The sequence below is a fragment of the Larus michahellis genome, chromosome 1 (assembly GCF_964199755.1).
Source record: "Larus michahellis chromosome 1, bLarMic1.1, whole genome shotgun sequence".
NCBI lineage: Eukaryota > Metazoa > Chordata > Aves > Charadriiformes > Laridae > Larus > Larus michahellis.
Window position 1 is genome coordinate 14,011,060 of NC_133896.1, and position 288,358 is coordinate 14,299,417.

At 38.9% G+C, this 288,358-nt stretch overlaps 8 protein-coding genes across 20 annotated transcripts in view; 5 read left to right on the forward strand and 3 right to left on the reverse strand.

Moving 5' to 3' along the window:
* The first annotated feature begins 1,089 nt into the window (after window positions 1-1,089).
* Window positions 1,090-48,833, forward strand: GSAP (gamma-secretase activating protein). 6 transcript variants are annotated; one of them, XR_012584281.1, is made up of 31 exons: window positions 1,090-1,321; window positions 4,795-4,868; window positions 9,330-9,386; window positions 10,082-10,151; window positions 10,575-10,631; window positions 10,763-10,851; window positions 11,267-11,336; window positions 12,414-12,460; window positions 13,740-13,844; window positions 14,791-14,850; window positions 15,759-15,802; window positions 17,413-17,498; window positions 22,049-22,126; window positions 24,395-24,463; window positions 24,937-25,029; window positions 26,294-26,511; window positions 26,809-26,878; window positions 27,570-27,652; window positions 28,415-28,468; window positions 32,223-32,348; window positions 32,766-32,821; window positions 33,239-33,270; window positions 34,937-34,998; window positions 36,517-36,612; window positions 41,114-41,184; window positions 41,774-41,868; window positions 43,002-43,121; window positions 44,281-44,342; window positions 45,942-46,046; window positions 46,195-46,490; window positions 47,303-47,412. XR_012584281.1 is itself a non-coding variant. In XM_074562774.1 (31 exons), exons 1-31 carry the CDS (start codon window positions 1,237-1,239, stop codon window positions 47,401-47,403), a joined length of 2,529 nt encoding a protein of 842 aa, XP_074418875.1. In that variant the 5' UTR covers window positions 1,090-1,236; the 3' UTR covers window positions 47,404-48,833. The 6 variants fall into 6 exon arrangements, 5 of the variants coding, with proteins under 5 accessions (XP_074418875.1, XP_074420182.1, XP_074422770.1 ...); XM_074562774.1 differs by having other exon boundaries at window positions 46,195-46,288; window positions 47,303-48,833; XM_074564081.1 differs by lacking the exon at window positions 46,195-46,490 and having other exon boundaries at window positions 47,303-48,833.
* Window positions 48,834-48,986: 153 nt separating this feature from the next.
* Window positions 48,987-134,356, reverse strand: CCDC146 (coiled-coil domain containing 146). The gene is made up of 19 exons (XM_074567870.1): window positions 134,322-134,356; window positions 123,306-123,472; window positions 88,326-88,408; window positions 83,258-83,467; window positions 74,477-74,534; window positions 73,772-73,948; window positions 73,057-73,130; window positions 70,975-71,202; window positions 69,831-70,017; window positions 66,043-66,138; window positions 64,641-64,811; window positions 63,208-63,296; window positions 62,927-63,091; window positions 60,295-60,519; window positions 59,441-59,669; window positions 53,218-53,346; window positions 52,243-52,380; window positions 50,525-50,773; window positions 48,987-49,288 (listed from the first exon to the last, which is right to left on the reverse strand). The coding sequence occupies exons 2-19, from the start codon at window positions 123,459-123,461 to the stop codon at window positions 49,085-49,087; spliced, it is 2,868 nt and encodes a 955-aa protein (XP_074423971.1). The 5' UTR covers window positions 123,462-123,472; window positions 134,322-134,356; the 3' UTR covers window positions 48,987-49,084.
* FGL2 (fibrinogen like 2) lies at window positions 108,917-115,378 on the forward strand. Its single transcript, XM_074561507.1, has 2 exons — window positions 108,917-109,664; window positions 112,386-115,378. The coding sequence occupies exons 1-2, from the start codon at window positions 108,917-108,919 to the stop codon at window positions 113,090-113,092; spliced, it is 1,455 nt and encodes a 484-aa protein (XP_074417608.1). The 3' UTR covers window positions 113,093-115,378.
* A 159-nt stretch (window positions 134,357-134,515) lies between the features above and the next one.
* Window positions 134,516-182,587, forward strand: FAM185A (family with sequence similarity 185 member A). Its single transcript, XM_074571717.1, has 8 exons — window positions 134,516-135,129; window positions 142,565-142,674; window positions 147,762-147,854; window positions 154,735-154,873; window positions 161,278-161,319; window positions 169,901-169,996; window positions 172,262-172,396; window positions 180,829-182,587. Exons 1-8 carry the CDS (start codon window positions 134,736-134,738, stop codon window positions 180,942-180,944), a joined length of 1,125 nt encoding a protein of 374 aa, XP_074427818.1. The 5' UTR covers window positions 134,516-134,735; the 3' UTR covers window positions 180,945-182,587.
* Window positions 182,588-183,840: 1,253 nt separating this feature from the next.
* Window positions 183,841-220,671, reverse strand: FBXL13 (F-box and leucine rich repeat protein 13; the record flags this gene model as incomplete). Its single annotated transcript, XM_074569938.1, is given in 12 exon segments — window positions 183,841-183,900; window positions 183,902-183,960; window positions 183,963-183,988; window positions 190,978-191,002; window positions 191,005-191,140; window positions 194,425-194,559; window positions 200,128-200,211; window positions 207,869-207,995; window positions 210,931-211,093; window positions 211,257-211,374; window positions 211,982-212,080; window positions 220,501-220,671. Coding segments are annotated over 12 exon segments (1,203 nt in total), but the record flags the coding sequence as incomplete, so codon positions are not given.
* LRRC17 (leucine rich repeat containing 17) lies at window positions 219,288-236,038 on the forward strand. 3 transcript variants are annotated; one of them, XM_074570775.1, is made up of 5 exons: window positions 219,288-219,558; window positions 220,474-220,560; window positions 229,128-230,002; window positions 233,759-233,914; window positions 235,113-236,038. In XM_074570775.1, the coding sequence occupies exons 3-5, from the start codon at window positions 229,246-229,248 to the stop codon at window positions 235,514-235,516; spliced, it is 1,317 nt and encodes a 438-aa protein (XP_074426876.1). In that variant the 5' UTR covers window positions 219,288-219,558; window positions 220,474-220,560; window positions 229,128-229,245; the 3' UTR covers window positions 235,517-236,038. The 3 variants fall into 3 exon arrangements, with proteins under 3 accessions (XP_074426876.1, XP_074425100.1, XP_074425995.1); XM_074568999.1 differs by lacking the exon at window positions 219,288-219,558 and having other exon boundaries at window positions 220,234-220,560; XM_074569894.1 differs by lacking the exons at window positions 219,288-219,558; window positions 220,474-220,560 and having other exon boundaries at window positions 226,024-230,002.
* Window positions 236,039-257,814: 21,776 nt separating this feature from the next.
* ARMC10 (armadillo repeat containing 10) lies at window positions 257,815-265,400 on the forward strand. Of its 3 annotated transcripts, none has more exons than XM_074572762.1 (6): window positions 257,815-258,155; window positions 259,362-259,507; window positions 260,692-260,826; window positions 262,163-262,339; window positions 263,374-263,445; window positions 264,716-265,400. In XM_074572762.1, exons 1-6 carry the CDS (start codon window positions 258,017-258,019, stop codon window positions 264,968-264,970), a joined length of 924 nt encoding a protein of 307 aa, XP_074428863.1. In that variant the 5' UTR covers window positions 257,815-258,016; the 3' UTR covers window positions 264,971-265,400. The 3 variants fall into 3 exon arrangements, with proteins under 3 accessions (XP_074428863.1, XP_074428787.1, XP_074428719.1); XM_074572686.1 differs by lacking the exon at window positions 264,716-265,400 and adding an exon at window positions 263,640-263,951 and having other exon boundaries at window positions 257,963-258,155; XM_074572618.1 differs by having other exon boundaries at window positions 257,965-258,155; window positions 263,374-263,450; window positions 264,745-265,400.
* A 2,707-nt stretch (window positions 265,401-268,107) lies between these two features.
* NAPEPLD (N-acyl phosphatidylethanolamine phospholipase D) overlaps window positions 268,108-288,358 on the reverse strand; it is a 22,101-nt gene continuing 1,850 nt past the window's right edge. For 2 of the 4 annotated variants that reach the window (XM_074572329.1, XM_074572425.1), the window contains exons 2-6: window positions 285,667-285,718; window positions 278,258-278,570; window positions 271,921-272,567; window positions 270,749-270,863; window positions 268,108-269,231 (exon numbers count right to left, since the gene is read on the reverse strand). In XM_074572329.1, the coding sequence (XP_074428430.1) occupies window positions 269,106-269,231; window positions 270,749-270,863; window positions 271,921-272,567; window positions 278,258-278,554 (1,185 nt within the window). In that variant the 5' untranslated portion in view covers window positions 278,555-278,570; window positions 285,667-285,718 and the 3' untranslated portion in view covers window positions 268,108-269,105. The remainder of the gene's footprint in view (window positions 269,232-270,748; window positions 270,864-271,920; window positions 272,568-278,257; window positions 278,571-285,666; window positions 285,719-288,358) is intronic. The other 2 variants (XM_074572241.1, XM_074572521.1) reach the window with 1 other exon arrangement.

A 288,358-nucleotide genomic window follows, 5' to 3' on the forward strand; every position in this document is an offset into this window, starting at 1 on the left:
CAAGGACCTTTAAGAATACTGATTATGAAACTCGTGATAAAATTGTAAAAGTTGGCAATACGGAGTTTGAGAGAGAGTTTGTCTGCTTTGCAGTTCGATTATCAACTTGCCTTTCATCCACACTTTGCAGACATACCTGATTCTCATCTGGTCTTTACACAGCTCCAAAGCTTAGCAATGAGGGGAAAAAACTTGGTACTGGGTTAACTCTTAGAACAGGCTCGAGCTGCTCTGTACTTGGCCTATGTCTAGCTTGGTGAGTGCCCTTACAGCCTATCCACTTTTACGCCACTTTTAGCGGGCTGACATCAGCCAGCACATGAGAAAGGAAATTGTAATTACAGGCAGGCTATAGCCATGGAGTAGCATCTTATCAATCTAACAATTATTTTCAACAGCGAAAAAAAACCCAAGCAAACAAAACACAAACTTCCCTAAGATTACACTAAGCTTTACCTCCTTTGCTAGCAGACAGATGAAAAGAAGGATCAAGCGGAGGCCTAATCTGCGGGGACGTCCTGAGCTCTGCCAAAGCAGCTTGCACCGAGAGACTCAATCAAGTCAATTACAGTTTCAGAGAAAAATCTCAGAAAACAGGGATGCTGCTTGAAATTGTGGAAAACACCTAACGCTTCCCGGGGGGATGCGAGGAAGGTAACGGATGACTGGGGCCTTCTGATCAGCAGACGCAGGACGGCCAAAGCTTGACAGCAGACCTCACCCACATGTAACTGTTTCAGTCAGTCAGTGAGTGAAGATTCAGAAAGGATCAAACAGGATCACCCCTTTTTCCCCACATGCCGCGGCAGAAGCCTGGGCACCAGCTCCAACGAGTAAACGACGTCCTTCCAGTCCACCTGAAGCCCCCTGGTCACCTGCACGCAGGCTACCCGCCGTGGCGGGGCTCTGGGGCGCCTCCGGTAGGACGCGGAAGGCCGCCGGGCGACCGGCCTCGCCGTCCCCCCTCAGCGAGCCCGCCCCGCCCCGCCGCGGCTGAGGGGGACGGAGGGAGGCGGGAGCGCGCCCAGCCTCTCCGCGCCGCCGCCGGCTGAGTGACACCCACTTCGTCCAATTAGACGCCGAGGCGGCCCGAGGGGGCGGGCCCATGGCGGCGGCCGGCTCTCAGGAGCCGGTGCGGCGGGGCAGGGAGCTCCGCCAGCCGGAGCGGGGTTGTGCTGTGCTGTGCTGGCGTCAGCTCCCCGTCTCCCGGTGGGCTTGGGGCGAGAGGAGGGCGCTATGCTGCTTCACCTGGTAGCCGAGTTTGACCTGCGGAGGGATGTGGTGCCCTGGCTGGCGGCGCGGGGTTGGGCCGCGGCTCTAGGTAACGCCGCGGCGGGTGGAGCTGCGCCGGCGGGCTCCGCTGCGGCGGGGCTGCCCGCTCCCCGGGGAGGGCTGAGGAGAGCCGCCTCCGTCCCTCCGGCCGCCTCCGTGCGCTGCCCTCTCCTGCGGGCGGAGGAGCCGGGCCTGAGGCGAGACGCCCCAGGGCTTGCGCGTTCCAGTCAGGCCGCGCCGCCGGCGGCCGCGGGAGGGTCGAGGGTAATGGCGGCCGAGTGTCCCCATCCGGAGCAGGGCCCCGGGGAGCGGCCGCCGGCTCCACCTCGGCCGGGCTCCAGAGGAACGAGGGACGCCCGCCCCCGAGCTGAGCGTCGGCGGGGGCGCTCGTCTCTCGGGCGCCGGTGGCCGTGGTGCTTGAGGCCGGGAAGTTCGGTGTTTTCAAGGAACTTCTCGCATGCTGAAAGCACTTGTGCACGTCTGCTGCGCCCCACAGCTGGTTTGCTTCGTCTGCTGTTTCACCCAGTATTCTTTTTTTTCTTCCCAAAAAGACTTAGCATGCCTCCCTACTCCCCTTTCTGAGGCAAAAAAACCCCAAACACTTCTGTCTACGTGGTAAATGGCTGCAAGTTAAAATTAGATGAAGTGTTAGCTGCCACAGCAGTGTGTGATAGCGAGTGCTTGGGGTAGTGGTTGGAAAAAACAGAATGACCCCACTATATTCTTGGCCCTGTGGTTTTTTCTTGTGTTAGTTCTCATTCATCTGCAGGGCAGATGGCTCAGTTCTGCTTTTCAGAAACTGATGGAAGCCTTTGTCTAAAAAGAAACCCGTAATAATTATTACTTCAGTAGAAATAGATGGTTATTGATGCACCGTGTGATGAACTTGAAACCTCAACTCCTTTGGTTACTTTCAATTGAAATACTTAACTGGCTTCCCATGTTGAAGGGCTGTTATCAAATAGTTTCATAAGAACTTGTTTGGAGGTAAACCAGAACGTATCAGTTCTTTTTAGTTTTATAAAAGAAAATTATTTACCAAGCCCTCAGTTGCAAAATCTGTTAAAAATTATTTCACATCTACTAGATAACTTACCAGTGTACTGAAGGGGTTCGAGGTAAGATTCTGAAATTCTCCACGCACAGTCAATTAACCTATGAATTTATCCGTTCATCTGTGATGAATTCAATGAGTCAATTAACCTATGCATTTATGTCGTAACGATTTCAAAATGGCGCTGACTTGTGTTTGGGAAAGGGACAATCATATTCAGATTTCTAAAATGTCATACAGACTCCTCGTTCAGTACATGCCTCTGGTAATTCAGAATCAGAAGAATCTAGGTTGGAAGGTGCATCTAATCAGATACCAACATTGCTGTATCACATTTCAACTTTTGTCTGTGTATATTGACTTTTTCCCCTGATGCAGTGCAGCTGAATTAGGAATGTGAAGGTGGGAGGTAGGAATTTGAAAAGATTCACTTAAACATCAAAGAAATACCTATTCACAGAAAGCAAGTAATTTTTAGGAGTCAAGGTACTTTTATGTCAGTGGCTTCAAATACTATAGTTATTCACATTTATTATTTTCTTTCCTGACGACTTGAAAGCCCTTGATAGCTTGTGAGAACTTCTAATTGCATGAGAGCTTGGGAGCAGCTATGATGATGGGAGGGGAGTGTCAAGTGAAGAAAACCATCCTTGTTCTCTTTATTCTGCTTATTTTTGTATGAGCTGCATATAATGGCCTTCAGGAAATCTAACTCTGCGTTCTCCTGAGTATGCTGATAAGAGGTGTTTGCTGGGCAGACATGTTGGGTGGATTCTTTTGCAGCCCTTCATCTGCTGGTCTCAGCTGTGGGGATGAGGAGAAGTTATAATTCTACGTGCAGAATTTGACTGCAGGACTTTCCAAGGGCGGAGATGATTGCCACTTCTTTGGCAAATATTCCCACTGACAGTGTTCAGTGGTATGAAATTTGCTTCTGACACAGAACTTTTCCAACACCTTTAAGATCTCTGTGTTAGGTGATAGAGAAATTCATTGACATGGAGATTTCTTGTAGACCTTCTTTAGCTAAATTATGTTCTGAGGAAGTATTGTATGAGAGAGAAGTATTGAGACCATAGTACTCATCTTGAAAGTTTGAGGTGGTGGTTAAGTTCCGGGAAGTTTCCATTAAGAGAAGAGCAGAATGTATGGTTGTCTGAGACTTTCTCTGTTGTCGCTGGCTAGCCCTAATGTAGTGGTATTGTAGTGTACTTTGAGCAATCTGAAACCAGTAGAAATTGATGAATTGTTAAATGTACACTAAGGATTTTCATTGTCCTCCCACAACAAAATACACAATTTATTTCCTTCTGATAACACTTGTAAGAAATATTTTTCTTACCACTGCAAGCTGTACAAGCCAGTTTATAATACCAGGCTTGTGAAACTAAGTTTCACATGTCTTCCTTCTGTCAGTGCTTTGTGATAACCGCAAAGTAAATAGTGTTGAACTTGACTAAATGCTTGGTGAGAGTAGTGGAGAATTCTTATTATTGATGCTTACTGAATCACAAGCCAGCTTTATCTTAAAACTAGGACCAATCATGCAGCTGTCAACCTAATTAAGGATACAATTTCCTGTTAGTGAAAGTTTCATCTGAGATAAACACCTTTTTGGTAGTTGCAGTGATTAGAAAACAGAAAAGCAGCGTTAGGAAAGCATGCATTTTTGTCACCTTGAGTATGATGTTTTATCTCTTTTTTCTTCTGTTTTCCTTTCCTTTTTATTTTATGCTGCTTTGTCCAGATGTGCTCATCTCTGTGTCCACCCTAGCTTCCTGCTCATCTGTTTCCCTTGTAGCCCTAATCACACCCCACATCATATCTCTTGTCCTGCATTGCTAAATTCCCTTGTACCTGTAGTTATGTGGCATACATATATGTTGTTTAATCTTGTTGGTTTTGGTTTATTTGGGGGGAGAGGGGGTAGGGAGCGTGTTGTTGTTGTTGTAGAACTAATTTCTGAAGATGTAGTTTATTTCCAGGCATTCATTTGGGATGCTGAAAGGGCAGGTGGGAGTAAGTGACACTTTCCTCTGGCTAGTTCTGTCTCCCTGTAGTGTTCTAAGGATTGCAGTGCAATTTAACTGTTTGAATCCCGTGTTGTGTATAATGGATAAATGCAAGTTTGTTGGTTTTTTTTTGTGAATGGAAGATAGTGGAAAAGCACATTCCATTTTCATCACAAAAGGTAGTGGCCATTAGAATCACAATTATAATGAAAGGTTGGGAGTTACGTAAAGCATTCTTTCCTGTGTGTTTTGAAACCTCTTAACTATTTTTTGTTGAAGTTTATCAGATGTAAATCAAGGTGTAAGAAATATTCTCTCTCTCTTTCCAGAAGAGAGTAATTTTGGCATGTACAAAGAAGTATTTATATGGAAAAATTTATTCAGTATCTGTGCTGAAAGTGTATGGTGAACCAGCTCAAATGAAAATCCTGTGCCTTTTGATACTTATCATTTCAGATACTTCCGAGAATTCATCAGTGCTGTACGTTGTAAATGTTGAAAGAAATGGAAAAATTATTTATACCTGGAAGGTAAGTCTGTGTTGGAACTTAATAAAAATATGTGTATGTGTATCTATGCCTAATTGAGTCCTTGTAGTTTAACTTTTTTTGCAGTGAGGGTCAGAACGTGAAAACTCAACTGATTGGGAGGTTGGGCAATGGGAAGATATCCATCTCCACTTCAGACAAAAGTTAAGAATGATGAAATGGAGAGTAAAGTACTGACCTGATTACATCCATAGGGTTTTTGCTGTTGATTTTTTTGGGGGGCCAGAATGTCACCCTGAATGAAATGCCATTTCTTTAACAGATAAGCACTTTGTAAGCAGCACATTCTTTCACCTTCAGAATTTCTCAGGGAGGTCATGATTATTAAATTCATATGCACTGCTTTAGTTAAATGTGTTTCCTTCTACCAATATGTATGTTAAGATGTCATTTATCTAACACTAACTCTGCTTCTGCCTTTCTTCTTTGTTACTTTAAGATTTGTCTCTAGCACTTTATTGCAAGTAGTCTGAAGTAACCATTGTTTATTTGATATCTTGAAGTATCTAGAGGTAGCCTTTTTAACATAGGATTCTGCTCTCCATGGTGTGTGTATAGCTTTTATATTGAAACACCTGTAGTTCAAGGAGAGTTTTAAATGGTTTGAGAAGGTTTTCCCTTGATGAGACAAGCTATGGTTCTTTTGATTTTTGTGCATCTCGGAGAAATCTGTAAACCCAGCTGGATTCTGGAGGATCTTGGTTCTTGAAGAGCACAGGCTAGAGATAGCAGACTCCAGCAGAATAGGGCTGCCTTTCATTCCCCCCCAGCTCAACAATGTGAAAACTCCCCAGCTTCCCCAGGGTTAAGGGAAGAGGTGAGGCCTTCATCAAGGTATAATACACTTTAACTGTGGGTGGATGTTTCCTTTAGTACAAGCATAGGGAGGGGAGTCTGTACAAGACAACAGTAACCATAAAAACGACACTAAAGAATGTGTCGTTGGTTTTTTGTTTGTTTTTTTTTTTTTCCCTTGCTTAAAACTCTAGAAAGACTTAATGAAAGTAACCCATCTACAGGAGACCTGGTACTGTGTATGTGTGATGTTGCTGCTTTCTAGCATCTATGGAATCTCACACTAAGCTTTTTTTGGGCTTCTGACAGCAGAGTCCCACTGCCTTGTATGATGTTCAGGCTCTTGCAGCTGGTACAAGGGATGAGTTGTAGCTCGAGGTTCACACATCTAAATGCGGGTGTCTGCCTGCATGCTAGATGTCTAAGTTCCCATTGTAGTCAGTAGGGATCTGGTCAAAGCAGTTGGTAGAGTTTAGAGAAGTGGCTGCTTGTAGCTTGTACTTTGGTGTAAGAGGTGTGTGGGGTGGAGGAGGTGGACAAATACCCACTAGACTCCATTGACTGGATAGGCCAATGATTTAAACACCTAGGCTTAGTTCCCCAAACCTAGAGGTAAAGGCTGCAGAGGAAGTCACTGAAAATGTTCACTGTAATTTCTCTTTCCTAATTTTGGGAATAATGTGACCTTTGCAGCCTGTGTGGTAGGAATAGCTGGATGACAAAGCCTGAGAACTGGAACTCTGTGCTGCAGTTTTCACCTCTCAAATGCTGTCCTGAAGGATATGCTGCAGTTTCTTTTCCTGTTCTCTTACTATGATAAAGTAATCTGATCTTTTTCTCCTGAGTGAGTCAGCCTGCTGAAGAACCAGCATCTATTTATTCCTCTATTGGGAGGGATGCTGACATATTTTGATTGCTTCTACTATAAGTGTTTTTTTAGACTTGCTAATGGGCAAACTGGAGTTTTCTTTTTTATTTTTTCCAGTACTTCCTGGCGTTTTCTCACAAAGAACAAATGTATCTTAAGGTGGTATTGCATTAAATATGTGATGCTTCTCCCAGAGAGTTGTTCGTAGTGTGTGGTACACATTTCTTTCTTCGACCAATAAAAATTCTGCTCATCAGCTGAAAGTGCTGGTACCCGCTTAGGTGCTGTTGGTGTCAATGGGAGTCAATACGCCCACACTTGTCTGCCTGCATGATAAAAACATGTGGGTATGTCTGACCCAAAACTCCTGTTAGTCTAGGTGGCTTGTGTATTGGTAGGAACATATGCGGTGGCCCAGGCTGTAGCTGCATAGTACTTACTCAGTGTCCTGAACAGGCTGGGGCCTGAGCTGCTAACGCTGTGCCTTTCCTGATGTCCATGCTTTTCTTTAAACTGGTTATGTCTGTGTCAGCTGCAGTCACACCTTGGGACTGTGATACCTTACAGCAGGACTGAATTTTTTCTTCCTCCCTCTCAAGAGTAGAATGCTAAAAAACAGGAAGTGTTGGGAGTATCGTGTGTCTGTGTCTTTTTACACTTTATTACTGACTTAACAAGGATTCAATCCAAATGTTTCCTTTTTTATGAAACAGTCCATTGACAGCGTATAGGTATAGTTCTGTGGTTTTGGAGTTTACAGCAAACCTTTTAAGAGAAGTCTCCATTGATATTTACATTGTAGAAAAAAGAGGCTTGGTGTATGCATCTTAGCAAATGACAAGTAGTTTTAGGCCCCAGTTTGACACTTCTGAATTTTTACAAAGTTGTTCTAAAATATGAGTGTTCTTTGTGCACTGCTATTCTATTCTGCTAATATACATCGTCACACTGGAAAGCTTACCTGGGAAAACAGACTGCTTTTAGTGTCTGCAGCTAGTCCTGTTTCCTTAAGCTTAGGTTGGAGAAATACAATGTAATTACAGCTTCTAACAAACTACAGATCTTACTGAGTTGTTGGGGCAGTTCAATATCTCTTTCTCGCTCTCTCCCCCCTTCATGGCAAACCATTCATAACTAATGAGCTACCACTTTTGCAAGACACATCTATATGTCTGTGAGCCTTTCCTGTTGGTTTTATAGCAACAAACTGTAGCGGTGACGTTGTCTGTGGGGATAGTGCACAAACAAGGATGTAAACTAAACTGAGCTGCCCTGGCCTGTTTCCTAATAGACACAAATAGAAAACAACCTTTGTCTGCTAAGTGGAAGTGCATTCTGCCTGAAATGGAGAATGAGCTTTATTTTCAAGCTTATTTTAGTCTTGAGTTGTACTGTGGTTTTGGAAGTCTGTCTTTTGTGACATTGATAGTTGGTGTAAAGGAAGATATTTTTAACAGAAGTGAATCCTAGTGTCAGCACTTATATTTTGCAAGGCAATACAAGAGTCTTTAGAGTAAACATGAGAACGAGCATGTTAGCTTATGCACAGATATGGGCACTGATGTAGTCCTCTTACCAGCCTTGTGAAGTATATTTTTCAGTAGCTAAGTATGGAGGATGTTAGCGTTTCAGACACACTTGGGAAAGAATGGTCATTTGTGAAAGCACTTGCTTAACCTTAAATTATTAATTAGTAAGCCTGAAGCCTGTGTCTTAATATAAAGACATTTTGTTTCCCTTGTTTAAATCAGAAGTCAAAGACTTTTGTCATTGCTGTGACAATAATGAGACACTCAGAAATAGACCCCTTAGGAAGAGAATACTCGCCTTTTTGTTTTGACTTCACAAAGCAAGATGCCATAACTTTGTAAATAATCCTAGATTTCTCCCCTGTCACTCCAAGCTGTAGTTAAAAACAATTATGCTCACTGCTTAAGTACAAGCCTGTGTGGCTGGATTTAATTTCAGCAGTTTAGCAATTTAGTGCCTATACCTGGAGTACATTAGTGGACTTCAGCTTGATTTGATATACAATATATGCTGCCAAGCAGAATTTATTTTAATTTTTCTTTATATTTTGAAAATTTAAATCATGGTAAAAATTACCAAGAAGAAAAGTCTTTATTTGTATAGACTTAGAAGTGCCCCAAACAAAATCATTGTATTTTATTATCAATAAGCTAAGATGTGTATTAGGTTTCTTCTCAAAGGCAGCAGGCTAATGGTGTCATCTGGGCTTGTGAAATATATTTAACCTTCGAACAATCATTTCCCAAGGCAGAGCTGAAATCCTTTTTTCAGCCTGCAGCCAGACCACTGGAAGCTTTGTTTGGTGGCGTTTGATGTTTCTGTGCTCCCTTTTGGAGCAATGACCCACCGAGTTGGTGAGGTTTGGAATCTTCCAGGGGTCATAGCATCCCCTTTGATTCTTGTACAGACATCTCGCTTCCTGGCCCTACTGCCTATAATGAAAACCAGTTTAGAACCAAAGTGAGAGAGAGGCACTTGGCTTATGCAATGGCTTGTGGGCTGTGGATTGGCTGCATTTCAGCTTTGTCCTATGCGTTAGTTCTAAAAGGAAAAAAAAAAGTCTTTGTTCTCTTTCTTGCCTCGCTTTCTTGGAATTAGATAATTAACTGCTTGTTTATAGGACAGGGAAGTGTGTGAGGATGTGTGTCAAGGGGCTGGGGGAAGAAGAGAGGGAGGTAGGAAAAAAATGAAAACAATCTTTGACTTTGTATATATTTACATTGCCAGTGCTAATTTTTTTTCATCCATAGGGAAATCAGAGAAATACTCACATTGGATTGTACGATCTTCAAACTAAACAAAACGAGGTGAGAGCAATACCAAACTTCTCCCTGGTGAAGACAGTGCTGTAGTGTTTCAGATTGCAACAAATATGTTTTGTTCTTAAGGAGTATGTGCGTGTTTGAAACAGAAGAGAGACCAAAGAAGGTATTCGAATGATGCTCAGTGGTGTTCAGATGTAGAACATTGCAGACATGACACTTTACTGCTCCAAAGTCATTCAGATGTTCTGTAATCTTTATTTCTAAACAACCAATTCAAGCCCTTTCCATTCTTCATGCTGAACACGTGTGCTAAGAAGTAAATGTTTTTGGTTTTCTGTGTTGTGTGTGCATCCTCAGTTTGTTTGGCACTACCATTTGTAAGAAATTATTCTAAAACTGAATGTCCTGCAGTTCAGTGTCTGGAATCATGATAATGGGCCTTTGCAGGTGTTCCCATAACAGTATGAAATGGGTGAAATTTTACATTTACATAAGGGTCTGCTGTGCTGCTTTAGTGGCAACACAGAGCTCAAAAGAAACAGTAAGAAACAAACAAATGAGAAAAAGGAGAAGTGATACAAATGAGGCTTGAAATATGGTTCTTCTGGCTGTGAAATTATTTGCTTTAGAAATAAAAACAGTGTACTGGTCAGCAGGGTTTTCCTAAGGAAGAGCAATTAGATTTTTTTTTAAATATAGTTAAAAGTATTTATTAGCGTTAATGTGTTTCTCTACAGCACCTCTATATGTTTGAGAGGGATCTACACATAATCAGTTGTTCGGTCAACAATGAAAGGACATTATTGGGTAAATATGTGTTTTATCATTAAATTTTCTTGTGTTATGGTAAAGATGATTTAGTTTAGTAGGATGATATGTCTGGGCCTAGAATTACTTAAATCTATTTTGACCCATATGTTTCGCACAGCATTCTATGTATTTCAGTGGATCCATCACCAAGTAATGTAGGTGACAACATAAAGACACAGCTATAACGATATTGTTGTTTTATTAAAACAAAAATCTGAGACACACTGACCTGTTCACTTCCCCCTCCTGTATTTTTACATGCCTCCTGCATCTAGAAGAGTTTCTGTGGTTCCTTTAACAGATATGCTTTTGGTTAAAAAAAATATTGCGATGATTGCTCTCCAATCCAAGAATGTTTAATAAGATTAATATCAAATATGCATGCTCACTGTGACTGTGTTGGGTTTTTTTTCCCTTTAGCCGTCAGCTTCCGTCAATATACAGAGGAAGAAAGAGTAAGTCGGCTACTGCAGTCAGGTACTACAAGTGGATCGTTTTAATACTGTTAGAAATATTGTACCCTTTGCTTTTTTCCTCACGTAATTTCTGCTTAGAAAAAAAAGTTACATATGAAAAAGAATGTTATTTAAAACATGTTCTTTTTGCAGTATCCAAGTATTTAACCTTACTAATTGAAATTCATCCCATTAATAATGTGAGAGTCCTCAAGGCTGTGGATAGCTGTGTTCGAGTACAGGTAAATTATTCAACTAATGTAAATATAAACCTTTTTAATCCACTGTGCTAGAGAGGAAAAAGTGGTTGAATGCAGAAATATCTCATGTTGGCTTGCAACTGTTACAGAGATAATGTGTCGTTTTTTCTTCATAGAATGTAAAAAAACGAGAAACTTCATAAATGTTTGATGTAGAATATTTCTCTGACATGAAGGCTACTTTTTTTAATTTTTCTTCAATCTCCCAAAGTTTGCAATTGTAGCAATTGGTGACTATAAGTCTGTAATAATAGCTATTTTTATTAATTAAAATATCATTAGTGGGCCTGTCTTAATTAAAAAAAAAATGTAAATATCCAGCTAAAGAAAAACACTTTAGATAAGTGTTCTAAACTACTTTGGTTATTTACTTACTTTTGTGAAACTTTCTGTATAGTTTCTTTATCCAGTTGAAGGCAGAAATACTTCTACAGGAAGTCGCCTCTTGCTAGTTTCAGAAGATAAATGTGAGTTAATACTTTGAAAGTACATTATCGTTCTTTCACTTTAAGATAATCATTATAGATTATATTTTTGGTAGACCTCTATTGGAAAAAAAAAAAAAAAACAACCAGAAAAAAAGAAGGGTGTAAGCTGTTCTAGATATTCCGAATGTCTTTCGAAAACTACAGTTTTAACTTTTTTCAATGTCAGTAGAATGACCAGCTTTGACTGCAATTATTTGCTTAGTTCATGCATTCATCAGTTATCTTTAGTATTAAAAAAAAGAAAAAAGACTTTTGTAGCTACCTATATCAATTCAGAACAGATCAATTGACTATAAGAGATGGATCGTGATTTAACACATGACAAGTGGGATAAGAATAGGACAATAGTTCCTTGGATTCAGCTAACTTTGCCTGTTCAGCCTAATCTAATGGGAGGGAATGGACAGAGGTGGACACTTGGAAATGGCTGTTTATCCTTCTTGCCTTTCAGTCTTGATATAGAGTGAGATGGCTTTTCCCCATCTTTGTGGAGCATCTTCTCTGCTAAGCTAGACACCAACCTTTACGTACCTGGAGTTAGGTGGGCAGAGTTCACCTCCTGATACATTCACATAGTGCTGTGAACTGTATTAGAAACATTTTAACATCAGCTGAATGGATCTTGTACCCTTCACACAAGCAAACTACCAAGAACTTTTAGGAATTTTGTGTGGGAAAGGACTGTGAGGTGGTATTCATGCTAGGAAGTGAATAAGGGCTAGGGTGTAGTCTCAGGCACAGGTATGCAGCTCTGCATTTCTTTGTAAGTGTGCTTCTTGGCTTGGTTTGGCATGTTTCAATTATCCCTCTTCCTGCTGATGCTGCGCTGATGTCAGCAAAGAGCTCTTTCTATGAGGTGGTATGGCTGAGCCAGCCTCAGCTCAGGGAAGGAGCAGGATCTGGGTCTCTGTGTAGGCACCTGTGTTCAGATACCACAAGTTTCTTCTTAGACAGAGTTGAGCTTTCCTGGCCATAATGTGTGTGATATTGTTTAATTAGCTCTATAAAAGCATTTAAAAATATGTTTGTAATGATTTTTTTTAATATATTTTAAAGATATTGAACAATTTGACGTTCATGTTGTTGCAGAAGAACACAAAGTGGTAAGACTTTAAAAATCTTGGGTTTTGAGTTTTTCTTGCTTCAGTTGAAAATTTAACATCCGTAACTTTAGCTAAATGTTCTTGTAGCTTTATCCTTGGGTGACCCAGAATATATTAAAGGAAGCATTGATAGTATGGCAACTTATGCAGCCTACCACACAGCTGACTGAAAAACCATGTAATCTATGAGGAAAGTTACTTATTTTATTGGTTTTTTTTTGTTGTTGCTGAATGTGGCTGTATGTTAGAAATTAGGAGAAAACATAGTGCACGTTTACTTTTAAACCATTCAAAAATATTTGCAGAGTCACCTTCCTAACTTTGCCTTCTGGGAGTAGGTAAAGGATTCATTTAAAAACCAACAAAAGACATGAAACTTAGATACACTCCTAGTACTGTGAATGCTCCAACATCTTTCCCCTCGTCTTTTTTTCCAGTTTTTAACACGGATTTGTCTTTGACAAATTGATTGTGTATGTTTTGCTTAAAAGACTTATTACTAATAAACAAATATCTAATGTAGTAAAGAATTGTGTCACAAAAGCCAGTGTTTTCCTTATGGAGGCTTGGAAGGAAAAAGTTAAGGTCCTGATTTTCAGTCACTTTGAAGTCTTCCACGGTTTTCTCAAAGTTTATCATTGCTTTTAAAGCAGACAGGTTTTACATGCTACACTACAGTATTGGAGTAAAGACTAAGAGCGTAACCAGAAAAAACCAGATCAATCTAATGTCCTAACAGATTTGTTTTGGTTGACATGAAATCTCTTTATGTCTTTCAAGAGTGCATTTATAGAGTCCCAACAGTTTTCCACAGTCCTAGCCTTTTCCCTACTGCCAGTACTCTCCGTCGTGTGGCTGAGACTTTGGATAGAAATCCCTTTTGGAGCTAATGCATCTTCCTTCAATAGTTAATGTAGCTGGTTCTGAAGTGACTCTTATTTCACTGCTCTCCCCTTCTCTATGATGAAAAGTGACATCTGTTTTTCTTTGTTTACCCTGAGCAGCTTAAGTGGTGAATTTCTTGCAAGCAATGAAATCTAAAAGAGAGCATTTAGTAGTAGGTATATCCTGAAAACTGTGCTTTTGAACTCTTTAAACTGAGCACCTTGTACACAGAGAAGGTGGACATAGTGCAGCTAGCAAGTAATATATTCCCTCTAAACACCGAAGTATTTGCACCTCTTCTGTCATCGCTTTTCTCTTTAAAGCACTGACTGTGCATAATCATTATTACGTGACCTTATTTGATGACTTCTAATGTTCTTTCTTTCCCCTTTAGGTGATACAAAACTCAGGTCAGCTTCCAAGAGCCAGAGTTGCAGATGATCTCATTTGGGCACAATGGGATATGATGGAACAAAGGCTCTTCTACATTGTTCCAAAGGTGAGATGAAAGTCATTCTAGTAGTTGTCTCTGCCTGTCTCGTAACAGTAAAGTTTTGAGTGTGTGGGGTAGTAGTAATGTGATTTTGGTTTTCATTATAGTAGTCTGTCTTGTTCCTGCCTCAAATAACCCAAAGCAAAAGCCAGACTTGCCTTAGCTCCTATTTGTGCATAGTAAATTGCAAGAAGACTGGTGATCTCAGTGGTTTCTATAAAAGAGGGTGGATTTGTTAGATTTTTTTTTTTTTTGGCTTTAAAAAGGTCTTTTCTTCAAAAGGATCTAAATCTTCCAAAAACTGCCGTGAGTATAATGTCTCTGTTCTAGAGAATTCACATCTAAAATTATGTTGTATATACTTACTGGGTAACCAGGTGAGGGCAGGTTCTTGGCTAGAAATGCTGAAACTCTTTTTTTTTTTTTTTGTTCGTTTTGACTGATGGACTATTTGCACTTGATATATTCTACATAAATGAAAATTGATTTTTCTTAACTCTTCTTAGCCACCAAAAACATATGCATGTTAGGAAATAACAGGAAGTGAACTGTGATGGAGAAACACGTTCCTGTTTTGTTTCTGAGATACCTTTTTGAACTGACCAAAATAAAATACAGTTCTTTTTGCCATATAGGTAGTTATGGAAAACGTTTTTTTAACTTTCTAGAATGTGTGCGTGTGTGACACATGTAATGCTGTGCTACAAGTAGGGGCCCACGCAATTATAGATGATTGGCAGATAATGATCTGGGACAGGAAGGAAGCATGTCATAGTGCTATTGTGGGGGGTTATATGTGGTTTTTAAAGTCGTCTTTTGTCCCCTAACTTCTGCATGTCTGTTGGCAAAAAGGGTTGAGCGTGTAGAATGCTGTGGAGTATCCAGTGACTTTTCAGTCTGTGTGATATGCTTTCTATTTTATCAGTTACAAAACACATCCTCTTAATTCCAGGAATCAAGGAGTACTTTAAAATGTGTCCAGTTTTATCCTGATGAAAATTTTAACTCAATAGTAAGTCATTAGTATTTTTTTTATACAATTACTGAGTTGGATGTAATTTTTGTGTTCCAGGAACTGATACGGAGATCTGTTTCAGTGTGTTTTATTATTGTAACTTTTGCAGAGGCAAACTGGGTTTTGTTTTTCCTTTTTTTTTTTTTTCCACATTATAGTCTTTTCAAGAATATATTCAGTCAGATTCAGATTGCACCATGGTAAGGTAACTTCAGTGGAATTGCACAGATACTGACCTAGAAGTGACGTTTGTGATATTATACTGATCTTATACTCAAGTATTGAAAAGCAGGGTTATCAAATGCACTAGACAAAGAAACCATGTACTAAATTTGTGTCAGTTTTAAGTGAGACAGGAAAATCTGTTGCAGCCAAAATACAGAGAACAGAACATAAAAATTACAACTGTTGAACATGTAATTGTTACTAGGTTTTTGTCCCGGTAGCTGAAATTTGCTCTAATGTAGGAGGTTAAATAGGTTAAATCTCTCCCTTTTTTTTTTTCTCTCCCTTTTTTTTTTCTCTCCCTTTTTTTTTCCTCTCCCTTTTTTTTTTTCCTCTCCCTTTTTTTTTTTTCCTCTCCCTTTTTTTTTTTTCTCTCCCTTTTTTTTTTTTTCCTCTCCCTTTTTTTTTTTTCCTCTCCCTTTTTTTTCCTCTCCCTTTTTTTTTTTCCTCTCCCTTTTTTTTTTTCCTCTCCCTTTTTTTTTTTTCCTCTCCCTTTTTTTTTTTTCCTCTCCCTTTTTTTTTTTTTCCTCTCCCTTTTTCAGTTTTGGGGATGACTGAAACTTTGTTAAAATGTTGAATCTGATGAAATGTGAGTTTGACACATTTTACTGAGCTGAAATATTAATCATAGTATACCTACCTCACTGTATAACAGGTTTGGTTTTGTTTTTGGTTAACAGCTGGAATCACACCTGGATATTTCTGTAAATGGCACACAATTAAAGTAAGGGGGTTTTTGTTTCGTTTTGCTTTCCTTTTAATATATGGGATAATGTTTTACAAACACAAGTGAAGTTTGTGTCCCAGCCTCAGTATCTTTGTTTGCAGTTGCCTATATGGTACTGGAACATAAGAATATGAACACTGTGTCCAAACCTCCAGTTCCTCTCATTTTCATCAGGGTCAGCTGTAAAATGTGATTTAATCCTTGACTGCTTTTTGGTACCAGTTATAAAAATTATTTGAAGAGGTTAAACCATCCTTCCCCTGAGTATTCTGTACCTATTTAAATTAATTTGTTTTAATCTTGGGCATGTTGTAGTGGTGATGTCAAAATTCCTGTCAAGGGAAGCTCTCCATTTTTAATTGCTGCTACATGTTTTACTGGGCCGTTAACCAGACTAGTAGCTCCTTTTTCTAGCCTATGAGATGCTGCCTGTACCCTTTTCTCCTACGCATGCTATTTCCAGGCAGCCTGCTCTTTCAAAGGCTAAGATTTGTCTGATTCTGTCTGTGTCTACTGTGCACGACTGCATTTGAGTTTGTCTCCTTAAGGCTCCCTTTTAATTGAGGAAAAACTAGTCAGGATGGTCTGACTCTGATTCATAATTCACGTCACCCTCATCTATCTTCAGTCAGTTGAATTTACATTCTGAAAGGGCCTGTTTCTCTTTGTGAATAAAAAGGGAGGCCAAACCTACTCGATCGGATATCAATAATTGAAGGTAGTTGAGTTCCACTGTGCCCAAACTGCGTCTCTCAGGATGTGTCAGTGCTATGCAGGAGGCTCAGCGTGGTCCTACTGCTGTACATGCAGGTCCCCCTAAATGGGCAGTGTATCCTCTTTCAGTTAGTACTGAAAAAACCCAACTCTTGTAAGAGCCTCAATGCTATAATTTTTTTTTTTAAATTATTGCAGAAGACCTAGGGGAAAATTCCTACAGGATCAAAATCCTTTCTGGAAAAAAAAAACCGAACCAAACAAAAAAAACAACCCAACAACAAAAAAGCCAAAGCAGACTGACTACAGTCTTCAGTTGCATGCTCTGCAAGGCAAAAATAGGACTTGTAGATTTTTAACGATATGAAAAACCTTAAAGCACAGGCAGCATGAAACTGAAAAAGAACGTCATGGTATAACAAGTACCGTGTGAATGGGATTTTTGTGCTTTCCTTTTCAAGTATTTCTGCTGAAATTAGTGTGCCTAATTGCAGATTAAAATGTAGCTTTGCAGACATAAGAATGGCAGAGTTAGGCTGCAAAGCCTTTGAGTTTTCAGGTCTGATGAATGTTTGAATTTCCAGTACTTCATCAGAACTTGCTTTTACTTCAAATTATAGGAATGGTTGGACAGTGCTGCAGTAAGCAAATATGAAGTTTGCAGGTGTAATCAAAATTGTTGGTTTCTGGTAAGGGTGTAGTCTTGGGATTCTCGTTTCTAACAACATTGAGCAGATTGGTTAAAGCCTAATTTAACTTGCATTAGAGAACACTTGATTATAACTTAATGAGTACATTTTGATTACATAGTGATTGTTCTCGTGATCTTGGTGTTGTGATGAATCACTGTGGATGAAGAAGTGATTTATTCATTGATCTTTATTTGCTCATAGACTTGTGAATTTTGGATATGATTACTGTGAAGACCAAGATGTTGCATCTAAATCTTTGAATCTTCAGGTTTTTACAAGTAAAGCAGGTAATGAATAAATACAAGTATTGTCAAAATGATCTCCACTAGTAATTATGCAGTGTAATCATAATTGATTACTAAATTTCTTCATAAGACATTATATATATTTGTATTTTTTGTCTTTTTTTGTATGAGTGAGAGATTTTTATTCCTTTAGAGTATACTTGACAGGTAACTGTGAGGAGTGGGAGAAGGCAACTGTGCACTATTTTTCGTATTAAGCTTTTTATCCTCTGAAAGCTGTGTTCCAAGTTGAGCTGAAGAGTACCTAGAGTTTTATATATCAACACCAACAACAAAAGAGTCACCCAGAAATTTTCTGGTAGCCCAAGTTCAAAGAACTGGTGTCATGCACTCGTGGTGAAATATCTCAGTCTAAGCACACTGTAGCATTTTCTGCTAGTTTCAGAACACAGGTGGTACCAAAGCATGGTTGTATATTACATCAGAGCAATTTAATGTTAAAGCTGACCAAAAATGTGTTGGAAAGTAAATTCAAGTAAGGTTTTGGCTAGATCTGTTGTCTGTTTATCTGACATAGCAGATAATTGTGTTACAGAGTGGACATCTGTAAACAGAGCATCTGTGATATAGACTAAGAGCTATTGCTGTTAGTATGTAATACTTAAAAGGTCCAAGTATGTGATACTAAACTTAGTACGTGGTACTTAAGGGTTCAGTGTGTATATATATGATTCTTTAAATTTAAACCTAAATGTTCCTTAAACCTTTAGGGTTTAGGAGTCTCCCTGCATCCTAATGCATGCCATGAGCTTTTTTGTTTAAAAACTGGACTCAAGAGACATCTGTTCATCACAGATGCCTGCATTTTCAGCTTCTAAATTAGACCATACCGACAAGCAGAGATGGTATCTGATTAACCTCTGAATAGTCTACAGAGTTGTATAGGGATATGACATGTTGCAGAAGTGGCTTTACCTCTATCTCACTTAAGGCATGCTGTATGCACCCGGGTGAACTGCTGAGGTATTTGCCAGTTGTGTTGAAATGACCATTAATGCAAATAAAGTGAAACAAATTTTCCTTACATGGATTTTTTTCTTACTAAGGCAGACAGCATGCTTACAAAGACTAGGGGAAAGGAATTAGAAATAAGAGAAAGCCAAGTTTCTGTCTACCAAATGTAGATTAGGCTACTCTTTCTCTGTTATCAAGACGGAGTATTTCTTATACAAACACCCTGTCCAATAATGTTATTGATTTGTATATACATGTTTCCTTTTAAACCTGTACTTCTCTAGGATTTGTTCAGATTGAAGCACGTCCTTTTAGTTTAGGATCAAATTCAGTCTTCCTCCAACAAGGCTGTTGTTTGATTACGCTGAAGGAAAATGTTCTTTTCCATCTGGCAACACAGTATTTAAATTCTGTGTGGAACCTTTCACACGCGCTTTTCATTGTGCTTAATGTAAAACACATAATTTGACAGTTGCACTTACTAAATGAGATTATTGTATGTGGCTTTTCGTTGAATGTTGTTTAAAACAGGATTACTTTGCATAACCCATTTTGAGTAACTGACAGTTTGAAGCAAATGGTTTTGGTGCTGATACCATATCTAGTTGTCAAAGAACACTGTGCGTAGTTGCACTAAAATTCCCTTTTGTACCTCTTGTTTGTGGTGATCTAGAAAACTGAACTGCAAGTGCTTTGGGGCGCAGACTATGCCTTCTGTGGAACTGCTGGCATGGTTGAAATAATTATGCTGATATCCCTATTTGTACCATTTGGACATCTCTGGCAAAGAATAATTGGCATAACTTCAAAATGGAATATTCCATGCAATTTCGCATTTAATAAAATTGTTATTGGCTACTGCCAGTCTGAACAAAATCACTCTAAAAATCACTCTTCCTTTCTCCAACTGCCACAGTGGAAGGAGAGTAGCTGTGTTCCTTATACTCAGCACAGACAAAATGACTCCAGATATGTACTTCTAGATCAGCTGAGATCAAGCAGTTCGAGTCTCAGAATTAACTTTGTATGTCCAGAGTTCAGTGGTTATTTAAACAACACAGAGCTCTTATGTTTTCTTTTAGTGCTTTAGAAGTGCTTTTCAGTTAAATTTGCTTGGTATTAAAAAAATGCAGGCAGTAAGATGACACAAACCCTGGATCGCAGTCACCTAACTTTACCTGCCTTAGAGTTAAGCATCTGGACTATATTTATAGAGAGAAATAGGCATCTCCAGAGGATGATTGCTTTTATCCATTCTTTATTTCCTGTAGAAGAGTTTAAATGAGAGATGTTTGGATAGCTGAAGTTAGGTGAGGCAAGTCACTCCTAAACCAGTACAATTAGACAAAATGCCCTGTGCAATGTCGTATTTGAATTGTGACAGTTGGATGCCATGTTGAGATGTTGGTACAGCCTTATGTATTCCAATTCTGCATGAACAGAAATGAGGAATTTGAAGTTAAAGTTTCTTAGGGAAAACTTTATGTCTTCATAGGAGACTCTTGCAGTTTCAGTGGTCTGATGTTTATTTATCAAGTGGCAGAGTTGTAATTGTTGTTTCCCTTGCCCTGCTGAATGTAGTAACTCGCTGTTACCCTGTATGAGTAGAACTTAATTTTTAAATGCTTCCTTTTTTTTTCTTTGTTGTAATTGAGATCTTTTTTCCCTTTTATTTCTGAAAAGAGTCCATCCAAATATATCTTCATGTGAATCTTTTCACCTTGTGGCATTTAGCTACAGTTCTTACTGTTTGCAAATTATTTTGAAATGGACAGTATAGAAGACTTGGTTCTGCCTTTGCATAAAACACTTACCATATAGGTGCCATAGGACAAGAAGCTTTCCCTGCATCAGCACCCCCCAAACTCTAATTTGCAGAGAGCACTGGTAAGGATAGGGAAGGAATTTGTCTTATATTCTCAGACTCTGGCTGCTCTAATGGGATTGCCAAGACAGTATCAGATGTAACATTGCTTGGACACTTGCTGATCTGAGACTGTCATGTTTCTGTCTCTATTAATGAAGCACCATTTGGTATTTTCTGTTGTTCAGAGTTCAGTTTGTTAACATTTGGACCAGTATGCTAGAGTTGAAGGGTGCATGTCCTATTAATAGTCCTCCATAGCCACTGTTTTGGCGATCAACTTGCATATATACCCACTGACAATTCAATCTGAACAAACTCACTTGCATGTTGTGCAATTTGCAGAACAGTGTATACACTAGCCTCCAGCATACAAGAAAGAAATTTGCAGTGTTGGAAGGGAGCTGTTGATAATAAAACAGCATTGTGGGTTGCTGGAGCTTTTCCAATCTTCCTCTTAAGTCCTGATGCTGCTACTTTAAAAATCATGCATGCTCTGAAAGTTGCCAAGTGCTCTGGCAAAATGCGCTGTCTGTTGTCTAAATGACTCAAATATCTAAGCAAAACTGTATCAAACAATATTCGATGAGCTAAGAATAAGTAGAAAAAAATTGCATCTCAAAAGTGCATTTCACACTTTACCTTCCCCAAAAGTGTGAATTGCCTCAGCCATATCTGTTATCACAGCTATGGTGCAGCCTTGTGGCCTGAAGTATGAGGCACTCAACCAAGTAAAATACCTTGGTAGCAGTGCTTTTTTTGTACTTGTGCTTTTTCTGTACTGTGCCTTTTCTGTATACTTTGTATACGTAAACTTTTATTTTGTGCCTTTTTCTGTATACCTTGTATATATAAACCTTTACTTTTTTACAGAAGATTAGTTTACCTCATTTTTTTTTTTTTCTTTTCAATGATAAGCTTTCAGTAAAGGTAAAAGGTGAATGGTCATAGTTGTGGACCAGGTTTCCTAGCTGTATTGGGATAATGTGGTTTGGAAGCTGTTTCTAAAACGAATGCGAAAGCAGCTTGCCAAAGCATCAGAGTAAGTGGATTAAAGTTTTTATAAGAGATGGAGGGAGGGCTACTGTCCAGTGGAGTCAAAACAGTCTATCAGTCTGATTTAGAATAGGCTGGGAGGGGGGAGCATTCCTGCACAGAGTACCTTGGCTGAAATAAGGTTGTGCCAAGGACTGACTTTTCTCCTAAAAAAGGAATTAATGTCTCTTTGGAATGGAAAGGGGAGAAGTAACCATCGTTTCTAGTGTGAGAAAGCTCTAGTAGCATATCATGCTGCTGCCAATATGAATTTACTTAAAAAACAAGCAAACTGTGTTTTACTATGTTGTTCTGTACATATTTGACAGTCCCCAAACAGAAAACATCTAGAAATTGAGGCAGTCTGTGGAGAGAAAGGCTTGATCAGTTTTCTGGCTGCAAGCATGGTTTTTCCTGGGAAGCGCTAAAAATGTATTTCCAAAGAGAACTGTCTCTGTCAGAACCCAGGCTTCCATTGTGCCATATTGCCTCTCTTATTTTCTGTTCTGCTAGGTAAATGATGGTTAGAGATATGTAGTATGTATTTCTGTAATCTTTACCTTTTTTGAGAGATTAGTTTCTGATTTGAAACAGTCTTGCTTTAGTTTTGTGCAGTGTATAGATGTCTAGGTATTCAGGTGGACAAGTCAATTTTCCTTTTCTTTTTTTGTCTTTTTAGGAGGCTTGTGTGTGTGTTGTAGTCTACCCTCTGATATTCCTGGTGAAATAAGATACTCCATATATTTTTTACATAAAGGTAAGATGAACCTGTTAAGTTATGCTTTATTTTGGAGAATGTCACTTTGCTGAAAGAGTCACGGAATGCCTTGCAAGACAAATAACTATCAAAAGTCTGCAGACAATAAACTACTGTGGCTGGTGTTCAAAGAGAGCAACTGCCTTTAGCTGCAAAGTTGACTTTCCTGCTGTAGACTTCCCGCCTGATGCTGAACGAGTAGCTTCAAACCAGTGGCCTTGTGAGTGGCTATTAATTTGGTCCTGTATTTCTAGCCAGACTTTCTGGCATGCTGAGCACAAACATCAATGAAATCTGTGGGAGCTTGCAGGTGTGTTGTACTTAGGCCATAAGGCATTTGTATGGGAAATAGAGACAACAGCTCTTAGCTTGAATGTCTGTTTAGAGTTCCAGTTCAGCATGTCATTTTCACAGCAAGAGGTGCAACACCCACTGACTGTAAGAATAGTTGCTATGTAAGTGGTGCTCTAGCTCTTAATTTTAAGACGTAATTTTTTTTTTCTTGAAAAGAATAAAGAACATTGTTCTGATCAGAGCAAAACTTTTCATTAGTAAGATCTTTCTCATTTGATACATGGAGGAGAGGAGCAAATCATTTCTCAATTGAGAAGCTGCATATTGTGGAGTAACCGTGTTCAAGCAGACAACATACCTCTGGTTTACTTCAAGTGTTTTCTTTCTTGTGTCAGGAGACTTTTCACCTGTCAGAGCTGCACTAACGTTGCTTTGCTGCTGGAACGTTGTGGGATTGAATGAACTGCACTTTTGTGTTCTTGAAGGCATTAACAAATTGGAAAAGACCGTTCTGGGTGTGGCAGTGCTCTACATTCTATTGTTATGAAGGGCTGATTTCCCCTGATGTACTTGATATGTAGCTGAAGGGTGGTTGCGTTGCTTGGAACCAGCCGTGGCCCTTGTACATCCCTATCTGTACTAGGAAGAAATTGAGGATAAATGCAGTGACATTGACCAGCTGCATGTGAAATGACCTTCCTGGAATTGAGTTGTTTGGTGCAGAGCTGTTTGTGGATTCATGTAAGATTCATCGGTCATACGAAAGAATTTTAAGACTGATCCTAGGTGACCCACAGAAGCAGCGATATATCAAGTCCATAAGCCACATTTTGGAGACACATAAGGAGTTCAGTCTGTGCTGTAGTATCTGTACACTCAGAAGGAAGCTTCCCTCTCCTTGTTAAAGCAGGTCCCCACAGCCACTTGATGTAGCATAAACACAAAAGTGACAATATTGCAGGTGTATTCTGCAGTGCTGGTATTAGCTTGCATGTGTTGGCATTGGCAGTAACAGGGTAGTGATCGGTATACTGACTCACTGCAAGTGAACTTCAGGTAGTATCTTGTGTGAGAAACTGTTTTAGATATCCCTTCATCTATAGCATTGCTGTTGGTCTTGCAGGTGTCACTTCTTTTTGCAGCATAGATAAAGCATATCTCTCTGCTAGTGTCAGGAACTAAAGTCCTGGATGAGTGGCTGAAGCATGGCTCATGATCTGCTTTTTTCCTTGGTGGTCTTGTAAAGTGTGGATCTCTTGTCTTACCTGGAATTTTCATGCAGTATTAAGCAGCGTCTTGATCATGACACCATTCAGCCTTTAGGCTATTGCAGCATGGACATTTGGAGGCCAGTCATTGTTGCCTAGTTATTTTAATCTTCAGCTTTTCTCAGAGATTGAGGAAGTTTGAGGGCTCCATGTCATTCTTAATGGATGCCAGAAGCATGGTGCAAGTCTAGAATAAAATAACAGCTGTGCTGATGTAAAGCCCATGCAAACACAGCGGGTCTGAAATTAGCCTATGTTTAAACAGAGCTGAACTGAATTACAGGAATAGGACATGCAGATAAACAAACCGGAAACTCTTTAAAGCAGTTGAAGGATCACCCAAATGTGAAGCACAGCTACATAAAGGATTTGTGTTTGGGGTTTTTTTGTGGGGGGGAGGTATTTTTACCACAAGCTTGCTCTGGGTGGAATGCTTCTTTAAACACAAACATAGGCCGTGCAGTGCACGGCCAGTTTCCGCATACTGAAGAACTGCATTGTGTGGGTGCAGGTCTACTGAGTATGCAGCAACTCTGTTTAGGATGAAGTAAATCTGTCTGTGCAGACAAGCCTGTAAACCAGTTTAAAATATCCCTGTTAGGGTGTATTGGCACTGCTGAAGTTTCTAGCTATAAAGTCACACTTGGCTTGTAACAGATGGTGTTTATTGTTTGGGTTTTTTAAAAATATTATTATTTTTCCCCAGGTTACAACAAAACTTTTACAGTTTCTCTAGAAAGAACAGAATTGAAGGAAGTGGCTTTTATGAATCTTGGTAAGTTACTTGTGTTATTTCCCTGTGTGACTGCCATTCTCTGTCCCCAGTAGGGAGACAAATGGCTAACCCTTCTCTAGAAGGAAAGGATGTTTTTTTTTCTCAACTTGAAGTAGTTGTGTTATTTTGCTGCTTTTTTTTTTTATTAACTTTTGTATCTGGCATTTGCTACTGCAATACCTCACTATTAGTAAGCAACTTCCTCTGAAATTGCCTCAGAATCTTCTCTGGAGATCAGCTGCTGAGTTCTTGAGTGTCTCAAGCCTCTTGAATCCTCCCGTAGAAACCCAAATGTATTGCTAGTGTTTCCTGTGTTAACAGAACAGCAGCTTTTAATTAAATCCTTTTATATTTCCTCGATATAATCAATTCCATCAGAGTGAAGTGGGCCAAGATGAGAATCATGTGAAACAGCCTCTTAAAGCAAATAAGTGAATAAATGCTAAATTGACCACTGTTATTTCTTTAAATAGACTATTATGTGGCTGCTTATTTGCCTGGCCAGTTCCTGCACCTCCTGAATATTCAGCATCCTGACCTGCTGTGCTATAGTTTGTTTCTGACAGGTATAGTAAGACTGTTGCTTCAAGTAATTTTATTCTTGTAGTGGAAACTTGTTCAAATCTCTTTACGTGAAAGTTGTATTTCTCAACATTTGCTTTATTGCACAGTGTTCTGAAGAAGGACAGAGATTGAAAAAAGAATGGCATTTTTGCCACTTTCCATTTTAAAAAGAGAATCTGAAGTGACATTTCATACTTCATCTGTTACATACTTCTAGCACGTTATGAAATGGAAGAAGACCTTTCACTGAGTTTGAAATTCTTTGCCTTGGTTTCATAGTTTCCCTTCCCCCATCTTTGCACAGGCTTCTCAGTCCTACACTGTTCTCAAATTTCACATGGAGATGTAAATTTGATTTTACATTTCCTTCCTCCAATTGAGTTGCTCTAAATGTGTGTGTTTGGAGGGTGTGGGGAGAGGAAATCTGTGTTTCCTTCACCTGATCAGGCTGATGCAATGTGATTTAGAGTCTCATCTGAGAGGCATGTTATTTCATTTCCAACAAACATGTCTTTATGGGAAGTGGGTTATTTTTGGAAGTGGGGGTCCTTTGTTTGAAAACAGATACCTGTTCTTCTGATTGGGTGAAGGAGAGGTAAATAGTGGGAACTGGTGCAGGGGCAGCATCACAGGAAGCTAATACCTGTTGTATATAGATAAAGAAATACTGTTCTGCTAGAAATGAGTGGAAAGCATCACTGTTGTATGGTGGGCCTGATTTTTCTGATGCAAAGGATCTGGAATCCTGCTGTGGTGGTGAACCTTAGTACTAGTGTAAATAAAGTGGGTTTGATCTGATGCTTCAATCAGTAATCATGGAACAGAACTGTTCTGTTCTGGCCATTGGGATTGATGATAAGAAGTCTACCAATAGAAGTAGTGACAAGTTTGTGTCATGATTCTGCATGTGAGCAGTTTTGAACTGTACCAATATGCTTAGGTGCTAATTCTAGTGTTGTAACTCTATTACTAGCTTTTTGCTCTGTTCCATCCTGTGTACAGGACATGTCCTATGACAGCATTGTGAGCCTCAAATCTGTACAGCTTCTCTGTTTCAGCAGTAGGGAAGGAGAGAACTGAGTACGGACTTCCTTTACCTAGCCAGTACCATCCTCCTCCCTCCTCTTCAACATAATACGAGGGCAGCTAGTACAAGAGGCAGACTGTTTCTTACTGCTGGGGGCCTGGGCGTCTTAAGAGAAAATACTGGTAGCAGACAAATTTTATGCTCTTGGTCCTTTCTATTCTCATACCAATGTTCTTCAGGTGAGGATGCAAGAATTGACACATTGCAAAACTGTTCCATCCGATCCCCACTCACATCAACAGTCTTAGATTGTTGCGTAGGAAGTATGTATGCCGTAAGCATCAGTGACAGCGCCTTACTACAGTTCCTACAGAACAGCAAACAAGACAGCGAGAGATTGGCAGCTCTACATTGTGCTCTGTTGCACTTCCGACACACAGAAGACTTGGAAATGCAGGTGGGAAAAGACCCTTCTCTAAGTTTTTTTCAGTGACTGATGTCTTATATAAAGCAGGGTCAGGGCATGAATGATATCATCCAAAGAAGAAAAGTCCTGATTCATGTGTACTTTTTGGCGATGCCAAGAGGTTCATCAGCTGGACTGCCCAAACTGCTTTATTGGTCAAGGCTATCCTGAAAACATTTATCTCTGAATCACTACCTCATGCTAAGTGGTAACAGAGTTTTGACGGTCTCTTACAACACATGCTTGAACAGAGAGATTTGACAAACTCCCCTGTTCTCATCCTGACAGATTATTTGGTGGATTTCTGAGAACCTGTCAACGTGTCATTCTTTTGACCCCATTCAAGAATTTATCATTGGTAGGTACTTCTTTTCCTGCATGCTCTAGTTGTGACTTCAGGAGAAGGCACAACGTCACGAACTGACTCTCTTCTTTCCAAACTCTTTGGCCATGATTTATGTTAACAGACCTGCATTTTGTGGTGTCAGAGACAATATCAGTAGTTTAGGAGATACAAAGATCTCTCAAAATCAGATTGGCAGCAAAACTTTTCAAATGCATTCTTCTGTCTAAAGGGACAAAGAGATTTATTGTTATTTTAGGTCACTGGAGGGCAAATTCTCCATCTGGCTCCTGTCTTGGATATCTGGGATGTAAATAATTGAGACTGGAGCAGAGGAACAAATCTCCTCTAGCCCAGCCCAAAGCATTTTTTCGTAAGGATTTGGCATATCATGATATTCTCTTCTAATAGCTGATTCCTCAGCCTAGCCGGTGCATGTCCTGTGCCCTCAGCCTTTGTACAAAGGACCCCTGCAGCGCTGAGCTGTAGCCAAGCAGCTGACCCGGCCCTGCAGCCATCTGGACTTCTCTTCCTCCTTTTGTGCACAGAATGGGACCAGTTCCACCATGGAGGAAGCTGTTTCAGAGACAGCAGCAGGATTTGTCCCTAGAAAAGAGTTAGTTAAGGAACTGACTCTGAAGCCTACTCTTGTTAACTGGTAATATATACGATCTTGCCCTTATAAATCTTTTTATGTTGCATTCAGCCTCCCTGTACTGCAGAATGTGTCCAGAAACTCACAACCTGGATAAACTTTTGCCCTACACATCACTGCTTGACTGGATTGGGGTAAGATAACAGCTGGTACTTTAATTAATAGCTAGAGGGAGTCTATTTTTTTTCCTCCTTCAATACAACCTTTAACTTGTATGCCTTGCCTTTTCATAGACGTGCTCTAAATTCATATCTGTGCTTTATGCTCGTTTTATTTGGTCAAGTCTGAACCTTAGTGGCGTTTTCCATGAGTCCTATCTTTTGTCAACAAATAAAAGCATTTATGAAACACTTTTCATAATGAGGTATTAATTTATTGCTTGTCATATGGGGTTTATAATGAATACGAAATCAGATTGGCAGCAAAACTTTTCAAATGCATTCTTATGTCTAAAGGGACAAATAGATTTATTGTTATTGTAGGTCACTCGAGGGCAAATTCTCCATCTGGCTTCTGTCTTGGATATCTGGGATTCTATGATATTTAACCAGCAAAATCATGCAGTTATTTCCAAGACAAACAGTATCAGTAGATTTAAGATTAGTGACTAAGTTTGCAGAAGTAAAATAAGTAACTTTAGGCAAGACCTACAGTTAGAGCAAATAGCTTATTTTAGTTTCTCTGATCTGACACTGTTCTAATATGTTGTCTTTTTTAAATGAGATGAATGAGAGAAACATCTTCCATATTTCTTTTTGGCAAAACTGAATGTACAGTTTTGCCTAGCTAGCTAGTTTCATAGGGGAAACTGGTAATGGAGATTCACTTAGTTACCCAAACAGGCCCATGTTTTATGGTAAATGACTTATATTCTTGTAATTTGTCTGTATTTATAGATTATCCCTGGAGTAACATGTGCAACAGACATTATTTCTCTACCTGTGTTAGAGGTAAGTTCTAGTATAAAACCACTTTCATATTTGCAGGTTAGGAGGTTTGTTGTTTTTTTTTTTTTTGGTGGAGTGGGCGTGTACTAAATACTAATAAAGCAATGTCCCCACAGCCCTATCCAAAAATAGGGGTGAACAAAAAATTGTGCTGTTTGAAATGTCTTATGCATTTACTAAAATACCAGCTATTCTGACGTTTTCTAGCTCAAAGATGTATGTTTTTTCCCTTTTCTGAAGAGACTTCTTCCATTTAACAGTAAAGGTCCTCCAAGAACTAATTCTTGTTAGATTTGGTTGATACCTCTTCATTTCATGACTTCATTAGCTGGAGGCAAACTTGGCATGACAGACATGTAGGATTTTAACATATCTCTATGTATACCCACTTTGAGGGATCTTTCATTGTGCTGACACTGGTACTAGTGGTTCATGACCCTCTCATTTTGTTTTGTCTGGAGCATCCTGTGATTACACTGATGTCAAGGCTTTGGCTGCCTAAATCTAGACAAATTCCTGCACAGCCTGGAAAAGGCAATGAGCTGGATGGGGAGAGCCCATGCTGTTTGGGTAGGAAATTGTGCTTTCCATTGAAAACAACATGAACGATTCTTCCCATCTTCCATTCTGCTCCCTGAGCTCCAGTTTCGAGAAATACTTGAAATTTTCTTAAGTATTCCCCTACAAAATCTGAAAGAGGCTTTTAATAAGCAGCTTGTTATGGAGGGCTAATGTGAAGAGTCAGAGCTCGAACCCAACAGTACCAGCAACAGATGGAAGTAGACTCTGGATGCATTACAATATCGTTTCACATAGCACTTTAAAGAGGTGAGGGTCTGTTTCCTCCCCAGTGCTTATTACCGTTTGCTCACTCCACAACACAGCATCACAGCTGTGCTGCTACAGATTCGCATGACTGATGTCAGGGAATAAGGCTTTGCTTGGGAAGGCTGCCATGAGAGCTGGGACACCTGGGAAAAAATCAGATCTTGAGAAAATTTGTTGCTAGATAATCCTTCTAATTCACTGAGGTCAAAGTTAGCAGGCCTTTAATTTGTCTGAGATTGAACCTCAAGCCTCTAGGGGCAAATGCCTTTAGCAGCTATACTTCCTGATTGTGGAATTCATTTCCTATTTCTGTCTGAAACCTAAACAGATTGAAAAGGTCAGAGTTGAACTAAAGACAAATGTTTCCTGCTACTTTGACTGCAAATTGCTCTGATTCTTGCGTGAGGATAAAGATGATAATACATTGGGTGAAGTTTACTGGCTTTGTACCACTCCAGTGACACAAACCCACCCTAGCTTGAGTTCAGCTGGTCCGTTGTTGGGGTTTCAGTTGGTGTGTGTTGTTGGCATCATAAGTCAGACCCCGGTGACAAATCTGGTCCTATAAGTAGTATTTGTTTTGCAAAGATTTTATGGCACTTCACAGAAACAATGGCGAATTGTTGCTCTGAGAAGCTTTTTGGTGTTCTCAAGCTCATGAATTGTTGAGAGCCTTTGGGAGGGCTGTGTTCATATTCACAAAAAAAATATTAATGAGAGTCTGGTGGTTTTTTTTTTCTCCTTTTTAAACACAGAAACCAAACTTTTGAAGGGGTGTAAATAGCCTTGATCAGAAGGGGAGAAGGAAGGAGCGGGAGGAAGAAGGGAAGAAAATAGGAGGAAGTCCAGGAGAAGGGTGAAGGTGTGTAGTGCAAGCAGTTGTTAGTGAGATCAGCACAGGAAAAGGCAGCCTCTCCCTCATGCTGTGCTGAGCTGCTGGGGTGAAAGTGATGTTTTGAGGAGTAGCTGCCTGTGCAGCTACGTAATTCTCTTTGAATACCTTCACTGCTGGGAGACATAGCACTACAGTTCCCAGGGAGAGCACATGCGCCTCTTAAAGGTCATTGGCACCCTGCACCCTTTCAAAGGGGTATAGCAGAGAGCTCTCTTTGTCTTCAGTTAAAATAACACTATGAAAGGCTTCGTGGGAGCTTTTCATGGATTGCAACCTGGTAAGGCCTTGCTTTGACTTCTGGTAATACAATGTCTTTTAGGTGTTCATGCTTAGGTATTAGTTCCTGACTCTCTAGAAACGTGTGCAAAATAAAACACAACCTGAGACGAAGAAGCCTTCTCGTTCTAATCCTTGCCCTGTTGATCCTCAAGAAATAACAGATTTAATTAAAATAATCCTTGATTTTAAACTTTTGACTTTTTAATGAGATCTAATACAGTGCAGGTTTTCAGCGGTGTCTGCTTTTAATTCTGGTCTACCACTTCCTGTTACAGGCTCAATATATGAAAGAAACTTGCTGTCTTTCTTCCCCCCCTGCCATGCATCAAACAAAACCCAGTGTGGCCTGAATGCAATTTTGCAGCGGTGGTGCTGTCGCAGTTGCATAAATTGGTCACTAGATGATACCCTTACGCTATATTCTTGATATTTCTCTGATTTCATATTGGTAACACTTATGCAACATACTGCAGTAATAGGTTGTAGATCTCGTTAGTTAGCTCCAGCAGGGTGAACATATGGTGCCATATGCACTCCTAGTTTCCAGCTGCCAGATATAACTAACGTGAAGCAAAAAGGGAGATTTATTTTTCTCTGCTGCAGCTACAACAATAAAGCAACAATCAGCACTGGCAGCAAGAGGGAAGTGGCTGGCAGGATTGAGTCTCTGCAATTTATTTTCCTTGGCAAATTGTAGTTTATAGTAGGAAGTGGTTTTAAAGGCTTCTGATGTTTTCTTCTAAAGTTATTGTCATTGTAGAAAAGTAGGGGAGAGGAAGCAAAATCCAACATGTTAATGCAAGATGGAGGAATATTGTGAATTCAAACTTCTCTTCCTTCCAATGTCACTACTATAATGTCTGTATGGGAAGGTAAATATATATAAAGGGGGGCAAGAACAGCCAGTACCATCTCTTTGCTTTTTAAAACTGCCAAAAAGAATTGCCTTAATCTCATCTCTTCCTCAGCAATGATCACATCACTCGCCCTTTATAAACAGCGGCTTCAAATCTTTATACCCAGTCCAAGAACAAGCTCAGGAAACCAGCGTGTGTGTGTTTGGGTTTTTTTTCCTCCTGTCTGTTCACAGCGGAGTTTAAATTAATTTCAGCATTAGAGTCAAAGGATTTAGAATTGCTATGGAAATGCTTGGATTTTGTTTCTTTTCTGGGATGAGGCACTGTTACTTGAGGCTGGCAATGGGGTGTTTGCAATGTAAGTATTGATGCAGCTTGAAAATAGTGGCAGCCTGCAGCTGCTGGGGTCATGGTGGTATTCCTCTATTTGGAACTACTGGAAACTCAGAATGGGATTTATTTGACCAAATGTAAACATTTACATTTAAGTCAGTTGCCTACGGCTCCTTTTACAGTCAGCAGGAGTCTAGACAATATAGCTAGTGTAGTCTGTGGGGCAGTTCTTCCCATCCCAAACATCTGAAATAGGTCAGATGAATTATGACCTAGAAGTACTTACTGCTTCCTAGTAACTTAAAAGGATCTTAAGGTGGCAAGGTATCTGCATTACAGGCACCGAATCTTGACCTCAAGTAAGTGCTACCCCTGCTGTCAAATCAAGGAAATAAAAGTACTGGGGGGAAAAAAAAATAGTGTAACTGCTTTTGTTTAACTTTCTTCACTTAGATTGTTATGAAGCTACATTAATCACGGTTCTTTCAAATCACTTAGCGGGAGGGTGATTAGGTATTTCTTCGAGTGCAGCCTCTATTCATGCTTTCCCTGCAATACTTTGCAGTTCCAAAACTCCAAAGGCTTCTGGGAGAAACTCAACTCAAACTTGGAGAGTGTGAAGTATGCAGAGCCACGCTTGCATTACCACAATAATGTGCTCAGGAGGGAATGGCGTAACCTTTCAGAAGAGGTAAATATGCATGCACTGAAACCTTCTCCAGAGCTGCCTCTGAAGTGGATGTTTTAAAGGCAAACATGGAAGAGTTGCCTTTTTTTATTTATTTTGAGAATAAAGAAATGGGGATCTGATTATAAGTAAAGACTTGCAGTCATTTTACTTATAAGGTGACTGCCTGTAAGTCTTACTCTGTTAAAATAATATGAGAAACTAAACAAAAGCAGAGCTTACGTGTGCCTGTATTGTCATGTAGGTTAGATGTGTGTGTCTATAAGCATGGGTAGTTGGAAGGTGGGTTGAAGCCCCACTGTGCATTATTTCCATTCAAAGGGAAAAGCAGCTTCACTTCTCATCTGTGTTTTATTAGGGAGTATTTTCATTGGCCTTCTACTTTGTTCATTTGGGGATTTTTGTTTGTTTATAAACCAGAGAGAGGAGAGAAAAACGACAGCGTATTTGAGGAATATTTTTGAAAATGCCAAAAAGTAGGTACCGTTTTCTATTATATTTACCTTTTCTTATTTCGTTGAAGTACGTTGAAGGACTTAACATGCCATTTAAATAGTTGATTAGGTATCTAATTAGATATCTTAAAGAAAATTATCCAGCTGAAAATCAATTATTGGAATCCTCGTAATCACTACGGCATGATCGAAATATCCAGGCCTCTAGAGCTAGGGAACTTATGGTAGACATGTAGCGTTATTCTTGTGCAACCTAGACAGGTAGAATATTTTTTAATGCTATTTATTATCTTTACTACATGTAGTTACATGTACAGTTCTTGGATTTTTTTTAGCTGTCTTTGAAAGATTAAAGGGTCATTTAAGCTTTTTAATGTCCTTATGAAATCCTTTAGAGTAACGCCTATGAAAAAAGCTGATTTTTGTTTCAAACCCTAGGGTGCTTTCTCATCTGGACACTTGGGACTCTGGTAAGTAAAACTTGTCTTGATGTAGGCCTTAGCTCTAAGGTTTATTGGAATATTTCCATGTAGCGGTTGTTGGCGAAAAATAAATCGCTGTATGTGTTTTCAGCACTGAAAAGTTTGAGACATTAAGGTGAGCAGTTATTAAATTAGAGGAATACTTTTTCTCTGATAGTAGTGGTAGGATCATATACTGACTAGGAAACCGTTGAAAATAAAGTTCCTACTTTATATGGGATCTAACAACATAAGCAGTAAACCTTTGTCTGCCTAAGGATTTCTTCTTCAGGACTTTTCTCCTGGAGCAGAATACCAATGACACCATGTTACTGTTGAGTCTTGTCCACTTAGAGTTGCCTTTGCAACTCTAGAACTTGTGTAGAGTAGGAGATTATGGCTGGTGGAAAAACATGGTGAAGAGAAAGCAGACATAATTGATTTCCCTAGGCCAGGAACACTTGAGATTTTGTGATGCTCAATTTCTCTGTTATAAATAAGTAAAACTGAATTTAGTAGTAAATTATGTTCCTGCTGTTCACATATCAGTGCCTTCTATGTGCCCTGCCACTGTGTGCTGTGAAATGGTGGTGATCTAAGTACTGCTCACTCGTTTTATTACAAAGAATTTTCAGTGCGTTCATTTCCAGCCCTTAACACAAGTCATCCACACTGCTGCTGGTTATTGCTATGGGCTCTGACTTTGAGGGACCTTGTATCGACTTCACAAGCCTCAGGTTCATGTTTTCCAAAGGTGCTTATTGATAAAGAAGTCAGATGTTTAACTGATACTAGAGAACTTCTGGATAGATGCCAGCCAGTAATAAGCATCAATCTTCCCTGTAGATTTTTCTTCAGGTCCTTTAAAATCAAGCAATGCAGGTCTTTGTGCTGCTAAGTGGTGGAGTAAATGTATTTCAAGGTGAGCAAAGATGTCTGGAAAGAACTTCGTAACAATTTAGCGCTTGAGTCTGTAAAATGTTGACTTGATTTTATGCTACATGATGAAATAGGAGATTGTTTTTCTTCCTTTGCTGTTACTAGACAGGAAGCACTGATTAGGAAATACAGGGTGTTAAATTTCAGCAGATACTATAACCTCCTTCTATTTAGTTAGAAAAGTTGAGTTCTTTTACATAGTGGTCTGCAAAACTGAATAATAGAAGCAGCCAGACCATGGGAGAGAACTGGGAAAGTGGGAGTGATCCTGAGGAGTATTTACTTTCTGTCTAGCCATTTCCTTGCAAAACCCATGCAGCTGTTTCAACTTGTTTGTAAATGACAAGATCTAAATAGAATATGCATTTGCACTGTTACCAGAAGGTTGTCCTTGCCTCTTTGCTCTACTGAATCACCAGGCTGTGATAACTCCTACTTAAATATCACAGAAAAGAGTAATGCAAAGGAAGTGTAAAGTGGTGTGACAGGCTTGGGTTCCTCTATGCTCAATGTTAAGCACTTGAGGGAGAAGATGGCAGATACAGGGTTGTTTCCTATTCCTCAGTTCTCTCACGCAGTCCTTAATTCTTCACTATCTTAATTCTGTAGGTGAGTAGATCAAACCCCAAGTTCTCGTTGTTTGTTTATATTTCTAGGTACTTTTGAAGCTGGTTGAAGTCTCATGGTATTTCTGTAGTGTCATGTCCCTGAATGATTCTTGCTCTGTTTATTTCAGAGGAAAGGCTAGGACCTCTCTTTCAAGAGGAAGATTATCAGCAGCAATTACTAATGGGACTGGTATGTGCTTTTGTCACAGTGTGCACTAGAGGACGCCCAGCCTCAATAAATGTAAAGAGTAAAACTTGTAAGTTCCAGTGCTAAGTGGAAGCTCGCTCAGAGTAGCTACGGAACAAACAAGTTTCTTCCTAAGTTTTAGAGTTCATAGTCACGATATCATCTTAACAGGTCATGATATCATAAGGCATAGCGGAAAAAAAGCAATAGAAAGTTGGTTGGTATGGTATTTGGGAAGACTCTTATTCCATCCTCCTTGGAGTTAATCTGTCAGTTATTTTTGGGCTACTTTACATCCTTAAAACATGTATAGGTGAATTCCCCACCCACCGCTTCCCTCAAAGAGAACATCACAGATCTTCTTGCTCCTCATTTTAACACCTTTTTACTGTCACTTTTTCCTTCTGCCTCCTCTCTGGGACTGCTATGGCTATTCTGAGATCCCTTCCTCTGTTGCACTGTTTTCACTGATTATCTCCCCAAAAGATCTGCCATCCTTATGCTTCTGGGTAATAAGTCCTCTCTCAAATCCTTACCTGTGCTCTCTCTGTCTACATACGCATCTTCACTTATCTCTGGTTCTCTTACTACTAAACCCAAATGAAACTCCACAGCATGCACTGGAAGGTTTCAGCACTGCGTCTGTGAAGAGCATATCAACACTGCCCTGTCTGTCCAAATCTAAGACAAATTTTCATTCTTTGCGGTCCTGCTCCCTTGTTTCCAAGTTCTGCCTCTCATTCTCTGAAGCTCCTCTACATTCCTTTCCTGCAGTTTATTCACAAATCCAAAAAAGGGTCACTACTATCCTTTGTCTATGCTTTCCCAGTATCTATATTGCTGTCCTGACATTGAGATTAATCTACTTGTAAACTGCTTGAGACAAATTTTATTTGCCTCAGTTTTTCTCTGAACTTCGAAAGAAATAATGCTTCATAGTAATTCTCAGGAACTAAGCAGCATGGACTTGAGTTGCAATCAGAAGCTAGGTGAGGTCAGAGAATGTTTCAGAAAGGGAGTGGCATGGACTGTATGATAACAATTAATGTTTAACCTGTAGTTGCTATTAATCACTGAGGTTCTCAGGTTCTTGGCTACTGCCACAAACTGTATGTGGTAGTTTTCTCTATTGTAAAATACCTCAGGTTTATTTGTATGTAATAAATACTTATATTCTGAGGATTCAAAGTTCATATTAAAACCCTCCTTTCACCCTGTTCACTTGGCTTGACCCAGAGAGATGCAAGAATTGTAAGCTTTTTCTCTTTGGTGTCATTGAAAGTTCAACTTAGCACTCATTTCGCTGAATCTGCACCAAGTAACAATTTTGACTGTTCAAATGTGCTATTGAATTTGGCAAGATTGTATGGTTGCTTGGGATCTCAATGTGAACTGGGCTTTTGTAACAGGGGAACATTTTGTTGTGCTAATGCCTATTGGTCAGGCCCTGCACCTGCTGGAGCTTTTGCATCTTTTTGAAGATGTCACGGGGACACTGAATTGTTGGCTTTTTTTTCCTAGATGGTTGCTCAGCTAAAGGATCACCTTATGAGACATCTACAGTATGTAGGAAAAAAGAAGATTGACCAAATAGTTTTGGATTACGTTGCAAACCTGGTTAGTTTGATTTTCATAGTCACTACTGTGAACAAGCATGTATTTTTAGAGGGGGTATGTATTGTGTGTACATAGCATATGTTTGCTGGGAGGAGATTGTTTTTAAGATGATTAACCCTATTTTTCCGTTTAATATTGTTGATAAAGGACATAATAATACTTAAATAATATTAAAACGAGTTATATTGGTCACTCAGAATACAGAAGAAACACTTCCCTTTACAGCTTGTACAAATATGGTCTACTCCCAGAAGTGAAAATGTGTACTCATCCTGAAAGTTGAAAGAATGATCTTTAGATCTATTTTGTTTCCTGTAGAATACATTGCTGCTTGCTTTGAATAATCCAAGTGCCATCAGGGGAAATACAAATAAAGAAAGAGAGTTCTCTCTGATACGGCAGGAGAGTAAATCATCCCTGCTCCTACATCCTGACTTTGGGCTTTTTGTGAGTGTAACAGGAGACGGAGTTTTGCCTGAAGAAATTCGTATAAACTACAGTGAAAACTTGCTTTCCAAATTCTTAATTTTCTGTCTTTCATCCTTTTAAGAGAAACTTTAAAAAAAATAAGCTGTAAAAATTGTGACTGTTGTGCATAGAAATTATTGTACCTGGTTTTGTCCGTCTCAACATCAAATCCTTTAAGTGCGGGATGCAGCGTCCGCAAGAGCTCATATGGCAACTAGTAAATCGTGTTCTTTGCCTTTGTGCTAGCCCTGACACCCGATCCAGCAGAAACTCCCCACAGTGCTGTTTTCTAGGGATGGAAATCTCAGGAAACTTTCTTGAGGCTACTGGTGCCTGCATCTTTTCTGAAGCCCTGCTCAAATCGGTTGTGCTGTCAACATTACAATGTTCTCTGAACTGCTGCAGCTTCCACTGAGGTTACTGACTTTCCTAGTCAGGCCTCCCTCTATAGCTTGACAAGTTGTTTTACTGGCAATTGTCAGTCTGTTCTCTGTATCTTTATAGGAAGGAAGGAAAAACTAATGACTGATTAAAATAGGAACAGCACAGCATGAACCAAAGCTTTGTACCTGAAAACAGCTCTGAAAGAAGCAAAGCGGAATGTTTATTCTCCTTTCATTCGTTTTCCAGTTTTTATTTCTTCATTCTTAATATAAACTAAGACAAAAAAATATGAAAACACCTGTGCAGCCTTGATCTCCAACACTAAATTATTGTAGATTAAATCTTACAATCAAAACAAATCTCAGCCCTCCCCATCAGCAAACTCTTAGCTTTTAAGATTTTTTTTTTTAAACGCTACTAAAAGCGAGAATTCTGTCAACTCAATTTACAGACTTCTCATCCTCGGAAAAACTACTATAAACAAAGATAATATGTCTCTAAAAGCTGCTTCTGCCCTCTGGCTGGTGCATCTTAGGTACTGTTTGGAAATCTTTAGAAATTATTTCATTGTTAGGCTTGGGTTTCCCCTCATTATAGTCAGAAATTCTTAAATCTTAAACCTTGCTATATCCTAAATGTTTGGCAGTTCTGCAGGGGAATGAATTGTTTTGATTCTTCAGCAGTTTTTTGTAGCATCAGCAGCGTGTAGCTGAGCTACTGAAACTAAGGAAATGGGAAGAGGCTTGAAATTGTTTATCTGCTTTCATAAAATATTTTTAAATTATATTCAGGAGCAAAGGAGTGGCTGACAATAGGGCTCCATGGTGTGTAGCCACTGTATAAATCAATTGCAGCTGAAGTCGAAGTAGCCAAGACATGGGAGCATTAACAGTTTCTCATAAAACAGCAGACTGGTGGCTGGTTGCTGTCAGAGAACTGTATTTGTATACAGAGAAGTAACACAGGGAAGTGTGAATGAGTTGCCTCAGTGAGAATTCACTTGTTTGCCGAGGAGGTCTGCAGAGCCTAAGTATGCCTGGTTACCAGTTCACATGCCACCTAGCCTGCAGAAACTGTTTGTATGTCCATTTTCTCTCTCTCCTGCAAGCTCTTTATCTTAACTTTACTCCCTGTCTGTTTCTCTCATTCTTTTCATTTCAGCAGGGCAGAGAAGGGGGGCAATAATTTACAGAAGCAGTGTGACACTTGCTGCCCTGACAGCAAGCGAGGGAGGAGGCAGAGTGAACAGCCAGCCTGTGGAACAAGAAAGAGACAGACCAGAATGTTGAAATTTCTCTGAAAATCACTGCAGTGTCTGCAGCTTTTTGGCTGATGTCTATGGCTAGCTATCACCTGATGTGGGGTCAACTGCAGAGGAATAGAAGACAGACACCATTTGGATTTGAGTTTCCTTAGGAGGAGGACTGCCTCGTATCCCCTGTCTAGGAGGGAGTCTGGGAGACAGCAAGACCCTGTCTTACTCCCTCTTCTCCTTTGCTCCTGATTCTTTTCTTTGTCTGCTTCCATGTCTTTCCTGTAGAAACAGCCATGGAAACTGAGCACTTGTGGTTCCAAATGACTTTAGTGGAACTTCAGAGTACTCGGCACCTTTGCCTGGAAATGTAGATATTTCAAGACAGCAAGGTGCTTTGCAAATGTCAGCCTGGGCCCTACTGCATCCACTGTCTCACTATTGATCATGTTTTCTCTTACTAGTTTAGAGCACTCCGAGGGAAATGGCTTCTGATAATTGCCCAGAAAAACCTCATATTGTACATCTTTGTTACTAAATTAAAAACGGCTTTGCTGTGAAGGTTTGGGTTTAACTCGGTTCCCCCAGAGATGTGCTGCTAGCTCGGAGAGGAAGCTGCCTATACTCCCTCTGTAAAACAGATAATGTTTCTTTTCTCTCATGCACATTGTCCTGTGTGTTATATACTGAAAAAAGTTTGAGACTTGGCTTCTCTTTCTGTATGTATTTTCTACCATTCCCTTTGTGGCTGATTTCCAAAGTGCTGTTGGTGAGGGTGTCATGTCATGAACGTGCATGTATTTAAGATTTAAGCTTGTTGTGATGACTAGGTTGACATTGACTTGAGAAGCTGGTCTCGTTCTATACCTTGCAAAAGCCATACACAGTTTGCTGAATTGTTAAGCAAAGAATATTGATTCTGGAGTATCATACCCATGAACACAATTTTTGTTGCACAAATAATAAGAGGTGATTCTGGAGTTTGTAAGAAGCTTCCTTTCACCTCAACGCTGATCTTCAGATCCAGCTGTAGCTCCCGATGAAGAGGCCTTCACTGCACCTTGTGTGCTGGCCAGAGATGAAAGTCATTCTGGCAGCAGGTGTGGTTCTTGCGACCCTTCTCTGAAAGCTGGAGATCACTCATTTCCTGGAAAGTGAGTGGAGAAAACTTGCCATACTCCAGAGAGATTAAACTGGAGCTTTCCACTGTATCCAAAAAGTGTCAAAATGGAAAATATTAGATAGTTATTCTGCATCAGGTAGCTGTGCAAGGCCGGATGGAGTGGTGAAGGGAAAAGGTGCTACCTTGTAGAGGTACCTTGGCCGAGGTGCAGAGGAGAGCACTCAGGAGCTTTTATGAAGACTGATATTCTTGTTCTGGCCTTTGCATGTGAACTTCTGTGTGACATGTTTCTCTTGCTCAGAGCCTATGACAAGTTAGCGGTTGGAGGGGGCAGAGCTGATGAGCAGAAAAGAGAGTGGGGAAAAGGATTCCTGGATTCTTGCCATCTTGGGGGGAAAGGGGTTTATAACTTCTCGTGACACCTCTCTGCAAAATGGGGGTCAGACTTTCTTCCTGAGAGTTTCCTGGGGTTGATTAGTTAGTACGCTTTGAGGCCCAGAGATAAAAGGCCTAGAGGAAGTGTTTCAATTCTCTTACTGAGATATGGAAGTGGTTATGTGTGGCAACCATGAGGGGCCGGTTAGAGGAAGTTATTTCAACTCTTCATGCGTGGTTTCTCTCTCAGCTGCAGAAGCTTAGAAGGCCCTAGTGAGAAGAGGGCTTGTGGCTTTTGTATGCTGACAGTCCGTACTGCAGGTCAGCATGGGAGCACAAACAAGCAACAGTATGGGCCAAGGGGTTGTTTTACTTCACTGTGGACAAAAATGAAACTCAACAAAGGAGGAGAGGCATTTGCTTGTCTCATCTTTCGTCGCCTGGACTAGATTTGTGATTCCTCCTGCAGACTTTTTTCAGCAAACTGAATATTCTGCTGTCTTCAGCATCATCCAGTTTTGTCTGGGCCCTAGGGACCTTTCCTTGCCAAGTGCTCAGCCACTTGGACATGCAGTTTGTGCCTTCATGGCAAACAGATCTTTGAGGATTTGATGCAAGGGCATGAGATCAGGTGATTCCCAAGAAGCACAATGTGTTAAGATGCTGCATGTTTCGCACGATGCTTTGATGAGCTGGAAGCACTTAATTTAAACTTCTGGAACAGGCAATTCAGTTACAATTCCAATTTTAATTAATCTTACGTTTGAAGCCCCTACAAAAAAAATACTGAAGTCTCATGATAAGTTTTTAACATAAACTGGTGTGTGAAATGAATGAAGGCCAAGGGCCTGCTGTACACAGCCTCCTAGAAACATCCAGTCTTTTCTTTTTTGTTTTAGCTGAATCTGGTACATCGAATAATGAAAGAAGTTTGGAGGAGATACCAGCTTCATTCCTGCACCTTCTGCTTGTGAGTCATTTGTTAAAGATTTCAGCCTGCCTTTTATTTCTATATTATGCCTATTATGGGCATAATAATTTTGGTCTTCAACAATACTACTCGCTTGAACAGTCAGTGTTTACTCTACTGTGAATGTCAACATGAGTGTCATGTACTCTTTTTAATGATCCTGCTGGCCCTCTCTAAACCAATGTGAATGTTAATCATAGAGGCAGTTTTACAGCTGGAGTTCAAAGCTGCTGAGCTCACAGTGCTCTCAAGCTGGGTGGTGGGTGTTGGAACACCTATAAAAGCCAGGTCACTTATACCAGTGCTCAAAATATTTCACTGATTGATCACCTGGTTGATACCAGGTACTGCTAAGAGACTTGTAAATGGGAAGGAGAAAGGGGACACCACAGAGACATTGTGTGTCAACATTTAGATGAACAGCTAGTGCTGATGGGTCACAGATGCCTAAACAAACAAGATAGCATCCCATGGCAATTCACCCAAAACGCATGCACTTAGCGCACGTGTAGTACAACAAGTTGACCGTATCTCTGTGAAAGTGTGGGCATCTCGGGTTCCTAATATGTTGCTATTTTGTTAAATACAGTGATGAGAGAGGAAGCGCAAGAGAGTTTGCAGTGTTCCATATCATGAGTCGGATTCTAGAAGCTGCAAATGGCATGTGCATGCCTTTGCCTCCTGGTAAGTCCTGTGTTTTGCTGTTTTAATTGTAAGTGAGGAGAGCAATGCGATGGATTCCCCCCACAAGAGCACTAGCTGCAGCACACGTGTTAAGTTAGCTTCGGCAGTATTGAAATCTGTTCAAGACAGTTACAGAGGGGAAGACCTTCCATAAACACATGCAAGTGAAATGAAAAAAAACTGAATAGTCACTACAAATAGAGACAACAAATCAGAGGTTTATTTCTCTGTTTTCAGCTTCCAGTGGAATGTTTGGACACAATTTTAGCTCAGAACTAAGATTTAGACTTATTTATGTATTTTTCTTAGACAGCTGGACTTCAGTGTCGTGGACTACAAGGGAAAATCCTATCCTGGAGCAAAAAAAGAGTGTTTTTTCTCATGCTGTTGCCCTGCTAATATTTTTCAGTTTTATCCTGAAAGGATTATCTCCAGCCTTGATGGAAGAGCTGATCTTGATGGTAGACTTTAATTCCCTAGAGTTTCTCGTAATCGCTTAGAGTCTTCTCAAAGCACTTGCTTATTTTTGCTTTGGAAAGACTTCTTAACTTCTTAGTGCTTCTGATTCTGTTTGAATCTTTCTAGTTTGTGTTTCCTGGTCTGTTTTCAGTCTTTGAAACTGTTTTTGGTATGAGGTTGTCCCTCAAACTTACACTGCGTGGGCACAAATGCTGCCACGTAACGGTGTCACGTGATGCAAGACCATCATCTGGTTGGTGTTAAGTGAGAAACTGAAGTCTTAATGCTGCCTGCGGGAATGTGTGGGTGGCAGCTACATACTGAGGGTGGTGGGGCCACAGTTTTTAATTAACTGGCGGGAAAGAGGAAGATAAAAGGCAAATTAATAGCACAATTCAGATATAAGACAACAGCTTGGAGATGTTTAATAACTGCATATGACTGTAGTGACTGTTTTGAGTCGTCTTGGCTTTCCTCTTTCTGATAGAATTGTACTTGAGAGGACTCAAAGAATACCTGAATAAGACTATGTGACTTTTGAGAGAGCGATTTCCTCACCAACTAGAAACAGTCAGAAGTTAAGGAGAGTGTTGGCTTTAGCTAGAGTAATGCCAGTCTCTAATACAGACTTAGAAAAAAAATATTTTTGTACCAAACAAGTTTGCCTTTCATAGGTTTTCACACTCTGCACTTGGGGCTTGGAGTTCGATGTCTCCCTCTGCACACCCTCCTGCACTATATTGACAGTGGAGTCTTGCATTTGACAGAAACGTGTGTCAGGAAATTGCTGGAAGGTACAGTGAGTTTCTTGTGTTTTGAGTTTCATGTGCTTCATTTGTTACCAGCTGGCTGACTGGCAGTGATGCCCTTTTGGCTGTTCAAAGTCAGACACAGGATTTACTGACCAGGAGACTCAGTTCTTCCTGAGTGCTTTTTCAGTGAGAGCTGTAGCTGATGGTGTTGCCCGGCTGAAAAGAGAAAATTAGGACTCAGACTATATGATTGCGCCTTACTGTAGTAGGCAAAGAAATATCTGTTTGGGGAGGATTTGAGTTTATAATATTTCCACTTGGGACTTCCTAGAAAACTGAATACTAACGATCATCATAGAATTTGTTGGGGGATTTCTGTGACTCTATGAAAGTGCACACCTACGTGAAAGGAAGTCAGGCTGCTATCCAGTCCTCAGCTTTGGCTTTAATTATGTTTCAAACAAGACAGTCTTAGTGCTAGGATTGGCAAATGGCTGTAAATTCAGTGCTAGGAAGTGAAAACTCAAAATAAGTAAACAAAAGCCTACGTGACACGGCATCCCAATATTTCTGGCAAATATTGAGGTTGTAAATGTCTTCTAAATATATCGCAAGGTTACCTAAAGGTGGGAGTTAAAATCAGTTCTGTATGAACCCATATAGTCATCAAGAGGGGCTAAAGGCTTCGGAACAAAATGGGGAGTGAGGCAAATTGGCAGTTGCAGGCACAGTTAGCATCACAGCTGTGTTAATTGCCTTTTTGAGATCAGAAGGGAGGAAGAGAGAACTGTAGCATAAGTTTCCTGGGATACAACTCTCAAAAAGTAATTCATTTCATCACAGCTGCAGCCACATCCCCTTGTTATGTGCTATTTCTCTGGTGTTCAAGAAAAGGGACACAATATGCAGTATTAGTCTGTGCCTGGTTTTGGTAAATGAAATATTATATAGGGAGTTCTACTTAGTCAAAACATGTCTGAATTACTGTATAAATTGTTAACCTAAAATGATGAAGATATGTACAAATATACAAAAAAAAATTAATAGAAACATTATAAACATAATTAACACTCCTAACAGCCCTTATTGAAAATTAAAATTTTCATTTCGTTACAGAGATGATATTTATTCAGAATATCTTAAGTGAAAGTTGTAGTTACGCGGTTACCACTAACGATGGTGGGGTGTTTTTTCCTTGTAGACCTGGATGACACTGAGGAGAATGAAAAGCTGAAGTTCAGTATTGTCATGAGGCTTCCCGAGGTAACTAATAACTTTGGATGTCATTTACTGGATTTGGAATTGATAGGAAATTCCTCCCTGTGCATAGGATCAAGCCAATGGAAGACATGCTGTTATTCAAATAGGGCACAGATATAACCTGAATCTCCAGTTTCTCCATCTGCTGCTCGTGACCTGTAGGGTACCCTCATAACTTAACGCTGGAACTAGTTACTGATGTTTCATTAAAAATTCCAACAGAATGGGAGATTGGCTTCTCCTTTTTCCCTTTTGCTCCTAGTGCACACCACAGTACTGCAGAGGAAGCACAACATCTCAGTGAGCAGAGGAAAGCCAGGGATCCCCCCTGGGGGAGTCCCTTGCTTAGAACAGGCTTTTCTCAACATAAGTTGCTTATTGTTTGCTCATTATGGGCTGTTACGTATAGTTCAAATGGCCAGAAGTGCTGCTTTGGTTTTCCTCTAACAAGGGCTTCTTTATGTGGCAGCAATTTTGAGAAGGGGTAGGGAAGGAGAACTCCACAGGACGCTCTTTGTCCTCTGTATCTTGTTTTGGGCACGGGTTGGTGAGCTGGGGTCAGCGCGGGGCCTCTGAGCTGTCAGCCCCAGGCCTGGTGGGTGGGGAACACCATTCCAGCCACACTTTGATGTGAGGGGCTGTGTTGTGAGCGCTTTTGGGAACACGTACTGCTAGTTACGCACAGTAGACTCAGTGCCTTATTGTATCCGTTTACAGCTTTGGGAAAAAATGCAGAGAATGGTTTGTTTGCCAAAAAGGACACTTTGGGGTGACTCAGACTATTTTGAGCAGGTTACATTCACTAGATGACTTCGGTTGCATCAGAAGCAAGTATTTAAGCACCATTGAAAGTGTCCAGCGTTTCCTAAACGAATTCTCAGTAGTCTGTATTGCAATTCAGCTGAAAGTGAGGGGAGTGGGGAAGATCTAGATAGGGAAAATAGCAGAAGGTGGAGCTAACTTTACAGTGTGTCATATTTGTTTGCTTATTGGTTAGGATTGGAAGCTTTGGGACATCTGGGTTTGAATCTCTCTTGCCTTTAGGAATGTGAATCAATGTTACCAATTCCCAGGACAATATCCTCAATAATGGGATGCAAATTGTGTTCCCAGTATCTCTTCTTGTTGGTGTTCTGCTTTTGTAAGATTCCTTAGACTGAGCCTAAGAACAGCCCTGTTCTGAACGGAGCATTGAGGAATGGGGCACCTGTGTTATTCTTTGGGAGAAAAATGGAGTTAACCAGTAAAGGAGAAATGGACGACTTATATTTAAGCCTCAATGTCCGTTTAAGTAAACGTGCAAAGTGGGACAGAGGTAGTGGGATGGACTGGTTGATAGAAACTTACTGAGTAGCAAGGATTTGATTGCTTCCCACACTTCGGGACCGTATTGGAATCTCCTTGTTACTGGCTATGAAAGGAATGCTCCCTGGCTAAAAATGATGAGGTCTTAGCTTCTGTCATCAGTGTCTGAAAGCAAAGCAGTCTATGTTACAGCCTGCATTTTGTTTACTTTTTCCCCCCCTCCTTTTCCCCCTCCTAAGTTTCTACTGGGCTGTGTTTATATTCTCAGGTTTCTGGGTTTTGTTGTTTGCTTTCTAGGCTCTTGGTCAAAAGGTCCGCCAGTTTTGGAATCATCCAATAAATGCTAATTTAATTGCACGGAAATATGTGAAACTTCTGCTTGAGAAGCTGGGGAACAGGCAGGTAAGAGCGTATAGGCTATTTTTTTTAAATCTTTTGCTTTGATAGTCTTGAGATTCCTGACCTTTCTGTAGACTGTAACGCACTAAAGATAACACTGAAACTTGGCACTGAGCGACTCTGAACTAACCTGGAGTGTTCTCCTTTACAGTGTAGCAGGCCAATCCCTGAGAGACTCTTGGTCCCTGTAGAGTTTTTGCCACTTAACTACCTGACTAATATGCTGGCAGAGATAGAGGATCAAGGTAATTCTGTACTTTGGAAGCCCAGTAATTGTTACTCTTTGCTCATGGTCAGCCGTGTCCTGACTATATTGACGTAACTGAGTACTAAAACTTCAGTGATGTCTGAACGTGTAGGTTTGGTCGTCTTTCTGGTGATGGGTGCTGTGAGAGGGCTTCTCCACTGCGTATCCTTTCATCCAAATCCTGTGTGTGTTGAATCCAGGTAGCAAACTTACATTTTTCCAGAATGAAATCTGGTTCACGTACAGTGTGGTGGTAGCTGTTATTCTGTGTTCAAATGTGGAGAAGGGCTTGCTCCTTATTTATACTGTATGGTGGCTAAGAGGCAACCAAAATCAGATCTTCCACCTCTGAAAAGATTACCCAGATCGCTAGTTTAGGAGGTGCTCTGAAGTAAAAGGCAATTTTTTATTTCAATGCTGTTCCTTTTTTTTAAATTAAATTCAAATTGGTTAGGGCACTTACATCATACAGTGAAGCATCTGAAGATTTTGAATTCTACTGAAAAAAGCAAGGTGCATTAAGGGAAGCATTATACTTTTTAGCATTACTGGTTATGCCTATATTAATAAAAAAAAAGTCAAGATAAGGACCTGAAGGCTAAAATAAGATTGTCCATGTGTGGATATCATCCCGTTTGGGGAGGAAAAAGAATTTAAACCATATAGAAACATATGAGAATGTGCCCTGGTCCATTTTATATGCTATATAGCCACTGTGCTTAAATCTTGTTTTGGATCTGCAGTGTAGAATTAGTATGGAAATCCCTAGCGGCATCCAGAGATGCTTGGTTGTTTATTTGTATCCCACTAAGAGGAAAGTTTCTGCCATGGGTGAGCATCCAAATGGGGCTCCACTGAAAGCTGTAGGTATTTTGTGTAAATGAAAGCACAGTTCCATCTATTACCTTATCTTTCGGTGTTGTAGATAAAGATGTTTAATAGACTGCAGGACCCAGTGTATGAGAACACTTATGATTTTGTAAACACTAACTTTCTCACAATGTTTTTCTAGGTGTGCATCCATATGAAAAACAAGACCATATTAATGTAAGATTTGTAGAGGAAACAGCACTCAAACATACTATGATGCTTTTGGGCCTCAAATATTCCTGAAATAACGTGCTGTTGAAGAAAGCTAACTGTGGTACTTTTACATAAAAGTATTCACACAGAAGTGTGGCAACCAGCTTTTTTTTGTGTTTTAAACTTAAATGTCACGTTGTTTTCCAAATAATCTGCAGTTTTGTGTAGCCACCATTACTGACATAAGCTACTCAAAATATTGTTTGGTGCAACGTATTTAGGCTGAAATTGCTGACTTCTAGATAAATCCTAGAGAAATTAATCTGACACAAACCCAGGTTTCCAATGAAAGGTATCTGTGGTTTCATTGTTTCATGTTGAAGTGGTCAAATAAATGGAACTACAGTGGGTATCAAAACACACTGTGAAAATTGGTGTTAATGTCAATTATTTTAACAAGGTAGACAATCCTGAAAGAGGGAATCCAGTTGTATTGTACAGTGACAAGAAACCAGTAACTGTTTACTCATTTAGATCAATAAAAGTATTTCTTGCTGTGTTTATGTAAAACAGGTAAGAGTAACAAATGATGAATTGGTCTCTGTATGTCATCAGTAATGATGTGTTCATTGCTTTTGGGGGTCGTGTGTTATCTTATGGTACTTCGGCCTCTGGAGTTAGATTCTAATACATTCACTTTTGTAATTGGCGCAAAATATAATCTTCTTAAAGTGCACATGACAGGGTTTTGTTTTTTAAGATATGTATAACATACTGTAAGCAATACAAGATAAGAAAAAAGTTCTTTAGAAATTTACACTAATGGTGACTTGGGCAGAATTTTACTTAATTCTTTCCTTGCAACTTTTAGTGTTACAGTTCAAGCCTCAGCTTCAAAAAGAAATGGAGGCTGGTTTTCCTTCATTTTCAACTTTTATTTATATAAAACTGAACCAGTGTTGTGTTTTGGTTTGCTTTGGGTTTTTTTTTTTTAAGCTCTGAACTGTGACATTAAATTAAAATAATAATATGCAGAGAAAAAAATCTTAAGTTCTGACATGTAGGATTTCTGCAGTCTTTATTGGATCTAAAAACAACTCTAGCAAAGTTTCAGACTATTAAACTAGTGAAGCTCATTGACAAATTGATAGATTTTGGAGGTTTTCAGTAGCAGCCTCTGGTATTCTCTCTGAGTGAAATAAAAAGATCCAGTTCTCGGGAGTGATGCGGCTAATTCATGGTCATTCCTTTGTCATTACTGTCAGTGGAGCAAGAGTTTTAGCTTTCTCAGTAACTGCACAGAGGGAAGGAATATTTTTTCTCAACATAATTCAAATTTGTCTGGCAAGTGTAAGCCCCAATCCCAGAATGCAGAAAGGTTTGTTGGTGTATTTGTGTAAGTGGTGGGTACTTAGTTCGTATTATATTAATAACAAGAGAAGATTTTCTAACCTTTTCTTTTTAATGAAATGTGTATAATATAATCAGATGCAATAAAGCTTCACCTGAGAAAAAAATAAGCCTAATATTACAATCACTTATTTTTCTTAACATTTTAAAATACTGCACTGCATTGGGATACCAGGCTCCTCCTAGCCACGAGAAGGGAACTGGTATCACTGACTATTTAGCTGCGCTTCTGACATTAACAACTACTATTATTTTCAATATGGAATCCAGCTAAATGCTGACGGACGTTCCTTCAGTGCGGTGTAAAGGCTATTGACCCTAGAGATCCAGCAACGGATCTCCTGCTTTAGGTGCTGTCAGTTCAGATTTCAATTGGCTTGACAGTAGGTTTTCTGAAATGTCTCATGTGTGAACTAGGTTTGCTTGGTTTGAAAGGAGCGTGAGCGCCGTAGGGCCGCGGCAAGGGGAGACTGTATTCGTCGTCTGGGATGTAGGCGGTCGGGCGCTGTTCAGCTGTCGTGTGGACACGGCCGGGCGCTGCAGCTTGTTCCTCTTCTGCAGCACGCTGTGAGAGAAACACCGCGGGGTCACTCAGTGATTATACGCTTTCAAACTGCAGCGCGCCCCTCAGCCAAGGTACAGAACGCCTAACAAAGGAAACGCCGTTAGTCTAGTCCTTAGCAAGCCAGGAAACCCAGAGGGGTATTAATTGCTCATTGAAAGGAAAGCGTGAGTTATTGACCACACAGATGTGAGTTTGTCTTTTAAATACAGTTTTGAGCCTGTAATGCTTTTGTTATTTGTGAAGAAAACAGATTAGATGAATTTATAAAAGTTATAGTAAGTGTGCACAGAACATCTTGGGAACAAGGTAACAGTTCTGATGCTTCAAAATGTAGCTAGATTTATGCTGACAGCAGCTGTTCCTGAAAACAGTGAGCTGGTATCCACAGCACTGAGAGGGAACTGAGTCACAGCATGAGGAGAAGTGTTAATGACAGCAAAGTATCTTATTCTAAACCAGTTTTACCGCAGCAGTTCTGCGTGACTTCAAGTTCTTAAAGTGTGTATACAGTGTATTCCTCTCCTGGCTTTGTGCACCTTTCAGATTCCCTGGGAGTGATCAACTAAAGGATTCATATGACAAAGCCGATTTCCCATCAGCAAGAGTTCCCCCAGTATGCACATCTCATTTTTATGCTACTTTTTCTTCTCTGGGAGCTCTCTGCTCAGGGATCACCGATGGTCTCAACTAAGGAGGCATAGGATCCAGCAGGGTCGGATTTGAAGCGCTATTTGATGTGCTGCCCTGTCTGCTCTCGGTGTCTGGCTCAGCAGCCTGATTCTTTGCTACTTCTGATGTGATGGTCACTGCAGCTGGTGTGTGGAAGATGCTAAACTTAACTATTCCTGAGCCCCACACCCCACCTTTTGCAGCTTTACCTTGAGATCCAATGGAAAGCAGCACTTTGCCAATGTCTCTCTCACCCATCGTCTTAAAACAAGATCACACAAATTACTTTAATAACTGAAGGTAAGTCTTCTTTTTAGTGTATTTAATCCTTAAGATTCAATGGCCAGTTCTAGGCAGTGTGCACGACTACAGTTATAACTCCACAAACCCACAGTGTACCACTTCTGGAGTTGTCCCTGTCTATACCACCATCTCCGCTGACTCCTGGAGCTCCATGTTGTGGTGGAGCAGCTTCCCAGTGAGCTAGTGCAGCTCTTTCAGAAAGACAAGCCAGAGCAGTGAAAGGACGGGGCTGAAGATCTGATTGCAACGTACGACAAAACTTACTTTAGCTCTGGCTTCAGCTGCTTCTTTTTGCATCTTCTCGTTGCGTAATACCTTCAACCATTCGTTTTCTGTTTCTTTGGGAGGGGGAAGGCCTTGATCTATCCTTAACGAAACAGTCATAAAAAATTGTTCTTTGTCTCTCGCTTCCTGCTGGAGTTTGATGGTGAGGGCTTGCTTCATGGATAGCTCTGCAACAAGGGCCATCATCTTCTGGGTTCTGTCCTTTATCTTCTTCTGCAGCTCGTTTGTCTGGAATAAGTAAGAACTGTGTTTTAGTGAGGGCTTCCCTTTAGATGCTTGCCCGGTAAGTGTTAGGTATGTGAAAACAAGTCCAACTTTGTTTTAAAAAATGGTTCCATACTTGAAAATGACTTAATGAAACAGGCTGTGTGTTTCTGCATGCACCCGTTTGGTTTTCCCTATTCAAAACCACAGAAACTGGCAGCATGAGAAGTCACATTTCCTCCAATCCAAGATACAGAAAAGCATTTATCTCCTGCCCTTTTCAGCTGAATAGCAAAACCCTCATTGCTGTCAGAGGCAGGTTTTACACCCAGATTCTTATTGACCTTTTGCACAATTAACTTTGTAATAAAAGTGCAATAAGCCCAATCCTTACAAGATAATTGAGTGATAAGGCAACCACAGTGGGGCTGCGGGTTGTGAAGTTATCCTTGGCAGGGGGGCGAGCAGAAAAGGGATGGGACAGGAATCCTGGAGATGATTTGAACAAAAAAAAAAAAAAAAACCAAACAAAAAACCAAAACAACAAAAAAACCCAACCCAAACAAACAAAAAAAACCCAACAAAAAACCCAACCCAACCCCCCCTAAATACTCTTTTAAAGTCAGAGCTCTTGTGAATATAACTTTTGGCTTGCTACCATTTTTACAGTAATTTATTAGCCGGTGGCTGTAATTTCACAAACCCAAATAACAGCCGTGTTATTCCTCTGTCCGTGGAAAATTAAAGATCGGCTGCTATAAAGATGTGTTGTGATTTAAGCCCTTCTGAGCGCCAAACCTAACACCTAAGGAAAAAAAAAAAAATCAACCCCAGCCTTGTTTTACAATAACTACATTGCATTTTTGTTCTGTCTTTCACTCGGCTCGGTTCTACTTGGAGCTTTTTCATTAAGGAGGGTGAGGTGAGAATTTTTGCTCTTCCCCAAGCAATATTACTGGCACTTAAAAGGAAATAGCTATAACTGCATAAAACTAACTGTATTGAAAATGGTATTTCTTTCCTGTGTGGTTGTCCCTACCAAAATAACAAAGAAACCTTGAGCCAGATACCAAGTTTAGGTCCCTTCCAAACCCTGTCATTCTGTGATTCTCCTGTGTTGGAGTAGAACTTACCTGGCTCTTCCCTATTTCTTTTTAGCCTTTGACGTGTTTGTTGCGGAAGGGCTGTTAAGTACACGTGTAAAAGGAGGATTCTAACAAGTTTCTAGGCATCTACCTGAGAAATAACTAATCCTGTATTTTGACGAAAGGCACTACATATGGTGCAGCTTGCTTTCAAAAAAAACCAAACAGTACACTCACCTAATGCTTCTGGTCTATCTGTGTTACTGTTACTACTAAACGTCTGTAATTTCTGGAGCCTAATGTGATTTGTCTCTCACTATTTCCAGCCACTTCTGTAATTTGCGAGTGAGTCATCTTCCCCCTTGCCCAGATATTTCATTTCGTACAGGCGTGCAATGCCCTTCTTACCCTTTTCGCTAGGAGCAGTGTGTCCTGCTTCCCGTTCTCTGCCGTGGCCCGGATTCTGTCCGTCAGCCGGGAAACGTGCTCACAGAGAAAATCTGTCTCCAGCAGCTTCTCCTCCTTCTGCACCAGCTCCACCTCCAGCTGCAGCGAGAAGGATGCAGGGCGGAGGTAAATGGCAGGGGAAGGTGCAACACACTAAATACAGTGGGGGGAGTTTTGTGCCCCTATAAATGGGACAGACAAAAATATCTAAGAAAATCCCACGGCTGCTCATTCCATTCCTTTACCTTCCCTACGTATGTGCCCTGAAATTGGCTTTATATCGGACCTCAGGCTTCCCTTTGAAGCCTCCCCCGGCAGTCGGTGGTGGTGCTGCAGTCAGGGCTGCAGCGGCTCACCCGGCCTGGCCCCCTCTTCGATGAAGACCTGCTCGGTGGCTCCCTGTTGGGCACGGACACAAAGCAGCGCCACCAAACCCTGAGAAGGATGTTTGTTGGATCCCGTGTCACACACACAGACTTTGAGGGTAGTGGGACTGCCTCCAGCTCTCAGCCTGAGCATTGTGGTGGAACAGCTAATGGCCAGTTGCAGAAGAATGACAGGGTGGTTCACTAGCTGTTTATTATTTTGCAGTTATTTTCTTCTGCTGCCTTTTCCGTGCCTTCCTGTGGTGAGGTGGGAGGGTCTCCACTGAAGTGCCAGTGGTGCGGATGGACCAGCTAGCAGATGATGCTGCAGAGCCAGGTCCAGTGCACGGAGCTCCCCCTCTCCAGCCTCTGCTGGAAGAAGTCAAAATGTCCTACATCCAGTTGTCGTGGAAAGCAGGTGCTGGGCTGGAGTTCCCATTAGCCAATCATAATTTTTTTAATTCCTTTTACAGGAAGGATTTTTTTTTTTTTAAAAGAAAAGATACAATTTGCTTTTTCTAAAAGAGGTCAATCATAGGGGGAGAGCTTGTGATGTCATAAGTGATGTTACCTGCTCAATCTTCTTTAGCAGCTCAGGTGCAGATGGGTCCTTCCCTCCCAGATCTCGCTTTCTACTCTCATTCGCGGGGTCAGCAAAGATTTCCTCCATCCGTTTAATCCTGTCCTTGCACTGGGAATACTAGTAAACAAAAAGCCACAGGTTATTTTTTCAGACAAGGAGCCAAAAGCCCCATTATTACTCCATGACCAGAGATGGAAGGTCTCCGTGTGTCTGACTTAAACCAGCAGAAGTGCACTAAAGCGGTGGAGCTGCCTGCGCGGCCAGTTGCACTTGGAACCAAGACTCCAGCCTTGCTGGGAGACGTTTGTGATGCTTTACAATGTAGGACTAAGCAAAATGATACTGGTCAAACCCTGGGAAACGTTTCCCTACAAAACCAGAGGTGGACGTACGTCGTTCTCCTGTCCTGCTAATCAATGGGAATTTGAAAACCACTAGATTGTGTCACAGGTCATCCCTATAACGCACAAATACAAACCAGATTCACCTTATTAATGGTTTAAATGTCTCGAATGCTTCTTCCCTCGACTCCTTCACGTGCAACACAACCACCTGAAACTGTAGAAATAATTCAGCCATACAGAAGAGGCTTCTCTGAGCCACCAGGTATCACAAGAGCTCTGGACTGGAAGATGATTTCCACCTTCTGAACATGTTTGGAAAGTCAGAAAAAGGCTGTCCCAGGGACTCACCTTCCTCAGCTTCTGCTGGTGGCCCGGATGAAAAGCCGTAGGTGGCTTATACCAATTGCATCCTTGGGGCCACAGTGGGGTGGGCTCAGGGCCACCCTCCACAGCTGCTGTTAGCAGGTGGGGGGATGGAGCAGAGCTGCTGGGCCTGGGCAGCGAGATGAGCCCGAACACAGCTACAGCTCCACCCTGAGGAGGGAGAGGAGCCCCTACTCCCTTCCCCTCCCCAGGTCCCTGCAGCCCGGCGCAGCTGGTGCCTCCAGTGCTGGAGATGGGGGCAGCAGTGGGCGCCTGGGGCTCCTCGGGACTCGCCTAACTCACCCCCAGAGCCTGATCCTGCAGGCTTTAACAGACCAGGCTTGTACACGGAAGGACGGAGGGTAACACAGAAGACTGCGAGCCATTTTACATTTTTTTTTTTTTAAAAAAAAAAAAGGCAACTACAATGTGACAGTTGCAGGACAGAGGAAAACCCTGCCGTCTGCCAGAAATTGAGTTCCACCTGCTGCTTTGTCCTCAGGCCACTTGAGGTGGGGGGGATCTTCCTTTATTCCCTGCAATATTCTGTTTCACACCAAGAATCCATTTAGGGATGTAGGAAGGACACAAGTGCCATACAGTTTGGTTGCAAGTCTGAAAGTCCCACTTCCCTGCTGATTAGCTCTAAAGGTCTCATCCCCACAGGCATCCAGGTTTTCCATGTTGATGTTCCCAGGCTCATGTCCTGAAGTGACTCGGTGGTGACGCTGAGCGATGTGGTATTCCCGCGACCCAGAGAGGCAGGTGTTCCCTGACCTTTCTGGTGTGAGATGTTCCCATGGAATGCCGCTTCCCAGAACACACTGGATGGACACGCGTGCTTCGCATAAACACTCGCTGAAGGAGTGACTGGGACCATTTATGTTTGGACTTGCAGGACTGACCGCGGTGGGGTTTTGCGCGTTGATATGCACCTGGACATCTGTCAGCGCGTTGTCACTCCAACCTTGATCTATTCGCTCTAGCATAACATGACCCAGGTAAATTGCTATAAATGCTATGCATCAATTTCAGGTGATGATATTATTAAGGAAATAAGTGGTCACTGGCTCTTAAAGTTATGAGCAGTCAGCGAAAAGACAACATAAATGTTTAGTTGTTGCTACAGGATGGGGTTTGTTCACTGGAAGTTAACAAAGTCATGTTTAACTGGAAAAGGGAAAACTGACAGATCTTCTCAGGTGATTATGGAACGTTACGAGAATGCTTGTCTTCAACACTTTTCCTGGTAAAAGAAGTGTTGTGCAGCTCTTTTTTTCACACTTTGAGAGTGGGCAAAGTAAAAACCTTAAATAATCGTAATGAACAATTTCTTTGTCAAATCGTGATTTGGTTTAAAACGAATGCCATTCAGTGCACAACTAGGTACTGAAAGATTTATTTTAATTGTAAATGACTAAAACTCCAGACCACTAATACACAGAGCGGAAGAACGAGCGGGACCGGCACAAACAACAGGATGCAGGTATGCTTCCGTGAGGTTTCATAGCTGGGGCCAAATTTCTCAACCACGAACTCAGCAAAAATGCCTTGTTGGAGGCAGTGGTGCCTTAAGGAGATTAAGGACAGCTCACCAGGTAAATTTTTTCAAGATTGAATAGTTAATTTAGAGAAGAAGGACTATTGCAGCAAAACCACTGGCCAAACCAGAAGAAAATCCATAAAAATTTGCGTGTTCAACTTAAATACTAGGCTTACTTTTAAATGCCATATGAATTGAGAGTGATTGGATGCAGACAAATCCAAAAGTATGGAAAACAAAGCACGTTTAGAAATAAGCATGCTATTCTGTGTCTGCTTAAGTAATGTGACTATAGGCATTTTTCTTTGTTTTCTCCTCATTTGTAGTGTTTTCTTTGGACAAGACTGAGTTCCAAGAGGTTCTAAGTCTTAAAGCCAAAAAAAAATCCCTCCTTTCTTGGAGTGGATTTGATACAGGGGATAGGAAAAGGCTCTACAAAAGAGGCTTTTCTCCCTTTGATTGTAAACACTCAGGAGGAATTGTTGAAGGACGAAGAAATGAGAGGGAACGCATACCTAGATAAAGGGATTGGTCTGAAAAAGTGGAGATCTGGTGCTTATTTTCGAAATTTCAGAGAAGGCAGGTGAGGTACACAGAGCACTAGAAAAGGGCCAGTATCATACTTATTTTTAAAAATGGGTCGAAAAGGAGCTATGGAACTATAAATAACTCTTCTTCAGTTTCTGTAGAATAAATCTGGAACAAATCATAACTACCAAAGAAAAAGGGTATGAATAACAGCCAACACGGGTGTGTTGAGTCATGCCAAAACAGATCAATTTCTTGCCACGATAATTTAACAGGTGTAGGAATGACAAGTGGTAGGCATCACGCATCTTGATATTTACATGGCTTTGATATTTTTTCATATAACATTCTTAGAAACAAGCCAAGGAAATGGGGTCTTGATGAAAATATAAGGCAAGTACTACAGAAGTAGAATGAGGTTAAGCTCAGAGACTGCAAATACTTTTTTTGGAGGAGAAGATTCAAATTCAAAATTACCTTGGTCTGAAGAAAGATCTGAACAAAAGAGAGAATATTAAATACCAAATGCAAGGGGCTACATGTAGGCAGAGAAAATTACCTGTGCAAATACAGAATCAAGGTCAACTGATTAGCTATCATTTCTTTAAAAAAGGGTCTGGTGGTTACGTACGCTTCCATGAACACGAATCAATATGTCATCTTGCAGGAAAGGCTACCATCGTATCTGGACACGTAAACAGAAATATAACCTGCAAGATGCCTGAATGAATCCTTTCACTCTCACCCACTGATGTTTGGCACTGCACCTCAAGAAAAATAAAGACCACGTTTCCCAAAATAAAAGAAAGGCAAAAAAAGAATGATCAGAGAAAGATCTGTAAGGGCTGATGGGGGGAAAAAAACAGGGTTGTGTAGCTTAGCAAAAGGATGGGAGACGAACGGGGTTAACTTTCTTCCAGTAACATGAAATGTTGTTGCAGGGAGAAAGAGAATGACCTATTCGTCACATCCCTGGTGGACAGAATACACATCAACAGGCTTATGTTGCAGCAAGAAATATCCAGGCTAACAGTTAAGAAAAATCTTTCCCTGTTAAGGAAGGATTGGGATGGCTTGCTGGAGAAACTGGAGTTTCCCATTGGCGGTCCGAAAGCATCGCATAGCCTCTCAGGAATGATGGGCAATCCGATGCTGGAGGAGGAGCAGCATTGCCTACATAAAGTCTTTCTCTTAACAGCCCCATTTTTCTATGACTGGATGATGTAGTCTGGAGATTTTCATGGGGTGGTATTAAAACCTGGATAAATGTTGATGCCAAATGCCACAATGAAACTTTGGCCCCTGTTGCGTTGGTTAAACTTAGAGGCATGAAAGTCTCATCTACACCGTCGTGACAGCTCAGCAGGTCTACGTGTTGGACTAATTAATGATTAACGCTAAGTATTTCTCATTGATGCATGAAGGCAGATTTGTTTTCATGGGTCATTTCAATCAGCAGGAAACAGTCCCTTGATGTGCAGTCCCAATTAAAAATTACACAGGGAAAACCACTTCAGAATCTCACCAGGTATTTTTTGTGTCAGATGAAGGAAGTACAGGTGTATGGGAGACACGGGCGAAATTTTTGTTCTTCCTGAATTGTCGCACAGCCCTGACCTGCGCTTTTCCCCTTCCCAGTGGGTATCACAGCCACTGAGGTAGGGGCTCGGTTTCTGCAGCCTATTGAACGCAATGTACCCATTCATCCATCTATTCCAAGAGGTGTGTCTCTAACAGAAATAGATATCCCATCCCAGAACAGCTAATTTAACGATGATCAAAGAATCTGTTGAAAATAGGTGAGACTTAGATTCAAACAGTGCCTCTAAAAAAGTCAAAAGACCTCAGTCAAATGCAATCAACAAATACTGAAACTTTTTCTATTTTGTGAGACCAGATCTTGTTTTCCTTTCAGATTTCTCTCTCTATATTTCAAGTATTACCAGTGGCGGATATCTGTTGTTGGAAAATCATTCAGGATTCAGTACGGGAAAGTTTAATTCACCTGTGGAGGGAGGAAAGGCAAAAAAGTTCTGGGGTAATGGGAAGGTTGGGAAATGCAAGAGAGGAGAAAAACAGGACAGATAGATAAGAATAAGATGACCAAGTCTGGAAAATACGCAAGACTTAAGGAGACAGGGACGGTAGGAAAAAGGGAAGAACTGCGTTAATAGTTGGTAACCACGGTACCTAGTTACATTTTAAAGGCTGATAACCGGGTATTTGACATTGTTCACTGGAACATCTCTGACTTGGGAATATTTATTAAGATTACTCCATGTGTAATATCACACCACTCTGTATTTTCATACTTTTTAATTTTATGCCATTATTACAAAAAGATTTAAAGCACCTGAAGCAGTAGCTTCCCTTTAATGGTGACTTCAGGCTTCACATGGACCATCATCACAAAGGAGAAAGCTTTAGTAATGCAGAACAGAAAAATCTGTCAGTTCACAAGAATCATCTGCATTTGGTTACTGTATTTGACTCAGTGACTTTGTCTCATTCCAAATCTTACCTGAAAACATCTCTTTTTTTTTTTTTTTAGTCTATCATCTTTTTTTCATACTCCTTCTGATCATTGTTTAAATCTGTAATGCCACGGTAAAGTTCTTCGGGGTACAATTTGCGTAAGGTATTGTACAACGTTTTATTTTTTTAGCAGAGCGTACGGGTTCTTTAAAACACCAGAAGTTAGAGAAAAGCGCAAGTGCTATTTAACAGTGAGTCACAGCTCCCATCAATGCAATTAATTTATGATTTTGTGCAGACACTAACAGAATATGTATGGAAAAAATTGCCATCTGGAGATAAGGTCAAAAGTAAATGAGCCATTTCAGAAAGCAAGGAAAGAATGTCCCGAACAATGATGAACACTGCAGTTTGTTAGTTGTTTAATGTCATGTTGTAACTAGAACTAAAACTTACACTGTTTTTGTGTGGAAGAAAATATATGGGGATTATATCATTGTAGGCAGCAGAGTTTCCAGAGTAGGCTCAGGGTCAAGTGTGAATTGAGTTATTATTTTAGAAATTTGAAGAGCTAAGTATATCTCCCACCCCTCCACCTACCCCCATCAATACTGTTTCACCACATTTTATCTACATTCCCTTTTTTTCCCCATGACTCCCATTCTCCAGCTTAGTCATACTGACATTTCAGGCTGCGGGGAGGGTTAGCTGAGATTCCATGCCCAGGAAGCGTTTGGCATGTGCATAACGAAGTGTATCAGCCAGTTACACAAAAGTGTAGAAACTCATGTATCTGAAGTTACAAACGTGCATCAGTGCTTTGCTAGACAGGAGTATTACTGAACTTTCTGTTTTAATAAACCTTGTACATGAAGACTTTTTTTTTTTGTACAAAATTACCTTAAGGTTTAAAATACAGTATAATACAAACGAAAAAAGGGCTTGTTTTCCCACCAACCTGTATCTGAAGTACCACCAAATGTGCATCCAGGGCATTCTTCACTGGGAGCGCTTTGAGCCACAATTTAATCAGTCTCTTTTTCTCAGCTACCTTCAGCTTCAGAAATTGGATCTTTTCGTCCATATCTTGCATCTCAATAGCTCCATTTCTGCACAGCATCTCTTGCAGGTTTATTTTTTCATATAAAATGCATAGTTCTTCTTCTCGATCTCTGAGCAGAAGACCGCTGCAATAAGCCCAAAATGAAACGGCAAAGTTAAAAAAAATTTACTCACATTCATTGTATTACATTCAAGAACATAACTGGCAACCTTGAAAGATAGCAATAATCTGGGAAAATGTACAAAGGTTTCACGAATATTATTTTAAGATCATGCCAACTTTTTAAATAGGGAACAAAATAATTGCAGTGTGAAAATCAGAGAACAAACAATTGCAAAGGTTGATTTGGTCTCTCATATAATTTTAAAAGCTCTTCTGGCCTTCCCCAGCATTCATTTAAAAATGGATTAATGTGAGCAGGGAGCTTTACATCTTCTGCATTTTTATACCTTATCTGCGCACACAGCACAAACGCAGCAGGAGGCTCCAAGCTCTCAAGGCACTCGGCAGCCCATCCAGCACACCTCTTAATAGTAGTTCTGAAGAACGAACATCTTCACCAATGGAGAAAAAACACCCGTGTAATGCCAAGCAGCGCTGACATTGCAGTGAGGGGGGCTGTTTAGTGAAACACTGGAGTGAGGTGGTCTTTTAATAGTCCTAATTGGGAGTGCTTGTAAGTTGAAAAATATTGTTGATTCCTGAATGTCAAAATTAAACACGATATTGCATCAAATGTACATGTATACCTCTCGTTTTGTTGCTGAATAGCCCTTTGATATTGTTTGCGTAGCTGCACAATTTCCTCTTCAATGCGGGTGACCATGTTGGTAAGCCTCTCGAGACCCAAACTCTGTTGCTTTTTCTTTTCGTTCATCTCGTGCGTGACTTGGACGATTTTGCGATAATCGCTTTTGAGACTGTCTGTAATTGCTGCATTATTTGCATTCTTCAGACGTTGTTTCTGCAGTTTTCTTTAACATAACAGAAAAGTAGGAAAGTTTTTTAGCCCTTTCAATTTGAAAGCAATTTCAGCAACTAAAAGCAGAGCTTAAACTAATTCCTCAAATACACAAAGGATCTTCTATGTCACTCTGCTTCACAGAACCGTTACGAGAAGCAGAAAGACTCACTGAGAACAGCTTCTCTTTGCAAGCCCTTTCCAGCTTGAAAAGAACTGGATTATGGACCCAAAAAATGCTATAAATGGAGCACTGCGCTATAGCTCTTTTCTTCTTCACTGGGTAGCCCAAGGGGACGTAAGAAATAAAGTTCAAGAGCAGAAGCATAAACTGTGATGCGAAGTCTTAACGCATAGAAATCCTGCCCTTCTATCTAAAGAGCAATATCAAAATAATTTTGTGGTTGCGACTCAAAGGCGTCCAAGTTTATTGTTTATAAAACCATGTACCACAACATTCACATGAGAAGGACAATTATCAGTTTCCGTGTTCGACAGATGAGAAAAAAATAAAATCACAAATGAAAGGTTGGTGACAAGGTCACATTATAGACCCATAAAAATGAAGAACAGAAGTCATTATTTCCAGCAACTTTGCTGGCCACTAGGTGATGGCCCCTCACTTAAAACACAGATTCTTGTTGCCACACAGGTCATTCATTTGCTTACGGCACGGAACTTCGAGTTACTGCATTTGATTGTGGTAAGTATCACTTCTTGATCAAGTATCACTACTTTCTTTACGCTGGGGAGACAGTCAAGTCAAGATGCAAAAGAGGTAGTGAAAGGAGAAGCACAGTCTCCTGTTAAAATACGGAACTGCAGATGGAATATCCTGCCTCCCCTCGCGGGCTCCCTCCGCGCGTTGCTGAATTACTCTGCACAAAGCAGTGAGCTGCTTTCAGATTCCCCCGTCCGTGTAACACTTCCCAGTTCTACAGAGTATTACCGAATTGAAGTAAACTTCTGTAAAGCAAGTCCCAGCCTGAAAGCATGACAGTATTGCAGAAATGCAGTGTGTTATTAAATATTTTCTGAAAAACCTTCCTCTTATTTGGACTGATACACTGTCATCCAAATTGTGTAGGCTGCAGTTGTCAGTGATCCTGCGTCTATTACTGGGATTAAAAATATTTTCCATAGGCAAGAGAATTCCTGATAATTCAGTACCTCTTGCTAGTTGTACATCTAGGTTTGCAGAGATCAAAAATGCCTGTCGGATCTTTACTGGAGGAGGGTCATCTACAATAATTAGATGTTTTTGTCATCTAGACAATACATAACCATTTTAGCCTTTTTTCCCCCCTCCTTTCACCCGTAATTAATAGGGGAGGCCTCAAAAATTTTAGCACAAAATGTCAGTTTGTGCATCTTGACAAAATCACTTAAATCGTTGAAGTTCCGCTTCTTTTCTAGCTACCTCCAGCATGATGTTGAAATCAAGCTACTCAGAGATTCACAGTACACTTTGAGTGAATGTTTCCTGACTGCATTCTGTGGCCTGATTGTGCAATTTTTTGGCACCAAAAAAAAAAAAACCAAAAAAGTTTTGGGAAAAATCAAATTATTTCTAAACTACTCAGTTTTGGCTATGCTGTTTTGCATACACAGTTAACTACTCACTAGCTTCCTACTTTCCCAGCTACCGATTTCAGAGACATTGTTGTTCTGTTTATATTGCAAAATATCATCACTAGGATGACAAAAAGATGGCCAAAAGACGTCTCCACTAAATAATAGTATAGGAAAAAACAGAGTAAAGCGCACCCACTGTCCACCTCATCCTCCTTGTTGTGACCGTAACCTTTCATTTCGATTAGGATTGCCTGGAAATTGAAACCATGTTTTGTTTGATCTGAAATAAACATTAATCCAATCAACTTCAATTTGAGTTTGAACCAAGAAACTCAGTTTGTTCTAATTTAATAATTAGACAGCTGCATTACTAGCTAATAACTCATTTAATAGTACCACACACCAGTCTATTGTGGAATCACATGTGTATTGGACCTCTTTTTGTCTAAGGATAAGCGAGTGTGAGTACAACGCTGTTGTTCGTATTGAATGAAATGGCAGGAGACTGCAGATAGTAGAGGCGCAAGAACTGTCGTACAAAGGAAATGCGATGGCAATTGATCCCTTCAAAGGACAGGGAGCGTGAGAGAGCAGCCAGACAAACTTCAAAAATGCTTCGTGCCGTGCAGTGATGCTCAAGCTAATTGTGAAGTGTTAGGGTGACAAACAATTGGAACAGATTTTGTAAAGGTGTTGCTAAATGTCTTTGAACCAGGTTTTAACAGTCAGGACAATAACTACCAAGGATGATATAGGCATAGCCGAAGTTGGACTAGATTATCTCTTAAGATTCTTTCTAATCTTACATTGCTATAACTGTGATCTACAGCTTACTTAAAACTCACCTGTCTTTGATTATAATCGTATTCCTTAAATTTTCTATTTCGTTTCCTAGCAATTTTACCCGGGTTTTAATTTCACTTGCTTTCTGCTGAGCGGCATGCACCAAATTTATACATTTATTCCTTTCATTTTGGATAACATCATACATTTTAGCAAATCCTTGGAGTCTGAAGAAATGACAAGTGTGAAAGAAATAATTATAATTTTATGCATACATTACTTGGATAAAAATTTCTTTAAAAGACATTTTTTAGCTAATGTATTGTTATTATTATTTTCTTACTGATTTTGGATTTCTCTTTTCCTCTTTTTGTACTCTTTTATTTCAAGATCCTTTCGTTTTATTTCTTTAATAATATTTTGGAGTTGTATCTGAAATTTAAATAGAATTCAGTGAGCACTTTGGATAGAACAAAGAAATCTCTTCAAAGAAATTACTCAGAACAGCTATTCTTCTTAGAGGAGAAGATGGTGACACAAGAATATTCTAAGAACATATTCTAATTATAATGAAATGCTTTTACTGTAGCAACATTAAAGAACACAGTCTTTCTACGTATATTAAAATTACAACGGCTGTTATTAATGTAGATAATTTGATGCTGCATCTTAAAATGCTTGGTCCCTTGTAGCTGGAGTTCTACTATTTCTACTAATCGGCCTCTTGGCTCCACCACTATATAATTATTTGAGATATGCACCACTGAAATTGTACCTTTTCAAATAAAATTTCTTTTTTACTCTATTCTGGCTTTTAAGCAATCACTGATGCTTGAGCAGAATTTACCTTTTGTTACAGCTCTGGACCTTTTGGTTTCAGTTGTGTTCAGTCCTTAATAGCCTGTGCCATTAACCTTCAATGGGCAGGTGTCTCTCACCTCCCACTGCTACCAGGGGGAGGAGATTGGTATTAAAAAAGCTGGTGTGTGTTGCGTTACAACTCTGGGGGGGGGTGTGTGTGTGTGTTCATTACTTTGTACTGTTAATTTTTTTTACCTGTTTATGGACTGATTTTTATTGAAGGTGCAAAGCCTCACGTGTTTGTTTACTCTATTTTTATAGTCAAAGGTTCCCAAAGTGCTGGAAGGGAACCCTATATAATTTATTTGAATACAGACATACATTGTGGAAGCATAAAAAGTTCGTTCCCATATACAAACCTGGTAGTTAATATAAACTGTGCAACATCACAGCACACATACGATACTACAACGCCAGCAAACTGCAGACAGCAAACCCAATGAGTAGTTCTAGTTTCTGTGACTGTAGGAAAAGTTTTCTTTCCATCTTTCTTCACATTAATATAACAATTTGCACCTGGAAATGTGTCAGCAAGATAAAAATCGCTTGGAATGAGTAGCGATTCTGTTTGTCTTTTAATGTCCATATACTTGTAAAATAAACACAGAGTTGTACGTCCAAGAATCTCAGCTGAGGCTATCTGCTTTTCCGCCTCTTTATTCCAAAAGCTTGAAAGAAAATGTCCTTTGAAATACCTTGTTTCAATTGCAGCATGATACTTTAATATACTATTGCCCTGCACCATAAATTGCCAATCAAACAACACAGCAGTGTGAGCTTCCTGTGCTACGACGGAACTTCAGAGTAAAGTGGGAAATAAGAGTCCATAGGGCTCTCCTCACTAGTAATCTCATGTCTCCATATACCACCTTTGGCTTTAGAAAAGTCTTCCAATTATATGAGATGACTGTTTACCTGGGCTTTCTGAACATCCCTAGATTTCTGTTCCCTCTCTTCAACTTTGAGCCAAGTCAGATGTGCAAGTCTGGATAACTCATCTCTGCATTTTTCCTGCACTTTGAAAAGCCGACCTTCTTCAGCAATACATTTTTCTAACATGTGGGCATCCATATCTGACATCCTTTCCTAAAGAAAATTAAATGCAGTTCCTTATGCATCGATTCATCTGTGTTGGCAAAACCAAAGCTAGAAATGCTTTGGGTTTAACTGCAAAGTATACATATATGCAGACTATATGGATTTAAAAAAAACCTTAAATATTGCTTTAAAATACCAGCTGAAACACCATGCATGATCCCTATAATAACATGTCAAAATATTTTATCATCTAGAAGCATTTCTGTTCCTCCATCTAGCATCTCTTTCAGCTATTGCCCACTGGGCAGAATGGTTCCTTATGGCCATATAATCTTTAAATAAGTTTACTGTCAGGTCTTGACGTGTCCACACCACACAATGGGAGACACTGAGCTTTCACATTAAGAGAATTTAGACATTTTTAGACATTTAAACCAGAGCAAAGTATCTAGATGCCTGGCGTTGTTGGCGATTCAGTCAATACAGTCAGTGAACTCTGAAGAGCGATTTGCTCTACCCAGCGTAGGCTGACCTCTGTAGGAGGAGGTGAAATGATGGTTTCCTAGGCTCCGCTGACTACGTGACTAGATTGTTATTGACTGTTGCGGCACATTAGATGCGTATCCCATGCACAAATAGTGACACATAAACACTGAATGTTTATGTGTTCAAACGCAAGCTGAATCCCACCTGATAAAGCTAACAAAATTCACAGCCAGCACACATAGAAAATGGATATACGGGTAAGAAGACAAGGAGGTATGATCTCAAGAAAAAGGTATGTTTGAAATATATTGCTTCGCATAAAGTCACTTATATAGTGGCAAGTACTAATAGTCTCAGAGATATCTGCATTTCCACACTACATGTGGCTGTGCTGCGCAAAGACAGACATCCACAAATGACAAAACCAGGAAGATGAAAAACTGTAATGTACAAATGCTGAATTGTCCTTGTTTCAAGAAGACACTGTGCCATATCCAAAGGAAATTTATACCCATCATATCTCTACCTGTAATGTAGTTAATGATATTCAGAAAGAGTTAGCCTAGAAAGATTTGCTTTCTGCCTTCCAGTATGTGACCTGAAACACCAGAAAATGTTTTTTAAATGTGAAAAACAATTGGTCTTTAAAATTGAATAAATACTGTGGCATGTTTTCTCATCAGAAAGCTGGAACTAGAAACTCCCATGATTTTTTCTTCAAACAGTCCCTTTACTATCATGATGGAAAATCAACTGCAACAGTGAAAAAGTATGAGAAAGCAGAACTCAGCACCTGTTCAGCTAAACTTCTCTTGATCATTTCAATTTCCTTCTGCAGTTCTCGTCGCCTTTCTAATAATACTCCATTACTTTTAGGGATGGCTTCTGCCTGCAAAAATAAACCAAGAACACTGAGTCATGCAAACAAAAGATGTGAAAAATGTAAACTGCAAATAATCTATTTGAAGTAGGTATGCACATTAAGAAATCATTGCTCTGGCTTGGTACAATACCTAGTCCAAGAGTTCTTCCTCAAGTAGAGTTCTGCAGCAACATATCCAAGTTCCTCACTTTTTTTTTTTAAGAATTTAACTATGAACACTAAAGTTCGCAAAGCCCACTTTAACTACTAAATTTATAAGGGTTATGTTTTTCAGCAACTATGCCATCATTAAATAAATAATCACAAAGAGCAACTATGCAAAAATGTCACCTTCTAAATTCACCGAAGATTTTCTGAGTGAAATTCTGACCGTATTGAAGGAAAAAAATAGATTTACCGCTGATTTTAATGGGGTCAATATTTCACATCTGCATAGATTTTCTATCATAGTTTCTGCTTTTAGTTATTAAAGTAAGATTTTTCCTCCTTAGGCTCTAGAAAGTCAAAACTGACAACACAAACAGTTTTGTGGGTTTTTTTCTCTTGTACATTATGGGGAAATTGTTTATTCAGACAGATCTTAAAATGAAGCGTGTGAAGGAAGACGCATTAGAAACTACTTTCTGATTAAAATATATCTGAACAATCCCACTACAACTACTCGTGTGATACAACTCATAAGGCAAAGGTTGTATTGGCCTCACAGTGCCTAACTTCACGGAAAAATTCTTTACGGTTATAAGTAAGTAAGAAATAAAAACAGCAGACTAACTGTGCAGGCATATGTTGCCTGTCCGGAATTGCAAATCTGTAATTCATACAAGTGGGGAAAAAATGACACTGAATGACACATCTGGAAGCTATTCAATGATAATACATGCAACCCCGTGGTATTTTTCTTAGATCTCAACCAGATGTTAAGAGTTCAAAACACTACACCTCAATACACAGTTCAAAACACTATACCTCAATATAGATAACGAGATGTTTTGCACTTACGGCTTTCAATTCTGTGATATTATCAAATTAGATGTTGTTTACTTGCATTAAGGGAAAGGGACACAAGCGGCACAGTAACCTTTGGAGTTACTTTGGTTTCAGCTGCCAAATCTGAGACAGATTTGGTTTGACTTCGGTTTGCTAAAAACCTAAACCTATTCTAAGCAAGTTGCTTTGACTCTTGTGGGAGGAGGAAACGCAGCCTTTCTGTCGAGCACGTATTAGTTACCGCTTCTGCTGTGTAAAAGGCTGAAGTGGCTGTAAGTAGGCATTTCCACATTTTCAAGAAGGGATTCTAAAGATGCCATCAAGTTCTCGAATCTAAAAGTAGAAAGCTCATATAAACATCTTTAATCCATTAAGGACTTTTGTTCACATAAGACATGACTAAACTTAGGCACTTTTGGCTGTCTCCGCGTTGGCCCAACCAAAGAGCAGGCGTGCATGGAGAGGAGCAGCAGTGCTGCTCTGGGCTGGCAATAGTCGGAGCGGCCAGTTCTCTTTCACACAGAATGTCAGCGTTTAGCAATAGCTGACCTTTCACAACTTATTAAGAAGAAAAACACATTTGAAGGAAGTGTTCCTGTAATTTCCTTATTTTACAAGCCAGCCATTCTGCATTTAGCACGTGATTTAAAGTAAGAGAAATTTAGGAAAGCACACTGATGTACTGCTGCTTCTGCAATCACATTTTTATACCAGCAATTTATTCTTGTGATTTTTTTCACTTGGAATCACACTGAATAAATATCAGTCTGGCTTTTTAAGTAGTTAAATGAACTTTTCCTACTTAAATATTTTAACTTTTCCTAGGTGTGCTCCTAAGTCTTCCAAAGTAAAATAGTCTCAAGACAGCAAAAGCCAAGCAGAATCAAGTTTGCCACTCTAGTCTTTTGCAGTATTGTATTTGAACTGACCATGCTGCAGAGGAGAAGTGGTTTCACATTTGCTTTTCTAAAAGACACAAGAAAGGAAGCCGAGAAAACTAATACCATGTAGAAGATGCGTTAAAACACCTACATTGCCATGGCCTGTTTGTGTTAGGGTAGCATCCTGCAACTTCTGGAGTAAAACACTGCAGAGAATTCCACTTCTATCTCTGCTGGCATTCCCTTCCCCCAGTCGCCCTGATGCTGCTTCTTGCAAAACACATAAAGCCTATAGTACGGCCCGGCATTAGCACGAAGGGAATCCTTTGCAGCGCAACTTAACCTTCGAGGGTCCCATTACAGGTCTCTTGCCCTTTCACACGGTGTAAAGGGGTTGGCTTGGGTTTGTTTTACTTGAGACAGTAAACTCTACCCACAGCTGTCGGTGAGTTATGGCATTTGATTTTAGCCTTTCATGTTTTTGAACAATTGTGATTCCCCCTCCAGGAATATTTCTTCGATAGGAACACAGGAAAAAGTACCATTTCCCAGATTCTCTTAGCTGATACTGAACAAAATCTCAGTATGAGCTTTAAGATCAAAGTCTGGAATATGAGTCCGCCCTTCAATCAATAGTTCAGGAAATTCAATCTAAAACTTTTTTGTGTAGTTATAGAGCTTTCCTCCCTCCTCCCAAGTGGGCTTATATTACTAGGTAGTTAATACACTTGTGAATTCAGGAGGGATTTCAGGGAAGACAGCAAAAAAATTGTATTATTTAATAATATTAAATATTATTGAGTAACGTTTAGAGTTGTTTGAATAGCAAAGCTAAGTATGTGTGGGTTTTGGTATCACACAGTTATTTTTAAAAACTTTATAGTGGAATAAATAAGGCATTTTTCTGCCTTGAATTGCTTAGAAGGACCAACAAAAATTTCAAGGACACTGTGCCAAGGTAGGAAACATCAAGTCACGTGAAAAAAATATTCACCTGAGTAAGCAAGATTAATTTTATAAGACTGACTTTAATTTAGACTAAGTGAGGAGCTAGTATAGGAGAAAAGCTTAAGAAAGAGAGAATGGGAGAACCAGTGATGAGAGGAAGAGAGCGTAAAAAAGTTATAGACAAAGTAAATTTTTAAGAAAGAATTGGAAAGAGCAAAGAAAGGAAATTATTTGAACAGACAAGCAGAATGAGACTGCCCTTTAAAATCAGCGTAGTAGAAGGCACGAATAAAACAGAAAAGAGTAAATCAGTGTGGGAAGAGGAATGGGTGAAATACTAATGCAGGGAGGAATGAAAGGTGAAATTTGAGTGGAAACAGACAACATAGGGAGTTATTTCATATTCTTTAATAGCATACTTTATATAGTGCTAGTTTCCTGCCCCCTGGAATAATGTTAAATACATTATAAATTATTTGCAGTAATGTACAAACAACCTTTGAATTTTAAGAATTTCTTCGATGCCAATGGCCAAGTCACTACATTATTTCACTCATAAACGACCACAATTCCACAACGCTTTAAAGGAAGACATGACACCACAGTGCCGATATCATCTCCCAGTTCTCCTTGACAGGACGCTAGCACCTAAAATCCATTTCTTAAGACGATTCCAAATATATCTTGCTGTGGTATTTTTATTACAGCCAGAGCACCTAGAGGTTTCTTTGTTAGTTGTAGCAACACTCTTGACACTTTCATGCGCATAAGATTTAAAACAGTCTTTGCCCCTTTCCCTTTTTAGGACCAGTCAAAAGATTTCATAGACAGATTTCTTACAAGAAAGTTTAGAATACTTACGATGAATGCATTCATACAGACCTCTAATTTGAGTCTTTTATGCTGTGACTTATCTTGTTCCAAGGACTCATAAATCGTATTCAGTTGTAACTCCATCTTTTTTAAATTTCTCAGCTCTCTATCTTTCTGTGTTTGATTTTGAATGAGAATATCATGTTGCTTTTTTTTCTCCAAGACATGTTTATTTAAATTATCTTCCAAAGCTTCTCTATACAGATAGACACAGAATTTTAGAAACAGGTAAATTGACCAAGACATGTATGAAAACAGGCACGATCATTTTCATGGGTTTTGAGTACTGCATCATTATGGCTGAGCAGCAAGGTAAATTCATAAACTACTGATACAAATTACCTAAAAAGGCAGGATTTTTATAACTTCAATCAATGATAATATTCCTAATGATGTCAATGAGGTCTCACAGTCTGTCCTAAATATGCTAAAAATTCCAGAGAAACTGTTATTTATAAGAAGAAGTAAACACATTTTTTACTATGAGGGAATATTTATATATTTTCTTCACTCAAATATTTCAATTTAAAGTGACACTATCCTTTAACACAAAACTTTAAAGGCAAAAGCATTGTTGCTGGGCATATGGCCACGATTACAACTATACATTTACTTCTGCAAAGGAGTCATTTGAAGCTTACAATCAACCTAACGGTTTATTTTACTTTATCAAGTATATATAAGCTCAGAATTCTAGGGGATATTAAAGAGACGAGGAATCAGTTCCCCACTGAAATTCAGGAGTATGTGGGTGCAGAAATTTATGATCCTCATTTGAAAATGAAAATACTAACATCTTTTTTTCTTGCTCAATTTACTTTCTGTGTGGTACACAGAAAAAAAAAAAAAAAGTATTTTCATCGGAGAGAGAAACCTTCTAAAAGATTTCCCTTTCAAAGCAAAATCCAGTTTCAGTCTTCCAGAATTTTATCAAATGCTTATGCTTATTGATGTTCTTCTTCAAGCCAGATCCTCGATTACAGTAGTTTATATAAACATTCCTGACGTCAAAAACAAGCCTGATAATTTCTACTCTGCACTGGTTGCAGCATAAAACTGGAAAACATAAGCAATACAGCAGAAAAAAGAAATATATCTTTGAGAACAGAAAACTGTTCACTCGTACTACGTGGCTTATGTCTCCTGCTCTCACCTGTCTGATAGGACTGCCGATTCCTTCTCTCTGTTAATTTCTATTAATTTTGTCAAAGTAATGCATTCTTGTTCTTTGCTTTCTAGCAAAATTTTTTTCCCATCCAATTCCTTCATCACATCTTCTCTTTCTTGCAAAATCTCTTCAGTCCTTTTTTCAATGGCTTTCAGGGTACCATTCAACTCTTCTATTTGGTCATCAAGGGTTTCTTTCTTCTTCTCTGCATCACTGTGGGTATATTTTAACAAAAGAGTAGGGCTTAGCATTTCTACATGCATATTTAAATGGCAAAATAGAAGTTGCTAGTTTTCATGGACGCGCAAAACAATTTCAGTCCCACAACTGTCTACACTATATGTTTGAAAGCAGATTACATGCAGTGAAAATCTTTAAATGCCAATACAGTTCAACAGTAAAACTGAAGATGGCCATGGGACTAACAGGGAGCTTAGCACCATGACAGTATTAAAAAGACTTCTAGTAAACACTTTTCCGTGCAAATTACTAGGTACATGGGTGTGACACTTCTAAATATTATTCCCAAGGCTGGAAACTCTAGTTAGTTCATTCTGGGATGCAACACAAGTAGAGAGACTCATTTAAATGCTTCATTAATAACAACCTACACAGTGCACTAGGTTTTTAAAATTGCTTCTCTGTAACAGTATAGGAAAAACGTCTTATAGTTATGATAGCAGAGTTGCAGTAAGCAGAACAGTGAGGAAAATGTAAAAGAAAGACATTATACAAGTTCTAAAACTGAGAAATTTAACGGTCGAACAATTTCTATATTACAATCAGGGACTGCAAGCAGGAGACACAAAACTTCACTATAACCTTGTGCCCAAATAGGGTACAAAAAACATCCTTCATCTGGAAGGCACTTGGATCTGTGAGTGACCCGGCTGAAACTGTGCAGTGCTAATTAGGTTTTACACATACATAAGGCAGGACATGTCATGCTTCAGAGGAAAAAAAAACAGCTACACAAAGAGAAAGAAAAGGCTGGCTACTGCCTTACTTTTTCCATGCTGAAATGTTAGAGATGAGAATTCACATCAGGAGCTCACAACAAAGCACCTCTGACTAAAAAACTGGTACAGAAGTATCAAGGGAGAATGACCATTTAGCCCAGGCCAGACTGTGAAAGCTGCTAATTTCACTGAGGCCAACAGAGAGAAGCTAATTTGCTCTCATGAGACCCCACCTGGAGTCCTCAGCACAGGAAGGACATGGACCTGTTGGAGCGGGTCCAGAGGAGGGCCACGAAGATGACCAGAGAGCTGGGGCACCTCTCATGTGAGGACAGGCTGAGAGAGTTGGGGTTGTTCAGCCTGGGGAAGAGAAGGCTCCATGGAGGCCTTATAGCAGCCTTCCAGTACCTAAAGGGGGCCTACAGGATAGATGGTGAGGGACTCTTTATGAGGGAGTGTAATGATAGACGAGGGGTAATGGGTTTAAACTGAAAAGAGGGGAGATTTAGATTGAATATTAGGGAAGAAATTCTTCACTGTGAGGGTGGTGAGACACTGGGACAGGTTGCCCAGGGAAGTTGTCAATGCCCCATCCCTGGAAGTGTTCAAGGCCAGGCTGGATGGGGCTTTGAGCAACCTGGTCTAGTGGGAGGTGTCCCTGCCCAGGGCAGGGGGTTGGAACCAGATGATCTTTAAGGTCTCCCAACCCAACCCATTCTATGATCCTATGATTCTATGAATATACAGTCACTAAGGACTAGAAACTGTAAAACAGCCTTACCACTACTTTACATGGTAACATTATTTTCCATTAAAAATCTACTAAGTAGATCTGATATATAGTAACGCAGCACAGTAAGATGGTTAAGCAACTTTTAATCAGTCTTTGTTCTCAATTTTTCTTTGTTGTCCTTAAATATAAAATGTTTAACTGCACATACTACATTTTTCAGTATATTGCATGGATTTTAAGTGGATTATAGATGCTTTTAAAAAAGTTGATCCTAACTTTAATCAACAACTATACTCAGCTGTCTCTGTAACAAATGGATGAAAAGCAGTCATACATACATACTTATGTATATATAATTATTAATTAGAAGTATACATTTTTTTCCGATTCATCTTCTCAGTTTCTCTTCCAAGTTGTGCTGGAACACCAAGGATCTTAACTAGCTCATCCTAATGAAAAAACAGAAAGTTTAGATTTATAGCCTCAAAATCTAGTGAGATTTCATAGAAGTAATATTTACCTAGAACTGCTGTGAAAAGGGGCAAGAAATATATTTTCAAAATTTTTGAGCTTGTCCCAGAGAATTGTAGCTGTTAGTTTTGAAACTAAACATTATGATATTTACCATTTAACTATGTCTGCAAGATAAAAATTATGCTTGAATATTATCGATACATCTGATTATGTTATCTACACCATGGAAAGGAAAGTGAAAAAGACCTGGGTATGTTTTTTAATTCTCCGCATAAGTCTGTATTAACTTGGATCTAAGCAAATGTTAGAGCAGCCTGCAATAACACAACACAGCAAACGTGTCATTATAGAAATCACTTTTTAAATCAAAACTATGACTATTATTATTTCCTAAAGGATTAATAATGGATATGGTACAGCAGCATGTTTCATGCTTATTGAAAAATTATGTACTATATGAGGTAATGCCATCTATTGAATTTGGAATGACAAACAACATCCAGAGGATTCACTGTTTCCTTGGACAAATGCATGTACTCATATACACATACACATGCACACACACACACACACAAACACACAGAGATAATCATGCACACAATTAATTTTGTGTTACTTTTAAATTAGCTTGTTTCTCCAGAAGCTTTTCCACTTCCTTCTTGTCTATGAACATCAGTTTTTGCTTGGATGAAACATCTTCCTTTATTGTATTAATTTCTGCTTTCCTTTGGATTACTTCTTTGCAGAGCTCATCACAATTTTCTTTCAACTGTTTAATTTTCTTATCCATTTCCTTTGAAAATGAAGTAAAAGATCAGATAATTTTTATTTCCCCTTTTACATTGTTCAGGCAGACTTGTGATACGACAAAATCATTAACACTGAATGATGATAAGATTTTTTACAACAGGTCGAAAGCATCCTTTTTTACCAGCTGTGTGTTTCTTTTATCAATAACCAGCAGAATTCTATTTCCAACAAAACCACAAATATCCATCGCGATTTATGACTGCAACTTTATTTTCCATACACACATCCTAGAACCAAAAATCTGCAGCTACCTTTACATGAAGTATCCGTTTGCTGAATACAGTAAAAAATATTCTTGAGTAAAGAAAAGCCAGATCTTTTCTGAATCAGTTATTCATTGCTTGCCCTAGAGTTACCAAAGCAGAATGATATAATATAGCACCTGCTATAAAATCTGCCTCTTGATTTTTCTATGTATTCTAGAGCTACACACTGTGAAAATATTTTCACTGATGTTTTTATGTTAGGTGACAGAACATAAACCATGGCTTTTCTCATGTTTCCTACTTACCTTTTGTTTTGGAATTCTTTCATATTCATCCTTCAGAAGCCTTTTTTCTTCTTGCAAACTACAGGAAAATCAAAACAGAGCTAAATATATTAGTAATATGGCAAACAATAAAAAGTATAGAAGCCTATCCTGTGTTAGGCTAAAACATATGGTGAATTATCATCAGGGGCAATGGAAAGCTGTCCAGATTCAAAGGCAGGTTGCTGACTGGTAACTGGAAGTCCTGAAATACTGGTCATACGTATGCAGGTTTTTTCTACAGTGCACGTCTAAGCTTTTGAACCTGATTTGTCTTAGTCTTACCACCTCCTGCAGGGATGCATTTATGCCTCATTCACCCGTATCTAGCACAGAATAACAGGTCAGAAGCCACCCTACGCTCACAGTTCCTCCCAACTGCAGAAAACAAAATTTTAACATGTAACCGAGCCAAAAGCAAAAAGTAGGTGGGTTATAAATATCCACAAAGACATCACACATCAAAGAAAGTGCAGTTGCTAGTGTGAAACTTTCTTCTTCCTTTGAGTGATTGCTCACACACACATTCCCACTGTAAACAACCACCCGTGAAGCTCCTCAAATCTGAACAGGCTCCTATGAAAAAAAATCCTGAAAAGTGACAGGGAATGTAGACTAAGTCAATGAGGTACAGTAGAAAAATAAATTGAACAGCCGTGGTGATCTTAACCTATATCCAAAACCACGTTGCAGTTTAATTTCAGGCAACAATAGAGACAGATGCTGAAGGACAGAAGGAGGAAAGGAAAAAATAGAAAAGCTCTTGGATCTTGGTATAATTTTAGTAATGTTCCCTGAGAAAGATGAAGGAGTGACTACGTAAGTGAAGCTGAACCAACAAGCTTGTTAGATTTACAATAGGGAGCTTCTTGGGGGTGGGTAGGTAAATATTTCCAAATACAAAAAAATAGCCCTAGTGAAGGAATACATCACTAGATCCCCAGTGCATGCATGGAACAGTTCTGCACCTATAGGAGGCAAATGGGCTGCAGCAGTCTGCATGCTGTCACAACCAAACTGAACTTAATTAAGTCCTTGTGCTATTGATAGGGAACAAGGAGGCAGGTTCTTGCAATGTAATTAGTACCTATGATGACTTTTCTGAGTCTCAAGCTATAAAGCTGCAGAATAGGTGAAAGAACCAAATCTTCTGTCCCAGATACAGCAAGGAATCAACTTCAACACTTAAATTTGTGTTTGTAACTCCAGCCGGAGGATGTGCTGGTCAGGCCTCCTTGAGACAAAGGGCAGTCTGTTTGTTAGAATAAATAAATCTTTAGATAAGGGAAGTATTAACAGAAGGGGACAGGCTTTCATGGAATAGCTGTGTCACTTAGAGCTATAAACTACGGCAAGGGAGTCCTGGGGCAGCCCCACCTACCCAAAGTAGCTATTACGGTTGCCTCTGAATGTGGTTAATATAGAAGAGAGGCAGCTGATTATATTTCTTTTTTCCTCTGAAATCTTTCAGCAGCAGCCTAAGACTTTGCAGGGTGGTGGTTCATGTTTTAGAAGGTGGTGGTCATGGGGAGAGGGATCAGTTTCCTAGTTGCCAGCTTCATGGAGGATCTTCCCTGGAATCATGCACTCAATTCTTTATCAGTGTTGATTTGAGGTTGCTTCCCCCCAGTCAATTATTTCTTACATTTTGGCCCTCCAAGAAAAGCAGCAGTGGCCTCTCCTGAGGCTACCTGGAAGCCTCAGGAGATATCTTTCCAGTCAAGGTAAGAAAACAGTCAAAAAAGAGAACTGTCTGGTAGTATTGCAATTCAGAAAAAATACTAAAAATCATGAAGAGCAAGCTCTGGCTCAGATGAAGAGCAAAGAGAAAATGAAGGTGCAGAGCAGGTGTTGTTGATTTATAGCATGTGTGTATATTTGTATGGGCAGACTACAAGTATGCCTCTATAGGGACTGGTAATTTGAATGCCCAAACTAATTTGAATGCCAGAGTGTCTGAACACCCACAGAGTGAATGAGTTTGCAAAACAAATCTTTCAAAGAAAAAAGTTAAATTTAGATCACTCTTCCCCCAAAAGTGATAAAATGAATTATATAAAAAAAGTTCTATTGCAAAATCTATTATACTTAAGAAACTGCACACAAGAGTGAAGACACAGGAGTATTTTGCAGGTGTACAGCGCAAGTACAAGCGAGTAGAAGGAATCACCAAAGGTGATTTCTTCTTTGCTGCAAGGGGGCTCAGGAACTACTCCTTTTATGTGCTACTGTTTAAAGTCAATGCGGGAGAGCACAGGGATCAAACTGCATTGAAAACTGAGCTACTTCGAGTCTGTGACAGCATCTTTAGTCTGCTCCTCTGTACTGTGCCCATAAGCTACAAGTGAGTACATTGTGTTGGAACGCCACGCGGGTCAAACACAATGTTTTCACTGAACAATAGGTTGCCTAAGTGTATAAATAAGGTAATAAGGACAATTCATATTCCCAACACATTTTGGCAGGATTCCTAGTTGGAGTCCTTGGGACTGGCATAATCGCACTAATTACAATGAAACTCCACTCTGAACAAACACCCGTAACTGTTTGACTGCCACAAAAACTGATTAAATAAGTCCTGATTAAAGGGGTACTGCATTGCTTGTCATCAGTCCGTGCTGTGCCCTCTTTAATATCACACCAGACGATCAAAAGAGCAATCCCAAAAGTCAGAAGGGAGAGCAAAGTTGACACTGTTTTTCTTTTGTCACATTCCTCACTCATGAGGACAGATTCCTGTGGAGCCATTCCAGTTTCACAACAAAGACTTTTGAATCCAGCAAAGTAAAACGATTTGAACACCTCATTTTCTGTGACATAAACAAAGGCAGCACTGAACGGCAAGCACTAAGTGAAGTTACCTTAAGAGCTGGCAGACCAACTTCTTCCACACAAAAAACAGCAAAGGTGTGAAAAGAAAAAGGAAGTAAAAGAAAGATGTTAAATCTCTTCTTTCGAGCACCAAGTTTGGTCCAGCTGCCCATATCCAAAAGTTAGACAGGTAACCCTATGCTAAACATCCCCAGGCTTCCTTACTGTCAGGGATAAAACCAGGAACCACCAAAGGGAAGGTCATCTGACATCCCAGGTGCCTCTTTTAGGAAGATAAGAATTGCTGGTTGAAGAGAACATATTTGTCTCTGTTGACTCTAAAGGGAGACCAGGATGACTAACACAGACTATGAAATCACATAAGATTCTTCAAAGATTTTATGTTTAATCTCTGATTTAATAGCTATATGGACACAGAAGCTTAATGTAAGGTAAGCAGGGAAAATCTGGTCTTTCCGTTTAGCATTTGAATCTTGTACTCTGTGATATATGGACAACAGCCTCACAACTGCCTATAAAATACTTCGACATCAATCACAACAACAAACAGAATAGCCACAACTGGCATTAAGCATTTATAATTCCCATTGTTTTATAGCCCTTTGCTGAGTGTATTTTTCAATGATGTCATGTGGGTTTTATTATCATACCTATAACAACATACATAATGAAAAGAAGATGAAACTCCTAAGTTTAAGCATTAATGTTTGCAAATATTTCTCACATTGCTTTACTTATTTTCATGAAGCTCAATAGCAGTACTGTACTTGAAAAGCTATCATGGATGCAGATGTAATGAGTTAAAAAAAAGCAGTCGGAAAATTGGACCATTAATGAAAATGCATTCCAGACTTTTCCCTGAGAGATGTCTACAGCTGCAAACCAACACAGAAATAAAAAAAATTAAGTCAGAAAGATTAAGAAATGTAGGGGTAGTTGTCAACAGAGCTCCATTTCAGTTCCTCAGCCCACAAAACAGACAGAACGTTGTTATCACTAGGAATCCCATCATGCAAGAAAGCGAACTCCTTCAGCTACGTTGACACATAGCTGGGATTACTGAGGAATCCATAGAAGGTGTTCAGCACCTCACAAGTAAAATGTACTGACCACAAGCAGAAGATAACACAGCTGACAAGCTGCCAGCGTGAGATTCCTGTAAGGCTCTTAGCTGTAATTAGTTTGTATGGACCGGAGCATGCAGTCACAGGACTAGTTGGTAACAAGTTGTAATTAGTTTGTATGGACCGGAGAATGCAGTCACAGGACTAGCTGGTAACAACTTCAACCGTAACTCAATTTATTTTACTTATGACTTGTAATTCTTTACTAGAAAAAACTATGGACAAAAGCTTAACTTTACACTTATTTAAGGTTTAATTATTGAGTGACTAATCCTGAAATAATTACAAGCATTGAAATAATTTTCCATATTTGCAATGCTTCTACAAGGACAAACTCAGTTTTGCAATCCTGACTTGCATGCAATAGCATGTAGTACTTCAGCGAACAGCAATTTTGCTACCTGCACAAACGCCTGTGAGGGCTGTAACCTCACAAACTCTCGTTATAGATAATTTCATTACAAATTGTTTGTTTCTAAATATATAGTTTAGACGATAAATTTATTTAGATGATAAAGTTACTATTTCTCAGTAATAAACTATTGTTGATACTATCACCTGATAAAGAAAAGCAGCTCTTTATTTTGTCTCACAAACCAGGACTCTAAGCCTCACACGGACATTAAAATGAAGTTTCCTCAAGCTAGAACAAATCCTTGTTGATCATATCGATCCTTTCCTTGTTCTTGTGCTAACGTGATTTTTTTGGTCTATATTCTTATTTACTGAGGCTTGTTCAGTCCTCCCAGTTTCTGCTGGGGTAAAATTAATTTTCTTCATAGTAGATAGTATGGGGCTACATTTTGGATTTGTGCTGGAAGCAGTGCTGATAATACAGGGATGGTTTGGTTATTGCTGAGCAGAGCTTACACAGAGTCCAGGCTTTTTCTGCTCCTCACACCACCTCACTGGCGAGTGGGCTGGGGGTGCACAAGAAGTTGGGAGGGGACACAGCCGGAACAGCTGACCCCAACTCACCAGAGGGATATTCCATATTATGTGATATCATGCTCTGTGTATAAAGCTGGGGGAAGAAGAAGGAAGGGGGGGACATTTGGAGTGATGGCATTTGTCTTCCCAAGTAACCATTACACATAATGGAGCCCTGTTTTCCTGGAGATGGCTCAACACCTGCCTGCCAATGGGAAGCAGTGAATGAATTGCTTGTTTTGCTTTGCTTGCATGCACAGCTTTTCCCTTACTTATTAAACTGTCTTTAGCTCAACCCACAAGTTTTCCCGCTTTTACTCTGCTTATTCTCTCCCCCACCCCACCGCAGGGCAGTGAGCGAGAGTCTGGGTGGTGGTTTGTTGCCAGCTGGGGTTAAAGCACGGCACAGTTACAGGGAGAAACTTTATGGCTCTGAATGCAATTGCACCAGAACTGAATTTGGATCGCTATTTTTCCTTTTACTTTATTACACTTGCCTAATAGTTTTTGAGCGGAAGAATACTCCTTGAGTCAGCTCTGGCTTTGGGGTAGTGACCCAAATTTTATAACCTCAGTAAAATCCTTCCAACAGTTGCTCCCCTCCTGTGCTGAGCACTCAGGCAGACACACTAGCAAGGAACCCAGTACAACCCTACAACAGAACAGGAACACAAACTGGAAGAGGAGGCACCACACCCATGCAGTCACCCCTTGGGGTGACCTTCCTGACAGCTAAAGTGCACTTCTGAATACCTCATGTACCTACTCAAGCTATGAAAAAAGTCACAACATTTCTGAAAACCTGCTGATACTGCAGTGCTGAAAGTAATTTAAATTTACTCTTGGAATGCTGAATACTCATTGGAACAATAAAGAATTAAAGCAGGAGATGAAATATCTTCAGCTGTTGAAAAAGGCATCTGATCTGGAAAAAAGAGGCAAGGAAATAGGACATGAAGTATGGAAAAGAGAACATAGAATACTAAGGGACCTTGAGACAAAAATACCTTTGCTAATGTTATAGTATATCTATATGACTCTTCAAGAGAAAAGGTTTACTGTTGTCAGATTTGAGTCTGAGTGCCAAGAGGGTGCTAAGTGACCTCAGCCACCAGAGAAAGTGAATTGAGGCAGGAAGTAAAGGTAGCAGAGAGTAGAGGGAGGCTTCAGAGAAAGAAAGGCTCAGAGAAACAGGGAAGCAGAAGATACGCAGAGGCTCTCTCACTTCCAGCTCGGCAGTATTTCTCAGTCGACAAGATGCAAGACTTCTAAGAAAAGGATAAAGCAATAGATAAAAGACAGATATTCCCTTCAAAAACATTTCCCCTCCACGTTCCCTGCCTGCTATACATAAGAAGGTAAATAAGCAATATGTTTGTTTTCTGACTAAACAAGCAGCCATTAGTCATAATTCCCGAAGAGTTTACTTCTGAGTGCCAAGCACAGCTGGGACTGTATTAACACAGTTGGACAACAAAGGAAACTGTGCTCCAGAGGGATCAAGGGACAAGAAAGGTTGGTCCATGTGTTTCTATCCTTCTGAGAAATTAGGGAAACCAAGCAGTCACCTAACAGTAAACTTAGACTATCTTTGATGCAGCTTCCCCTTTCTCTGTGACTTTGCCCATACATACAGATATTTCAGAAGTCATTGCTTTATTATTTGTATAAAACCATCAGGCATCTTCATTTTACATCAGTGTTACTATTAGATCACCCACTACTCACAACTCTATTCTGGACATTCATTTTCACTGCCTTCCACAGGAACCAAACCCATCCCTTCTTTACAAACGGGTATTCACAGCCATTATCTGGTTTTCTTCATAGCTCATTTCCCCACTATTATTCACTGATCTGTTCCCCACATAGATACGTATTCTACCAGTCCTGTTTATTCTACACTACTTCAACATTAAAATCTCTCTCATTTCTGGAAAGCAGTATCTTCTCTCCCAGTAAACAAATTCACACAGAACGGAGGCACATCCTCCTCACTCCACACCCACAACACACAGAAGACCCGATGCTACCACCAGGCATGAAACAGATTCCAAACAAGGAACAATTAAATAATCTGTAGCTCTTCAGTTTAGAAAGCTAACAAACTGGGGAGAGGGGAGTACAATAGAGACCTATCAAGTCACCCTGCAGCAGTGAAGATGAAGAGAGGATCAGATGTTCAGTGTCTCATCCAATACAAGAACTACAGAACATGCAATAAAGCTGGTTGGAATCAAGTTCAAAAAAGATAAGAGGTGGCCGTTCTTGTGTAGTTAATCTGTGGAACTCAGTTGCTCAGGGTGCTGCAATGCCAAGAAGTTTATAGAGTTGAGGAGGAGACGACAAGTTCAAGGAAGAGGGATCAACTAAGGATTCCTAAATACAGAGGAATTTGGCTCATGAAATCCCTGTATCACAAATAGCTGGGGCCACACGTTTGGTCGCCGTTAGATACTGCACCATATGGACCTCTGGTCAGACTGTACAGCTGGTTTTGATCTCATGCAATATGAAGAACAAACAGAGGAAGTTTCTTATTAAAGTGAAAGAGCATTGACCTAAAGAGTGAATTTTAAATCTGCAAAAGAGGATATTCAATTCATATATAAGAATTAATGCAGTAAAATGTGCAAGGGTAATTGAAACAATACCTAAACTGCGTTTTATGTAGGACAGAAATCTCCTTTTGAATAGAGGTAGAAAACAGAGTATGAATAAATATCCCCTAAAGATATAAAACCCCATCATTTTTTTGGAAGAGTGATGCAAAATCAGTGAATAATTTTCATAAGATATGAGAACAAATGGGTAAAAAGCATGATATTCTGAAGATCTCATTTCTGTACTGCTTGGAAATTGCAATAAATTCTGTATTTAATAATTACTTCAGGAAACTTCATGTTGCTTAGTTATCTCATAGCAAATAATTTTTTCCAGATGCTTTCCATGTTTCTTTATTTCTCCCACTCCCAATTTGCTTCTTTCTCAAGTTTCTTTCTCTCTTAGAGCAAACATTTGGCTCTAAAAAAATCAAGAAAGAACTGCCAGAAAAATCTGCTCTATGCAGTTTGTACAGTGCCCTTGCTCTCCTTGCAGAAAAATAGTTTTAACTGCTGAGCTGCTGACATTGTTTATTTGTATTTATATATACCAACTACACTACAGCTGGATTGAAGACAGGTAAAAATAGCAAGCACCCCACAAAAGGAAAATATGAATTCATATTTTAAAACATGCCATAGTACTGTTTGTAATTTTACTAGAACAGCTTCCAGTACAACACATATATGCAGATAATTAAGATATATACAATATCAAGCTCATTCTGGACTTTTTTCCTTTTATAGAAATGTCAAGTATTCACTTCTTTCACAGCAAATTTTTCATTTTTCCAATATGAGAATATACAAGTACTTCTCCTTTTAAATACCTGAATAGAAAAACTTAAATAAACTGTGCTTCTGGTGCTAAAAATAGCATTGGGTCTATTTATGACATTGTTTCCATAGAATCCCAGTCACTGGGTCTCTGAGACACTTTAATGATTCATATTAAAGTGTCCTAGACTAGAAATGTTCCTGTTAATTTTGCTTACCTAAACATTAATCGTGCAATGTAGTAAATTTTGAATAGCATTTCAAAGGACATCATAGCATGTTCTAAAATTAAAATAATGTACAAGTATCACACCAGGGTGATTTTATTCATCATTGAAAAGTTGCTGTACTAGGGAAAGTTTGTGGCAATTTGTTTAAGAACAGCCGTCAAGAAATGTGTCCATGTAAGATGGAGGGGAGATTGAATTCTATTCCATGTTGTTATCGTTTTAGATAAGCTATGATAAAATCAGCAGCGTTTGACCACTACCACCTACCATTCCATCTTGATCTGAATTTCATACTCTCTTTCTTTAATAGCATTGTATTCATTTTGGCAACTAAGAAGTTGTTGCCTTATTCGGGAAACTTCACTGGAGGATTCTTCAGGGAACTGTTCTGCTTTTTCCAGGTCATGTTGCTGTTGTTCCAGTTCTACACTAAGACGTTTGGCTTCCTGCAACAGCTGGATCTCAGATTCCTGTAAACTACATTAAATAGAAAAATTTAGAACTAGGCAATGAGCAGCATAAGCTTTGTATTTATACTTCTTCACCTACCTATAATATTTAATTCAAGATTTTCAAGATGAGACGGGATTAAGTCCTGAATAATCTGGTTTGACCTCCTGTTGGACCCTGCTTTGAACAGGAGGTTGGACCAGAGCCCTCCTAAGACCTGTTCAAACCTGAATTATCCTGTGATGCCATGAGAGCAGTGGAATCTGATGTGAGGGTGTTTTTCTGCATACCTAGAGTTGGAGTGCGATACATCTCATCTAATTTTAACCAGATGAAAGATGATTAGTTTTCTAATTTAATTGCTTAGCACCTTCTAGAACCAGTGAAGAGACAAGGAATCCATTGCATCCTAAGAAGGGCTGAAGGCTAGATCTGAATCAGTGTGGGGACCAATAACATGGAAGGATTCACCAGGACAAGGCCCAGTGTGGGCTATGTGACACCTTTAAGTTCTTAGTAAATACCACGACACCCACCCAGTGTTGAATTGCACATTGCTGTAGTGTTACTAGTATCTGAAGTAACTCATTTAATGATACACAAGCTGCAAATACGTTTGTCGACTTCTGTGGAAGCTTATGATAAGGCTTGTACACATCATCAGTTATCTGATCTGACTTGTATGAGTCTAGCTTCAGAGAAACAACAAACTGTAATATTCTGTCAATATTAGGAGATTGGTATTCATAATATACTTAGGAACCTATGTGGTGATAGCTGAATAACAGATCTTAAAGGCTGTTAGTAAAACACATTGATTATTATGGAAAAATCATACAATGCACAACATATAAACCTGTTCTTTACGCTATAGGGATCATTGTGCATGCCTTCTCTATATTTCTACATTATAACTTTTGTATAATGGTATACTAAAATTAGTTACAAATGATGTGGAAGAATAAAGAACTGTCACTTGCCTTTTATTAATTAAAAATATGATGCAATTTAATGCTTTTTAAGCAAAAGGAATTATAATCTCCCATATCGAGAAACTCTATACATAAATTTTACCTCAAAGATGACATTTATGGCTTAGCAACAAAACCAAAATTACATATCACACTGAAGAACAGAGTTGAGATGGTAACTATAAAGACACAGAATATAAAGCTGACTATACTGCATAAATGTAGTTGAAATAACATAGGAGAAAAAGTTTTGTTTTCTGTCATATTTGTACTTAGATAACCACTTCCTTTTTTAAACCAGAAAATAAGAAAACCACAGACTTCAACAGGAAACAAGAGTGTGCCTTTATCACGAACAAATAACTTCATGTGTGATGTATTTTCATAGAAACTTTTTAAGGGAAAAATAAATTGACTTATCAACACAAGATCCGAAACAATATTTAGATCTTCTTTAAGTCCAACAGAATGTATGCTGGTTTAGGAGAAAATATAATTGGCTGCAGTAATAGACATTCATTTCAAAAATCATTCTTACATAAAACATAAATTTTACATAAAATTACATAAAAACGTAAGTCCTTCCTAAAACCAAAATTCTTAGTATTGATTTTTTCAAGATAATAAAAATAGAAACAAGAACTGAGTGCTGAATCTAGACCAGATCTTGCTTGCTATAGTAGCCAACAGTATTTTTTCATGTGAAGATTTAAATTTAATTGATGACAATGAAGAAATAACTGAACATCTACGCAATATACATATCTAGAATCACATGAGTGCACAAGCAGGCTTGCCAAGTCTGATGTGGCAGATTTTGAATTTGTGAAATGATTAATAATTTAACATCTGCTTAAGAAGATGAGATTCCCAAACTGTCAATGAACTATCATTATTACCTGACTTTCTTACAGCTTGATGTATCAGAATATTCATATTAGGTTCCTCAACTGAGATAATAAAAATAAAAATTTACAATTCGGCCACATGATTGTGTGATCAAATTGGTTTTCAGGGGCCAAATATGAGCTCAGGTCCGTCAGCTTTATGGGCAGCCTGACTGCAAAGTGGATGGGTGAGACCGCACCAGAATGGGATGACAGCCTGTTCCCAGAATTTCAGCTGTGCAGCAAACATAAATTTAAAAGCACATAACACTTTGGAGGGATGTATCAAAGAAGTTATTTGCCAGGTGACATCTCTCAGCTTTCCAGAATGCCAAATTGTGCAAAACTGAAACCAATAAACAAAGGACCACACTATAAACTTAAAACTCTCTGTGTACTCTAGCAACAGCCTTGGAAATTATCTGCATACAGACTAGTTGCATGCATCATATTAGACAAATTTGTATTGTATATCAGAGACATCAGTTGCAATCGTTCGGCATAGCTGTCACAGGGATCTACACTGCTTAAGATGCATAAGATCTTCTCTGTGAGATTTTTGTATGCAACCAAATGAAAGAAGAACACACCCAGCTTGAAGACTTCAACCAGCATCATTTGTTTCCATATGGGATTGTAACAGCACTAGGACACATGGGGATTAATTAGGAAAGAGATTAAATTCAACTGTAATAAGTGAAAAAATAAGTTGTTGATCCACAGAACCATACTGCACATATAAGGGTAAAGAACTAAAAATTAAAAAGTAGCATTAATTCTGTGAATGGTTCATTGCAGGAAAAGAGTATACACATACACCAAACCTATCATCAGGACTCTCTTTATAAGCGACAGAGAAAAACAGACACTTGCAGATGTTCGTATAAGGAGGAAGTGTGTGGTCCCTATTTTTTTCTATAGACCTTTAAGGGACTCTAGATACCTAGTTCAGATGTGCATGTCTACTGATGTTAACACATGAGCAAGTGAATTGCACTTTTAATGTCTGAACAGTCCTTAAATATACTGGAGATCACAATCAGTTTTTGGTAATCGATTTCCCTTGCTTTCTTTTAGCAATAAGAGAAATTTCTCTGTGGAATTTAGTATTTGTTCACGCATTGGCATTTTGCTTTGACACATGACTACACCAAAGTAAAGAATGTGGCGTGATTCTCTCTGATGGACTTTCTTACAGAAGTATGGCAATTTCGTACTTCTGTGAGAACCATGGAAAGAATGAGAGATGTAATCTACCATCTCATATTTTCATGCTTTTGCTGCATGGTGTTTACAGTAGTTTTATGTGTGACAGAAAAGACAGCTGAGTCCTGTTTTTGCTCAGGCCATATTCCACTTATTAAACATACAAAGGAAGTGTCTTTACATAAAAGAATGTTCTATATAAAAGAATGCTATACAGATATATAAAATAATATATGTAGCAATATGCTTGTATTTTTTCCAACCAAAGGCTAGTTTCAAACTAACACTGGCTAAAAGTCAATCAAGTTCAGCAGTTACTGGATTTCTGCTTCAGCTCAGTGAACATCAGTGTGGTAGAAGCCTTCTCAATCAACTAATCCAAAATCCACATCATATGTTGAGTTCTGAGCCTTAAGAAAATGCTTCTTGCATTTTCTAGGGAGTCGAACTGGTTTAGGCGTGCTGTTTTTAATTTTGCTTCCCAAAAATATTTGCTATGCAGTAATCTGAATTAGGTCAGATGACCTTTTACAGAGTCAAGACCATAGTTTAACTCCCTATTTTATTAAGATGAAACTAGAAGACTCAGCTAACCTCACGAAAAACTGTGTTTTCAGGATTTTGGGAACGCCTTTTCAAATTACTTTACATTACTTGGCACTTACCACTATCCAGACTGCCAGGAGGCACACCAAATCCCAGCGTAACCCAAGTAAGCAAGTACGATTTGAATTAGTTTTACAATCCTTAAATTAGGCCTTAGCTTCAGTGACAGAACAGCCATGGTTCTCTTATAAGCAGAACTGTCATAAAGGTTTTGATGTGAACTGTCAGGGAAATTGGGCTAAAATATTGTTAATATGTTGGATGTTGTCATACCTATTACAGAAATATAACAGGAGTATCATGATGCTGATTTTACTGATAATTATGGGTATACTATAAGTAATATCGAAATTATTAGTCACAAATACTAATGTAGTATTGCAGTATTTGCAGTAGGGCTGCTCTGTTCTGTGACACACTGTTCATCTAGTACAACTGTACTATCTCGTCCCACTTCGTCCCACCAGTTTCTGTTCCTTACACTTATACATGCCCTGCTCAAAGCTGGCGTTGGGCTGTGAGCATGATCTCTTCTCTTCTCTCTCTTCCAGCAAGTACCAGAGCAGGGCAGATCCACAACTAATACACCTAATTTCCCAGTTTCATGTACACTTTGAAGCTTACGTTTCTAACCTTCTACATTTATTAACAGCCCTGTCTGATGTGACTCAACATTCTCTGAGGGTAAAATTCCCACCTATTTAGATGTGACAGAAATTCCTAGAAATGAGCCTTTAGCTCCTTCAGTTGCTCTCTGTGATGTTAGCTCAGCAGGTCAGAGTCTTTTCATATGCTACAATTCTGGCTACATGACCTATAAATATATCTTTATTTTAAACTTGTATATTGTCTTTTGCAGTTTGTCCTTCCCTCCGCTGCCATTATCATTATGTTTATATTAAAAACAAAGATGTTCAAGCAAGTATTTAAATATCCCAAATTACCTTGAAACTTCCTATTAAATAATACTGTTTTTCAACCCTGTGTCCTTGCTTCCTCTTTATGAACAATCACTGTCAGAAAGCCTTAAATGATAATTAGGCTCCAGCATCAGCAGAAAATTAAATATGTAATGCTTTGGCTAGTTAAACAAAAGTCTAAAAAAGGAATATTGTACCTTATCACTAAATGATAATTAGGCTCCAGCATCAGCAGAAAATTAAATATATAATGCTTTGGCTAGTTAAACAAAAGTCTAAAAAAGGAATATTGTACCTTATCACAGTCTTATGCAGCAGGGTATACTTTCCCTTCAGCTCAGCTACTCTGGTGCCTGTGATTTTTCCGGCAGCAAATAGCTATGGAAGGGAAACAGACAGTTATGAAACCTCCTAAGCACTAATGTTTTCATTCTGCTGCAACTTTTTATAACTATAATTGTCAGCCTTTTAGTTTATGCAGTCTTTGGTAACATACCAAATCAAGTACATAATAAAATCAAATACACAGATGAAAAAATGCTTATTTACATAATAATTCAAAGCATAAATGTAAGAATATAAAGAACGTACCTGTCAGAACTACAGTGCTACCTGCACCACCATTTCTTCTCTGATTTTCTGTCTGTATTAATATTTCATGATAATTCTGTCTTGACTTTGAACTCAGGTTCTAAGTAACCTGTTTTCCACATTAACTGGTTCAGTTTTGGTATATACCAGCTGGCCTGAGCAGGTGAGACTGAAGCTAAAAGTCCAGTTTGTGCTAAAGTGTTGTGTCCGCAGGCAATATGGTTGCAAAAAAGGGGAGGTGGGCTCAAGCTAGATCATCCCCAGGCCACAAAACACATTGCCTTACGTGCCTGTGCAGGTCTTTGGCAAACACCGAGAGCAAACCACTCCACGTATTTAATACTAAAAAAGCTGTATGTGTGTGATGCAGCATACCCATCTCTTAGGTGATTCCTCAGGTGTCTCGAGGGCAGTAATTTGGGTCAATGAGCCATTTCTTCTTAATAGAAATAGGAAATAGTGCTAGGAGCCAAATTTTGCCACTGGGAAATATCACAGCAGTAATACGATACTATTTCCTGGGATATTTCTTTAGAAAACCATTTTTTCCCCTCTTCTGGCTACAAGTAAGGAGAACCAGGTTAAATCCAGGAAAAAATGTAAGGTGATCTGGATCTATAAAAGTCCATAGCTAGCCTTTTGGGGCAGCAAGTCAAATCTGCAATTTTTATGGGAACCTGCCAAGAAATGTGGTTGTGCAGATCTCCCGAAATAAGGAACAAAATTACTACAGCCCCAGGAAAATCCTAGAAGTCATACTTCAACCCTTATGTTTGACAAGGCCTCCAGGGAAAGGTGTTTTTCTAAGCTGAACTAAGGTCCATTTAAGAGATTCATATGTGGGCTATTCCGTAGAGGCCCCTTTCTTTAATATCCATGAGAAACCGTCCAGAACCAGTGCTGGGAAGAAGAAGAACCCAAATGAATACGCCAAAGGAAGTATACATTTTGTTGATAGCTCTTTGATTTATGTATTTTTTTAAGATCTGCTGCAAAATATTTCATGGTCGCAAAGACAATCTTTGCTGTCTGCAACCCTGAGAAAGGGAAAGCAGATCTATCTTTTATTTGTTTGCATGAGATTAAAGATAAGCAGCTCTCAAATATTTATTTTGGCATTCTCTATGATCCAAAGATACTGTTCACTTAAGTTCACAATACTAACTAGCTCTTCTGTGAGAAAGAAAATATTTTCCATTTACTTCTTAGCCTCATATGTAGGTATAGTTGTCCTCACTATTGCCCTTTCTCCGTGCTCCTCTGATCTATAGCTGTGAGTTACAGTTACTTACTGCTTAGCCTCCCACTGCATACCTAGGCCATGTTTGACCATGTTTCCCCAGAAATAAACTTACTTGTCCTTTTTCTCCAAGGCCCTTGGGAAGGCAGAAGGGAGAGAAAGGAAAGAGGCAACAGCTTGACGGGAAAAAATAGTTAGTTGTGGAAAAAGGGAGGAAAAGCATGAGGCTGCCATAGAAAAATTGTATTATTTGTGGTCCTAAAACCAGATGAAGGATGGGACCCCTGATTTTCAAATCCATAATGCTTTCAAGGCTGCCTTTCCCACATATGTGATAGCTGGTGATGTGTAAATGAAGTGAGCCTGAGAAGCTATGTTAGCTGAATCAATGGATGTTCCCAGAAATTCACTGCATGTCTAGAACGGGGCTAGCAATTGTTTTCCTTACACATTTCTATCATGCTGAGGAATTTCAGATTTCCAGTCCCTGAATACATTGTCTATTGATAACAAAAGTTATGGGCAGGACTGCAATGACAATAGGTACCCACTTGGACTTGGAACTACAGTTGCGCACAGTCAGCAGAGGATCAGTAACAGCTTTTTGCAAAAGATACTGAAAATGGGTAGAGATCACCTTCTTTTGGAGTCACAACTTAGTGGACAGTATAAGGGACAGAGTGCCACATTTCTTGTTTGCCATCAGGTAAACAGTTTTCCAGCTGGGATGACTTTGGTTCCTACTAATATCTAGAATGGAATTAGAGCCCAGAAATTGATTGTCCTTCCATCTTCTGAAATGGCTACTCACAGTCCTGAAGAAAATTGCCTCTTGTGGCCGTAGACATCCTTCAGTTTGATGGTAAATTACAGTACCTATTATAAAAATTTTTCTTGTACAGTTTCTCCTCAGAATATTTTATGCTTTATTCCATTGCATGGAAAAAAGCACGTTTGGCCGCCTTGGCTTGTAATCACAGACCTTGCCTATCCCCTACCTGTGGAAACATGCTTCTGCCTCTGATGTTCCATTCCAGATCATCTCCTCACATATTTTTTATATATTCAGTTTACAAGGACAAACGTCTTATGGTGGAGAACAATATTAGCTACTAAATTTCCCTTTAGACATGTAATTTAAGTGCAACAATCCAGAACAAATCTTTACTTATGAGAATAATTTTTCACTTACATAAACTGACTTAAATAGGGATGCTTGCAAGAGTGAGTATTATTTCCTTAACTAATGGCTGAAACATTGATTCTTACCATACAACCTTCAAATCAAAACATATAGTAATTCACCTTTTGCTTTTTTCATTTACCTTCATTTGGCTTTAGAAGAAGTGGTTGGAATCAGAAAGGAAATCATGTCTCTGATTTTACGGGTCTGTGCTTACAATGGATTTCGTCCTGAATGGTAGATGATATCTAATGGGCATTCTGGATCTACTTACCCTTTTAAAAAAATATCTGGCATAGCTAATACAATTACCAACAGTAAAAAATAAATTAGACTAATTTAGTTGAAATTTAAGGCTCTGAACTATAAGAAATACATTGTAGGCAATGCCTTGAGTCCTAATATGCTCTTACCTGCCTGTTAATTTAGTGTAAATAGTCCTCCTTCCATAGACTTGCAGACTTAATCTGTTCTGAAACCATGGAAATGGGTAATATTTCTAATATGACCTATAAAGCACTATAGTGTATTATAATAATAATCACTAAGCCAGAAGACTTACACTGGTGTAAACAGTAAAATATCAACCAGGAACACTAAACCCATATATTGAATTTCTGGATGCCAGCTGCCTCTCTAAATGACAGGTTTTGCATTTGGCTCTCAGATTAAACAGAGAAGTATATAAAAATTCTTGTAACCAGTCGCCATAAAATAAAACATTCATACAGCTTTATTACTCAAGTTCAGTATTAGATTACTTTTTTTTACATACCACAAGCTAAATTGGAACTGGAATTCATAAATATTTCTTTTTACCTCCGTTTCTGAATGTTCACAATAGATGAGTCACATTTTTTTTTGAGATTCTGTGTAATTTGAACTAGGTTCATCTTTGTCTTTACTATCATAAAAGGCATGTTTTAATACAGAATAAGTAACAAATTAAGTCTTAAATTGCACTAGAGACAAAGGTTAATAATTTTATTCCTCTATAGCTAGATGATGTTGGCTATGGGCATAGTTATTTTTCTTCCCTATCCATGTCATGGTAAAAATTACAGGCTACTAACATATGTTAAGTACACAAATACATATAAAACCTGAGTATATGCGCACTTTATTCATTAACTTGCACCTACAGACAGGCAGATTCTAAAGGTCCTACTCCATTTCATTTGATCAGTAAGAACTGAGACACATAATCTGCAACAGATAAATGTAAATGGAGAATATCTCAGCTGCATAATTAAAATCTGGATCTGACATTGATCAGATTATCTTAATTTTGTAAAAATGTTTGTGTCCATTATATCTACCAGTGATTAATTAAAATTTATACTATGTTCATAACATACAGAGAGCATTGATGTCTTGTATAAAGGTCCGTAGATTTCTAGAAGTCTAGTAGAAGTCTAGTGCCAAGAGTCTTGCAAAGATTACTCAAAAAAACCCCCCAAAAAGTAAAACCGAATCTCAAAACGGCCCACCTTGCATATGTAACAGAAGACTCCACTGATTAATTTGAATTACTCTAATTCCTAATAATTGCAACATGGAAATTCAATGTAAGAAATATATAATATTCCTAACTTGTTTTATGAGTCTGCCATAGACCACCTAACCAGGATGAAGGGACAGATGAAATATTCTATAAGCAGCTGAGAGAAGTCTCACGATCGCTAGCCCGCTAGCCCTTGTTCTCATGGGGAACTTCCACATGTCTGCTGGAAATACGGTACAGCAGAGAGGAAACGGTATAGGAGGTTCCTGGAATGTGCGGAAGAGAACTTCCTAACACAGCTGGTGTGGAAGCCAATTAGGGAAGGTACCCTGCTAGAACTGTTGTTTGTGAACAGAGAAGTGGTGGGTGATGCGATGGTTGGAGGCTGTCTTGGGCACAGTGATCATGAAATGATTGTTTTCAATTCTTGGATAAGTAAGGAGAGAGGTCAGCAGAACCACCACCTTAGACTTCCAGAGGGCAGACTTTGGCCTGTTTAGGAGGCTGGTTGACAGACTCCCTTGGGAGGCTGCCCTGAAGGGCAAAGGAGTCCAGGAAAGCTGGACATTCTTCAAGAAGGAAATCCTAAGGGCACAGGAGCAGGCCATCCATATGTGCTGAAAGACAAGCTGGTGGGGAAGAAGATCAGCCTGGCTAAACAGAGACCTTTGGCTGGAACTCATGGAAGAAAAGACAGTTTATGACCTTTGGAAGAAGAGGTAGGCAACTCGGGAGGACTACATGGATGTTGTGAGGTTATGCAGGGAGAAAATTAGAAGGGCCAAAGCCCAACTAGAACTTAATCTGGCTACTGCCGTAAAAGACAATAAAAAATGTTTCTGTAAATACATTAGCAACAAAAGGAGGGTTAAGGAGAATCTCCATCATTTACTGGATGCAGGGGAAACATAGTGACAAAGGATTAGGAAGAGGCTGAGGTACTTAATGCCTTCTTTGCCTCAGTCTTTAATAGTAAGACCAGTTGTTCTCTGGGTACCCAGCCCCCTGAGCTGGAAGACAGGGACAGGGAGCAGAGTGAAGCCACTGTAATCCAAGGGGAAATGGTTAGTGACCTGATACACCACTTAGACACACTCAAGTCTATGGGGCTGGATGGGATCCACCCAAGGGTACTGAAGGAGTTGCGGAAGTGCTCACCAAGCCACTTTCCATCATTTATCAGCAGTCCTGGCTAACTGGGGAGGTCCTTGTTGACTGGAGGCTAGCAAATGTGACACCCATCTACAAGAAGGGCCGGAAGAAGAATCCAGGGAACTACAGGCCTGTCAGTCTGACTTTAGTGCTGCAGAAGGTTATGGAGCAGATCATCTTCAGTGCTATCACGTGGCACAGAGAGGACAACCAGGTGATCAGGCCCAGTCAGTATAGGTTTATGAAAGGCAGGTCCTGCTTGACTAAATTGATCTCCTTCTATGACAAGGTGACCCACTTGGTGGACATGGGAGATGCTGTGGGTGTTGTTTACCTGGACTTTAGTAAAGCCTTCGACACCTTTTCCCACAGCATTGTCCTGGAGAAACTGCCTGCTCATGGCTTGGATGGGCATACTCTTCACTGGGTAAAATACCAGCTGGAGGACTGGCCCAGAGAATGGCGGTGAAAGGAGTTAAATCCAGTTGGCGGCCAGTCACAAGTGGTGCTCCCCAGGGCTCAGTACTGGGGCCTGTTTTGTTTAATATCTTTATCAATGATCTGAACGAAGGGATCAAGTGCACCCTCAGTAAGCTTGCAGATGACACCAAGCTAGGTGGGATTGTTGATCTGCTTGAGGGTAGGATGGCTCTACAGAGGGACCTGGACAGGCTGGATCGATGGGCTGAAGCAAACTGTATGAGATTTAACAAGGCCAGGTGCCAGGTCCTGCACTTGGGTCACAACAACTTCATGCAGTGCTACAGGCTTAGGGAAGAGCGGATAGACCTGGGGATGTTGGTGGACGGCTGGCTGAATATGAGCTGGCAGTGTGCCCAGGTGGCCAAGAAGGCCAATAGCGTCCTGGCTTGTATTTGAAATAGTGTGGCCAGCAGGACTAGGGAAGTGATCGTCCCCCTGTACTCAGCACTGGTGAGGCCACACCTCAAATACCGTGTTCAGTTTTGGGCCCCTCACTACAAGAAAGATATTGAGGTGCTGGAGTGTGTCCACAGAAGAGCAACAAAGCTGGTGAAGGGTGTAGAGCACAAGTCTTATCAGGAGCAGCTGAAGGAACTGGGGTTGTTTAGTCTGGAGAAAAGGAGGCTGAGGGGAGACCTTCTCACTCTCTACAACTACCTGAAAGGAGGTGGTAGTGAGGTGGGGGTCGGTCTCTTCTCCCAAGTAACAGGCAATAGGATGAGAGGAAACAGCCTCAAATTGTGCCAGGGGAGGTTCAGATTGGATATTAGGAAAAAATTCTTCACCAAAGGGGTTGTCAAGCATTGGAACAGGCTGCCCAGGGAAGTGGGCACCATCCCTGGAGGTATTTAAAAGATGTGTGGATGTGGCACTTAGGCACATGGCTTAGTGGTGGACTTGGCATTGTTAGGTTTACAGTTGGACTCAATGATCTTAAGGGTCTTCTCTATCCCCAAATGATTCTATGAATATTGGTAGAAACACTTGTGTTTAAGCAACATATGTTTGAATAAGCTCTAGGTTAATTCAAAATTTGGTAATCTTTGGCAGCAGTGACTGTAATGAGTATCAGAGCTTCCAGATTTCAACATTAGGGAAATAAGCTTGCAGGTTAGTTCAAAAAAAGTCATCATTCGAGAACATACAAATAAAACAACTTACGATAAAATAGCCAACAGTATTTACATATGTACATACAACACACAGACATAACATTTCTAAATGAATGTTTGTCATAATTTTCTTCTAGACTTTTGGATCTGTATTAGCCACGTTTCTATAAAAAAAAAGCTGTGTAGAAGAGTACTATCCCAAGTTTAAAAAGAAGTTACATTTCATTCCTCCCCCTTCCCTCCAGGATGCACTCACAGTTCATTTTATTGCTTGTAAGCTCTCACGTTGTTGAGGTAAGTAAAATGGTGGTTATCCTTAGTTTAACTAATTATGATGCTACATTGAAAAGGAAAAGAATTAGTAAAAAGACAGAGGAGTGAGGAAAAACAAAAGACCTTGTGAATGGCAGCTGAGGACATCTTTTTTTCAGTCCTGTGTTAACCATAATGCCCTGGAAATAATTGAGGTAATTTTGTTATACTTGCGATCTCAAATCTGGACTTTGGAATATAGTTGGGTAAATAGGAAATATTCTTAAACTGTTGAGTCTTCCAGTCCCGTTCCACATCAGTTGTACTTAACTGTATTTTGCTTTTCTTTCTTGTTATACAACAAACTGGGATCCCACACGTTTTTACATACACCCAAAATTCATAGATCATCTGAATAAACTAAAATAAATTTTCCTTATCTAAATGGAGAATTACTGGAAAGCCAGATGAAGATTTGGCTGCTAACGGATGGTTGCTTGGCAACTTTTTGCTTTCCTTTTCCCTGTACTCCCATAAATGTAATTACATAAGAAGTACGGAAGTATGTATCTTTCCCTTTTAATTTAAATGTTCTGTTATGTTTATTTTATCCTATTAAGTTACCCTTTCTTTTACTTTACACTCATCTTTAACTGATTAACACGAGTGTAATTGTCTAACTTACATTTTTTCATGTTACCTCTCTATCTGAAGCTTGGCTATTCTACCAGAAAAACAAAATACAGCAAAACAAACCCAAAACCAAACTCCAAAACAAATTTTTTTTCCTTCAATCAGTCCCATGATAGTCCCATGAATAGTCCCATGAATAGTCCCATGAAAAGTCCCATGAAAAGTCCCATGAAATAACAGTACTGGGTAATCTTGTCCTATGACAAAGACTGTGGAGGAAGATTTTGCTGAAAAGGGGAAAGGGAAGAGCATATCCTTCATATTTTTCTAGTAAGAAAAGGTGGATGCTCTGGGCAGAAACCCTTTAAATATAGGGATCCATGAGAAAAACAGAATAACACTTATGCTCAGATAGCTGTTCTGTACACCCGTATCCGTACCAGTAATAGGTTCATATTTGCTTGCTACTAACAGGTCACCATCAGAACTCTCTTCAAAATGTCTTGAGGAAAATTCCAAGGAAAAGTGAGCACAATCTGAGGTTACAGACAATCTTTGCAGGATCTGAGGGAGCTCTTGTATATCCTTCCAGCTTGACTTCAGATCCACTAGTCCCTGGATGTGGAACTACAGTAATGTCTCTGAGGCTGGAAGGTGGATGTAGATGAGATGCTGGTAAGAAAGAGAAGATGTCAGAATGTGAATGGGAATTAAAACCATGGAAGGGAGGGGACCCACCTGATAAATAAGGTATGCTTCCATGTGAACAACACTGAGGCCCCATCCCTGGGAGTGTTCAAGGCCAGGCTTTGAGCAGCCTGGTCTAGTGGGAGGTGTCCCTGCCCAGGGCTGGGGGATTGGAACTAGATGAGCTTTAAGGTCCCTTCCAACCTAAACCATTCTGCGATTCTATGAAATCTGTCCCTAACTATATCAACACCTCCTCACCCCCACATTAAGTGCAGTAGGCTTTTACATTCTCCATTTTGACAGATTATATTCAATCCTTCCTGATAGTCAGCTCAAAGCAATAGATCAAGGAACTCATCTGGAATTTCAAAACAAGATTTCTGTAACTCAAATGTGATATAAATAAGAACTCTAAGAACTTTGACGTTCCCTGTTTTGAATTTCAAGGCTTTTTAAGCTTCTTTTGGGACTCTCCATAAATAATAAAACTAAGCCAAATTTTAAACTTAAAAAGATGATGCAATCTGAATGTTGGTCTAACTCCTCACACTCTTTTGACAAAAATCATCAAGAAAAGCATAACGATTAATATAGCCACCACCAAGAAAATACTGATTAACATCAATTACTCATAATCATAATGAAAGTGAAACATATGAAGGCTTCCTAGGAAAGACTTAATTTCAGCAATGCTTAGAATCTCTCCTTTTCGGAGAAATGATGGAGCTAACACATGTTTCTAATTATGTTTGCAGATACTGCAAAATAACTAAAATGTATTCTAAGTTTTAACGGAATAATAACACTTTCCATCTCTCCATCCTAGGCTGTAGATTTCGTAATTATAACAAGACATTGTGATGACACTTACTGTTATTTTAACACAGAATAATCCAACATTTTATGTTAATTTTGTATATTTCAAACATCTGAAAGGTCTTGTCAAACAACTCTTTTGCCTCATAATAGGAGAAAACAAAAAAATATCAAGGGATTCATATATGTTACAGTTTGTATATACTCAGGATTTCAGTATAGTATTAGCCACTTGGCAAATGACTCTTCTGGCTAGTCTGCTATATGAGGTTTGGAATTTCCTCTCCGTGTTGTTTATTTGAAGAGCTTTTTTTACCCCTTTTGGATAATATTTAAATGTTTAAACATTCAGGGAAGAAAAAGGATAAATGCTGACCTTTGAACAGAAAGCTTTGTATTCTGTGTCAAAACCCTCATTGAGTCCACACTGTTTGGACACTTACCACACAGTTCAAAAGTTTCTTAGCCTGGAGAGAAGGCAGCACTATCTCCCATTGGCTTTTCAGGGGTTATGTCTACATTGCAGGGGGGCAACAGCTGCAAGCATGCTGAACCCATGCTATGACTCTTGCACTTCTATTCATATTGCCGGCTATCAGTCTCCACAGAATCCATTCCATCCTTTAGAAGAGGTGAGCTAGGGCTATCTGCTGGTGTTTGGTTTGCCTGTGCCTGATATCTCCAAATTATCTAGACAAAAGCTTGGACCCATGATAATGCACCAAGGGGACTGAAGTTTTCTCCTCAAGTTCAGTCCATTGCTCAGATCGGGTTCATAATGGAGCTTGCACTTGTGCCAGAACAGTGCAGAAGGGAGCTCAGCTTGAACTTGCACCACTGTCTACACAGACATGGAAAACAAGGAGCATCTGCTCCAGGTGCTTAGCATCACTGTTGCCATCAACCGGAACTGAGAGTGATATGCTAACAATAAAATGAACTAAAATGCAGTATACTAACTTGGCTTCTAAATGGCTAAATACAACAGCTTACGTTGTTCTCAATTTCTGAGAATTTCTATGACTTCTCATTACTTCTGAAGATCATGTCCTGGCTATGTCAAGATGGGGCACCCAAAAATGAAGGGACAATTTAAAACCTATAAATGTAGTATTTTTAACCCGTGTAGCAATGGATTTATCTCGGGAGGGGGAAAAAAAAAGAAAACTGATCTAAAAACTATGAGTCCTGAGAATTTAATGGTTGTAACGACTTCTGTGGCAATTTAATCTGATTTCCCAAACAATACAGAGGACAGTTTTTACCTTCTTCACACCTTTTGCTACAGGGTTTGAAGTATGCACTTCAATACCACAAGATGAGACAATATCTTAGAACACAAAACTCATTATTGGAATCAGCCAGTGAGAAAATTCCTATTGACTTTGGAATAGGGATGAGTCCTAGGTCAGTTAGAGCCAGGACCATTTAACTCCGAATGCTGTTGACAAATAAATTAATATAATTGTTTCATGGTTTTCTAGATCAAAAAATAGATTAAAAACCAACTCAAATTGTTCCAGTTAACCTTTCCAAGCTTTTAAAATTCAATTTATGAAAATTGTTAAAGGCTAATGTAAATTAGACCAGGTCTACTTACCAAATGGCCTTACTTTTTACAGCAGTGAAATTTGGTCCAGTTTAGGAAAACACAGTGAAAATTTTCCTGAACATCCATAATGAAATCTGTTCCCTTTCAGCTAAGATAGGATATCTCCCTCAAATATTCTTTTGCAGCACAAGGTCAACATCAAAGTCTTTTCAAATCAGACCACATTAGAAAACACTTTTCCGGGTAGAAGAAATAGTGTAACAGGCCATTTTGCCATATAGGGTAGGTTTTTTTCACATGAACTTCAGGTCATTTGTAAAGTTTAAATGCTGAGGAATGAAAGGAATTACTTCAATCTTTTTATTTTGTTTGTATTTTCTGAACTGTGAAGAGCCCCTACATATTAAAAATAGAGTAATTCTTTGCATTTCCCAGAATGTTTTGTTTACATTATTTTTATTACAACATATAGTAAAGCAAAAAATAAACTTTACGTAATACAAGAGAGGAGTAGAATCAGAAAAATTGGGGCTGGAAGAGACATTTGGATGCCATTTAGTCTAATCTCCTGCTCAAAGCAGGGATAGCTTCAAATTTAGACCAGGTTACCTCAGGGCCCTGTTCTGTAAAGTTTTGAAAATGCAGTGACTAAATATGGATGCAGTAGCTGGATAAATACTGCACCAGATATAAGAGAATCTCTGTGTTCTGCTGATGTACCAACATCTGTCTCTACTTTTTACCCAAAAGAAGATACTGACTTGTCCTGAAGTACATTGAGGCTAAACACTGACTATCTTACTTTGTCTCACTTGCATGTTTTTTCCAAACCGTGCAGTTGAAGACTGGAATGTCTTGCCCTGAGACTCTAGGAAGCATAAGGAAGGCAAAAAGAAATGCCAGAATCACAGAATCATAGAATCATAGAACCATAGGGTTGGAAGGGACCTCTGGAGATCATCCGGTCCAACCCCCCCGCCAGAGCAGGGTCACCTTAGAACAGGTTGCACAGGAACGCGTCCAGGCGGGTTTTGAATGTCTCCTGAGACGGAGACTCCACTACCTCTCTGGGCAGCCTGTTCCAGTGCTCTGCCACCCTCAAAGTAAAGAAGTTCCTCCTCATGTTTAGACGGAACTTCCAATGGTCAAGTTTGTGCCCATTACCTCTTGGCCTGTCCCCAGGCACCACTGAAAAGAGCCTGCCCCATCCTCCTGACATACTCCAGGTGCGGCCTCACCAAGGCAGAGCAGAGGAGGAGGATGACCTCCCTCGACCTGCTGGCCACACTCTTCTTGATGCACCCCAGATGCCATTGGCCTTCTTGGCCACAAGGGCACATTGTTGGTTCATGGTCATCCTGTTCACCAGGACTCCGAGGTCTCTTTCCACCGAGCTTCTCTCCAGCAGATCAGCCCCCAACCTGTACTGGTGCATGGGGTTATTCCTCCCCAGGTGCAGCACCCTACACTTGCCCTTGCTGAATTTCATAAGGTTCCTCTCTGCCCAAATTTCCAACCTGTCTAGGTCTCTCTGTATGGTGGCACCGCCTTCTGCTGTGTCAGCCACCCCCCCCAGCTTTGTGTCATCAGCAAACTTGCTGAGGGTGCACTCTATCCCCTCATCTGGGCCATTGATGAATATATTGAAGAGGACTGGACCCGGTACTGACCCCTGGGGAACACCACTCATCACTGACCTCCAACTAGACTCTGTGCCCCTAATCACTACCCTCTGAGCTCTGTCTTTCAACCAGTTATCTATCCACCTTACCGTCCTTTCATCTAACCCACTCTTCCTAAGCTTCCCTATGAGGATGCTGTGGGAGACCATGTCGAACGCCTTGCTTAAGTCAAGGTACACCACATCTACCGCCCTCCCCTCATCTATCCATCCAGTCATGCTGTCATAGAAGGCTATCAGATTAGTCAGACATGATTTCCCCTTGGTGAATCCATGTTGAGTACTTCTGATAGCTTTCTTTTCCTCCACATGCCTTGAGATGACGCCCAGAACGAGCTGTTCCATCATCTTTCCAGGGATGGATGTGAGGCTGACCGGCCTGTAGTTCCCTGGCTCCTCCTTCTTGCCTTTTTTGAAGACTGGAGTGACATTGGCTTTCCTCCAGTCCTCAGGCACCTTGTCTGTTCTCCAGGACCTTTCAAAGATGATGGAGAGTGGCCCAGCAATGACTTCCGCCAGGATAATAATGGATCATACATAGAGAATAGAGGATAATAATATATTTAAGATTCAGATTCTCCTTAATAATCAAATTTAACTCATTAAATTATTTCAGACTGGTCTCCAGCATTTATAAGAAACAAGAAACATCCTCAGAGAGTCTCCTACTTGACTTTGACAATAGAGGGAGCCAAAGATGACTAACTAGCTCAGACTACGCACTAGATGTTGAGATGAGGAAAACTCTGGTTTTAATGCAGTGTTGCGTCACAATTTTTATATGCCCAGTAAATGTCATCATTACATTTTTAATCAATCATTTATATCATAAATTTTTCAATATGCCTCAAATATTCATACAGGGTTATAGAATACTATCACTTCTAAAATCATCTAGAATTTCTCTATGCTTCAGCACATATTTCAAAGTATTTTAAGACAAAAAGATAAAAATCACTGAAGTAATACTGTAAATATTTAGTTACACCATAAATTGTAGTTATCAGTATTTCAGTGCAATTCTGCATTCCCTTTTGTAGATTGGGAAACATTTAAAGTACAGATAGGAATAGCTACACTGCAGATATTTAGAGAAGGATATGCCTTGTTTAAGTAATCAAACATTATTCCAGAGAAAGGTTATGGTGGTAGAAGGTAAAGAAAAATGTGGTATGATTTTTAAATTAATGCTGTCATTACAGTTAAAAATCAAGGTAGAATCCCCCTCATCTGTAACTACATAAACATTGAACAGGCAGTAGATTTTGTAGGATAAGTATGGGAAGTCCCCAGGAAAAGCCTATTTGCTAGCCTTTCGAGTAGAAAAAGATTTTCTACTTTTCTTAAAAAGATTTTCTATCTTTTCTTAAAAGATTTTAAGTGACAAACCACCACACCTGAACCCATGAGGCTATTGGCTGTACAAATGCACTGAAACACTTCAAACTACCCTTCTGTTCCCTTCTCATGTTTGTGATGAGCAAAATTATTAAAAAGTAACAAGTACATTTGTATAATATCACGTTTATATGTAAATCTGCTTTCCCTTAAAAGCGATATTTTTACCAGAAAAAAAATCACCTAAGCCATTTCTATTTGGAAGCTGAAATAGTTTAAATAATTTAACAAAATGATTTTTTATATTTCACGACGTGATTCACAAATTATTTTGCCATCTTTCCTATTCCAAGAAAACCACAAATGTAATGAATAAGAAGATAGCATGCACTTTTTAAACACAGCATATAATTATTTCACGAAGTGAGGGCATAAGGTTTATCGTTCCTTATCGTTTGTTGTCTAAAGGAGAGTGACTTGGCTGCATTGGTTGCGCATACAACAAGCCAGTAACTCAGAAGACAGAAGTCAAACACTAAAAAAATGAGTCTGAGAAATTATTAATATCTACTCACTTAATTTTGACATGGAGTCAAAATACCGATATGCCTTGAAAGGCTCATAGTCTACTTCAAAGTATTTAACATAAAAAAGCTATATGCAGATGATGCTACATGAACAAGACAAAACTGAGAGTGGGGGTAAAGTAAAGGAATACATGAAAAACATTAATATACCTACTTAAGGTAGATATAGCACTGTATTGCCTTACACAGAATTTCTAAAATTTTATTTTTTTATTTACAGCTGGATCAGCCATGCAGCCTTTAATGAAAAATAAACTGCTGAAAAGCTTTCTAAAACTAACAAATAACAACTAGGAAAAATAATATCATGAATTCTTTCCCAAGGCATAGTTCATAACAGTAGTTTTGTACCCCAGTTCATGGGAAGAAGCAGTCCCTACATGGAAGATATCAAAATCTGCCACAATGAAGGTACAATGGGTGAGAAAATACTGCATCTGGTGGCCAATTGTGTCTCACATGGCTTGGTATAAGCGGGGATAAGTGACTGGGAAGATAGGCATTTCGGGAGATAGATAGCTTTCCTGCGATCACCTGTTTGACAATGAATCTTGAAAGGAGGATACTGAGTATCCAGTTAAGTCTTTCACCAGTTGGTTTTATCGGAGCAGGGTTTGCAGGAATCAAAAAGGAATTTTCCCAAAAAGACATTTCAGGGAGAGGCTTTTGTATATGTTATCACTCTTCCGAGTGCATTCTGGATTATTTTCTCCATGTACTTGGCCAACCACAGGGTCTTCTATGGCTATCGATAAAGGAAATATTCAGGAGAAAACTCTAGATTTTGGGCAGGCAGATATTCAGATGTCGCAGGAGAAACAGAATGAACAGGAACTTAGTTTCATGGATCTCCTTCTTTACAAATATGGTCCTTGCCTAAACAGAAAGAGTGATATCCTTTGACCACGTGAATTTTGTAATATGTATTACATTTACAATTGCTTATATAAATCTGTTTTCTACTACTTATATGCTCTATGTCAGTGTTGCCTTTCAACCTGTTGCCAGAATTATAAATAATGCAAAGACCATTTTAAACAGATAGGGAATCCACGCAGCTACTAGTTCTATGTAATCTGTATTTCTGTAAGAATTTTAACAATTAAAATCAAATGGAAGACAACCATCTTCCTTTTTGGGCTCTGCTACGTTCTCATAGACAGATGAGGAAATTGCACAGGCAGTCCCACAATCCAGTGGACAACATGAAGACTGCTTGCATGAAGAATGACTACTGAATTAAAAAAAAAAAAAAAATTTAAATTAATCAAAAAGAATCCTAAATCAGAATTTGTTTCTAGTATGGACTTTTGGTATATATTCCACAGTGTGGGAAAAACTGAAGATGAATCTAATTACTTTGCATCCTCTTTCTCAGCCAAAATGTCACTGAAATCTACAAAAACACCAAAAATACTGCTGGAGCAGGTGAATCTTAACACAGCCCACCTCTGCCACCAAAATGGTTTATATGAATGAGTGTAGATGTGCTTCAGGTTTGTTCATACCAGTTATCTGAACTGCTTACACAAACCTGGATGTTTTGCAGCAACTCTTCTACAGATGTTAACTCCCAGCACAATGCCAGATATCAAAGAGATGGCAAGCTGTTGTGTTTTAAATTGCCATAGTCACTAGTTAAATTAACATCTGCCTACAGCCTTAACTTTGTTGTTTTCTATTTGACCTACATTCCATTATCTGCCAGGGGAAAAAAAAAAAAAAAGGCAGCAAAAAAACCCACACCAAAAAAACACTTGCTCTAAAAAATCATGGGAAATGGTTCATGCTGCTTTTGATAAACTTTGAATAAACAGTCCTAAGTCTCTTAAACCAAAATATATTACTTCTTTAACCTTGCAACCACTGGGTAGTTCTGGGAACAGAATTAAAATCTTTAGTAGAATTTAAGAATATCATGAGCTCTCAGTCATTTTCTTTATCTTTAGGAAGATATGTCTGTAAGATTAAGATACCTCTTCAGGCCACAGAAGGAAAAATAAATTCCTAAAAAGAAGACTACAAGAGATGAAAAGCTACAAAAAAGTGACCTTTAACCAAAAAAAAGACTTTGGTAGGAAAGTCTTAGTTATGGTCATAAGCTGTTATTCAGTTAGATCCTTTCACAGTTGAAAAAGATTGGCTTTTGGGTTTTGTGATTGCATAACTACTTCAAAGTTTTAAGCATTATACAGACCACTCTAGGGATCTAGAAAAGCCCCATCTGGGAAGAAACTGTGTTTATAAACAAACTGCAGTTCTCAGTTTTGGTCTAGTCCAATATTTCTGCTATTAGTTAAGCTGCATCAGCATTTACAGTATAAATTTGCTCAGTGTCCGTTCTAAGGGCAAAGACTTGTGAAAAACTCAGTTTTGAAAGTTTGCCTCATTTATCCCAAGGAAGAGGCATGAAACACAAAAAAGGCTGTGGCATACTACTTTGAGTTCCTGAAGAAAGAACAGAGACCTGACAAATTGTTGGGAATGGACATTCCCTGACAGAACAGTCCTCAATTACAAGACTTCTCCAGGTAGGAGAAGCATACAGATACCTGATGGAGAAAGGCGTCTTTCAGGCTCCAAACAGACCGCTAGTAGCCTAGTAGCAGAACATCAGACTAATAACAAAATCAGGAGGATAGCAGAGCATCTTAAGATTACAGAAATCTCATCCAAAGGTGGGAGTAAATATCCAAAAATGAAGATATATAAGGGACCAAGGAATGGTCCCTTTGTCTGAGGACAAAGGTGTTTGAAAAGCTCAGATATCTCACGTTACTGTCCGAACTTTCTTTTCTTTGACTAGAAATGTCTGCCCTTCTTGGAGTCACTCAGTTCTAATAATGTTTTAGGCTTTCCATGCAGCACAACAGTCATAACAATATTAGATATGCATTTAAACACTTCAAGGCAATTCATAAGATGTGGTCTACCAAGCACAGTTATTATTAATTTTACAGATACAGAATAATCTGTCCAATCCAAAGTCACATAGCAGATAGCAGAGCTCATTGGAAACTGAATACACAGTGTGGAGGGAATGTGGCTTCCCAAATAACAAGGATTTAGGAACTCCATTGTATTTCTAAAGTCCCTCAAAAGAGGCTGGTATAGTTTTCCTCATTTTGACAGTTGCAGCCACACAGGAGAACAAGGTTCTGTAAATACCTGACTTTAGACTGACAGAAAAAAAAAATAGGATCCTATCAACCAAATAAAATATTTTAAAATTTTACTCACAAATTGAATTCATACATTTCATCTGCTGTTACAAACATTTCAGTTTTGATGCATTTTTAACAAAACCAAAGTGATATCAATGCTTTACACCCAAGTTGCAGTTCATGGAGGGATCTTTCACCTCATTGCTGGGGAACTCTCATGATCTGAAAGGGAGAAATACACAGTTTTACCACATAACTAAAAGCACCATGGCAGGTTCTGGCATGTTCATTTAGAATATGGGAAAGGTAGATTCAAAACCCATTTCCCAAGAAAGTGCCCAGACCATTGTGCTATGCAGGAATCTGAAGGAATTGTAGCAGGTTAGACAAATAGGGATTTTTTACCAAGCCTCCCTCCTGTACTATCAATGTACGTCTGTGGTCTCTATAAAAGCTAGTAACATTCCAGAGATTGTGAACTAGTATGTGTGTGACTAATGTCTGTTTAATGTTTAATCTGTATTATGAGTAATTTCAAACAGGGTTTAGGGAAATAAATTGTTCAGATTGAACTAATTAACCAAGAACTGCTGTAGAAATCTTTTATTCATGCAAGTTATTAGGCTCTTGACTGAGCTATGAATGCACAAAGACATGTCCATGTAGCCTTGCTTTGGGGCACAAGGAAAATGACATAGATCAGCAAAACTTTATAGGCACCACATGAGGATGGCAAAGGTGGCTGTAGAATAAAAATGAGGAAGTACATGGAAACTGTCACCTAGGGCTGGAGTATTCCTTTTGGTGTGACTAGTCATGCAAAGTACATGATTAACTCTTAAAGCTGATACAAGGCACAATAAAAAGAAAAGCAGGAACCGAAAATCAGGAACACAGAAAAGAATATTCGCAACTGATGGGTCCATGGGAGCATCTTCCCTAGCTCCCTGCCTTGCTTTAGATTTAGAACTCAGGACATTATTCAGAACATCAGGATTTGCTTTGGGTTTTCTGGACAATCAATCCAACAGCTAGGATCCTACACATCAACGGGGGGGATGTCTTCAGTTCCCTTCCCTTCACATAGAAAGCTTCAATAAGAAGCACTCAGACTCAGGTAACAGTGAATTTTAACTGTGATACCACATACAAATCATGAATAATCCAGATAACTATTATATGCAGTGCTAGTAAAATAGGAGGAAGAAAGTGCTGCTCATCCTTCTTAGTTTGTGATTTTACCCTGAAAGATGTTTGGAACTAAAATTACATGTGTGTTTCAACATGCTTTGGGATTTAAGTCATTTTAATGATGGAATTTTATGATGGAATGACTAGATGGATAGATGAGGGGAGGGCGGTAGATGTGGTCTACCTGGACTTAAGCAAGGCTTTTGACATGGTCATCCACAGCATCCTCATAGGGAAGCTTAGGAAGAGTGGGTTAGATGAAAGGGCAGTAAGGTGGATAGATAACTGGTTGAAAGACAGAGCTCAGAGGGTAGTGATTAGGGGCACAGAGTCTAGTTGGAGGTCAGTGATGAGTGGTGTTCCCCAGGGGTCAGTACTGGGTCCAGTCCTGTTCATCAATGACCTGGATGAAGGGATAGAGTCCACCCTCAGCAAGTTTGCTGATGACACAAAGCTGGGGGGGGTGGCTGACAGAGCAGAAGGCGGTGCCGCCATACAGAGAGACCTGGACAGGCTGGAGAGTTGGGCAGAGAGGAACCTTATGAAATTCAGCAAGGGCAAGTGTAGGGTGCTGCACCTGGGGAGGAATAACCCCATGCACCAGTACAGGTTGGGGGCTGACCTGCTGGAGAGCAGCTCAGCTGAAAGAGACCTGGGAGTCCTGGTGGACAACAGGATGACCATGAGCCAGCAATGTGCCCTTGTGGCCAAGAAGGCCAATGGCATCCTGGGGTGCATCAAGAAGAGTGTGGCCAGCAGGTCGAGGGAGGTCATCCTCCTCCTCTGCTCTGCCTTGGTGAGGCCGCACCTGGAGTACTGTGTCCAGTTCTGGGCTCCCCGGTTCAAGAAGGACAGGGAACTGCTGGAGAGGGTGCAGCAGAGAGCTACTAAGATGATCGGGGATTGGAACACCTCTCTTATGAAGAAAGACTGAGGGATTTGTGTCTCTTCAGTCTGGAAAAAAGACGGCTGAAGGGGGATCTCATCAATGCTTGTAAATACTTAAAGGGTGGGTGTCAGGAGGATGGGGCCAGGATCTTTTCAGTGGTGTGTGGGAACAGGACAAGAGGTGAAGGGCACAAACTTGACCATAGGAAGTTCCATCTAAACATGAGGAGGAACATCTTTACTTTGAGGGTGGCAGAGCCCTGGAACAGGCTGCCCAGAGAGGTGGTGGAGTCTCCATCTCTGGAGACATTCAAAACCCACCTAGATGCGTTCCTGTGCAACCTGCTCTAGGTGACCCTGCTCTGGCAGCGGGGTTGGACTAGATGATCTCCAGAGGTCCCTTAGAACGCTACCATTCTGTGATTCTGTGATTCTGTAATGAATACATCTACTCAGTTAAAAAAGTATTAGGAAGAAGGGGTCTCAGTATCAGTGAAGCTACTGCTGTGATAAACCTGAAATTGGGAAAGGGACTGTTTTTTACCTTTTCCACCTGCTGTTGTAAAACTATAGGTTAGTTTTGAAAAGCAGTTTTAGAACACTCTAATGTTAAGAAACAGATGTGAGAAGATTATTATAAACAGAGCTAAGTGATTTTTTTCCCCAAATAGAAAATCCACGTACAACAAGGAATGAAATTAAACTGCACAAGTGCACACATGCATTTCATCATTTTGCTTACATACACTAGTTCTGAGTCGGGAATACTTACTGAAATGTGCTATTCTTGCAAGCGCTACCTACTTTGCTCTGCTATTAATCACTCATGATGCAAGCACTCCCACCCATTTCTAAGAACAGCGTAGGCAGTCTGATAACTCACAGGCTTCAAGCTGCCCTTATAAAGTTGTTCCACTTTTGCATACTTCCTCATACTGCTAGTTTCTCTGCAAAGATGAAACTGCTCATTTACTTAGTGTTGCTGAAGACAGCTCTCCTTGCTTTAACTAATGTCTTTGCAGTTGTTTTAGAAAATGAAGAGGAGGCTAAAGAAGGAAAAGCTACTGAAACTTGTCCTATAAAGCTCAAAACTAATCGGAAATGTGATGAAGGAGAGGATTGTCCATATCAGATAAATCTGCCTCCGATGACCATGCAGTTACCCAAAGAATTCAGACTGCTTGAGAAGACTCTCAAAGAAGTACAGACCCTTAAAGAAGCAGTAAACAAGCTGAAGAAATGCTGCCAAGATTGCAAGCTGCAGGCAGATGACAACCAAGAAAGAGAAAGCAGTAATGAATTCCTGCTACCTAATGCAGAAACTCCAGCAGAAAACAGCAGAATCCAAGACAACAGAGTAAAGGAACTGCAAAGCAAAGTTAACAGAATGGCAACCAGCTTAAAAAATGCAAAGAACCAGATTCAGACACTGCAAGGTCGTTTAGAGAAGATGAGCCTCATAAATATGAACAACGTAGAACATTACGTTGACAGCAAAGTTGCTAATTTGACATTTGTTGTGAACAGCCTTGATAACAAATGTTCTTCTAAATGTCCAGCAATGCAACCAAGACCTGGTATGTAACCTGTTAATTCTTACTGCCTGTATAAGCTTTCTGTGCATTTTATAAATATTAGGTAAACTATTTAAAATATATTTTAACTAAATAGCTGTGTTATTAACTTCACAAGTTAAGTAGTTGCTCTTTTAGTCTTTATTTATACTCCTGTACAACATTTCAACTGCCACTAGAGGGTTACTGAGAGCTGCAGGTGTTCAGTTCCTCCTAGAATCAGACCTTATTAAGGCATTTAAAACATTTTCAAAGCACTTTTTTTTTGCAGTTCAGTTAGTAAACATGAAAAATTAACTTCTTATTTTACGCCCTACTACCCTTCATTAAGGAACTACGTATATTTTCTGCTTGGGTGACAAGGGGTAAATTTTCTCTAGGTGTGCTTTAGAAAACTGTATGGATCTTTTTCAATGTGAAACTGCAATTATTCTGAAATGGTCTGAAAATCATTATTAAACATCAAGTGAATCTAGTAAAACTTTTAAACAGATGAATAATAAAAGAATATTTCTACCACCACAGTGAATATCTGAAAGGCTTGGCTAAAATAGCTTATTAACACTACTTCTCAAGAGGGTGATGTATGTACCATCATTTTAATACTAAATTCTTTGCATGAGTTTAATATCCAAGTGATATAAAACAGAAAACAAGTATTATCACTGACAAACACTTTTTTCTATTACTTTTTAATTGTCCTATTTAAAACTAAGAAATAGAACTAATAATTTCTTTCTAATGTTGACAGTTATTAACAGCAGATTTTTATTTTCATGAAGTTTTTGTATCACATATAAGAATCTTTGAAAATAAGAAACGTTCACAGGACTGTCAGTGTATTCTACCACTCAGATACCATACATACGGAGATCGGATATCATACCTATGAAGACAGGGCGTTCTAGAGATAAAGCAAAGAAAAATCAGACTGCTTTACAGTTTTTAAGCCTCTGCTACTTAGCATTCAAGTTTAAAATAAAACTGTTTTTCTGTCCACCCATATTGAATATTGAAGGATCTGTAGATGGTACAGTGTATGTACAGCTGAAATTCTTGAAAGTGTGAAAAGAGCAAAATAATAATCAAGGTAATGCTTTTACTATGTCAACAATCAGCCTAAATCAGATACAAATCAGTATAAGTAAACTACTTTATTTCAGATATAAACATTCACAAAAAGAATGAGTGATACTTGCTATATTGATAATGGGCAACGAATCAAATTCAAGTACAGTACTTCACAACAGACTAAATTAATTTTAGATATTTCTCACTGAAATGTCGGGTACTGTTCATAGCATGTGATCATGTAGATATTCCTTATATTTTACAGTAACTGATGCTAAAAGTGCGTGTAGCAGCAATACACACATTATGAAAACTAGCAAGGATAACAGCTACAGCTGTTTCCTGAACAGGAGCTATTCCTGCTTCCACTGAAAGTAATAGCAAAACTTTATTTAAATAGGAGTTGAATTGGATTATAAAAGCATTTTAGCTGACATGTATATTCTCTGTCATCTGCTCTTAAACTTAGTCCACCAAAGGCCTTACACAAAGTTCAGAGAAATAAATGAGAATCTATTTGTGGATTTAGATTTGGCTTGTAAGCCTTTGATTCCTATACTTCATGCTTTCATAGATGTCCAGTTTTCTCTACTGGCCAGCAAGAAGTCCTGGGTCTTGTCTCCTGCCTGAGAACACTCTTCCCTTGCAAGAAGTTGTTTAATTGTTTAAATTTTTCTAGGAAAATTATGCAACTCAAGCCTGCAAATGATTGTCTCCATAAATTCAGATCTGCAATAGGAATGAACATTATGGTTTTGACTCTTAACTCAGAACAAGAGCTCTCTATCACTTACTTAAGTACCATGCTATTGAACACAATGCCATCCAGTAATGACATGGATCAAAACCAGATTTTTGCTCTGCAGGAAAAACCTTGGGGGTATTTTTCTTCTGCGTAAAATACGTCACTCATTGGTGGGAAAAAGCTGTGTTAATGGTAGATGCTAAAACTTTTCCTTACTGTAGAGCCAGCAATGACACATACACAGGAAAGCACCATCACTTTTCTAGCTTCATCTTTCTAGGAATCACACTATTAATACAATAGCTGAGACAATTTTATTACTTTTTTCCCCTGCTTCCTAAAGTAAAGTCAACATTACCACATGAAACATTCCTAATGATGTTATGTTCTATATGAAATGATGTCAACTGAACAATAGCCAGGTTAAAGTCATTCCCATATGGACAAAGCTTTTTCTCTGACATACTGCCAGATGAAGATTTAAATTATAGACAGGGTGTAACAGTATACATTTAAATACAAAAAACAGAAAGCACGTAAACATGAAGTATTAGAAACATGGTCTGAAGAAACCAGTCTGAATTTACAGGAGGTAATGAAAGGATAAAGAGAAGGGTAGCGAAAAAGAGAAAAGGGAAAGCAGACAATCAAAATGCCCCTATGCCTCTGCCTATGCTAGGCAGTTTTGATACAAAAAGTCATTTAAATGGGGTTTTTTGACAGCTATCTGGTGCAGAGATTTGAGGTGGCACCTTGTTTCTCCCTAGAATTGAAATTGCTGTAACACTATTTCCTGTGTAGAAGTCTCTCCAATCCAAGTTCTGTATGCCACATCAGTCTGGGTAAAAATTTTGTTTACTTTTAAATGGAAATTATGTCTATTCTAACATTATCTGTTCTTCCACCAGTTATACAAATAATGCAGAGAGACTGTGCCGATCATTACACAGCAGGCAGAAGGAGTAACGGAATCTACAGGATTAGCCCTGACCCCAGAAATGACAGCTTTGAAGTTTACTGTGACATGCAAACACATGGAGGTGGCTGGACAGTGCTGCAACGGCGTCAGGATGGCAGCACTAACTTTAACAGAACCTGGAATGACTACAAAAATGGCTTTGGAAACCTCAGCAGAGAGTTCTGGCTGGGGAATGACAAGATTCACCTCCTGACAAAGAGCCAGGAAATGCAACTCAGAATTGAACTTGAAGATTTCAATGGTATCAGAGAGTATGCAAAATACGAACACTTCTATGTGGCCAACGAATACCTAAAGTACCGTCTAAGTGTTCATGGCTACAGTGGCACAGCAGGAGATGCCCTTCACTACAGCAAGCATTACAACCATGATCAAAAGTTCTTTACAACTCCAGACAAGGACAATGATAGGTATCCGTCAGGAAACTGTGGAGCATACTACAGCTCTGGCTGGTGGTTCGATGCGTGTTTGTCTGCCAACCTCAATGGCAAGTACTACCACAAGAAATACAAAGGTGTTCGCAATGGCATTTTCTGGGGTACATGGCATGGTATTTCTGATGATATTCCCAGTGGATATAGGCAAGCCTTTAAATCAGTAAAAATCATGATCAGACCCAAAAGTTTTGTGCAGTAATTCTACACCTTTCTCCCAACTAGTTTGCATTGGATTGCACTCAAAATCATACTTACTCAGTATTATACTCAGAATTCAAGTATTCAGTTATGTTTGGCATAAAATAGTTCTAGACAAAACAGCATACTTCCACATACATTTTTAGAGATGGTTTGACCCATATAATGTATTAAAACCAGCATGAATGTTTCTAAATAGTCATTGCTAAAACTTAGCAAGGGTTGAGTCTTGGTATCGTTATGTAAATATTCTAAACAGTGCTTTTGGTGCTTTTACTGATTGTGATATGCCACATTTTATGATTTAAAACTTTTAAATGGCCCTCCACAAATTGTGTCTGAATGAACACCTACGTTTTAACCTGAAAATAACTCAGAGGTATAACTGATAACATAAATTTGTCAACACTTAGAATGAAAATTAGCCTCTCTGAAACAGCCTGACTTTTTGTATCATGTGTCCTTCACCACTTCAAAGGTATACTATGGCAATATCAATATAAATTAGGAAAAGTACTACATATGATTATTTTTAAAGGACTAGGAAACAGAGGGCCACATGTTTACCCAAAGACACAACAAACCCTTGAATAAAACTTAGAAACTGAAGATGATTCCTCAAACGTTATCCTCTTTATCAAAGATTATTCAAAGAAGTTGGTGAAAGAATTGAATAAAAGGAAGTGGAAATAATGTAGAGAGTATGTAATGAAAGACAACAATTCTTGCTCATTTTGGTTCCTCCGTTCAAGCTGTTTGTCCTATTTGTCGTTTGTGAGAGAAAGGAGCCGTTATGTAGCTTTTGCACATTTATATAGGGAGGTAGACAGGTAGGAAGAAGATACATCCATGCCTTTGCATTAATGCCTCTAAATACATACAAAAAGAGTTTCCGGTGCCATTTTGCTTTCTCCTGAATCTTTTAGGTAAGCCAAGAGTTACAACGTAACTCTTGTAGAGACTCAAGCTCTCACTTAAGTACTTCTCATTCTAGTTACCATTAGACCTTAAAATTATAAGAAAGATTATAAATATTTTGTAAGATACGAAAAGACTGTGTTCTCCCCATTTTCTGACTACCCCTTTTCTAGCCCCAGAAACATGAACAACTTACTGGCAATTATAAACAGAAAAGAGAATATGTGAAAGACTTTTTTCTTCTAAAATATAATAAAGGAAACAATCGAATTTTCAAATACTTCAGGAAATGCAAATTAGAGATGCTATTTTTAAAGCTCATGTTACAGATGGTGAGCACAAGTTTGACTACACATATCTATTGCTTACACAAGAAAACACATGTCTCTAGAATTACAGTGACTAACACTTTGAGTGGAGATGTAATTTATCTTAGCAAGAGGCTATTTTGCTTATGCCAATCATAAGATGCAGATAAACTACACTAAGACTGTATTTCTTTACCAGTTAAAGTGTGGTCTTTGCAGTCATAGGCTTTTTGGTTAAAAGAGGCATACAAAAAAAAAAGTATACACCTGGCCTACTACTTTACAGATATGACCTTTACTGTTTTTTGAAATGACAAGAAGAACTATTCTGGTTACAAGTTATGCAAATGAGCAACAGTGGCAACTGCTAAACTGTAAAATATTAATATATTTTTTTTGAGGAAGTAAATACTTTGAAGGATATTTCAGTGTGAAGTGTAATTTGGTATATTATATTTCAGTTTTAAAGAGTAATGGAAAATTTTAATTGCAAGATGTATAATCTTCGCTTGAGAACATGTTTTGAATCTATAGAATATTTATTTTGGGATAAAAAAGTATTGCCTAAACAAACAAAAAAAAGCAACTTAGGAAGTATTGGTTAGAAGAGCAAATATCTAATTGCATATGATTATATTTAATCATTTTGCATGAAATGCACAATTTGCTCCTGTTAATTATATGGCAACTAGCTAAGTATAACTTACAGTATCTATAAGCTTCTACTTGAAAATGTCTTTTTCCTGCTAAGTTGTTAGAAGAGAAACTGTCCTTTTTTTATCCTGTTTAAAGAAACTTTGTAAAACACAGAAATTTTAATAGAATAAGCAAATGTGACCAACATCATCCACAAAAGCCTTGTCTGATGTCTTAAAACAAAAAAAAAAGAAAAAAAAGGAAAAAAAAAGAAAGTGTAATGTTGTTACACAGATCTGAATATTACCTGCCTGGAACTGTTGTAGCTGAATCTCCATCAATGTGTACTAGTATTAAAGTGTAACTCCATCTACTTGTTGGAAGCATTATTTTTGTTTTTCCTTGGTGTAATAAAAATAAGTCACAGTGTTAAAGACGTACTACTGTCATAGATGTTTACGGGGACTACCAAAAAAATTCTCATATATTGTTGTATTGGTTTTCTGTAAAAATTGAAGCAATAAGAAAACACAGGTAACTTCAGATGACCAACAAAGATGACTATGTTACGTGCCAGGGGAGTAATTGCTAGTAACAATAGTTCTTAAGAGATCCATTTTATGACACTTCAGCTGCCAGATAATACCAAAGGCTGAAACCTCAGACATCTTTTTGAAATTATTTGTATTTTGGAAGAGAAAAAAGTAATTGCCCAATTAAGAGTTTACACAACCTGTATCTTTAACATGAAAGAGGAGAAGCAAACTCATCTGGTTTTTATCTAACATACAACCTGTCAGATCGCATGCAAATGTTATCAAAGCACGTGAATAGAAAAAATACCCCAAATCAAAACATACAATTTTTTTATACAAACAAAGGCACTTGATCTCTGCTTAAGGCTCGATAATTCAAAACGTGCCTTTCATTTATGGAAAACATCTATCTAACACTGATCACCATATGAAAACACTTGTGGTTTTACCTTGCTAATATCGAAATTGTGAATTTTAGTGAAGAAGATTACTAAGAGCGTGTTTGCTAGCAAAATTCCTATACGCTGTTTCCAAAAAATAAAGGCATAAACCCATCTGTTCAATGTGATCAGCCAAGCAGACTGTAATGTCTTGGCTTTCTATGCATTGCTTAAACAAAACAAAAAAATTGGAAAAAAAACAGAGAAGAAATGAAAAGAAGGCCTGAAAGCAGTGATCTTAAATTTTTTTATGCAAATATCTGTTTCCTTAATGGTGTTTTTTGGGAAACACTGCGAACAACAGGTAGTTTGGCAATTTGGTGGAAAACAAACCTGCATTTATGTGATTATTTTCAAAGGAAATTAAGATGGTTCTCAAGCCATACCTAGAACGCTGTTTATAACTTAAACCAAAATCAAACAAAATAAAAAAATTGCCAAATTTACTCAGCTTCTATGACTTATATGTCATAGAAAAATCAAAACAGGAAGGATGTGACTTTAAGTTTTCATAGAGAAAAAAGATAAGAACTGAATACTGGCCTACCAAGAAAGAAATTTGAAATATATTTTTATAAATGTGCTCCGTATTCTTTTTTCAGGAAATAAAAGCAAAATAATATGGTATATATGGGCCTGAAGACACTGACATAAGATTCAAAGAAAAATGGCTGAGCAATACCATCCACAGGCCCTGCTAAATGCAAACATCCCACTTAGTAAACTGATCTCTTTCATTCATAGCTTTAATTAAACTTTTATGGAGTTAAAATGCTTCTGCCAGAAGTGAATTTGGCCATCACCCTCAATGGTAACCAGAAACAGAAAACAATGTTTTAAGATGACGTATCAAATCCAACCCTCACCCAAGTCATGAGAACAGGGCATGAATATTATTTTTTAAGTCCTTGTTCATCAATTTTTCTGATCTCAGTAAAAAAAGAACCCATTTGGAAAATAACAACTGGAAAAAATATCCCCAAATACCTACTTATGTTCATATAATCAAGACAAACTGTAAGTCTAATATTACACTTCTACTGAAATAGTACACCAACATTTGGAATTACACAGTAGAAAATAATAAATATGTTTTACACGCTTATTTTTAAGCAATTACATGGAGTCAATTATTTTTATGGAGAAGTAGGCTCCACTTTGAGAAACAGAAATTCTCATTCCTTTCTTCAGCCAGAATATAAAAGCCCCTCTGCTTACCTCTGCAGCTCAACCTCTATATGCTAAACCCAAAGATAAGGATTCTTTCTCATGTAAAACTTTAAGGCTCTGTTCATTAAGGAGTATTTGGACACAGGTTTTTTGAATAAGGAAACCAAAATCATCTTTTTAACATTTAAAGTAACCTAATCTGTATCATCTGTAACAGATGATTCTCCACCACTGGACATTTTTATTGAATGTAATTTTTTGTTAACGTTGCTCCGGCTTCCTCACCACGTGGTTCTGCTGACATAAACATCATAAGCCAAGGCCAGGTAGACTCGCAATTTTAGTGCAAGATCACCCTGTTTTGAAATATCAGATTTCAAATACATATTTTGGGTGAGAAAAGGGGAAGAGGGAGACAGCTTTAGAACATAAGACAGCAAAATGCTTGTCTTTTTAAGTCTCACGACTCTCAGAAATTGTTGAGAAAAGGCCAAAACCACAAGAAGATGCTGCAGTTAAAGGTTATTCCTTCTCCCAGTTAAAGGTTATTCCTTCTCCCTGCCTCGCAGCTTTAGGGAGCTGTGGTTCCTCTGTATGGCATGAAATCTGCACTTGATAACAGCATAGAGAAACAACACATCATAAATCCTTTCAATTGTGCTTTTCAGAAATGAACAGAAATACCACCTGCTTTATGATAATATAAATACATGCAACAGCTTCCTGGCCTTGTTTCCTCACAATGTCACCCGCAAGTGGTAAAAAGAACCTCTGAAGAGCATATTATGCTGGCTCTGTTCCCACTCCTGCTGTTTAAAGGCGTCTGTAAATTCACCCCACTCCTCTACAGCTTTTTATAGGAGTTACCACCAATTACAACAATCACCTTACCTATCACAACCACTGATCAGTTTAACGTTCACTATGCAAACTATTGCTTGCTTGCTGAAAGCTGTTGCAAAAAAATCCCCAGGCTCTAGCTTAGAGATGCATTATCATTCCTAGCTGGCTCCCCAAGTGACCATATCAACAACGTTTAAAAAGGTTTATTTAATTAGCAGTCAGATTCCTATGGGTGGAGGTGGAGGCAACATGTGTCTTTGCTGTCTGTGCCAACATATTTATACAGCTTTTTTGTTGTGCCAGGAGCCTTTGGAGCATATAATATGGAGTGTGCCAGGATCAGCTTAAGTTTGAAAATGCTGTTTGGTTCAACAGCTGTGTTAAGATTTTTACATCTTTGATAGAGCACATACATATTTGGAAAGTACTGAAACAAATTATCCACTGCCATGGTTACCATGCAAAAGTTTAGTGATGATCATACTTTATAAGAGTAGAAAGCACACTACAGTATGTGTAGGTGAACAGAAATTAAATTGGTGCTTATATAAAAAAAATAAAATTTCTATGTTAGTCTACCAAGCTTGCTTTTCTAGGAAATCTTTCATTTAAAGTTGTAATGACATTTTTTTTAAAAAAGTAAAGTTGTTTACACCTACCATTTAACCTATGTTAGGAGAGGATTAAAAACCAGCTTGTTAGAAATTGGAAAAGGCTCTGTTTTCTAGAGTGGTAGTGTTAGATGTCAGAATGCCAGTGCAGAAATAGATGAAGTACTGATCCTTAGTACTTATATTTGAAAACTGTAGACAGCCTTTAAGTTACTTTCTCTTCTTTCTTGCAGCACAGATGAGAAAAAAGAGAAAAAATAAAAGTACCTTCTCCCCCTTAAACCACATTCAAACACTGAACATACGCATCATTCCATGACTGTAAAGCTCTTCCAGCTAAAGAGACCCACGTGAATCAGTGTCAGATCAGCAGAAGTGAAACTTGCCTGAGCAGTCTCTGTCACTATACCGTTCATTTTTTGTAAACATGGAGGTTTTGTTCTGTGTTTCTAGTTTCAGGATTTTGGTTAACACCTTTATTAGCAGTTCAACCATTTTTTGCTGTCGGGGTAAGAAGTTTATTAATGTCAGAAAGACTCCAAGTTTCAAAACAGTCATGAAAAATATTCATGAAAGGTTCTTTCTGTTTCCTGATGGATGATGGCAACAGGATGCTTGGACGTGAACAAAAAGCAATGTAGCACAATAGTGACAATTTCCATAAATAAAAAAGCAGAGCAATTGAAAGACTTGGTGCTGGGATCAGATAGGGGCACAGTCCATTTTATCTTTATAGGATAGCGAGTGCAACAGTCTGCATTAGAGCAATCAGAGGAATCTCTCAAAGGAGTTCATTCTTCTTCAGGTTGAGATTTAGCACATAAATGGATGATGTTCATTAGCAGAAAGGGATTATTGCAGCACCTTCCAAACAAGGTACCCACTTATTGAACCCGGTAAGTAGTAAAGAACTTTTCACTCACGAGAGCACAATGAACAGCTCCCTCGCAGCCTCTACTACAAAGACATGCAAGATAGATGTTGCAGAACCCTTTTTCTGGTATTGTTTTAAAAATAGATGTTCTAACCCAAGAACATACCAACAAAAGGAAGAGAAAGAAAAAGCAGAGCATAGAAAAGTTTAGAGTCATGAGTCTTAAATAAAGCCTAACAAAAACTCCTAATGTAATACTAACTGAAAAAAAGACCTCAAACTGGGAGAAGCTACCCTCCCACCATTTGATTTCTCCTTTTTTTTTTCCCCACAGAAAAAGAGAAGCTTGTACCTAATTTATAAATAAACAGAATTAACTAAACAGCATTAAAAGATACTAGGCTCCATGGCTGATTTCTCCCTCTAACTGAAAGAACCTGAAGAATACTAGGTTTTTGATAGTCTCTTGAATCAAAAAGATGAACCAGTAGATTTTGTAGATCATCAACTTTATTAAATCTTTGAAATTTTGCAAAGATAAAGTGGATGTAAAACTGTTCCTGAAACACAGCTGTCAATGATTCACTAACAAATTGGAAAGATGTATAGAGTCGGGCTCTTTTTTGTGCCTGGGATTAATTGTGATTTGGGTGACAAAACAAAAATTAAGCAACAGAAAGGGATTTGAATACTGTAATAGATTACAAACTAAACATCAACAGTATCATTACGACAACTGAGTTCTTATTTATTTATGTTTCCATTAAAACGGGAAAGCCGAGATCGGGTGGAGGAAGGAAAAACTTGAGTGTCCAGAGGGGAAAAATGCTACTATACAGTGCAGGGAAGGGAAAAAATTATGAGGACAAAAATTATGAGAGTGGGCAGGAGGCAATTTGTTCATCAGTCTTTTTTACTTTCATACTGCTTAATCTTGTCATTTTGAGTGTTTAATCCAGTTTCATGTCATGCTCTGTTGCTTTTTCTATTCAAATGGCAATTTCAGTATGTTCTGTGCTGCTTTAGCAGTAATAGTAGTGTTGCAACAAGGATGATATAAGGATAAAGGGAGAGGTAAGATGTATTATATTACCATCTGTTGCAGAGCATTTTGCTGAAGTCAGCTCTTGAAATTTAGACAATGTATATGAGAAAATTCAGTACACTTTTTGCTGCCTTGTAAGAATTAAATTACTTATACATGGTCTATAATGCACTAAATTAAAAATGACAACAGCATAATTTATTGCATCTTAATGTAGCTTTTATCTAAGTAATACATGTATTTCATCACACCGGTATGAGACTATGTACTTTTTCATTCCAGCGTACACTAGAAGAAAACAGGATATGAGAGATTCAATTAGAAGCGCTAGAGCAAAGGTCTTTATTTCAAGGACATAACAACAAAGGGTAAAAGAAGTGGAAAGTTCATTTTGTGCATGTATGACAATCCTCTAACCAGCAGCAGTCGAAATAGCTGAGTTAGGCTGATGTCAACTTGGTAATAAATACAAAGACTTGGTGAAAAGAAGCAAGTCATGATGGACTGAGTGGCTTTTGTTCAAACCTCTGCCCAGTTTTTAATCCAACCCACAAGGCTAAACAATGTTGTTATGTGTTATTAAAAATGAAGGAGACAGAGTGTGGATATTTAACTTGTTGCTCTTTATATGTTTGACTATCTGTTATTTACAGGAGAAAAACAAGACTGGCTTGACTGGAAGGTTTACTGCTAGAAGGGATATATCTGTTCTCAAATAAATCTTATAATATCAAAAGGTGTCCCTTCTGATAAGTATATGCTGCTATGCAGGCATAAATGACTAGCGAGTAACCCAGAGATAATATGACACAATTCTGCTTCTGTGGAAAAATTCTGAAAGCTCTTCCAAGAAGCTGAAGCCAGTGTCAATGCAACAACCTCTATGGTTACCGAAGTCATATATTTATTTCTGAATTATGTATAAAGTTCAACAAAGGAAAACAAACATGTCAGTTGAAGAGAAGGAACGTGATGAAAAACCAATCTGACCCATAAAGCACAAGTACGAACTGTTAAAAATTATGGTAAGAATAAATGAGTCACAGTTCCTTTTTAAAAATTGACAAAATGACCAAAAGACTTCGTTATGAAATCATATGCAAATTGCTTACTTCAGTTTTCCACTGCACATTTTTTCCCGAAGCTGGGAACAACTTCTAGTATTAAGGTTGGCCTGTATTTCACATTAATGCTTTACAATGTTATCAGAGGTAAACAAGTTGGCCTTAAATTTGAGATGCTGAATAACCACTTTGGAAAGATTTTTTTGGGAAAAAAAATAAAAATCAGCCAAATGACCTGACCATTTTCTAGAATAAGGCTAGAAAAAGCTGGTTTCCCCATTATTAAAAATAGAGTGGGGGGGAAAAGCATAAATGTAGAACATCTAGAATGTCATACCATTTAGTCTTATTTTATTTAGGGAGAGGTGGGGGGCGAAGACAACTTGTACTGGGCATATGCTTCTTGTTGACATATCAAAAATTCCACCACAACTGAAAATCTACAGAAAAAGTATACAAGTAGCTGGAAAATAAAGTCCTCCCCAAGTGCAGTTTCCATACTTCCAGCAGACAGGAGGATTTCTGTAAAATGAGAGGTCAGCTCCCTGACAGTGGTGCTGTGCTGGACTTTTGCAGCTGCCTTGGACTGAGAAGAAAGGGATTTTGTGCTACAACAATACTGGAAGCTGTCGGCTCACCATATAACTGGCACTGGACTCTCCCTCCTGTATACTTCACTTGAATGCACAAGAGATTAGAGAGAGATGGGCTGTGCAGCTTCATGCTACGTTCAGTATGATCTAATAGCAGGATAGGAAAGAGGCAGTCCTATTTTCCTCTTCACTGCAAATTCTTGACCCTTCCTTTCTAATGGCCTTAGGTCCAAGGCAGAGAGGGAGAGCAAAACCGATGTGAGAGACCCAAGCTGGAAAGGGCCCAAGGTAAAGCAACTTAAGGTAAGAATTTTAAGAAAAACATGAAGTATGAACAAAGTCTGGTTAGGATATGAGAGAGATGTTCATGTGTATCATAAAGAGGGCAGAAATTGATTGTTCTCCATTGTCACTGTGGGAAAGGCAAGAAGAAGGGTGCATTATTCACTCCAAAGGAAATTTCAACTGGGATTTAGGAAAAACTTTTTCCTTTTTAAAACTCTAGCAATGATGAAATGCTGGAAAAGGATACCCAAATAGCTATCTTCAGCAATTAAAGTTTTAAAGAACAAATTAGACAAATACCTGCAGAGAATCTACATCAGTGTAAATTTTGGATTAGATGATCTCTTTATGTCTCTTCGGAGACTACATTTTTAAGGATTCCAATTGATACGTATTTGATATCTTAAATTCTAAAATATTTCTACTATTCTAAAAGTTTTCTTAACACAGAAAATTCTGCAAAAGAAACTGAGTTCCAAAAAGTTTCTTATATCATCGTAAGTTATTAGCGCCTCAGGAGCCACTTACCTTGTATTTTTCCTGCAGCTATTAAGCCTTTCTAAAAATCATAATGCAATTACATCTATAGCTAGAATACTACAAAAACAAGACCTCTCTATTCTCGTTCCCCTTCAGGCCATGATTACTGAAAAAAAATAACATGGTTATCTATTAAGCGCAACATCCCCAGCAAGAATATGCCTCATGTATGTTTCTGCTTCACAAAATGTTCTTACCACTTAGAAAAAAAATCAGAGAAGAAATAGGGAAGCTACAGATAGGCAATGGTAACAACCTTCAATTACTAATAACAAAATAATACATTTCAGATTAACTGATTTGGACACAATATTCACTGTTACAGATAGAGAAAGCTGGGGTACATGGTACCTCATCTAAACACTGAAATGCAGGACTTGCTGTTACATCAGTGGATCCCTCATCTCGGCTATAAACTGTTGGAGCTAGAGCACAGATAGGTTGGTCCTTCTCAGTTTCCAGTTCTGTGTCACTGGAACTGGAACTTTCTTCACCAGCCTGAATCATTGTTTGAAGTTCTAGGAAGTAAAAAAAAAAACAAAATACAGTTAATTAGATCCAGGGATACATGCGACTGTGCAAGTTAAATGTGTGGTGTAAAGAACACAACATCAACATGCGACACCCATGTTCAAACAACAAAAGTCACAACGTGAGCAACCTAGGTGGGTCTACAGTTATAACTTCAAGACAGACTTGTAAGAGGCTGTACTATCTATCATTGGTGGAGTACTTTTAAAATCCTCTACAGCTGGCTATGTTACTGTCACATAAATGTTAGATACCACGCAAAACAATATTTCTTAAAGAACGGCCATTGAATAATAGATTTAGGCTGTAAAAGGCTTCTGGGGTCATCTAGTCCAATCTCCTGCTCAAAGCAAGGCTAACTTCAAAACTCAATCGAGTTGCTTAGGCCTTTGACCAGCTGAGTTTTGAAAATCTGTTAAACTGGGGAGTCCAGACGTTGCCTTCAGGCAGGTCCTATAAAGTAAATCCCCAAGTGGGTGGGACTCCTATAGGCATAACTGCTGTGATCTTTTCTCTGTCATTTCCATAAAACTGGTCTAAGAATGTGCTTCCTCTTCTCTCCATCCAACATAAGTCCACCTTTCATGGTGTCCCTTGACCTTGCAGAGAATAATTACATAGAAAAGGAACCCCTTCACAGGACATAGAGATCCTGAGGACAAGAACTGGTCTAACTAACTTGTGCAAGTAGTATCATTACAGTTATTAATGTCTGTAAGTCATTGCATGACCATACTTTAAAAAAACCAAAACCAACAAACCCAACAAATAAACCCTGAAACCATAGAAAATGACAAAACATCTTACAATATGTGAGAATAAGAGGCAGAAAAATACCGGAAAAAAATCCTTACACAGAGATATTCTCATATCAAAGCACTCAGGTAGTGCTAACATTCAGTTATGTACCAGGTTACATTTTTAGTATCTGTGACCGCTGCCAAAATAATATGACCATGAAAAATATCCAAATGAACAAATTCAAGAGTGTTCTGGTTTCAGCTGAGATAAAGTTAATTTTCTTTCTAGTGGTTTCTGTGTTTTCAGATTTGGTATAAAAGGAATGTCAATAATGCATATTGTTTTAGTTGTTGCTAAGTGATGTTTATACTAGTCAAGGCCTTTTTTCAGCTTCCCATACAATCTGAGAAGCACAGACAGAACAATAGAATGGCCAATGGAATATTCCATACCATAGATGTTGTGCTTGGTATATAAATGGGGGTTGGCCAGGGGGCGAGAACCCATGATCTCTGCTCGGGTCGGGCAGGGCAACCAATTCACCAGGCAGTGAGAGTGGCTTGTGTTTTGTATATTCTTTTACCATTATAATAATTATTATTATTGTTATTTTCCTTTTCCATTATTTTTCTATTAAACTGTCTTTATCTCAACCCATGAGGTTTTTTGCCCTTTCTCCTCCTTTTTTTTTCTCTTCTCCCTGTGCTTCTGGGGGGAAAAAGGGGGATGAGCAAGAAGCTGTGTGGTCCTAGTTGCTGGCTGGGGTTAAACCACGACAAAGAGTAATAATAAAACTCACAGGATTCAAGATATATTTTGATCCCTAGTACAGTGTGGGATCCCTTTTTATTTCCCCAAAAGAAAGAGCTTTAAAAAAGCCTAAAATATAAATTCTATAATCGTAGCTTTGGTATAAGCTTTATCCCAAAGAAAGCTCTTTTTCAAATTAAGTAACACAGTTTTTTAATAAATACACAGAGAGAGAAGTGAAAGTTGGAACAAGTAAGGTTGTTGGAAAAGATAACTTTCCTACAATCATATTTGAGAAAATCCCATTTCCATAGCTCTCATTTAGGAATCAAAATCTCTCAGATTCTGGCATTAGGAACAGCTAGATCAAGGATAATAATAATTATTTCTGAGCAAGATGAAATCTAATGTCATCAAGTTACTATAACTTCACATAACTTCACTTTCTGTTTACTATCTCAGTCCAGCACTTGAGAATTATGTTCCCAGGCATCAATCATCAGAACTGTCTGACGCGTGTGAAAATGCCGAAATGGAATAGGTAAATGGGAGGTAGTATATAAAGGGATACAATGCTCCTGGTACCCTTATGAGACAGCAATATCCATCAGGTCAATACTTGTCATTGTATCAGATGCCAATTAATAGCTGCCAAAAACACCTTCTGGCATAACAGTATCTTAAGAGTTTTGTATATTCAAAGAGTTTTAAAATATTGACCTTTTGCATGAAGGCAGCATTAAACAAGCCACGAACATTTCAGGAGAAAGACATAGGAGATATGGGATGACTAAAGAGAGGCAATAAGCATCTTACAGATGGAAGAGAGGGGAAGAAGGACTTCTGAGGCACGCAGAAATCTTGCCATGACATAGTGAGATAGGGGAGCAGCTTTTTTTGTGCAGCAAAACACAGTGGAAAGTGGAGACAGAGCATACATGGAGGAACTCAAGAATTCCTTCATAAGCTTACTAAAGTTGGCCCTAAATAAAGTGAATGGACAAATCAGTATCATAGTATTTGAGTTCAAAATTCTGGGTGAAAGATTGCCAACTTCTGCAAGTGTTTACCTGACACTAGGAGATCTTGCTAGATTAACTATTATGCAGAATAACTACTCTGCAGAGAACATTGCATTCTGCTGTAGGATAAAATCATTATAAAACCCTATCAGCTGCCAAAGACGCAGAGCCCACCTCAAATTAGTCGGTCTTGACATCATTCAGCCTTTCACATAACATATGGGAGAGAACTTTTTAAAAGAGAACTTTTTATTATAAATCAAGGACAATCAAAATTAAAACTGTAGTAAAATTGAGAAGAACTTTTGAGAATATTTCAATAGTATATACCAGATTTCTCCAAAGAAACAACCAGAGCAATTTCGCATTCCAAAGCCAGACAGCTGACAGTTTAAAAAAATATAATTTCTTTTTATAATTGGGGTGGGAAAAAGGATATTAAAATGTTGTGTTTTGTGTACCCACCTTTTGAAAAGTCACTTGTCTGTAAAGGTAGCGAAATTTAAACTGGCAAGTTTATGACTTTCTTCAGAGCTGTTTGGAATTCCTTCAGGAACATTTTGACTTTTAGAGAGATTTCAGCGGCTGTATTTGCTTATGGAAAAAAAAGCAATTTCATGATCTCTCCTGGAGGAGTCAAAACATTGTGAAACAACTGTAAACATCATAGAGGCCAAGAAATAGACTCTGAAATACTGTGCATAAACATGTGCACACATTTATAACTAGAGCAATTTTTCATCTGTAAAGAACTGCTGAATATTTTAACATATGCATTTCATGTTTATGGTTGCTGCTGCTGCTTTATTTGTTTCTCTAAACAGAGGGAAAAGCACAGTGGAAGAAACACTAAGCAGGACAGTGCCAAAAACAGAGCTTCATGGGTGTAGGCATTTTTGTCTTTTATGTGAAACAGACAGTTGATACCAGTCAAAAAATACACTTCCTTACAGTACGGTAGTACAAAAGAGTCCTCGCCAAGACTCCAATTTGCTGGGCAAAGTGAGAGGAAAAACAATCTTCAGAATTTGAAAAGTTTATAATGTGTTAAAGACACAACTATAGACAGATGAGACAGCCTTAGTTAGGGTGATAAGCACTACTCTCCACTCCTTTTTAAGAGGGAAGGGGACAGACTATAACAAAAGATATGTATGATTATGGGACAGTAAAAATGTTTAGCATTCTTCAATTACCTACTACATAATTAAATTTAAAATTGAGCTTATACAAAATTGGATATACAAAGCTCAAAAAGCAAAGGGGAAAATTTCTATTTTTGCAGTATCTGATAAACAGAGAGTCTAATTCAAATAGAAATGAAAGTTGGCATAATTTCTAAATTTACAGAATAGCTCAACAAATATGGATATTTTCAAACTGTAGAACTGCAAATAATATCACAGCCTTGATCTGACACACAGAATTGCAGAGAAAGGGAATTACAAGTCTGTTTTGGAACATGGGTCAAATCAGGCTGAGAACCGTCTTGTGAAACAGCTTCAGGACAGCACTAATAAAAGCCTGAACTCAGATTCCCAAGACTACCGCCAGCATCTTTACTTCAGTGTCTCTCTAGCAAACAGCAACGTTCATGCACAGATCAGTGCAGAATCCAGAGAGATGGTGCTTAGCTGCATTGACTCTTTCCAGAGCAACAGATGCAAAAAGTAGCAAAATTTCATTCTAAACATGAAGACATGCAGCTCCATGCATGAAAATGCATCAACTAGACTAGTTAAGAAGACACAAAATTTATAAAAATCTCTGTTGAGGGAACTACACTTCAAGTGATCAACCTCATTAACATATACCGATGAATGCCTTTAAACTCTATTCTTTGCATTTATGAAATCAATTAGAAAAATATTCAGGTTCAAAAAACTGTCAGCAAGATTTTGATAGCAGTCATCCAGCCTTATCTTTCAAGTCCAACTTGAACATGCTTTCTTAATTCTAAGCACAACAGGGGAAAAAATAATCATAAAGCACATTGTTTTTCTCTGCCACTTAAAGCTACGAATTCATAATTGAAGCAACATTAAATTATTTACACTACTGTTGCTGGAGGCAAAAAACTGTTGTATGTTGAAGTGTATGTGTTAAAATAATATATTTTAAATTATTTTAATAAAACTTTTGTATGTATGTACATTCAAGGTAATTTATAATTTCAGTCTGATAACATCAGGACAGACTGTGAAGTCATAGAATCATAGAATCATAGAATCTTCATGGTTGGAAGGGACCTTTGAGATCATCGAGTCCAACCATACACACACAAAAAAAACCCCTACAATCTCTGTCCCTAGAGCATGCCCTGAAGTGCCACATCTAGACGTTTCTTAAATACCTCTAGGGATGGTGACTCAACCACCTCCCTGGGCAGGCTGTTCCAGTGCCTGACCACTCTGTCAGTAAAGTAATTCCTCCTAATATCTAATCTAAACCTCCCCTGCCACAACTTCAGACCATTTCCTCTGGTCTTGTCATTATTCACCCGGGAGAAGAGGCCAACACCCACCTCTCTCCAACCTCCTTTCAGGTAGTTGTAGAGGGCAATGAGGTCTCCCCTCAGCCTCCTCTTCTCCAAGCTAAACATGCCCAGCTCCCTCAGCCTCTCCTCATATGACTTGGTCTCCAGACCCCTCACCAGCCTGGTAGCTCTCCTCTGGACACGCTCCAGCACTTCAATGTCCCTCTTGTACAGAGGGGCCAATTAAAACAATGAGCAGTTATTTGTGCAAGTAGTCTGACTAGCTCCAGTGGAAATACTCATGGGAGTAACTAATTACTAGTATTACATGTAGGTTCACAACTGGATTTATAGATGGTACATTATACGTTGACATGTGTGCTACTTTCCTTCCTGATGGAAATTATCAATTTCTTAATATATTCCCTCATTTACTCTTTTCTGCCACACAAATCTCATCCGTTTCAGTTAAGCTGGGTTAGTTAAACTGGTGTAGACTGACACATAAATGCTCCAACTCACATGGAGTTGTTTTGTTTAATAGAACACAAGTCTAAGGTTTAGCCAAGTTTAAACAAATAGGTGTAAGTTCACATTCTTTTGAGCTCAGGCCATAGGCACAGCTCTCCTTCCACAGCCAGCCGCATCTGTGGATGTTACGTATTATTCCCTTCTTTTGAAGGAGGACATACCTTCGTCCTCCTTCAACACTGATCTGCAAGAGGAACAACTTTAGAACTACTTTCTCAGGCAAAATCAGCTAAGGAAGCCTGAATAATTTCAATCAATGTTATGAGCTCAGTTGGCTAATTTTTCTGGAAGTTGCTAAGGAGCACTCCCCAACCTCCCTGCAGAGGACAGCACGAGATGGGGGCAGTACCCAGACCAGGGAGGCAATGAACAGAACCTCAGCTCAACAGTGGGGCACGATACAGGGTATTTATCCACATCTTCATGCTACCTTCTTTTTCACGCAAATCTTAAAAATTAAAAATTACTCTGAAAACAAGACAACTGACTTAGTGTTTCACACTGAATTAGTTAGAAAAATTATGTAATGCAGTTGGAACATCAGAACGGTGATATCTAGTCAGACCAAAAGCTGATCTAGCTCTGCGTACTTCCAGCCAACACCATGTCCCTGGGGAGGGACAGAAGAATCCACCAGTCACAGTGTGGTGATGCTTCCCTGAACCCCCCCCTCCTTAAACTCATGCAAAACTTTCAGTATCTGCAAAATCCAGGGGAATGGAGATTTTCCTCTTACTTCTGCACACCGTGAACAACCAGTGATTTTTGTTTGTTTTGAACCTGGCTCCTTTATGCCACCTCGTTCTTTTACTGGATGAGTAACTGAATAATTACAACCTTTCTATGCCACTAGTTTTTTCTAATGTTGTATCTGCCTTTGATAATCCTTTTTCTTGGCCGAAGAAGCCAATCTACCTGCTGTCACTGGCCTTTCTCTGCCTTCCACTGTCCTTGTCATCCTTATGTAGAACTTTTCCAGTTCTACCATATCCTCTTCAAGGAGAAGGGGAGAGATGAGAGCTACAGATAATACTAATAACATAGGAGTACAATGGATTTATTCAATGGCACAGTGATCTTCTTTTCACCCCCTAAAATTTTATTTCCTAATGCTTCTTTTGCAAAGTTAAAAGCCTACAGTCTTGTAAGCAGCAGACCTTCTGTTTTAACTGGGCACAGCCTATGCTTCAGTGTGAAGGGATGTGTCTTTAAACAACAAAGCTACGCCAACACTAAATGATCATTAAAATTAAAATTACATCATGTACAATAGGGCATTATAAGATGCATGTAATTCAGAATGGATTGTTTAGACTGTACAACCTCATAGACAACTACTTCAGGGAAATGAGAGCGCACCGCATACCAAAACTGCTTAACAATTTGTTAGAACTTCCATTGTTTCCACTTGTTTTCAAGCCTGTGCTATTTGGGATGGAATCACCCTGAGCCTCACACCGACTTTATCAGCCAGAGTTCTCATTAGATATGGCAAAGATCGGGAGAATTCGAATGGTAAGATTTGCCACTTCCCTTTTCATGTGGTTTCCATGAGGAACTTAATTTCCTTAGAAAATTTCTGGTAGCGTGACAAACAAAAAATCCCTGAAATCCAAATCATCGTGTGCTTTGGAGACTGTCTCTCTCTGCCATCCCTGAGAAGAAATGGTTACCATCACTACACACACACACACTAAAATACCGAGGGGAAAACAAACAAAACAAGCTTTACCTACCCCCTGAAACCTAGGCACGCCTTGAGAACTAAGGTGGCTCAAGAAAGCAGTTCAGAAATACATCACTGAAAAAATACAAATTACAAAATACAAAGAAAGAGACTAACATAGTGAACGTAATACAAATATTTCATAATAGAAACACATGAGAATTTGTAATAAACTTGGAAAAAATATTCTGACTACAAAATTCTTAAGCCTTATGATATGGAGGAACACTGATTAGTAGCTAGCCCTGTGTGCCGTGAACCTTGCCCAGATGCTGGATGGTAACTTGAACAGAAGTGTTCTCGCATCTGCAGGCAGGAGCCTCAGCGTGAGCGTAACACCGGTAAGAACACCCCTGCAGGGAGGCCCTGTTTTCCTGAGCAGTGGAGTCACGTTATTTCTTCATTGAAGTCACGTCATTTCTTCATTGAAGTCACGTCATTTCTTCATTACAATTCGAGCAAATTGGCCTGCCCAGGCAGACCAAGTTTATATCCTGTGGGTACCTGACACTGTCTGATCTTACACTGTGATTAGTTACAAATATAAAAGTTAGAAAAATTTGTTCCTTCTACAGCCTGTCCTGTATGTCTTTTTTTATTTAATTTCTCTCCCCTTGAAATCTCTCTCTCTCTTACCTTAGCCTAAAAGTGCCTCTAATAATGCTTTGGCTTTAAAATCTATTTCATAACACTTTATAAGGTCTAGGTTTTGTTATCTTTTGCATGAAATACAGAACACGCTTTAGCTTAGAACAACACTGTAAGTATCTGGAAAAATGGCTAATAAGCACTGTAATTAATTAAGGAATCACAAAGGCATCTTGAAACTCTAATTAAATCTTCATTTATAAATTTGATATCTTTTTCTTTTCCTGAAAAGTGACAAGTCAGAAAATTAAAGATGCAAATAAATCTCATTTTACTGTTGGAGTCTGCCACATGCCATACCAGCTGATATGGGATCAGCTGGAATTCATCCAAGAGCATGAAAATGAAATTGAACCAATATTATAGCCAAAATATAGGTGATATAAGTAAAACGTTAAAACCATGAAGTTTCGTATGTATGGAGAAAGAAGAACTTCTTCTTAGTAATTACTTTTTATCTGTTTTCTTTGATATTTTTAACCATATAAGTATGCTTAGACACTACCTAATGAAAAAAAACCCCACAAGACAAAGCAGTGAAATATATACATAGCTAAGGCTTAAGCATCTTTGCATGGTTTCTTGAACAAAGTTCTCAATTACACAAAACTCAACAGTATTAAAGATTATACATAGCATAGTACAGAGCCCAAACTGATAAACCTCTCCCTGCAACAGGAGCATCAAATATGAAGAAACTGGAGGAAAAGGGGGCTGTGGGAAAGCAGCACTAATGTTTAAGAGGAGGTAGGAGACGAGGGTAAGAAACAGCAGCACTGACTTCAGGAGAAGTGGGAGGCAGCAGGAAGCCCCACCTAACCAAAGACCAGGGATTCCCTCTGAACAGTCGGTTAATAGAGTTATTTGTTGAATTGGCTGTCATCTAGTGGAATTATAGCACATTGCACCACACTTCTTACAGGTCTGTAACTGTTCCCGTGACAAATTATCTAACATTTACATTTGTTATTTGGTCTCAAGAGTGCAAATTTTGTAGCATTTTTTCAAAAAATCAACTATTTCTGAAGACTCGAAAAAAATAACTTCTATTCCCCATCATATCCCATGACACTTCTTGATACACTTTTGTCTCTCTAGAATTCTGGTTTTCTGTACTAAGCTATCATATGGCAGGCTGGCCCTTTTTGTGTTTCATTTAATGATTTTCGAGACTGAATAATGTAAACCAATGAAATAATTTAACTTGAAGGGCTTTACTGATTAATATGAATCTTTATTAAACTTGCCATAGTGAAAATTACAGACGGACCAAAAAGCTAGGGCCATCTTCTTTCCTCTTGGACACTCAGATCTCATTTCAGATTCATAAATAATCAATGCCAGACAGTGATAAAAATTGAAATGAGGCTAATGAGATGAAAAGAGCTTGATGACGAAATATCATATTGCATGGCTTGCAATACTATTTTTGGAAAAGAAGAACAACAACACATGGAGTGCAAAAAGCAGCAAATCAATAAAGTAACAGCCCCAGATTTCATTATTACTTGTGTTGCAATGTAGCAATGTACCTTTCTATGCATCTTTCACTCTCACTATTGGCAGGAAACTACATCTGTGACAAGAATGCAGCCCCTGATTTTACATCATGTATGCCTACGTCCCCACATCATTTTTTAAATTATTATACAATGATAATGTGGGTTATAAAGTCCATAAAAGTCTTTGTAACTGAATTCAGCAGTTCCCCACTTGTTTGTAAACCCTGTAAGGACAATTGTCTCATGATATATTTGTACAGAACTCAGGAAAATATTTATTTGGCTGGCTTTAGAACTGCTAGGCTGTATGTTAATTGCTAAAAAGCCATCACAATAAATAACATATTAACCAAGCTGTCTTGACAGAGGCCAATTTTGGAGCTCCGCAATACCACTTTTGAAAAAACTTTTTCCAGCACATCTGCCAAACTGCTGCTTCATCCTCTGACCAAGGACATTTCAGCACATGCAGTCTCACTGTAGGCTTAAGCATAACAAAGACCAGGCTGCCACCCAAAGCCCTGCCATTTCCCTATTCCCATTCCTATCTTTTTTCTTGCCTCCTCCTTGCAGGTGTCAAATCCTGTGTCTGCAGAGGCTGCTGCATCAGGGAGCTAAGCAGGCTAAAAACCAACCATCACAGCTCTTCCATTGGAAACTAACAGTTGGCTGCACCAGAAGCAGCCCAAGGGGACCACGGAAAGGGCCCTCATGCCCTGAGTAAGGAACCTCGTTTTCTCACCCACAAGTTGGCACCACCCTGGGCCCCACAGAGTTGGGGTAAGACTCCCGGCACCCAGGGACACAAGTGGGGAATCATAGAATGGTTTAGGTTGGAAGGGACCTTAAAGTTCCAAGCCCCTGCCACGGGCAGGGACACCTCCCACTTAGACCAGGTTGCTCAAAGCCCCATCCAGCCTGGCCTTGAACATCTCCAGGGATGGGGCATCCACAGCTACTCTGAGCAACGTCTTCCAGTGTCTCACCACCCTCACTGTGAAAAATTTCTTCCTGATACCTAAAATAAATCTGCCCTCTTCCACTTCGAAGCCATTACCCCTTGTCCTATCACTACACTCCCTCATAAAGAGTCCCTCCCCACCTTTTCCATAGGCCCCCTTCAGATATTGGAAGGCTGCTAAAATGTCTCCCCGGAGCCTTCTCTTCTCCAGGCTAAACAACCCCAGCTCTCTCAGCCTGTCCTCATAGGAGAGCGCTCCAGCCCTCTTATCATCTTCGTGGCTCTCTGCTGGACCCGCTGGTGGGGAAGGTGGGCCTCTTCCCCCCCCGGCCCGGGATCTTCAAACCGGACTGAGGCAGAGCCGAGGCCCGGCGCCGCTGGACTCGCTTCCTGCCCCTACATTGGAGCCGCGTTTTTGTCTTCCCCGACCCCGGCGGCCGCAAGTGTCTCCGGGCCGCGCGTCCCGCCGCAGGGCCTACCTGTGCGGCCGCCGCCGGCGCCCCCTCGCCCAGCGGCGTCCCCGTTGCTATGGCGACGCCGGCTCGTCTCCTCTGGCTTACCTCACCCCGCCCCCGGCCCTCATCCGCGCTTCTGATTGGCTCTAGCATCCCTCCCCGCCGCCCAATAAGAGAGGACCACGGAAATGCCGATAGTCCGGGCCGTTGTAAGTTCCTTCCGCGTGCCGCTGAACTACTACTCCCAGCAGCCTCCCTGGGTCCAGGGCGCGCGCCAGCGGCCACCGCCTGTTTACCAGCCGCCCCGGTGCCGCTCCCCGCTTGCGGCCGCCTCACGTGACCTGGCGCGGGTAACGGCCGTCCGCCGTGAGGAGCCGCTCCCCTCCCGGCCTGTGCAGCCTCAGGAGGCTTCGCCCGCCGGTCCCGGGGCCGGGCGGCATGAGGGCGCTGCCCCCGAGCTGGGGGCCTCTGGCGGCGCGGGCGGCCGGCGGGTGGTGGGGGCCGCCCGCCCCCCGACGCGGCTGCAGCGGGTCCGCCGAGGCCGACGGCCGTAAGCCCCTTCAGGAGTGGGCGCTGGCGGTCAGCCCGCGGGGGCGCCTGCGGGTGCGGCTGCCCTGCCAGGTGAGCGTCCGCCCGCTGGACCCTCAGCGCTACCCGGGGGCCGACCGGGTGCTGGTGGCCGTCAGCGGCGCCGGTGGCAGCCCCCCGCCCCGCGGGCGGCAGCGGGACCGCGTCCGGGTGGAGTACGACGAGGCGCTGGAGCAGATGGCGATCGTGGCGGAGGGCGTGGACAGCAAGGCCGCCGTGGACGTCAGGACGCCCGTGAAGTTCGGTGGGTGTAGCGGGGGCGGGGGTCCGGCGTCCCGGAGCCGGGGGGCTGGCGGGATCGCTCCCTCCGGTGGGGCTCACCGGGGACTCCGCGGCCGCAAGCGCGGTTGGCAGCGGATACTCGGAAATGGCATCGTGCCCCTTCTAATTAAGGAGGCTCAAAACCTCCCTTTTTTTTTTCCTCTGCATTTCCTGACTTTTTAGGCATTTAGATCCATTGCTTGCTGTTGACGTTTTTGTCAGCAATAGTTAATGCTGAAACTTGTGCTATTAAGTGGTTGTGTGAATGCACACTTTTATTTTTGGTCTGACAGCTGGTGTTCCCGAAAAGATGTAACTGCAGCTCATGTGGGAAACAGCAGCCCTCAGTGTGTGCTGTGCACACCTGCAGTTCAAGGGCTGTTCCCAGTAGGGTTGGTTGCCGGACCTACCAGCTCCATTAGTGGTCGTTATGCTGACTGGCCATCCACAGGGATCAAAACAGTCTGGAAGGTAACAATACAGATGAAATGCCAAGAAGGGCTCCGTTCTCTAGTACAAGTCTTGAATTATCTTTTTGTTCACAAGGCAAAAATCTGTGCAGGGGTTCTGGTATGGAACTTACAAACAACTTGGGAGAGCAGCGGTAGTGGCTGAAACCGATAAACATCTGTGCTGGACTGAGATACTGACAGTGGCTCTCAGTTTAGGGAAGGAAAAGGGCAAGCTCGCTAGGATAGTTCCTCTAGTGAGCTGAGATTTAGGGAGCGCTCAACCCGGGGAGATTTGTGTTTAGTCATCAATGTGGCTTTTTTTCCTATGGATTTGTTCAATTGCCTAGACAGTGCAGCGTAAGTTTCGCCACGCTGGAAGAAACTTTTTAGTATACTAAAAACCCAGTCCTTTGATTTGCTTCAAGTGGTTGTTCAAGATGACTGCTGCTTTATTTCATTTGATGCTCTGCTGCAGTTGTGGTATGAAAAACTGTGAATAATCTCATTCTACTTATGCTTCATACATGTCATCTATGACTTTTGTAGAGCATGGTGTTATATTTGCTTGGTTACTACTTCTCCAAACCCTTACAGCAAATACATTCTGCACCTTTTATCTTCTTTTACTTCTTTTTCCCTGTATCTTGAATTCTGCTATGTTGTTGTTTGTTTGGGGTTTTTTTCCTTTCTTGCTTTCATTTAGAAGGCCTGATCTGTGTATTATTCAAAATGGAGAGGTGCTATGGATTTATCATAGCAGCATTCTTTTTCATATGCCAGTCTTACTCATCCCTATGCTCTTATTTTTTTGAACACTGTTCATAACTGAAGGGGTGTTTCTTAGATATGTTTACCAAAACTTACGGTCTCTCTTGTTTCCTAACAACTAATATGAGACAAACATTCTGTAAAAAAAAAATCAGGGGCTTCTCCCCCTCCCTGCCCTCACTGTGCTTTACTTCGTCTATGTTAGAATGGGTGCACTGATTTGTACCATGAGTCCAGCTAGCCCACTGTCCTATCTCCAGCAGTAGTCATAAACAGATGCTCACAGAAAAGTAAGAACAGGACAAACATAAATGATATTTCATCTAAGAGTTCTCTTAGCTGTCAACTGTTTTCAGCCTGGGGGATTTTCTGAGCCTGATACAGCTCAGCTGCTCAGTGGGTCTCGCTTCCAAGTGTCTGCTTACACATGTAAACAGTTTCAGTGTGAGAGCTTCCTAGCAAACTCCATGCCTCCTGGCAAAGAGTCGCACAAGGCATACCATCTATTCAGTTTCCTGCTGTTTTATCTTTTGGGTATGTGATATTCCAAGAACTTTCTGCAATTTCTTAGGGAGTTTTTAACTAGTCTGAATAACTCAGTGTCACTGATGAAACTTTTCAACCTTAGTATTTGTGCTAATTTCTGAATTGATGTAGTGTTGCGGGTGATGCATAGTTTATAACTATAAGACAGTTTAGGACTAAGGATATTGTCAAAGACATCTGAAAATCCAATTTTATTCTCTTAAACAGATCGACTGTTACCTATGTATTCATTGTATTCAATACCTATGTATTCATTGACTCTCTCACTGAACTGTAGCAGGACTGTCTTATCAAGAAACTTTCGTAGGTTTGGCTCTTCCTGAAGAATTGTCAGTTATATTCTTACAGCTTTTTTTTTTCTCATTTCTCTGGTACCAGGTGTGTCTGGTTATTGTAGCTGTTAGTAATTTAATATTAAAGTTTCTCCAGGATCTCTGAGTGACTATTATGTGTTACTCCAGACTTGATTGTGCTCAGGGGATAGAATTCATTGTATTAAGATCTGGAGAATCTCAGCCTTCATAAGGAGTTTCAATGTACGGAGCCTTTCTAAAGGTCTCACTAATGAATCCTGATTGATGGAAAAGAAATCATTTAGCTTTTGTCCTGTCTTTGAGATTCTTATTATATTCAGAAAGTCAACCAGCACTGCAGACAGTCTTACAATCTTCCTTCTTGAATTTGGTTTTATTAGAGTGTAGGGTTTTTAGCTGTTCCACTTGGGTTTGTGGTAAGCTCATGCAATTCAGGTTCCCTGGGCAGTCTGTGGATTCTAATCCCCCTCCACTAGTTGCTGTTTGTCACCCCATAATTAGCATGATAGTATTTTCTGTTCATGCTGTTGTTCGGGCATATCCAGACATATATTTCCTGAAATGTAAATATTTTTTGTACTGAATTTTGTACTGTGGAATTGCTCCTTGCCAGTGAGGTTCTACTTTGTGTCCTTTCAGCTGTGGTTTGTTTATTGGGCTCTCTGAGTAGTAGTGCTTGGGTTGTTGCTTTTCTTTATCTAGGAAAGAATTATCCATTAAACATCATTGGATAAGCAAAACATCTTATCCCATGTAAAAACACATCTCAAACCAGAAAGAAACTGTTGTTGCTCTGCAAGCACTTTGGCTTTTCTTTCGCTTTCTGTGAATGCGTGAGGAGGATGTTAACTCTGTCCTGTTTAGACCATTTTATCTGACCTCTCTTTCTGTCACTTAGCTGTAAGAAGCTGAGAAGCTTATGTTAATGTCTCCGCAGTATTCCAGCTTCTTTCTTGGTTTTGGAAGTTACATCATTTCATAACAGCTTTCGCAATTTAGGTTGGAGTTTCTCCAGGAAGTTAGCTAAAACTCCTTAGACCCTGAAGAGCATGTGCAGAAGATGCTAGATGATAAGCTTCAGTATGTATTTTAAACCAAAGGCAGCTCGTAAGCAGCGCAGTAGGGCAAGTAGTAAAGGATCCTCTATTTCTGTCTTAGTGTCTAGTTTTATGCTGTGTATACAGTCTTTCAATATCATACAGAATCTGATAATCCTCTCTGATACATTCAGCCTTCTTAGATGATCGATGCCAATGAATTTCTCTTTAATCTAGCTTATTTATTTTCCTTCAGGTCACATGTATGTGTTAGGTATTTATTCCAGGGATGGTATAGGCGTATGGCTGTAGGTTCGGAGTCTGCTCAGCACATAAACACAACCCTGTGTCCTGGCATGTGGTAATTAAACCTGAAACCAGCTCTTTGATTTCTGGTTACTGTACATTGACTGAGTACTCAGGAGTAAACCCAGCTGAGGTCTTGGATAACCAGAGTTTGAGAATCATCTGTCCTGTCTTACTGTGTGTTTCTTATGTTTTGCTTTAGTAAGTACATATTATATTAGGTCAAAACCAGCACAGAGGGGACCTCAGGAGGTTTCTAGTTTGATCTCCTGCGCAAAGCAGGGTCAACTCCAAGGTCAGAAGAGGCTGCTCAGGGCTTTATCCTGTCTGGTTTTAAAAATGTCCAAGAATGATGACTACACAACCTCCTTTGTTCAAACTGTTCCAATGCTTTTTCCGTGTTATACCCTGCTGAAGAGAACAGAGGCTTCTATGCCAAAGTGAAGAAGGACAACCATGAGTGGTGAAGTGGTAGCCAAGCTTCACAGAGCAGAATACCAAAGTTCTGTCCCCTCTGGCACAGGATGAAGCAAACATGATCTAGGCTCACTTGTAAGCCAGTATGGGGTTTTAAGTTTTTGTTAGTTTATTTTTTTTGTCAGTTCTCTCCTTGGAAAAACTTAACTCTTCCACAGTAGTCTTATTTAAGTCCATGAGATCACTTAGCTTTTTGGCTAAGTACTGTATATTCTTGTGGAACTAAGTAAACTGAATGAATGTATGGATCTTGAACACTTCTGTGAATTACCAAAATGATAATTTTGTGGCATCACTTAGACAATTTTTCTGCCCACTTCAGTGAGAGGGGAACCTAAGGTTCTGGGATTGCTTGTTTCTTCTTTTTGTTTTTTTGTAAAAGTTAGTGGAAAGCAAATGTGAATGTTTACAACAGTGTATTTTTCTGAAGTTTTAACATATTAATGAGTTGGAGAAAAGATCATCAGTGTTTACTCCTATGTATGGCAGACTTACAGCCTCAGAGTAGCAAATACTGTAATCTGATGCCTTCAACAAATAGTTTTTCCTGGACTGAATTATTTTACATGCATGCTCACTTACTAGTAAGCTGCTTCTGTGAGCAGAGAAGTGGATTATCATGAAACACTTCTAGTAGTCCAGGGCTGCTGAGTCACTTTAAAATAAGTAATTTTCCATTCTATTTCAAATATTCTAGCTTAAGGTGGCATTTCTGGGATACCACTGCCTACATTCTGATACCAAAGTTCTTTTTCTTTTTTTTTTTTTTCCTTGCTATGTACCTTTATTTCCAATACAAATCCTTTGTATCTCGAAGATCTTCATGTATTCTTTGAGGTTTCTGTGGCTGAAGTTGGCTTCAGCCCTCATCTTTGCTAAGGAGGAATCAAACTAGCTATTTTTGGAGCTTTGGCACTGAAACAGATTGTATCCTGTTCCTCCTTGCTTGTTGAAATTCCGTGAGCAATATTATCCAGGTTTTAGCCTGCCTCCTTGTGGAGTCACTTATCCTTGCTTCAGAAGGCCTGTTTGTGAGACAGAGGGGCTCCATTCCTTGTCCACTCATTTCTGCTATATCAAGGCTGGCAAAGTGCTGTGGCTCTGCAGAGGATCAAGGCACAAAATACGTTTCTGGGAATCCCTGATGTTTCTTAACCACACGTTCATGAATCCCCAGACTTCTGTATCCTCTTCTGGCACCCATATTTGATACAGCTAGATTTACAGAACTAATCTACCTTTCAAATGATGGCTATAATATGCCCTGTAGGATCCGAAGTTTTATTAACCTTATCCTTATAAAAGTCCTACTAAGTTGGTATCGTGGCTAGACTGACTGCTTTTAAGCCTCTTCCCCTTTTGTCACCCCTTTTGACAGAAGCAATAAGGGCAAGAGGGTATCAAGCTGATTGAAGTCTAAGATTTGCACAAGCAAATTAGCTTTTTGACATCTCTCTTTTCAGAAAGCAAAATAGCAGAAGTCCTGGATGTAGATCCTCCCAAGGACCGTGCAGTTTTCCAGTGGGTGAACTGAGTAGTTTTCAGCAAGACAGTTTGTATTTCAAAAATAATATTGCTTTCTTTTTGAACTCTCCAGGCTTGTGCTGTATGGGGACATACTGTTTCAAGCATAGATGTTTGGAGAATGCCTCTATTTGTGTCTCTGCCAGAACCGTGTTTAAGCAATTCATCTGCTCCCTGAGAAGTAAAACCGTACGGAAAAGTTTTTTGTCTCAACTTCAGAACTTGCAGATCAGCAATGATCAAATTGAAATAGCTTTGATACCACTCAGATATTTCTAATCTGGTGAAACTGTCTAGGCTTTACGAACACAAAACCTTATGGTGCTGGCCCTCAGGTCTCTGATGATAGTCACCAGTCCATTTTGCCAGGTTTTGTGCTTTTACATGCCTCAAAGCCTATCTTAGAGTTGATTTAAATTTAAGAAACATATAGTTTGATTAAAATCTTGGTTACAGTATTTCTTTTTTGGAAGTCTTCCATGAAGAGGCTAAAAAAATCATATCTGCAGATGAAACAGCTTTATGGAAATCCTGCTTATCCAGTCCACCTCTTCTAGCTCCATTTCTTAGGGAATTGTTACCTGTGAACATAGTCTGCATCATTCGCTAAATTTAACCTCTTACCTTACAGTGGCAATAGGGTAGCATTCTTGCAGCAAAGATATAACGTGTTTTAGCTCTGCCTTTTGGATTCTCCTGGTTTCTCAGGTGGCAAAGCTTCCTTTCATTGTTTGTTGGAGCTCTCAGTCTCTCATCTTTGTGTTCTGCAAGCTACTGTTGTCATGGTTCCAGCATCTGTCCAGAGCAGCAGTGTGATGGTATTGATCTTCAGCTTCTGCTGTGTCGCGGGTCTGACTTGGGGAATCTCATTGGGGCAGAGCTTGTTATACATACTGTGATTCTTCACATATTTCTGGGCACCTTAGCAGAACAGTGGAGGTGAAAGATTTTTCACAGGTGCTTAAATGAAGGTTTTCTTCCCAGATTGTCTCTTCTTTAGAGGCTCCTTACCTCTCTCTTAGTCCTTCAGTTATGTGTCTTGCAGCAAACACTGCTGACTCTGTTCAGTTTTTCTTCTTTCTGCCTTTTACCCTTAGAACAACAAAAACGCTTTTTTTCTCTCCTGCATTTACCTTTTGCCAGTCGTTACAGTGGTCATTAATATAGTCTGAATCCCCAGACTGTACATTCTCAAACTTCTTTCCAGTTCCTTAAACTCAGGGGTGAGTGCAAGTGGCAGAAAAATACTTCTGCTGCTCCTGCGTGAGGCACTGTGAGTCCATAAATTACTCCCTTGATAACAGAGTTAGCTACAAGACCTAGTGACTTTTCTTTGTGGAAGCCCATGAACAGTAATAAGGTGAGGTGATTCAGACTAGAGGCAAACATGCTTCTTCATGCCGGGGCGAAGGCAGGCCTTCCAGAAGGCTAGGGAAGAATGACGCATGCAAACTCTTCTGTACCTGTTTTTGTGTTATGCTGCTCACTAGTTGAAGCAGTGTAGCTCTAAGCAAGACCTACGCATTTGTGCTGTTGAATCTTATTAGTCTACATGTGGGCTCAAACAACCTGCCAACCTTCCCACCCCTAATGTCTCAGTAGAATTGCTAATAGAACTGGTGACTAGGGTAGCTATGAGTTGGAGGTGGAGTTGGGAGTGGGTTAACAAAAGAACAAACAAAAAAACCCCTTCACTAAAGGACCACACCCTGCTGATTCCTTGCTAGAGGTTACAGTCACGCTGCTGCATTTTAATGTTTTCTTGAAGTTGGATGGCTATACCCAGGCTTACAAAATTTTCGGTGTCTGTTGTTGATAGTGACTAGCCTTGCAATTGAAAGTACGTGGCCAAATGTTGCAAGAAGATTCTTTAGTAACAAAGAAGCTGCTTTTTTTCCCTACTATATGTAGTTACTATATAAAGTGATCAAGTACTATGTTAAATAGATCTGACTCTTCTCATTCTGTTGCTAATAAAACTCTTTTAATTCTAGATTTGGATATCAAAACGTCAGGGACTGGCTGCGTGAAGATTCAGAAAATAGAATGTGATAACTGCAAAATAGAAACGGAGAAGGGGACTAGTGTCTTGCAATCAATAAAGGTACAAAGAACCCTCCCCTGCTCCATCAGTGTTTTAAAAGGGATTGTGTGGTGGCATAGAGTATAAAAACTTAAATACTGGTTCTGGAGATAAGAACTACTCTGATATTTCTAAGAGTTACAATGTGTGTAGCACCTCACCTTTATTTATTGCATACAATTACGACACAAAGTCCAAGTACCTTTGGTGATAGCCAAAGCCAACGGAAACAGTGGCAGCAGAAACCCTGATATCTGCCTTCCCTGCCCCTGAAAAAACAAAAAGAAAAGACAGACTGGGGTTTCCTGTCTAGTAGGTTAATAGCTGTCCTTGCTCAGTTGGGACTTTTTAGTGTGCGGCTTGCTTTTTTTTTTTCCCCTGTTTGTTTTCTTTAATAAGTGTGATGTATCAGTGCTATTGACAAACTCTTTAGGTTAATTTTCAATTAGAAGTTACACATTACATGTCCAAAATACCTGTCTGAAATATATCTGATAAATACTGTATCAGGGTCATGACCTTGTTTTTTCAATCTTAAGACTTCAGTTTTGCTGACATAGGCTTTTGTAGACATAATCAGAGTATATCTGAATTAGGTGCTGTTTGGGATCAAATTCAAGTGAATAATTGTGATTGTACCTACAGGAATTGATATAAATGCAAAAGACAGGCTTTTCAAATAGGGTAATTCCAATGTTTAAGTATTTTTGAGATATCAAAATCTTTCAATGTTTTTCTCTACCATGGTAAGAGATGATTTTATAGCACACATAGGAAACTGAACTTAAGGGGAAATTTAATATACAATAGATCTAGATTTACTCCATATTCAGTGAATTACAGACAGCTGGTATTTTCCAGATTTTGTGTGATTGACCATATTACTCTTAAAAAGGTAACTAAAATCTTAAAAAAGTTAACAGTACTATATGTGTTGCTGCTGTCTAAAGTTTTGGTTAAAAATGACTCTGTTATACAATAATATGATTAATACATAATATGAGAAAGTAAGATAGTTTGGGCCAGTAATAGTGACAGTAATCACAGCATGCTATCACAATTGCCAAGAATTTTTTGTGATGTCATGGAAAAAGAGGATTTTGAGGAATGACAACTAACTAATTTTGTTGGCATCTTTTCTCATATACAATCTAAGATGTGAAGGTTGTGGAATTTTAAAAACGAAAAAGTCAGTTCTAGTTTCCTTGAAACCTCAAGTAGCAATGACACAATGCTCTCTAATGAACTGAAAAGAAGGCTGCGAAGTCCCCAGTTTGGGTCTTCTGAGACCAACTCCTTCACTACCTCATTATAGTTTAGAGGAGCTTGGTGTTGCTTTTTTCCTCGGTCAACTTCAAGCCTTGCTTAATTCACAAAAATGTCATAAAAACTACAAGTGTAAAAGACGATCCTTCCCCCCGTGCACCTGAATGTGTCTGCTGCGTTGGTGGCCACAGGAAGCTTCTTTGCTTCCTTAAGCCTCAGGTGAGAGGAATGGCCTTGTCACAGAAGGCATTTAAAATTAAAAGTGTTTAAAGTATCAAGGAAAAACTGCAGATTTCAACTGAAACTCTTGTTAAAATAAAGCTTTTGTAGATTATAAGGCTTTGGCTTTTTTAACCAAAATAGTTACCCCCAGTATTCTTTTGTGTTGGGAGTGGTGATTGGTTGTCTTTGTTCTGGTACTGTGACGGTTTCAACATTTAGTACTAGAGAAGATATGTTACCACTCCTGGCTTTGACTATGAACTAGTGAGATGGAGGCTTTGAATTAAAATTAGCGTCCATGCAGGTGTTTGCAAGAGCAAACAATTGTTCAATTACAGTATTTCTTAGGTGTACAACCAGTTTTTATTCTAATGTTGTTTTTAAGAAGTACTGTAATTCTAATAACTACAACTGTAACTCAGTTTTTCTAATACAGGTTCAGGAATTATACTCTCAGGAATTAGAAGAGAAGCAGAATTATTAACCTTTGGGTTATTTTCAAAGCTACTGAAAGTCTTATAGACTAGATTCTGTAGTGCAGCACAAGAGCTGATTCCACTTAAGCTAGTGTGCTTTGCTGAGCAAACTGAAGTGATACTGCCCTCCCCTGGACGGATTAAATAGCTGTCACGCTCTCCTCAAACCTCATTGAATAGCAAAGCAGGAGACCCTTTCTTTACAGTAGAGAGCAAAAGATCGTTGTTCAATGACTTTAAATACATCCCAAAAAAATCTAGTCATGTGGAGATTATTCAAGAGCGCCAGCAAACAACTTCAACTGCTGATTCTGTTAACTTGCCACAGACTGCAAAAAGTTGCCTATATAACTCGTAATTCAGAAGAAACTTGCTGATTTTTAGTATACTGTATGGTATCTTTACAGAATATCTAGAAATTTGGCATCTCCTTCCCTTGATCATGCATGCTAGTAATTGAACAGAAGAGTATTCTGTGTGAGTGTGTTTTAATGGATTTTGACTGGTACCCTTGGTGTGGTAGGCACTCGGCCAGTGAGGCTTGTTGATGGTTGTTTTATTGAGATTGATTTTTGTTGTTTTGTAATTGGCTAAAGCCCTGTTCATTCTGTCCCTTCCAAGTGTCTAGGTCAACTGATAGTAGCAGTAATTCCAAAATACAGTTGTGACTTTTAGGTCTTCTTCAGAGTGTAAGCTATTCCCAATGTCTTTATTGAGAAGGCACTGCTTCTTTTTAATTTTTTTCTCCTACTTCTTATTACAGTCCACCAGCTTAGCAGTGACAACGGGACCAAGGAGACCCTTTAATTTTGTTTCTGTGTTCAGCAATTACTTCTGACTCTTTGGCTGTGCCAGTGATAACAAGAATTTCCAGGTGTCTTGTGCACAGTCAGTGGAAGACCTGCCATGCTTTCTTGCCGCACGCCATGTCTGAGCCTAATTTGTTGTCCTGCCCTGCACCACTGTCTTTCCTTTCTTTGAACTGAACACATTTTTCTGTTTTTCTTTTAACATCTGCCATGGCTTTGACAGCCTTTTACCTCTTCCTTACTCAAACCTTTCTCCCTTGCTAGGAGAAGTCCTATGACAAGCTAGTGCTTCTTACTTTCAGCTAGTGGAATACTCCCTCTTCGTGAAAAAGCTACTTGACTGTTGTAACTTGCTTCCTCTCTCAGCAAATCCTGCTGTCTGTTAGGTGTCTCTATTGACACCTAGCTTTGAAAACCTGTTGGTGTTGTGTTTTTTTTAAGAGTAAAAAGTTTGAGGAACCTGTCTTATTAAAGTTTTTTCTATCCCCAAAATGATAGTTAAAAAATTGAGGAAATAAGTGTGTATGTTGTGGTTTTGTTTTACTTAGTTATCAGTGGCCATACTGGTAAGTCACTGGTATACGTTAATTCTTCTAATCTTACGAGTTCCCATGTTTTCTTCAAGTTATATGCTTGGAGGATTTGCTCTTTAACCATTATTCTGATAACGTGCCTAACGTAACTGCCTCAAAGGAACTGTGATATCTGGCTAATTTAAGATCTAATTTAACTTTATCCTGCTTACTATATATGGAGAGAATCATCTCTTGTATTTTAACTGAACAACCGAGTTAATTACAACCTTTAAAAGGTCTGAAGCAGTATGGTAGTCTCAAGGTGGGGGTGTTGTGGTTTACTGTGGGGAAGCCTCTTAAATGAAAAGGAGAAAGCGAGACTTGGGAACACAAAGTTTAAGAAACGCTGCTCTAGAGTTCTTCCTGTCTTATGAAACCCCATGAAACTTCTGGTTATTGGTGTTTCGTCAAAAATGTGTCAGAGCAGTATAAGTCCATGTCTTCCATATTGGAAACTTGATTTCATATATTTTTTTTATAAAAGAAGTCCTTAATCTTGTTGCTATCTGATTAGACCTAGTTAATGCAATTTATCATGGCTTATCCACACAGGTGTTTAATAATCAAAATATCTTTAATATTTCTGATATACTTGATTGTCCAATTTAATGGATGTGTCCTAAATTAAATACTATCGACAGGAATAATACTCTTTTCAACAGAAACGAATATATCTGAAAATGGAGGTGGTGCTATGGGAGAATGAAGGCAGGGGGAGTGTGGGAAAGCTTATCCAGCCTGAATTATAAAAAATGCTGAATATTTTTTTAATTCTATGTTATTCCAACGTTCACGCTAGTGAACTTAAGCAAAAGAGATTCGCTGTTGACATCTGTAGACTTCTCAAAGTCAGATTTGTTGAAGTTGCAGCTTATGAATACAGTTAGATTCTTTAAATCTGATTTTTAATTTTTTTCTTTTTTTATTCTCCCTTTTTACAAATGGTTGGATTTTGCTCTCAAGACCTGTGTGGTTTTTTTGTCTTTGAGATTAGTTTGTGTGTATTTCCATACATTTTTTTTTCCTGTTGTCAGTTGTGTGTACAGCAACTGAGATGTATAAGGGCTATAGCATTTTTGAAACCTGTGTTCTTTGTGAAGAACTAGTGATTGTATGCAAAATACCTGATTTGAATTAAAATCTGGTTGGAGTGAAGCACTGTAGGATCTGGTTCTACTTGCAGGCCTAAGATTTGCACTGGTGTGCATCCATAGAAGTTTATGGCTATACATACTACTCCCAGCATAAGTAGGTCTGTGGCATGTTTGTGTATATACATATGATTATCCTACAGACTACTGTGACACTGTAGGTTCCAGGTCCCTGAAAGCCTCCACTTTGCGAGTTCGTGTCTCACTGCCAGCTCATGTTTTGCGTCTGCTGCAGCGCTAGGTATATGCATACCTTGGTTTCCGGATGGCGCATAAATGAAATGCAAAGATCTCTCTTTCTTACCCTGCTGCTTATTTTAATATATACTGAGTGAGTGTTTTTTCTAGATCAAAAAAAACCCAAACAAACAAAAGACCCCACATCTACTGTGAATAAAGTGTTCCTCAGCATTGTTTTTTTCCCTTGTTTGGAGTTTGACTCCACTGGGAACAAACAGCACATTTGGCAATCACTTGAGAAGAAGTTTTCACAGTAAAATGGAAGTTTGTGATCCAAGGTGGTTATTGTGGTACAGCTTGAAAAACAAGATAACTTGTTTTCTAATTGTGATTATCCTAACCATATGTTTTTTAAACTCTTTTTTTCAGAGTCATAAAATCGATATACGGACAAACGGTGGCAAAGTAATTGGTCTTGGAACACTCTATGGAAATACAGATATTCGTGCAACAGAGAAGGGTGTAAGTAAGAAGTAAAACTTTCTCTTCGATGGCTTATTCAGCTTATCCATTGCAAAACAACTAAATTTTGAAGAACGTACTGAAGAATATTTAATGACCACTATTGGTTGATTGTCACTTCACTGTTACGTTTGTCTTTTTATTATACTGTCTCATCTTATGCTTGATTTGAATTAGTAAACAGGCTCCACAGAAAGAGCAGTAATAAGCACATGATCGTTCCATTAGCACAGAGGTTGTGCTAGCTGATACAACTCATCAGCTTTAGTTATGTGTAGACTCTCACAACACTCTTAAACTTTTTACTTGGCTGATACCTAGACACCTGGATACTGCAGTAGACCCATGAGTTTATTTTAGTGTCTCATGAATAGTGACTTGATATTTGTACATGCTGTACCCTTCCAGCATTATATGGTTTTAAGAATGGAAGAGTAAAGGCTTTGTATATTTCTTTGCAGTTGAGGAAGTATTATCATGTGTAAACTTGTTATGACATGCAGTGAGAAAGAATCATGAACAGGAAAAGCTTCATAGAGAAGTAGCTTGCTTTTTTCAGCAGATGGCAGTATGAGACAAACCTCATGCTACTCTAATCTGGTTTTGTTTCTTGCTGTTAGTCAATTCTCCATGGTTTAAAATAGTGTAGAGCTAGGCTCCCTTACATAATGCTACAGTTCTCACACCAGGCCTGGCTTTTAGGCTCAACTTGAATGTTAAGGCATCATAATGTCCATGAAGCTGGTTGCATTAGGATTCATTGGATCTGAAGCACTGCTGTATGAACATGTGAATCCAAGCCAAGTGTGGAAGTAGCTTGGATGCATGCAGTACTCTGTCAGAACCAACGGGTACCTTAAAATCAGCAGCACTGGGAAGAATCAGAAAGAGTGCAGGTAGCTCTCCCTAGCCAAGGATAGAATAGAGACGAAGCTATTAAGTTCTAGGAGTTGAAAATCATATGTTGTATACCTTGTAAACTGGGTTCTGAGATCATATGTTCACTTACATAAAGCCAGCTGAGATCTGTTCTTAACGTCCTGCTGTAAACTAAGCAACTCGCCATTGGATTTCCCAAAACCTGTCAACATTAAATTGCCTGCACATTCTGTAGTGGGTGCTAGCCTGCCTTTTATATACAAAAGAGCCCAGAGGCTGCTGTAGCTGTACTGTTGTTGGGGGTTGTTTAACCTGGATAAAAGGAGGCTGAGGGGAGACCTTATTGCTCTCTACAACTACCTGGAAGGACGTTGTAGCAAGGTGGGGGTCGGTCTCTTCTCCCAAGTAACAGGCGATAGGACAAGAGGAAATGGCCTCAGGTTGCGCTGGGGGGCTTCAGGTTGGATATGAGGAAGAATTTCTTCACCAAAAGGGTTATCAAGCACTGGAACAGGCTGTCCAGGGAGGTGGTTGTGTCACCATCCCTGTAGGTATTTGAAAGATGTTTAGATGTGGCACTTAGGAACATGGTTTAGTGATGGACTTGGCAATGCTAGGTTAATGGTTTGGCTCAATGATCTTAAAGGTCTTTTCCAGTCTAAATAATTCTGTGATCTATGATTGATATTTCTTCAGGAACATTGTTTCATCCCAGCAAGACCTCCCAGCATAAAGCAGAGTGGGTAAGGTCTGACTGTGACATGCTCTGTTGGTACCACAGTTGGACTAATTGATCGGCAGTTCCTTTGGGACTACTGCTAGTTAATGGAGTTAGGATCCATCCTAAGCCACTAGCAGCCACAGGGAGTGGAAGAGGGCAGAGACAGTTTACAGCTTTACTGATATGTCATCCATCTTCCTGCAGAGGGCTTCTGTTGCAAGGATTACAGTTTTCAGATCCTTCTTTTCTACCAGTGAATAAGATGGAGTGCAATCTAGGAAGTGCTTTGACTGCTGTGGATACGTGGTGTTCACAACATACTAGTGTGGTGGTGGTCTTTAATTTAGAGTTGTGCTGCTTAGTCATTTGTCTCAAACTAGTTTGTTATATCCGTGCAGTCCATGGAGTTCTCTTCAAATAGCATCTTGCTGGTGTTGATAAAAACAAGTGGATGGTAGAAAAATAGTTAGGTCTATATCTATGTGAAAATATATTTCATAAAAATGAGAAATAATTGCTTTACTTTGAGTCTTTAGATGCTGTTTACAAAATCTAACTTTTCTCAGAGGCGCTGTCCTTCTGAAACACTAAAACGAAACTTCATGGAGATTAAGTTGAAGTGCTTCTTTGTGGTCGTAAATATTTATATAGTCTGTAATATTGCTGGAATTCAGTCTTACAGTTGTAAAGCTGTAGTAACTTGCATGAAGTGAGTCATTTTAACAGGAATTTACAGCTATGGAACAATATTTTGGCTCATGTTACTGAACTTCTGTCATGAATCCTGATTTATGATCCTGCTGACTATGCTAATTTGTCATGAAAGTGTGGAATGCACCTCACTTAAAAGAGAGAAGCAGCAATAGGTTTTATTCAGGTATTTTACTTTTTAGGCAAAAGTAATAATTTGACAGAGTTCAATAAATTTGATGAAATTTAACAAAGTTTAACAGTGGTTTACATACAAAGGAAAATTGAGTTAGAATGGTTCATACAGAGATGCAAAAGGGTAAGGCACACCCTTCCATTGAGTCACGAGGTTCAGAGTGGACCCCTGTGCTTTCTAAACTCCTGATGGAGCTTAGGTATGGCCAGGTCTAATCTTAGTCTCAGACTTGGGCAATGGTTTATGTCTAATAGAATTATCTATACAAAGTTTTATAATGATTACTATTTAATAGCTACGTGCATTACTAATGTTCTATTAGTATTAATTCAGCATGCTATCAGTCACTGACCAAAGATCTGCCATTGGTAAAAGGTCTCTCTGGCTTGAGGAGCAACCTTGAGAGGTATCCCAGCTCAAGGAGAGATCACCACCATGCAGCCACACTGACTAGCAGAGAGAGCTCAAAGAAGGCTCACTTAGATTGTCATACTTATTGAATAAGATGGTTGACTCATAGTCAAATTACATGCAATGGGAAAGGTATGTGTGAGACTCCTTGTACCCACATCTTTCTCTTCCTTGATAAATGAGTCTTGGAAAAGCCACACACCATTCATGTGTTAATTGCATGATCAGAGTTCCAAACTCATATGCATCAATGCTGGCTGTGTCTTTTGGAAGTACTGGAAACCCACTGCTTTGTGGGTTTCCAGTACTACACTTTGGTGAGACCCCACCTGGAGTACTGCGTCCAGCTTTGGAGTCCTCAGCACAAGAAGGACATGGACCTGTTGGAGCGGGTCCAGAGGAAGATCACAAAAATGATCAGAGGGCTGGAGCACTCTCTTATGAAGACAGGCTGAGAGAGTTGGGATTGTTCAGCCAGGAGAAGAGAGAAGGCTCTGGGGAGACCTTATAGTAGCCTTCCAGTATCTGAAGGGGGCTTGTAAGAAAGCTGGAGAGTGACTTTTTAAAAGGGCATCTAGTGATAGGATGAGGGGTAATGGCTTCAAACTGGAAGAGCGTAGATTTAGATTGGATATCAGGAAGACATTTTTCACTCTGAGGGTGATGAGGCACTGGCACATGTTGCCCAGGGAAGCTGTGGATGCCCCATTCCTGGAGATGTTCAAGGCCAGGTTGGATGGGGCTTTGAGTAACTTGGTGTAGTGGGAGGTGTCCCTGCTGATTGGAACTGGATGATCTTTAAGGTCCCTTCCAACCCAGACATTCTATGAGTTCTTGTCCCGGCTGCAGCTCAGGCCTTCACCTCCTCTGGAGCCTGTACCAAACTACCGCTAGTGTGGTTAAGGGGTCGAGTGCATCCATCACAGCTTCTCATTAACAAACTTCGCTGCGTAGTTAGGAAAGGCAGTGTGAGATTTCTCTTCTCAGTTGGCTACTTCTGTTAATAATCAGCCAGCCTTATGTCTCCTGTGTGTGTTTGTATGAGATGTTTCTTCCATCAGTTGCAGTCACCATTATGTAATTATGGCTCTGTCAGTATTTCCAGCCCCCTCCTGGAGGTGGGGAGGGAAAGGATGTGGTAAAGGACACTAAGCACTTGAGAAACAGAGGATATTTTTAAGGGTGGAAATGGAGAAGACACTAGTAAAATATTTGAGCAAGGATAGCACAAAAAGGAAGACCAAGAAGAAGAATACGTGAGGAAGGAGTTCTTTGTCATATTTAAACACAGCAAGGCGTTAGTTTTCATCTTGAAAATGTGTTCAGGTGCAAAAACATTCTCAGTCCGATTTATGAAGGTAGACTGACACTTTTTCTTTAAAGGGTGAGAAACTGATGGAACTTGAGCATGTGGTCAGTCTCAGTAACTGCAACTCCCAAAGCTCAACTATCAAGGGAAGGGAATTTTTTCCAGAAAACCTGGTGGTTCAATGGATAGAAATAATCAAATTCATTTGACTGAGGAGTCATTAGCTAATCTGTGCCACAGGGACTTTTCTATAACGCTTATTTAGCAGAGCCAAACATCTATGTTCTGCCAAAAATTCCTAAAAGTTAAAGAATTTGGGATTGAAAACCTATTTAGTCTTAGTAAAAAGCTTAGTAAAAAGCAAACTTTGTTTATGCTTTCCCTAGCTAGAATACTTTTTTAGTCTTATACTTGAGCAGTCTGACTTCTTCCCTCCCATTTGGGTTATTTTGAGACAAATATTCCTTGTATTGGTAGGTTTTGTTTTAGTTTTTATAGTAACTAGCTGATGTGGTGATACTTTTTATCATGTGCTAAGACAACTCTGTTTATTGCTGTGCATTTTTAAGAAAGGTAGTTGAGGCTGGTAAATAAGATGAGTTGGTGTGTGAACTTGTTTATAATAAAGCACTTAGTATTTAAATAAGAAAAATATCTAAATAGTGTCAAAACTTGCATACTGTAGAAAAAGATACAGCTTTTTGGGCTTTCCTTTTCCCGTACAGGAATGCCACAAGGCAACCAGTTTGCACCCAAACTATGCAGTTATTTTTAACTTATTCCCCACACGCCTTAATGTGTGCCACACTCTGTTTTCATTGTGCTGCAAGCAATGATGGCCCTGTTAAAATTGGAAAGGTTCTTTGCAAGTCATTTCGTAGAATCATAGGGTTGGAAGGGACTTTAACTCTCTTCAGAACAGATTTAGATCATAGAGCCTAAAATAAGAGTGGCTTTGGCTTTTCTTTTCCTTGTTACTTTGGGTGTGTGCCACAGCAGGTTTACACTTTGCCATTCTTGCTGAGGGAGTAGTGGATTATTCTGTCGGAAACATTCCTAGGACAAATGCAGTGTAAATTATGTTTGTTACAGTCTCTACTTGTTAGAATTTTGTCAGAAGCATTGACAGATTTAAAAGCTGAATTGCTGTCACTTTCAGTAGTGACAAATTATACCTTAATATCACTGTTTTTGTTTACTGTTGATGCTTAGATATCATATTTCTAAGCAGCATCACCGTCAGAGATTGTAGATATTGACTGTTACATATCTCTAATTCTAGTGCAGCACTTTGGTGCTTTTTTTCTTACGTGTAGCTTGTTACATCCTTGCATATCAACTTTGTAGCATCATGTGAAGAAGTATTAAGACAATAGTCCATTCTGTAATCTTATAACTTAGGTTGTAAAAACGGCATAAAGCTCAGCATGAACGTATTGGTAAAGTCACAGTATGATTTGGCTGTCATATAGTCCATACTAAACCAGCCTCTTTAGCTCACTTCTTGGGACACAATGCAGCATGGAGTTTGTGCAACACTAGTTGCTGTTTGTCAGAATACCTCTTACTTCATCCATAGCTTAGTCTTCATGTAATATAACACTGGAAGGGTCATCAGACTTCTTTTTTTGTCTTAACTTTTTTCCTCAAGATGACAATGCTAAAATGACAAAGTGGATTTAAAGATAATTTGACATAAGGCACAGTTGGATCTAGAAGGTCACATATCATTTCATGTAATGAATAAGGATTTTGTATAATTCACTTAATCTGCATAAGCAAAATAAAACCAAATTGAGTGAGGGTTAAGTATGAACTATTGCATGATTCCATCGTAAATCAAGTTTAACTGGGGAAGAATAGGATTAAATTCATATGGTAGTTTCACAAGCACGTGATCTGTTATGTTCAGATAGATGTAGGTTATGTCACATGACTGGTTACTTGCACATAGATAATCTCATCTATCACTTTTTATTCCCTAAATATATCAGTCGTGCAACTCTTCAAATCTTATCCTTTCTCTCCATTTCTATTGAGAAGTAGAAGAAACAGTGATCTTATCCCTCATTTTTTCAAGGCTTTGTATAGCTTGAGGCTTAAGTCCAAGAATAGAGGCCTGAGTTACCAAGGTAATATGAACAATTACACTGAGAAAAAGAGCAGCTGTGGCTTTTTTGCAAACCTTCACCAAAGTTATGTCTACAAAGTAGCCAGTTAAGTCTGCATAAAGGGCTGAATGTAACAAAGACGGTGGATGTCTGTGTGTTGTGGCAGAAAACTGATTACCAATGCTTTAAGTGTCATAAAGCTGTATGAACATTAAGCCTTCATTATTAAAGCTAATCCTTTTCTACTTTTCAAAATGAAGTGTTTTGTTTTTTAAAAATAAAATAAGTTTTTCTTTAATCTGTTTGTGGCTATTTGGATTCTTCACCTGCATGATGGATGTAATAATTCATAGCAATCTTGTAAAGAATCATTAACTTGTTGGTCAGAGCTCTTGAGTTAAAAGGGGTTTTGTTTTGTCTTGTGTAGCTTTTAACTAAGAACTTTATTCCATTTGTTCTGCACCAACAACTGCTTTCCGTTTGTTTCGCCTCTTAATAGTGTTACTTCCCTCTGCCTTTTCCAACTGTGATGACAAGTTTTCTATTATGTTTATTTCTCTTAGAGTGTGAATATAGAGAAGCTGCAGGGGACATCCATCAACATATCTACTGAAGATGGGCTGCTGAAAACTAAGTATCTCTATGCAGAATCATCATCTCTGTCTTCAGTAGCTGGTGATATTCTGCTGGGAAGTATTCATGGTAAGGAGGAAATACTGTCACATGGTTAGGGCAATACTATCACAAATTTAGCTCCTTTGAGGGTGTTCGTAATGTTCACAGTAACGAACGGACTAATGCTATAGACTACCACTGAATCCACTGTGCACAGTATATGAACAAGAGTTCTGTATTTGTTAGAGACTAAATTGATGAGAATTAATTTACCATATAGCATACTGTATTTATTTTTACAAACAATTGTATAAGCACACTCATGAAATAGCAAAAAGTGTGTATTATAGGAAATAAATATATCGCACATACTAAGGATGTCAAAATATTTTAAAATTTGGCAATGAAAATTAATACTAAAAGTAGTATACTTGTATTTTCCACCCTTTTTTTTTCTTCATAGGAGAAGTAACTTTTACAGCATCTACTAAGAACTATGGTAGAACTCAGTTGTATTGCTAAGTTTTTAGCAGAAATGGTCTGTGTGTGCTAGCACCTTATACTAATAGTGGTGACAGTTTATGTTCTTTGACTGGGGTGAAAAAAGTCTGTAATAATCCACCTTTTACTGTCCTTTGTCTAGAACTAAAAGTAATTAACTTGAGTGTCTTTTATATAAACAACAGTCAGAGTTGGAATCTGGTGTGGTTTTCTAATTTAACAAAATTCCCACTGAATTTTGACTGTGCTGTAATATGTTTGTGGTGAGTCAACATTAAGTAAAACAAACTGGAGGATGCACAAAGAGTGAAAATTACTCAGGTCAGTCAGAGTTCCAGATTTCCAGATATATACCTTATAAACAAATTGCTGCAATTTCTTAGCAATTTTGTGTCGTCATCTTTCTTCAGAAATGGCTCTTGGTTCTTACTTAAAGGAGCAACTCCTTTGTGCATTTAGAGTAGACTTTAGGCTGGTTTCTAAACCTGTTAGGTAAAGTTCACTTCAGCATGCGTAGCCAGAAATAAGATTTTAAATTATTTTTTTTCTTCTTGTTGTTATTGTATTTTTCTAACACGTAGACTATATAGTTACTGGTATTTCTGTCTGATAAGTTGTTTTGTTTGGGGATTTTTTTCTAACTTCAAACCCATATAATGATACTGTGGAATGATCACTTGTGAGCACGTTGATGCCTCTGTGCCCATCCGAAAGTTTATTTTTGTTTTCTTGATACAAAAATGAAATAACTGCTGTAGTCAGTGACTTAATTCCTTAGTAATGCCTCATTGTCATTTGACTGAACAATGATGTGAAAACAAATAGAGTTGCATCCAAATTATACAGATATTTCTTAAGTTACTTCAGTGTTATTTTCATGAGCTGTCTACTAAATGGATCTGGAACACCTAACATCACTTTAGCTGTTTCTTTGCTTGGTACTTCTGTTTTTTCAGAAAAATATTTTTGGCAAAACATCATGCTCCTCAATCATGCTTTAATAGTAAGAGCAAATATTTTTAAAGTGTTTAAAATTATTATATTGCATATGTATACACGTATTAGCAGAAAAGATAAACTCCTATTCTAATTTTATGTTAGGAAAAAAATTGATCACTTCTAGTCTTTGCTCATGGGGTAGCTCAAATTTAGTAGTAGTTTTGTTTGTAAACACTTTAACAGATTGCTTCTTGGGCAATTAAGCCCACTATTTTCCCTATAGCTGACAATATCCTGATATTATACTTGGCATTAAATCATCACATCTGTGCACAAAACTGAGCTAGGCTTCATTGCTTTTGAATGGAGAACTTTGAGGTCAGGGCAACACAAACTTTACAAACGTGCCTGAGACCCATTTTGTAGTTGAAACTCGAGCTGTACAATTCCAACGCTGTCAGCTTGAGTGCAAACCTGGCTTGGGAATGGCCTGAATGGAATTAAAATTAGGACCTGAAAGACTAAAACTGACTCTGTGTAGAAACACTATAGTGATTCTGTATTGGAGTCCTTAAGCAATTCTGTCACAGTGACGCTGTCTTCAATATTCTTGCTGTCCACTGCCTCAGATTATGGAGGCATGAGCATATAATCAGAAGTTAAATTTTCTTTGTCATAAAAAACAAGCAGACAAAAAAACCCCACCAGCATGCTACTAACAAACTACAGACAAAAGATTGTCTGAGCCTTTATATTTTTAAAGAAAGCGAGTGTATATTGTGTGCACCATGTATTTAACATTATTGAAACTGGTATTTCTGCTATAGAACAAAAATTACTGCTGTGGTTTTTTTATGGAATGATGGTATCACTGTTAGCAGGATGAATACAAATGGTAGTTTGAACATTTGACTTTTAAGTTTAGCTCACTTCTTAATGTCTGCTAGATTTCTCTTGCAGTGCATAATTGTGTTTGTACTGTACTAGCAATTTAAAAACTTAATAGAATTTAAGATTATACTTAAAGGTATCTTTCTTACGCATTTTCATATTAAAATTACTATCTCTGAAAAGGTGTGTGTTACGCACTACAAGGAATTGGAGTATTGCAGTCTCGAAATAACAAAATAGCTTGCATTTTGCCGGTACGGTTTCATGTAAAATCTAAGTAATTCATATATCCAATAAGAAAACTAGATTGAAGTGTCCAGAAATGGACTGCTCCCAGCATATGTCTCAGTTCTGGAGTCACTAAAATATTTAAGATGCCCTTATAATGGGGGATTAAGATATCTGTGGAAATATCAGTGAGTACACATGGCTTTTTCTATAGACTGACCCACAGGTGAAGGGAAGGGGGTAAATGGTGCCTACTGAATCTAATCAGTCTTGCCAAGAAAAAAAGAAAAGGTAATGGTAAGAGGATATGAATATAGGTATTTTTAATTGCTCTTTTGCATGCTTCATACTTCTACAGCAAATGAGTAATGCACTATTTTGAAGAAGTTGGTTTTGAGTCATTTTAATCAGTTTCTGTAAGAGGCATTACACGTGTCAGATTCTATTAAGCTTTCTAGTTGACACTTAAAAACCAAAAGGACAACAGCTCTGAAACTGAGAAATATCCTACTTGATCCAAGGGGCAATAATGTTGTAGTGAAACTTCTCCACAGAGGCGCACATAGGAGAAAAAAGAAACCCCTCTTTGTAGCTGTGCCAAAGTCTTGGATTGAATTGCATTAATTATTAATTTATTTTATTCACAAAGTAGTTTAGGTTGAAGAGTTTGACATCTAGTCCAAACCAGTGCTTAAAGTGGGCTCAATTAGAGCAAACTGGCTCATGGCCTTGTCTGGCTGAGTTTTGAATATTCTCAGTGACAGAGATTGCATGACCTTTCTCAGTGACTTGTTCCAGTCCTGATTTATCCTTCTGGTGGGGAAAAAACTTGTATTTTTTTTAATCATAATTTCCATTATGGCAACTTGTAACCATTATCCCTTCTTCTTGCTGCATCACCATGAGAAGAATCTGTCTCTTTTCTCTATACCCTCCCATTAGGTAGCTGAAGACCACAACAAGATTCCTCCTCAGCCTTCTCCTTTTAGAGCAAAACAAACCCAGCTTCAGTAGTGTGCCGTGGACCCCTGATCTTCTCAATACCCTTCTCTGGTCTCACTTCAGTACACCAGTGACTTTCTTGACTGGAAAGCCCAAAATTGGACACAATATTCCAAATGCAGTCTCACAAGAGGGCATTGCCTGCTGGCTATACTCTTAATCATACAGCTCAGTATGCAGTTGACCTTCTTTACTGGCTTGTACTGAAGATGGTGTCCATCAAGATGCAGGTCTTTCCCTCTAAAGCTTCTTTGCAAACAGTCAGCACTTAATTCTTACTGCCTTACAGGGTTGATTTGTCTTATGGGCAGGACTTCATATTTGGCTTTGATGTTTTCTTCTGTCATAGTCTAGTGGCTATTTCATTATGTGAGAGAATCACACTGGAAAACATGGTTATTGAAGCTACTTTATATATTTACACGCTAATTAACATATAGAAAAAGGTGAACATATAGCTGCCTTATTCGCGTTGCTGTCAGGATAAGACAAAATAGAAATCTGCAATGTTTCAACAGTAGTACAATATAATGCTTGAGCTTAGCACTCTATAATCCCTTCTGAAAAGAATCTGATATACCAAAGTATGTTCCATAAATTTCAGCTGTGTTTCTGCATTTCACTCTGTATAAAGTGGGATTGTAGAAACTAATTTTATTTTCATTCCCTTTTAGTCATGTCTCTAGTCTGATGCAAACTTAAAATGCAAAGTCATAGTGGTAAAAAAGCTGCATGGTGGTTTATTTGCTTTTTCTGTGCATCAAAATAACCCTGCCACCTCGAGAGCCTTCAAGACAAATTGAAGGAATGGAAATAATACAATGTAAAGTGATGCCTTTATTTATAGCCCCAACCTCCTGGTCCTATGCTGCTCCTGACTTGCAATACCATAGTTTGAAGTTCTTTAGTGTTTATGGAAAAGCAAATCTTCTACACAATAGAAAAGATAACTGTTTCTTTAGAAGCAATGAAAAGAGAAATGCTAAGCCACTGTCATCAATATTGTGTTAAAACTGTTATATTTTGGACTTCATAGTATTGCACCACAATGCTGATGTCAGTTGGATGTAATAATCAAACTAGCAATTCCCTCTAGTCAGGTCTTTCTCTCTTTGCCCTTGACATGTCCAAAAAATACTTGGCTAGCTTAAAAATTGTTAGTCAAGCGTTGGTCTTCATGGAAAAAGTACGTGACCAAAAGTATGCTTCTGTGCACTGTCTGTAGACACTGCGGGTCCCAACACAGCAGGGCATTCCTATCTGCTTTAAAAGCAACTTTTGTTCTAGCTAAATGTTTGAGGTGAGCCTAATCACAATAATATGTTTACATTACACAACATTAGTCGTACCTGCCATATAAGGTTGTGGTTAATAGGAGTTTGATTTGCGAATGTTTAATATTTTTCAAGGACCTGCTTATCAAAACAGGAAACAAAAAACCCAGAAAAACAAAGAACAGACCAACAAATCCACAAGTCCCAGGGTATGATCTAGCTTCAGCCCCATGGGAGTTGCTAGCTGACAAAACCCTAGGCTTTTTTTGTGGGTTGTACAAAAATAAGTACTAGTCATGATAAAATGGGGAAAAGGGTGGGATAATTATAGTGTGCCTTTTAAAAACAGCAAACAGTAAAGCCAAACATCTTTCAAGTCCATTGAAATGTGGTTTTGTTTCAACTCTGATTTTCAGAACCCTTAAATATTTTGTACAGTATGTGCTTGAAATGATGAATTAAAGACTATTGATGATAGGCTGCTCTTCTAGCTTTAACCCACAGACCATTAAGAAAAACACTACAGGTCGTATACAGTGGAATGCATTCTACCCTAATGGCTGTTTGCTGCTGTGTAATTACAGAAGATGGGAGCAGAGCTTTATTTTTTTGCAAATTTTAAAGGCCTCTTCCAAAAAATCTGAAAACTTTTGTATTACTAAATTATTGCGATAAACCTTAAGTTTTAATCTGTTGTCCTTCTGGGAGGATGAGGGGGTGGCAGAAATGAAATGATGTGGTTTAGTTTTTTAATTTAAAGTATTTTTAGTGAGGCAATTATACACATGTAACATGTGGGACTATGGAAGTTTCTACCAACTGTTAGTAGCATAGATGGCTTTTCTGTTATGAGGTACATCTGTCTTCCAGATTCTCTCAATGCCATAGGTAAAGGGGAAGAGTATGTATTTTGAGATTTTAAGGCTAAAACACTGGTGCCTGTTCAGAGTAATGCAGGTTCAGTAGGAGACCATTCTACATTTTGTGCGTTACACACTCTTTTGTTTGATGTTCTCCAGTTTGTCCAACACACTCAGATCTCACTGAAGTCAATGAAAAGCATTAACGAGGGGATGTCATGCACATAAGAATAAGTTTGGAGGGAGTAGGTAGTGTTCAGTGAGGCCAGGAAGGAGCCTTTGAGGATAAAGCAAAAAATCTCCTTGTGCTGGGTGGGAGGGGAGTGTGTATGTATGTGGAAAGAGGAAAATAGAAACTGTTTATGTTACTCACCTATTTAACTACTTAAATCATCCACAGTGCTGTTGTAGGCATCAGAGCAATTTGGGGGGGGGGGGGAGGGGGGTAAAAGGCCCAAAATAAAATAAGAAAATATTCTGCTTTAGCCTTGCAATGCCTCTCTGCTTTTCTCTGCCTCGCATCCAGTCTGCGTCTTTAAGCTTTACTCAGAGTGTTTTTATTGTCTGGAATCACTTCGTCATTACTCACGTGTGCTGAGATTTTTGTTTGTAAAGCAATAATATTCAAGCAATATAACTGGTTTATGCTATTTTGCTTTTATATGCAAATTAGATGTAATAATACAACTATAATGCCCTTGTATAGGATCACATTACTTTAGCCTTTTTTATGATTTCAGAAATCAGTTAAATAATATTCTTTTAACACTTCTTTCCCCTTTTCTTTTCCTAATAGGTAACACCAGCCTTCAGACCAAAACAGGGAGTATCACAGTAGGTAGGTTCTGCCCTCTCTCTGAGGTATCTCTTCTCTAACTCTTCCCTTCTCCTTCCTAAAAGCTAAATATTCCTGGGGAAAATAAAAAAGAGGTGATTCCTCAAGGATATTTTTGCCCTCTTTTCCTTTTGGGAGTAGCATTGATAGCTCTGTAGCTGAAGGCAATCCTTTCCCAATGTGACTGTCAGCCTTTCGCAGTTTGGCAAGGCACGCTGCTTTTGATAGCTTTTGATACCACAGTACCTGCTAGGCTCTGCACAAGTTAGACTGAGTCTAGGTGTCATCTTTTAGATTAAGTTGGAATAAAAGGACGTGAGAAAACAGTAAGCATAGATCAAATGCAGTTATTTTGCCTTTAACCTAGTTCTCTATTGATAGATCTCTCTGATCTCATTGATATATTACATATTTGTGGGGGAAGCCTTGTGATAATTTGAACAACATTTCCAAACTATTATGCTGATTGTTGTTTTCCCTTCAGAAATAAAAACGGCTCATAAATCTTCCTTCAGGAGCTCGAGCTTTTGTACAATGAGAAAACTCAGAGTTACCAACTATGGTGTACATTATATCAGTTGCATTTTATAGTACATCAACATAAAAGCAAGAAACTCAAATTCTGGTTATTTCTATGGCAGAAAATTGAAGTAACAGAATCATAGACAAGGCTCAGTGTCTCACGAATGTACATAGAAGGTTTTCCCCTTCTGTAAATAAACTTGGCTATAGCTCCAAATCTCAAAGACTTTTGCTAATGGTAGTAACTATAGTCACTTCTTAAGCATTGTTCAGGGATGATCTGTACTGTTACAACTCTTATTTTTCTAAGCAATCTATATTAACATTCCTGGAAAATGAATGCAATACATATTCTTATGAGTTAGTCATTAAACCACAGGATTAAATTAGGCTTGCTGGTCTGTTTTTCCTTCTGTTAAATAAACTCATAGAGTATGAAGAGTGTTTAAATAAAGGTTTCTTAACATAGGAGGTAGGTTTTTCCATCAACAGATGATAATTGTTTTCCTTAATTAACAAGGTTCAGCTTAAACATTAGTATACGTCTTAGAGTTGAATAAACTGTATCTTTCAGATTTTAGTTCTGAAAGCACTAGTTAGACTTAATCTTTTCTTAAAGAGCATTAAAAATCCTTTAGACTTTTATGAATTTTTCCAAAGGCAAAAGACTCTTAAGATCCAACGGTTCAACTCTAACAACTTGAGAAAGAAAATGTAAAGTTTTAAGGTAAAAGTTTCTGTGTATGAGAAATCTATGCTGCAAGATTACTTGTTGGATTGCCAGAGACCTGACAGGGATTTGCTGATAGAAATAGGAAGAACAACTCGGATCTTCCAACTTCCTTGGCTGGGTTTTCATAGGGATGTAATTATTTATTTTGCTGGAGGCAAAATTTTATCGATTAACTGAAAAAATGCATTCACCTCTAGATTTGGGGGTTGTATCCTTTCCTTTTGAGAGATTTATTTACAAGTCAAACTTGAGTTGAGTGTGCTGGATTTTTTTTCTAAATATTTTGGGGAAAATACGACTGTATTGACAGTTTCTTATTACTGTATAATTCTGCATTAAAACAGGAAACGAATGCTGTTGTCTCTCACTCCCTTTAATTTTCTACCTTTTTTTATTATAGATAAAATAGTTTTATTTGTTGCGTTTTTTTATTTTGGTATTGCTTGTTTATGTAAATCTATTTTTATTTTTTGAAGACTATCCAAAATTCTGTCCAACTTTTAAGTGTCTGGCATATGGCAGTGTTTGACACTGATATTGTTAAAATATGAAAGTAAGAATTATTCCTTTTTTTGTTTTTCTATATTTTGAGCTTTGTTAGTCACTGACAAATTGTTTTCCAGCCCTACACTAGAAGCTTCCTACATCTAACAAATGTTCTATGGGTTTTCAATGACTTCTTAATTTAAAACAACCAGACCTATCTTTACTTCTAGTTTAAGTTACTACTTAAAATAGTCATTAGAAATCTGAATTATCTTACAAAAAGTAATGGAGTACTTTATTTTTTAGAACTAGCTTAATCTTTCAAGTTTTCATTCAACAAATTCATAGGAAAGCTCAGGTTGGAAGAGACCTCAGGAAGCTGCAGGATCATAGAACGGTTGAGGTTGGAAGGGACTTCTGAAGGTCATCTTGTTCGGTCCCCTGCTCAAGCAGTCACTAGTCTCCAACCTGCTGCTCAAAGCCATGCCAGCTGTGAGGTTGCTTAGGGTTTTATCCTGTGGTCTTGAAAACCTCCAAGGGTACAGCCTACGGCCTCTCTGGGCAAACTGTTCCACTGCTTGACTGTCCTCAGGGTGAAGATGATTATTGCTTCTATCCAGACTGAAACCCTCTGGTTTCAGCTTATGTCTATTGTTGTCCCATTACACACCACTCTGAGGAGCCTGGCTTTGTCTTCTTGATCATCTCCTCACAGATAGTAGGAGGCTCCATCAGGTCCTGAAGCAGTCCATTCTCCAGGCTGAGCAAGCCCTTATTCCTCAGCCTCTCCTGATGGGGAAGGTTCTCCACACCCCAACTATCTTGGTGCTTCTCTGCTGAATCAGCTCCAGTTTATCGCTGTCTCCCTATTTTTGGGAGCCCCAACGCTGGATGGTGTATTCCAGGTGTGGTCTAATAAGTGCTGAGTGGAGGGGGATAATCCCTTCCCTTGGTACACTGGCCACGCTCCAGTTAACGCTGCCAAGGATGCTGTTGGACTTCTTTTCTGCCAGGGCGTACTGCTGGCTCGTGTTCAGTCCTGCTAGAATGTGCTTATTTCTCAATGTTGTTGGTATGGCCTGATTATATATTCTCTACTCTGCTGCCAAGCCAAATTTTCCACTACCAGCTCAAAAAAACTTGTTTTTCCTTACTGGATTACTTATGTTTAACCCAATTATGTATTGAAGAAATGAATCTTCTGTGTTTGGCATAGTCAGAAATGATAAAGCTTATGGTGGTTGTGTCATTTCAGAGGGGAAGAAACAGCCTTAACCAGCTCGTGGGCAGCAGGGACTTAGTCTAGCAAGGAAAACTGCATGTTGAAATCCAAGAGACTCTTAATTTACATATTTTTAAATATGCCGGTGTCAGTTTGCCTTATTCCTCTAATTTCTTTCTTCAGTAACCCACGCTAGAGGACCTAAAGGCTTCAGTGACTTGCTGTGATGCTCACTCAAATCAACAGAAATTTAACAATTAAGAGCATTTCAAATTTTTCAAAACCATAAATTTGAGTATAGTCCTGACATGAAAGTGAACTGAAGTGTCTGAGATCCTCCTTTGCGATGAGAGAGTGCTGTAATAAGGCAATGCCTTAGTACTGAGACAAAACACCAAAGTACTTTTTTTAGGAGGGGAATCAATTATGGAAAACAATTAGAGTATTTAAGACAGTTTTGGATAACTGAAAAATAAAACAATAAATTACTCTAGCGTATTTATAAGTAATGCTGCATCTCTGAGTGTTGTCTTGAGAATTTAGTTTTCAATAGTGATCTAGGGAATTTTTAAATTAAAAAACCTCATTGTGGAATTCCATTAAAGGTATTTACTGTAATTCATAAAGTACAGCTCACACTTGTCTCTTTAATAGCAATTAGTTCTATTGATCTTGTCTCTGCCATCTGCTTGAAGTATGCTAATGTTCTGGCTCTCGTTTTAAGTGTCCTTTGTCTTCCAAGCTTGTATCTCAGAACTTTATGTTCTTCTGTGTTCTGCCAATGACAGACCCGTAATTTTTTTGACATGGGGTTCCCATGCTTGCTTTTGCACCAGGACCCTGAGGTCCTTCTCTGCCAAGCTACTTTCCAGCTGGGTGGCTCCCAGCATGTACTGGTACCTGGGGTTGTTCCTGTGCCGGACTTTGCACTTCTGCTTGGTGAACTTCATGAGGTTCCTGCCAGTCCATTTCTCCAGCCTGTCCAGTTCCCACTGGATGACAGCATGACCTTTTGGCATATGAGGCACTTGTCCTAGTCAGCAAATTGGTGAGGGTACGCTCTGCTCCATCATTCAGATCATTAACAAAGATGTTAAACAAGACTGGGCCCAGTATTGACCCTGGAGGGTCAAACTTGCGGCTCACAGGTAAGCAGTTTTACATAATTTAGTGAAACTTCCACAAGAGGTTTTGTGGGGATTTCATATTATTGACAGTCATGTTCCTGAGGAGACACACGTATCTCTTCAGAAGTTCCACCACATTAGTCTCTTAAACATCTAAAATAGTAGAGACCTATAGCTAATTGGTTTGCAGGGATGATTAAACCAGTTTGATGTAGTCTGTAGAAGAAGATGCATAGATATGGACAGTGTAGATAGATCTTTGAAGGGAAAGATCCCATTTGATATACAGTAGGTCAGAGGCTTATCCAGGTGACGTTCTACTTGGTACCTTGTATTATGTTGCAGGATTGAGGCATGTAATGATTTTTTTGGGAACAGAATAAGTTACCCAAAAGAGACTACAGCCTTTAAAACCAATGGATATAACTTTAAAATCGAGGTAGAAAATAGATCATTTAGAGGTTAAAAGGATAACCTGGACAATTTAGTTAGGAAAGGAATTGTTTTTATGAGAGATTTCTTTGCTTTCTGTGTTACATCATTTGTTTTGCCAGGTCTAAATGATGAGTACAGTAAAGATTGCTAATGATTTTTTAGTAGCATGTGTAATTAGTCTATTTAATATCTACATTTCAGGTTTTCATAATATTTTTCATGTGATGGTTTTAGAACAATAAACTAAAACAAGACAATTGACCAGTCTTTATCAACAAACAATAGTAGGTAACCATATGAGTAGGAATTAAATCTTCCTCACATGGTGAAATCTTACACTTTCTTCTATCTTTAACCAAATCATTTTGTGCTTTCCTATTGAAATCAGGTTTTGTCACTGATTTTAACGTGAGCAAGGTCAGTCATTATGTGCTATTAGGAAAAGTAAATATTTTCTTGCTTAGATTGAGGAAAGATCACTTGTGTTTATTCCTGTCTTCAGTACTTGGCCTTATAAAATGAAGGATGAGGAGATAATAAATGTTGCAAATAATGTTTAAGTTTTGTCACTTTTGTGGGCTTTTCAGTGATCTTTAATTGTATAATCTTTCTCAAGTTATGTGACTTATGTCTCATTCTTCAAGCTGTACTGGCTACACACAAATAATGGACTGTTTTGGAAAAAAAAACCACCAATTTTTGTTTGTTCTGTAAGGTTATTTTTAATGTTATTCCGTGAGAAGTGAATTACGGACATTACTTGTGTGCTATTTAATCTAGTTTCAGCATACTATTTACTTCACATATCAGTCTTTGTAACTTATTTTGACTTTTCTTAACAAATGACAACTAGTATCTTTGTTAGAACACACTGCTTCTATTTGATCCTGAGCACATACATGTTTGCCTATTTGGGACCAGAGTCAGAATTCTTCTTTTGAGTTATAAAGCCTAGTATAGCTGGTGTCTGTGGTGGAAAACTTATTTTTCATAAAGCTTAACAAAAACTGTGTCAAGGACATCTTGCTTCATAGCTTTTTTTCTGTACTAGTAAATCGTTAAATAGCTGAAGCTGTTCAAGAGTGACCATCTGTTCTCTTTCCAGTAGAAGATTCATCCTTGTATTTCCCCTTTAATTGTCCGTCCTTAGCAAACTCTCAATTCAAACTATGCACTCTTGTTTTTACCTTCAGTTACTTGCATTGGTGTCAGCTAACACTGAGTGAATATTTAACAAGAAATTGCCTTAGTTTTGGTCTGTCATAACTGTAAAACGTGTATTGTCTCCGTTATTATTTCAGTTATGTATCCTGTCCTACCAGATTGTGTTACCTAATGTAGGGTCATTTTTCTTGTCAAAGTATTTGTTTATTTACTTAAATTTGGCCTTTTTTATTACATAATCTCATCTTTGCTGGGTTTAATTAATTTTCCATTTTTCCCCCCCTTCTCATTTGTTTAGAGTTACAGACACAAAACTTAAAATTTAACAGACTTTGCAGAAGTGATGAACAGCTTTACGTCTCTTGAAATTCTTATTTGTATCTAAGCATTTGTATTTAATATCGTACCCATAAAATTCTTCCTATTAATCATATTTAGTTGTTTCCATAAAATATATCTCGCGTTATTTCCGCAGATCAACGCTAAACAGGTACTGTACTGTCAGCTTCAGCGTTTGGTTAATGCTGTTGAGGTTCTCAGTGTTTTTGAAACTTTGCTGTATTTTCTTCTGCTGTAAAACTTCTGTCAAGTGGTGTACTCTGGGACTCAAAATCTGGCAAGTCAGAAACAGTGTTCTGCTTTCCCTCAAACTGTCTTTTGGGTTGGTTTGGGTTTTTCACTTTCAAGGTAAATCTGTGCCTTGGTGAACCTATGCCTACTGCCCACTTCCTGTATCCTTTATGCTGTTTATGCCGTCTACAAACAGAATCCAGTCACTCTCAGGAAATTGGAATTCTTTTTTTTTGTGTGTACACATAAAAAAAAATATAAAATTTTAAAATCTAGAAAGGAACTCTCTGTTCAGTCTTGAAGTGGGGCTAATAGATTTGTGAAAGGCACCTTCCCGCTGTGAAGAATCTCACAAGAGCTGGCTTTGCATTTGAAGAGTGGGAAGAGGAAGGATTTACTGAATAAACATTTGTCCCTCTAAAGTACGGTCAGCTGGTGGTGTTGCACAGACCAGTGGCGGTTGTTCTCCCGGGAGATGGTCGCTGTCCTAACACAGGAGACTCCTTCCTTCATAGTGCAGACGAAGGAACCAATTGCATGTTTTGTTTAGAGGAGAGGAGTCAGAGGCTGGATATTTCCTGTGTCTGTTGCCAACAAAATCTCTGTCAGGGTTATGTGGAGTCTCAGTGATTAGCGGCTACTAAATTTGATTTGAAATATCTGCAAAAGTAGCTTTTACATGAGAATGTTGATTTCTCACTACAAAAAATTTTCATTGAAAAGATTGATTAATTTAATTTTTTTCCTGTTTCAACCACTTTCATTTTCAAACTTACAAATGTTTTTAAAAGTTGTCAATAAAATGTTTCATTGTGATTTACACAAGCAAAACTTTTTTCCCAGTTCATTAATTTCGGTTAACAAAGAGTTGATTTTATTGCCTTCAGATTTGAAACAGAACTTCTTTAACGCAATCTACTGAGATGGGAAAAACATTCCCATCCAATTCTAATAGTTACTGTTTTCTTGTTTAGTCAAAGACAGTCTCAGGTTCTCAGGTGACTAAATACAGATTGTCTACTTCTTTAATTATTTTCGCATTCAAAGAAATAGGTTTTAGCTGTGGGAGAATAATCCCTTTCTATGTATGTATGTAATACGCTGATCTTCCACATCTGTGCTTGAGATCTGGCATCCGAAAAGTTCCAGATAAGTATATTTAGAGTTAAAACTATGGCAAGCTTGAGGCATTAATGCTAGACAACCTCATTGTTATTAATCAAGTTCATTCTCTCATTAAGGATTTTTACATTTTAAAATGGGAAGTTTCGTTCAGATTTCACTTTGTTATTTTAGCTAGTTTTGAAAATTTGATTGTGTTTCTTTTTCTATGCACATCTGGAAACTAAGAAAAACAGTCTCTATCAGTATTTCGAGATTTCTTGCCAATACTTTCATTTCTAGCAGTGGGTCTAAAAAGCTGTTTCACTGACTGCCTCTTGCTCACATGCATATGTAACTTTTTTATGCTTCTCTAGAGTCACTTCGTAATATCTTTGCAATCTTTATCAACTACAGGTCTCTTCAGTAGTTCAAATGTTAGCTCTTCAGGACTTCATTGTAATATTGTGGAAACTTGTGTATTTAAAACTGGAATATATTGCAAGTAATTAAAGGCTGCCTACCACATACACAATTAAGGCTTCTTAAGGGTTTTCCATTTGTAAAAAGACTTCTTCAGAAAGTTTTGTTAACATAAATTTCAGCTAATAAGGTATAGAAAAAATGTAGGTGTGTCTATCCCAGGGCAAAGAACAAATGCGCACTTTAATATGTATATTAATGTGCAATAGCTATCTCAAACACTTGTTTAAAATTCAGCTGTAGTGAATCAGACTCTACAAAGCCTGATAACACGGTGGTTCTGTGTTGTTACACGGATGCTACAGTGCACAATTGCTTGTTGTTTGTGTGGGGCAGCCTTCCTGGGTAAAGTTCTCCCTGTGCGGAGTCTGAGCAAATGAACTCTTTTGGAAACCAAAATAGATCTTACCGTTCAGATTTTGTGTTTGATCTTCACGCAAAGACGAACCCATCCTTAGAAAGAGGGGAGTGTTGTTGAGGCCTTGTAGATGCTACAAGTCCTCCAGCAGCTGCTGTGGCCTTGGGACCAGCGTGTGCTGCGATTCTGGACTGGGAGAGAGAAGTTTTGTTCAGGAACCTGGTTTTCTAAGAGAAGGCTGGTATTCAGTAAATGAATATAAGATACTTCTCAAACACAGAAGGATTGACAAAATCAGTTCAAAGTACAAAGATTCTAGCAAATTTTTATTTAAAGAGTGAATGATACCCAAGTTCTTTTATTTTCTTTTTTTCTTTTTTCAGATTCATCAGATGGAAGTCTAAAAGCTTCTACACATCATGGGGCAATAGATGTTTATGTCAGTCAATTAAGAAAAGTGGATCTGAAATCCCAGAAAGGTTAGCAAACTAAAACAAATATTTTTTGTGGCAGCTTATGATGTAAAAGAAAAGGAGCTAAGGGGGTTTTTTGTTTGGAAAATCTGTCTGGAAAAAACGAGTTTGTGATTGTTGGCTATCTACATCCTTTTTATACCTCATTATTAGAAAATGTGTATAAATACTTATAATACAGTAAACTCTGTAAGGGTCAATGATACAGATTACTTTTTGTTTTATTTTTCAATACTTTGCCTTTTTCCTGGCAATCTACCCAGCAGAATTCTGCAGAGTTGACATGGATTACAATCTTCACTTTGCCTTGAGCACAGTTTACTCCATGGTCTGATATATGTATGTGCAGAGTGAGACCCATGACATGTTTACATTTCTTTTTCCTGCCTTTTCCTGGTGAAATTTCCCATTATTGAAATTGGAAGGCAGAAAAACAAAGATGAGAGGGCCTTACTCAACCATTCTTCCTTTTTTCTCCTGATTACTCACTAGAATTTAATTTCTTAATTAAAAACCCACTCCTAAAGTTGGAGTCATAGTTTTACAATATAATATCTTCTGAATGGCAAATAGAAGCCCTGAATACATCTTGTTAGTCCTAGTTTTGAGGGGGAAAAAAGAAAAAAAAAAAAAAGACTATAGCATTTCTATAGTTGACTTTACTATCATGTCAGACACTTCAGGTGGTTTAAATTAAGATGGCATTTGGTACCCTTCTCTCCTTGTCTGTGAGACAATGCCTGTGCCCGATTAAAACCTAGCAATTACTCAGAAGGGGAATAATGAAAGAAACGCTTTGTGCCATTCTGTGCAAGCTATTCTGGTTCCATTGGTGCAAATAAATTGATTTTTGTATTATTTTCTAGTTACCTTTTGAATCACTTAATACTAAGTTACATATCTTTGAATTAGTAGCAAAGAGGAATGTGTTTCATAAAATCTAATTAATGTTATTTTCAAATCGTTGCCTGACATCTCTTCTGGCAGCACAGTTTAGTAAAGGCAAAGTTGATGAAGTTCTGTTTTCATTTACTCTGTAAAGTCAGAGAAACTGCTGACAGCTGCAGCATAGAAAGTGTCCCATTTGTGATAAATTAGCTGCATGTGTGTTGGCTTTTGAGTCATATTACTGAGCAATTCTCCAAGGAGGACCCAAAGATGAAGACCTTTTCCCTTTCTTGTTCTAAGGCTTTTGCGTATCCAGCAAAATTTAGGCTTAAATTATACTGACAGTTCTTTGTTTATCAGGACTGTCACAGGCACGTGATTCTGCTGAATTCAAATTGCAAAGCCAGGGCTGCTTTATGACTGCTACTTGGTTGTTATAATATCAGTTCCCTTACCATGCTCTGCTTCAGCTTCTGGGGTGTATTTAAAGAAACTTTTTTATATTTTTTCTAAAGTGAATGTTGGATTTGGAAAAAAAACTAAGGAGTACATCTATAGAAAGTGTATCCTGAATTTTGGTTAAGTTTTGTTTTAATGTGTAGGATGCAGCTTCCAAACACTGTGACTGAGTAATTCCAAATACGAGTAACATGGGCAGGTTGGGGACCCAGCATGTACTGTCAGTCTGATTCATAGAAGCACATATTTAGGGGAAGTAGAAGACAGAATTTCTGTTTCTAATCTCAAGGGTAGAATTATGTGGGCCACTGAAGCTGCAATTTTGGTAGTAGTTTACATTTTAGTGATACATAGTCTAAACTGGTTAGTCACTTTTGAGACTGCATCTGTCCCAGGATGTGAACAGCTGGCCCTGTGCAGGAAAGCAAAGACATTGGTAGCATTCATGGTATGTACGGGGCATCTCAGCATTCTCTCACAATGTGCAGTGCAGTGCCTGGATTAACCATCAAATCTGATCCCCTCTCCTTGTTCAGGAGTGTAAATATGCATCTACAAGATGAAACTAAAGTCCTAATACTTGTGAGTTCTCTTAGATTCGCTTCCCTTGATCATTCTGGTAATAAGATCCTGTGGCAAGAGCTATTGCTAGCAATATATTTCAATGGTAATTTTCATCTCTGCCAAAGAAGTAATGTGACACCACTTTCTAGATGTGACATACAGTGTTCTGGTTATGATAAATGAAGATATCTTCATTTATCCTTTAAGAGACAAAAAAGAGGTTACTGTGTCTGAAGGCTCTTAAAAAATAAAACAACAACCAAACAAATGACAATTTGATTCAAGTTAGCTAAATAATTGCCTGTTTCATGCTTTGATCTCAATGGTAAACTAACTTGCTTTCATTTAAATCTATACCAGGTTCAATTACAGTCAAGGTACCTGCCTCTCTCAAAGCCTATTTACAGTTATCTGGAAGAAAAGTGGATGTGAGCTCGGAGATCCAGTTAAAAGAAACACAGAGTGCCTCCAAAGACGATCACGTAACTATAAGTGGTAAGGCTTACTAATCTTGGCTTCCAATAAACGTCTGTCTGGCCTTAGTCAAAGGCATCTATGTTTCCTTATGAGTTTATTGCTCTTGGCTTCTTATTTCATCTGTTTCAGGTTCAAATGTTTGCTTGTGCCATTGTACTCCCCATGTTACTAGATGACTTTTTCATTTTGTTTGGTAAATGGGTTGTGAATGCAAACAACTGCTTCTTTAACAAATGTCTGAGAGCCAAATTCATCCTCAGCATTATTCCAAGAAATTTGTAGGAGATAATCCAGGGCTGAATTTGACCCAGTGCTTTGTTGGCTTAGACAGTCACATATAATAAATTGCTAGGGAATGTCTATTAAAAATATAATGAAAAGTTTTCTCTGTCTGTCTCTATTGGATCGGAGGGGGAAGTAAAAGGGGTATATGGCATATTTATAAATGTACTGTATAAATGTTCAACAGGGCAGGATAGGCTGAGAAATGATGGGTGGGAGATAGCTAGGAGAAGAGCAGAAGAAGCTGGAGTATGGAGGAATAGAGTACATGGAAAGGTGCCTGCAATTACTGGAAGCATTCTTCTAATGCCTTTAAAATTGAACTCGGGAATCCCAAGTCTTGCTGTTTCCTGCTTTAGAAAACAGTTGTACAATTAATTGTCAGGGTGTGTATTTCTCTCCTCCTCTCCAGACGTGTCTATCTGGAAGTTGTTGCTGTTACCAATTACACAGTTTGCTCAAGAGGAAACACTCACATAATGTGTCTGAAGGCTCCAGCTTTGTTTTTGAACGTGCTATGTCAGTGTGACCTGATAGGATAGCAGATTGGGTGAGGCTTTGAGTTTTTCTTTGGTTTTAAACCCCAGAAAATGTGCACAAAACTTCTTTTCCTTAACCATGTAAGATGATAATCTCAAAGTCAGGAAATGTTAGAAGTGTATTATGAAATTTTAATATGTAGCCTTCTTATATAAAGTAGTAGTCTTGAAATGTATAGGTGTATCTCTTCCTGTCTTGAACAGTAATTAGCTTTTAAATTTACTAGTGGTTATTAAATACAATTTTTTAAAAAACTGTGGTTGGAAGTTCTCAGGCTAGAAACCTGTGGAAGGATCCCAGATTCCAGCAAGGCTCTATGGAATGAATCGCCTCAGCAGTAAAACAGCCCATCTCCCAGCGAGTGAGGACCACTAGCCACTCAATCATCACGTTACTCTGGCAACATTAAACATCGGCGTGGTGTCTGCAATATACACAGCTGAATGGCTTCTCTAGTTTCATGACCCAGTCAGTGTTTATGTAGGACAGTCATCGCTGAAGCAGATGCAATTTTTCAACCACGATTCTGTATGGAAGTGATCTTGGCAATTAACAATCAAATCTAGTTAACAATCAAATATACAAAATTCCAAAGGCATGGAAATTTGCAAGAATTATGCAGAGGCAACAGCATTAGGCCACTGATTTTCAGTTGTTTAAAGAGGTTATAGCATTGCACAAAAAAAAATGTATCATGATCAAGTTAGATCTGTAATAAGGTGAATGAAAAATAGGCCTTGGAATGGATTTTCTGCAGGATACGATTCAGCTAAACTAGTGCTGGCCTGAAGTAACGTAGCTTCATCTGTCTTTATACCTGGCATTTAGCTTTGAGTGCTTTCTCATCTCACATAACGTAACTAAGGATTTGTAGCAGCGCTCTCCTCCCTTTTCTTCACTGGTCAGTAAGAAGGAACAAACCTGAAGAGAGATTAAGTAGTTGGTTTTAACATCTGCTTTGCTCCTTTTCTTACCCTTCTGGAAATGGTGCCTCCCCTTCCTTTGCCAAATCAGTAGTGTTCCTTTGGCATGGCAAGAGACACGCGTCCTTCTTGTCCTTCTCTTTACCTTATCCCATGGGGACAGTGTATTCTTTCTGCAAGCCAAGCACTCGTCCCCTCATTCTCAGCAATCTCTTCTTCTCTAAGTTGATATTTGAGAATTTTCTTGTACAAGTAGATTCTGAAATAATTAAAAATCATTTAATACTGCTTCTATATCATGAAAACATTATCCACTCTTGAAGTTTTAGGTACAGAATCTGTCACTGTCCTGCTGCTGCCACTAAAGGAAAATAAGATGGAGAGAGAAGAGGGAGTTTGCCAAGTGGAAAAAACCCTCTGTATCACAAGAGCATGGCAGTTTAGATTTTTATGTTTCTGAGCTCAAAGGTTGCTTTAAAAATAGATGAATTTTCAGAAACTGGCTGGTTCTCGTGTGGATAACACAAGAACTGGCTGCTTTCAGGAAGCTTTCCTTGCCTCTGGGAATATTGCGAGAGATGTCAGGGAGGAGGCTCTCCAGTGGGAAGATGGGGTGGAGTTCTGTGACTTGGGTAAGCGCGCACCTAGTCTGTCACCTGCTCTAGGAAAGCCTTCCCTGCTGCTGTTACTGCGGTTATGGTGTACGTCATCACCCTGCTCCCATTTCCAGGCTGAGTGAGGAAGTCAGTACACTACAATCCCACAAGCTGTTACATCCAGGGTTTTGCAAGGTAGCCAAGGAATAGAGCGGGATTTAGTCAAAGCAAGATGATGAAGGCCTGGAGTGAGTGCTCTAGAGGCAGAGTGATGAGAGTGTGAAAAGGTGTTTTGCTCTTTTTAGAAAGAGACTTTCCTGCAAATTGGGACACTTGCCGAGAAAGGGAAGGAACTAGAGAGCAGTGCCAGGGAGTTTACTCTTCAGAGTAATTTACAAGGATAAGGCATCTGTTTCCATTGACATCAGTAGGCACTCTTAAAAGTAGTACGGATGGTATAATGAAATCTCTTATAAAAAGAGATTTTGCATGCTGAGCGCTGCTCCAGCTGTCTAGCTTGAGATTGCTTGAGTAACTCCAGTAATTTCTGATGGCGATCGCGTCAAGGCATTCTTTGCCTTTCCCCGGCAAAGAGGGTAGGAAGAGAGGATTCTGTGTAGTCCTTGGTGCTCAATGTCTGCACCTTCCCCATGTCTCCAGATCTGCCTGTATTGTTAAATCAGCTGATTTAAGAAGCCCATAGGGATCACTAACTATATCTGGAACTATATATGGTAAGAGGAAGAGTAGCAGGCTAGAAAGTGTCAAATATTCAAGTGGAAAAGGAGCTTAGGAGACTGTCATGCCAGAGGGGTTACAAACATTTGGAAGGGCAGGGTTAAAATTCAAATAATCTTGATTTATATGCTTTTTAAGTCATTTTTCCAATAAGTCCTTTTAAGTTCAAAGTACGAAGGTACTTTGTGGTGTGGTCCCAAAAAGAGGAATAGTTCAATAAAAACATCAGTAAACAGGAAACAATAATGTTACACAGTTGCAAAACATAAACAGTGTATGAACATGACCGTTCTGTACAACTCAAAATAATCCCTTGGCTTTACATGGCATTAGTAATACTTTGCTGGAAGGTGTCCAGTTTTGAGTACTGTACTTCAAAAAGGATGTGGATGTAGAGACTCCTAAGGAAAACATATGATCAGAGGCCTAAAAACATGATTTATGAGGGAAGACTGGAAAAAAGCATCATTTTTGTCAGAAGAAAGCTGAGGGAAGATGAGATGCACTTCTCCCGTACATAAGAAATCGCCGCAGAGGTGAAAGAAATAAATTGTTTTCTGTCCACTGGTGATCTGACTAGAAACTATGATTTGACTTTACTGTACAAAAAAACTTAGCTAAATAGTAGGATAAACTTTCTGGTATTAAGGACTTGTCTGGTGAAGCCACAGGAGTGTCAGTACTGCAGATTGTGAAGAACAGGCTAGGCGAGCCCGTCAGGTAAATACACTGCATCCTCCAGAGGCCGCTTTCAGCCCTGTTCTTATTGTCCTAAGTTGATGTGACCATCTGCTCCCACCCACACCAGTGTAACTCAAAAGCAGGTCATGAGGCATGTGGGTGGATGAATTTGGGAACTAGATGAAGGCAACCAGTGGGCATGCTTCCGCCCACTGCCATTGCCAGCTTGTGTGTTGACAACTGTAAGCTTGCTGGAAAAAGTCTTGCAATTGTTCAGACTGTCTTTGGATCCTTCTAGCTGATAGTGTCAGTTTCCAAATCCAATTGTCCGGAACATGACCCCTTTCTTCTCACTGTGTAAATCTTACATCTCTGAGTGGTGCCAGGGACTCATCTGATTCCAGATCTTTGTCCATTCCTGGCCCCAGTTCTAGTGCCAAGTTCATGTCCAGCAGCAACCTTTGACCTGGTGCCATCCATCTGCTTGGTGCCGAGGGAGCTTTTGACTGTGGCAGTCACTTACTCCGTCTGGGTTTCAGCACTTGCATGAGTTTCCTTGGTAAAAGTCCCACAGTGTCACAGGTGCTCCTCAGACTGTGGATTTTGTCTTTGTGGGTTATTGTGTCTCCCTCTTCTTACTTTCTCAAGCTGGCAAACCAACCTCTTTGTATTTTTGGGGAATACTCGTTGGGAATGATTGTCTTCTCCTAAGTCAAGACATTCTTACTCCCTGATTCATCCAGTGTAACAATAGTTGCAGCAGTTAACAGGGTTTTTGGCTTCTGGTGCTAATCCCACCCCATCTACAGCACTAGGGCTTTGCTGAGCCCCATCTGAACAGTGGCTCCTCTGAGCCGTGCATTCTGGTGACGATGCACACAGGTAATAGGGCTCTCTTTCATGTTAACTTATGACTTCCCTCAGATGTCTATCCTGGGGATGGAGAGGAATCTGTAACCCCTTTTTCTCCTGTGAAAGTTTCCGGGTAGATGTTGCCTCTACTTTATGGGTTGATCCAGCATCCCAGTATTCTTTTGATCACTAGGAACTCCTTAGATGGCCTTCCTCCTCGTGTGCCTCTGGAGAGAGTCAGCCTGTCTAATTACCAAATTCCCTTGAAAAGATGGACATTGATACCACTCTCCTATCTCTGACTTTCTGGGTTTCTCTTAACTTCAATTCTTTTCACCCTGTCTGATTCTCCAGGTGATCATGGTGAGAAGCACCTTTCTCCTTACAACAGTCATTCACTTCGGCGTGCACTCAAACAATAAGACTTTCATGTTTGCCTGAGGTTAGATCTGGATTCCCATCTGGAACATAGGGGATCTAGACACGTTTCCTACCTTCAGGAGTAACTTATTTCTCACTGCTCCCATAATGGCTCCTTATCCAGTAGTACCGGGAGAGCGGCCTGTAAAGTGCTGTGGACTTACCCTGTAGGATTGCTTGAAAGCCAGCATGCAAGGAGAGCGCTGACTGCATGTCTCCTACGCTGTGTACAAGGCTTTAGGGGTGTGTTTAACTGCCTTTGTTATTGTTTACTTTAAGGTAATGTCTGTCTGTTTAGCTGCCTGGAGTTCCAGGGTTAAATACAAACACAGCTGAAGGGGCAGTGCATAACGTGAGGCGAGCAACTTGCCTTTAAAAGGGAAATAACTGAAAGAGCTTGTATTATGTCAGTCTGCTGAAACTTCAGCTTTTTCTGAAACTTAGCAGCTGCCCAAGCATAGTGCTCCTTCTCCCACTGGGCAGCTGCCTTGGGTCTGTTGCATTCAGAGTTACGGTTCTGATCCCAGGAGTAACACTATCCGCTGCCGTGTCCCTCCCTGTTTTCTCTGTTCTCAAGGCACTTCTTCAGAACTTTCCTTCTTTCCTAGAAGCAATCTTTATTGACTCTTTGCCACTACAATTGAGTGGGAAGAGCTTTGTTCTACAGTGTCCCTCTAAGCACTGTCCCTCTGTGAAGCCGTGATCCTTAAGCAATATCTTAAAAAACAAACAAAGACCCAGGTTGTATCTGGAAAAGATTACATTCCTTCAAGTCAAATATAAAGTTCATCCAACTTTTATAAAACGCATTAGATGAGATGCTATCCTGCAGATTTTTATTGGTTTCAGCTTGCATTTAACTCAAGCTGTTCACAGCCTTTTTGAGATACACCACAGCCCTAACAATGCCAGTGAAAAACATCTGAAGTATGCTCCTCTTCATGTGTTTGATGATATGAAAACAGAGCACTCTGTAACTTCTCCAGTCTCCAGGAGGCAAGTGAATAAACAGTCAGTACTTGACTGCGTGAAGTCCTGCAAAGGGGTTCTCTGCCTTTAGACACCACATATGGTAAAAAAGCCCTTTTTCCTAGGCGTTAAATTGAAAAGGTGGCCATGGAGCATCTTCCCCTGAGCTCATGCTGTTGTCTCAACTGCTGAATTTTGAAATTAAATCTCTTTTTTTTTTTTTCTTAATCCAGCAGGCTGTTGTCTTTCGTGATTTAACATGCTAGCAAAGTCATCCTTAAAATCCACTTACATTCCCACAGCATCCAGAGTACAGGCAGAGAGTACAGTTAAGACCAAACTGTCATCAAAAGGTCTCCAACTAAACCTTGTTGCTTGATTAGCGCCTCATACAAAAAGCTATTTAAATATCTTAAGCTTGATTTGAACCTGCTACTGGCAATAAGCTTAATAACCTTAAAATAGTTTGAAGATCTTCGTCCCTGGGGAGTGGAACTTGACACTCATTTTCCTGTGGGTAGTTTGATATTTTCTGCATTCCCTTCACAGGCAGATCTCCAAAAGAAGCACAAGGAACAAAACATTTTTCTAAGTTCACATAGCAAATGCAAAATGAGAAACAGAGCTCGGACAACAACTGAGCTTTAAAACAGCTCTTGCTAATTTGTGTCTGTGCTCCTTCAAAACACTTCTTGTAACTTTTTAGTGAAAGTGTAGCGGGGTGTAAGCTGCGTGAAACTGTTCACTTACAGGGCTGATTGATTCTGTGCTTCGGTGTGTGTTCCCTGTAGGGCAGTAGAAGCCATGGTGATGAAAACACGAGAGAGAGGAACTGGGAGCAAGCACTCCCATGTGCACTTTGTGGAAATATCTCTCTGCCCTACACTTATTGTGTCCTCTCTCCTTAGGAAAAAAAGCTCTATCTTCAGTGCTCTGCAACTCTGTTAAGGGATCAACTGAAATTTCCTTTACGCTCTTTTTTGGTTCTTTTTTTTTTTTTTGACACCTGGAGGCTATTTCCTGTTTAAAATTCAGACTGATTTAATGTTTTAAGGGCTACCTACTTGTTTTCATTTCTGTTCTGTATTCTCTGATACAATACTATCGCAAATCGATGATTCAGGAAAGCTTTCTGAGGAATCGAAGCTTCAGATTTTAACAGATTTCACGTACGACACATTTGTCTGACTTTGTGATCTTCATCATAGATCGAAGTCTGTAGTTAGGTGGGGAGCAGAACTGTGGGTTCTGCCTTACAGTAGGAATGATATTGAGACTGCCGCTGCCTGGAGCAAGCGGGAGTGCAGAAATTGTGCAGAGACGTAGATCCTTAAAGGCATGTTGTAGTCTGATAACAAAGGACGCTGAAATGTCTCTTCATTCAGTGGGAGAACTCCGTCCTCTGAAAATTCCGTACTTCTAAACAGTACCTCAGCCTGCTGGTGAATTGATGTGAGTTTGGCCCATAACCTTAAATTAATCTCACTTCGAAGTACCAAAGTGCTGAAACGCTATTGAAAAGTCCTGGCACATAGGCTTGAGTTGTGGAAACCGAAGCAGTGATGTCAGTTGGAGTTTCGCCACTGGTTTTGACGTGGCCAAAATTTAACTTCAGCTGTGTTACAGGTCAGAGCAGAGCATGTTTGCAAAGTTTCTTCAGAATCTGCTTCCCTGCCATCCCTCATGCTATTCCAGGCTTAAATTAGTTCTAAACTTAGAATTCACTCAGTCACACAAACGCTAAAGTAATAATAAAAGATATTTTGTAAAGATAAACCAAAGTGAAGGTTGATCTTGTGATAAAGGCACTGATTTGGGACTTAAAAGATCCCAGTTTAATTCCCAATTTGGTCATAAATATTCTGTATAGATTTGGAAGGTCGCTTATTCTCTCTTGGCATTGGTTTCTTAATTGTAAAATGAGGGTAAGTTGAACTTTCTCGTTTGTTTGTTGTACAGTGAGCTTTTCAGAGCATGACCGCACATACTACATTTATGTGAAACATATAAGGCGACAGACATCTCAGGGTGGTGGGTTGTTTTTTTCTTAACCCATTATCATAAGAAAGCAGTAATAGTAGCAACGTGTCTGGTCATCTGGACAATCAGGTCTTCCCCATGTATCTTTTCCATGTTTACAATAAAGATGAAAAATTTTCAAATTACTTAGTTTAATGTCTAATGTAGACATATTTCCTAGCCCCTAATAAAAACTACAGTACTATATAATAAAAGCTATAACTTTGTTGTAATAACATATTATGGGAAATGAGATTCATGCAAAAAACTGTATCAAGAATGAAATGTCAGAAGCCCCTGTTAAAAATGTATAAATTCTACCAAATAAGTCTTGTAAGTATTTCCAGGGAGCCTGAAAAAAAAGACAATGTGAAGATATGTTTACTGTGTGTCAAATTAAACTAAAGAGAACTCTTTTTTTTTTTTCCAGGTCACATGAATCAAAAGAATGAAACAGACAAGTGGATTAAGGCTGACACAGAAAATGGCAAAGTGTGTCTTAAAAGCCAGAGCTGGATCCAGTCTGTCAAGCTGAAGAGTTCTTAAAGGTGAAATTGGCTGAAGAGATTAAATCAAGAAATTGTGAAGGAACATTCTGTAAAATTATGAAACTTTGTTGATGCATATTCTTAATATAAGAGAGAAACAATATTAAAAATGAGGGCGTTTTAACCCAAGATTTGCCTGTGACAGTGGCTGGTGCTTAACAGGTCTGGTTTACTTTTAGTGCCTTTTAGAAATGACAAGATCTTACATACTCAGAACTTGTATAACTTGACCCACTTACCCTGTCAGTTTGAAAGCTGGTAACTTTCAAACAAAAGTTTGGAGCCGTCATTTAAAAATAAAAAGCATTTTCAATGTGTGGTATTTGAAAATATGAAAGCTTACATCTAAGATGACACGCTCTGCAAGCTATGTTATATTTTTAAATTAAATGTCTCAGTACTGTGGAAATTCTACTGGTTTGTGCAAAGTGCAGAGAATTCTCTTCAAACAAATTATTTGCTTTGGGGGTAGGATAAAACCGCTTTCAGAACTGTAGTTCTTATTTGGTCTTTGCGTCTGGTGTTTGACCCCTAGGCAGATTCTGCCTTGCCAGTGGGTACTGTATGTGTTAAACTACTTCTATCAAGTGACAGAACTTCCTCCGTGTCATCCTGAACCACTCGTTTGTGGATAGAAATAAGAGCTCTAGCGCTGTCTACCACTGTTTGTCTGCAAAGTAAAGCTTTTAAAATAAATACTCAAAAATGCCACAGATTTAGCTGATTTCAAGGAGGAACTCTCTACCACCTGGACTTCAGATAAGAGTCCATGTGAACATTCCCTAAAGTAAAAGCTGCCAAAGAATGGAAGTATTTGCCTAATAAATAAGAACTGTAATCTCTTTATTTGATATATTTCCAGTGACCTACTGTCAGCCTCGCATGACGGGACAGCAAGCTCTCTGAGGCAGAAAGGCAGAGGAGAGAGGTGAGGGAAATGTCTGTGCCCTGCACAAGGACATACAGGATTTTTGTGGAGGGTTTTGTGCTACCATAACAAACACACAGTAAAGTAAATGGAGCTTTGAAAAGCCATTCCGTACGTATATATGGCACCTTACAAAAGAGGTACTGAAATTTGTGTTTTAAAACTGAAACGTTAGAATTCCTGCCAACTGAGTGGATGGAGAGCAGCAAAGAGGAATTCAGAGTGTTGGCTCAGGTTTTAAGTTGTGTGTATGTACATAATGGTACATTAGGAAATGAACTTCTTTGCCATGGCATTCCCCAAGAGGTATAATTGCCCCTGGCTAATGGGCTTCACTAATCAAGGGCAGCAATTTTACTATAATTCAGGGTGGTTAAAACTCCACGTTCTGTTTGCTGTTGCGTGTACTGTTTGTTTGGATGAGGTGGGCGCTGATGCGTATGGCAAATTGTATGTATTTTTAATATAAACACTAATATATAAAATATTGCTAATATTATTACTGAAAGAAATACATTATTGCTAGTTATTAGTTATTGTTATTATGCTACTTTTAAAAGATAGAAAATTAATAAATGTGTAATGGTTAGACTTCCTGAAAAAATTTTTGAAATTAATGATTTCTGTGCACTGCTGCAGACAAAGTGAAAGAAGCACCTCTAAATTCATAACTGCATTGAAAATAAAAACAGCGTAGTAGACATTTCACAAAATTGAGTCCATCTAATGGTTCCGTTATTCACCCGGACTACAACAATGCCTGTCAGCCTCTGTGATTAAGGCCATGCTTTTTGGGACTGCTGCATCAGCAATTTAAGGCAGAGCAAGTAAGAAAACATGTTATTTCTTCCATGTAAGCAAGCTAAGGCATTCATATTCTGAACCTAGCTGGAATTAAGCATTAGGATTGGTAGTTATTTGCTTAAAGAAGTTTAAATAAGAAAAACTGTGAAGTTTAAATAAGAAGTTTAAATAAGAAAAACTGTTTAAATAAGAAAAATCAGAAAAACTGTGCTACCACTAAAGCTACTCTGATTATATTATTTCCAAGCTAATAAATGTTGAGACCAGCTAGAACTTTAACATAAAGGTCAAGAATGAGCTGAAGAAAGATGAATCTTTGGGAGTTTCCCTAAAGACATATGAGTAATGTCTTGTTCTGCTATAATGAGGTGAAACTTTTTATTTTCCTCTAGACAAGGAAAGATCAGTGGGTTATCAGTAATTAGGATTTGAATGGCAAATCCCATATTTTTTTTTGTCCATTTGATGAGAAGACATGTTCTTGTAACTGGAGAAAATTTATCCTTTAACACTTTTCCCATCTGCGTTCCTTTCCATTTGATTCTCCTGCCCCTGTCAGCTGCCAGCCAGCCCACAGTCCAGATCTGCAAATGTAAACATCAGCTCGCTTAGAGGCTTGAACGCAGCCTGAGAGGCTTTTATGAGAACTGGGGCTCTGGATGCACAAGTGACTGCTGAGAAGTAGAGAACTGTGCTTAAATGTGCGTGTCTAGTTGTTTATTAAGGAATCAGTAGTCACTACCTATTCCCTCTTCTTTATTGCTGGAGAACACTGTGCTTGATGAGAAGCAGCCACGTCGAGTGTGAAGTTCTGTGGGGAGTCAGAGTGTTTATGTCCTGGAGAGGACCTTCATGGCAAACAAGAACCCCAAACACACGCAGATTTATTTATTGCTTACTCTGCATGGGACTGCAAAAACTTCTCATTATTGAAAGATGAAGACAGCTTGAATCAACATCTGAAAGTTAGCAATGTTGTTTCAGTGCGGCTCTCTTGCTTGAAGGCATACACGCTCCTGTGAGAACGATTTGCAATGCTTCCTTAATAATTCAACAAACGACCTTTTATTAAAGTATGATTAGTTTCAAGAAAACTAATACAGTGTTCTTTTCATGCTCTAGTGAAAAACCCTTGAACTGTGGAAGATATTGCATGATTTCTTCATCTTTCATTTTGAAGAATTTGTTTATTCAGGCTCTGATGTGTGTTTTTTGGTGAAGGGGACTATGTTACCATCCCGGCCATAACCAAACCAGGAAGGAGGGTCAGCATCATTATGTTCTTGGCTGTGTATTTCAAGACATCTTGTCTGCAACAAGAGTAAAAAAAAAAAAAAAAAAAAATTACAAGAGTAAAACAAAATTTTGGCAGGGGCTGTTTCTGCAAAGAAAATTATAAGCTAAATTTAATGAGCAAGAGTTCCTTGTCCTAACTAAAGCTATCAATGTTATAAGAGATGCTGTGGAAACTAGAAAATAATTTGTTAGGTTACAGAGTCATGGAATAAATCAGGTTGGAAGGGGCCTCTGGAGGTCATTTATTCCTGATCCTGCTGTAAATGGATCCAACTAGACCAGGTGGGTCATGGCTTTGCCAGCTGTGCTCTGACTGTCTCTAGGGATGAAGATTGCACAGCCTCTCTGGGATCCTGTTCAAGTGTTTGACTAGACTCCCGATTAAAAAATAGTTTCCTTGTATGTAATCAGAACTTTACATGTGCCACTTGTCCTGGCAGTGCACCTTTGAGAACAGCTGCCCAATGTCTTCTCTTCTGTATCCTCCGATCAGAGTTACAGACAGCCGTAAGGTCTCATCCAGCCCCAGCCTTCTCTTCTTGTGACTGACCAACGCAGTTCTCTCTGCCTCTCTTTCCACCTCACGTGCTCAATGTCTTGGTGGCCCTCACTGGCACTTGCCCTAATGTGTCAGTGTCTGTCTGGACTGGGGAGCCTAAAACACAGATCTTTGGACGATGCCATTGGAATAAAAGCATTGTGTTGTGAAGAAAACATAACACCAAACAAGATAAATAAACCACTTACGTGAAAAGCTATCACAGTGTCTCCAGAGTGGTTTTCCATAGCTAATAGGAAGGCTGTAGTAACTGTGCGGGTCCCTAGCTCTACCTTTTTCTTTGAACAGTCTCTGGGGCACCTCCAAGTATTTTTACCTTTTCCTGGTACACCTTCTGCTTTCTTTTTGGCTGACTTCCCCACTTGTAGTTGTCTTCTGTCACCCACCTCTTTATAAAGTGTGTTGTTTCGGAAACTGAATTGAATATGCAATAGGCAGCGTCGCAGAGCCTTACTGTTACCTGCACTGGCCCCGAACTCACCCCAAGCCTGTGTTTTGCAGCTTCTGTGATAGCTGAACCAGAAGAGAATGGCTCACGGTGTCCAAAAACACCCATGACCCCTCTGATCTCCCTCGGCATTTTGTGTCCACTGCCCCTTTGCAGTATTAAAGCACAAAACCAATGAACTAGATCAAAATGACAGAGAAATAAGAGAAAATCAGACATGCTGAGTGAGACACCCTAAAAGGAGGTTGAAGAGCAACTCTCTCCTCTCCCTCCTTTCCAGGCAGTATCAGGCCAGCAGCTTTCATTGCCTTCCCGAGCTGAAGAAACTCAATGCGCCACTTTCAGTCTTTTGAACGCCTCTTTCTTTCCATCACTCCTGCGACTTGGCTGCCAGCCCGCTCTGGCTGCACAGAGCCCCCGGCCTCCCCCCACGGCTGGATCTTCCGCTCCAGAGAGCTCCCCTGGGCTGAGCCTGCTCATGTGCTCCTTGGGGAAGAGCCAGCTCTCGACATCTCCTGTCCTCTTCAGGAGATTCAACCCACAGGAGATCTGCTGTGTCGCAGCCGCAGCAAGGTAGCCTTTCTCCCTGCTGGCCAATTCCCTAAGCTCTGGAACGATATAATATATGGCATCTAGATAATACTAAAAAAAAAATAGCCAAATTAAGGTGGTCTGTTATTTGCCAGTAATGCTACTATGGGGTTGATTTTTTTTTTCAAAGTGAAAACGCTGAAGATGGTTATAAAAGAGGCAGAGATGCACAGCTGTAACGCTTGCACCGCCACAGCAGGAAAGGGGAAGCGAGGAGGGGTGCAAAAGGGACAAAATTAGTGAAGCAAGGAGGGCTCCTTTTCAACCACTGTGGGAGACGTTTTTAAAAAATCTAACACTGACACAGTGTAGGAACCACACGAAGACAAGGCTGTATCTGTTTTTATATTAGGGAGGCCTGCACCATTGAGGAATGTGTGCACAATTTATATGAGCTATAAGCTCTAAGCTATAAAATAAAAATCAACTCATCCAAGTCCAAATTCCTGTTTTTCATGGAAACTGCAATGTATGGCGACTGTCTGAAGGACGTATAAGGGGAGCTGTTACTATTTTTTTGGAAACTTAGGCTGTCCCATGCCTGGAGCTACAGTTGATTAGTTTGCCAGAAACAGCCATTCATTAATCATCAACACATGGCAAAAGAAGTCATTTATTTAAGATATACTGTACTATGATGGAGTCTGCTTATTTATTTGTACAGTGTCTTAAGCACGTTGATGAATAAACGCATTTCAGCAAATAATTACATCTTTGGCAAAGCAAATATCTGTTGGTGTAAGTCAGACAAAAAGTACTGGCCCAAACACGTGGCTTGAGCAGCACTGGAATATATAATTGAATCCTTGCCCAAAGTTTCAATCCCTTTTACTAAGAGGGGGGTAGCTGGGAAATACAGTTCTGCATCACAGTCTGAATCCTGAGCCATTCCAAAATTCAGAAATGTTTGACTGGGTGCATCATAATAAAAAGCAGAGCTTTTGAAAAAGACTTTTTGACATGAGGTTACAAAAAACAATCAAGAGTAGCAAGTAATGGAAAAGAAAAATTTAAACATGGGAGAACTGTTTATAGTGCAAATGAAGGAGAAATTAAAGAGAAGAGGGAAGTGGAGGCAGGCAGCAGATGGGAAGGGGAAAAGCAGAGAGAATCCTGCAAGCGTGCTCCAGGTTAGAAAAAGTGATAAGACTACATAAAATCTGAAGTATTCTGAGGTCTATGTCAGCTGCAGTAGTTGTGTCTTTTTATGGCATCCACCTCAAGCGCAGACGATGGCTGGAGCGTGGCACTGCAGGAGCCTCCGTGTCCCTTTGGAAGAGCGTGTTACAGTCAGTGAGAAGAGAGAGCTATGGTATTTTTGTTGCTTCTTCAAGAGAGAACTTAAGAGTAATTATTCTTAGTCCTTTACCAAATCATACGTAGGCTGTCTTCATTTCCGATTACAAGTGTGTTGGACTCCCAGATCCTTCCTGCCTTGAGGCGTGAATATTTGGATAATATCTAAGAAATTCTGCTTTTTCAAGAAAACAGACTTCTTGCAATCTCCTTTCTAACTAACAACAACCACCAGAAAACACAACAGCAACAACTACCAACAAAAACAAACAAAAATCAGAACGTTCTCTAAATGTCAAATGTATTGTAGCTATGAAGACCTAATATAATTTCCGTTTAAAACACAAAAATTGCAATAGTATTTGTTGATGAGTCACTTGTTAATAGAGTAGTCATGAGTTTAGAAGAATTGTAACTAGTTTCATATTAGTGCAGAGAAAAAGACGGAAGCATTTAATTTTGCTCTCAAAGAACAGCTTTTGGTAGGACCAAGCTGTTACAGACGCGATGCAGTTTGGTGTGAGCACAAGGCTGCCTGGCGAGGGCTTCCCAAGGCAATGGCAGATTCCCCCCCTCATTTTGCACCCAGAAATGTTAGTGGAGCCACACCTTTCCCAGCACTGCAGCTGACTTCAAACGGTATCTGTGTTTTCAAGCTTAAGGAGAATGTTTTCCAGGGGAGAGAAGTGTATCTCTGAAGATGCCGGTGTGTTATTTCTTCTGGGCTTAGTCCTAAGTGAATCACGACCAATACAACCTTTTCCTACTGAAACCACATTGTAAAAAAATAGATAATTAGCTTTCTGTTCCTCTAATAGAAGAAAGAAATTGTACCAGTATGGTATACTCCTACAGGTAGGTTATCCACGATTCTTTATGGCATTTAGAAACAGGATTAATTAAAAGGTCGTTAGCCCCTGGGTACAGAAATATGCAGCAGAATATCAGGCCATAGACTTTTCTTCTTCTAACATTTAATAAACCTGGAACCAGGCTAGTATGTTGGCAAATATAATCTCAAATGCTACCTGATACTGGAAAGAATGGACAATTTATACGGTCGTAACTGTTTCCTATGAAGCTGCATTGGACTGAAGCTTGAAGAACTTTGTGGCTCCATATGTTTTCTATTTTAATCTAACGAAACAGTGAAAATAAAACTTTGAAAAAGAATGTGACACAACACAAGAGATATGCCTCAGTGTTTGCAAGGCTCAGTCTATTAAGAGATGTCTGCTAGGACTGGTTAGCTTTTAATAATAAATAATGGGGAATTCCTTTGGCAAAACCAAGTATATATGATTTACAGATTTTGTAGGGCAACTTTAAACTAAAAACATATTTCTTCGATTGCTTAGTTAGAACCTAAGCCACAAACATGTTTAATTCTCCAGATTAATCTGATTTTTACACAGATGTCCTCTTCCAACTCCTTGAACAGGGAAGGAAATGCATCTGAAATGTATGTTTCACACCTGCAAAACATAAATTACACATGAAAACAGCCTTTTCCTCTGCATTCTGTGAAAATCTAAGAACCCAAGTCAGGTGCTAAGAGTTAGTCTGAAAACAGAGAATGAAGCCCTGTTGTTCAGTTTTCTGACAATACGTTGCTTGTTATTCATTACTAAAAACATACAGGTTGTGATTGAAATACATAGTTCTATCAAAATCTGACGTGACATCCAAGTGACAGTAGTGTCATTGCTTTTGATGTCATTACTGAAAATCTGCTGCAAGATGACTAACAGTGTAGCATCACTGCCATATTTTACTGTGCTTTTGATGCAGTTATTGGCAGAAAACAAATAGTTTTTATCATCCTTCGCAATATTGGCCTTGAACTACAATAATTATTATTTTTTTTTCAAAAGTGTGACAGATACAGGATGTGGAATATATCTGAATCTAACTGCAAACTCCTTTATTTTCTGCATATCATTCTATCTAAAGACAAATTTAGAGTCTGCATTGAAAAGCCACTCTCATCTTGATGTGGTCAGTCTATTCTGCAGCCCGTCTAGGTCTAGGGAGTCTCTTCAAACCTGTTGGAAGGAACAAGCAAAAAATCTTCAGTGCTGAATTGTTCTACATGATCGACCCGCCTGATAGTTTTTATCCCGGACTCAAATGGCACGGGTTAAGAATTTCCTATCATTGAACACACGGTGCAAAGGGTTAGAGACTGAGGCTGGCAAAGAAAAGAATCATCCACCGTCACATACCAGAAAACCAGGCTCAAGAAAGTAAAATTGGCAAAGTTCGCCTAGTTCTAAAAACCACAAAAAGGGCAAAGATAACACTGGGTGGAGATGTGTGTCTCATGGTTGCTTTTTGTTTTGTAAAGATCTATAACTCTCCAGGGCTTTCTTTACAGTAAAAATAACTGGTTGGGAAATTCCTTGGCTGAGTCAGAAGGGTTTAATCAAGACGTTTGGAGAACCCATAGCATACGGGACTCTGAGGCAGAGGCATAATCCAGGGTCATCCTGCAAAGGCTACGATAATGCAAACAGTTTTATGAGAAGTCAGGTCAGCTCTTTGATCGTGGCTCACCCAGCATAAATTGGAACTGAACCCACAGGTTTGTTCCTACTACATCTCACTTCTACGGGAAGGTGTATAAGCAACCAGAGCCCGAAAGGGATGACACGCTGTTTAGAGCCCTGAACAGAGATATGAAGTCACAGAAAAAGCAAGTCAACAACAGTAATCTGGGGATAAAAGAAAACCCCTTGAGGCTGAATATGAGAAAAACTCTAAATCAGAAAGTTATGAGGAAATTAATTGTATTTGCAACATCTTTTTTCAGAATGAACAGTGCAGAACATTTAGAATAATTTTTTCAATTTGTACCCTTGCATACCAATCTTTCAAAACGCTTTCTGTATCTAACAAGTAATTAGAAGTGGAGGTTTTAAGATGGAAGTTCTGCGCTGACATTAAGAAAACCAAGTCAGAGAGAAGTAAAGAAAATAAAAGTAATGACAGCAGAATTGTTTGTGGTGAGACAGCTAGAGGGAAATAAACCAGGGCGGGTTTGGAAAGCATGAAGCACACTGGAAATATCTTTGAAGTTATTAAGCATCTGCATTGGTCTTGTGGCCTCCACAGTGACTATTAAACCCTGGAATGATTTAGCACAGAGCGTGCCATCTACAGTGGTCCTGTCAGAGTGGGGTTAGAGCTCTCCTAGGGTGGGTACTTTCTATATAATATAGTATTATGTATTTTTTACTCTTACTGAAATCACAAAATTTGATTAAGTTATATACTCCGATATATCAGCCATGCTTAAACTTTAGTTCTTTGCCAAATAGTTTCAGTCCCTTTGGCGTGTCTGGCCACTGTGCAGTTCTGGGAGTACGGCACCTGGTCTGTGATGCTCTTAATGCCCATGGAAGGGTGACGGACATTAGATCTGCATCTTGGAGACTCACAGCTGAAAAATCATGTCTAAACCTGACCAGAACTGACTGGCTTTTAAATGCCGTGGGGAATCAAGAGGCTGGGACAATTTACACCAGTAGGGAAGCTGGATTACCTTCTGCTGGATGACCTGTTTTTTCCAATTGTAGATACGTAACAGGTATGTTTCACTTGTACTTCATGGAACTACGCTTATGAGACCTTGACTCATTCGCTGTAGCCATGCTGCATTTTAAGCACGGGCCCACTTCAATGGTCAAAATCTGCTTCTGCCATATACTGACATGCAGTCATTGGGAAACAGGCTCCCACAAACCCTCGGGGTGAGATCAAGTACATGGTGCGATGGCTGAGAGCGTTAGGCCCAGTGTCTTTTTCATGTTCCCATGTGCCCTTGGGTGAGATCCTGTGTCTGCAGAAACTTCCCTGAGAGGACATTGTCTGCCATAAAGACAGACGGGGTCCCTATTTCCCTTCACTTCTGGCTGACAGTAGAATATGGAGATACCCACACCAGGCCACAGGAATCTTGAGGCAGCAATGTGGACACCCCCTAGATAAAGGACCAAGATGGCTCAAGCCAGGCACCTAGCATGGCGCCATGATGCCAATGAACAAACAACCTCATGGTTTTGCGTTTACAGCCACCTCTGATTTAAGATTAGGCAATATCCTCTTACTTGGTCGTATTTCTACAGTATAGTTCTTGAGAATCTGGAGTTGCTTACAACCTTTCCAAAGATATTTCAGTGCTTTGTCAGTAAGATGAACGCAACCCGAGACATCCAAGAAGTGGAAATAATGGCAGGCTGCAGCCAAGTGTGGGATACAAGTATCAGTCATCTGTAAATGAAGCAACAAGACACGCAGAAGTTAGATTATTGAATAGTCGAAAGAAAAAGACACAGAGCACAGTTGTAGTGTCTGATTTGTGGGAAAACTATGTTTTAAAATACTTTGTGGAAGTAAAATTTCTGGCACAGCAGAATTCTGAATTTCTGCAAGAGGCTTTACAGGAACATAAATTACGTATCACGTAAATATCAGGAGCATATTGGGTCATAGCTAATTGTGATTCCAGCACAGTCTAAAATATTGTGGGATTTTTTTCACCTGATCAGAATGGTTTAACTTTCCCAACCTCATAATTTTGCATGTAGCACATATAAGCCTTTAGCCTGACCCGCTGTTGCACTGCTCTCGCTAACCTATGAGGCTGCACTTAGAGTTTGGTTATATCCATTTTGCATCTCTCAGTTCTCTATTACAAATGAGTGTCTCACACCAAGACCTTTTTAACATAGAGTTGGTTTTCTTTAGCTCTGAAGTAGAACTGCTTAGTTTCACCTCACAATTCCATTTTTCTAAGCTGATATTCATTGCCATTAATGCTGCAAGTTGCATTTAAGAAACACATGAGACAGTCGTTAAGGTGCATGAGCAGTCGTGCAAGCTACTTAATTGCTCCACTGACTTCAGTGGAAACAGTCACGAATAAATTATGTACATTAATTACCTTGTTCAGTCAGGACCAAAAATCAAGATGGGACATGGTAAAGACCTTTAAAAGACACTTGATTAAAATCAGCAGGGTGAGATGATGGCAAGAGAGACGAGAGTTTCACTTGCATTAAAGAGCCAATCTCATGAGAATCTAAAAGGCACAAGTAGGCAAGATGAAGCTGGGACCTTGGGTTGTGGAACAGAAAATTAGCCCACTGTCTCATGGTAGGGTCCTCCTGGAATACAGAGGTAATTCTGTGCTTTGCTTATTCCAAATTTAGCTATATGCTCAATATTAGATCTGCGATAGATTAGTAACTACATTCAAATATTAATAAATACAGTAATATTCCTATTGAAATAAACCAAAGTTGCTGACTGAACTCAGTAATCGGTACATCAGATTACTCAGTAATCTACATTCATCATACACTGAATCCTATTTCTTTTAGAGGATTGAGTTACAGAATTCATTGTCCATCGAACAGTGTCTTCAGAACTTTGCTACTGAAATAGCTGATTCATGCATTTCACCAGAAATTTATTTTCAGTTCTTGCTATATTTTCTCATGTGTAGGATATGTTTCCCACAGCAACTTCATTTTTTTCCTATGAAATGAGAATTAGTCTTGAACCAGGCTAATTCCTCAGGTAAGACTCAGAACTGCACCGCTGAATATTTTAGTATCAGCATTTGCAAAATGCCTTGGACCTGTCCTAGGTGTATAGAAACGTGACGGGGGGCTCATTGCACTTTCACTCAAGCACTGGAGTTTGTTCAAAGACAATTAATTTGCCCTGGTAGATATGATTAAAGTGATAAGTTCTTCTAATTTTAGAGTAATCTGCATAGCACATGTCAAAACATTCTTAATGGACGTGTATTTATATATTGATTTTTTTCCATGTTTTCTTGCTACGATTTTTGTTTAAATTCTTTTTGTTTATATAATATAGCAGGACATGACTGTCAGACATATTAATATATATCCTTTGGAACAGGCTCGTTCTTAGTTTAATCTCCTGACCATTCTTAAACTGTCTCTGAGTGGAAAATATTTCCTTACTATGCAGCTGGATCCCCTCAATTTACACCAGAGATTGCCAAAGTATTTGAAAGACCCATTAGTTTTAACAACCACAGGTGTACCCATCTCGTTTTATGGAGTTGCAAGCTGGACTCAAGTCAAAGAAAGACTTGTAAACTTGTGTGTAGGTTTATTTGAAAGAGTCTTGATGTTCTTTTCTGAAAATAGTAGGGTATTAGCAGTTAACAGATTGTCTTTATAACCGTTTAAAGAAAAGATACCATCTAGGAACAAAGCATTGGAAGGGGATTACTAGGTCGCTAAGTCTACTTCTTGTTCCCATTCGCAGAAACTACAGAAAATGACCCAGTTCATTCCTTTATCAAGAGCCATCCTAACATTCCTTAATACTTGGCCCCTGTCTCCTCTCACACGATGCTGTTCTACAATTCACCGCTCTGATAATTAGAAACTCTCCCATTTTCCAGCCTAAATGTATCTACTGCCATTTTATAGGGGTTTATAGGGGTCTGCTTGCAAAACTACCTAACTTCAACTGCTTTGGGAAGATCTCCATGCCAGCTGTGATTATCACTGTTATTATGGACAAATAGCTTAATGTCTATCTAAAGGCAAAGGATACAGGAGACCCAGGTATATAATAATTCATGCTGGACAGTAGGTATCTGTAAGATATAAAGCAAGGGCTATTGTAAGACACAGAGCAACTTCCTTGGCCTGCCAGATCTGAGAGACAGCCTGTGGGTTTTGGCCTAGAATCTGAGAAACTTAGGAACTTTTGGAAGGCTAACAAACCAATCAGAATGTGTATAATTTAGGCCTGGCTAACTAGTCGGCTGGGTCAGTTCAAACTAGTTGGCCAGGAGGCTAAGGTGCTCAGCCACTGCAGTGCATAAGAGGATGTGAGGAGTGTGTGGAGGGCTGAAAGGGTAGTCAAGGGTGATGGAGATGGGTGTTGGAGGGGAGGAAGGCAGGGACAAGCAATGGCTGTGGACTTATTGTGGAAGGAAACAGGACATGAGCACTACAGTAGGAAAAAGCGGGGAAACTGGTCCAATGAATACGATGAAATTTTAAAGGATAGTTCAACATTAACTTTTCTAAAAGTAGTACTAAACTTATATATTCCCACTCGATGGTGATGGAAGCAACACTACAACAACTTTTTCCATGAATGAAAATACCAAGAGTTATTAAAACAAAGACACCACCCTTTGGAAACACCCGAAACACCAGAAGCTGAGAGAGTGTTTGCAGGAAGTATCGCTAAAGGCCCTTCCATCTTCACCCTTCCCTAGACATCAACCCCTGGAGAGACAAACTTTTACCTGATCCAGCATGGACACCTTTATGTTGTAACTGTAACCATTCAAAGAATGCCAAACACTCTCAAGAGCCGAGTCTCAGAACTCAAAACTCATGGAAAGTCAGTTAAACTCTGATTTCTGAATTAGTTGAGTTCATTGTAGAATTGTGACAGGACGCAGATGCCAGCAGGTCAAATTTCTGAATGAAATCCGAAGTACTTCTTTGCACAAGCAATCCCAGAACTACTGCCCCATTTCTTATACATACCTTTGGGCAACCCGCTCTGTTGACAGATGTGAGTGTGCGGCAGTGAAATGCCATCGCTGTCACAGCTTCATCCGTCAGCTGAGGGCAGGAAGAGACGTGGCAGTGTTCCAGGTGTTTTGTGCCCTCGCAGAACTCCTGAAAGAGCGACAAACAAACCAATCATTCTTAGGTGACATGCCTGCTCTGTTTTTCTCGATTTATGATACATTTACAGCAATCTTTTGATCCACCTCAGGCGCTGCAGTTTTCTAGGTACCCTTTATTAGGAGTGAAGTCATTCAGCCGTTGGCTGTGAATGTCAGTAGAAAAAGAAGAGATGCATTAAGAGGCTATCTTCCATTGCTTATATATTATACTATGTGTTCATTAGACTAACATTCACGTAAGTTTCACTACATATTGAAATATGTTGAATTTGGGTTCTTTAAATTGAGCACAACCCAGAACCTAAAGGTTTGTGCTTAAAGGGCCAGCCCCAAATACATTTATTCTTCTACTCTCCGGAAACGCACATCTTTGTGCATATTAGCTTTTCTTCTTATTTTTTGCAAAAATGAACAAACAACTGTATCTGTATAAATTACATTATTTTCTTGGAAAGGACTGGGTAAGGATGGCAGGAGTGTCACTTGGGAGTTCAGGGTTCTGATTTGCGCTGTGGAGCTCAGGCCAGTTAACTGTGGCTGAGGAGCCATGTAATTCCTGCCGTGATTCCTGTTGACTACAATTTCTGTCCTCATTTATAGACCAAATACGCACCTGCAGATCCTACTGACTTCAATTACAGCACCTTTGTCACTCAGGTGTGTTAGCTTTTTCGTACAGCCTGTAAAACAAATCATTTTTGAAAATAACAGACCAAACTGTTCAGTGACATTTCCCAGCTTATAAAATGGAGTGGAGATAACTTCATACATTATGAAACTGCAAGAGCTGTTTACAAAACATTTTGGTGACCTGCAGATGGCAAGTGATAAAAAGGTGTAAAGGCAGTATTATTGTTACTATTGTTATTACTACTGCTATTGTTAAGACATTCCAGTTTCTACATGAGTTCTACACTTCCTTGCAAAGGGACAATTTGATCAACTCCATGTGTTCATTTATTTTTCATCTTACATTTGATAGTTGCACCGCTGACAGGCAGCTGTATGAACAAAAATGTTTGTCAAAATGCACTTTAAAGTGTGTAGTTTAAATAGCATCAGAGAATCCCACATAAAGCTTTGTTTCTCATGGGTAGTTACAACTTTGGCATACTACGCACATTTATTCTTTGCAACGAGACGCCTATGAAAGCCCACAGAGATTTTCTCCTTTGCACTCTGGAACTTTGTTTATCCTTTGGCCTGAATCTTTTTCAAAACTGAAAATATTCGCTTCTAAGCTTCCAAAGAGACAGAGAAGGTAGACTGTAATTTGTGTTTGCAGGAACCTTCTCTTGAAGAGCCTGTAGATTTGTTAACTCAAGAACCAATCAACCTGAAATGGTATTTCTTCATCTAATGGTGCCATGAGGTGAGCATCACACATTTTGCTGCTCAAGCAAAGCTTTTAGCTTCAGTGAGAATCTCTCCTCTCCTGTGATGTCCAGCCTAAAACGACGGTGAGATGCCTTAAATTTGTCACTGAGCTCATCTTCCAGGCCTGCTTATCTTGGCCTAAGGCCAGCATAATTTGCCATTTACTGGAATGGAAATTCTACCTCTACAGGGGAAAGAAGGAAATACTTACCTACTACTTATCATTCTGAAAAAAACTCCATAGTAATCAGACTATTGCCTTTAACTCACAGCTATTTTTCCTCATGTAAAACAGGAACTCAGGCACTAACACACGGTGATCACTGGGAAATGTTAGCTCTTTGATTACCCAAAAGTTTGTGATTGTGCGTGATTTTTGTAAGTCTTATATAAACAGATGTAAAGAAACAGCTTATTAAGTCTGAAATCTGTTTCATAGGTCGGAACTTTAGAACTTTTCGTCTGTATCCTCACTCAAGCTTCATGTTTTCTGTCTATCAGTATAGCTGCAGCAAGGCAGTGCTTCTTGGCCTTGTTTTATTTTACAAATAGCAGGATGGGAAAGCTTTAACTTAGGACTAGTTAGAGTGGACAATTCCGAATTTATAAAAATCGACTTGTGTAACATTCCTATTTCAGTCTTAGCTTTACCGGGTGTTACCTGCAACGCAGAAACATTCTAAACACAGTGGGGTTTTTTTATGTTTTTTATGCCATGCGTAGGAGAAACTGCACACTCTTCAGAATTAGGCCTCAGATGTGATGACTTAATCACTGCATTCTCAGCTAGGGTATGTAGCACAGGCTGAAGCCAAGATTCCAGTGCCTGTGAGATACGATTATCTTGTTTTTACTGGCATAGTTTGTCTGCATACATATTTAAAATATCCTTCAAAGTTAGTCTCAGAATTTGCTCATAACTTTAAGTCTGCCCCTACATTATTTTGCAAATAGCACTAAAATTATACTTGCAATCAATCAATCAAAGGAAATCAAAGTGAGCTTTGTTTGCCCTCTTCATTTCTGTATCCCTGGTTCTATGCCTGTAAAGAAAATAACAGAAGAGGTTGAGAAGGTAAAAAATGTTTGAAAAACATTTAGACACTACAAAGAATTGAATACCATATGAAGGAAATAATAACACCATTTTCTAACTTATTTGCACAGTTTTAATTCTGGGTAAATAAGACCTGAAGACACACACAAGCACCAATGAAAACATAAAATACTAAATTGCTGCTCATTAAGTGAGCATCATCTGAATTATGAATGAACAAAGATCCTATTTATAAAGTAGGTGATCACATAAGCATTTATATACTGTTATAATGCATGGGAACAAGTAAATGAATTAGCACTGTACAGTCAACATTATTTTTGGCATTTTATAACTTTCAGCAATTTACCTTAATGGTGCTAGTAAAGCCCTCTTAATATACATCTTCTTTTCACATAATTTAAAAGTTCTTCATATAATCAAAGGATAACGAAGATGTGCAGCATGCAGTGGGGTTACTCTCTAAAAATTTTCCATAATATCCATAGATTCAACTTACAAAGAAGGACCTGCCATTTTGTTTCAAGTTACTTCCTTACCCCTTCGTTTTCCTCCTGCCCTCCCTAGATCCATGACAACACGGCTTCTGTAACTCCTACGTGTACTCCCTGCTGTGCTTTCTTCCTCAAAAAGTTCAAATTCATATGGCAGACACAGAAAGCATAAACACTTCTTTTTTCAGTCTTTTTTTGAACTCCGTGTAGTGAGACAATTGAAATAGTTTCTTAGCCATAAGCACAGTGCAATGCAGAAGTGAATATTCCCCTCTGAAAGCAGCAGCACTAGCACTGCACGACTTCCCATGATGTGCACAAGATGTACATACTTGGTCATTGTTTCGGTTAAAAACATGGACCTTTACACAGAACATTCATGAAAGGCGAGTCAGAATTATCCCTAAAGAAGCAAATCCTAATGGCCTGACGTGTATGTTGGGTAACAAGATTCAATCCAGATGTATCCCTTGTGGTGCAGCAACAACTGACTCATTCTTACACTATATGGCTATAAAATGATGGATGTTGGAGCTTTATAATGGAAAAAATGTAGAAGCTGAAGACTGGGATTACGTGATGGCATTGCCTGTACCTGCAGCCTTATGATCTGCAAGTATTTATGGGCATGAAGTTTTTATCATTAAAAAAAATGATTTAAGTGTTTCTGCTATAATTGTTAGGAACAATTCTCAGCTACAGAAAAAAGTGCTCTTATTTGGATGCAAATCCTCTCTCCGTCCTAACAAGATGGATGGTTCTTTTTTTTACTGTAAAGTTATCAACTAGTGTTTCTTTCTTATATTGCTCTGAAAAACAAAGCTGTTGTCTGTCAAATCTCCATGAGGATTTAGTTAAACTTCAAGCAACCTGTGATAAGGAATTTCACAGCTTAACTATACATTTTGGAAACATCTCCTTTTCTTTGTTCATGCCCACTAGATAACGTATGGAAGGGAACAGCGAGAAGTTGATCCCTATCCACCCTTTCCATGCCACTTGTGACAGATCTCTGTCGTATTCCCTCAGCCATCTCCTTTCCAGACCGCAGGTTCCTTGCTTACTTATCTGTTCCTTTTATGGAGATCGTACCATACCTCTGATCGTCCCTATTACCCTCGCTGAATCTTTTCCAGTTTCCAGTGCAATGCTTTACCCATAAAAAGAATTACAGTAACACCAAATAACTGATTTTACCAAAACAAGACAATGAGTATTAATAAATCAGAATTTAGTATGTAGTTACTGCTGTGATGATAGTGTAAGTCTAATAAATATTTGGATGGCAAGTCTCATTGTTGACTTTAATTTAAAAAAAGCAAGAGTCAGTAAATCAGAAATAGAAAAAAAATAAGCATTGTAAAATGAAATTAAAGTACCGTATTAGTATTAATATTTCTATGATAATTGCTGATTATTCAAAGGAGAAAATATTTTCTCACTGTGTAACTTCATAACTTACTATCAATGCAAATAACTGCTTTTGTGGCAAGTTCAATTTTTAAGTTGCCTTTCTACAAATTAACTGATTTCCTGTCCGATTACTTTATAAAGATTATTGACCCTGGGAAATTTGTAAGTTCATAGGCTAAGTTTAAGATCACAACACTAAAAAATACACATTTTAACCTAATCTTTTTCTTTTAAGAACAATATCTAGCTTTATATTTCACAGATGCAATATTTAAATTTCAAAACCACTGTATATAATAATTTTCTAAAGAAAAACAATGGGAAAAGTGAAGTTTAGTGAGATTCAATAGATGTCTTGCTGTGAGCATGATGAGATGTTTAGCATAAGAGATCAATATTTCAAACATATAGCTTAAAATACATTTAGTCGCTTTTCTAGCAGAATAGTTTCATCATTAGATATGAATAAATTATGCATTTGATGTTTTCATAGGACATTTTTTAAAGGTTTTCTTCAAATAATGACACAGTGCAATTTGTACTATTTTTCCCATAAAACAGCTAAGACATCAATCTGGAGAAGATGCAAAAGCATTCCTTATTGAAATATAATTTGTTATTTTTAGTCATAGTAATCATGCCATTATGCTGGTAAGAAATACGCCTTTAGGCATATATTGAGATATATTTTGTATCACCAAAAGATAATGATGTGTAGCAATATATCAGCAGCACGTGAGGAACCAAGTGTAACACGTTAAAAGAAATTCAATTACCGCATCGAGCTGGGCTTGCTAAGTCATCTAAATATGGCATTCAACAAATGACTGACTAAGGAAGCAGAAAGCAAGACCTGAAAGGCCACAGCAGCAATGGGAAAAGTATGTTTTAGATAGAAATTGGTGAAGGATTTGTAGAGCAAGAAAGAAATGATAGCACAAACAATTTAGACTGCAATTTGCACAGTACAATTCAGTAGAAATTAACTCTCGTGTGGAGTGAATTTCGGAGTCAAGCAGAGGGCATAATTCAAGACTCATGAAAATTCATGGAAAGAATAAGAAAAAAACGTGAAGGAATGAAAGAGAAGAATCATTTGTGAGAGTGTAGAACAGTGTAATGAAGAAAGAGTAAAATAAGATCAGTTTTGGACATCTTTAATTTGAAGAAATACAGAGGCTTCCAGGAAACACCAAGAAAAGAGGTGAAGGTTTACATGAATCCCAGTATCTCTGATGGTTTTGCGTTCTAGTATAGAAAGTTTCTTTATTTTTCCATGGCAGCTAAGGGCTGTCAAGCCCTAAAAAAATTCCAGAAAAATTAATCTTAAAAATCAATACATGCAATTATATGTTAAGATGGTCAATAATATCCAATGCCTATATATTAAAACTTCTATCTAAGAATTATAGCACCTCTGAAGACGTTATTTTCAGCAGAATGCATATAGTTTATCTTTTGATTTTTGCTTGAAGTTTGTACAAGGGTTAAGAATTCTTTGCAGAAATAATTCAATTGAGAAAGCAAAAAATTAGATTTCCCTCATTGTTCATAAAGAAAGAAACTGAAGAAAAGTCGCATGGTGTGAAATACTAACACAGGACACAGACCAGGACTCTCATAAAGCAAAATACATTTACAGATCTCCTCCAAAATTTGGGTTTGAAAGAACTTTTCACAATTTTTTTTTTGTTGGAAGAACAAAGCATTATTTGCCAAAACCAAATAACATCTTAAAATTGCTGCCTTTATGATTTGCTTACCGGTAAGGGCTTTATGCCTACAGCTGTGGTACAAGACAAGATTTGAAATGCTGCATTCACACTCACAGGTGCCTGAACAACCCCCGTATTCAAGACAATAGGGAGGTGAAAACTTCAGTAAATTCCTGTTTTAGAAGTGCAAAAGGATAAAAAGGTGCTTTGTGTTTTTTCTGCTTGTATACCAGTAGCAGGACCATGTTCTGAACCTAAACTCTCTAATCTGAAGGAGGATTAAATGTTGATTTTGTAAAATGTATTCTGATAGTCACAGCAGAATACCTCTGTGCTTCATATCAATAGTCAACTTTACTGAAAAACAAAGTTATCGTTTTATTCCATATGGTTAATAAATTATCTACAATTAGACAGCAAACAGCACTGCACAGAGAGGAAATATCGTCTTGAAAAAATAAGCCTAAGTAAATAGTGTCTGGAATCCAGATGTGGACAGTGTAATGATAATGCTGGAAGAGTGTGGCTGGAGTTCAAATTTTGCAAATTCCTGAAACCTCACAGGCTGAATAAAAACAAAAAATGGAACAATGAAAGAGATTTCCAGTCCTGGCTACTTACGAAAACAAAGAAATTTGCATTTTTCTCAGCAGACGCAGTTATGTGGTGACCATTACTTTCAACAGCTTCATGAAAATCTACAGATTTCAAATTTTTGTCGACCAGAACACTCCTATTCAAGGCCAAAAAACCCAATTATGTACTTAAACCCCAAATGGGGTTATGTCAGAACTTGAATTCCTTACAGCAGAGACTGATAGTGATAGGTGTGACCTCACGGACACAGAATCATAGAATAATTTCATAATGTCTTCTTGCATTTTTCTTTATTTAAAAGTGGCACCACTTTAATGTACCAAAGAATATTACAAAGATAATTTTTTGCTACATGACAACTAATGCTGCTATGAGTTTAAAGTTAATTTATAATCATTTTATAGGATTAGGGTGACATTGAATCACAGAATAAGTAGGTTTCTTTTCAATGAAAATCAAGGTCTCCTTTGAGGTGTTTCATTAATAATTCCAGATTTGAGAAGGGAAAGAGTGAAGACAGGGAAGACAAGGAATGTCATTAGGAACTGTCTATCACGTAGAAAAACTACGAAACTTTTATATTTCCAAAAATAAACCTCTTCAAACAAGCTCCACACAGGAAGTCTAATCTATATGAAATTTTTAACTATTATTTTTGTATTTAACATATATACAAAGAAGCCAATTATCACTAGTTTTATTAGACTGACTTTATTAGACTGATTTATTCAGTAATATTCCCTGATAAATTACATCAGGAATCCCCTGTTTCTACAGAATTTTATCTTCTATACTAAGCCTCCAGACATTTTTGAAAGATACGGTCAGAGCTATCCCATTATCATTGGAACTCCTGGAAATAGATGCCAGCAAAACACAAGCCGTGCAGCATACAGATGAGGATCACCCACTCTCTGTGTTTCTCAAAATATATTTCTCCCTTAACATAAAGAAATCACCCCACGTATCTTGGATCAATCTTCTGTTGCCATTGAAAAAGGGAAGACTTTGTCCTGCATCTCTAGTATATCTTGTATATTACCATTTCCATCTAGAAAACAACTTTAAAAGAAACTTCCTATTCTTCTCCAACAGCTGTTTATTTCAAGCAGTTTTTACATTTTTGTTTCATTTCATTTACTTTGTTAGGTAAAGCCTACAAACATTTGCAGATCGTTTACTATTACTTCACCAAGGTTTTTGTAGATGAGAAAATGAGTACCTACTGCACCAACCGGTGCTAGAGAGAAAAGCCCTCTGAGGCTATGGCATACCAAAGAACAACTTTTTATTATTTATATTCACAAGCTGCAAGACTCTGCCTTTCAACTGCAGACTGCAGTGAACGTACTGTCTCTCGCTAACAATAACCATGTGCTACACTATTTTCAACTTCTTTGGATATTTCTGTTCATATATCTCTTTGTAACCTTAAAGGTCAGCATCTGTAATGTATCTTTATCTTCCAGAGATATACAGATGTTACTTCCTGTTCAAACCCCAAACCAAACAGATAGACCGCAAAGTGTCTCCAATCTTGGAAGACAGCTCTTAAGAGGCATCTCCCACCTTCCATTTCTGAGCATTTAGTATTAAATGACACAGCTTATCCTCTGAAACATTCAGATTTCTGCACAGCTTACCCACAGTCAGGCACTGGTTTCATTGATCAAACACTAGAAGGGAAGGATTTAACTACTATAATGCAGTATCACTTTGCCAATAACATTACGTATGTGGCAGAATAAAGTTTGGTGTCAGATAGCAAAAACCTTCTGGAAAATGGGTAAGTTCTCAATCAAATGCAGCTACAACGTTTCCAACACCTGAGCTAATACAAAGTTGTGTCAGATCTGTTTACAGGAACTGTAGAACATTTTTCTATCACAGTGCAGAAATTCCCCTGTATGACTGCATAATCCGTACCATAAAATTTGATTTCTGTACCTAACACCATTTGCATTTAGACCAGATGATAACTTATGAAATACGGTTGCCAACGTTTCTTGACACTAAGTCCAGACGACAGGGCTTCCATTATAACAAAATGTCCTGTAAAAATACTGAGCCCAATTTGCAACATTGCTAAGTACCTTTAATTCCTTGTTTTCTTTGGGACTCAAGGTGTTAGCACATCTGGCATCGATTGCAATCACTCTCTGTGTTAGTGTTTCCTATTTTTATGCAGAATTAAGTTCCTAAGTCTCCAGGTCAAATTCTCCTCTATTCCCCCAAGCAAATTGGAGTGCTAATGTCTGAATTTGGAGCCCACTAATATATTTTAACATTTCCTTTTTCCAGCCTTGGGAATGCATGTGATTTGTCACATCCTATCGTTTGGAAATCAAATGCAACTACTAAGTCATTTGCAGTCTGTTGCTGGTTATACCTACTAGGCCTCATAATATTTCTTAACCTTTACAAGGCTCTTCTTCAGTTCCACTGGCCTAATTTTCTAACAGACCAAAATGTGGAGCCAGGCTATGGATTCAAGTCACCATAGATTCAGAATCTCACACAGAGTGCAAACAAATTACTCTAGATAATTATGGGAAGACAAAATGTCACTTTTTTTTTTTTCCTTTCTCTGTGATCTATTTGGCAATATTAGTAAATGTTAATGTTGCAGCCTGGCCTTCAGGACCAGCCAGGATCTGGAGATCATCAAATACAAAAATATCAGAGGAAAATAGCTGAGCCAACTTTATATGTCAATATAATCACTACTCCAGAGTTCCCAACAATTACAAATTATCTTCAACTTTACATAGTAACTACACATAGCACACAAAAAAATACCTGCGACTGACTTGATGCCACAGATAATTCTTGAGGCGTTTCAGCCAGAAGAGAGAATGGGGCCTTAGGTTATTACGAGAGAGTATTTAATGCGTGACAGTCATTGCAAGGAATATTTCTCTATATACTTCATATTTCCTTTTTATCTTTGATCTCAAAGTGCATCCGAGTTCTTTGCATTTTTTAAGTATTTTACCTATTTTTTATGGTTTAGGCTATTTTTTTCTCTCTCATTATTACACTGCGTATAATTCACCGCTGATATTAAGCTTCCCTGATTCTATGTCAGGGCATCTACTGGTTTTGTTGATGGATGCTCTATATAACTCAGGAGTCAACTAAGGTTCTTTAACAATTCCTTTTATTATTCTTTGCTGTACTTTTTCTGTCTAAATCCTGCTCGATTTAAGACAATGTCCTTACACTTCTATACTTCATATTTTTTTTATGTCCCAAGAAGATGGGTGGTCCAGGCCATACGCATCGGCAACTTGTGCTGAAACAAGAAAAGCCAGGCAGCTGCACGCTTTCAGACTCTCAGAGGTGGAGCAAAGCTGCCGAAGCTGTATCATACAGACATCAGAAAAAGTTCAAGACATTTTAACAAAAATATGGAGAAAGTATGAGAATAAAGCTTAGAGCTGCTTCTCAGGCTCATGGAAGCATTTCCACTCAGTCTGCTTTTATAAGAAAGACAAACAGGTTTTGGCCCTAACTACTACTGTTTCCAGCTCTGTAATAAAAGCTTAAACACCTTGCATATATTGTAAATACCTTTACAGTGATATCTAAAATGACTTGTGATATTATGAATGCATTCATGAACCTGTTCAGCAAACCCGCAATTTAAAAACTCCCTCTTCCAGGGAGTTTAGAAGAGCAAAACGTGAGGGAAAACAATGAGGGATGGGAGGCTAGCTAGAAAAAAAAGGAGCTTTCTCAAAGAGTTTAAAGGTGGCTTTTTCAAAGAACTCAACATCTTTGCTCTGGCGTTGCAGGTTTTTTTTTAAAAAAGAAACGTTGTCATTAAGTTGCAAATCTTTTCATATCTAAGTCTCTTTTAAGTTGTTTATAACTCTAAAAAAAACAGTTTCTAGTACTCCAGGAATGACAAAACCAGAACAAACGTCCTTCGCACTATTAAAAAAAATATTGAAACTTAAAAATGTGTGTTATTTATTTTTAAAAAATCAATTTTGAATGAAGAAGGAAATATATTCTGAAATGTAAAAGGATGAACGCTAAAATAACTAAGTGAATAAATTAATATTTAAAAAGTAATTGTGGTAGGGTTTTATTTAATGTTATATATTTTATGAGAGTCAGAGCAATATAGTCGAAGCCCTAGTGAGAAAAGTACAGTAACTTCTTCAGTATGCCACCAGTTTCTCATATGCATAAAGTTGACATCCTCGTCACTGAGGGATACTGGTTTTGTTAATGACTGGTCTTTGACCTATTTAGCAGGACACCTAAGCGCACACACAATTTAAACATGCAATGAGTTATGTGCCTTACTCTATAGCTTGCGTTTAGAAGTTTGCCTAGGCATTTTCTCTCTATGTAAAATGCATAACTTTCTACACAATACGACCATCTGAATACAAGCAACAATTATTTTCAGTCCATTTCCACTCTTTCTGTTGATGAGTAGACTCAGGACAAGGATAATAAACTTCTCCTATATAATAAACGTATTATAATATTTATAATAAACTTATTATAAAAATATTATAATAATTATAATAGACGTAAGAGAGACTTTTAATGTATTTCTTATTAGCACTACATTTTTTAATTACTGTGAGTCTACAGGGTACTGTAATTTATTTTTTTTTATTAACAAGATGTCTTGTCAGGGACAATTCTAAGAGTCAATATATTTCTTCCAAATGCTACACATTCCCTGAATGAAAGACATATTGCAGCAGGTACATTCACTTATTGGGCACCAGAGTAACTACGGAAGAGGAAGGCGCCAACAGTGAAAAAACTTCCATTTTCATTGCCAGTCATACCTGAAACACAAATCTGTAAGAAAATCTGACTCTACTGTATCTTTACTCCTCTGTCCTTCCCTTAAGTATATGTCATATTTATTGCAGTAAATTCTGCTCTGCTTTGATGGGCAGAATGACTCCGCTGTCATTTGAAAACCCAGAAAGGAAAATTGTCCTGTAGTGCAAATCTGCGTTGCACATTCTACACAGCAAGGCAGCAAAATCAGTGGAGCTCTACTGCACGGACGGCAGGAAAGCACATGAGCCTTGCAGCGTTTCTTTATCAGCACAGCATAATGGTGTTGGTTATTGCACATGAAACATTGTGCTTTCTGCTACGTTTTTAATGCAACACCTACGACATCTAAATTGAAAGAGATCTTAGTACAACTTCATTTGGATGGGAATAAAATGTGTAATATAAATTCAAAGCATACAAACAGTAGCTTGTTACAAAGCAGACTGCTAGATTTCCTGTTATCAATGTTTTAAGATTAGAAAATGCATTTATTATACAAGTGTGAATGTTACATACTTAAACACAATGAACAGCAAAAACCGTACCAGTTTTGTAGCTACTACTAGCAATCAGATCAGAAATTACAAAAATGATGAATGGTCAATTTCCGGGTTAATTTATCTGTCTTGTGGGAGGGAGGCAGCTGAAAAGCCTTAGAAATGCAACGTAAGCAAAAGAGCTTGGCTTATTGCCGAGGTCACGGGCTGTGCTATGTGAAAACTAGAGCGAGAAGCAACACAGCGTTTTAAAAGACTGGCTGTGGCAGGCAAGGAGAACGAAAACATTTATGTTGAAACATTGTGGGACTGTAATTCAAGGCATTATAAATTTCATTCAGATAGAAGTTTATGATATTTTAAATGATTACATTAAATGAAGTCATCTTGGATTTACCAACCCTCTTTATTTAGTTTAATTTTTTTTTAAATTATTTTCAGGCCTCCATAAAAGATATAGGCATTTTAATTACTTTTGCGTATTTTAATTACTTTTGCACAAATTCTGCGTTAGAACCAAATAATAAACTTCCTGGCCAGAATTCTGTTTGAACAGTGACTGAGTGAATAGTCTCTATGGCATGTTTTCTTCACGAGGTTTCTCCTAGATTTCTGTGTCCAGTGAAAAGGGTTTGCCCCAAAAGTAAAAGAAACAGCAGAACTGGCTCTGAACCCTGCGCACAAGGCAGGACCTGCCAAGAACATCTAATGCGAACGCCTGCGATGTTTAACCTGGCTCCCACGCTCACTGTTTTGCTTTCCAGAGTCTTAGCAACTTGACACATTGAAGATACCTTGTTAGTAATTCTTTCACTAGCAATTATTTTCTAGCCCACAGTGTAGAGCAGTGCCTCTACTAGACCTAACATTCAGGGCTTTTCACCATAAAATCTAGTTCAGGAAAAACACAGTTTTTACAAATTTAAAAGTTTTTCTCAAGCCTAATCGTCCTGGACCAAAAAAATTCTTCTTAACTAACATTATTTTCAGATCAACTTCACAGCAGCTAAACTTCCTCTTTCTGACAGTTTCTGTTTCTCTCTTTCAAGCGTAAGAATGGTCTAACTTAAGAATTACCTTTTATTGGTTACTGCCTATATATTGCTAATATATATGCTATACACTACAGCTAATACAGCTGTAGTGTGCTACAAGACAATACAGCTAATACTGTGCTACACACACTTCTAAAATACATTTTAGCAACACTGCAACACCACTGCTTCATATCCATGCAGGTTTTAAAATGAATGAGGTTTTGTTGCTTTTTTTTTTCAGAAAGCCTAGAGAAATAGTAAACACATTCTTCATTCTTTAATCATACACATACCAAGTCTCAGATGCTGGTTCCAGAGATACCAATGGATATCAATGACGACATATTTCCCAAAGCTTCAGCTCCAGCATCAGTCACATTTTCACAGTAACGCAGATTTACGTAGGTCAATTCATGACATCTAAATTAAACAAAGAAAAAACCAGAAAGGTCAGCTTTCCACTTCTGTTATAGAAATGTAGTATAGTAAGTATATTTTTTTAATAACCCTTGCTAAGCCTTTTCAGGGGACCTGTGAAAATAAGCACTCTAGACTTTTGATACCTAGCTTACCTAGGCACTTCCAAGGATTCCACTCACAATGCGTAAGCATCACATATATTTCAAACCATGAACAGCAATCAAATGAAATCAAAATATGGAAATCAAGGAGCTCTAGTACATAAAAATAATTTTTTTAATTAGTTTGGTGCTTGACTTTTCCCCATCTCCAAATCCCTCACATCTTTCCCAGGAACTTCAAAGCTCACCGCAATGACAGAATTCAGGACCCCGTGGCTGTACCCACTCCCAGCTACAGCTATAGAAATAAAAGTACACAGCAAACGACGACATTGGAGGTTCCGCAAACCAGCACTCACTGACCGTACACGGAAAACTGAATCTTACTGCGTAAGCTCCGTAAACTGTATCTTCCCATAACCAAACCAGAGACCTGAGGGACTGGAATTGAAGAGATTTAACAATAAAGTGCTTTTTGTTTGTGCCGACATGAGTGTTTATTGAGTTTACAAAAATGTGACTTATAAATACTGTTCTGATTCTAAAAGAGAAATGTAGGCAATATTTATAATATTTATTTTTCCTACTCCGTGCAAGTTAATATAGAATTTGCATTCAGCAGCCTACATTGCAGATAAGCAGAAATTAATAATGGTATTTTTTTAATAGCCTTTTAAGCACAAAAAGGAGTCAGAATAATTAATGGCTTGATTGAACAGATGCTGCTCTTTGGAACTGCTGAAAACCAGAACTTTCTGAAAATAAGTCTGTTGGAGATTATGAGAACTTCCATTAGCTCCAACACTCAGATATGACAGCACCCCAAAAGACAGAGCTTGGAAAACATCTAGAGAATATCAGAACCTGTTTAAATATTTCAGAGTAACATTTGGTTTAGTATCTTTGTTAATTTAAGGAACTGAAATAATTTAAAGAAAAAATGATCTAGCATGGAAGCAAAAGTCATAGGTGGTATATGTATGTAGCAGTTGTTCTGTACACCTGCATGAAGAGTTAACCTGAGTTCTTCCTTGGAGCGTTTCACTTAATCAATTGTATGTCTCACACATGAATTGCTACCTCATAATATACACAAAGGTTATAAGAATTCAGTAGATGATGGATAGAAATTCTTTCAACCAAGTTGAGAGGGTTGGAGAGCTGACTACATAGGCCACACGCTGCTTTACCATACATGAAGATAACACACTTAAACGGGGAAAAAGTGACAAGAATATGAGCCACCACATTATCTGTGTCCATTTTTAAACACCTTTTTATTCACATTCTATTATTTCTTAATTTTAATAACCGTGGTCGGTTAATTTTCTTCATTTTTCACAGGTAGTCAAATACGCCCTGCATAATTTAAGATTTCTGAATTGTTAGATTTGCTCTTTCTGCCCCTTTCATTTCTCAAAAAAATTTCCATATGACTAAGTTAGAAAAACTTAAGACTCTTAGACTAAGATAAAATGTCAATGAAAAAAAAGGAATGTTACTAAGAGTGTTTAGATGGCTAAGCATTTCAAAATCTGTTAAGATTCTACCACCAGTAGGGCGATTCCCTTGATTTCTATGAGAAATTCCTGAATGTTTCTAACTCACAATGTGAACTTTTATAGCAGCACACTGCCCAAATAAGAGAAATGTAAAAACTAACAATTCCCCTTTTGTATTTTCATATCTGTTGAGAGAAACTCTTTACTAAATTTAGATGTGTTACAGTCTATAACTTTGTTAATGCTCAAACTTTTACAGTGTCTGCAAAAACAATTAAAAAAACTACCTGGTTTTACAATAGCTTTACAACTGCTTAAAATATTTCGTTAAGGTAATTCTGCAGTTCTTTAGCAGTAGAGACAGTAGACACATGTGCAAACCCACTCACAGCCTGAGATCTGGCTAACAGACTGGAAAATCCAGCCTTCTAAACGTTAAACCAGAAAATGCAGGCAGCTGTCCCCCCTGCCCGGCTGAGCTACCAACATGATGTCATGGTATTACTCCAGCACTTCTCAACGCTTCTACACGCAATGGCATCACATTTTTATACACCATCCACAGGCACAATAAGTGTTTTAGTTACACATCGAAGCAGAACCCCTAGAACTTCACGTGACATCAGGAATGTTAAGATAAGCAGCAATTCTACCTTCTTTATATTATTTTATTGGTCTGCTGATTTTGAAATGTTTGGAGTTGTTGCCTTCCCTGTTCCCTCCTGCCCCTGACTCCATCACTATCTCTCAGAATAAGGAACAAGCGTGCGACTTTGGAAGCCCTTTCATTTGTCTTTGTTTCTACTGATACATGAGACACCTGAAGTGGAAAACAGTCTTCACGTAAAATATATCCTACCTCTACAACATAAACTACAGTGTTGTCTTGGTAATTGTAATAAATTGTCACTTTTGTTTATATTTTAGCCTTATATCTTACTAGATGGTTATAAAGTATTATTTCAATATTCACAAAATTAAACAATATCCAAATTTTAATAGAGTTGTGGCACTGGCATTGTCTTTGGTTATAATTTTCATCTTCCTCACAGTCACATTCCAGCACTAAAATATGCTATGGCTGTTAAGTAATATTACATTTACAGGTGGTTTCTTTGCTTGAACTGGAGTCATAATTAATGGTTTTTGAACACAAGAACAAAAAACTACTTGCATAAAATATTTTTTTAAAATATTATCATACATGTATTAACATCCTAATAATTTATTTTTAAAACTGAAAAATGTGCTAACAGGACTGATTATGAGTACAATTAACTTTGCTAAAATTCGTTTACAATGGTTTACAGAAATCTGGATGTGATATAGTACCTTATGCAGTCTGCTACATCCAGTACAAGAATATGCTTCAATGGCAAAATCATCTTAAGAGCAGCATCTGTAATCCTCTGGCAATCAGCCATGTGAACGCGCCTGAAATATGGGCAGCATTTACTCATCAACTTGAGACTTAAAGCAGTAATTTCATTATTCCCTGCTGAAATGTATGAAGATGTAAGTTACACATCTGACACACATTAAGGGCCTGATCCAAATACCCAGGGAAATCAGTTGAAAAAAGTCTTATTTATTTCAAATAATCTGGATGAATTTTAAAAATACATCATCCAAATAATTTTGTGAATTATTATACTAACCTTCAATGCTGACCTTGACAAGTTAACATTCAGCACGAGCTTTAAAAGTTGTATCAGAAAGATGTGGACAGTCAAGAAAGACAACAGACATTATCTGTCAGCATTTTTCAACCAGAGCCTTTTAAGGGAAAAAGGTGAAATAAAATATTCATATACCTATGCTGTCACGTAACAAAAGATGATCAAGTATTCTGCATATAATACCAAATGTTACAATTTCAAATAGTTATAATCCTTTTTAACAGTAGCTTCTAGATAGTGAGTGGTATATAAACAACTGAAATTCTCCCTATTATGTTTGGAAACGCGAGGAAAAGAAGTAAGTTACTGGAGACATAAAGTATGGCAGACACCCGAGACAGTGGCCTCGTTGACAATCACTTTTGCAGAAGCCTGAAAATTCTGTTTTGATGAGCAAAATCAGTAGCAGAATGCTGCTCCCATATATTTTATTTGCTTTAACACTGAAAAAAGTGAAAAACTCTCAAACTGGAAGACCATAATTCAGCCATACCCAAGTAGCAAAAGAAGACAAGATAACTGACATTTTCTGAAAGTGACTGCAATGAGCAAGATCTATAAACATAATTAGATAATAGTTTTAAAAAAAAAAAATTAGGAGAGAAATTTTATCTGCATAACTTTCTTTAAAGTCAGTTGAGAGAATAATCCAGGTCTAACATCAGAAAGTTTCTTGAAGTACAGATTTAATTTCAATTTCTTACTTGAATACATCTGTCTGTAAGAGCTGGCATTTTGTTGATTAGCAAATCTTGAATCCTACTACAGTCATTTGCAATATTTCTGAAGCCATCATCTGAAATCTAAGTAAGAAATAAAATATTTATGTCTTAGCAAGCCTAAAAAAACAACACAGGAAAGGCTGAGATCTTTTCAATACTTTAAATTCACAGGTACCCAGATGCTCACTAAAACAAGAAATGCCTTAATCCCACTAAAAGAAAAACAGATGCATGAGGTATACATATTATTCTGAAATTTTAACAACATAATCCAAATCCAGGATCTGTTCTAAAAATATGTTTACTAAGCAAGCAAGAGTAAGGTACAACCATTTCTACAGTCAACACCATTTATGGCAGCCACAGTGAATGTCGTTGTCACATCCTTCTACTTTGGTTTCCCCAGCCTCATGAGGTATTCACACATGGTAAATGCTCACATCTACTTTGAAGCAAGGTTTGAATGTGGTAAAATATCTTAATTGTTTTTTCCAGATCCATAGTAAAACGTGTGTTAAATTCAGACGGGATACAGAGAAAGATCCTATGCAACCACAATAACACGGAGCTCATTTACAGAATCCTTCACGTAGGACCACATCACCAACTCTGCACACTTTAACAGAGCGATATTCAGTGGAAGTATGAACAGACAGATGGATCTGTCAATTCAAATTATTCCCTTTATCACTCCAGGGAGTCACTAGTTCTTCAACCACCCAAATTCAATAGTTGTCAGTTCACTCTTGGGCATACAAAGCAATTCCTTTGACATATAAATCCTGTGTAAAGTACAGGACAGTTTCCTTTTAGCCCCACGTTCTACAGACAACATGGATGTGAACCATTCCTCCCCGTTAAATAGTCCCCCCAGATATTCGCATGTAGAGCTCTCATTATTTCCCAGCGTTTTGAAGCCATATAATATAATAGTCCTGCGCAGCTCAGACTACAGCTGTGCTCTGCACCAGGAATTCGTTTGCAAAACATCCGCAAAAAAAAAAAGCAGTCTGGCATGTTCTCCTGGGTGCCAAATAAGGCCTAGGAGACAAGAATCTAAAGGAGGCAACTTCAAAAGATAAAGTATACTGGGAGGGGTTCCTGGCACTGCCCCAGCTGCCCAGCTGCTGCAGAAGCCGGATGTGCTGAGTGACAATGCTTAAGGGGAGCGGCACTGTACCACACGGGCGGTGCTCAGGGTGTACGTGTTGTCTGACAGTGGCCGCCGTTAGCAGACAGGAGATAGTCACAGACAAACAATCCAGAAGCTAAGCCGCAGCTAGTCAGCCATCACACGCCAGTATGGCTGCAGCGCACCACAAGATGCTTCCAGTTCTTGCACTTGCAGCTTCCAGCCTTTGTAGCACATTTGACCGCTCCCCACAACTGCTACCAGTGCGACCAAGGGCCAAGCCTGCTCTCCTTCCGCTCCAGCATTGACTGAAGGGGTTAACACATGGATTTCTGGCTCTTCTTCTTTTTGCAAACTTAAAGGTTGGGTTCTTTTTACAAACTTAAAGTTTGGGTTCTTTTTGCGTGTGAGATTTTTTTTCATGAACTGAATATCTGACTTAAAGTTATAACCAAGGCAGACTGTCTTTTCTGCCATAATGCCTCATCTTTTAACTTATGGCCAGGTTGTCTTGCTCTTTATTTTCAGGCTGGAGCGGCCTTTTAAACAGACTTTTTATGTTTTAAATATTTGAATGTTAAATGTCTTGTCTCTCCTTTGTAAGGGATTGTGGCACTCTTTGCACTTTTTCCCCTGTGCAGGGGCATGTCAGCACTACAGGGGAACTGGCTACACGTCAGTCAAATCTGTTCTTAGGCTTAAAGCGTTAGGGCAGGTCTTGTGTCCAGACAGGCAGAATACGGTGTGGCTCATGACACGCACTGGCACCGTTAGCACTGTGGATGCAAATAGTCCAATATGTTTTAAGCTCCGGTCAAGTGCAGCATGAATGTTTTTTCCTCCAGTGGGTCTGTAACAGCCTGCAAAATAATAAAATTAAAATCCTACCATCAAAATAACCATAGAAAATGTTTTACAGGTAATTCATGGCAATATAAATCCCATCAACTATGGTTTTAAACTGAAAGAGGGTAGATTTAGATTAGATATTAGGAAGAAATTCTTTGCTGTCAGTGGTGGGACACTGGAACAGGCTGCCCAGAGGAGCTGTGGATGCCCCATCCCTGGAGGTGTTCAAGGCCAGGCTGGATGGGGCTTTGAGCAGCCTGGTCTAGTGGGAGGTGTCCCTGCCCAGGGCAGGGGGGTTGGAACTAGGTGATCTTTAAGGCCCCTTCCAACTCTAACCACTCTATGATTCTATGAACTACCCTCTGTCATCTCCCTGTGTTCAAGGTCAGGTCCGTTATGGTGCAGCTGTGTAACCCTGGATCAGGCTCCTCTGAAAACAGCTATATGGTAAGAAAGACCCGAAGAAGGAAAAAAAGCAAAATCTTGGGGAGCAGGAGGGAAGGCTGCAGAAAAGGATTATACGGGAAGATAACCATCTTGTAACCACAAGCTGGTCAGAGCATGTAGTCCAGGATCTCACACCCCCTTCAACTGAGACATGTCTGCTGGGCAAAAGGACACCATGACTTTGGGAACCTGGTTGATGTGGGTAACACATCAGTGAGGATCTGCAGACAGTACTGCAGATCTCACCCATCAGCATGGATAGGTTGGATTTGCCTGCCCCAAATGATTGCAAAACAACCAGTACTAATGTAGAGCTACTATGGCAAAGGCAAACCTCTTTTCAACTGGTACTGATCAGCAGATGGTAAAATGTCAGCATGGGAAGATGGGTGCTGCTTTTCAGGACAGAATATGAAATTCAATTGTCCAAATTCTACGGTTTTGTACTCACTATTTTTCTCTCACTACATAATGTAGGACAATGTAATCCTATCTACCGTTTCCTCAGCCCAAAGCCTCCAGTCTGCATGAAAGGGATTAGCTTAAATTGTGAACATCATGCAAGCAGCTGCCTGGGGGAGGTATTGGGAAATCTCCATGCTCTGCTGGTCAAGGAGCACGAATTGCTTTAACATGGCATGATCAATTCATCCAAGTAAGAGTTTACCTAGCCCTGCAACAGACGTCCCCATTGTGGGCTCTCAAGCAGCACAACAGAAGACAGCATATTTCTACAACACTCCCCAAGTAGTTTAGTATGTTAAAGTGAAAGAAATCACCCCCTAGAAATTTCCGTTTGAGAGGTGAATTTCTGGTAATTGAGTCTTGCTCCTAGCCCATGTACTACAAAGAGCAAATCATTCCCAGTAGAAGAGAGGGCGTGTTACACCACGCGGTTTGTTGTAATACGTGGTAATGACATTGCCCATCACAATCTGAGCATGATGCCTTTTCAAAAGCAGGCTGAGGTTTTCACTATTCTAAAAAATCAGCCACAGTTTGTTAAGCAGTTTGAGTATGCTTTAGCTGTTACGACAGTAGGATTTCCCCTTGTAACTGCTGAGCAGATTTGCTATAATGAGACAGAATAACTCTGCGCCCGAGGAACAGTCACGGAAAAGCTGAGCTAGTGCAGAACCTGGCACATTCAGCTATGCTTATTCTGCAAACGGAAGAGATTTTGTAAGACTCAGTTCAAATGCATGCATCAGTCGTAACCAACTGCTAATCAAAGGAAGGTATGGAGCTTAATGGTGCCTGCTGCCAATTGTTCTTGGGATTTTTTTTCAACCATAAACTCATCGATAACTGTTAAGAATACCTAAGCTGGTGATCACGGCTAGATACAGAGAGCGGGAATACAAAATCCCTTGTGTTTTGGCACCTAAAATTCAGATGCAAATAAAATTAAATGAGGGACATTAGTTATATTACACTACTTGTTGCTTTGGCCAAGACTTTAAAAATATCACTGAAAAAAATGAAATGCAGACTCAGGAGCCTATTTTTAAGCTCCTGACCATGCAAATGTTAGTAATTTAACTGAGCAGTAAGATAAATAATTGTGAGGCTTACAGGTTTTTCTGATAATTGTGAAAGAGGAACCACATTTGAGAGGACTTTGAAATCAGGGAAATAGGTAGGAAAAACCAAGAAAGTGCCAATCATATTGATGATAACTTAAAAAATAGACTGCAAATGCTAAAGCCTTTGTTTACTCCACTGAAATTAGGAATATAACTGAGGTGTTTATGTTGGACAATCATGAAATCTGGGATCTCTGTATAGCAAACAAAGAGCAAGACAGATCCCAAGACAGGTCAGACCTGAAAAAGTCTGAACCACCTCTGGAGATCTCTCTCCCTCTCTAATTGTTATGTAGATAAATTAAGGTAATTAGATGAAAACTCAACAATGTTATGGGACAAAAGTAGCACATTTGTTTCTGGAATTCAGTAATGATTGAATAATGTTAACTGCAGTCTAAAGGACTTTTAATCTCTTTGTCTGGAAAAGCATTGTTTGCTTAACATAGCCATTTGATACCACAAATAGCAGCAATTTAGTGTTTTCCTCCATGCAAGCCAAAACCAATTATACTGAAGCAGCTAATCATACCCCTGCACAGATTGTTTCAAATTTTTTTCACTTGAACTGTTTTTAACTTATAGCTGAATAATGAATCTCCGGCATCAGGTTGAGACAGTTTAGTATGAAACATGCATTCAGCTAAGATTCAACTAAATTAGTCAACATATAGATCCTGCTGCAAGACCATACGTATCTGTCTTATTTTTCTTTGTTCCTAGAACAACAAAATCTTAACCATGAATTTCTTTTCTAAAGCCCCTATGAATTATCTATGAAATTTCAGGCACTCTTGAAGATAAGGTGTAGAAATACGAAATTTTGTGCACGTTAGTAAAACAGTTGCTTTCTCAACTCATTTGGAATTTCAATGTTTAATAGATTGCCTCAAGAGTGAGCAGCTTGACCCAAGAATTGATGTTAGGATACATATGGAATTTAATACTGTGTTCTTTGCCCCGGATCAGGAAAATCCCACTTAAACTTCCTTCTTCAAAACAACTGTGAAGGAGGATGCTTTGAAGGTTATTATGAGTCTTAGAACCTATAAAATTCTGCAAAACTGACTTTTTCTGCATGACTTAAAAAGATCATTTAGTAAATGTATTATTTTTCTTGCATGTACAGGATCAGAAGTCAATGCAATGATCATATATGAAATATAATTCCTTGTCTGTGAGGAGTCTTCAGTCTAACGGTTAAACGACTGGTTTGGGTTGGTTTTTTTAACTGTATACTAGGAAACTGTGATTTGAAATGAAAAGTACATCAAAGCAAAGATGTAGCAAACCACGGCTAAAGATTTGTCCCCTAAAGATTTAGAAACTAAATGTAGTGAAATGATGAAATGCTTGTAAGAATATCAAAATCCATTTCATCTTTTTAATAGTTTCTTATTTCCAAATAATAGGAATACACAGAATTTTTATTGAGGTTTTGGCTTATTCACTACACATACAGTACTGCTTTAAAACTCCTTCTTCCCCCCCCAAACATTTGGCATGCATGCATTTGTGGAATCCACCCTGCAAGGCAGAAGGCAGTCTGCAGTGCAGAAAGGATTTTGAAGAAACACTGTTCTGTGATTCTAGTATCATCAATGCACTGTGAATGCAGAAACCTGAAAATCAGCGTTCAGGACTGTGGAAGTACTCTTGTGGTGCACAAGAGGCTGTCTATCTTTTTTTTTTATTCTGTGTTTGTCACGAGTGATAAAACGAATTGTGACATTCTTTCAGATGTTTGGCACGTTATATTGGTGACTTGCCTCCACATGTTATTTTTCTTTTAATTTTCCACTGTCCAAAAAAAAATAAATCTTACATTAACATATTCCTGAATTAGCATGTTTCTAAAAATATAGAATAGTGCATGTGTAACTTATAATAAAGTGTTCTTTTGTTACATTAATTTGTACTCAGGAAATGTAAACAATAAGTCCCCTTCTTCAATAAATAAAGAACATGGCTCAGATTTCTCTTCCCAAGTGATGGCCCCTTTTTGCCGCTTGATACAACTGAAGAAGCCAGAGTTTGATAGTAGCCGCCAAAATGAGTTCTCCCAATGAAGCCAAAGCAGGAGGAACTCAAATGGTGAAAACTGGTGAAGGCCACACATTTGCCAATAGCTTCTCTGACATCCCCACAAACACTGCGGGATGTCAAGAAATGAAAGAATCAAATTTATTTTTCCCAGTGGCTTGTGATCTCTTACACAGCTGTTGTAAACTACAGCAACTGAGACTGCTCAATCGCATTTTGGGCCAGAATAGTTACAGTCTGAAAACCAGCCATAGATGTTGGCACCAAAAATAAAAAGTCAATTTCTTTGCAAATCTCCATGTTTCTAATTTAACTGAAAATATCTCTCACCAAACTGTTCTAGTTGTGTAATCTCAATCTAATATGTTGGTAAATGACATGCAATTGCTTTATACCCTTCCATCTTTTCAGTTTTGTGTCTAATAGCAGAAAATTTTCCACCTATACCATTCAGCTTCAGAAGCGGGACAAAGAAATCTTATGCTTTCTAGGTAATTCTCTGAGAATATCAACAGTGCAAGAGGACACCTTTTGAGCAGGACATAAAAGAATCTCTGCATTTTTATGAAAATATCTTGAAACTCACTAATGAAAATATTTATCACCTATGTCATAAAGACACAACCTTAATTACTGAGATTTTATGAAAAAAATATATACCTACAATTCATCCAGTATTATTACCATGTATTAATATAATAGCCAAAGGAAAGTCTGTCTTGTTTTATGAAAACGGACTAGGAAATGTGTGCTTAATACTGTTCTCTGCCTATGTTTTAACAAGCTATTTAAATGGCCAGGTCCTCAAGTTGCCGCTTGCAAAATCATTAGCATCATCATGCATTTTACAGATGCGCTTTCTAAATAGACGTTCAAATCCTACAGTAGCAATGACAATATAAGAACTCATATGAAAAGAATTGTAATGTTAAAATGAAGGAAAAACAGGAAACATGAAAAACCAGGAAAAATACATATTCCACAGAATATATATTCTGTTCTATAGAACAATTTTTAGCATAACTTAAATGGTTACACTATAGATTCACTACATTTTTCTAATGAATTCTGAAACATTAGCCTTACAGAAATGCCCTTTGAGTTCATCCGATGAGGGGGGAAAAAAAAGAATTCTATCTTATTAAAATGCTTTCTGCAACAGTGATGTAATTTGATGCTCTTTTTGGTTTTAACTGTTTACTTAAGTACTCAGTCATAATCATTAAGCACTGTTCCAGAATCGTGGGGAAACCCAAAATGGGGGAAGCTGTGGAATCCCTCTCAGAGCTCTCAAATACGCTGGCGAGCAAACCCACTTTTCTCTGGAAAGGGGAGGATTGTGGTTTTCCCAGTTCGATGATGATCCCTTTGCTCTGACTACTATTCGACCATGCATTCTAGAGGCAGATCCTTACAGCTCATGATTGCACTTCTGAACAAGCAGGAATGTCACTTTTGGAAAAAATAACCAATTACTGGCATTTTGAAAAAGTAACTCAGAGGTAGGTAGTTCTTAACTTTCCTCTAACCTCAGCCCTCATTTCAAATTTCACACTCTCACCGCACAATAGTCTCAGCATGATTCTCAGGAAGAAGAAACAGACACTCGCAGTAAAGAGCAGTCAGAACAAGACTGTTGCCCTGCCTTCATCCTTGGTTCTGAAAAGCTTTTGTTAGATGGGAAGTTAAATTGTTATATGCCTCAGACTCCATCTCTCTATCATCTCACACGTATTTTGTAATTTGGAGAATCTTCTTAGTGTATAAAGAAATATATGTGGGAGTCTTTATTAAAACATTGGAGACTTTTTTTGCCTTACAGTTTGGCACTTCATATTGCTTTTGAAGTATGTTTCAAGATGCAGTATATATTTGAAAGTTTCTAAAATAGATTCTAAAACCTTGGTTTTCTTTAGAAGTTTAGTAGGAGGCTAAAATAATCCAAAACATAAACTTTTTTTAGAATGCAGTCATAAATACTACTTCAATTTATATATTAAACCATTATAAAGAAGTAACAAAAGTTCACTTTTTAATTAATTTCCTTCTCAGGAAGTCAAATGCAAATTCTTATTTTTCCAGTGCAGAGTGGATTTTATTTTTTTTTATATCTTAGTAAAAACTGCATTTTCAAAACTCCTGGTTTAAAATCCTAACTAAGATGACATAGAATTAGTCTCTTTATGGCTGCAAAAAGCAAGCCTTGTTCTCATTATGCAGTAAGTACTAGCTGTTTATAGATCTGACAGTTTGTTGGAAGTGATCCAAACCTATAGTGCTATTATTCCTTAGTAAAATTTAAACAGCTGTAGTCGTGTAATTCAAAACCCTGGAAGTCTGCTGCAGTGCTTGTTCGACTTCAGTATACCATGAATGCAGGATGCAGCCAGTCATATAAAGGATTCTTTTCTTCACAGAATGAAAGAAAGACGTGAGCTACAAACCTGAATGCAACTGGAAAGGTCCAAATAGATGAGCTTGTGACAGCCTTTTCCAGAGCCCAGGTACAGTAAACCTTTGTCTCTGAATTTTCTGCAGTGAGCTAAACTCAGATACTGTAAATTGGGGAAGCTGCTTTGCAAAAAAAAAAAAAAAACAAAAAGAAAACCAAACCAGAGAGGAAATTATTACAAGGGTATGTTACAGAATCAAAAGAACATAAAATACCATAGTTAAAAGTATTCTGAAAATTACTGTAAAGAAAAGATGTTCGATATCAAGTAGAATTATCTCCTTGCTAAAGTTTGAAAGTCCCTTTCTTCTGCTGTAGTTTTTCCTTTGCTCCTTGTATTGCAAATTACTGGGGAATAGCACTATCACACAGTATATTTCACCGTAAGAAAACACTATAGTTGTAAAGTTATCTCAAATGACTGCAAGAGCATGCTTTTTTAATTAACTGGGATTTTTGTGTGCATACTTTGAAAGCAAATAGACTTTTCAGTATAAGTTTGCTGGACTGTCTTTGCCATTGATTTTACAAGCAGTGCCTGCTGGAAATGAAAACCAGAACTCTATCAAAGGACGTTAAAAGCATAAATGTACAGTTAGAGCTTCTCAAGTCACATAATTATTTACAAGAGTATTATTAAAAGAATCTGAAAAATTGAAAGAGATACAAAAGGGAGTTATCCAAAAGTGAATAATCCAATGTTAGGTTTTGATCAATTCTTTTGGAAAACATTTCTTTATACTAAACATTAGTTAAAAGAAATCAAACTGTATAAGTGGAAAATGTTAACAGCCCTCTGTAAAAGCAAGAATCTATACTCCGAATATACTCAAGTTTCCATCTGCAGTTTTGGTTTATAACATAATGAAAAGTATTCATTTTACTGAACTGCATTTCTAACTGGAATAAATAACAATTGCCACAAGCACCACAAATGAAAGCACACAGAAAATCAAAACCTAGAATTAGGACGTACTGCTGTGGTAGACATTTAGTTGTAGGGCTGCAGTCGTGCAGTTCTGCAAGTCAGCAAAGTGGGCATTTTGGAGAAAGATGGGAACACCCACTGAGGAGCTGACTGCTTAAGGAGAGCCATACATTTTTGGAACTGACTTAATACTTTCAATATAGAGTGGGGAAACATGCTAACTTGAGCTGAACACCAAAAAAAGTGATAGGAAGCTGGAAAATAATGTTATTGTACAAAAAAGGACCATAGAAAAATATTAAGAAACTAAAGATAAGATTACATTTCATGAAAAAAGAAGCAACAAATACCAAGATACACAAGGTGTATCAGAAAGAGATATTAGAATACCAATGCAGGTGTTTGTGGTGTGTTTTTTTTTTTTTAAATTAAAACATTTAATTGATATTAAATACAGAAATTAAAGTATCCTTCTTTGTAGAAGCATAAGCCTTTTTGCATTTTAGTGACATGTTCCACAGAAATGAGTGGGGAAAATCAAACTCAGAGAGAGTACACTCCCAAACTTATCTGACAAAATAGATAACAAATTAAGAGATTGGTTTTTATACCCTGGTAGTTCTGAGTCTTTTAAAAGTATATGTTGCTACAAGGCTGCACAACTTAAGACACAGGGAAGCCTTTCTTATTGCATTTTGAAGACTCTGATCAAAACCTTCCAATACTTTTGAAGAGACACTGATTTTCTTTACAGGTCATATGACCCATTTTTATGACCCATGAATTTTAGCACATGCCTTCTTCTGCCATTTTTAAAGGGACAGCTTTCTTAAAACTTAAGCTTGAGCACACAGAATACTAAAACCTCTTGTTTTCTGTTACAGCCAAATTATGCAGGAATTCTGTCATACTGGTTTTTCAATTAATATCAACTAATTAACCTTCTGACATTTATTCCAGATAGGCAGTGTTCACGTATACCATATGCAACAGAACCTTTGAGAGGGAAATTGTAGCTGATTTTCTGTGTTGTGTAATACGGAGGTCAAAATGCATGTATGGAACAGCAGGAGAGAAGCAAAAATGACCACACAGTTTTGAGCACACTCAGCCTACACTTCACCTGTTCGTTGTTCCAATAACGGACATCTGATATACAACAGCAAAATTCACATGCCGGATTATGAGATGCAACACTGCCACCTCTAAGAGCTTTGTATTAATTACCTTATTACACAGGACCTGTGGTGAGCTAATGCTTTTGAGATGATTTGTAAAATATTTATGAAATCTGTCTGGTATCAAAATCTTCACAGGACAGCAACTTTTTGTACACCCCCATGATCTCAGAAGAAATGAGCTTTGCTTTTTGTCCAAAAACTATCAATAAAAACAGTGGTATCTTATGGTTTTAAATCAGAAGCATCTTGTGTGACTGGGGAAATTTCTTATTAGCGAGGTACAAGTTAACTGCAAAATGTATTTTGTCAGTGGAGAGTTTTTCTTTTTGTTTTAAACATTTCATTGCATTGAAAGCTTCACCTACTCTGGAAAATTCTTTCTTGGGTCCGTGATATTTACGCATCAAAAGAAATGAAATGAAAAGAAAGAAATCAAAAGAAATGAAGAAATGAGAAATGCAACAGCATACTCAGGTAACCAGAATAACATATGCTGAGATTAGCTATAGAACAGCTGTTCTGAACTTCAACATAAATATATGGAAATGTAAAAAGACAAAATATCAGCCAATATGGAGAAAACACAGGTTACGACAAAAATAATACCGATGAAGAGATGAGTGCTAAGATTGGAGACGCTAAATGGAAAACTTTGCCAAAACAAATGTTAGTTTTATGAGGATATGGCATTATAGACTAAGAAAAACAAAAGTCAAACTGTGTTATGCAAATGCCAAAGAAAAACATGTTTCTGGACTTTGTGGGGCTGCTCGAAAGGAAGGCATTAGTTTTCCTTATAGGAATAGAGAAACAATGTACAGCCATCCTCAAATCTATACACATCTTTGTGATGGCTGCTATCGTGGACGAGCGTGCCTCTTTTCCTTCATGGCAGCTTTTAATGCAGCCATTCTACCTACTAGGTGGACTTCAAGCCTCATGGAGGGACACATCTAAACCAGGAACGGCAGTTGTTTTGTTGCAGTTGTCACACAAGGTCTTGGCTCACACAATATACATAACCACAACCTGAGGAGAACTGAAGGCATAGGGAGTGGTGAGAAAGCATTGCGGGGACAGCATGATGGGGAAAACTCTCTGAAACCTCCCCTGTGAAAACAACACAACCAGGGATCCATCTCACGTGTCTGAACACAAACACTTGTAGGATGGGAATCAATGAGTAGGGATCAAAGTCCATGCACAGGTGCAGAGCTATGATTTCACTGGGATACCAGAGGTGCAAAGGGGTAGTACATACAACTGGAGGGCTGCACTGAATGGTTACAGAATATTTAGGAATTACAGCCCAGGAAGGTGAGGACAGGCCGCACTCTGTGCAAAATTATGCCTAAATGCTTTGCACTGGAATGCTTGACAAGTCAGTCAAGAACTTACTTGTAAGGATTAGAGGCTAGAGCTATGAAGATGACATTGTGGTAGGTATCTGCTACAGACTGCTTGATCAAAAAAAGAAGGTAGATGAAACCTTCCTTGTCAGCTGAAGAAAGCCTTAAAATTGCTCATCCTGGTTATTCATGAAAGACTTGAACCACTCTGGTATCTGCTGGAAGAACAACATGGATGGGTGCAAACAATTCAGGAGACTTCTAAAGTGTTTTGAAGGCAATTTCTTGATCCAGGTGACTGACAAGCGGTCTAGGGAACACATTCTTCTGGACTTGTTTCACAAACAAACAAGGAAAAAATGGTCAAGGATGTGAAGAACTAGAGCGGCTTTGGTTACCGCAACCATGAAAATGAGGAGTTTAAAATCCTGAGAGAAAAAAATTGCACAAACTGTAGAAGAAAAAGCCTGAACTTGAGGGCAGGTTTTGGCTTGCTTAGGGATCTGCTTGACAGGATCTCATAATAGACAGCCATAGAGGTCAAAGGGGCCCAGAAGTGATTGATTTTCAAGAACAAGGTACTCAATGACATTTTTGCCTCCATTTTTACTGCTAAGGCTTGTCTTAAGGCCTCCCAGGTGCCTCTCAGGAGCCTATTAGCAGAGTCCGTGGGAGTGAAGCAATACCCATGGTAGAAGAGGATAATGACAGGGAGCACTTGAGGAAATGGGACAAGACAGGATGCATCCATGAGTACTAAGAAAGCTGTCTCCTGTCACTAAGAGGCCTCACTCATTTTTGAAAGGTCATGGCAATCAGAGGAGGTTCCTGATGACTGGAACACAGGAAATGTCACATCCATCTTCAGGAAATGGAAGAAGAAGGATCGAGGAAACTACAGGCCAGCCAGCCTCACCTGAGTCCCTAGGAAGGTTATGTAGCAAATCCTCCTTGAAGCCCTGTCCAAGCACATAAATGATGAAAAAGTGATAGCGAACAGTCAGCGTGGATTTACCAAGGGCAAAGCATTCCTCACTAAGGTGATAGTTTTCTGTGATGAAATTACTGGATCTATGGATAAGGGGAAAAAAGCAGCATTTGTGTATCTTGACTTCAGCAAGGCCTTCAACACAGGCCACAATATCCTTTATAGCCGAATTGGTAAAATAAAGGCTGGCTAAGTGGACTTCAAGGTGAGTGAAAATTTGTCTGGACTGCCAGGCCAAAGGGTTGTCACCAATGGTGTTAAGTCCCATTGGTGGCTTGGGGCAACTGGCACCCCTCAAGGGTCTATATGGGGGCCACTAACTGGAAAAGGGGAAATGTAACTGCCATTTTCAAAAAGGGAAAAAAGGAAGACGCAGGGAACTAAAGGCCAGTCAGTCTCACCTCTGTGCCCAGCAAGATCATGGAGAAGGATCCTCCTGGAAACTACACTAAGGCACATGGAAAATAAGGAGGTGATCGGTGACAGCCAACATGGCTTCACCAAGGGCACGTCATGCCTGCCAAATTTGGTGACCTCCTATGACAGGGTTACAGCATTGGTGGACAAGGGGAGAGCAACAGACATCCTCTACCTGAACCTGTACAAAGTGTTTGACACTGTCCCACATGACATCCTGGTCTCTCAATTGGAGAGACACAGATTTGATGGATGGACCACTCAGTGGAAAAGGAACTGACCGGGTGGTCACACTCGAAGAGTTGAGGTCAATGGCTCGATGTCCAAGTGGAAACCAGTGATGAGTGGTATTCCTCAGGGGTTGGTACTGAGACGGGTGCTATTTAACATCTTTGTCAGTGACACGGACAGTGAGATCAAGTGCACCCTCAGCAAGTTTGCTGACGACACCAAGCTGCATGGCGCAGTCGACACACTAGAGGGGAGGGATGCCATCCAGAGGGACCTGGACAGGCTTGAGAGGTGGGCCTGTGTAAACCTCATGAAGTTCAACCAGGCCAAGTGCAAGGTCCTGCACCTGGGTCACAGCAATCCCAGGCACAAATACAGATTGGGCGGAGAATGGCTTGAGAGCTGCCCTGAGAAGAAGGACTTGGGGGTGTTGGTGGATGAGAAGCTCAACATGAGCTAGCAATGCATACCAGCAGCCCAGAAGGCCAACCGCATCCTGGGCTGCATCAAAAGAAGCGTGGCCAGCAGGTCAAGGGAGGTGATTCTACCCCTCTACTCCACTCTCGTGAGACCCTACCTGAAGTACTGTGACCAGCTTTGGAGTCCTCAGCACAAGAAGGACATGAAGCTGTTGGAGCAGGTCCAGAGGAGGGACACAAAGATGATGAGAGGGCTGGAGCACCTGTGAGGACAGGCTGAGAGAGTTGGGGTTGTTCAGCCTGGAGAAGAGAAGGCTCCGGGGAGACCTTATAGCAAACTTCCAGTATCTGAAGGGGGCCTACAAGAAAGCTGCAGAGGGACTTTTTGCAAGGGATGTAGTGATAGGATGAGAGGTAATGGCTTCAAATTGAAAGAGGGTAGAATTAGACTAGATATCAGGAAGAAATTTTTCACTATGAGGGTGGTGAGGCACTGGAACAGGCTGCCCAGAGAAATTGTGGATGCCCCATCCCTGGAAGTGTTCAAGGCCAGGCTGGATGGGGCTTTGAGCAACCTGGTCTAGTGGGAGGTGTCCCTGCCCATGGCAGGGGGGTTGGAACAAGATGATCTTTAAGGTCCCTTCTAACCCAAACCATTCTATGGTTCGATGATTCTGATTCTACGCTACTGAAACCAGCTGCTCATTTTGGTATTATAGCTGACTATAATTTAGTTAGCGGACAGAATGTAATACTAGAAATAAATGCCAGTTCAGACCGATGAGGAGGAAAGGAAGAGGAAAGAATATTACCATAATTATTTATTACTTTTCCACCCCCAAGTTCTTCTTTTTTTCTGTTTCCAAGGTGTCCTGGGTAGAATGAGCTATCACATTACCAGAAGAACGAACAGTTCAAAACAACATAGAAGATCCCACTTATGATTCGAGTTATGAAAACACATGATCAATTTACAGTGACTAGAATATAGCTGCCAAAAAGTAACAAATAAAGTTTAATTTTTTCATGTAAGGGATGAAGTCATCAATGTAAACACTCATTCACACTGTGAACAAACAGAATCTGAATGCAGACAGACAACTGGCAACTACAGGAACAAAATGGAGAAACCAATCAATGGCTTTACAAAGGTAATATTACAACTGGCCACATGGATTAAGGGGATGCAGTAGCATGCACAGACAGGACTGCTCCATCCGTCTAATGAGTAAGAACTGTGCAAATACTGAGAATGCCCTACAGTCGAGATGTGGTTTAAACTCATCTACCAATATATTTTTAAATGAAAAAGTTCTTTGCTTTCAAAATAATTTTACCTGATATTAGCTGACAGGCTGAGAGAGCTGGAGCTGTTCAGCCTGGAGAAGAGAAGGCTCCAGGGAGACCTTATAGCAGCCTCCCGATATCTGAAGGGGGCCTACAGGAAAGATGGGGAGGGACTCTTTATCAGGGAGTAACAGTTTCAAACAGAAAGAGGGTAGATTTAGATTAGATATTAGGAAGAAATTCTTTGCTGTCAGGGTGGTGAGGCACTGGAACAGGTTGCCCAGGGAGGTTGTGGCTGCCTCATCCCTGGAAGTGTTCAAGGCCAGGCTGGATGGGGCTTTGGGCAGCCTGGTCTAGTGGGAGGTGTCCCTGCCCATGGCAGGGGGTTGGAACTAGATGACCTTCAAGGTCCCTTCCAACCCGAACCATTCTATGATTCTATGATTTATTGCGCCACCTTTCCTCCAGATAAGAACAAGTTTTTTGAGCCCAAACCAACGGTGTTTCAGAAACAGAAAATCTGTGCAGTGATCTGCATTCAAGGTTGGGATTCAGTCACTGCCCAGGTGCTAAGGTCAAAAAGGACTGAGCATAATGCAAAGTTGTCTGCGGTCATAGAGAAAAAGTAAGTAGTTAAACCAAACAGTGAAGAATTAAAAAAAAAAAGTTTCAGAAGAAATTATACTGACTTGCTATAGTAGGAAATTTGTGAGATGGAAAGAAGTAAGCAAATGTAAAAACCTGAGGGGTTAAAATGTTTCTAAGGAAACACAACCTTGTGGCCAAACTTCACTAAAAATGAAGGAAAAGGGCAGTGCACAGGAGTACTATAGGAAGTTCAGGAGGGAACATAAGCCAAAAAATTACTAAAAATACTGAGGCAATTTTGGACAGGGTTGCAGGGAGCAGTGCTTGTCTTCCCCTAATAATAAATCCTAATAGTGTTCAACATCAGGTTGGATGAGGCTTTGAGCAACCTGGTCTAGTGGAAGGTGTCCCTGCCCACGGCAGGGGGGTTAGAACTAGATGATCTTCAACGTGTCTTCCAACTCTAACCATTCTATGATTCTATGATGACTGTATTTGGCTTTTTTTGAAAGGCAAAAGTTCCTAGCTCACCCCTCTGTACTCTCCTTGCTCAGGTGGCCAGACCTGGAAGCGGTATGAAGCAGGCCACAGCCAGGACCTACAGGTTCCCTTTGCACTCTGCCCATGCCCAGATGACATATAGCATCATAGGCTATTGCAAAAGATTATTTTTGAGTCCTTCTCAGAGTAGCCCAGCCAACTTTGTCCACCTGACAAAGGTCATAAGAGACACTTGGCAGTAGCAGGGCTAGTTACGATAAATTGGGGCTCAACCTAGAATCAAGTCTACACTTGAGGGCCCTCTGGGGGTTTGATAGGCACTGGATGACTTTCCCCGGTCTGGCTCTGTATGTGTTCTAGTGGGTCAACACACAGAAAGGTGGAAAATAACAGCTTCAAGCTCCTCTTTCAAGCTGACCTTCCAAGATGAACTTAAATACAAAGAAGATTCAGCATGATGCCATTTTCCTAAATACAATAGAACCGACTAACAAAGATCAGTTAGAAACTGGTCCATATAGTTTCCCATGTTTAATCAAAATGAACAACAGTAGACCAGAGGCAGTAAAAGCAACAGAAAAAGAGGTAGGACATTAAATCTTCAAAGTATTTGTGAAGCTCCACGTAGTGTGATGATCAAGTACTTGACTGAATGCTGCATATTGTGTACAAACCTCCATGAAAATGCCTGTTTCATCTGTTCTAATGTTTTACTTTTCTTCCAACACAGGGATCCCACATACCCCAGCTGTGCCTCCTCAGATCTGTACAACACTGACTAAGACTGTCCAAAAACTTCAACTGTTACAGCTGTCACAGAAAATAAGTGGGGCCAGCTGAATGTCAGGATGCAAGTAGTTACTGTTATACTACTACTTCTTCTTTGTAAAGCATCTGACTGTAGGAAGACAAGGAATAGGAGTTTGAGAAACAATGAAAGGGAAAATATCTTAAGGAAAGCATCTAGCACTGTTAAGCGCAATGCCCAAGGCCTACCATGTGATATATACACTTATCTTCATGAGAAATACCTAGATTGTCAGGAAAGAAAATTGATTTTTGTGTCACCTGATTGGCCTGAGGATTTAAAGCACATGCTGCTAGCAAGAAACAGGATTCGTAAATTGAAGAATAATATGTTTTCCAAGTATAAAGTACTGAAAAGTCTGGATTTACAACAGAATGATATATCAAAAATTGAGAGTGAGGCTTTTTTTGGTTTGAATAAACTTACCACGCTCTTACTTCAGCATAACCAAATTAAGAGTTTATCCGAAGAGATTTTTATTTATACACCCAGTCTAAACTACCTACGTCTTTATGATAATCCTTGGCATTGCAACTGTGAACTAGAAACTCTTATTACAATGCTTCAGGTTCCAACAAACAGGAATTTGGGAAATTATGCCAAGTGTGCGCACCCAATAGAACTGAAAAATCAAAAGATAAAGCAGATAAAAGCTGAACAGCTATGCAGTGAAGAGGACAGGCAGGACCCCCAAAACATAAAACGGGATAAGCCTGAAGCTGTCAAACCAGAATTTGATTCCTCTTTGTGCCACATGTATGTGTTTCCTGTACCAACTCTGAACTGCAAAAGAAAAGGTTTGTATCTGTCCTTATAACTGAATTAATGATTTTAATATTCTTGTTCCCTTACTACATTTATTCACATATTACTTACAGCAAATTAATATAGTATAAGTACTTGCTTTACTTACTTTAACTAATACTGTTAATTGATTTTCTCCCGTTAACTACAAGTAACAAGTAGGAATCCTTTCTGCATTTTACCTCTACTCTGCAGCCCCAATTCCACAGATATTCTTTAGTGCTCTAGAATAAGATACCTAACAAAAATCAAGAGGAATAAAATTAAGCACATACTTAAGTTACTGAAGGACCAGCACCTCACTAGTCCAATTTTACAACTATAAACATACTAATCAGTCAAATTACAGCTGTGCTGAAATTGTTGTACTGATAGAGAAAAGCACAGAGTGTCTTTTCTTCTTTCCAGTGTACAAACACAAAGATAGAAACAACTTTGACACAAGCGAGCTGGGAAGCAGGACCGGAGCAGCCAGCTGTGCTTACAATGCCCAAAGGATCCTGAATGCAAAGGGGACCCACTGCATCCGCGCATTTTCTGTGCAAAATTTCTTCTACTAAGGGAAAAAATTGCATTTTGTTCATAAAGAAATACCTCCTCTGTGTTCTGCCTCACAGCACCCAACACAAATTTCAAAGTTGAAGGGCCTTCAAGAAAAGTTTTTCAGACACTTGGATCCATTCCATTCCTAAATCCTTCGCAGGCTCCTAAAAGCCACAGTTAGGCCTTAAGGGTAAACCAGCTGGGACATATATCAACACAAAAGTGCACATTTATTCATGCTTTATATTTCCCATATTTTATCCCACGATAAAACAAAGCAAACAACAAAATGATTCAGAAGAGAGTCATTCTTTAACATTACTAATCTGAAAAAAAAAAATAAATTACTAGAAGTAGCCAAAATTGGGAGGATTTTTTTCCTGACTTTTGTGAAGCATGGCTTGCAATGTTAGATCCCTGCAGTATATTTTACCCTCTTGCATCTTGCAATGTGTTTGCTAAACCTCTATTTGCTTTAACAGTGACTTAAATTTATGTAACAACTCTGTGTGCCCTTATTCTTGGACCTTAATGCCAGAGACAAGCTCAGAAGTCAGTATAAGGAGACAATACCTAAATATAAAGAATTAACAATTTCGGTATTTGATTACATGGTTTATCTATCTACTATGTTTGTCATAAAAAATGGTCTACATTTTTCCTTTTTTTCCACACTGCTAAAATTTTTTTCTTCCTCCTATGGCTCACTTTTCTCCTTGTTTTACCATGCAGCTACTACACCTTTTTTATTAATAATTTATGCTTTTTTACTGGCTAATATTTATTAATTTCTTAATATTGACCTACCATACCTTTCCTTGTAGATAGGATTTTAATTATTAGATTACAGATTACAATCTTAATCATCCTTCATAGGATCTTAATTATATCATTATTACCTTATGTCTCCAGGAAAGTGGAATAAATATATATATTATCGTCTTAATATAAGAAAAGACTGCCTTTCCAGCTCTCCTCATTTAGTGGTATCAAAGAGATGAGCTGAATACATGAGCTGAATACATGAATATAATCAAAAACTTTTGGCAAGAAAAATGTTACTTTTTTTTCTCTAAGTTCATAGAAACACTCAGTGTGGTCTGCTTTTCATGGTAGTTTCACAGGCTTTTACATTATTTAAAAAAAATGGTTTATATTGTCTTTAGTACTAATAATCAAGGAATGAAGTTACTTCAACCTCTACATGAGTGTACTTGAGGGTCCAGGGACTCCCTCCTTCACATCAAAAACTAAGTATATCACCCCAGGACTTCCTGAATGTCTAGCATGGACACATGAGCACGTTCAATATATTTTAGGAAGTATCAGATCTACTATGCATATGCTTGTCAGCTGGATGCTGATATCCCATGGACCTTTGAGATTTCTGAACATATGGCAATCGTTGATGAAAGCATTGTACTTACTGCCTTTGCATATGATTACTATGCAGCAGATGCACAATTTCATTGGAATTTTCATCAGAAATAGAAGTATAATGCACCCAAAATCCTGGGAAAACCCGAAAATTTCTCTAAATCCACATGGACAAGATTTCAGAGCAGGAAAAAAGGTCCATCAGTTGCTGAACCAGTAAGATGGCGTGAAAAGCTGCAATCCGTTATTCCTTTACAATGGAGAGGATGGAGTGACAAGCAGCACACCAGTACAATATATCTTTAAGGAGATACAACAACAGGTCAGCAGCTTTCAGTTAATGTCAGAAAGCTCATGAAAGAAACCTCTTAAAAATACATATAACCATGTGTATGTTCTCTTTTTTGAAGAACTTCTTATTTATATCTCTTCAGACCAGTGATACCCCAGATCTTTCAGACCTTCAGAATGAAAGTATCCTATGGCCTTGATGCTTTTTTACCAAAAAGAGCAACAAAAGCTGGGTGCAAAAGTAACTTCTGTTTGCTTTTCTGCAAAGGAATTTGTATTTGCGAGAGCAGTTGAAAAAAACTGCTTTCTAGTACTGCCAAACTCTCCAAGTCTCTAAATTCAAGTATTATTTGCATTCATTAGGTGATAAATAGGCCCTGAAACTTTGACATCTGCACAAGCAGGAAGCACTCCAACCAGAGCAGACTGGAGTACTTAAAATATTTATGTATTTATAATACCAAAGCTCTGCTCAAAATGAGATATAAGGCAGGAAGTCTCTGATATGTTGCTTTAGTCTCAAAAATACCTGATGCATTAGACATCTTCAGAACTTCAGAAGTTCACTGACAACACAAATTTCAGCACGGATCCAGAAACTACTTGCTTTCATTCAAAGATGGTCAAATAAGAGATTTTCTCATAATAGAAGCCCAGGATGAGAACCCTCATTGAGTAAACATAATCCTGGAGATTAGGTTTATTAACATTACCCTGAGAGGATTCAAACCACAGTTTGCACTTCTCAAGAATGTGCCCTTACTACTGGACTGGAAGCTATTCTTTCTGTAACTCTTTTGCAAGGAAGACTGTAAGGACATGTGCACAGCTGTCTGAGAGGTGCCTGCCTGCTTTGGTAATGCCAATGAGACAGGTAGGATAGAGAAGTAGATAGACAGAATGTCACCGTGCCGCCTAGACATATAATAATTGTAAGTATCGAAACAAATATTAAGTCTTAAATGTTACTAAAACACAACATAACTGTAATTACACAACTATAATTATATGTATTGCTACAAATACTATAGCAACTAGCATTTTATTGTTGATAAAATATAGAAAATTTTACTTTTTGGCAACGCAAACCAAATGATGTAAGACAGCACCCTACAGTTCGATTACGGAAGATGTTCACATACCAATGAACATTTTTTTTTATATAGTTATTCTGGTTTCTTTTCTTTAAATGATCAAGCCCTTCACACATACTTTTTATTAGTCTTCACTACCTATCCTATCCTTATGCAGATGAATAGTACAGTTCCATTAAAATAAAATATAAAACAAAGAAAGAAGCTTTACTTTAAGCGCTAACGAAGACAGCAGTTTTCACATGGAATGTAAAGATACAAGTGAACAAAGCAATGAAATTCAGAAGTTGAAAAAACATGTTGACACTAGAAGTGGGGGTAAAAGGAATATAAAACAAGAAACAATGGCAGACTGACAAAACTCTATGTGGTATGCAACTGTGATACCCAAGCAGTGAGAAGAATTTAAAGCTGACACAAGTTATGTCTTTTTCATTTTTTAAGATTTAAAGAAAGTTCCAGGTAACATACCTCCTGATATAGTTAAACTTGATTTGTCCAACAACAAAATCAGACAACTACGAGCCAAAGAGTTTGAAGATGTCAGTGAACTGAAGATATTAAACCTAAACAGTAACGGAATAACTTACATTGATCCTGGTAAGAACAATTTTAAATACTCATTAAAAAGTGATCTGTGTTTTAATAATTATCAACTTTGATTATTTCTTTATCACATATCAATGTGGAGGAAAAAAGGATTTAAAAATATAGATGTTGGTGCATATTTTACCTTTTGTACCACCAATTCATAGAGTAAAGGTTTGCACTGAAATGTATTCATCATGGAAGTCAATGAAGAGAGTCTGATTTCAGCTGCCCTTTCTTAATACTAAGCCAACCAAGTGCAAAAATTTAATTCTGCAGACTGAAGGCTAATCATTTCCCAAAATGCTAAATAGTTGAATGATTTTTTAAATATCTTTGCCAAATCTAAGAAAACTTGTCATATAATGAGGCTACTTTTAAATAATGTTGGACAATGAAGTAATAGACAAACTCTTTTGGGTTAAAAATCACTACCAATAATTGCTCTTAAGTTATATGTTATCAGAAATCAAGTGGCCTTCTTGGCAATTTGCTTATTGCCTATGTGTATTGAGTTTTTAATTATGAAAGCAGACACAAGGAGAGAGAGATACAAAGTAAGAAGCAAAAAGAGCCTTCTCTAGTGGCATTTTGGAAGTTAAACAGCAGTAGATGGTGGTAATATCAGTAAAATGGTACTTCTGAGGTTTAAAATGTTAAATTAAGACTTCTGCCATGAAATGAAACAGTATACTTGCAAAAAGTATGAACTGCTCTCTGAATGTGATTCAGAAGCATTATGATGAAGCTCCATGTTTATTATCTTCCATATCTTAAAATATTAATTTAAAGTTTGTACACACACGAATACAAACATACATACATACAAAAACTACTAGCCCTGCACATTGTCCAATACATAATCCATTTCTGTATTTCTACTTCTGTATCACAGCAATAACAGTAGACTTCTTTGAGCAAACCAGGCATTCATTCACCCTCACTGACCCTATTCTACACTCCTGCGCACTCATTAAGTGTTTTATAACTTCACCACCAGTACAACTCCCCTAATGTCAGCATATTTATACCAATATGTCACTTCTCAAGGCACAAGCCATATTTTAAAGTTCAGTGTTTGAAAAGTCCTTTTTGTAGCCTTTAGAAAAAAAATATATAATTATGAAAATGTTCTTCCCGTTGCAGTTATGCATGTTTTTTCCTAACTTACCTTTATAAGGTACCAATAACTATTTTTCTTATTGACTAGCTGCTTTCTCAGGCCTCAATAACTTAGAGGAGCTGGATCTATCAAACAACAGCTTGCAGAATTTTGAATATGGAGTACTGGAAGATCTTTACTTTCTGAAAATACTGTGGCTGAGAGAGAATCCTTGGAGATGTGATTACAACATTCATTATCTTTTCTACTGGTTGAAGCACCACTACAATGTTCACTACAATGGCCTAGAATGCAAAACGCCTGAGGAATACAAAGGATGGTCTGTTGGAAAATATGTTCGAAGTTATTACGAGGAGTGCCCTAAAGACAAGCTTCCCATTTATCCAGAAACTTTTGATCTGGACAAAGAAGATGAGGAATGGGAACGACACAAAGAACAATCAGTTCAAACAGTAAAGAAGCACGGTGTAATTGTCACTGTGATAGGCTAATAAGGGAATCCCCTCCCCCCCTTTTTTTTTTAGTACATTCAAATATTTGATACTTTGACAAAGAAAAACATGCTGTTTACATCTTTTGTTAATTATACTATTGTTTGTAGGACTGACTACAAAGATTTCTCCTTATTGCAGTTAATAATTACTGAATGGCATTAGTTATACAGCATCCTTCATCAAGTAATTGTTTCTGACAATTTTTTCTGGACATTCTTGTGAAATAGTTTGGGAAATATTTGAAACTATGCAGTAGAAATCGATAGACACAAATATACATAATGTGGTGGGGAGGACCTGCTTTATGTATGAGGACAGCTTATGTGTTGACATGGAACTTGCTGCAGGATTGTGACCAAGACACATTTTTCTTGAATGTACTGACAGTTCTTTGTATTTACCAGTTTCCTGAAATATTCCCAGAAAACTTTTCTAAGATTTTTGTTATCGGCTTCCTGTTATTTTATTGTATACGAAAAATCAAACTGAAGACTAACCTTAAATACAGTTCTAGAAAAAAAGGCATGGCAGTTGTTATACTGATTAGGATTCAAACCCAGAAGCTGGGTTCTACTTGCTGATTTACCAGTGTTCCTGCTCAGTCTTGAGTGAATAACTCGGCCTCTGCCTCTTCTGTACCTGAGCCGCCTGAAACCATGAGTAGCCAAGACATGGTTGGTTCCCAAGATCCAGCTATGCATGCTCATATTTGCCTTGTTTGGTTTTTGCAGTAGGCAGAGTTTAAGTCTTTCTAGGAAGCATTTTAGGTTGCCGTGTCAGTTTGACAGAGATTACTTGACATCACTTCTAGGTGAAGAGGACCACACGAAGGCTGCTGTGGTCTGCATCCAACACACCAGTGCCCGTCCAAACTGAAGGTAAGTATGCTTTTGAGTGCTCGCTAAAAGTGTGGGACGTTCTTAAAGTCCACCCTTCCCCCAGCTCATCTGTAAAATGCACATTATAGCACCTCCTTATCATACAACTGTCTATGAGAATACACGTTCATTACAAATTGTGATTATTCTAATACTATGGTAACAGAGTTACACAAATACCCCAGCTAAGTAGAAAATATCTCTAAAGATAAAATTCCTAGCTACATAATATACTGGCTAAAAGTTCTTTTACAAAAAAGCTGGTTTTACTGATTGACTATTCTTGGCTTTTACATAATAGTTCTGTTCTTTTAATTTCTGAACTACCAGAACTAGTGCCTCTTAAAGACAGATATTATAAACCCTTTTTTACACATGGAAAGGATAAGTAACTCCCCAGGCTCACGTGGTTGGAAAGTAGGAAATGCTGGGTTAAAATTTCAAAATTCCTAGCTCAAGCCCTGGACCAATCTCCTGCTCTTAGGTCAGTAAGAATACATAAATGCAGGACAGAAATTCAGGGCCAAAACTTCAAATATCTGTTGGCTATCATGGAAGAAGTTCTGGAATGCTCCCAGGAGAAAATTTGCTCCTTTAAAGATCTGCACACAGTTACGGTGTTTGTAGATTCCTCTGGTGCTTTAGCCACAAGCCCAAAACATCACACGTTTTATTTTAGAAGTACAATACAAAGCACTCAGCGCTTTTATGCTAACATGAAATAAAAGAGCAACAAAAAGGAAAAAATCAGAAATTATTAAGGGTGGTAGAAATGGCAAAGCAAACACATCCTATTATTGACTGCATTCCTTCATGTCCTCCATTATTCAATTATTAATATATTTAATGGTGCTTCACTGATACAGAAAATAATTTAGCCATTTCTTCTGCAACATCTTTTAAAAACTTTATAGCAAATACAACAGTGTCTGACTCATCCCTGCTCCTGGGACTATCTTAAGCATTATCTTAATTATTAAAGGTTAATCCTGATAAGATGCAACACAGATGAAAATCCCATTACTAATCCCATTAGTAATATTCACTAAATGGGGCATTTTCTAGATACCTAGAAGTGCTGAAAGAAAAAAGATCTGTCATAAGTAGTAGCCAGCATTAAACGAAGTACTCCTCCTCCTCTCAAATTCTGGAGGATTATTTCAGTACAGAATGGAACTACTGGGAATGACTGAACAGGATAGACAATGGAACCACAGCAGAACATCTCTTATTGGCAGCACAGCCAACGGAGAAAAGCTGAGTAGGAAAAAATGAATTTATAAACCATGTTACATTAATTTCTGCAAAGAGTCAGTGTTAAGAAAAAAAAACTAGCTTGAGTTAGGCTAACATCTGGGTAGAAAAGGCAATCCAGGAAAGGAATATAGGATAAAAGATGGGTGAGAGGTCTCTGATCTCTGTGGTCAGCAAAAGGTTACCGGTTGGAAAAGCCGTGGAATAAGACTGAGGACCACAAGCAGTGGCCTAATTGTTGTAAATAAGAAGTTCAAAGGCCCTGGGGATTCCTAAACAGGTCACAAAATGTTCTTCTTAGGACCAAAGCTAAAACCTGGGGGTCACAGTGATAAATGGGACGATTGTTCAGTACAAGCCAGAGTTAAGGGGGCGGGGGGAGGTGGTGTGATCATTCAGGGTTCTCAAACAGTAGCACCAGAAAGTGTTGCATCTGCTGAAAGTCCAAGGGGGGTGAGGAGTTGAACGTGCTGCCTATATCTAACAGCACAAGATGTTTGGTGACAGCTATCAAGTGTGAAATCTGTAAGTGAGGGACATGGCAACAAGGACACTCTAGAGGAACATGGTTCAACAGCTACCCTGCAAATTAAGGTTTCAGTGTGAACTTGCGAAATCAGTGTCATCTCAGAAGCTCCATGAAAGAAACACTTGCGCAGTAACACGAAAATGAAATTCAATACTGAAGAGCGGATCTGTCTAGACCTCTGAGAATCAACAAGTGAAAAGGCTTCTAGCGGTCCACAGAAGAATGGACTGAAGTTTTGAATGCTGGAATTGTCCTTACTACTATTTTCCTTGGATGGCCTCTGGAGCTTTCAAGAAGTAGCTGGAAGTTCTATTCTTTTAACTACAATGCATTACGATTTTATTCCTTATTGTCTAAAGTTATTGCATATTTCAGTTTTTGCAAGGATACTAGAGAATTGTTATAAAATAGATACAGGAGTATTCAAGTGGAGTTTTAGTTTCCTATAATTAAAAACAAAGGGGTGGGGAGGAAGCCCTCTTTGAAAAACTAGCTGGAACACATTAGGGTTTTCTGCCTGTTGGCGTTTTCAGACACGCATGGTGAGGATGTGGCAGAATAGATAGTAAGTGCAATTGCAAGTAATATAAGACTGTATGAACAGGAAAAGCATATAGGAACTATGAAGGTAGTACAGGAAGAGGCAGCCCTCGGAAAAAGACAAAAATATATTTGAAAATCATACATATGGGGGAAAAGACTAACAGTTGATAAAAACTTCAGCATTACAGGGTTAATTGCTATTTCTCTGAGCTTCTCTGAAATGTACTGTAAGCTAAAGTACACCCTTCATGAAAAACCAGAGCCACAAACCACAATTTAATGTTGACATTTCTTTGTTTCTGTACTATTTAATCACAAAAATCCCAGCAGCACTTCCATGTCTAAAAGAAAATCATGGGCCTTCCTCTTCCTTTATATGCTTTTTAAGTCCTTTCTTTCAGTAATTTCTCTCTTGATTCCCATTCTTTCTCTGTTCATATTCAGGAAATAATTTCATGATAGTGCATTGTCTTCCTGATATGCAATATATGTACTAGTAGTGCTGTCTCTAAGGGATAAATTCTCTAGAAGCAGCGCCCCTCTCTCTACACGGCACACATGAAACAGAAAAGATTATTTTGCGCCATGTTTTGCCATGACAGGGTGCAGGAAAGATGGACGAGTCTGTCAATACTGTGACCTCTGCTGGGAATAAAACACTTCAAAAGCTTCTGAGGAAATTTTAGCTCCCACATGAATATGAATGGCAGCTTTCAAATGCAGTTCCCAGTCACACATGGAAGTTAAATGATTCCCTAAGATCACTGAGTGGGTGGAATAATACCACAAACAGCTGAGCTGTAATCCATGCATCTCATATATTCATTTTTCTTTGGCACAGTAACACATTCATTTGCCGAAGACACTCTGAGCTGGAGTCATATAACATTCATATGCAGATATTAAACAATGACTAGTATTTCATGCATATAGCACACAACAAAGTTGCAGTACATAAAAACAATTTTTAAAAATCGCAGCTAATAAATTTACAAAAAAATATTAACATGATTAGCCAGCCAAACAGACCTAAACCCCAGTTAATATCGTTGCTGTTTTACCATTAACAATAAAAACATGTTGCCAAAATCTGTGTAATCTTGGGTTTATTTGGAAAGATGAGGTCAGAAATGTAGCTCGGGGAAGCTCGAATGGAAAGGTTCATCACATCTGTAGCCTATAACTGAAGAGACAGTTCAACACAGTTAGCTGAAGAAATGTCAAAGGAAGAGAATTTCAGTATGATTTTCAATCACTAAAAAAAAGATAGAGAAATAGTTTTGTGGCAATTTTAAACCATTCACAAGAGCTTCAAAAGAAGGCAACAAGTAGGCTGTATGATCATTATCAATGAATTTTAACAGAAGAAATATGCTAGTAATCTAAATATCAATAGTGCACTGATATAAATGTGTTTCATTCTTAAAAAGAACTACTGGGTATCTTCAAAGTTAGAAGAATGAATTATAAAATTCAAATGCAATTTGTAGATCGGTTAGAAATAACGTTCACGCTAGCGCAGCATCTTGCCCTTTTTACCAGTGTAACAATAACTCTGGCATAATCTGTTTATACATACAATTTGTAGCTGTATATAGAGACAGAAAAATCATTGCCATGTTTATTTGTGTTACTAATGACATGTTGGCAACAAACAATACAATTAAGTACATCAATAAATAATCATAGGGCTAATACTGTTGATTTTTCCCCTGAATACTCTATTCATGTTATATGTGTGAAAAACTTCAGTAGTTATTAATCCATTTCAATGTGTGGATCTCCTATACAGAAGAAAAATATCCCAAAGTTAAGCTTGCTAGAAACACCCTTGCTGTTCTTGGCTACTTATTCGAAATATTCCACAAATCCCATGGCGTGTCAATACCACTCTGATTTTTAGACTTTTCAAAACTATGTCTTTAGCTTAATTATAACCATGTTTTTTCATGCCTCGTTAGTGTTCTGTGCTTGATGACCTTTGGCTTGTTTTTATGTATATTCAATAGCAAGGCACTTTATGTTGCTTTCCTTTGATCACTTTGCATGTTAGTACCTTTTTCCTTTATGATTCAAGCAACAACATCTTTGTTCATATTAATTTAAGGCAAGAATGTGATACATTCTTTGAAAGTGTAGGTGTTCCTGACACATCTCTTCCTTTCACATGGTGCATTTTTTCTTCAAACATTAGCACCCCAAGGCATGTGTGTGACTGAGCCTTGGGAATGTGTATTTCCGTTTGAAGTTTGTTTGCATTGCTAATTCACAACAGGGTGCAAAGTAAAGATTTCTGAGCACAGAAATAAGGACTGATTGCCCTTCTTTTATTTTTGGCATCTCATCCATAGACACATACATTTTGTTTCCATAATTATTGCAAACTCTAGACTTCGTACATATTGACAGCTTAATTTTGTACTAGACTATTACAGAAAACTCTAACTTAGAGACTGATTTACATCTATTTTGCTAACCTGTTATATGGAAAATACCTCCTCAATAGCAAAATTGGTAAAAAATTATATCAACTGAAATAACCTTTGTTGGCATATACAATATAGATTAAATGAAAAATATTGGATGAAAAGATGTGATTCCTATGACTTCATAGAAATTAAGTGGCTGCTTAACTTCAAGAATACAAGCAGTCCTACTTTGTGTCTCAGATTTAGCTAGTTTGAGTACTTGCATTGCTTTAAACACTAGTTACATACACAGTCCTATTGCCAATGGGAACTGAGAACCCTCAGCACCTTTCAAGACATGTTCAGCTCTCCTCAGGGTTAGGATGCTACTTGGACTCACATGTGTATGTCTCTAGAATGAAAGTGTATTTTATGCTGGATTAGGTTGCAAGGGATAGGAGCTGTTTGCTTGGACCCACTCCTTTTATGATTAAGAAAAGAAACAGAAAGATAAAGCTAGGAAATAATTGTTTTAAAACACAAGTGTAAACATAACCCTCCCCCAAATCTTTAACAACTGAGTAGATAAAATTATGTCTCAGATACCCACTCAAATAATGTCGCTTTCCTTTTTAATTTTGCATAAATGGTCTCCTTCAAAAGTTGAATTGTCCCGTCTTTTGGCGTTCAGTCTTGAAAACACCTACATATGTTCTTACATTTCAGACATCTCAATACTATATGCTCAGTCTTCTGTAATCTTTATTCATGATTTTTACTGAAGTCAGTCAAGTGATTAATTTGTGCTACCTCTAGATACAGAACTCTTCAGCTTCTCTTACCACTAAATTGAATGTCAGTACTTTTGTGGAGATACACGGAACAATCACCTACTTGAATGACAAAAATGAAAACAAAAAGTATTAAAATATGCTCTGATACGAACCTTCTATATTTTTAATTAAAAGCCTGATTGGTAAAACTGATATTCACGTCCCTAGTTATTAAAGCAGTCATTGCTCAGATATGGGAGCAAATACTCTCATTCAGTTGCTTATCTCTCCCCTGGGAAACATATGCTATGATAAAATGGAAAGTGACTGTTGATCAGGACACTATCACTTCAAGTTTGGTGACATGGACAGTGAGATTGAGTGCACTCTCAGCAAGTTTGCTGACGACACCAAGCTGCATGGCACAGTCGACACACTAGAGGGGAGGGATGCCATCCAGAGGGACCTGGACAGGCTTGAGAGGTGGGCCTGCATAAACCTCATGAAGTTCAACCAGGCCAAGTGCAAGGTCCTGCACCTGGGTCACAGCAATCCCAGGCACAAATACAGATTGGGCGGAGAATGGCTTGAGAGCTGCCCTGAGAAGAAGGACTTGGGGGTGCTGGTGGACGAGAAGCTCAACATGAGCCAGCAATGCGCGCTTGCAGCCCAGAGAGACAACAACATCCTGGGCTGCATTAAAAGAAGTGTGGCCAGCAGATCGAGGGATGAGATTCTGCCCCTCTACTCTGCTCTGGTGAGACCCCACCTGGAGTACTGTGTCCAGCTCTGGAGTCCTCAGCACAGGAAGGACATGGAGCTGTTGGAGCGGGTCCAGTGGAGGGCTATGAAGATGATCAGAGGGCTGGAGCAACTCTCCTATGAAGACAGGCTGAGAGAGTTGGGGTTGTTCAGCCTGGAGAAGAGAAGGCTCCAGGGAGACCTTATAGCAGCCTTCCAGTACCTAAAGGGGGCCTACAGGAAGGGTGGGGAGGGACTCTTTATCAGGGAGTGTTATGATAGGACAGGGGGTAACAGCTTCAAGTTGAGAGAGGGTAGTGAGAGAGGGTAGATTTAGATTGGATATCAGCAAAAAATTCTTTACTGTGAGGGTGGTGAGACACTGGAACAAGTTGCCCAGGGAAGTTGTCAATGCCCCATCCCTGGAAGTGTTCAAGGCCAGGCTGGATGGGGCTTTGAGCAGCCTGGTCTAGTGGAAGGTGTCCCTGCCCAGGGCAGGGGGGTTGGAACTAGATGATCTTCAAGGTCCCTTCCAACCCAAACCATTCTGTGATTCTGTGATTCTGTGTGACATTTGAGAGAAGAGGTATGTTTAGACACATGAATTTCAGTCCTGATTTATATGGAAAAGTTCACTAGACTGTAAGCTGGAGCACCTAGCCAGATTTTTTTTATGTTTATGAAGAATAAAGAAATCATCATAGATTCTTGCTTGTTTCACTTTTTTAGAAAAAGCAGTATTTTGAGAATGACTGTGATTGTAACATCATTTTCATTACAATGTTCTAATAACATATTCAATTTTAGTTTTTTGATGTTGCCCAAATTAAAAAAAAAAAAAAAAGAAAATTAATTTTGTGGGTATATTGGAACATGTAACTATGCTGTGCACCTATTTGTAATGCCTCTCCACTTTGCCAGGTGTTACTGCTTTTGCAATTAAGTTACTGATGTCACACAAGCATTTTGAATACTACAGGATTTCAAATGGAATTTGGAGTCTCAAAATCAATGTGCAGCCCTTTGCACAGCCTGAACATGGAACATGAAGACTTCTAGAGGAAAAAAAAGGAATCAGGATTTCAGTAGTTCTTATACACATGAAATATCCTCATTAGTCTGATTGTCCATCATATAGTCTATAAGGAAGTTTTCGGTATAAATATTAAACAATTATATGCTTTGGGAAAAATAATCTCTGGTTCAGTTCTGCTTACTTCACTGACATAATAAAAGGATGGATTTTACCCTGCATGTCATCTCAGGCAAAAAAACCAAACAAACAAACAAAAAAAAAGACCAAAAGCCTCTCTGAAGAACAGAGAAAAATATAATAAATATTTTCCAGCTCCTTTTTCTATCTGTGTTTGCACAGCTGATGTATTGAGGCAACTCAGCTGGAGATGTAAGCACAATAGGCAGCCACACTAATAATTGTACCAGATGCTTAAAAGCTTCTCCTCAAAGTTTTGCTTAGACTTTCTTTTTTTCTTTGAGGGATCCTAAGGCTTGCAGCACTCTCAATAGGGAGCGGTGTCCTTTTACTTACTTATGGAGGAAACTGATGCCTTAACCTTAGCTTCTGTTGCCATTTGGCTGCTCTCTTTTACAGTATTTTAGAATTGAAAAATACAGTTTCAAGATCTCATGTGTAGATAATTCCCCCCTTAAACTGATACCAGGAGAAGCAGACAGCTCTGTCAAAATACTCTTTTTTTTTTTAATAAGAAATCAGAAGAAATAGGAGTTCCTCTTATGAATTTTTGTGGTCTTCATCCAAATGGAAGATAAGAAAACTTTTAAATTAAATTTTAAATTAAAAAGATTGAACTCAGTTTGAGTCAACTTTCAGATTATGATTCTCAGTTCCAGGAGAATTAGACATGTCCTCATTACCACTTTCTGTGGCATACTGTACCACAGTATCATCTTAAATGAAGACACCAAACTGAGAGGGGAAGTGGACACTTCGGAAGGAAGAGCCACCCTGCAGGAAGACCTGGATAGGCTGGAAGAGGGGGCTAACAAGAATCTTATGAAGTTCAACAAGGACAAGTGTAAGGTCTTACACCTGGGAAAACATAATCCAGGAGTGCAGCACAGGATAGAATCTACCCAGCTGGGGAGTGGCTCTGTGGAAAGGGACGTGGGGGTCCTGGTGGACAACAAGCCCAGTATGAGTGAACAGTGTGCTGCAGCACAAAGAATGCCAACAGGATGCTGGGTTGCATCAACAGGAGCATCACCAGCCGAGATAAAGAAGTCATCATCCCACTCAACTCAGCACTTGTCAGGCCACACCTGGAATACTGTGTTCAGTTTTGGTCTCCACCACACAGAAAAGACGTGGACAGGCTGGAGAGGGTCCAGAGAAGGGCCACCAATATGATCAAAGGACTGGGAATCCTGCCATACGAGGAAAGGCTGACAGAATTGGGTTTGTGCAGCCTTGAGAAAAGAAGGCTTAAGGGAGAGCTTATCACCATGTTCCAGTTTTTAAAAAGTGGCTATAAAGAAAATGGAGACTCCCTTTTTATAAGGTGTCACAGGGAAAATACATGGGATAATGGGTACAAGTTACTCCTGGGGAGGTTCCAATTGGACACAAGACGAAAATTTTTCATAATGAGAACAATCAGCCATTGGAATAATCTCCGCAGGAAAGTGGTGCATTGCCCATCATTAGACACTTTTAAGGTTCATCTGGACAGGGTGCTTGTCCATCTTGTCAAGACTGTGCTTTTGCCACAAAAGGTTGGACCAGATGATCCTTGAGGTCCCTTCCAACCTGGTAGTCTATGATTCTATGATACATTCAAGCAATTTGCCAGCTCCTCAAAATATGCTGCTGTCCCGCAACCTGTCTGTATTCACTTCATAGAAACTACTTAATTATTTTTTTTAAATCAGGTTTTCTGGCTTTATGGTTTTATTCTGGAATCTTGGGACATTGCTCTAGTCATACCCATTTTAAAGATATTTAGGTGTTTCAGAATGCAACTGGGGACTTACAAAGATTTTTTAAAGTACAGAAATGTGTAGGTCCTTTTCAATAGCAAATTCATTCTATACACCCCATCCCTTCAAAGATGGGGCCCCATCCCTTGCATCCCATGATAATTATAGTTGTACCCCTCACAAGCTTCTCTAACCAAAAGTCTGTTTAATTTGGACATGTGGATTATTCCCTTAACTTCAAAACTCAATCTAATTTAAAACTAAGGAATTTTAACACAGCTCACAAAAAGTATTTGAATAACTGGAAATATATGACTTGTTAGAATGAGAAAGAAAATATTGCCTGTATTACTATTCATTAATAAGGCTTAGTTTCATATTAGCAGAACAAAAGCAAGGCTTTAATTTGACACTCTTTTGCGAATAACCTTTTAAACTTTCAGTTCTGAAAAGGTCTGTTGAAACATTTATTTCATGTTAGGTCAAGACCACAGTAGCCAGCCTTAAAGCACAGCAATCATTTTCTGTCAATAACTCAACATTAGGGTACTGTTGTACCACTGACTTTTTTAGGAAACTGTAATTTACAAAGCAAATGGTTTCCAGCTGGCCCTGAGCACAGATCTTGTCCCAGCAGTAAATATAAACTGACAGATATTTTTTTGAAGAAAGCTGCAATAAATGATAGCAAACTAATAATGATATTTACTAAACACCCCGTGATTTTGAAATGGTCCACCGCTACATAACATCTATGGTGCCAGAGACAATAAAGGCTCCTTATCATAGGTTCCAAAACTTTGAGAAGTCCAGGCACACTTTATTTTCCACAGCCTTTGAATGCTCAGAGCAAACACAAATTTGGCCTGGAGGAGACAGCACCCAGTAACAGTCTCCTGTTGAAGGAGATTGTATCTACATACTGGATCCACCAAAAAGAGAGCAGGAGGATTCACAGAGGGAAAAGGAAGAAAGCGAGAAAGGGAGGAGAGAAGGAGAGGGAGTGAGGGAGAAAGGGAGGAGAGAAGGAGAAAGCAAGGGAGAAAGCAAGAGAGAAAGCAAGGGAGGGAGAAAGCAAGGGAGGAAGGGAGGGAGGGAGGAAGGAAGGAAGGAAGGAAGGAAGGAAGGAAGGAAGGAAGGAAGGAAGGAAGGAAGGAAGGAAGGAAGGAAGGAAGGAAGGAAGGAAGGAAGGAAGGAAGGAAGGAAGGAAGGAAGGAAGGAAGGAAGGAAGGAAGGAAGGAAGGAAGGAAGGAAGGAAGGAAGGAAGGAAGCTCTGCCTTTCTGCAGCAAATGGTTTGGCAGTCAGCTAGTGGGAAGCTCTGGTCTGTGCCAATAAACAGAAGAGCTCTTTCTGTACTTTCTGTACTGAATAAAATAGTGACAGCTCAAGAAAAAGAAACCAGATGACAGCCGCATAGATTTGCGTTTCTCTCTGGATCAAGGGAGCTGTATTCTTTTTCAACACAAAATGGATGCATATCAGTAGGCTTCCTGCTTATCTGTAATAATTTTTGTTCCCTCTGCACTTTACACATAAATAAAGCCATTATTTTCTGGCTTGTCCCAAAGATGCACAGCTCTAGCTTCCAGGCCACACACATAATAACTCGCACAACTTATCCCACATACACAAAATTACTTGCAAAAATACTTTCAGCACAGCTGGCTCAGCCTGTTATCTCTCACACGCCCTCAAGGAAACCCTCCAGAAAGTGCTCCCCAGCACCAGATACTTCCATGCGCCCCTCTCCAAATCCTTGCTGGTGATTTTTTGTTGATCCCAGTCCTTAACCCTCCCTACCCCTACCGCCTCATTTGTACGCAAATAACTGTTCATGCAGCCACACAAGGAGCTGGGTTAAGGAACTGATCTAACTGTCAACTGACTGAGTAAAAGAAGAAAATGGAAGACAATTTCTCAGACTGATCTGTTCCCTGATGTGGTTCACATAAATCACTGTAATGAACTCAAAGGGGAGAGAACAGTGCCAGGGCAAGAAAGGGTAAATGGGAATAACAGGAAGGTTGGGACAGATTCCCTCCGATTATAATTGTGGGTCCAAGATCCTCAGCAAAACTTCAAGTTCCGAGGAACTTAAATATTGAAGCCTTGAGCATTTGCACTGCTAAAGGACACTGAACAGTAATTTTAAGGTTCTCTATTTTAAATCTAGGTGATAAACTCCTACCCAAGCTCATTGTACATTTTAAATCCTTTAAAGTACTGGAACAATACGTTCCTCCCAGATATAACATTATGTTACCTATTAAAAGCTTTTTATTTTCCTGTGCTGTAAAGAGAGGAAAATAACAGGACTCAATCATAAGAAAACAGGACTGAAAAAAATAATATTTTAAAATAATTTACTACATACAAATAAGGATAGAAAAGTACATTTGGTTCAGTCCAATGAACAGCAGATATTATAGGAATACGTGAAAAGGTGTACAGCAACTGGCTTGTACACGTTGCCTTTAGGAATACAAAGCTACACAATATGTATACTGCTTAAGATGCAGGATTTTTACATTTCTTTATCTTTACTTGCGTACCGAGTCACAAAAAAAGAACTGTGACCAAAAAAAGGCATATTCCTGAACGGGCACACTGCGAGTTAAATATCTTTCTAATTAATCAGCAGATTTTAAAATACTCAGAAAATGTTATTGTTATTTATTGTTTTCTGAAAATCCAATAGATATTGATCACCCTCTAGTGAAAAACTCAACATCATCATTACTACAAGGGAATTTTGACTAACATTCCCTAATATATTCACCTTCTGTTACTGTTGCTTTTCACTTCTCACCTCTTGGGTTCTTCCACTGCAGTGATACAATTAGTTTTGATTTCTTTTATGAGATACAATTTCCTTAGCTCAACCTTTTGGATGTGGATATTAGATCTGCAAATGCTATTTAAATAAAGACAAACAAAAATAATTCCTCTTTCTACAATGACATATTTATATATGGATCACAGAAATATGGCTTGAAATTTGTGTGGATTATGCAATTTTCTTTTTTCTTATTCTTTATGTTATTATTTCCTATTCAAATCAGCAGAATTCTCACTTCCTACTTCATTCTCCTCATAAACGCACATTAAAATACACACTATGATGGGACCAAAGTCTAAGCTGGCAAACTACCTTGCTTTTCAGCTCCAGACCTCAGAGTTGGAATCGCTCTAGAAATGGAAGACAGCGATGTTTTCCGCTAAACCACTAAAGTAGCACTTGACAGTATATTTGATTTATATACGCTATAAAATCAAGTTTATATGTACAGAGAAGAGAAAATTATGTAATGCGTTTTTACAGCTGCTCTGTAGCCTTACTCAAAAGGTATGGCTACACACCTCAGAACAGCTGTCATGCTCTTCGATATGTTAATATCCGGATTCTGGTTTTCATGTGCAGAGTCTTTACCTATGTGAGACCTGATTCTTTGTGACAGCAGCACATGTAACTGTGAGCATGATGTGACCTCAAAAAAGGGCAACCTATGAGAACAGCTTTAAATGTCACTATATTTTGAGCTCATGGTTTGGAAGTCAAAAAAACTCGTGGATGTCAAAAAGGCTCATGGATTAAGATAAAATAAACAGATTTCTCCCAAGCTACAAAAAAAAAAGGAATGATACCATCAATATTGTTTATTATAACTACCAGAAAGATTGCACTATTTCAGGGTTTTTAATGAAGAAAGGATGCTAGTACAGATCTCAGAATTCCTGAACATTTGAATAATTATTTATTTATAGGTATGACAAGTTTGATATGTATGGACACATGTAAGCTATAACACTATCTTTAATATATATATACACACACACATAAAAATACACACACACACTTTTATATAATACTACTTTTTATATACAATACTATTGTAGTGCATAATATTATCTTTTTAGGAAAAAGAACATTAGGAGGTGGCACTGTTGGTCATCCTGCTACTCATACAGTAAATGTATCTCTCAATCTGTTTTAGTGGTGTTTACACTTACATGGGAAGAACATTCCCTTCTGAGTGCACTGCTTTTGAAGAAGAGGTTCATACTACAGATTCTTGCTCATCTTGTATCAATGTCTTAGTAATCAGAGGTATGAGTATTATGACTCCCAAATTCTTTAGGAGAGAGACTGCTGCTGCTGCAAGGGGCCCATATCTGAATCTTTTCATAGCAGAAGTTCTCTGGCTACTGAATCAGCCACTACTAAGAAAACAGCACAGACTAAACCCCACTGATGGACCTGTGAAGACTGTATGCACCACTAGCGGAATCCATATGGAAAACAACATGAAAAATTAAAGCATGCTGTATTTTTGGTAAATAAAGCCTGTAAACTATGTACATGATTTAGCTTACAGATTCAAATTTCCTGTGATGTCAGTGGCATTATGCATGTGCTTAAAACTAAGTATCTGCATTTGGGTTTTAGACTTCACTGGATAAAAACTGAATTGCAAGCTCACTACAGTCCATGCTATTTAAAAGGAAAACATACCATGTTTTTATGAAATACCACCTTAATCTTTTTGCAATGTTAAATTAATGGAAAAACACAATGGGACAAATTAAAGCTTATAACTAAAATAGTAGTAATTCCAATGTGTCCCTCAATGGCAATTATTTTCAGTAAGCAACCTATGATTTAGTTAAACTGGCCTCTACAACTGAAGGCCCCACAACCAGCAGTTGATAATTCTGTTATTTTTCTAAAATACTGCCACAAATCAATCTTCTTCTTTCTGGGTAGAACTACCTTCTCTTCTAGAAGTTAGCATATTAACAAGCTTCCACTCTTTAAAGTTACATTTTGCAAGGATACAAAAATACTGAACAAAACAACCTTTTACACAAACAAGTTCATTTAAACAGAATGAATAAAAATGTTTGCAAAGCAATCTCTCCCTACCCACTGTGCCCTTGCAGTAGATTCCTCTCCTCTACCCTTACTTTCTGGCCTAGCAGTTTTTTTCTGTCTTAAGGAGCTGCATAATGTCTGTGCAGTCTTCTCTGTATTTTTAAGAAAATTAAACTGCTTTCTGTCAGATTTAGGGCTTATCTTACAAGCTTCTATTCAGTGCAAACAAACCCCTTTACTTCTCTCAGGAGTTCCACTCTCTACCTATCCTATAGATTTCCTGATTTCTTATTCTCCCTTTTTGAGTCTCCCTCCTTCAGTCTTAGCTCAAAGAAGCTTCTGGATGCCAGCTTAGGGCATGCAGAATATGATCAGGTGCCACTGAAGCAAAGAATAGCACCACCATCCTTCAAAGGATTCCACCTGAATCAAAGCGAACAATGTAAACAGGAACCCTCCTCTCCATCACACAAACACATCCTTTTCAACAGAACATGACGTATACCATTTATGAAATATACATATTGAAAATTAAAAAGAACACCAACTATCACAAACCTGTAATAAGGCTTTTCCCAGTAAATGGGATGTTTTACATCTGACAGTAAGATCACTTGATTCAAAACAGCCTTTCTGGCTTTCCTTTGCCAAACTCTGAAAAAAGATGGTACAAGAGAAGTACAGCTTTACTTTAATTGCAGGTTCAAAGTTTCAAATACATTTAAATATTTTTAAAAAATGAAATTAAATTTGCTAAACTTAACCAGGTATTTTCAAATCCCCATATATTTACACATCTATGAAGGTTTCTTGCAGCTTAATCCTGATGATATCCTAAAACATTGGGCTTGATTATTGCACAGCTGTGACATGTACAAATGAAACTGCATTCTTGGATGAAGTCCAGTGAGTAAAAATAGAGAACTGTTTTTCTTTGCCTCCGCCTGCTTTTCACTACCGCCCTCTCCATGGTGCATTGGATGGCACACATCTAAATTTTACCATTCAGAGTCTGCCCTGGCCTCTACAAACTCATCACCAAAATATTGACTATGCAATCTCACCATCCACTTGGTTTAATTTTCCCAAACCATGGCCTTTCATCTATGCACTCTGCGGGTAGAAATATTTTCTTCATTTTCTAACATCTGTATTGATTCTGACTTGTTATTACTGTAATACCACTGATCTATGTAAATATAAAACTAAATTTTAAAACCAGGAAATATCTGAAGCAACTGCTACATGTTTGATAAATCGAGAAAACACAAGAATATAATGGTTTACTCGCTGTACAAACTCAAACGATGCAATACTAGCTTCCTTTCAAGACATGGACTCTTGCTATTAAATTAATGTGGAGCATCTGCTTGCATCCTTTTCAGGAAGCATGGTGGGAGGACAAGGGAAAAGAAGGCAGACCTGAATCAAAGCCATGCTGCGGATATAGAGCAAAAGCCATGCACAATACAGAGGCAAAAAAAGGCACCCTGTCAAGTGGGCCCTCATTCTGTAGAGGTAGAGAGCAGGGCAGGCAGGCAGAGGGAGCAGCCGGGGAACTCCTGCATGCGAGACAGGCGTTCCACATGCTCATCAGAATACTATGTAGAAACAGAACCAGACAATAATGTAAATAGGAAGGCATCTCTGAAGGTTGCTGAACAGAAGTTGTGGATGCCCCATCATTGGTAGTGTCCAAAGTCAGCCTGGAACAACCTGATCTAGTGAAAGATGTCCCTGCCCACAGCAGGGTGGTTGGACTAGATGATCTCTGAAGGTTCCTTCCAACCCTAACCGATCTGTGATTCCCTGATTCTATGATTCTAAGTTTAGACCAATATGAACAGACAAAGAAAAATATTTCTCTATGCACAGATGCAAAACAAAGGAAACTGTCTTCAGTTTAGACACCTTAAATATTTATAACCACTCATCGACACACTGATTCCAACCTTGGCATCTCTCCAATCTTCTTAACAAAAATGTAATTTGCAAGGTATATCTTGCTGTTTGACTATATAAAGAGAATATTATAAATCCACCACTTCTCATTTGAACTCACAGCAAATAATATAATTTTAAATAACATGCAGGCAGTTAAATGGCTTTCATCACAAATTTTCCTATGGACAGAGTTCCCAAAACCAGTCCCAACGTCGGTCGGCTACTCCCTCTGCTGGTTTGAGCTAGTACGTGTCTGCCATATGAATGCCATTTTTTATTATTTCAAGTTTTGTTTATTTTTTTTTCCCTTTTTCAAGCAGACACAAACAACATTTTTTCCTTTGGATGTTCTGAAAAGTCTCCAACACAGGAAATCCAAACTATCCAACTATACACTGGAGTTCAAGGCCTCTGTTTAACGTTTGGGAATTCCTTTGTCAGACTTTAATAAGTAAGGAATTGTAACACCTGCTCTTGCAATCCTCATTCAATTACTCTTCAGTGATGCTTGCGCCAGTTGTAAAACCAAAAACCAAACTAAGCCAAATCTGTACAAGTCTGGGTATTTCTATTAGACTTCTACAAGACTCTCAACAACCTTAAAGAGTCCATCAATAATTTTTCTCAACCTATAAATTTTACTCATTCGTAACATGAAACAACTACAAGTATGCATCAAATGATCATTAGTCATATATCGTCACAAATTCCAGCTAACCGTCAAAAAAGTATTAAAAAACCCCAAAAAACAACAAAACTGCTACAATGCAACTAAATTACCAGGCTAGAATTACATATTTAGGTCAGGTTTTTATATGAAATGCTTCTATTCATCAATCTGAAAAAGCTCATTTGTGTACAAGTTCACAAAGGAAAAGTCCTAAAATTGTGCAGCGTTCAGTTTAAAGCTCAGTAACAGAAGAACCATTTTTAGCCTCCCTTCCTGTGTACATCTAACAACTGTTAAAAATACATTTCCATCTACATATTTGTATTATTCTTTATTCACGTGTGAAAGACAGCTGTTGAGAATCAGCATATCCATCATCTGAATAAAATATTTGACACTGATATCCAACAAGTGTTACAAACTCTTCAGCTATAACATTTTTTTGTCATTGAAATGACCTCAGTAGACAGAGCAATAGTTTTATTGATGTTAACAGACATTTTCTAAACAGTAACTTCCATTTATTTTCAACACCAAATAGACAGTACGACTGGGTGGCACAGATAATGACTATCAGCTGTGCCTTACAAAATATTCCTTAAGAGGATGAAGAAACATCCATGTCTCATCTATAAAGTTTTTCAAAGCAAAAAGTTTCAAGATCTAAGTTCTATGCCTCAAAAATCAGGTAATCTAAACATAATACACCCATTTTTACCAAAAAACATCTTAATAATGGCATATTTTCATCATTTTCTCTTACACCTAGTTCTGGACAAACCAACAGAGCACCTACACAATAGTAATTTATTAGAAATATAACAAGCTTCAAACTTAACGATTCTCCCAAACCCCATAGGCTATCCAGAATCAGTAGATGCCTTTGGGTGTAGTTTTGCTAACAGCTCCTTTTGTTTTCTTGCAAATCTTCACAACACGCAATGCTTTTCCAGAAGCACCTATTAAAATCGAGAGGCTGTATGTTTTCCTGTTGAATATCAGAAAAACAACTAAAAAGGTTCCACAAAAACTCTTTTATTTGAAGGTTGGGTAAAAAGCCTTGGCCATGATTGGGTTTGATGTGTTGGGACACACACGTTGCCTTTCCCTGCTCAGCAATACCGATCTTACTGTGTCTTTGTGTTTTTCATGCCCATTTGTGTTTCTCATATCCATTTGCTGACTCACCATCAGCTTATAAGGCACTCGGGCAGGGAACATCTTTTGATAAAAGTATAGCACCTAACACAACATAATATCCTCAGTCATTACCCCGGTTTCTAAGCATTACGATGTTGATGACTATTACAAGAAGTACTATGTGAGATCAATACACACACACACAAAAAATTTGCCAAGAAAGATATGATTTTTGTTATTTTGATTTGTTGCTACAGATATGTGTTATTTCCCAGCCCCATACGTCCAGTAATGAAGATGTGCTGTTCACTGTATATTCAATTCACATTGCCATTTATACATCTTAACTATTCCATAACACCTTGCTTAAATGTCAATGCTGTGTTATAAATATTAAATATTATTATTTCATACCTGCCTGCAGTAAGAGACTACACCCTAAAACCAGAGGGATTTTGCAAAGACAGTTTGCTGTCTTTGCAGGAGGAGTTCTAGCAAGGCGGGCAGCAGCCCAAAGCCTCAAATTAACAGTGATAACGAAACTGATGCAAAACTGAGACAAAACAGCTGTCAACTTTTTCTCTTCTGGAGACCCAGAAAGCCTGGTCTGCTGCTGCTGTTCCCATGAGGGGAAGAGGAGGAAAAGAGGAGGGTGTGCGAAACACATAATGAGGCCAGGACTGGCCATGAGCTTCAGCCTTACACTAACCCAGAGCAGAAAGTCTGGCTTCTCTCAAAGGGTTCTCTTTACAGCCATAACCCCATTCCTCTTCCTACCACTTCAGCCATTTATCCCTCATGGAAAAATTCTTTTAGTTCTTAAGGCAGAAAAACCGTAAGCCAGCTCTACACCCATATTTAATTGTAACACTGTAAGATTACAGCTACTAACAACAGTGGAAGTCGTCACACACATAGTGTTTGCAGGATTACAGTTTGCCTGACTTGTTATGGATACTGTTTAAAAGTAAATCTGGATGAGAACTGAAAGAGAGAAATCAGACAGGAATGAAAGACTCAGGCACAGCAAGGAATCCCAAATTATTTGGACACGATTATTTGGACCCCAACTGTGTTTGGACCAGGTCCAAATTACAACCTAATCGTAAAAAGACTTAAGCAAATGGCCATTCTAGAACTCTATATCCTTAACTTTGAGAATTTGTGCGTAAATGTTCATAGGTCTTGGCTTAGCTTTGATGTTCCTTAATACAGGGACCAGTATCATCTCATTTATCTTCACACCAAGCATTCTGTAACTTCATAATCAAAATATAATAAAACGGAATAAGAAATATGGCTAGATATCAGCAAGCACAAACCTCTAGGAAACAAGGGAAAAAAAATGAGAAAAAGGTCTTACACAGGCTGATTTTTAACTGGTTCCTTCTTTTAAGAAACTCCCTTTAATCTCAACCCTAATTCTTTCATTTTTAGTTTATTAACTTAATGCCACTGTTGCTATAAAGGTATTTATAACTTTTGCTTGTAAATGTAAATATGAGCTATTTTTGAGTGCTGAATCAAGAAATACACCTCATACAGATACACCTTATCTTTTTGTTTTTCTGTGCTTAAAAAAAAACAGAGACTGATCAAGACGCAGGCTCTCAGGAGAAGTACTCAGTCTGTGTGGCAGTGCTGCTCTATAATTATTCTAATTGGCTCAAGATTTCTTTATTAATGTTTCCATGGAAATCCTGCCTGCAATAGCTGCTTGCAAATGGGGTCTATTTTTGGAAGCTTAAAAGTATCAGGATGTCTCTTAAACTTGTATTTCAGCATTGTGCCTTTCTTTGTTTTAAGGAAACTGAAAAACAGCTGCTGCAGATTTTGAAACAGGCAGGGGGGAATGTGACAGAGGTAAACAGGGAAGAAATACAGAGAACCAGGTGAGAATCCTAAGGGCAAACCCACCAATTCTGTTTCCCACACAGCCCTTCACGTTGTGACAAACAGTTTTATTCGCTAACATTTCATGGAAGTTTATTTACTCCAGGACCAACAAATAATCATCTAAAATGTGGTCCAACACCATCTTTGACACGCCATAAAAAACTGATCGTAGCCTCAACACTCAAAAAGGAGGGAAGTATCCAGCCACAGCACGTGTCAAAGTTTATAGATGAAATCTAGTACTTCTATAATAAAAACTTAAAAACTTAAGCAAATCTAGGGAAGATGTCAATGCTTCCCTAGATTCTAGGGAAGATGTTCACTGTGTTTGCCTTCATTTCAGTCACCGTGTGAGTTTAAACATGGATTAAGAAGAAAAATTACCTTGTTCCACCTTGTTCCTATTTTTAAAGTTTTCACAGTTGCTCGAAGGAAGCTGTTAAAAAACAGAGCAGAGCAAAAACACGTCCAGCAGCAGCAGCATCAGGGGTGTGAAATACCGGGGCCATCGCTGAGGGACCAAGTGGGGCACGGGGGATCCTCCAGGGGAAGGGGGGAAACCTCCCTCCCATGGACACCACCATGGGAGTTTGTGACCCCACCGACTCCACTGGGGACCAGGGCGGTGGATCTTTAAGGGCCAGGGGCGGCTGAGGGGGCGGCTGAAGGGGCTGCTTCCCCCAGCCCGAGACACGCTCGCCACAGGCACTGCCATGGCGCACTCAGGACGGCCTTTCCTGCCCTGCCCGGTGCTGGCGCAGAAAGCGGGGCCGCGGGGCGGGGACAGACGGGGGTCCCAGGCGGGGAAAGGTGGTGGCCTTGGCAGGTGTGCCGCCATTCTTTCGTAGGCGTCGAGGAGGTTGTGGCAGGGATGGGGGCTGAGGGACACCATGGTGGCGCTGGGCCTGGGCTGAGGTGGTCAAGGGTCCCCGCGGCCGTGACAGGTGCCTTGTCCCTGCCCCGGGGACAGCTGCGCGCCCCAGCCTGCTCCTCGGGGTAAGGACAGCTGGCAAGGCTCCCATGTACTGAGCGTCCTGGAAGGATGAGAGGAGGATGTGCCCCTCCTGCTCCCGGTGGGCCCAGGGAGCCTCACTGGCCCTCTCCCTGCCAGTGCCGTGGCTTCCCGCCCCAGCCACGGGGTGTTCCTCCGAGCCCAGGGGGCTGGGGCCAGGGCCGGTGTGGCCCAGCAGGTTCACAGAGGCTCAGGGTCCCACAGGGCAGCGGCCGGGGGGGCAGCCGGGGGACCGTTGCTCAAAGCCCCATCCAGCCTGGCCTTGAACACTTCCAAGAATTGGGCATCCACAGCTTCTCTGGGCAACCTGTTCCAGTGTCTCACCACCCTCACAGTGAAGACTTTCTTCCTGGCAATCCAATCTAAACCTACCTTCTTCCAGTTTGAAGCCATTACCCCTCATCCTGTCACTACATGCCATTGTGAAAAGTTCCTCTGCAGCTTTCTTGTAGGCCCCCTTCAGACACTGGAAGGCTGCTTATATATATGTGTGTATTGATTTTCAGGGGGGTTGTGTGTGGTCTCATTAACCTCTTCATAAAACAGCTTAGAAGCTATGAAGTGCGTTTTCACGCCGCCCGGCGGCAGCAGCCCTCCCTCCGGCGGGGGCCCGGGCTAGGGGCCGGGGCTCGGACTGGCTTTCCGGGGCGCGGGTTATTGTTCCCTTTACAGCAAAAGCCCCGTCGTTCCGTGGATTCGCGGCTCGCCGCGCCCCGGCGGGCTGAGAGACGCCCCCTTGCGCCCCACAGAGCCGTGGGCTCGGCACCCCGGGTGTCCCTGGGCCGGGCAGAGCCGAGGGCCGGGGGCAGGAGGGCCGGGGGGGCCGGGGCTGGGCCGCGCCGGATGGGGCTGTGGCTTCCGCGGGCGGCCAGGGGAGATGGGGGAGCCGCGGGGAGCGGCGGCGAGAGCGGCGGCCATGGTGCTGGCGGCGGGCGCCTGCTACTGCCTGTGGCGGCTGGCGGCGGGCGGGCGCCGGGCCCGGGCCCAGGGCAGGGGCGGGCCGGGTCCGCCCTCAGGTGAGGGGCTGGCGGCGGTGCGGGGCTGCGGGCCGGGCGCCGGGGCAGGCGGAGGAGGCCCCGCCGGGGCCTGGGCGGCTCCAGCGCCTGCGGAGCGAGGCTGCGGGCCGGGCCCGCCTGGGCCCTGGGGGTCAGAGCTGCGCCCTGATGCTTGTCGGCCTTGCAGTAGCCGTGCGGCGTTTTTAAAGGACTCTGCAGCACGTTTGGTTTTTAAAAAAGCCTAATTTATTTTCTTAAAGTCCCCTAAAGCGTACATCTGGTCAGTGTATTTACTTAATGGGATGATTTGCCGTTCTGTTATTTAAGTTATTTGTGTTCCCTCTGTAATTCAAAGCTAAACAAAGTGTTTAGACGAGGATGAGAGATAAGGATAAAAAGCGATTTTGTTTTTCAAGCTAGCTACTGGATTATCATAATTAACTTTGACCTTTTTTTTTCCCCCCAAAGAATATGCTATGCCGTTTGCCTGGTGAGGTGGTGGCAGCAAGTATGTGGAATTACAAAGGACTGGTTAGCTTCTCAAAAGTCGTCTTGAGTCATCTGTGACTAGTCCAGCAGCCATAGATTGGGTCTTCAGGCTGCTCAGCCTGAATGGTTCTGCCTCCAACCTGGCTGAAAACGGTCTTTGATGGCATTTGTGTCACCCTTTTATAAAAGCCAGGTACTCCATGACATCATCCTGACTCAGAAACAGCCTTGCTCAGTTGGTTGAGTGATGCCACGGTGGGCATGTTCTTAACATTGTGGCTGTTACTTTGTCAAAGGACCTCAGGGTACAAGCAGAATGTTTCTGGAAGTAATTCCATAATTTCTGGAAGTAGTAGTCTGCAAGTCAGAAATTCTGTTTTCCTACAGTGTCCAGACAGATTTCCATATTTCATTTCAGGGAACACAAGTTAAAAACTTAAGATGTTTGGTGAATATTCCTAATAATTTGAAGGGGAGGTTTAACCAAAGAGTAACATAGCTCAGGCTCTTACTATGTATTCCTTTTTTTTTCTACTTAGAAGAGAGGTAGTCAGAGGACTCAAGAAAAAGGACAGAACAGTCTTTTTGCCATGGTATGACGGTTGGGCACAGTCAAACTTAGAACGATGCGTCCTACAACTGAGAACTGAACATCAGCTTTGTAAAAAAACATTTAGTGGTAACTAAGTGAAATATCTCAAACTTGGTATCAAGTATTTCATTTTTAAACACTGACAGACAACAGCCCTCCAGTGTCAACCCACACCATGGATGCGGATGCCCTACAGAAGCTTATTCATTTGCTCCAGGCCACAGATGATCCATTAATTCAAGAGCAAGCTTTAATCACTCTCAGCAACAGTGCTGCCTTCTCTGTAAATCAAGTAAGTATTGTTCTGTAGAAAACAACAGTGTTTCAATACCAGTCAGAAGATGAGAGGTGCTGTTTTGCTGAAGAGTGACACAGGACTGAGAGCTGGGATAGCTTGTGTTCTAAAATCCATATTATGTTTATGCCTTAATTTCTGCTAGCCCAAATAATATAGTTTACCAGCTTCACAGAATTTATATAAGCTTAATATTTGTTCAATTTACGTTCTGTACAGAGTTTTGTATTTTAAAAGTGCTGTAAATGTATCTCTTGTTGCTTACAGTTATGTTAATGAAAGGGTTGAACTGGAGAAGGGTTAAATGCTTTAAGGATCAGATTTGAAATCTACTAAGATAATTTAAACTAATTTCTTATCTTTACAAATTTGTATGCCATTTACATGTTAGCAACTTTCCAACTATCCAGGTCTCTTCAAATCAATTGGAAATATGATGCAGAACAACTTTGAGCTGGATGCAGATTTTCATGCCTTTGAAAAGGTTTAACCTCCAGGGTCCCACCCTTTTGTTCTTTTTTTTTTCTTTTTCCTTTTTGCTTTTTGTGTGGTACTTACGACAGCTGTCTATTCTGGCTTCTCAAAACTGTTTTCTTAACATAAATCTCTCAGAACAGAACATAACTGAATCCCAAGGCCCATTGGCCTAATTTTCATTTTCTTGAAAATAGTACATGTTTTTTGCAGTGATGGTTAGAGTCTAAGTGAGAAAGATTTAAAAAAAAATCAAGTGTAACGGAAAAAGAAAGATAAAGTTTTAGAACTTCTACTCATAATAATATAAAGCTGCATCTTGAAATTCTGTTCTGTTCAGTCAGGACTTTTAGGTACTGTGACCTGGCTCAGCTATTCTATAAACTCATTATGCAATAATTACCTTTGATTCTTTATAATCTAAAATGCTTTAAGCGTGCTTTGCAGGCCAGATTTTAAAAGTAAAGGTGTTGTGCCATTGTCAAATAATGCCAAATAATACTTTGTCCCTAAGAAGGATTATTCTTAATTTCAATGGAAGCAATAAGGCAGTATCTGCTAACGCTCTCTCTTTAAACAGAGGAGTCTATTCTGGAAGTCTTCATTTACACATTACATTTGCATTAAAATGGAAAATTTGAGGAAAGCCTTCAGCGTTCAATTAAATTTTTTTAATAATCTTATTAAATATCTGGTTTGTATTTCAGGATATAATCCGAAATTTGGATGGCCTTTCTGTTATTGGAGGAATGCTCTCAGATTCCGTTCCTAAAGTTAAAGAAAAAGCACTAAATGCACTTAATAATTTGAGTATGAATATTAAAAATCAGGAAGAGATACAGGTAAGTTTCGTAAAGGAAAAAAATCAAAGTAAATGAGACACAGGAGACGATACAGGGCTTCCAGCATGTTTGTTAAATAGAAGTCAGGATGACAAAATGTTTTGATGCTGGACATAAGAGTCAGCAGATCGGGATGATCGGTGCATCCCAAGGCCAAAAGGGTAACTTAAAAATGCACTGTATCGCTGGCACTTACTTTTTTAAAAGACAGACAGGAAACTAGGCAGTTTGTGTCCAGCTTCCACCAAATGCTATTAAATAGAGATTGTGCTGCTAAGTTAATAGTGAAATTATGTGGGGCAAGATGATTTCCAAGCATGTCTAGAACATCAGCAGTGGTTGTTCAATAGGATGGAATTCAGACTGCGCTTACCATGACTCCTTAGGCAAGGGAGGAGAAAACTGTAACTGATACCCTGGGTTTGTATGACACCAATTTTTCAGGGTGATGAACTTTCATCTTAAAAGAATAGCAAGTAAAAATGAGAAGTCCCACTGGTAAATATAGTAGATGGTATGGATGTGAAGGGACCAACCATCAAAGAAGCGTCCACTTTTGACATTATCAGATTAATCAACAGACCAAGACATGTCCAACTAGTGAGCCAATGCAGATTTGAAGATTTTTACTGCTTTTTTCATTAGCTTGATAAAAAGGCAGTTTGATTGTACGTGGTAGTTTGCCGCAGCTTTAGTGCTGAGCAACTTACTTTAAAGCAGTGCTTGCAAACAGCAAATATTTATACAGGCATATAGGTAGAAAACAACTCCTTTGGTAAAGGCAAAGTAATTTTTTTCTTAGGAATCCAAGATTCATTGTATACTGTCATCCAGAAGAAAACCTGGTAAAAGGTAGTTGTTAATGTGACTTGTCATCCCTGTTCCTGAGGTGAGTGGGCCACGCAATTGGAAGAAAGGATTTTATTCCAAGACTTGTCCTTAGCTTGTTCTCAACATTTAGGACGATGTTGGTTGCTGCAAGTGATTTTTTTTAAATAACTTCTTAAAGCAAATGTGCCACTCCTGAGATGGAGTCAAAACAATTTGGGTTTTCAGAGCATTTATGCTTCAGGAAGGTTAGTGGGCATAACTCTGTAACGTCTGCTTCTGTCATGCCAATAGAATATTTGAATATATTCAAAACAAAACAAAAAAGTACTTGTTTCCAAGAACGTTCATCAGGTTATCTATTCAGCCAGCAGCGTTCAAGAGGTGGAAGGTAGGTTCAAGAGGTAGAGCCACTACTGTGGCTGGACTACTGATACTATTTGTGAAGAGAAAATCTGCTTGTATCAAAAAATGTCTTCTCTTTTTATCACCTTCCCTTTTCCCTCAGGTGTACATTACGCAAGTTTGTAGGAACGTTGAGTCAGCTCCCCTGAACTCTGATCTGCAGCTAGCTGCACTCCGATTGTTGACAAACATGTCCGTTACCGGTGACTACCACCATAAGATGATAAACTCAATTCCCTGCTTTCTTCATTTGCTTTCAGAAGGAACAGAAAGGACACAGGTACTGGGCAGTGTGTTGTTACAAACCATTTATGAAGCTGCTTTACTTGCCTCTTTTTTACTGTTTTTTTTAAAATGGTTTAGACTGTGCTTAATAAATCAAATATTCATTAATGATAGCAGATAGTGCATAAAATCCTTAAATTCCGAAAGAGGGGAGAAAGGGAGTCTTGGTAGTGGAACCGTTGGGCTAGAGCTCTACTGAAGCAGTTCTGTGTGCGCTGCTATTGTCCTGTGCCTTTGCTGTCACAACTCCAGAATTCTCTTCTGTTGGCTAAACATCACTACTGCGTCACAGGGCAAGGAGAATCTGCATGTGAAATGCTTCACTGATGCACGAACCTCTCTGGGGAAATGTGCCAACCTGTGATAACCTAAGTTAGGGATTACTTTTCACTTATGCTTATTACATCTCTTGAAGCCCTAGTGACTGCAGTGGGAAATTGTGCTCATTTCTATATTATTGTAATACTGAAAGAAGAGAAAAGCTTCAAATATTTATTCAAGATGTCACAGTACCATCACTATCAATGTATTCAGTTGCTCTATCGGATCAAAACCAGTTTTCCAAAACAAATTTCCACTAAACTTAGTAGACCTATTTTACTTAAGTACAATAAGTAGCATTTGGCCTTTTCCTAGTGTTTAGTTGAAAGATTAGTGTCACAAGGTCCAGGAAAGTACAAAAGTGTATTTGTATATGCTTCTGATCACATTTCCAATACAACTATCCTCTGTATATTTTAAAAATATTCTGTATTTTGCCTACTGTGAGTTGTTTATAGATCTTGCTTTATTTTGATGTATAAGTCAAACTGAATTTACTTGTAAAATGTCTATACTTTGTACATACATGCTAGTGGCTCTATAAGATCTGTTTTTTCCTGTACCAAAGACTGAAGTGCACAACTCAAGATGTCAGTTGACCCATTCTACCTTTTCCTCTCCAAGTTGACACTAACACTATTGATGCCCGTTACTGCTGTACTTACTGGGTTTGGCGCTCGCAATGAACTTGTACGTTTCTCATTTCAGATTCAAGTTTTGAAAGTACTTGTGAACTTATCTGCAAACCCAGCCATGACAAAACATCTTCTCAGAGCTCAAGTGAGGTTCTTGTTGTTTCATTATATTTTTAGCATTTATACATGTGTATGTGTGTAGATATGTGTATGCATCAGAAGAATTTTAATGCATTAGAAGTATATATGCAACTCGAGTAAAATTCTAGGCAGTAGCAGTACCTGGTTAAGATCAATAGCTAGAAGTGTACATTCTTTCACAGGCTGGCTTTCTTCCAGCGTGTAATGTCATACAGATACTGTACTGGCAGAGGGGGAGACACAGTGGCTATGAACTTGAAGACAGTTGGTCGTACTGCCTGTGTACCATTCCAAATAATCAGTGACAACTCACAGAAGCCGGCTCTCACCTTCCCTTTCCACCAAAAGACCAGTACTGTGAACTTTTTTATGTAATATATAAGGTACCCTGGTAAGTTTCAAAAACAAACCCAGAACCTCATTTCCAGACATGCAGTCAGTATATTGATTGAAGACCAGGTACAAACATCAAATACAACCAGTACTGTAAGTGATCCTTCTCAGCAGCTGTTTCTAGAGCTAACGTACTGTACCCAAGACAACCAAATTCCACTGAAAACCTCACCCCTTTACTCAAATGCAGCCAAAAAACTGTTGTCTCTAAGCGCTATAAGTGACCTTTCCCTGCGCATTTACTTATGTCACTTTATCTGACATTTGCTATTGCTGGCCTTGGCATACAGGTTTATTTCAGTTATATCCTTTCCTCACAGCAAAACAAAGAGTCGGGGACTGGAATGCTGCTGCATCCTCCTCCCCCTCCCCAAAGTAAGTTTCTTAAAACATGCAGTGGCTTTTATTTTTGAGCCATCTGCCATGAGCAAAGCTAGTCTAGATACTACTGGCTTGTCATTATTAAAACAAGGGTAGGGTAGCTAAATAATTTAGTTCTCTGTTAAAAGTGTATCCTTTCCTCATTTATCAGATGTGCTAACATAAAAACATCCAGATCACTGCAGATGGCAAAAGCAACATTATTGAGAAGGAAAGCAGACCCTCTCTTCCAAATGGGAATTTTCCAGACAGTCACATTTTGGAGACTGGAAGCACAGAGCATTTATTAGCCTGTGATGCACAAGCCAGTCTTTTCTAAAGAGGAAATGTGCATGCTGTGCAAGTTTCTGGCATGCTTTCACAGCTTATAGAGTTCTGGTATTTCATAGGCTTTCTCTTTTAGGTGCAGATTAATTTTTTTTGGTTTTTTTAAGGTTAGGTTTAGTTACGTGTACTTAACTGCTGTTGATTAAGTATGGATTATTTCTTGAATATCTTAGGTGCCATCACTGCTGTTACTTTTTGACAGCTGTATAAACAGAGAGATTCTGCTTAGAGCCCTGGCATTTGCGGCAAACTTGAAAAAGAACGTGAACAATGAAGATGGCACCATCATTCAGGACCAATACAGTGAAGATTCAGTTTTCTTTACACTCTGCAGAGACTCTGTCCCATTCGCTCAGAAACTGGCATCCTTGCTACATCACCCTGATACAGAAGTGAAAGAGCAAGTTGTGAGAATATTAACACAATAGTGATTTTTTTTAAAAAAAGACTGACTTGATGAAAATATCTAATCTTGGGAATGCTATGCTAAAAAAAAAACCCAACAAGCAAACAATATATCAACCAAAAAATACTGAAAACCACCATATTGTTAGGTACAAATCAGTTACTATAAAAAAGAATGCAATGTATTTAATATAGAGAGCATAACAGATTTTTTTTTTCTTTCTTTACAAGCAAGATAAAAGCAATAGCTTAATTAGTGGTGAGAAACAACTGTACAGCTGGTACATGTACACAAAGGGGGAGGAATAGTTTAAAACTTGAAAACTTTCCTATGTCAACATTTTAAATGTATGAGTAAACATTTGTCGATGTATGAGTGGCCATTTTAAATGTATGAGTAAAATGAATTGAAATATTCTTCTCAATGTCATAAAGAATTTTTGTTGCCTGAAATATTTACAGCTGTTGAATAAATACCTCTATAAAATGGTGCATTGAAGATTTAGGAATTAGGCATTTATGTTTTATTAATCTCATGTCTGCTAAATGGGTGCAGGCACATCTTAGAAAATACTAGATAAAAACAATACCAAACTATCATTGGCTTCCTACAAAATTAGTATTTTCAGTGAAAACTGCGTGTTAAAAGTTATCCAGCCCATGCTTTTTGCCCTTATCTGCACGGAATATATTCTAACCTACATTCTCATATGCTTAGTATGTCTATTCCATCTGGCCAAACTGCAGTGGAGTTAACCACAACCATGCAATGTTTCTACACTTGAAAAAAAAAAATCAAAAGGATTTTATCTTGCTTTAAAATTGTCACTTTAAGAAAAGCATACATATTTTTCAAAATATTTTATTATGAGTCAAAGACTATCTGCAGCTGCAATTCAACATTCTTATCTTCATTAAAGAAGCCTACAAGAGCAGCGTCATACCCATTTTTACAAAAGCTTCTGGTTCTGTAGCAGCCCTTGGACCTGCTTTCCTTAGAGAGCCTTACTCCTTTTTCTCTGCAACTGGAACATCATCGGAATAAACACTTCTGTTGAGTTAGTCCCCATAAAGTTTTAGTCATCAATCCAGCATTAATTCAAAATGAAGTGGAATACACATAAACATCATTGTAAATGAACCTGAAGAGTTTCACTGATGAACATAAAAGATAACAGCAAACTTCATACTAAAAGAAGACTGCTAAATCTTCCTAAACGCGGTGGAAAGTAAAAAGTGTCAGGTGCAAAGGCTAGAAACAAGTTTTCCACCTTGTACCATTCTTAAGAGAGCTTTATTACCTCAACTGTTCCCAGATGCTTCCTCTCTCTAAGATAATATACACACTCTGCTCTTCATAAAATACTCTCTTCTCTTTCTGTGATTCAATAGATATTTATTTTCAGTAGGTGACTTTGCAAATAGCTACAACTGCAAGAAAAATGTGACCTTGAAAATACAACACATCTATGTCCTGATCAATTGCGGGGTAAAGCTACATGTATCTAGCTTACCTACATAGGTAGTTTTAAGACATCAGGAATACAATTAAGTCAGAAATAGAAGCTGGCATGATTCCCAGTCAGAACCCTGACAAGGGCTGCATTGACAGCGAACTTCCCTTTCTCCTTCCCACTGTTCCAGAAATGCAGTTCATTTTGTAATAAGCAGGTTACATTACAATCACGTAATGTTTTGCTACTTTTTGTAGATATATTTCTTTTCTGCTTCTGTATTTTCAAAGAAAAATAAAGGCTAAGTCAGACACTAAGAATTTACCAATCCCACCTTCCTCTTCTGACAAGAGCTTAGACAAGTCTGTTCTAGCTATATCTGATAGACGTGTGTTTTCTTAAGCTCAGCAACAGAGATGTCTCGATGTTCCTCTTCATGTTCTTCAAACTCAAAATAAGTTTTTTAAATAGCATCTTTTTGATAATTAAAGTTGATCTCTTATGTTTTGCTTTGATAGTTGACAGAAACCAGTGACCTTTGTCCCCTTTTCTAAAAATATATGAAAACTTGTTACAGCGTTGACTCAGTCTTCTTTTTCTGGTCTAGAAAGACCTATTTTTAAACGCTTTCTTCATAAAACAATGATATTGAGATGTTTTGAAATCATGCGAGATGCTCCAAAATGTCTTCATGCAAGTGTGTCTGATTTTTTTAGACCCCACCCCCACATCACCAAGCAAAGAGTAACTGTCACCTTTCTACATACAAATGCTGTGAATTATTAGATCCAACCCAAAACGTACACAATTACTGACCTTTAGTCTCTGATCCTTGTAAGTCAGTACTTCTCTGCTATGTGGCTGCTTATCTAGGTATTCTGTATTTTAGTTTCAGTCTTTCTTTCTGAAGTACAGAATTTTACAGAATAGTCTATTGATGATTTTGAAAACTAAAAAAAAAAAAAACCAAACAAAAAAAACACCAAACCACCAAACCAACTTCAATTTTAACCATGTCCTTCAAAGTACTCAAAACATCCTGCAGCCTGGTGTCCTCCACAATGTTGTGAACATGCAATATGCATTATATTATCCAAATCATTATTGAAGCTGTTGTGTAAATGCGAGGTCCAATAGAGACTTCGTCTGAAATACCCTCCCAAAATCAACCCTGAAAGACTGAGTTTTAAACCAGTTTTGAACAAATTCTGGTGAATACCTCTAGACCCTACTAGAATTACCTTTTCAAATACAGAAATCTTGATATTTGACAAATATGAGTTCCACCAAAGGAATATAAGCAACTTTTTCATGCATATAAGTGTAATCCTCCATTCCAGAACCCCTCCTCAGCATGAACGTGGACTAACTGATCTTTGCCTCCTTGTGCTGTTCCTTGGTGGTAGTATTAAGGAACTTCTAGGACTTTTCAATATAAATTTTTAAAAGGTAACTGTCAACAGTTAAAAGATTACTTGTTTGCTGCTAGCATGAAATCTCATTAACTGGTTTTAATTAGTTGCTAGAAGTTCATGTCTTTAAATTGCGGGGAAATAATGTGTCTTTTTTATTTATCTTCATGGAGCATGAACATAAAATGTAATGCACAGCAAGAGCAAAAAAATACACGTATCCCATAGACCAAAACAAATCATGAACAAAAAAAAAATTATTTGCCAATGAATTATGAAGGAGAATAACAACCCTTTTTATTGGCAACAATAGGCTTTAATTCTGTAAATTAGCATGGCAATTTGATACAGATACATTTAGCCAAGTTTTACAATGCTGAACAGTGTTGTAATCTCTCATTCAACTTTAAAACTATAGGGAAGCTGTAAGAGAAAAATACCACAGCCCTTGCTTAAGACTTTTCACTTAAAAAAAAAACCACAAACAAAAACCCCTTAATAATAGACTGAGTCAATGCAAAGGCAAGCGCCATTAAGGGATTCTTCCATTTCATGTACTGCATTTGACAAGAAAGTTACTGTGGACACATTCAGGCCTAACTTAAAAATATTGACAAAACAATGAAAGTGTGCAGATACTCTGGCCAGCAGTAGGTTTTACAATATTGCATCAGTGATGCAATATTAAATTATCTCTCTCTTTAAAAGGCACATTTCTTTAGATCATTGTAAAATTCAGCTTTCGTGGTTCAATATATGAAAATGTAGAAGCATAACTATTTTACTGCGCTTGTGCTTTAACAACACAGCTGTATTGGAAGACTCCACCCCACAAAACATACAGTGAAGCTATCAAGGTACAGGGCATAATCTGAAGATTAATGACTAACAAGTGGGAGATGACATTCTAACAATGAGGAATTCAAGTCAGCCATTAACTCTAAGAATACATCCTGTGCTGAGGTTATTATTGCTGGTGTAGGTAAGATGAAGTTTTTTAAAAAACCAGTAATTTATCAGTGGTGTACATAAGAGTTGAAACTAAAAGTTATTTCCAGACAATACCATATATATTAGCCAATTTTTAGGTCACCTCTCAAAATTTATAAACAATATAACTAGTAAAATTTGTCATGAAATTGGTATGCAAGTTTTAGTTCTGAAACTGACAAACCTGGCATCTAAAAATCCAATCCATTCCAAAAAATTACTTTGTAACTACATCATATTAGTCTTTGTAACATGAGTTACTAGTTCAAATCAAACAAGGCTTACAAGGAACTGCTGTTTCGTTATTCAAACCCATCATTTGTACTCAAATCCCGTGATTCTCCGTGGTTTAAGACAAAGAAGTCTTCTTTTTTCAAGCCGTATCTTTCAAGAGCTTCATTCAGTTTAACTGGAGGATCCAAGTAATACTGGAAAAATAAAGATAACATGAGGGAAGAATATACCACTGCAGCATTCGGGGGAAAGAGTGAGTATCACTGCTCCAAACAGGAAATGGTTTACATTTTAGAGGTTACCTAAAAAGGAAGGGTATATATATTTGTCAAATTAAAATCTTTAGTTTCATTTTCAGTTTTTAAACGATAAGAATGCTGATATACAGTTGTAGAGTAACTAGCAAGGTACAACCTATCATCCAAAATTCAGTTGTCTTCAATGTTTTGAACTAGATCCCTTAGAAGCAGAAATACAGTGAGGAGGAAGGGTTGGCAGCTCAGCAGATGGCGCTTTCTCTCGTTCAGTAAAACAAAGTTGTCAGTTTTACTGTTTAAAAACTAGTGTTGCTTCAACGAGGTTGCCCTGAAGCTACTTCATGATATTTGTTACATTTCAGAAAAGGCATCGTCAGGGAGAAATCATCCACGTTTTTGTGCTTCTAAACTCACAATAGCATTTGTACCATGGGCACTAGTGACACAGCTAATCAGAAGCATTGTGTACAGAAAATGTTTTATCCAAGTTAAAGAAAACACGACTTACCAGGTGAAGATAGCTAACAGCATCAGGACCGAATTATAAGATAAAATGGTGCAGATGATGCAAAGATAAAGTTGAAAAACAGCTGCCAGACGAGGTGTATCGAAGTAGATGTAGATACTTCCCTTTCACTGCATTTTAAGTCATAGAATGCGTTGGGTTGGAAGGGACCTTTAAAGGTCATCTAGTCCAACACCCCTGCAGTAACCAGGGACGTCTTTAACTAGATCAGGTTGCTCAGAGCCTCATCAAGCCTGGCCTTGAATGTCTGCAGGGGTGGGGCCTCCACCAGCTCTCTGGGCAACCTGTCCCAGTGTCTCACCACCCTCATTGTAAAGAACTTCTTCCTAATGTCTAATCTAAACTTACCCTGCTCTAGCAAGTCACTGTTAAGGTACCTGGGTAACCTCCTTATTAGAACTGGGGACTTGGTGGGGGAGGAGGAATAAAAAAAATAAAAAAAAATCAGCAACTCCAAATAACTCAGGTTTTCATATTCTTGCTGGTATTTAACTATAAATCAATTATCAAAGATACTATTAAATTTATTTACTAGACAGATTAATAAATACTGTATTGACCTACAAGCATGCAATTCTGTCTCCAAGTGATACACTGCTGAGTTTACTTTTATTATTGCATATGTGTCCCCACCTTTCGTGTTCATCAGCTTTTGGATGTCAGAAATCCTCCACATTTGTTTCAATAACTCTGTACTTTCAAATCAACCTTAACCACGGAAATATTTTATGTAATTGGTTATGAAAAGCTGAGTGCTGTTTTTAGCTGCAGCACTGTTTTTAACTACAGTACATAACAACTTTTCACTCCTACAAATTTACATTTTAAGTATACATTCACAGATACCTAGGTTAAACTGCAAGAACAAAGCTTTATTAATGACTGCATGCTCAGGAAATCTGAACTCGTGGATAGTGTTGAAATTTACCTCATTTGCTAAAGCAAAGGTCCCCCAGTGAATTGCTACAGACTTCTTTGCTTGAACGTCAATATGGATTCTTACTGCTTCTTCGGGATCCACATGCTGGTATTTCATAAACCACCTACCAAAACACAAAGCAAATGTTTTTGTGTCACCTAATTCAGTACAAGATTTCTTCTTTACTTCCATTGAGTAAGTTGCAAAGAATCTAAAAAAAAAAAAAAAACCAAAAAAACCCGTGCTCACCTAATAAAAAAAATATGGAGGACATACATCTGAACAACATACAGAACACTCAAAATCAACAAGCTGGAATATACCAACATACCCACAAAACAGCACTTCATGTATTTCACTCCTCTTTTCAAATGTCGGGAGTTTTTTCTTATCTATATTTTTAATAGTGTAAGGACATATTACTAGTGCCTTGAGGCATTAAGGCTGTAGATTTAAATCCATCCCTGAAAAAACGTCGTGCTAGCAGCACACACCAAAAATGTGTACTTCAGAAGACAGCCTAAGGGAACAAGTGGTAAAGCAGAAGAGAGAACCTGGCAATTCTTGAAAGATACCAGATTTTTACCACATTATTCTGATTCCTATCTTCCTTTCCCAGCCTATATATGCTCTGCTTCCAGCATTATATGAGTGTTATCATCTAAAAGTTTAGATACCCTGTCATAAGTAGGATACAGATGCTTAAACAAACAGATCTTTCACGCTCTATAAAGGATTCATCTTTATCTCCAGATAAGTTGCAAAAACAGAGTAAGGACTGAAGAAAGAGAAAAATGCTGCAAATTGCATGCATATAGATGGCCTGGATACGATGCTACTTAAAAGAAAGAGCCACACAAGTAATTCCAGATTTTTTACTCAACATCTTTCATGGAAGAAAGTCAGCTGATTCATCCTTGCTGTGCTGCAGAAAGACTGCAGAAACACACATACCGCCCCCAAGAACACCACACATACACAGGCCACTATCCTAGACATTACAGCTCCATTGTCCGATTGCCTGCTTTTTTTTGTCATTCAGCAATTTCCTTCTTTTGCCTCTATATTCTATTGTAAAATCTTAATATGAGTATACCTACAGTTTTCACTTCTGGCTGTATTTTGTTGTCACCACTATATAATTTCATTTACGTACTTTGATCAAACTTTGATTCTCATACCTTGGCTCATACGCTCCAATGGGGATGGCTGCAAGATCAAAAGGTCCAAACCTTTTACCTATCTGTTCAAAAGCAACACAGTATCCAGTATCTCCTGAAAAGAAAAACCTATTCCAAGGTCCCAAGACAGACCAGCTGCCCCAAAGAACCTTGTTATCATCTGTCGCAGTCCTTTTGCACCAATGTTGAGAAGGGGTGAAGACAAAAGTTACCGCATCGTGACCAGGGACGCAGTTCTCTTCCCACCAATCCAGTTCAATCACGTTCTCACAACCACATCTCTGCATCCAGTCCAAGAGCCCCAGAGGCACAAACCAGCGCAGCTCACTCCCAAAGCGTTCATTTAAACTCGTTACAGTGTTGTAGTCCAAATGATCATAATGGGTGTGGCTGATCATGACTGCGTCTATTTTGGGGAGCTGCTCTACTGTGCACGGAGGTCCTCGGAAGCGCTTGGGACCCATCAGCTGAGTAGGGGATGCTCGCTGGCTGAAGATTGGGTCAGTAAGAAATATAAGTTCATCCATTTCCACCATAACTGAGGCATGTCCCAACCACGTGACTCGCATACCAGTTCCTGTCTTCCCAGCAAGTTCTGGCTTTTGAACAAAGTAAGGTTTTAACACTGGAAGCTCTTTATCGAGTTCCTAGCAAAAAAGAACACAATATGCATGAGAGATTTCAGAATGTACTTGGCCACGGAACAAAAACTGCATACAAGGCACAAATCGTTACAGTCAAGACTTGCATTTTGCTTATATTTTTAGGCAACCAGAGAACTGCAACACAAAACAGATGCTTTTTTAATTACCATTTTCCCCAGCTAATTTCCCTCCTAATTTCATCTTAGGTTTTTGTAACGTTTTCACTTCTTTGTCAAGAGATAGAAGGGAGAGCTCGAGAGTAACTCACCAGGCCAGGAGACCTACTAATAGAGAGAGAGAGAGTCTGCAAGGCGCTAACAACATCCCGGGAAAGGCTTTGCAATTGGTTGGCCTTCCCGACCTGGAAAAGTGTGTGTGTGTATATATATATACACACACACACACACACGGTTACTGTAACAAATGCTCAAATTTAACTTGTGCAACTAAATGATGCATCCCCGAAGTCCTACCACAAATAAGTCACAAACCCGGGGATAAGAGAGAATGCAACCTTCCCAACAGCATTCCACAAAAGCTCTGTTCTATTCGCATTTAGCAGACACTCTCTCTCCATTATGTATAGAAGTAGCACGTGGAGGTTAACCTCACTTGGCTAATGTTAGCTTTTACCATTCTCTCTTTCCATCCTGCCAATAATTCAATGAACATTCGTAAAACACAAACTAAAATGCAGATCTCTTTTTTTTAAGACAGTCCTTTAGGCACTTAGCTATGATTCTCGCAATGTTTTATTGAAGCCTTCTAGGTAATTAAAGTTTAATTATTACTGAATAAATCACTACGTGATCTCCGTGTATGTTTAGGATGCAGTCCTGTGAGTTACTTAAGTCAACCTAAAACCATACTCCGGTGTACAAAGTTATGGAAACCTTCCCCCACCTGCCCTCTTGTTCCAGCCTCAATGCTTACGCAGTCCCCACGCAAATCTGACTGGTCAGAGAACTGATCCAGCTGGACATTAATCCAGAGGAGGAAAATAGACAGCTTTCAGCTCAATCGGCTTCCAAATTTGACTCTACATGCAGCCTCAAGAGGACAGTTGGCACAAAGGAAGCCACGGCTGTAAACTATCTACCAAAACTCATCATCAAACCACTGCTCATTCTCTCATTTTGAACAGGAGTTACACTCTTCATTGCAGTTTGGTTGAGATGCTTATGCAGCTTTATTTGTAATAAAGAGTCTTCCTATTAAAAAAAACAACCAAACAAAAAAATCTTGTCACGGCTCCTGACCAGTGTGGCTCAGGCTCTCCTCACAAAGAGTTCTGGTCTGAACTCCTCACATCACTTGAGAAGAATTTTCCTACATTAGGCACCTTCTACAGACTCCCGACACTCTTCTCTCCCTGGTAATCACAGATGCCCCAGCAATTCTGGTTCCTCATCCGAGTCTCCTTATCACGGTTGCTGCTCTCAATCTCTAGGTCCAGGATAGCAGATTAGTGCTATTGGTGAGCTTATACAGAGCTAACCTCCCGCTCCCTTAAAAGCCCAGCTGATGCTGTGACAGTTTAGGAGTTCAGGATTTCCCTTGCTAAATCAGTCCTGACAGCTTCAGGAAAGTTACTTTCTCCACAGTATTTTATTGATTTGGAGGGCATATGTTGGGAAAAAACAAACACACCACCCACCTTGCAGTCCAACTGTAAGTAATGAAATATTAATGAAATTGCTTTTTCTGAGAGCTAATGGACAAAACATGTCTGCTGAAGAAGTTTCATTACTATCTCCAGGGACAAGAAATAGATAACCTTTTATAAAACTGAATATACAATACAGTACAATACAATCACTTAATTCATACAAGAACAGACGAAGTATGAGTATTAGACTGAGACAAACTGCTGCTTCTCTGAGAAAGAAATGTCACTTTCTTATCTCTATTTCATTCTAAGTACAAGGGGACAACTGACAGGAGAAATGTGAACCACAGAGTGTGTAATATTGTGACACGTGAATTAAGAGAGTGAAGATCCACAAAACTAACATAATACTCAAAAATGGAAATTAGTAAAACCCACCAAATTACATGTGGTTAAGTCAACAAATCAGATTATATCAAGGAAATTAAACTCAGATATGGATTTTAATAATTAATTGTCATAATGCAATTTAGAATCATAGAATCATAGAATTGTTGAGGTTGGAAGGGACCTTTAAGATCATTGAGTCCAACCTTTAGCCTACCCTGACAAGAGCCACTTCTAAACCGTGTCCCTAAGTGCCCCATCTACCCTTTTTTTAAACACCTCCAGAGATGGTGAATCCATCACCTCCCTGGGCAGCCTATTCCAATGTTTAATAACCCTTTCAGTGAAAAAATGTCTCCTAATATCTAATCTAAACCTCCCCTGACGTAACTTGAACCCGTTTCCCCTCGTCCTATCACTTGTCACCAGGGAGAAGAGGTCAGCCCCCATCTCTCTACAACCTCCTTTCAGGTAGTTGTAGAGGGTGATAAGGTCTCCCCTCAGCCTCCTCTTCTCCAGGCTAAACAACCCCAGCTCCCTCAGTCGTTCTTCATAAGGTTTGTCCTCCAGGCCCCTCACCAGCTTTGTAGCCCTTCTCTGGACACGCTCCAACACCTCAATGTCCCTCTTGTAGCGAGGGGCCCAAAACTGAACGCAGTACTCGAGGTGGGGCCTCACCAGTGCCGAGTACAGGGGGATGATCACTTCCCTAGTCCGGCTCACCACACTATTCCTGATACAGGCTAGGATGCTGTTGGCCTTCTTGGCCACCTGGGCACACTGCTTCATAGTCATATCATAGTAAATATATAGTCATAACCATAGTAAATCACACAGGGAAACAGCTAAAAAAAATGATTTCTCAATGCATGGGGTTTGGGGTTTTCTGTGTTTTGGTTGGTTTGTTTTTTTTTTTTTTTTTTAATATTTTACCAAAGTACGCTAAAATCCCCAAAATTACCTTTTACAGCAATAAGGACTCATTACTCAATTAATAAAATTTCAAACTAAAGCACAATTTCTGTTGGCAGTATATGTCATATGAAATTCTTAAAACTCATACAACAGGATAATGAAAAAAATACATAATCTTATGGAACCTTTATCCTGCTATAGTACATTTTGTTCTCTGTCAGACTAACCAGAAACACATTAAGACTACAAAAATTATAATAGATCTTTGAAACGTGGCATTAATGTCAAATCAGCTCCCAACAGAAGCAAAATATGCCTAATACTGTCTTATCTTCATCACTGGAGTAATATAAAAATTACTCCTGCTGTGCCCCTTCCCCCCTCCCATGTTCTTCTTTCCTTCCTAATGCAAAGCAAGAAGAAACACATGACGGGCTTTGGTAAGACTACCTAATTAGCTTAGGATTTTTGGCGCTTAGTGCATACTGGAATACCACTGGATTTTACAGAAATGAGAACAATCTAAATCATTGATGCAACAACTAACAATTAAAGATACTCCAACAGCACTGATAAAAAAAGTTGTTAATAAAGCCTGTAATGAAAATGCAAGTCTATGCATTCTGGAAAACGATACAGGCATGTTTTGAAGGCGTGATTATAATACATATAGCTTTTACACAGTGAAATATACATATCCTGGATAATATGCTGCTTTTTTTTTTTTTTTTTTTAATATATGCAAAGCACTTGCTACAGATAAACTGAACCTGCCCAGCATAGCAGAGTATCAGTAGGCACACTCAAATGTGGAAACTGAAGTGGGAGTCTGCTTGAAGGACATGCTATCTAGCAGTGCTAAATAAAGGATTGAGCCCTTAGTTTGAATTTTAAACAAGCTCAGAAGCACTTTACAGGTTGATTTAGGTGTGGAGCAAACACAGCTGGAACAAGCATTGAAATGGCTGAGCACTCAAGAAGTGCAGTGCATTGATCTCTATCTAGGTTTTTCTATTTCTGGTTTACTTCACTGAGATCCTCAATAATTGCAAGCACTTAATTAAAAAATTTCATAAGCAAAGCAATAACATTAGTCCAAAATTAATCCCAACTGGGTCAGAGAGACAGCTTTACAACTGGTACAGTGTACATTTCTTTGTAATCATCCTTTATTGCAGGGTTAATCTGTAAATTAAAGGGGAGTGCAGCAGTTCTCCGCTGCCATCAGACAGCTGTATATTCTGCACTCAGTAGTACACCTTAGCACTGCCTGCTACGTACTTCAGTCACTAACCAGGTTTCTGACTGATGCTGGCAAGATACAAAGCCTATTGCACACATACAGAACAGGGCAGCAGTCAAAGGCAATTGAAAATGCCAAGGCGTGAATTTTACACAAATGTGGCCAAAGTATCATGATGCAGCACACTGCCTAGGAAGCTGTACACACTGAGGCACAACTGCTGTTACTACTACAAGGTGCAGATAATGCCCAGAAGCAGGACACCGAATTTAAAACAGTAAATTGTCAGAAGGGATCCCAAGACTGAGATAGGTTTGCTGTGCTCCTTTCTGAAGTCAATTTATTATTATTATTATAGAACAATTACAGCCAAGATTTACTTCTCCCTTAAACATGTTCTGTGCCACATAACCTCAAAGAAATCCCCAAACCTCTGACTATCATGTGTTAAAAAGTAAAATGGCTTTCCTGTCCATAAAGCTGATCAAATTCCTTCCTTCACAGGTAATTCACATAAGATACAAATGAAAAGTGTAAGCTCTCTGCTAAACGCTGACTGTGATAAATAGCTTATGCATGCTTTCTTGGATGCTTAAAAGCATTATTAACACCTATTTGTTCAAAAATGCTTTTCCTGGTTATGCACCCTTCAGCACGCTTTTCCAAAGTGCAGTCAACACACTAGAAAATACACTGAGAAGTAATCATAACTGTCAAAACTGTAGCCATCTTAGCACTTGTTGTGGCTACAAAGATAACCTGTGGCTTTCCAATATCCATTACTTACTCTTCATGGAAAAGAAGCTTCTCTTAGAGGTTGCTTCCCCCACCTTTTTCTTTATATATAATACCTGGCAGAAGCCATACACCAAGAACAAATAACGGTGTTTCCCAGTAAACTGGCACTGTACCTTTAATCCTTTACTACAAATACTTTCTCAAGTTAGTTTTAACATATGCATTTTTTTCTCATGGTGTACTGAAATAGAGAAACATAGATTTGCACACACTTCCATAAGTAAATGACTGCAACTATTTAGTACATTTTTATGAAAATATAAAACATATGTAGTAAATGGCAGTCTGGAAAACGGAAAATTTTTTAAAAGGAGATATGCCACTGCTATTTCAACCAATATGAATGGTGTTAGTAGTACGCTTCATAAGGCAACACCTATTGCCTTAGGAAAAGCAAGGAAAAGGAAAAAGGGTGTAATTTTTTCCTTAGGAAATAGGAAAAGGAAAGCATGTAATTGTAGTTTATGATTGAGCTAGGAGGCCATTTTTGTTGTTTTTGCGAATATAAACTGAGCTGGACAAATCAAAAGGTACGGAACTAACAGGAGAAAAAAATTAAATAAGAAGAAAGTATTAGCCCACCTTTTGAAAAGAATAAAGTGATAATAAAAATCAGAAAAACAACACTCAAAGACTTCAAAAGATGCCTAGTAAGTATTAGTTAGAAATTGTCCTATTTTATTGATTAGAGCAGAGGTAAAACCAATCTAAATTAAGAACACAAAACATGCAAGTATTTACCTGCTTTGAGCATGGCACATTGCTGTTATTCTTTTCCATTAGGGACCATTTCAAAATATTTGGCAAGGTTGGCGATTTCCATGTTGGCCACGGGTTGACAAATTTCCCATCTTTGCCTCTCTTTGATTTAGTTACATCCTCTTCTAATCTGTAGTCCAGCCTGAAGCTTTTCCTGGAGGCCCTGGAAGAATCGCTGCCCCTGGAACCTCGACCCGAATTCTGACGTTTCCTCACTGCTTCTTTAGGGTACTGGTTGCCCGGAGTCAAAGGCTGCTCTTCATCCGTTTTCTTATCCATATCTTTTTGAGGAGAACTAAAATAGATTTTAAATTAATCTTTTCTTGGACTAACATCAACATTCATAAGACTGAGTGTTCTCACACACATCAGAAACAAGTGTGCCCTTCTTGTTTTATGATCTACTGTATTTTTTCCTCAACAAAATATGCTTTTAAAACAGTCGCTATGACACAAAAGACTTCAAAAACATGCTGTGACAAGTAGACATGTAGACTCTTTGTAGCTCAGGCAGAATTTTACTCCCCGGTATGCACAGCTTCAGATACTAACACTATTATCTACCAACTGCAAGCGTGAGGGGGAAGGGTTCCTTAATTTACATTTTGGAAGAATAGTAAGTTCCTTCTGAAACTTATGACATTTAGTGCCTGATGTAATACAATCCTGCTAACCTGTCCAAGAGACACTGGGACTACACAATACCTTAGGATTTGCCTATACAGTGATTTTGCTTTGTAGTAAGAACAGCAGTCTCATGTAGCATTAATAAACATATTACTTCTACCAACAAGATGCAGATACATGAGGAAGTCAGAACACAAAAGGCATTTGGTCTTATTTCCTATTTTGTCCAAAATGAAGGAAAAGCTTATTACAATAACAGCAACTGTTTCAAATACAATTTTGATACACATTGAACTGACTAGTGGAAGGTCACAGAAAATTGGAATATCTCAAATAAATCATGGCTGCAACGTTTGTTCTTAATTCTATTGTGAAATATAAAAAAAAAAAGTGAAAAATAACTGAGAAAAGCTTATTTCTATAAAGTCACAATTCTGGCACATTTCTTAGAAAACTGCAATCTCAGTAGTCTCAGAGTCTCTCATTCCAAACTGCACTTAAAGTGTTGCAGAGTTTAGAAATATGGAGTCCTATTGATCTCATTATAACCGAAGTAGAAAAAACAAATATCCCTATTTTATTTTAAGAGTTGCTGAAGCAATTCAGTTGAAGCTAAATGCTTCAGTTTCTATATTTGCTTTCAGCATTTCAGTTGGAAGTAAATATATTGTTCTGACAGTTTGGGTTTTTTTACGTTGCTATTTTAAAGAGTGCACAACTTTCTGGTACTTACAAACTCTATCTGATAAAAACTAGAAGGTGAGCAGTAATGAACAGACAGCATGATATACTGCTTAGGTGCAGGAATAATTTTTAATAAGAAATTGTGAAGTTTGTCCTCTGGAAAACTCTCCACCACGTGTTTTAGCCTACCTACTATTTCATTAACTCAGATACTCAAACTTTAGCTGTATACTCATATGAGAAGCACTGTGTTGATGTACCAAAGTCAGCCCACTCAAAAATTATTTTCAGAGAACAGTATTAAAGTTTTCTTAGAAATTGTGTAACTCATTGTGCCCCTCATACATTCATAATTACAGGGAAAAATAAATATATTGTCACTGCAACATTACAGCTAAGATTTACACACATATAAGAAGTGTTATCAAACTGGACCCAAACGTATTTACTGGTGATGCTCCAACTGCAAATGCAGCGCCCATCCCTGCTATTTCAGCAGCAACCCATTACTCAACACAAAGTATGGTGTCAGTTGCAAAGATATGACAATTGATAAATATTGTGAAATTTTCCTAACAAAATAACCATTATTTTGCCATACAGTAGAGATAAAATATTAACACATCAAATTTCACTTCTGATAAAGAAGCAAGAACAATGCTCAGAAAACATCACTGATAGAATTTTGGTCATAATCTTGTCTAAATATAATTACTTTGTACTCTAGTTTCCTCATGGTTTTACTAAAAGCACTCCATTTATGTATTTTCTATTTAGCAATAAGCTACCACATCTGCATCATAATTTTAATTTAATAGTTGGTACTCCTAGGCTTTTTTCTCTATTCCACTAAATCTTTACTGTAATCAGCCTTCAACGGGAAGAGCCACCCAACTTGCTCTATACCATTTTAAGTAGACATAAATGGTAACAAAAAGAATCAGTGCCACAAAAAGACAGACAGAATACTCCAAAAATGTCAATGGATATTTTAACTGTTACTTTAACTTAAGAGCTTTTGGGGTTTTTTTTGGCATTCCTCAAAGAGCATTTTCAATGCCAAGTCAGCTTATTAATTTAGCAAAGCACGCAGACACAGCATAAAACATCTACTCTTCTAGAAAGCATCATGAAAACAAATCACAAAAGTTTAATCAGATAGGTACTTAATTCCAGGAAATTCTTCTGCTAACATCTCAGATGTCTTATTTTTAAATATATATAACTACTGTAATTATTGTTCCTACAAGACATTTTATATTAGAGACTGTAGTGCCTAAGGTTTTATTTTTAAGCTTCTGTTTATCTATTCATTCATCTCTAAAATAGGCGAATTCTACTTTTGCTTAAATTTTCATATAAACCTTTGATCTTATTCTGAAAGTATAAACCTCTGGGGGAAGTAGGGATCAACTACGCTGATTAAACAAAGACAATGCCAAAACTTTTAAGGCACTGCAGGTATCTGTCTGCCAACATATTTTCCACATGATGCACATACATTACTTTCATTAGTATTCCATAAGCAACTGAAGGGATAAAAGACCTCAGTGCTCACAGAATACTTTAAACCCTTTTACATGCATAAGAAAGGGACACATTTACAAACAATTAACTGACAAAGTATTCCTGATGAAATGTAGATTCCTTTGAAGTATCAATCTTGCCAGTTCATTTCCGTTTCATTTAAACTGGCAAAATATATCCTAGAATATTAATGGAATACAGTAAAAGAAATCTAATTTTTCTAATTAAAAAAAAAAAGAGGTAGATGATCATTTCTCGAAAGCCAGGAATCATTAGCTTAAAATAAAACTCAGCTGGTTATTAGTCCATGGAGATTCTTATCCTTTTGCAAAAAAAAGCCTCTACAGACAAGGAGATTCGGCAGGTATATTTTAAATATTAGAAAATACACAATCAGAAATGAGCTGATTTTTCGTCCAGCTTTCCTGAATTCTTCCCCTCAAAAAAATAATAGTTTGGCACTTGAGAAATAAATTTAAGCACTGGATTGCCAGCCAAATTATGAGCAATACAGGCACCAAAATAAAACTGGAGTAGAGTTGTGCTCACTTGGGAGGGGCAGGGGGAAGCGGTCACATCCTTGGTGAATATTTGTTACTGTAAGGTTCCACAAGAAATCTTCTATTTTTCACACTTTTAAACACAGAGGAAAAGTACTATTCTACTGACAAGTAATAAACTGTTTTCTTAACAGATGGAACTCATCCTTCAGGATGAGGTGACTTACCCCCAAAGAAGGGCAAGCAGATTGCCACCATTTGTAAGAGGGACTCTGGCAAGATGCAACACAACCACCCTCTCTGTGCTCAGAGATGCTTTACTGTTTCAACTGAACAGGAAATGGACCAAGACATAGAAACTACTAAAGGAGACCATTAGTCATCCCAAATCCATGAGGCCAGAAGGTACTCTAGACAGAGGGGAAGAACACCACTGTCTGATGAATAAGATGAAATCTAACGTAACTGTTATTCCAGCACCAAATGCGAAGGGTCCTCTAGTAATCCACAAAGCAAGAGAGAAGTTTTAGATCAGGCAGGACATGGCACAGAAAACCCATGTTTTATGTCCCAGTAAACAGGCTTACACCTATAAACGGGATATAGCCCTTAGACAACAGGTTTGGGGTCAATTGTTTATTTTAGCATTGCTTACGTAAGTGAAAACTTGGATACTACTATTTTGGCTTTGAGTCTTCTGTTTATTTAGGAAAATAATTAAAAGTTTAACTAAACATTTTAATGCTTTCTCTTTCTGTTCCAAAAGAAGGTTGGAAACAGGATACGTTAACATTACAAGCAGCACTCTGATATTAAAATTTTTCTTTTTAAATGGTCTTTTAAACACAGTAGAGCTTCAAGCCAAATAATTTTAACTTTATTTGAAGAAGAAATGCACCAACGTAAAATCTATTCTGTGAGTCTTCACCTTTTCCACTCGGTCTCCTCTAACATCCACTACTCCATAACTGAAATGGATGTAGTTCCCCCTACTAAGCATACATCCATGCACAGACACACTACTAACTGTGAAGTCTGCCAGAACCGATTTATCCTTCTTTTCTACACAGAAACGTGGTCCTTACTTAACAAATCCCTAAGCCAGAAAGTTTAAGAAAGAGTTACTATGAAGCAATTGTTTACTGGAACCCAACAACATCCACAAAACTTTACACTTGCTTTGCAAACATTCCATAGCTTTCCAAATTGCCTTAATTTTCTCTGGTTTTGGAGCAACAAGTTCAGTTAATTTCTAATCACTGTCTCTCTCTATAGACTACATCCAGAACTGGGCTGCACTACACATCACCTAAAAGGGACAGCACACAATTCCTAGCAAACTCTTTTGGTTTGTGCTTCATCACACCACTGTAACCTTACCAGAGCAAGAATCTGAGCTTTCTGCAAGCCATATAATGCTACAATACTCAGAAATTTTATTTCAACATACATGGTTTTTTAGGACTGCAAACAGCACACTTTTTGGCTTGAAACTGAAAAAAAAAAAGAAAAAAGGATATCAGCTAAAAGGTAAGGAATTCGCAAACACTAGGGAGCAAATATTTTTTCGAAAAAAGGCTCCCGCACACCCAACTATCAAACGACTGCCAGCTAAGTTTTGTCTGTGCTTTTATTTTTACTTCAGGTCTGAAATTGTCTGCTTTAATTAGTGAACAGTTTGAGACTGGAAAATTCTGAATGCATTTAAACTTCTATTGTGCGGTACTTCAGGCTGTTCATCATACCACTGTAGACTTATCAAAGCAAGAACCTGAGCTTTCTGCAAACCATATACTGCTACGCAACTTGGAAGTTTTCTTTCACTATACATATTTTTTTATGTCTGCAACAGCAGTTGCAACAGCAATTATTCCAGACACTCTTGGTCTTAGGATTTCACACAAAGATCTCTCAAGATTGCAACTAGCTGATCTATAAACACTTTTATTATTTGAGATTTCCCATTAAAAGTTGCAGGCAAGAACAAGCATTGCAGAAATTTTAACAAGCCATCTTGGGATTCTGTGTGATGGCCTGTTTCCATATTTTCCAAACATCCACAAAGCAAAAAATCTATGCTAGTACAGCCTTTTTCCATTCTTGGATGTACCCATTTCATACCACAGCTATCGGCTGCCAGACCAGTTCTTCTCTGTTCTCAACAGAACTGTAAGTATGCTGACTCTACAGTGATCTTGCGTACTGTTGAAGAAAGATGAATAACTGAATTGATAACAGAAATAGCTCTTTCCATAAACAACCTCATAGAATTAGGATGAATCCTTTACCATTCTTATCTAGTTTTGAGGATCAACAGCAAAACAAAGCAAAGTTTTATTTAGTGAAAACAGAGGGGAAAAAAAATTAGTTACAAATAAAACAAACGTGAAGCATCTATCCATAGTCATCTGTTGTTAGGCATATTCTTACAACAGCTGTATTACTTAAGCAGCCACCACCATGAGCCAATCCATTTCTTCCCCCAGGCTTGCCAAAACAAACATTTGTGTCCACATGGTGAATTAGTTCAAGAAACTGATCTAGCTGATAGTCACTTCTTACCTTCCCATCTTCTAGAGAAGGACTTCATTTTTACCTGCATCACTATGTAACCATGCAAGTGTTTATACCAACAAACTGGCCAGGAGAGGGAAGGGTGAGAAGAGGAATATACTGTTGTAAACAAAAGCTAGTAACGTCAGTGCTGCTATTAAAAAAAAAAATAATGAAACCAAACCTAATTCATTAAATACCCTCCATGTAGAATTCACTCAGAGTAGCTCAGTTACATACACCACAAAGTTAGGTTAACAATTACCCCTACCCTTAATATATTCAATTTTCAATTTATTCCCTATCCAAAGTTTCTTTCGCATTTAGTACTGATGCTGCTTAAACTCTCTGGCTGCCTCCTCCGACAGTGATGTTTCATATTATAACTAAGCAAATTCAGTAGTTACCTACCACACAAAAGGCAGCCCACTCCCGTTACTACACATTCCGACCTCTACTTCTCTGACATTCATTAGGGGAACTAAACCAACAGAAAGTTATTCATAGCAGTTAGGAGTGCCTATCAGCTACACCCTTATATGCCTCTGGATACCAATGTAAATAGGCTTTGGAGTCAGGTCTATCAGTAGTACCTGGAGCCAGTTATTTCTCAACCCTGGGTTAAATCTGATCAGCATTGTATCAACTGCATAAAGATGCCTCTTCCTGAAACTGGGACAATACATAACTATTTTCCCTTTGTTTCCAGGTGCCACAGCTTACTGTCCCTGTCCAATATGAGCACTTTGTAATCCCCAAACATGTTTATGAACTGTATTTAATACTATAGAAGATTTCTGTTGTGTGCACATTCCGTTTAGGTTATGATCCCTGTTATGACGGTAGCAGTCCATAGGGGCCGCGCATATTAACAGAGATGACAGACCCAGTAACCAGTATCCTTAGCTATGCAGGCCTATTAAAATTAAGTTATTTCGCTCTCTACCTTCCACTTTTACTGCAGTCTTGAATCAAAGTATCCAAAATTTGGCATGCTGCCATCACATTTAAAAGAGCAGCCTAGACTATCATTATGATTAAGCACAAGAGCTGTGTAATTCTGTGCTATTGCTGAAGCAATCACCAAAGGAAAGGAGGAGTCAATTTTCCCTACACCAGAACAGAAGGAGCTTTACTTTGCTCTCCCTAAATAACTAATTTCATATGACTACTTAATGTATAGGGAAGAACGTTGAAAACACAGGAGCTGTAATGAAAGTTTTCTTACCTGCTCTGCAGGACTCAGGCTGACAACATACAGAAGCAAGGTTTGTGCGTTACAGCTGTGTTATGGTACACAAGACAACAACCAGATCACAAATCAAATGCAGACAATTTTTAAAATCAACAGAAAAATAAGAGAAGATAGCACATGCCAACAGCTGGGCAGATAAACCATGCATTCCAAAAGCAATGATAATCTCCATGCATGGCCCTTCACACTTGCACAGAATTTCAATAAAGCTTTTCCAGAAGAGCAAACATGAAACTTGTACCAACCCAGCTACAGAATCTGGACCCCAGCTTTAGTGTTCTGGCACCAGCTCCACTCCTGTAAGTATTTATGCAAACAAGTAGTTCATTAGTTTCAGTTGGTCTACTGATGTAACTACAGATAATAACAGAGGCAAACCTTTCCAGGATGGGGTTTACTGTTAGAAAAAACAACCAAACTGTAAAGATTAGCAGTTACAAACACACTTTAGCCACTCCCACACATTAACAGACTGTGCATCTTGGGTTTAGTATTTTAAGGTATTATATAATGCTGAAGTTGCTAGCACAGGTTTTCTTAACTAAAATGAGGTTTTAAAATATTACAAGCTTGCACTCCATCACAAGGGTAAAGGTTTACAATCTAACATCTCACATCAATTAGATATGACTAAAAATAAACACTACTACACACAATGAAACTAAGGCTTCACTTGAACATACTATGGTAGAAATCTGATTTCATTTGCAGTACATGGCCATAATGGCAAAGCAAGAACTGTTTCCATAAAAGTGAATAGAAATCACGTTAAAACCTTGATCCATAGGGTCCACATGGCAAAGCAGTATCTGAAGCAGTTAATTTATAATCAACTCTGGCACTTTTATGTCTGCAACTGCAAAATTGCTATCTCCACCTCATTTACTAAGGCTTTTAATTTTCTTTTTCTCTCCATGCCGGAAAGGAACAAACTCCTATGCAAACTTTCTCTAGACTCACACTGAGAAGAATCCTTTAAAACCCCATAAAACCTCAGTTGTCCAGGAAGTGCAGCAACGCCCAAGCACTAAACTAGATTTATTTTTAAGTTAATACACAGTCATACAATTTTGTTTATATACATATTTAAATGCTTGTCTATTTGATTCCCTCTCTTCAGTTCAAAGTCCAAGCACATAGGACCCAATGTCATTTCTCTGCAATATAAAAATATTTCCCTAAATTCTTTCTAAATCTACTTACATTTCAACACAAGCTCAACTTTTGCTTGTCCCAACAACATTCTCTCTCCCTCTGTCTGTGTATGTATAAACACACACCCTATAGATATATGGATTTTATAGAGCTGTTTGTAATATTTAACTACAAATTTACCAAAATCCAAAGAAAACATTTCCAGGTCAGTTCAGAAAAGGAAATGAGAAAATTTTCTTTGTTGAAAAATATTTTTTTTCTTGTATGCAACTGTTCAAAGACCACCTTTCACAGGAGTTAAGCTAGAAGGTCGTCACCCTTTCCAAATATAAAAGTTTTGGATCTCCAGAACTTCACACTGGGAAGCCAGAAAGCGTATGTGATACAGCACCCTTATGGTTCTTTAACTGGCCACAGCTGAAACTGAAACAGAGCCATTAAAAGAAATTTTAAGTGGTAGAACACCAGACACAGCAAAACACAAATACCCAATGAAACCGGAAACATCACAACATGTTAACATTTTTCTTGACAGACCTTTTTCCTATATATAACCAGCCTTCTCCTCTATCCCCACAACTCCCGATTATGATGTCTCTTCATGTGCTCTAAATGAAATGCAAAGTGCTTTGGTTGTTAGTCAACAACAAAAGTGTTAATATTAAAGTAGTTTGGTTTGTTGTTTTTTTTCCCTTATGGAAGAGTCGAGGCACATTTCCAACACAAATGTGAGCCATCTACTAATTTTCAAGGCACCATCCTAAATATGTAGGTGTTTTGAGGGGACAAAGTGTTTCATTTAAACACACGTAAACAACTTGTTACTGCCACAACGTCATTATCACAACAGCTGAACCTGACTGAAACACTCCCTCAAAAACCAGTCCACAGCATGGGATATTTCAGCCTAAACAACTGAAACTATTTCCAAACATTATAAGCAATAAAAACTGAAATCTTATCACAAGCCTTACTCAGCAGACAGTAGCACTACCAGCTCCTACCATGGTAACAGGTCTTACACAAGAAAAGTATCTTGATATACATCTTGATATACATTCTTACAACTAGACTTTTCACTCATGCAACATCTTATTAAACCTTGTTTTTCACAGTAGGGACACAATGGCAGCAAGGTGTTTTCATAGTATCACTTGGTAATGCCCAATTCTCCTTGCTGAACAGTTTTGCACGGTTTATTTGCTCAGGTGCAGTTGTATGCTATTCAAACCCAAAGCATCCCTTCTTTATACAGCTGCTAAATACTAAGATATTACATGCAAACAGTAAATAGCACGCAACTTCTTTCCCAGATTTTCTAAGAATATTCAACCCAAATGCAACATCTGGTTTACAGAAAAATGCTTTTTACTTAAAGCTGCATTTAGACACAAGATGACCAAACGATTTACCATGGTCCTGGCTCTGAGCGTATTAGAAGTAGGACCCTGAATACAGTGCTAGCCAGCATACTGCAAGCTACACGCTTGCAGCAACCGAATGAAAAAAAACATTAGTGAGATCAGGAAGGGATTTACAGATGTGACCAAAGGAAAAAAAACAATTTCACAGCAGGTATTACATATAAAGACACTAATTAATACGGCAGCATTTCCATTCTTCTCATCACAGACGAAACAATTGCCTTGCCATTTGCAGAAAGGAATTTAAAAGCTATTTCTGAATGGAGAATTAGCAGTTTTGGTTCAATCTTGAGCTTATAAAGGCTGAGGAAACAGCAGAATTCTGCTGAGGTAATTCCTCAAATCTACTTAGTTAATA

Excerpts from the sequence above, each read along its gene's own strand:
- GSAP (XM_074562774.1), top strand. The coding sequence starts at position 1,237 with ATGCTGCTTCACCTGGTAGCCGAGTTTGACCTGCGGAGGGATGTGGTG. Across the intron at positions 1,322-4,794 it reads GGGTTGGGCCGCGGCTCTAG|ATACTTCCGAGAATTCATCA; the intron begins GTAACGCCGCGG and ends TTATCATTTCAG. Across the intron at positions 13,845-14,790 it reads TCTTCTACATTGTTCCAAAG|GAATCAAGGAGTACTTTAAA; the intron begins GTGAGATGAAAG and ends TCTTAATTCCAG.
- FGL2 (XM_074561507.1), top strand. The coding sequence starts at position 108,917 with ATGCAAGCACTCCCACCCATTTCTAAGAACAGCGTAGGCAGTCTGATA. Across the intron at positions 109,665-112,385 it reads AGCAATGCAACCAAGACCTG|TTATACAAATAATGCAGAGA; the intron begins GTATGTAACCTG and ends TTCTTCCACCAG.
- CCDC146 (XM_074567870.1), bottom strand. The coding sequence starts at position 123,461 with ATGATTCAGGCTGGTGAAGAAAGTTCCAGTTCCAGTGACACAGAACTG. Across the intron at positions 63,092-63,207 it reads AAAAGAGAAATCCAAAATCA|ACTCCAAGGATTTGCTAAAA; the intron begins GTAAGAAAATAA and ends TCATTTCTTCAG. Across the intron at positions 49,289-50,524 it reads CAGCTGAAGCCAGAGCTAAA|CGTGCTGCAGAAGAGGAACA; the intron begins GTAAGTTTTGTC and ends TTTCTCTCACAG.
- FAM185A (XM_074571717.1), top strand. The coding sequence starts at position 134,736 with ATGAGGGCGCTGCCCCCGAGCTGGGGGCCTCTGGCGGCGCGGGCGGCC. Across the intron at positions 135,130-142,564 it reads CAGGACGCCCGTGAAGTTCG|ATTTGGATATCAAAACGTCA; the intron begins GTGGGTGTAGCG and ends TTTTAATTCTAG. Across the intron at positions 142,675-147,761 it reads GTGTCTTGCAATCAATAAAG|AGTCATAAAATCGATATACG; the intron begins GTACAAAGAACC and ends TCTTTTTTTCAG.
- LRRC17 (XM_074570775.1), top strand. The coding sequence starts at position 229,246 with ATGCAAGTAGTTACTGTTATACTACTACTTCTTCTTTGTAAAGCATCT. Across the intron at positions 230,003-233,758 it reads TCTGAACTGCAAAAGAAAAG|ATTTAAAGAAAGTTCCAGGT; the intron begins GTTTGTATCTGT and ends TCATTTTTTAAG. Across the intron at positions 233,915-235,112 it reads AATAACTTACATTGATCCTG|CTGCTTTCTCAGGCCTCAAT; the intron begins GTAAGAACAATT and ends CTTATTGACTAG.
- ARMC10 (XM_074572762.1), top strand. The coding sequence starts at position 258,017 with ATGGGGGAGCCGCGGGGAGCGGCGGCGAGAGCGGCGGCCATGGTGCTG. Across the intron at positions 259,508-260,691 it reads CTGCCTTCTCTGTAAATCAA|GATATAATCCGAAATTTGGA; the intron begins GTAAGTATTGTT and ends TTTGTATTTCAG. Across the intron at positions 262,340-263,373 it reads AAGGAACAGAAAGGACACAG|ATTCAAGTTTTGAAAGTACT; the intron begins GTACTGGGCAGT and ends TTCTCATTTCAG.